We start from the raw sequence: 288,358 nt of genomic DNA on the forward strand, positions 1-288,358 counted from the left end.
AGACAGGATTGTGTCGATGCACAGATCTGGGAAATGGTACCAAAACATTCTGCATTATCAAAAGCCCCCAAGAACACAATGGCCTACGTCATTCTTAAATCAAAGAAGTTTGGAACCACCAAGAATCGGGGAAGAAGGGTCTTGGTCAGGGAGGTGACCAAGAGGAGTACCTCCATGGAGATGGGAGAACCTTCCATAAGGACAACCATCTCTGCAGCACTCCACCAATTAGGCCTTTATGGTAGAGTGGCCAGACGGAAGCCACTCCTCGGTAAAAGGCACATGACCTCTCGCTTGAAGTTGGCCAAAAGGTACCTAAAGACTCTCAGATCATGAGAAACAAGATTATCTGGTCTGATGAAACCAAGATTGAACTCTTTGGCCTGAATGCCAAGTGTCACGTTTGGAGGAAACCTGGCACCATCCCTACGGTGAAGCATGGTGGCAGCAGCATCATGCTGTGGGGATGTTTTCAGCGGCAGGGACTGGGAGGCTAGTCAGGATCGAGGGAAAGAGGAATGGAGCAAATTACAGAAAGATCCTTGATGAAAACCTGCTTCAGAGCGCACAGGACCTCAGACTGGGGCAAAGGTTCACCTTCCAACATGACAATGACCCTAAGCACACACAGCCAAGACAATGCAGGAGTGGCTTTGGGACAAGTCTATAAAAGTCCTTGAGTGGCCCAGCCAGAGCCTGGACTTGAACCCGATCGAGCATCTCTGGAGAGATCTGAAAATAGCTGTGCAGCAATGCTCCCCATCCACCCTGACAAAACTTGAGGAGATCTGCACAGAAGAATGGGAGAAACTCCCCGAATACAGGTGTGACAAGCTGGTAGCGTCATACCCAAGAAGACTCGAGACTGTAATCTGTTTTTGCTTTGTCTTCATGGGGTAGATTGATGAGGGAAAAAAACGATTTACTCAATTTTAGAATAAGGATGTAACTTAACAAAAGGTGGAAAACGTCAAGTGGAGGTATTCAGACCCCCCGCGTTTCTCTCACTCTATCTCCAACCGATGTCTGATTCTTTCTATGCCAAATTCTGCAACCACTAGATTGCACTGATTGGTGTAAGCAAGTTGAACATGTAATATCACACCTCTGCCCTTTTGTATCTAGATGTATTTTCTTGATTTACTCATGTTTTCCCCCTGTCCAGGCATCATGTTCCATCCTGATCATGTTTGTCATTCAGTGAGTCTATGCACGCCAAAGGCCAACCTTCGGCGTGGCCTAGCGTTTGGCCGTAGCAAGGATTCTGGGTCGCCAGGCAAACAATGCCCTGCTTACTTCCCTATCTCAAGACTGTGACAGAGGCATACTGTAGATCACACATGGGCACCGCTTGTACCACAGGTTTTCATATTTTACAGGTCACACAAAGATCTCCTACTGTATATCAGAGGAGTCGATTTTTATTCTGGAGTGGCAAAGAGTGACACATCTTAACTCAAGTTTAGTGTTGAAATGTATGGTTTATAATCATTTTAAATATAGTAATATATTAAATGACAGTATGTTTTGTGAATCTACCTACAGGAGCTGCAGCTGGTTTAAGCTTATTCAGATGGGTTAGGACCACCTTGAGTAGCTTGGGAAGGTATAAAGCTTCACTCCAAATCTTGTAATCTCATGTATTCAGATTTCTAACTGTATGATATTCATTCATGACGTCTTGAAGACCAAGTATGTAGATCATTGCTTTATGCAATCATGTAAGAAATAGAGCAGACTGAAGCAGTGAAATCAACGTCTTTGTAACCAAGTTCAGGAAATGTTCAGGAACTCAGGAAATGCTCGTACAATATCAGCTCTGAGCAGCGAAAACAACCAAGAGCCCTGAAACAACAGTATCTTTCCCTGCACAAGGTCAGGTCAGCTGCTTGCTTGTGATACAGTACTCACTGCAGTAGCCTCTGGAGCTGTTTACCACTGGTTCTGGGTTCAGAGTAGGGAGTTACTGACATGGGTTGCATCTCAAATGACACTCTATTCCCTATATAGAGCACTACTTTTGACCAGGACCCGTAGGGCTATGGTCAAAAGTACTGTACTGTATAGGGAATAGGGTGCCATTTAGGATACATCCATATTGTAGTGCAGTATGTTTGTAGAAGCGTCATAGGCCTGCCATTTATGTTGAGGTGGTCATGAGTAGAAAGAACCAATACATTATAAAGTAGTAATAAAGCATCACACCTGCAAGCTTTAAGTAGACTGTTTGTGTCATGAGTACCTAGCACAATTGCCTACATTACAAACACTCATAATCTATGCTTAGAACAAATAATAAAGCATCATAGCCTACTAGAAGACTTACATTAACGTGTTACTGATGTATTTAACCGGATGAATCAGATGGCTTTCTAACTCTGTTCTATTCTAATGTCCTTTCCTTCAGGGGTGAGCTTCCTCAGGACCAGATTTTCGTGACACTCTCTATGTCAGGAGTCGGCATGGAAACTAGGCAGCTGACGGGAATAAACCTAGACTTTGGCTCTCGGGACCGCTACCACCAGTCTTCTATTATTGAACCAGACAAGATGGCACACCTACAACTCAACTGATTATCAAACCTCTGGTTGGCTGGTCCCATCACAGACCATAGTAGCCTGGTCCAAGATCTGTTGGGTTGTCTTAACAACTTGTGACAATGACCATAGGAGTTGGCAAAACAGCACTTGACAGATCTGGGACGAGGCTAAGGTAATGTCTCATTCTAGGCCTTATAGACAGATTATAAACAGTCAGACTGAAAGATGAAAAAATTCTACTCTACTGTCATCTAGGGAGTTTTTCCTAGCCACCGTGCTTCTACATCTGCATTGCTTGCTGTTTGGGGTTTTAGGCTGGGTTTCTGTGTAGAACTTTGTAAAAAGGGTTTTCTAAATAAATATGATTGATATGGATTTTTACAGGTCTCTGTGACTGAGTGAGGCAATCCATGGAATGTTTACTTCCAATCTGTTTGACCTCATTAGAATGTCTTTCTTCATCTGCTTGTACATAGCCTGTACGTTGGGGATGTCCCCATTGCAAGCAACTGTAACCATTTGGAACTTTGTTCACTAGCAGCAATGTAACATTTGCAGAAATATCAAATCGACATTTCATCTGAGAGGTTTGCACTCCACACTTGTGGGCATGCATGTAAAGTCAACTATAGTATCTTACACTGAAGAAATCACAGCAAAATACCAGATTCAGAGATTCTTGATATTCTGAAGTCTAGTTGAGTGTAACAATAGCCCACATCCCGCGGAACCTCAGCCTACTAGGGCGGAATTGGGTGGAAACCACTATCGCTGATGTGTGTGGGAGGAGCTTGGCGCCTATGATGTGATAACAGGCTTCTGTTTCCAGCACCACTGCACCACTTCACGGTCTGCAAAACGTGTTAAAATTCATCGGATCAACTGATGTTTAGGGTCTCCGAAGGTATTTAAAATTATACATTTTTGAAAAATATAGTTTCTGATGGTGGCTGTGGGCACTTCGCTGCTACTTGTTTGGAATATACGCCTACCCGCCGCCGTTTTCGGGTCGTTATGATTATGGAAACCTGCTATTTGAGTCACGTAGTCCTAACCCGTCTTTCTCTGTTGGTCCTCTTGGTCGTTCTGAGACCCCTCAATGCGTGGATTTACACCTCCAGCAGCAACGATATGGATAGGGCACTGGTAACGGGAGTATACTTCTCTCCCCGGGTTACTAACTCTGAAGAAATAACTGCCATAACTGCCTTACCAAAATACTTGTTTACTACTCCGGCAACTTCTACGGACTTTAGGGAGGTATCATCACCATCATCTGGAACAGAACTCCACCACAGAGTCAGGCATTCCGATGAGAGTGAGACACGGGCGTTGAGTGAAGACAAATTAGGTAAGGTGCAGTATGGTACAGACATATGGAAGAGTGCACCCTTGGGCTTCGAAAACGGGACAAGAGTTCTACACACTGTCCCATCCCGTTATGTGGCAAGGGTCGCGCAGAGTGACAATATTTAAACCTCAGTCATGATTTGACCATTGTATGTAGAAGCTATAACGGATGGTTTATTACATGTTTACATGATTCTTGATCAACATTCCTTGGGTCCACTTGGACTAATTTAAAATGACGGCATTTAGGCTGATAACCCCAGAACAAAATAAGAAAGAACATGGATACATTTAAAATATGGATACAATGATTGCGTAATATGCTGACAGTCAGAAACCAACATTTAACTTACTAAATGACTAGGTTATATAAGGCCATATCTGTGGGCTATCACAATTCTACTTGGAATTCCCCACCTGAACCTGGTGGTTTTTCCACACTGACACAAGCTTCTAACCATGTTTCCCCCTCCTGTTTGATGGTTTTGTTGGGTTATTTTCTTGTAATCTAGTGCAGGCATCCCCTCAAAGAAAATCAACTGGCCTTGTCCCCTGTCACTCATTTATATGCCTATGGACATTTGATGTAGCCTTATCTAAGTCATAATAAGGTCTTCTTATAATAGTATAATTCATCATAGTGATCATTTGAGTCAGTATACTAAAATATCACAGGCAGCTGATAGCCTAAAGTAGATTAGAATTATACACCATGTATAGAACAACTTCCAAGGTTCAAACCAATCAGTGTATTTGTTGTCTCATGTTTCAGGACTTCTTATGAGGTATTGCCAGTGACTACATGTGGAGAAAGTGTTAACTCTTTCGGTGAATAATTGTTCATTAGTTATTATAGCTTCCTTCTAAGCGTACTATGGCCACTGCCAAGACGTCTGAACCTTTATGGCACAGGGGGCAGTGTGCTTGCCTATTACCTGCAGGGTTGCTGGCTCAAGTCCAGTTCTCGTTGTCCCTTCTCAATCACTACATCGGTGGCAACAGCTGGGATAACCACAATGTCTCTCAGGCCTTTACTGGAAGAATGCCTTAGTCTGCATTGGAGTTTGTGAGAGAGGTACATTTTCCGCTTTTCCAGAAGGTGAAGAGTGTCATCTCTCCATATAGAAGTGTAACAGAGTGCATTCTCTTCTGTGGCGAACAGGGCGCAAACCAGCAATCATCTGCACAAAAACATGCACTAAGCCTACAGAACTCAAAGCCAACCGTTTTAGCCAGCAGAGCAAGAGCCACTCCGTGAGTGACAGTTGGCTTTAGATCAGGGAAGGTGTGATGTCACAGATGTACTCCAGCCAACATACTATGGGCAACTATCACATCCACTTTATAAGTCACTGTCAAGAGCTCTGAGTCTGGACCTTTATGGCTTGCCCTGAAACCCTGGTCAAAAGTAGTGCACTATGTAGGGAATGGGACCAGGGAATAGGACCAGAGCCCGGTCAGAAGTTATGATGCATTTCCATACAGGATTTACCCCAGTGTTTTACCCAGAAGGTTCAGAATTTTCTGTTTCCATCTACGGGGGGCCGGCACCTCTGTTTCACTGGTCCATGGCTCCGGCAGACCTGCTTTCACCTGGGGCCAAAGCCAGGCCACTGATACTTTTCAGCCAGCATTTACATTACACTGACTGACTGTGACCTTTAACACCTTCTCACAAAGCATCTGTTTTGATTATGCAGAGGTTGTTGATTCTGCATGCATCAGTTCAGCTGGGCCTCAACAAAACTCGGCTAGCCGAACCGAAAGAGTGTGCTCACATACTCCCTTAAAAGATCTTCACTTGAAACATTTGAAAAAAGTGGCAATAATACTGTTTGTCACTTTTGAGACGTCGTAGCTGGTATACACTTCCTCAAAATAGTCAGAATTAATAACTCAAGATAACTCAAGAAATCTGTCATGAATTTTTGCAGAGAAGATTTTAATCGCGCAATGTTTGGTGCAGTATTACGCAATGAAAAAAATGTGCATGAAAATGAGTCATATCTCATTGAATGACAACAAAGACTTTATTGAAGAATCCATGCTGTTGACCAATTACCTACGAAGGGACGTAGACTTGGGCTCCGAACTTCGGCTTGCCTCCTAGAAAAAAATGTGTCTGCACGAACAGCCGAAAAAACCCTCACTGAAGTCCAAAACGAACAGAAATGTCACAAAATGTCATCATAATATATGCAGAAACTTTTCCAAACCGTTTTCGGCTGGGAAGCATGTGGACGCCTTTACTGTCAGCCCTAGCTATGGAAACACAATTACACTAGAGTTTGTATTAGCATTAAACACTGGCAACTCACTGGTGTGGCGGTAAGTCTCCATGGAAATGCGGTATAAATGCACTATAAAGAGAATAGGGTGCCATTTGGGACAGAAGCCATTTCATCATCATCATGAACTGGGAGCCACAGAAGTAAAAAAAAAAAATAACTAAACACACAAAAGCTAACTTCTTGGTCCTGCCAGCACCAATAGTGCTCCATTCCAGTCTGCTTTTGATTACAGTGTACTGAATGCAGGGCTAAACCAGCCAGTTAGGCCAGTGGACTCCATCCAGAGAGCTTTAGTTTAGAGGAAAATGGCCTAATTCTCTAAGAGTGTGTCACAAATGAAACCATATTCCCTATATATTGCACTACTTTTGACCAGGGCCCATACAGTGCCTTCAGAAAGTATTCACACCCCTTGACCTTTTCCACATTGTGTTGTGTTACAGCCTGAATTTGAAATGGATTCTATTGAGATTTTTGCGTTACTGGCCAAGTGTCACGACTTCCGCCGAAGTTGGTCCCTCTCCTTGTTCGGGCGGCGCTCGGCAGTCGACGTCAACGGTTTTCTCGTCACCACCGATCCATGTTTCATTTTCGATTTGTTTTGTCTTCATTATACACACCTGGTTTCCATTCCATAATCATTGTTCCCTATTTAACCCTCTGGTTTTCCCCCTTGGTTTTGTGCGTGTTTGTTATTGTCAAGTTGTGTCATTTTGTGACCTGGATTATTTTGTGTCCTTTATGGAATATTGTTTTTGAGTAAAGTAACGGTTATTACTAATCTCTGTGTCCTGCGCCTGACTCCGCCTTATCCGCATCACCTAGACATTTGACACCTAGACACAATACCCCATAATGTCAACGTGAAATTATGTTTTTAGAAATGTCTACAAATTAATTAAAAATGAAAAGCTGAAATGTCTTGAGTCAATAAGTACTCAACCCCTTTGCCATAACAATCTTAAATAATTTCAGGAGTAAAAACTTGCTTAACAGGTCACATAATAAGTTGCATGAACACACTGTGTGCAATAATAGTATTTAACATGATTTTTGAATTAATACCTCATCTCTGTACCCCACACCTACAATGATTTGTAAGGTCCCTCAGCCGAGCAGTGAATTTCAAATGGAAATTCAACCACAAAGACCAGGTAGGTTTTCCAGATCCTCGGAAAGAAGGGAACCTATTGGTTGATGGGTAAACATTTAAAAAGCAGACATCTAATATCCCTTTGAGCATGGTGAAGTTATTCATTACACTTTGGATGGTGTATCAGTACACACAGTCACTACAAAAATACAGGCGTCCTTCCTAACTCAGCTGCCAGAGAGGAAGGAAACCGCTCAGGGATTTCACCATGAGGCCAATGATGACTTTAAAACAGTTACAGAGTTTAATGGCTGTGATAGGAGAAATCTGAGGATGGATCAACAACATTGTAGTTACTCCACAAAACTAAACTAATTGACAGAGTGAAAAGAAGGAAGCCTCTACAGAATAAAATATTCCAAAACATGCATCCTGTTTGCGACAAGGCACTAAAGTAATACCGTAACATAAATGTTTCAAAGCAATTCACTTTTTGTCCTGAATATAAAGTGTTATGTTTGGGGAAAGTCCAATACAACACATTACTGAGTAATGTTATGGGTATGCTTGTAATCATTTGGGACTGGGGAGTTTTTCAGGATAAAAAATAAACTTAAAGGCAAAATCGTAGATTTCCACAAGACACTAGGAGATTAATAAACCTTTCAGCGGGACAATAACTAAAACAATAAGACAGTGAATGTTCCTGAGTGGCCGAGTTATAGTTTTGACTTAAATCTGCTTGAAAATCTATGGCAAGACTTGAAAATGTTTTTCTAGCAATGATCAACAACCAATTTTTTAAATTTAATTTTACCTTTATTTAACCAGGCAAGTCAGTTAAGAACATATTCTTATGTTCAATGACGGCCTGGGAACAGTGGGTTAACTGCCTGTTCAGGGGCAGAACGACAGATTTGTACCTTGTCAGCTCGGGGGTTTGAACTCGCAACCTTCCGGTTACTAGTCCAACACTCTAACCACTAGGATACACTGCCGCCCCACATTTGACAGAGCTTGAAGAATTTTGAAAATAATATTCATTTAATGTATTTAACCTTTATTTTATGGGCAAATATTCTACAATCCATGTGTGCAAAGGTCTTAGAGACTTACCCAGAAAGACTCACAGCTGGTATTGCTGCCCAAGGTGATTCTAACATGTTTTGACTCAGGGGTGTGAATTGTTCATTTCTAAAAACGTGTTTTAATTTGGTCATTATGGGGTATTGTGTGTAGATGTGTGATAAAATATATTTCATGACTTTTGAATTCAGGCTATATGTAACACAACAACATGTGGAATAAGTCCAGGGCTATGAATACTTTCTGATGGTACTGCACGTCTCTGGTCAAAAGTAGTGCACTATATAGGGAATACGGTGCCATTTGGGACGCATCCCCGGTCTCTCTGTGGAATGACTGTACCGTTGCTGTACTCTTCTTCCCGCTATCTGCATACTGTCTGACAGCCTGACTGTTTGACTGTGTCATTGCTATGTGTTACATTCAGGATGTTATCTAGCACAGACAGCGCTCTTCCTTGGCAGTGGCAGTAGGTTATTGTTCCAAAGCTCCCCAGCAGCAGTGTTGAGTTAGTGGAGAAGTGCCAGGCTGACAGACAGGCAGACAAACAGGCAGGCTGCCACAGAGTAGAGGGGTGGAGATTGCAGGCCCCAGACCATCTATAAACCCAGCTTTAGGCCTAGGTGGAGTTTGTAGTCCCTAGTAGTAGTGGTGGTGATACGGACAGGAACACACCATACCCGGGGTGTCTGTTTTGTTCTCATACCATGAAATAGCCTACATGTGTCATCTTCACGTGTAGGCCAAGAACTACTGCCCTGTCTTAGTAGTATGAGGCCTAGAACTGCATTATTTTAGTAGTAGGAGGTCTAGAACTACCATATCTTAGTAGTATGAGGCCTAGAACTGCCATATTTTAGTAATAGGAGGCCTAGAACTGCTATATCTTAGTAGTAGGAGGCCTAGAACCTCTATATCTTAGTAGTAGTAGGCCTAGAACTGACATATCTTAGTAGTAGTAGGCCTAGAACTACCATATCTTTGTAGTAGGAGACCTAGTCATGTATCTTTACAAACGGAAACTTAATTGGAAAAAAATAAAGCAATGAACATACCAATTAATTGTTAGATTTAAATGAGATTTGTATACTTTTTAGCCTTTAGTCCCCAAAACCTGTGTACTACGTCACAAATGTGTATATATGTGACCGACCGGCTTGATTCGGTCTTATGTTTTACATTGGATAAAAGTAGAGACAGAGCTAGAAAATGGCATATCATACACTACAGTTGAGGAATAATGGGAAAGTAATTCTGCTTTGAAAGTTGATAAACCTGTAACCTCACTTTTGAGAAAATGGCCCTTGAATATTTTGGTAAACCTACTGGAGAGCTCCTCTTAAGCCTTAGCCCCGCCCATCTCTTTAAGGATTCACATGTGAGGCCATGTAATAATCAACCAAAGATTTCAAGACTAAAGGCTGGTTTATACTACAGGTGTATTAATTAATTAAATCTGGAGTGCCAGAGTGCACCCTGTGTGTTCATAACCTCAGAGCGTTGTCACAGATCATACACGTAACATTAGCTAGCGAGCCATACAGCTGATGTTAGCTAGCTACCTAACAGTATGCTTTAACTTGAAATTAAAATTATTTTCTGACAAATTTTGAAATGTGTAATATCTGAAAATGTAGCTAGCTAGACTGTCTTACCTGTATACATGTATGGACGTTTCTCCCTCTCTGTCGCGGATGCCATGGTTGCCCTTAGTTTGAAGATGTAATCCGGAGACAGGTGTTTTATACAGCTTTCTTTGTTCTCTTTTCGACTCCCACTGCAAATTTGCAATCAAAGACCAGAATTTTCTCCATCTTCTTAGCTATCATACTCTAATTCCACTGGGCCTTCCACTGATTTCAAAACTCGGTCCTCCAGAAAGTGGAGAGCAACACTTTGATATCTTTAAAAAAAGCAGTGTTAGAAAGGATTATCTACAAATACTGACCAGCTCATATTATAGACAGAAGCAGGCTACATGGCAGACCATTCCGAACCCATCTGCCGGCATGTCCAGCCCATCCATTATCTCTGCTAATCATGGCTAGCGGGAAGGTTTCTTCCTTTTTCCATGGCTAAACCAACTAGGCTCATAATTTAACCATTTTATTTGTTTACAGATGGCATACAAGTTTGTTATTAAGGCACATGAAAGTTCACATGTTCCAGAAGGCAATCCTGACAAAAAACACATTTTGATAAATAAATAATAGTTTACGTTCAAATGGCTCTCCTGTCAATTAGTGACTCTCGACATACGCCCAGTTTCCTGAAATGAGTCACATACAGTATGTACACCCTGTCATTGCTCTCTCTCTCGCTCTACTGTGTGTGCGTCTTGCTAGCTGTCACTTAAATGGCGAAGGGCTGAAGCTCGTTGGCTGAAACTCAAATTGCTAGAGGGCTGTCCAAATAGGGGTACATGTAGGCAAGATGGCAGCGCACATCTTCCAAAAAACGGTCACTTTCAAACTAGGGATTTCGTGGCTAATTGAGGTAAAACCGTAATTCTGCTTATAGATTATGCATGTATGAACTACACATTGACACATCCATCACAAAGCGGGAGGTTTAAAAAATACTAGCGGAGCATGTCTTTAACTGACTGTTTTCAAAAAGCCCCAAAAAACTGTGAGCCAGAGAGCAAGCTCTGCTTCAATATGAACCCAAACAACGTCTGCAGTTTGACAGTATTATAACATCTATGGCTTCTGCTATGTCAGCTTAAGGAAGGAAATGGCAAAGTCCCAAAGGCCAGAGTCACCTCCATATTTAGGGCCCAGGCTTTTGTTAGGGTAGACAGGCCTGGCTGCCAATTGTTCTCCACCCAAAATCAGAACAGCTGCAGGCAGCAACTCCTGACATCTTCCCATTTAGAGTTTGAAGCAAGATACAACCTCTCTGGGGCCATCTGGTGGTCCAGACATTTAGGTTTTTGTTTTGGGTGTCTTTCTTCCCAACTTTTTATGTAGGCCTATGTTTCACATAGCTTTCCTTGAATACAGAAAACACATACCTGTCATCCTTTTTGAATTGTATTTATATATTTATTCTTCAGCCACTGAACAAAACATACGTCTCTCCTCGGGCTCAACCAGTTGGACATCAGAAGGAACCCTTGGTTTGTCGACGGAGCAGAGGAGCTCTACCATTGTAGTGTCTACAGAGGCTACCACACAGTGGGAGGACAAGACCAGACTAACAACAGACCACCTACCAGAGGCCTACTCTGGGCTCCCAGCACAGCTCAGGGCTTTGACTGAAACAAAACGCTCAGTAGAACTTAAGTCTGCGTCTGTTACGGAAGCCAGACCACCTCAGGACAGCCCTGATGCTGACAGCAGTCTCAGAGGGGACCAGTCCACAAACCGAGGTACTGTGGATCTCAGAGAAGACCAATCCACAACCCAAGGCACAGTGGGTCTCAGCGAGAACCAGTCCAATATCCGAGGCACCATGGGTCTCAGTGAGGACCAGTCCACAAACCGAGGCACTGAGGGCCTCAGAGAGGACCAGTCCAATATCCGAGGCACCATGGGTCTCAGGGAGGACCAGTCCACAAACCAAGGCACTGAGGGCCTCAGAGGGGACCAGTCCACAAACCAAGCTACTGTGGGGCTCAGAGAGAACCAGTCCAATATCCGAGGCACCATGGGTCTCAGTGAGGTCCAGTCCACAAACCAAGGCACTGAGGGCCTCAGAGAGGACCAGTCTACAAACCGAGGTACTGTGGGTCTCAGAGAGGACCAGTCCACAAACCGAGGCACCGTGGGTCTCAGAGAGGACCAGTCCACAAACCGAGGCACTGAGGGCCTCAGAGAGGACCAGTCCACAAACCGAGGCACCGTGGGTCTTAGAGAGGACCAGTCCACAAACCGAGGCACTGAGGGCCTCAGAGAGGACCAGTCCACAAACCGAGGTACTGTGGGTCTCAGAGAGGACCAGTCCACAAACCGAGGCACCGTGGGTCTCAGCGAGGACCAGCCCACAACCCGAGGCACCATGGGTCTCAGAGAGGACCAGTCCACAAACCGAGATACTGTGGATCTCAGAGAGGACCAATCCACAACCCAAAGCACCATGGGTCTCAGCGAGGACCAGTCCACAAACCAAGGCACTGTGGGCCTCAGAGAGGACCAGGCCACAAACCAAGGCACTGTGGGCCTCAGAGAGGACCAGTCCACAAACCAAGGCACTGTGGGCCTCAGAGAGGACCAGTCCACAAACCGAGGCACCGTGGGTCTCGGCCAAGGACAGTCAACAGATACTCTCAGGCAGGAACAGTGGACCGACCTAGGAACCATGGCTCTCCCCATCCCTGTCCACACCGACCGCACCTACATCTCCTCCACTATGAGTCGAGCGGGAGAGAGGACCTTACTGTCTGTGAGCTCCAACAGCACCTCCATGTACCCTAAGGACTCCACCGTGGGCCTCCCGACCAGCCGCACCGGTGCCGGGGCTGGGGATGTCACCGACAGGATACCCTCCACTGGACCTGACCATGGGCATGACGCTACGTCTGGGTCTGACTCTCACCCCCACTCCAACACCAACTCTTCACAAGGTAAACAACCTTCTGAAATTCCCTCTTTGTGTATATGTATATACAGTATATATATGTCTACCGGGGAGAATGGGATATGCAAAATACTAATTTCCATTTCTCATGTTTTAAATGGACAAAAAGTAATCTTCTTCTCCCTCTTCCTCTTCTTCTACTTATTCTAAACAGAGAGGCCTGGTGGTTTGTCCTCCAAAGGGACCAACCCGCTGACTGAACCCCCCAATGTGACCCAACAGCAGGACCTAACCTCTCTGATTTCGGAGGGAACCCGCTCCTCCACCCCCCCTCTCAGCGTGGCTGATAACCACAGCAGACAGGACACAGACACAACAGACTCCAGTCAGCCTTCCAGAGGCAGGACGTCCCAGACAGAAGATGGGGTCCCTGATTCTTCACAGCCCCCCTTCCTGTTTTCAGAAGGACCCAGTCATCCCAGCACCAACACCTCTCAGGGAGGAGATAGAGATACTCCCTCCATCATGGTCACCGGGTCTGGCACTTCCACAGAGTCCTCCACAGGTGCCCTCAGCACCCAGGGGGGCCAGGGTGAGACAGAAGGAGTCACATCACTCCACACAGAGGACACACCTACCATCGTAGGTCTGGCTCTAACTACTGCTCACCCGACGCTACGAGAAAGTGCCACCGCCCTGGAAGACTCCCTGTCCCGGTTCATCTCAAGCCAGCCTCCCTTTGTCCCCAAGACAGAGCAGCCATCGCCATCGGTGACCACAGAGGTCCTGATGTCCACCACATCCGTTACCATTACGATGACGTCACAGGTCACTGAGGAGGAGACCTACAGATTTACTACGGCAACCAGCACCACACTGACACCCCCTCTGGTTACGACAAGGATGGTTCAGCTTAGCACCACCTCCGTCGAAGCCCAGACTCAACCCACCACCATCCCTACCACCATTACCACTGAGACCACTCTGGGTCTCCAGACCTCGGCTTCAACCCCCCTGCGCCCAGCTACACTTCAGACCCAGACCCAGGAGCCCTCAACAGGGGTGAGCTTCACCGACGTCACCAGCTTCACCGATGTAACCACCTTGCCCCTGGAGACCAGCACGGCCACACCGGGGAACACCACGCCCCACAGCGGCCAGGACATCACCACCACCACTACTACAGCCTCCTCTTCCTACAGCCACAGCACCACCACCAGGAGCACAGTGGAACTGCACACTACAGGGAAACACACTGACAGGAGGACCACTGAGGTAGAAGTGACCGCAGCTCCAATGGACATCAGATCTACATCTCAGACACCAGGTTTGTCAACAATATATCTGTTAAAACTTTTATTCTGCTAAAGTTAGTTTTTCCCTGAATTTAGCTGGAAACGTGGAATTAAGATGTGTGTATTCCCAAAGCGTAATGACAGTTGTTTGGAACAATGAAGAAAATCTATGAACTGCATTGATATGAAATGCAGTACATCAGTCTGAATCCATCTCTCTTCTTTAGGTAGTGCCTGTGAATCCAACCCCTGTCTGAACGGAGGTGAGTGTGGAGAGACCTATGGAGGGAGGGAATTCACCTGTTACTGTCTGTCAGCATGGACAGGACCTAGCTGCAATGAGGGTGAGTTCAACCTATCATTCCCAGCCTTCTAGGCAGAGTTCACCTGTCCAGTGTTTGTGTTATTTTGCCCATCTTAATCTTTTATTTTTATTGGCCAGTCTGAGATATGACTTTTTCTTTGCAACTCTGCCTAGAAGGCCAGCATCCTGGAGTCGCCTCTTCCCTGTTGACGTTGAGACTGGTGTTTTGCGGGTACTATTTCACGAAGCTGCCAGTTGAGGACTTGTGAGGCGTCTGTTTCTCAAAATAGACACTCTAATGTACTTGTCCTCTTGCTCAGTTGTGCACCGGGGCCTCCCACTCCTCTTTCTATGGCAGCAGCACAACATGGTAGCAGCACAAAATATGGTACAAACATTATTGGGCACAGACAACAGCACAAAGGGCAAGAAGGTAGAGACAACAATACATTATACAAAGCAGCCACAACTGTCATTAAGAGTGTCCATGATTGAGTCTAGGTGACCCTAGCAACCTGGCCGAGTAACAGAGGTGTGAACAACCTGTATACAACCCATAGGGAGATGGATGCCTAATGCAGCAGCTATAGAGCCCCAAGTCTCTTGGCCCAGGACCCCAGAGAGTTTTAGTGAGGGTTTAATGATTCAAGTTTTGTGCAGTTTTGTGTAACTGATCTCTGTCATCTGTCCTCTGTCAGCTGTCCTCTGTCCTTGTCCTCTGTCTATGTATCTGTGTTGCTTTGTTTGTCCAGATGTGAAAATGCCTTTATATTTCTGATTGTATTCACTATAGTCATCTTGTCCTCTATGTTCACACTGCCCTCTCTGTCCTCTGTCTCTGCTGTGTCCAGATGTGGATGAGTGTGAGATTGGCCCCGGCCCCTCGGGCCCATGTCCCAGTGACTCTACGTGTGTTAACACCAGGGGCTCCTTCAGCTGCGAGTGTCCCCTGGGCCTTGACATTGAGAACGGACGAGACTGCACGCGAGGTACGGCTTAACAAACAGTACATACAGCCTTTGTTTACGGTCTCATATGACGATAAAAATATAAACAATATTTAGCTCTTTATTTTTGGGGTGATGTTAAAGTAAGCCAGTTGCACTACATACAACTAAACATACATGCTTTATTTACAAGTCTCATATCACATGAGAATATAAACAATACGTTGGGCCTTGTTTAGGTTATATTAGATCAAATCAAATCAAATTTGATTGGTCACATACACAAACTTAGCAGATGCAATTGTGGGTGTAGCGAAATGCGTGTGTTCTTAGCTCCAACAGTGCAGTAGTATATAACAATTCATAACAATACACACGTCTAAAAGAATGGAATTAATATATATATGAATATTAGGTCGAGCAACGTCGGAGTGGCAATGACTAAAATACAGTAGAATAGAATATAGTATATACATACAGTATGAGATGAATAAAGCAGTATGTAAACATTATTTAAACATTATTAAAGTGACTATTGTTCCATTATTAAAGTGGCCAGTGATTCCAAGTCTATGTATATGGGGCAGCAGCCTCTTAAGGTGCAGGGTTGAGTAACCGGGTGGAAGCCAGCTAGTGATGGCTATTGAACAGTCTGATTGCCTTGAGATAGAAGCTGTTTTTCAGTCTGTCGGTCCCAGCTTTGATTCTTCTGGATGATAGCGAGGTGAATAGGCCGTGGCTTGTGTGGTTCATCAGGTTATGTTATAGGTTATGTCAGCCATCATCAACTAGATTGTAGATTTTTTTTCATAACAAGATGATTGGGGGGTGGAACATAATTACAAATAATTTGTAGACTGCAAATTGACTGCTATTAGCCCAAACATATATAATATTTTACTAAAACATTATTTCCAACCTTGCTTACATTTGTATACGATCACGTTTCTCTCTATTATGCGTCAGAATACTTTGGAACAAATAATTAAACCACCCGCGGGGCAAATTCGATGCAGGGGTTGCCAGTTAGGGGACCCTGGGTTATATTATTAGGTAATGATAAGATAAGACACTACTAATCTTAGTGATGTATTCATTCTCAATAAAGGGTTAGCTATATTTCATTAGTTGAAAGAAATGACTGTAAACTTTAGAGACAGTCTTGAACCTTAGTTAACCACAGTGTCTGTTTACCTCTACAGCAAAAACCTTCTTGGGGACGTTCAGTGTCAACAACTCTCACTATGACCCACTGCTCTCCAGGAGCGCCACACTGCATGAGATCCAGAGAGAGATCAACCAGCTGGTAAGGACAGGGACAGGCTGGGAGTTGCAGAAGGAGGGAATATTCCCTGTATACCTTCCTGAATATTCCCTGTATACATCCCTGAATATTCCCTGTATACCTTCCTGAATATTCCCTGTATACATCCCTGAATATTCCCTGTATACCTTCCTGAATATTCCCTGTATACATCCCTGAATATTCCCTGAATACATCCCTGAATATTCCCTGTATACATCCCATAATATTCCCTGAATACATCCCTGAATATTCCCTGTATACCTTCCTGAATATTCCCTGAATACATCCCCGAATATTCCCTGTATACATCCCATAATATTCCCTGTATACATCCCTGAATATTCCCTGTATACATCCCTGAATATTCCCTGAATACATCCCTGAATATTCCCTGTATACATCCCATAATATTCCCTGAATACATCCCTGAATATTCCCTGTATACCTTCCTGAATATTCCCTGAATACATCCCTGAATATTCCCTGAATACATCCCTGAATATTCCCTGTATACCTTCCTGAATATTCCCTGTATACATCCCTGAATATTCCCTGAATACATCCCTGAATATTCCCTGTATACATCCCATAATATTCCCTGAATACATCCCTGAATATTCCCTGCATACCTTCCTGAATATTCCCTGTATACATCCCATAATATTCCCTGTATACCTTCCTGAATATTCCCTGTATACCTTCCTGAATATTCCCTGTATACATCCCTGAATATTCCCTGAATACATCCCTGAATATTCCCTGTATACCTTCCTGAATATTCCCCGTATACATCCCTGAATATTCCCTGTATACCTTCCTGAATATTCCCTGTATACATCCCATAATATTCCCTGAATACATCCCTGAATATTCCCTGTATACCTCCCTGAATATTCCCTGTATACCTTCCTGAATATTCCCTGTATACATCCCATAATATTCTCTGTATACTTCCCTGAATATTCCCTGTATACATCCCAGAATATTCCCTGTATACATCCCAGAATATTCCCTGCATACCTTCCTGAATATTCCCTGTATACATCCCAGAATATTCCCTGTATACATCCCAGAATATTCCCTGCATACCTTCCTGAATATTCCCTGTATACATCCCTGAATATTCCCTGTATACATCACAGAATATTCCCTGTATACATCCCAGAGTATTCCCTGTATACATCACAGAATATTCCCTGTATACATCCCTGAATATTCCCTGTTTACCTCCCTGAATATTCCCTGTATACATCCCTGAATATTCCCTGTATACATCCCAGAATATTCCCTGTTTACATCCCTGAATATTCCCTGTATACATCCCCGAATATTCCCTGTATACCTCCCTGAATATTCCCTGTATACATCCCTGAATATTCCCTGTATACATCACAGAGTATTCCCTGTATACATTCCAGAATATTCCCTGTATACATCCCTGAATATTCCCTGTTTACCTCCCTGAATATTCCCTGTATACATCCCTGAATATTCCCTGTATACATCCCAGAATATTCCCTGTTTACATCCCTGAATATTCCCTGTATACATCCCTGAATATTCCCTGTATACCTCCCTGAATATTCCCTGTATACCTTCCTGAATATTCCCTGTATACATCCCATAATATTCCCTGTATACATCCCTGAATATTCCCTGTATACCTTCCTGAATATTCCCTCTATACATCCCTGAATATTCCCTGTATACCTTCCTGAATATTCCCTGTATACATCCCAGAATATTCCCTGTGTACATCCCAGAATATTCCCTGTATACATCCCAGAATATTCCCTGTATACATCCCAGAATATTCCCTGTATACATCCCTGAATATTCCCTGTATACATCCCAGAATATTCCCTGTATACATCCCAGAATATTCCCTGTATACATCCCTGAATATTCCCTGTATACATCCCAGAATATTCCCTGTATACATCCCTGAATATTCCCTATATGCATCCCTGAATATTCCCTGCATACATCCCTTAATATTTCCTAGATACATCCCTGAATATTCCCTGTATACATCCCTGAATTTTCCCTGTATGCATCCCAGAATATTCCCTGTATGCATCCCTGAATATTCCCTGTAACCAGTAATTTTGGAATCTCTCAAGAATGTTGGTATGTTTGCTAGATTTACCGGGAGTTTTGCAACCCTAGTGTGGAGAGAGGAATGACTGTCACTGACATTGTGTATTGTGTATTTGTTGTAATGATGCAGCAAGCCTGTTCAATCAATTTGATAGATGTATTAGGAATGTAAGGAAGACATAGTTAATGTATTATACATAATTAAATGTGATCATGCCCAACTAATAATATTTAGACCCCCCTCTTTTTTCACTCTTTTTTTATTTATTTTTTACAGCTCAATGCCTCATTATCAATTCTGCATGGTTACCGGCGCTCTACTTTGAGTAAAAAGTGAGTTTCTTCTCCCCCCATAAGATTGTCTTTGCACAACATGCATGACAACATTGCATGTAAAGTGTAATAAAAAATCAAGCAATACCAATACACTCTTGATACATTTAAAAGGACTTTATTGTAATGGATGTTCAATAGAACAACAACTTTACAACTCTGACGCTTTTTGGGATTTAAATGTTTGCTGTCATGTGTGTGTCTTCCAGAGGGGAAGACGGAGTTCATATCTCTGCTGTCAACATGTTCTCCCTCTCTGCTGACGTGACCAGTTCTGAGGTTTACGACAGCATACAGATGTCTCTGAACAACTGTAACAGCACTGCTGGACACTGCAGAGTGGTGGTTACTCACCAGCTCTCCTATCAAGGTACAGCACTCTCTACATCCCTCTGTCATGTGCTCTCATTAATTTTTTTTGTAATTTAGCAGATGCTTTTATCCAGAGCGACCTACAGTTGGGGTTAAGTGCTTTGCTCATGGGCACATCAGTTTATTTTTTATCTAGTCAACTCAGGGATTTGAACCAGTGACCTTTCGGTTAATTACCCAGCACTCTTAACCACTAGGCTACCTGCCGCCCCGCTTGTCTTCCTCCATTCATCATCCTCAGTCCTCCTCCCTCGTCTTCATGACCAATCCTCTCCTCTTTACTCTAACCCAAACTCTTACCCTGAATGACTATAACGGCGACAGCATACAGATGTCTCTGAACAACTGTAACAGCACTGCTGGACACAGCAGAGTGGTGGTCACTCACCAGTGCTCCTATCACGGTAACAGCACTCTCTTACCTCCATCTTCCTCTCTCAACTTCCTCCATCCACCGTCTTCCCTTCTTTCACCCTCAGCTTCATGACCCATCCTCATCTCTTTCCCCTAATCCCAGTCTTAAAGGATTAGTTCATCCTAATTTCAAAATGACATATTTGTTTTGTTACCTTCTAAGCAGCCTGTGGGGACAAAGGCAGAATTCAATCCATGCATTGGATTTGTGTACGCCGTCACTGCCACCATCTGCTAACTTTAGCATTTTCTAGCCTAAAAAACGATGACCGTCAAACATTAGCATGTTTTACATTTCATACCTGACCCTGCTACAGCCATCCTAATCTACCCCTCTCCTATCTCTGCCCCTCAGTTGAGAGTCTGTGTCTGGCCCAGAACACACAGTGTCACCAAGAGCGTTCCTTCTGTGTCGACTCCAATGGGACAGCCTACTGCCAGTGTCAACCAGGGTACTTCAAACTCAACCCTGAGGACCAGTCCTGCCTAGGTGAGGCCTGAAACGAGGATAAGGTGGAGGGTAGTCCTACATCTTGTCTAGGTGAGGCCTGAAATGAGGATCAGGTGGAGGGTAGTCCTACATCTTGTCTAGGTGAGGCCTGAAACAAGGATAAGGTGGAGGGTAGTCCTACATCTTGCCTAGGTGAGGCCTGAAACAAGGATAAGGTGGAGGGTTGTCCTACATCTTGCCTAGGTGAGGCCTGAAACGAGGATAAAGTGGAGGGTAGTCCTACATCTTGCCTAGGTGAGGCCTGAAATGAGGATAAGGTGGAGGGTTGTCCTACATCTTGCCTAGGTGAGGCCTGAAACGAGGATAAAGTGGAGGGTAGTCCTACATCTTGCCTAGGTGAGGCCTGAAACGAGGATAAGGTGGAGGGTAGTCCTACATCTTGCCTAGGTGAGGCCTGAAACGAGGATCAGGTGGAGGGTAGTCTTCCGTCTTGTCTAGCTGAGGCCTGAAACGAGGATAAGGTGGAGGGTAGTCCTACATCTTGCCTAGGTGAGGCCTGAAACGAGGACCAGGTGGAGGGTAGTCTTCCGTCTTGTCTAGCTGAGGCCTGAAACGAGGATAAGGTGGAGGGTAGTCCTACATCTTGCCTAGGTGAGGCCTGAAACGAGGATAAGGTGGAGGTGGAGGGTAGTCTTCCGTCTTGCCTAGGTGAGGCCTGAAATGAGGATAAAGTGGAGGATAGTCTTCCATCTTGCTAAGGTGAGGCCTGAAACAAGGATAAGGTGGAGGGTAGTCTTCCATCTTGTCTAGGTGAGGCCTGAAAGAAGGATAAGGTGGAGGATAGTCTTCCATCTTGTCTAGGTGAAGCCTGAAACGAGGATAAGGTGGAGGGTAGTCCTACATCTTGTCTAGGTGAGGCCTGAAACAAGGATAAGGTGGAGGGTAGTCTTCCATCTTGTCTAGGTGAGGCCTGAAACGAGGATAAGGTGGAGGGTAGTCCTACATCTTGTCTAGGTGAGGCCTGAAACGAGGATAAGGTGGAGGGTAGTCTTCCATCTTGTCTAGGTGAGGCCTGGAAGGGTGGAGCAAGCAGACGTTAAAGCATACCATAGCAAAACGTTTTGCAATGCAAAACAAAACACACGTAGTCCCTGCGGGGTTTCAGTGCGTTCTCTTCGTTTTGGTGCCTCGTGAATATGACCCAGCCTCGGTCAAACATATCTTATGTCAAATGTACTTTATTTATTTTCATTTCATTTTAGCAGGTAGCTTTTTGAAAAGAAAATGTATTATAAAACAAAAATGTTGTTGCTTTGAAATGATTGTAAAATTACATCTTACAGAATGCGGTGATGGTCTGAAATGGGTCAATGGAACCTGTGTCAGGTAAGCAGTGACAACTCTAATCATCTAATCCACTGGACCATTCCATTAATACATGTTATTAATGATTTTTTTGGTCTTATATTTGGTTGTTTATATCTTTCAGGTGCACATTTGGATTTGGAGGATTCAACTGTGGAAATTGTAAGTAGGAGACTTTAATGACTTAAATGATCATTTAAAAAGTGTGAGAAAAAGATATAATGGAGAATCAAGACAACATTTGAATCACTTAACTCCTTAGTTGTTGTCATGGTTATCCTTTCTGCACTCACAGTCACAGCGTAGACCTCCAGTTTAATCATAACATTTTGTCTTCTAGTCTACAAGCTGATAGCTGTGGTGGTATCGCCAGTAGGGGGTGCCCTACTCCTTGTTCTCATCATCGCTCTCATTGTCACCTGCTGCAAGTAAGATTCCATGACACTATTGCTGTAGTTATAACCATTTAATAACACAGTAGTAAGAGGACAACCACTAATTCCTTATTCTCAGTCCATGTTGTGCCATATTAGAAAAATGTAATTGACCACACAATTTGTAATAACTGTTATAAGTGTTTATAAAATAATTGAGTGAACTTATAATATTTTTTTTTACAGGAAAGACAAGAATGACATCAACAAGATCATTTTCAAAAGTGGCGATTTTCAAATGTCGCCGTATGCAGAGTTCCCAAAGAGTAACCGTGTTTCTATGGAGTGGGGGAGAGAGGCCATCGAGATGCAGGAGAACGGTAGCACCAAGAACCTGCTACAAATGACAGACATCTACTACTCTGTATGTATAGACACTACTACACTGTACATATAGAAACTAGTACTCTGTACGTATAGAAACTACTACTCTGTACATATAGAAACTACTACACTGTACATATAGAAACTATACTCTGTACATATAGAAACTGCAACACTGTACATATAGAAACTACTACTCTGTACATATAGAAACTACTACACTGTACATATAGAATCTACTACTCTGTACATATAGAAACTACTACTCTGTACGTATAGAAACTACTACTCTGTATATATAGAATCTACTACACTGTACATATAGAAACTACTACTCTGTACATATAGAATCTACTACACTGTACATATAGAAACTACTACACTGTACATATAGAAACTACTACTCTGTACATATAGAAACTACTACTCTGTATATATACAACCTACTACACTGTACATATAGAAACTACTACACTGTACATATACAACCTACAACTCTGTACATATAGAAACTACTACACTGTACATATAGAATCTACTACACTGTATGTATAGAAACTACTACTCTGTACATATAGAAACTACTACACTGTACATATAGAAACTACTACTCTGTACATATACAACCTACAACTCTATACATATAGAAACTACTACACTGTACATATAGAAACGACTACTCTGTACATATAGAAACTACTACACTGTACATATAGAAACGACTACTCTGTACATATAGAAACTACTACACTGTACATATAGAAACTATACTCTGTACATATAGAAACTACTACACTGTACATATAGAAACTAGTACTCTGTACATATACAACCTACTACTCTGTACATACAGTATACGTCTATGTACATGTATAAACATGTATTCTCTATAAGCACAGACATCTAGCGGTACATAAAGAAACAAAACACAATGTTAACACATAAACATAGCAATTCTCTAGGAGACATTAGACAAACCAATTAGACAGAAGGGCCACTATGTTTGTTATTTTTGGTCCACCATAGCAGGTAAGGTTTAGCCTACACCGCTGTCTTTCTCTCTCACCCCCCCCGTTGATACTGACCACTCCATATCTGTGTTGCAGCCTGCGTTACGTAACTCTGACCTAGAGCGTAACGGCCTCTACCCGTTCTCTGGCCTGCCAGGCTCCCGTCACTCCTGTATCTATCCCGCCCAATGGAACCCTTCGTTCATTAACGACGACTCACGACGTCGGGACTACTTCTGACGCCCAGCTACCCCGCCTCTGGTCCTGCCTAGCCAGCCAACCCCACCTCTGGCCCTGTCTAGCCAGCCAACTCCGCCTCTGGCCCTGCTTAGCCAGCCAACTCCACCTCTGGCCCTGCTTAGCCAGCCAACTCCACCTCTGACCCTGCTTAGCCAGCCAACTCCACCTCTGACCCTGCCAAGCCAGCCAACTCCGCTTCTGGCCCTGCCTACCCAGCCAACTCCACCTTTGGCCCTGCCTCACCAGCCAACTCCGCCTCTTGCCCTGCCTCACCAGCCATCTCCACCTCTTGCCCTGCCTCACCAGCCAACTCCACCACTGCCATAAGCCTAATTTACACACCTTCTACTTCACTTCAACGTCCACATAAGGTCCGCATCTGCGCACCTCCTTGGCAAAGTGTCGGAACGGACAGGAGTGGACATTCGATTTTGCATAATTTTGTTTGAGTGGACCAAGCGGACAGCTCAGAAGTGGAAGGTGTAAATTAGGCTTTAGCCTGGTCCCAGATTGGTTTGTGCTCTTGCATACTCCATTGCTGTCCTTGTCAAGCCAAACATTGCAATGACTGATACGGAGTTAGCATGGTAGCATAAACACACTGGCACGCAGGCTACCACTGCCTGGGCTCCAGTCAACCACATCCATGATTAAGTGCACCAAAAACACTTCACACTGATTTGATCAGTGCAAATTTGATCATATGATTTGATCGTATGTCAAAAGCAATAATAAAAGCAATCCATAAATGATAAAAGTTACGGTGTATACCATGCATTCATAATATGTGGATGCATGTCTGTCTGTTCTGCAAAGTGTGTGTGTCTGTGTGTATGCGTGTGTGTGTGTGTGTGTGTGTGTGTGTGTGTGTGTGTGTGTGTGTGTGTGTGTGTGTGTGTGTGTGTGTGTGTGTGTGTGTACTGAAAAAGCAGGTTGAAAAGAGAATGCTGCAAAAAACTTGTTTTGTGTGTGTCAAGTATTGTTACATTGTGTAAAGATATTTAACGGCATGTCAGATGGAAAATCAATGTACTGTATTTGTCAGATGAAGAATAGATGCACCAAAGTGGTTTCCTAGGACACATTGAATGATGGTCAAGCTGCTGTCTGTCGATCGGAACAGTACAACAGTTTTTGTAATTTATTGAATGTATTTCAACAGTTAAAAATGTATGAAGACATTTTCAACATGTTGCATTGTCAGAGGGACTCATACCCCACCCTGTTCTGTAGGGACAAACATCTGAAGTTTGGAACACAAAAGGCTGTGTGTGTGTGTGTGTGTGTGTGTGTGTGTGTGTGTGTGTGTGTGTGTGTGTGTGTGTGTGTGTGTGTGTGTGTGTGTGTGTGTGTGTGTGTGTGTGTGTGTGTGTGTGTGTGTGTGTGTGTGTGTGTGTGCTTAACTATACTTGTGGGAACCCACATTTGACTAACTGGGGATATTTTGTTGGTCCCAACAAGGTCAAATGCTATTTCAAGGGGGTTTAGGGTTAAGGTTAGAATTAGTGTTAGGGTTAGAATTAGGTTTAGGGTTAGGATTAGGAGCTATGGGTTAGGTTTAAGGTTTGATTTTCAGGTCAGGGTTAAGATTAGGGTACGGGTTAGGGTTAGGGAGAATAGGATTATGAATGGGACTGAATTGTGTGTCCTCACATGGTTCGTTGTACAAGACTGTGTGTATGTGTGTGAATCTCGGATTAATTCAGTTCAATAAACATGCTAAGTGTCAGCTCTCATTTATGGTTTGCATAGAGATGTACTATATTTGTAGATAGAGTACCCTTTTATGTCTTTGTTGTTTTCCTTCTAATATGAATGGTCTATTACCTCTGGCGTTTTAGTCAGACATGCATATTTCATAAATAAAAGAACATTCTGTACAATTGCCTGTCTGTTGACTCTTTACATGTGATCATTGGGGGAAGTTCTGTTTGCATGTTCACATTCAAGCTCAGGGCCCATATTTGTAAAGCATCTGAGAGTAGGAGGGCTGATCTAGGATCAGTTCTGCCTTTTAGATTATAATGAATATATATATATATATATATATATATATATATATATATATATATGGGCTATGTCTTGATTTGATTTGGTATAAGAAATATGGTGTAAAAATTCCCACCAGCCCATGCCTCTGCCAATCCACTACACAGTCAGATGAGGGTCACAGGGAATCCCGCAGGGATTTCTTGACTTCCTTTGTGCTCTGTGGAACTTCATTGATTTCTTGAGCTACCAATTATCCTCCGTAGCCTTGGCTATTATTATAGCCTGTCCATAATTATTGGCACTCTTGATAAAAATGAGCAAAAAAGACTGTATAAAATATGTAATGCAAATACTGAGCTATATTGTTTGCTCAACAAAATTGGGAAATTATAGTATTTTATGCCAATACAATTGTTCAGAGAAAGAGATTTTGTTTATGAAGTAATAAAACAAATCTAAAAAAGGATAAGAGGTCAAAACTCTAGCACCCTCCCCTTGCAAGGATAAGGACACAGCCTTTTCTCTAATGTTGTATGAGATTGGGAGGGATCTTAGACCATTCCTCCATGCAGAATCTTTACAGATCCTTGATATCCTTCATCTGTGTTTATGGACGGCCCTCTTCAATTCACACCACAATGGGGTTCAAGTCAGGAGACTGAGATGACCATTGCAAAATGTTGATTCTGTGGTCAATTAACAATTTCTTTGTGGATTTTGATCAGTGCTAGGTATTATTGTCTTGCTGGAAGACACTCTTTGGACCAAGTATCAGCCTTGTCTTTAACAAGGGCCACAGGACCAGTGCAAGTAAAATAGCCCCATAACATCAAACATCCACGACCATATTTTCCCGTAGGCATGAAGTACTTTTCTGCATACGCTTACGTCTTTCAACACCAAACCGATCACTGGTGTGCATAGCCAAAGAGCTGAATTTTCATGTAATCTGAGCATAGCACTGGGTTCAATCCAAGTGCCAATGCCTGATATGGCAGGTCACATGAAAATAGAGCTATTTCATACAGTACCTACGGAAAGTTGTTTTTCTCAACAATGGCTCTAGAAATAACAATAACTGAAACAACCAGAAATAACAGCACTAACAGCACACCCATAGCCACGGGATGTAGGGGTGTTGAGGGTGCTGTTGAGGGTGCTGTTGAGGGTGCTACAACACCCCCAGATAAATCACAATAAAATAAATATGAATCATTATTATTTATTTGTATTGAAAAAAATACAATTTCCACAACATTATTGAACTAGGCCTTTATTACACTTGTATTGTATGAGCCCCCCAGTGGACATCACCCCCAACCCAAAACGTCTTCCCGTGGCCATGCTTACACCTCAACTAATGGCACTGCTTCTGGCTCAAATGGACTGTATTACAGTGGTTTCTGCGGCATGATGGGGTCGAGCTGGGCCACAGACAAATGAAGAGCATGAAAGAGAGCGGCAGCCCCTTCTCCCCTCTCCGTCTGCACGGTCAGATGTTGGTCACCATCACTTTTCAGCTTCCTTTGTGCGATCTGGCTCTTCACTGTCTTCTTCAGCCAGAAATGTTCACCTGATAAAGACCTTGACAATAATGCCAGTATTATCTACACACTCATCTCTCTCTACTGTAAACCTTGGTATTGGTCTGTTTGTTTTCAGATAGAGGGCAGCTGATATTTGTCTCAAAGCCCCAAGCAGGCTGTAAGGACATTGATGTTGTCTGGATGAAGGACGAAACAATCACAGTTGTATATGACATTAACCCTTGTACATTGTTACAATTAGACGTAATGCCATGCTGTGTTAAAGTGGCAATCATTAGTTGAAATAATAACAAAGTGTACTCCCCATCCCCCCCGCACCTGTTTCGATAAAAAGCAATAGGAGCGGGATAATTTTTAATTCATAGACAGAGCTATGGATGCAAGGACCATCCACGATATCAAAATTATAGTGTTAGCCATGTTTTGAGGCTATATACTGTTGGTTTACATTTGCTTTGTTTACAAATATTGGAGTAAAACAAGCTTATATTTGGGGTTCGGATGGGGTATGACAGTCGAACTAAGCTCATGAGGCATATAAGTTCTATTCTTCAAGACTCAATGTGTAGATTTAATGAATTTACAAGTCCAATACTGGATGTAGCAACTGCAGATTGCCCCTCTACACCCCAAAAACTATATTTGAGTATTTTATCCATTAGTCCACTGTTAATACATCCCAAAAATGTGTTCATGTCAGCAGTCAAGTTTTCAATACAAAGCACTGTCAGTAGAACCAAATGGTTCTATTACGCATCATATGATGCAAAACACACAATTTAAAGTTATTTGTATTTATTATGGATCCCCATTAGCCGCTGCCAAGGCAGCAGCTACTCTTCCTGGGGTCCAGCAGAATGAAAGCAGCTATACAATTTAAAAAACACTACAATAAATTCACAACAAATTTAACAACACATTAAGTGTGTGCCCTCAGGACCCTACTCTACTACCACATATCTACAACACAAAATCCATGTGTACGTGTGTATGTTATCGTGTGTTTGTATGCATGTGTCTGTGCTGCTTCACAGTCCCCATCATGGAAGTTGTGTGGATGTTGTGTGGATAAAACAATAAATCACAGTTGTATATCGACCCTTATACGCTGTTCCATGAAGATGTCATGTCATGCTCTGTTCAGATAAATAGGGAGTTAAAGAGACGTACACATACTGTAAGTCCATCTATCCCAGGACTCAAATCAAATCAAATGTTATTAGTAGTCACGTGTCAAATACACCTTACAGTGAAATTCTTACTTACAAGCCCCTAAACGACAGTTCATTAAAAAAAAATATGGAGAACAATAAGAGAGAAAAGTAACAAGTAATTAAAGAGGAGCAGTAAAAAAAAAGACAATATATACAGGGGGGTGCCGGTCCAGAGTCAATGTGAGAGGGGCACCGGTTAGTTGAGGTAGTATGTACATGTAGGTGGAGTTAATTAAAGGGACTATGCATAGATGACAACAGAGAGTGGCAGTGGTGTGGAGAGGGGAGGGGGGCAATGTGAATAGTCTGGGTAGCCATTTGACGAGATGTTCAGGAGACTTATGGCTTGGGGGTAGAAGCTGTTTAGAAGCCTCTTGGACCTAGACTTGGCGCTCGGGTACCGCTTGCCGTGCGGTAGTAGAGAGAACAGTCATTGACCATTTTTAGGGCCTTCCTCTGACACCGCATGGTATAGAGGTCCTGGATGGCAGGAAGCTTGGCCCCAGTGATGTACTGGGCCGTTCACATTGCCCTCTGTAGTGCCTTGTGGTCGGAGGCTGAGCAGTTGCATTACCAGAAAGTGATGCAACACGTCAGGATGCTCTCGATGGTGCAGGTGTAGAACCTTTAGAGGATCATAGAACCCATGCCAAATCTTTTCAGTCTCCTGAGGGGGAATAGGTTTTGTCGTGCCCTCTTCACGACTGTCTTGGTGTGCTTGTACCATGTTAGTTTGTTAGGGGATGTGGACACCAAGGAACTTGAAGCTCTCAACCTGCTCCACTGCAGCCTCGTCGATGAGAATGGGGGCGTGCTTGGTCCTCTTTTTCCTCTATTCCACCATTATCTCATTTGTCTTGATCACGTTGAGGGAGAGGTTGTTGTCCTGGCACCACACGGCCAGGTCTCTGACCTTCTCCCTATAGGCTGCCTTGAGCTGGCCTCTCGGCCAAACTGAGCAATCGGGGGAGAAGGGCCTTGGTCAGGGAGGTGACCAAGAACCTGATGGTCACTCTGACAGAGCTCCAGAGTTCCTCTGTAGAGATGGGAGAACCTTCCAGAAGGACAACCACCTCTGCAACATTCCACCAATCAAAGCTTTATGGTAGAGTGGCCAGACGTAAAATACTCCTCAGTAAAAGCACAACAGCCCGCTTGGAGTTTGCCAAAAGGCACCTAAAGGACTCATCCCATGAGAAACAAGATTCTCTGGTCTGATGGAACCATGATTTAACTTTTTGGTCTGAATGTCAATCATCACGTCTGGAGGAAACCTGGCACCATCCCTACGGTGAAGCATGGGGGTGGCAGCATCATGCTGTGGGTATGTTTTTCAGGGACTGGGAGACTAGTCAGGATCGAGGTAAATATGAACGGAGCAAAGTACAGAGGGATCCTTGATGAACACCTGCTCCAGAGCACCCGGGACCTCAGACTGGGGCAAAGGTTCACTCTCCAACAGGACAACGACCCTAAGCACACAGCCAAGACAACGCAGAAGTGGTGTTGGAACAAGACTCCGAATGCCCTTGAGAGGCCCAGCCAGAGCCCAGACTTGAACCCAATTCAACATCTCTGGAGAAACCTGAAAATAGCTGTGCAGCAACGCTCTCTGAATACTTATGTAATTGTGAGATTTTTTAAAAAAGTGGGTGGTTGGGGGGGGGGGGGACGATTTAATCATTTTTGGAATAAGGCTGTAATATGGAAAAAGTCAAGGGGTCTGAATACTTTGAGTGCACTGTATCTACCTTGAACATGTTTTCATACCTCAGACCTGTGATATTCCTTTTAGTTTTCTCATCTTTCTCGTTCTTCTGTGGTATCAGTTTAAGGTAAGACCCAGATGCAGACTGTGTCGAAGTAACAATGTTTATTACAGCAGAGGCATAGGTACAGGACGGCAGGCAGGCTCAGGGTTAGGCAGAGTGGTTAGGTGAGCGGGTTCAGGGTCAGGACAGGACAGGACAGGCAAGGCAAGGGTCAAAAACCAGGAGGGCGAGAAAAAGAGAGGCTGGGAAAAGACATGAGCTGACAGGACAAACAAGACGAACTGGCAACAGACAAACAGAAAACACAGGTATAATATGGGGAAGATGGGTGACACCTGGAGGGGGTGGAGACAAGCACAAAGACAGGTGAAACAGATTAGGGTGTGTGACATGTGGACTATGATATGATCATAGATTTTAATTAAACAAATATAATCTGTTTAGCAATTATGAAGATAACCATGCATTTTCTTGCTGTAAATTGACCTATATATTCATATATTATACATGATTGTGTGTTTGATTACAAATGTTAACTTGTTAAGAAATACTTGTATTTGTGTGACTTTTATTGTGGGAATTGTGCTTTTGGTTCATTTGTAACAAATATATAATGTTAAAAAAAACTTGTTTGAAATGTGTGACTTTTATTTTTTGAAATTCTTCTTTTGGTTCATTTGTAACAAATGTATTGAAAAACTTTGTGAAAAGAAGTATGACTTGTGCTCAATAAATAAATAATATAGAAGAGAGCTATGTTGCCAGGGGTGTAATCATTAGTCCGAACAGTTTCAAAACGGAACATTTTGCAACTAAAACGAGAGTAATCTATTGGACGAATTCAGGTAGGTCACTAGGTCCCTCCCCGTTTCATTCCGTTTGCTTCCGTTTAAGAAACGTTTCGCAACAGAATCAGTGTAATGAATACACACCCCTGTATTTTCATTTTGGGCTGATGGAGACTTCAGGCAAACAATTGATTTTCGTGACATGGAGAACTATACACTAGGTCTATTTGCTTCTGTGTTAAACAGCACATAAAGGCATTTCCACTGCCATTTCTCGCAAAATTGATTTAACTACAAAAAAAGATCCCACCATGTCAAACAAACAAATTATCTGTCTGCATTTCCTATTTCGTCATGATTTTTTTCACATGGTATGATTTTAAAACTGTGGATGATTAGAGCAGGGTTTTTTTCTGAATCGGAAAGGGGCCTCGGTGGGGCGACAGGGTAGCCTAGTGGTTAGAGTGTTGGACTAGTAACCTAGTAACCAAAAGGTTGCAAGTTCAAATCCCTGAGCTGACAAGGTACACATCTGTTGTTCTGCCCCTGAACAGGCTGTTAACCCACTGTTCCTAGGCTGTCATTGAAAATAAGAATTTGTTCCTAACTGACTTGCCTAGTTACATAAAGGTAAAATAGGTGGTGGGCTTGACACAGGGCTTGGCAATGGGCTGACTTTTCTCTGCACAATTCTGTCATGGCCCTGGGCAAGAAAATTTGAGGCCCTCTAGAAAATGTTGCTGTTTTAATGCCAATTTCCAGCAATTCTGCACATTTGCAATGGAGCTGAGAGAGAATTTTGGCAGTTTTCACTTTAATTTCCCCCAATTCTACAGAGTTTGACATGGCTAATGAGATGTTCTTATGCTCAAGCATAACACAATCATTGGGGGGCTTGATTGTCTAGCTTTTATTTTGGTGATTTTAATATCTCTTATTTTTATAAGCTATTATTTAAACAATATATAGGACCATTATATTTTCTACACTCAAAAGAATTCACGCCGTGACCCACCTGGACCCCTAAAACGACTCACAAGTTTATCATGACCCACAGTTTGGAAACCACTGGGCTCGGCTATGAAATAATCGAGGATTTGAGGAGAAATTGTGATTATTGATTATAGTTTTCTAGAAAGTAAAAACTGTTTTAAACGTTCTCATATGACTGAATATTATTGGTCCTGAATGGAAATACGTTTGCAACGACTTGCCCCCACGTAGGAATCCACGCCCCCCAACACTCACTCAAAGCTCCTGAACGCGAACAGTCATTGCGTCAAACGCAGAGCAGCAGCAGCCGTCGTTCCATGGCAGTTGGAAATAAATAGGACCACGGAGAAGGGACAGTCAACCCGAAAGATCTTCTGATAAACTGTCTTGCCAGACTTTTGCGGTTAACATGTCAAATGAGGGAAAGGCTTAGCTTTTCACGACTTAAATCAAGGCTTCAAGAATATTATTTTCGTGGACCCTGTCAATTTTCATTCAAGGTGAATAGCAAAAAGATGGTCGATACGTTATTTTCAACTTGACGTTCCGTGCCCGTTTTTGTGTTCCAGGAAGCTTTCAAGCTGATTAAGGTGTTTGATTTATTCGCGCAAACGGTCTTGTTAGTAAGTCGAGTACGTTTGATGTCTCTGACTGCAGTTCGACAATTATACATATCAGCACAGTTCCCACCTCGTCAGTTCATTGACTTGTTTGAGCCATCCATGATGATCGCTAGCTAACGTTAATGGTTTCTTTCTGACTTCATCTTTATCACTATAGCTAACCTAATGTACCTAGCTGCCTAGCTACTGTCTGGATGTTTTCCTACCCAGAATTTTCAGTTTTTAGTATTTCCAGTTTATTTTCAGCTTGGTGGATGAAGTGCTGACAGGGTTTTATTTTTTGGTCAAGGGAAAAGGGAAAGTCTGAGGCAGATCTGGCATCCTCTGGTGTGACAGAGAACAGCAGTGACATCATTGGTTGGAGGGAATGGCCCCAGCCCTGACCAAGCTCTCCAAAGACGTCCACGGAATGCACCTGGCGTCCAGCAACATGGATGCAGATGGGGCAATGCTCAACATCGAGTGTGATCCTCAGTTGAAACTGATGGAGGACAGCTATGCCCAGAGGGTGTGGCTCAACCTCGCCTCTCTGCCCTTTCTGGACACTTGTTGCTCAAGCAAGAGTCCCCTTGACTTTGCCGATTCGCTCCTGTCCCCTCTGCTACAGGCCTCGGCTGGCCAGTACAAAACAGTGCTTCTCTCCAGCCCTGGTTCCCTGCTCAGCTTCCTGTCTCTCAACAATAACCTGAAGCAATCACTGGCTGCCTGTCCAGGTGCACAAGACATGTATTTGGTTCCTGTCCCTGAACACAATAGCCAAGTTGTGGCTCAGCAGCAACAGCAGTGTCAACACAGTGGCCATGGACCAGATGGCTATGATATCCCCCAGTCCCCTTCAAAATACTGCCAGGGTGACCTCATGTCCCAGTATAACCCTGCTGTCCCCACACCCCTCATTGAGAGGCAGGAGGAGGGGGGCTCCAGCAGCACAGACACATCTCCAACACAGCTGTGGGTCAGGGGAGCTAGGGGCCAGGGCCTGGAGCAGCCTGTGACTGCATTGGTAGAGGAGGCATTGAGAGAGCAGACCCACTGGCATCTCTCCCAACAAACGTCTCAGTTAGGACGGGCTGGGCGGCTCCAGAGGAGACTTCAAGCTCTACTAGGGGACCACGCCTCTCGCCACTGCAGCCTCCAGCTGGAGGGTCTGAAGGGGAGTCAGGGCAGGGAGACCCCAGGTCACCCCTCACCCCCTGCAAATACCAAGCCCTTTGATCCAGCCACTGGGCAGAGACCGACAGGTACACTGAGCCGCAGGACCCAGGGCCGTGCCCTACTGCAGACCTCCTTACCGCCATCCCCCTCCACAGACATCCAGGAGTTTACGCGCTATGCCCAGGCCGTGCTGCGCGGGGTTCAGGAGGCTGTAGACTCTGATGCCACAGAGAGCAGCTCAGATGAAGAGTTGGAGCCTGAGCAGAAATGGGGGACCATGTCTCAACCAGTGTGAGTACAGACATTCTGGTAATGTGCTGTAATTATGTTGTAGACCTGTTAATTACTTATGAGAAACAGGAAGTCTGTTCAGTTGAATAAGAATGGTAGAGAAATGTATTTCATGCTTAACTGGGATGCAAACACATTGTAGTCCTAACTGCAACAGGAACACAGCATTTTCAGAGTTAACTGTTTCTGGATGGGTTTTGTTAAAAGATGTGAGCTGAACCTGTAGCTTTGTTTGAGCTTGGGTCTGTTTCTCATATTTCAGGCATATTTTAAAGAGCTGTGGTGTTTTCCTGGATACCACAGTGGGTTATCACAGCTAAATAAACAGGGTTAAGGGCAGAGGTAGGCTATGAGAAACACATGCCATATGTGTGGTAGTGAGTGAATTATACATGGAAAAACACAGACCTTACACTTGAAATTACATTTCACTTGACTGCATTCAATGCACAAAACTGGTTGTTAACATCATATAACCTCTTTAGTTTGTGGCAGAGGCAGCAGATTCCTCCACTATTCACCTGACCCTTTACTACAGTACGAACAGAACAGACCCTCTCCTCTTCTAACCCACATCTAGGCCAGGTACATAAACACAGACTTTGTAAGGCATATATCCACCCCCACACACTGCCTCGGTGGAAGAGCCCTTTGAGTCCTCCTGAAGTCTGTGTGACCCAGATCATGAGATGAGGAAAGTGTTTAGGGCTAAATTAAGAGAATGTAATAATGGTTCTGCTATGGTGTCTCTCTGCCTAGGTAGGAGTAACAGCTCTCTGAGACTCAAACACTGTGATCACACCAGGTTTCTTAGCATTTGAATCATCTAGCATTTAGGAAGGCTTCATGTTTCTCATTATAGTTTGTTGGGAGGTTTGAACTTTTAAGTAAGTGGCAAAGATGAGCCGTTTTGTCTTTAAGTTCCAGGCCGGGAGCACATCGCCAGGTAACCTGCTCTCCCTGTCTGGAATGTAGTGACTGAGGAAGGAGACAGGGTTTGCGTGGGGCAGAATGGACCAAAGGGCAATGTGGAGGGGATGCCTTTGTGATTCCTTGTCTAATAAACGGGGGGGGTGAGAAAGAGTTACAGGTTTATGAGCTCAGGGAACAGGGGAGAAGAGGTGGAAGGGGGGGGTGATTTTGTTTGACAGGGTGGAGGGGTGGTTTGGGTCTGGCATCATCCTGGCAGCAGCAGTCTTGTCTTTGTTGGAGCCCCTGTCTCCTGCTGGGTAGAACAAAGAACGGTTCCTATTCTATTCATTGTATTTCTATGGGGTAGGATGGTCTGTCTCTGTGGCCTTTCATTAGCTCCTTCATGGGAAGAGGTTATGGCATGCACCTCCCCTGGGAATATCTCCTCTTCTGAGACTGGATGGGCCATTTTTGGCCCCTCTTCCTGCAAAATGTGATAACAATGGTTACAAGGATAAAATTGGGAAGTCAAACTCTTGATTTCTGTCCTCTTTCAGTTCCACTCATATATGTTCATAATTTGATGTGGGAGTTACTGTGGCAGACTAGGATAAATATTTGAAAGTGAAATGAGGGATACACCTTGTAACCAGGTATGGGCAACTTTGATGGGATTGGGGGAAACAAAAATCTGAACTCCTCATGCCCGCAGTGGCTTGTGGGTTTATGTACCCACACGCAAACATGCAGTCAGAGCTGGCCCTAGCCTTTTGGGGTCCCTAAGCAACATTTTCTGCAATTCTAAAAAATAAATCTATAGGGTGGCGAGAAATGCTTGCAGTCACTCTCTGAGTGAGAGTGACTAACAAAATCAATGGTGGCCAACCCGGTCAATAATTGGAACATGATTACTGTACGTTTAGGTAGCTGCCCTCTAGAGCAGAAATAATAAAAAAATGTTATTAATGATTAATTCATCTTTTAAAGTGATAAACTTGGATTAGTTAACACAACGTGCCATTGGAACACAGGAGTGATGGTTGCTGATAATGGGCCTCTGTACGCCTATGTGGCTGGTTTTGAATGGAATAGCTGTTTCCAGCTACAATAGTCATTTACAACATGAACAATGTCTACACTGTATTTCTGATCAATTTGATGTTATTTTAATGGACATTTCTAAGTGACCCCAAACTTTTAAATGGAAGTGTATATTATTTCAAATAGTACATTTGGGGGGTTTGATACATGGGCCAGCCCAGCTGTAAGCTTTACTTTATGCCCAGACATACAACTAGAGAAATAAGTGTTTAAGAAAGCAGAGCTTAGTTAATACAGACAGGCTGGCTTTTTCCTCAGTTGGGATCAGGGCTGAAAACAACCTGTGTGTAACTGCAAGAGTAAAGAAATGCACCAGCAGTATAGAACCGCTCCAGTGCCGCTGTCTATTTATCTATGTTGAGCTGGCCTGGCAGAGAGTGGCTGGGGGTGGTGTTCCATTGGGCGGCAGCAGTGTCTCTGGAGAATGGAGATAATGCCCAGATCCTGTGGGCTGTTTGTTTATGTTGCAACCCGAGAGGGAGGGAGGAAGTGCCTCTCCTCTCCTCGGAGACGGCTTGACTGGGAATGGGGGTGGCAGCTTTTTACACTTTTACGGTGTGGATACGTTCCACCACCTAGCCTACAACTCAGGATGTCAAAAGTCATTTTGTCACTTTCCTTACTGTAAAATGAAACCAAACTTGAAGTGTTCTTAGTTTGAGAGGCTACAGTGTTACAGCATTGGGCCTGTGTTTTGTTCGCGTGGGGGTCTATTTATGTCTATGCCGCACCAGTCACCAGCCGACCCAGCCTGTCTGATGAAAAATGTTCCCTTTTTGTTGTCCACTCAAAGTGGCTTGCTCCTGGCATTCCCAGGGTCGCTACATAGAGCCATGGTAACGAACCTAACTGCCTGCCAGAAACCAACCTCTAACCCTGCACTACAGTAATAGTGGAACGCAGTCAGAAGCTCCATGGAAACCTACACAGTTTTCTAATGATTTATTTGTGGCCTAGATATACTTTATACTCAACAGAATAAGAATAAAGCCCCCTCATCTGCCATATCATAAGAAAAAGCTGATATGCAAAAGTAGCATTTTCATCTAGTGCTTTATAATGTAGGTCATAGTGTTTGCTATTTGTTGACGGTACTGTGTAAATATGAACCATATGTCCTCAGCCTCTGTACTCTTGTTGTGCTGGGCTATTTATGTTATAAAGGTCAGTAAACCTACGAACACTCCAACCGTTCAACCTGTTTCAAGGAAAAGGTTGTCTTTTCAATAGATGGGGGAGATAAGAAAAAAAGGATACAAAACCTACAGATATTATGAATCTAGAAAAATATGGAATTGATTGTCTGATCATATGCTCTTTCTACCTCTCTCTTTGTGTATGTCTGTCTCCCTCTCCAGTAGGTGTGAGTGGAGGTGGCAAAGGGAGAGGGCTGAGGTGGGCAGCGGGTGGACCTGGCTACAGCTGCATGTGGCAGAGCTTGAGGGACGCATCCAACAACTGGGGGACCTGCACAAACAGATCACCTCCACCAAGGTAAGGCCCAGTTCCATAGGCCCCTAGTGAACCCTGGCCCACACACACACACACACACGCACACACAGAGAGGACTCGATCCCCTAGGCTCTAGACCAGGCAGGGGGGGTGAGGTTGTCATACGCCTGTCTGTCACTTGACTTTGTTTTCTATCTTCTGTACAAAGCCTTCTGAGGTTTGACTAGTTAATTAAAGGTTGTGTTTTAGATAAGGAGGTGCAGCATTCCTCCTCTAGTCAGCCTCTGCCCTTTTATAATTAGATGCGCCTGTGTGTGTGACATCACAGTGTGGACCTGTTCTTGTAAAGTGCCTGTGGTGTTTTTAATCTCTCATTAGTTTTCCCAGATCTAATTCACTTATTGTCAATCAGCTCTCATCAGCAGTCATGACAGCCCCCTCCTCCTGCTGTCTCCAGACAGCTGTAATCACCACGACCTCCCTCACGACCTGTCCTATGATCATGTGTGAATTAGTGGGGGCCGGTGGCACTTCATCGGCTTATAGTAATGGCTGGAATGCTTTCAAGCACATGGTTTGCATAAGCCATATGAGCCGTCCTCGCCTCACCAGCTTCATTTGGTGTTTGAATCTGCCCTTGTGGCGTTGATAGTAGTGTGTTTGTGGTCTCAGGGGGGTGTGGTCTTGGCGGATTCCCAGCCGTTGACAGACGGGCAGATTCAGCAGACGTTACTAACGGAGACGGCAGGGCTGCCGTTCACATCGAGGGGCAGAGACCCTCCCTCCGACACGGAGAACGAACCCAGCAGCCCCACACGCCTCCTCAGGAACATACAGAGACAGGTACATTTTTACTTTTTATTTAACCTTTACTTCGACAGTAACATTGAGACCTAAACTCAGCAAAAAAAGAAACGTCCTCTCACTGTCAACTGCATTTATTTTCAGCAAACTTAACATGTGTAAGTATTTGTATGAACATAACAAGATTCAACAACTGAGACATAAACTGAACAAGTTCCACAGACATGTGACTAACAGAAATGGAATAATGTGGTCCTAAACAAAGGGGGGTCAAAATCAAAAGTAACAGTATCTGGTGTGGCCACCAGCTGCATTAAGTACCGCAGTGCATCTCCTCATGGACTGCACCAGATTTGCCCATTCTTGCTGTGAGATGTTACCCCACTCTTCCACCAAAGCACCTGCAAGTTCCCGGACATTTCTGGGGGGAATGGCCCTAGCCCTCATCCTCTGATCCAACAGACGTGCTCAATGGGATTGAGATCCAGGCTCTTCGCTGGCCATGGCAGAACACTGACATTCCTGTCTTGCAGGAAATCACGCACAGAACGAGCAGTATAGCTGGTGGCATTGTCATGCTGGAGGGTCATGTCATGATGAGCCTGCATGAACGGTTACCACATGAGGGAGGAGGATGTATTCCCTGTAACGCACAGCGTTGAGATTGCCTGCAATGACAACCAGCTCATTCCGAAGATGCTGTGACACACCACCCCAGACCATGACGGACCCTCCAAATCGATCCCGCTCCAGAGTACAGGCCTCGGTGTAACGCTCATTCCTTCTACGATTAACGCAAATCCGACCATCACCCCTGGTGAGAGAGAACCGCGACTTGTCAGTGAAGAGCACGTTTTGTCAGTCCTGTCTGATCCAGCGACGGTGGGCTTGTGCCCATAGGTGATGTTGTTGCCGGTGATGTCTGGTGAGGACCTGCCTTACAACAGGACGACAAGCCCTCAGTCCAGCCTCTCTCAGCCTATTGCGGACAGTCTGAGCACTGATGGAGGGATTGTGCGTTCCTGGTGTAACTCGGGCAGTTGTTGCCATCCTGTACCTGTCCTGCAGGTGTGAAGTTAAGATGTACCGATCCTGTGCAGGTGTTGTTACACGTGGTCTGCCACTGCGAGGATGATCAGCTGTCCATTCTGTCTTCCTGTAGCGCTGTCTTAGGCGTCTCACAGTACAGACATTGCAATTTATTGCCCTGGCCACATCTACAGTCCTCATGCCTCCTTGCAGCATGCCTAAGGCACGTTCATGCAGATGAGCAGGGACCCTGGGCATCTTTCTTTTTGTGTTTTTCAGAGTCAGTAGAAAGGCCTCTCTAGTGTCCTATGTTTTCATAACTGTGACCTTAGTTTCCTACCGTCTGTAAGCTCTTAGTGTCTTAACGACCGTTCCACAGGTGCTGCATGTTCATTCATTGTTTATGGTTCATTGGACAAGCAATTTATTTTAAACCCTTTACTATGAAGATCTGTGAAGTTATTTGGATTTTTCTGAATTATCTTGAAAGACAAGGTCCTGAAAAAGGGACGTTTCTTTCTTTGCTCCGTTTTAAGTCTCTTTTTCAAATGAGTGCTGTAAGGGTCCAATGATATATGTAATGATTTAGCATTAGTTATGTCACAGAGATTGGAGGGCTTTTTAACCCAGCAAATCATCAAATCAAAAATGTTGATTAGTCAAAAGGACCAAAGCAGCCGTTACTGCTGTTTCCTGGTTTAGTGGTTAATCACGCACTGCAATCTGTGAGAGTCTAGCCCTGCTGCTGTTGATAGGACAGCTCCACTCCAAGTACATCTCTGGTTTTTATGTAGGGGGAAGTCTGATTGTAGTGCTGCTGGCCTTTTGTCTTCTTGACTCTAAGGGGTTGTGACAGGACATTCTCCAACCAGAAAGCCTAACTTCACATTAGATTGCAGGTCTGGGGCGTCGAGACATATCTACCATACTGCTTAGCAGGTGGGGGGCTATTTAGATCTATAGGCCTATATGTTTCAGTTCAGTAGATGCTGTATTTAGAGGATGATCTGTTGTTGTCCTTGTCCCCACAGAGTGCCCAGCTGAGCCAAATCGTGAACAGCCTGATGCCTCCTCTGAACCTCTCTCCTTCCTCCTCTCCCATCTCCTGCAGGTGGAAAGGACAGAACAAGAGAGTCTTCAGCAGGTAGACCCAATGAGCCCTACCAGCCCACATTGTCATTTCCTGCGCAGTTTAGTTTATTAGGATCCCCATTAGTTGTTGCTCATGCAGCAGCTACTCTTCCTGGGTTCCAGCACCTATGGTAGTTGCGTGGCCAGCGCAGCCAGTACAGTACAGCTCGGTTTGGCCCGGTAGTGTGAAAAAGGTAACCTTGACCCAGGATCATGTAAAAAAAAACGATATTCCAACAGTTTTCTGTAATTAGTCCGCTACACTTTGCTAACGACAGTGCAATACTGTGCAGCTGTATTCATCGACCTGACCAAGGTTTTCGACTCTGTCAATCACCACATTCTTATCGGCAGACTCAACAACCTTGGTTTCTCAAATGACTGCCTCGCCTTGTTCACCAACTACTTCTCTGATAGAGTTCAGTGTGTCAAATCGGAGGGCCTGTTGTCCGGACCTCTGGCAGTCTCTATGGTGGTGCCACAGGGTTCAATCCTCGGGCCGACTCTTTTCTCTGTATACATCAATGATGTCGCTCTAGCTGCTGGTGATGCTCTGAACCACCTCTACGCAGACGACACCATTCTGTATACTTCTGGTCCTTCTTTGGATACTGTGTTAACTAACCTCCAGATGAGCTTCAATGCCATACAACACTCCTTCTGTGGCCTCCAACTGCTCTCAAATGCAAGTAAAACTAAATGCATGCTCTTCAACTAATCGCTGCCTGCCCATCCAGCATCACTACTCTGGACGGTTCTGACTTAGAATATGTGGACAACTACAAATACTTAGGTGTCTGGTTAGACTGTAAACTCTCCTTCCAGACTCACATTAAGCATCTCCAATCCAAAATGAAATCTAGAATCGGCATCCTATTTCACAACAAAGCATCCTTCACTCATTCTGCCAAACATACCCTCGTAAAACTGACTATCCTACCGATCCTAGACTTTGGCGACGTAATTGACAAAATAGCCTCCAACACTCTACTCAGACTGCATCCAATTTGCTATCACAGTGCCATCCGTTTCATCACCAAAGCCCCATATACTTCCCACCACTGCGGCCTGTACGCTCTCGTCGGCTGGCCCTCGCTTCATATTCGTCTCCAAACCCACTGGCTCCAGGTCATCTATAAGTCTCTGCTAGGTAAAACCCTGCCTTATCTCAGCTCACTGGTCACCATAGCAGCACCCACCTGTAGCACTAGCTCCAGCAGGTATATTTCACTGGTCATCCCCAAAGTGAATTCCTCCTTTTCACACCTTTCCTTCCAGTTCTCTGCTGCCAATGACTGGAACGAACTGCAAAAATCACTGAAGCTGGAGACTCGTATCTCCCTCACTAACTTAACGCATCAGCTGTCAGAGCAGCTCACAGATCACTGTCCCTGTACATAGCTCATCTGTAAATAGCCCATCCAACTACCTCATCCCCCCTCATACTGTTATTTATTTTTGCTCCTTTGCCACCAGTATCTCTACTTGCACACTCATCTACCTTATATAATGTTACTTACCCTACATTATTCATCTCATATGCATATGTATATACTGTACTCTACATCATCGACTGCATCCTTATGTAATACATGTATCACTAGCCACTTTAACTATGCCACTTTGTTTACTTTGTCTACATACTCATCTCATATGTATATACTGTACTCGATACCATCTACTGTATGCTGCTCTGTACCATCACTCATTCATATATCCTTATGTACATATTCTTTATCCCCTTACACTGTGTATAAGACAGTAGTTTTGGAATTGTTAGTTAGATTACTTGTTGGTTATCACTGCATTGTCGGAACTAGAAGCACAAGCATTTCGCTACACTCGCATTAACATCTGCTAACCATGTGTATGTGACAAATAAAATTTGATTTGATCTTCTGCACATCCATCACTCCTGTGTTTAATTGCTATATTGTAATTATTTCACCACTATGGCCTATTTATTGCCTTACCTCCCTTGTCCTACCTCATTTGCACACTTTGTATATAGTCAATAATACAATAGAAAAAGTTTATGCCATGTGTAACTCTGTTGTTTGTGTCACACTGCTTTGCTTTATCTTGGCCGGGTCGCAGTTGTAAATGAGAACTTGTTCTCAACTACCTTACCTGGTTAAATGAAATAAAAATAAGTCTTTCTCCTGTAATAATTATAACTACTGCTCCCAGTTCCACTGCTGCTTACCACGTCAGAGGGTCAAAGAAAATCAGGCATAAGCTGTCAATCAAAAGCCAGATCAAATGGTTTTCTATAAAGAATAGAAGGACTTTGTGGAATGTCAATCACTGTTCTGTGGATTACTGAGATGCCAGAAACTAGATCCTGTAGGCAGGGCTGTTTTAGTTTAATTGAAATGAGAGTGACATTATGGTTCCTTGACAGCCCTGTTTTTTGCACAACCACTCCCTCTAACAGGCTAGGGTTGTGGAGTTCTTTGGGTGGTACCAACTACCCTCAAGGGTGCTGTACTGTAGGACTTCACAGAGCTGCTGTTTTTATTTCTGTCACAGGCAGCACAGCATAGTATGTTTATCTCGTTTTTATCTAAGAAATGTAAAGCCTGATTCAGAGGACAGGGAGGTGGGGTCTCGGAGGGCCAAGTAGGTTACTGTGATCTGGCAGGATAATGAACAAAATCATTTCACTTCCTGTAACCAAGGGAAGCCTGTCCCACCAGAGCTGGAAATAACAGGCCCCCAGTGAGTGTTGGACTAGCAATGTTCTAAAGTCAGTATCTGCTAGTCTAGGTACCAAAAATGGAACCATATTCCCTACTTTTGACCAGGGCCAATAAGGTAGGAAATAATAATAATATATGCCATTTAGCAGACGCTTTTATCCAAAGCGACTTACAGTCATGTGTGCATACATTCTACGTATGGGTGGTCCCGGGAATCGAACCCACTACCCTGGCGTTACAAGCGCCATGCTCTACCAACTGAGCCACAGAAGGACCACAAATATATAGGGTGCCATTTGTGCTGAAGCCCTACTCTACAGCCCAGAGAGGACCTCAGATCTCCTATCCATCACTAATGATATTAAACATGCTCTAGCTATCCTTAAAATAACCCTTGGAAAAGTTTTATAATGTCCAGCTGTGATTTGGATCAGTCATTAAGCTTAGGTTTCTACTTCCTCTTGCCCCCTTTTTACTCTCAATAAAAAGTCTTCACCTCCCCTGTTCTGATCTGACTCCCACGCTGCCATGGATGTCATGGAACACGGATCATATCTGACTGGGACACTGGGTTGGATTGTTTGTGTTTTGAGTTGTTTAAGGGCATCTGGGCAGCTCTCTATCAATAGAACTGTTGCATTTGTGTGTTGCGTGAATAAAGTGCTGTGTGTTTAGTGACTTCGGTTGAGTTTCAAATGGCACCCTATTCCTTATAGTGCACTACTTTTGACCAGAGCCTCTGGGTGCCATGCCATTTGGCCCATATACTAAGTGTCCCCTCTGTTGTTCCCTGCAGTGGCCTGGTCCTGGGAGGATATGACGCCTTCTCCCAGAAGGCACCCAAGAGGAGGAGAGTGAACCGCAGAAGACAACACCTCCTCCAAGTGGACGCCACCTGTGTCTCAGCCCGCACCCGACCCCTGGTGATCTATCACAAACCACCACTCTTCATCAACACTACCCACACCAGCCACAGACAGCAGGTAGCATCCCTCAACACCATGCGCGCACGCACACACACACACACCACACACCTGCTGCCAATAATGAAATGTCAGATGATTGACATATACTACATTTAAAGAAGGATAAGAGAGTAAATCAAGCTGTCCTTATTTGTTTATGCAGAGGGACTCATCTTGACATTGGAGAATAAGTTATGGAAACTCTTGCATATTAGTGTTTTTGTCATGTATGTAGAAGTAAAAACAGGGATGATAACTCTTTGAGAACAAAGGTTTACTAACCTGTGAACTGCTGACTTATTTAAAGTGGAGTGTTAATTGTAGCTGTAGTCTTTGGAAAGGGACCCTTTGCTGTGTGTCTGAGATGTTATAGTCTCATCATGATGCTGTGAAGAGCTCTCTCCAGCAGTTTAACAAAACACAGATTGGAGCAGTTCATTTTAATGTGACACCCTCCATGACTGCTATTCCAAACCCTTGATTTAGTCTGTTCTGACTTCTAAATATCAACCTGCTCCAGAGTAGAGCTTCAACCTGCAACACACAGCCTATAAGGCTCTGTTCAAATGTAGTGCACTATATAGGGAGTAGGGTGCCAATTTGGAACACAGCCAGTCAGTGTATCCATCTCTCCAGTCCTGCTACTAATCCTCCAGTTTCTCCCCACCAAGCCACAAAGCGTGCCAGTCAGGGACACCTCACTCTAGCTGATGTTATTACAGAGGAAGGAAATGTGCCAAGCCTACTGAGATTTTAATGGAGGAAAGAGAAGAAAGCTGTTCACGACTTTAACTAGTTTCATTAGTGTGATTTAGCCGAGCGGCTGGCTGCTCATCCCGGTCACAGTGACTCACAGCAACCGCATAGTAAGGCTGAATGTTAGCAGAGCTGAGAAACCAGCTGAGGGGGGCCTAAGTCACGTCTGTATGTTTAAACATATACACACATTCCCCCGGGTCATTTCTTTGCTAATGAGTTTGGTGGTCGTTGGTAACTCTCTGATAGCAATAGGCTACTATCTTCAAGAGCCACAGGTGGTTTGAGTTCATAAAAATGTCCTGCATTAAATCAGTGGTATCCACACCTGGGCTTGGGGTGTAAGTTATTCTAGAACTTTTCTCTCTCCTGTAGGACCCAGCCTCCCTCTGTCTCACCTGTGCCTCCTGTGATCCCCTGGCACTGTGTTCTGACCCAGCCTGCTCCTCCAGCAGCTCCCTGACCTCCAGGACCAGTCACACTACACTACACCCTGCTCTCTGTCTCACCCCAGGTAGGCACATCTCTCATTGTGCTGGACAGACATTATGATACTGTATGTGTTATTGTGTTAAGCTAACTTTACTGTACCGCACCCTGTTCTCTCTCCCCTCCGGTAGGCGCATCTCTCCTAAAACAGCATAGCTATGGAAATGTCTGCTTGGGTTAACTGATGCAAGTGATTACTGTTGTGTTATAATTACTGTTGAGCTGTATGCTTCAACTCTTTTGTCTGGAAATGGCTGTACTATTCTGATGGTAGGTAGATGAGGGTGAACGGTACCATACAATACTTTACTTCATTGTTAATTTACATTGACCAAGATAGGTGTGAAAATAGAATACAGAACAGTGTATTCTGAGAAATGATTTAACAGTAATTCTCTTTGGCATCTTACTGGGGTACTTTCACAGCAGCATGCTCTGAGTCAGCCAGTCTAATCATTAATCTACTGTTGCTCCTCGCTGCTTGCTCTGTTGGCTATTCCCTGCAGGGAGGTTAATGATCCTAAACAATCCCAATGATCCTCGCTGGGCAGAAAGGAGGGGTTCTGAGGCAGTGAGCCGTGGCTCGAGCTATGGGCTGGCTAGAGGGGCTGTGGGCACTGGGCTGTGACTGATGAGGAGAGCACTGTCTTAGAGACGTAACTCACACAGCTCCAGTCGATTTCCTGTCAACCTGAATATCACCCCACGGACATTGATTGAGCTGAAAACAAACAACACAAACACCATAAGGAATATTCTACTGACAATAATTATGTGGAAGATCGCCATTTCTCTTTTTGCCACTCTCTGTGGGTTTGGGTCTCTTTAGCAGTAGGTGGGAAGGGGGAGATGTTGTGAGTGAGATAGATGAGCGCTTCAGGTTTTGTCCTGCTAATCTTGCCCTGACAGGCAGGAAGCACAGTGGTGGAAGTTTGAAGTTTGCCTTAGGATTCAGCACCACTTGTCCTGTTCAGCCTTAAAGCTCACACTGTATTACTATAGCATCTATGTAATTATCAGCCCCCCAGCATGTTTGTTCTCCTAACCATGAAACAGGGCCATGACATAGACGTTGATTGTCTGTAGAGCTGGTGAGAGAGCATTGAGAAGGAATACATTTAAACTAATGGGACTGATAGTTAAACATTATGCTGGCTTGTTGTTATAGGCAACTCTCTAACCAAGCCTTTTAATCTTATGGGGGGTTTGACGGATGGCTTCAGACAAGGGGAATCCCTCGCTGTTGAGTTAAAGTGGAACTGACAGTATTTTAACTAGTTTGCAGATATGAACCAGACAATCATAGTATCAGTCAAAAAGATACAATCCCCAATTTATGCTACAAAACCAACTTTATAAGAGGTTTTAAAAATAGGTTGTATTTGACTCAACATTCCATGACGTACACGAAGGCGTTGTTGCAGGATAGATTGGTATAATTGAATGCTATCAGGTTGTAAATCATAACTGTCCTGGTACATTGTTTGCGGCCCCCATCCAGGATGCACTTGTTCAGTTTCAATGACTCAATATTTTGGACAAAAAAAGACGAATGTGTCTAAGCCTGGGAGAATGTCAATACAATCAAACTAGCAAGGGCAATGATTACAAGTCAGTCATAACGTGGCTAATAGACTAGCATATCTATTTATGTAGCAAGCTAAAAAAAAACGGATCCCAACGTTAGCTAAATCGCTAGCTGCTAGGAGGATGTCATGTCATTGGAGGAGTGAGTGAGTGACTGACTGACTTTTTCCCCTCGTTTTCCGGTGGCTATACACAGCTCCAGCTAACTGGTATCATTTGGTTAGCTAGCAAGAACAACTAACTGGATAACAGTTATTCACAGAGTGAATTTGCGAACGAAGAGATATGCTATCTAATCCGGTTTTAGAGCACTCTCGTCTGAGTGCCAGAGCGCAGAATAACTGATGAATTTATAAACGCACAACACCTGCTGAATATGACCTGTCAGTAAACGTTGGCAAAAAAAGTTATAGTTAGTCACGAACGCTCTAGATATCATGTAAACAGCCTAGCTAACCAGCTCTGCTAATAAAATGGTCAGAGTGAGGTGTTCTCTCATTTGTGTCTGGAAGTAGCTAGTCAACTTTAGCCAGTTAGGTTGGGTGCTTGGTTTGAGAGAGAAATTGATTTTGTCTGCGTAGACTCTTGTCTTTGGAAGAGACAGATGTTTTTATTAGGTTTTATTTGCTGCAGTGTCTGTTAATTGTCCAAACGCACACCTGCTTTCCCACTCTATATTGCTATAGAATTTTCACAAATGCCTCAGGATATTTGGGAATTACGTATACTATGAATTTATGAAAACGTGAAAATGACCATATCTGTTTTGTCATAAAATGTTAAAAAAAATAACGATAATACAAAAAAAAGTCATTCTTCCCTCGGTTGTATTTGAATGAGATTTCATGTTGCTAGAATGCTGTCAGTTCCACTTTAACATGGGTGCTGTGTGCTTCCAGGTTGCCACCACAAGCAGCATGGGAGGCACCTGTGGGGAGGGGCCAGGGGTGTCTCAAATATCACGTGGGTGGGCTCTGCTCAGACCCCACACAGGGGAGCCTATCGCGGGGGGAGGAAGAGGAGACATACCCACAGGACCATGGAAGGTATGCATGATCCCTGGAATGGGATTTTTACTCAGTAATCAGGAATGCCTGCTGTTTTGAGATGTATCCAACATTAATTTCGATTAGAAAAAGACCTAACCTCGAGCCAAATCCTGATTTCCTATGTTGTCCTACACATATCCAACTAGTTATTACATACATGTAGCCTGCGAGTGTGGTCATTACATGTATGCTATGTAGCTTGTTACAGAGCGACCCATGGTGTTAACAGTTAGATGTTGTTGGTCTCTAGATGAGGACTTCCTGTCTCAGCTGTCAGACCCTGAGGACAGTCCAGAGGATAGCCTGGAGGATGCCGTTACACCCCAGACACCACACACACGCAAACGGGTACCATACACACGTTATGATCTTCTATCCTCGCGGGGACCTAAAATGGATTTCCATTCAAAATCTTATTTTCCCTATAACCCTTACCATTAACTTTAACCCATAACCATAACTCCCCAACCTTACCCTAATTATATCCCTAATTTTCACCCTATACCTAACCCTTCAATTTAAAATAGTCTTTGTCCTCATGGGGATGTTGGAAATAGAAGGATAGATAAACCAACTAATATCTTGACAATTGCCTTGTAATGAATACTGACATCTAGTGGAGAAGTTTAGAACAAACGGTGTGCATTATAGGCATGTAGCCCGCTTGTTGATTAGTGAGCTATGCTACAGTATTTTTTTAATGCTATTCTGTTCTCAGGGCCCAATCCGCAGACGTCAGGGAGAGAGTGTTTACAACATTGACAACATCATCATCCCTATGTCCCTGGCTGCCACTACCAAGGTGGAGAGACTTCAGTACAGAGATATTATAACGCCCAGGTATGGCTTCTGGTGCTTGTTCTTTGGCTTGAGTTACTTCTCAACAAAAGCTAAAGCCACCAGTTTTTGCTTAACTGTATTTTGAGTTTGATCAAACCTCCCAAGAAATGAGTGTTCTTTGATGTCCTATGATCTGTCTGAGGACACCCCATCAAATTAGTGGATTCAACGATTTCAGCCATACCCGTTGCTGACAGATGTATAAAATTGAGCACACAGCCATGCAATCTCCATAGACAAACATTGGCAGTAGAATGGCCAGTACTGAGGAGTTCAGTGACTTTCAATGTGGCACCGTCATAGGATGCCACCTTTCCACCAAGTTGGTCAAATTTCTGCCCTGCTAGAGCTGCCCCGGTCAACTGTTATTGTGAAATGGAAATGTCTAGGAGCAACAGCAGCTCAGCCGCGAAGTGGTAGGACACACAGAATGAGACCACTGAGTGCTGAAGCGCGTAGTGTGTAAAAATAGTCTGTACTCGGTTGCAACACTCACTACCAAGTTCCAAACTGCCTCTGGAAGCAACATCGGCACAATAAATGTTCAACGGGATCTTCACAAAATGGGTTTCCATGGCCGAACAGCCGCACACAAGTCTAAGATAACCATGAGCAATGCCAAGCGTCGGCTGGAGTGGTGTAAGGCTTGCCGCCATTGGACTCTGGACAGTGGAAACATTGTCTGTGGCTGTTTTTCATGGTTCTGGCTACTCCTCTTAGTCCTAGTGAAGGGAAATCTTAACGCTAAAGCATACAATTACATTCTAGATGATTCTGTGCTTTCAACTTTGTGACACGTTTGGAGAAGGCCCTTTCCTGTTTCAGGTCCATACAGAAATGGTTTGTCGAGATCGGTGTGGAAGAATTAGACTGGCCTGCACAGAGCCCTGACCTCAATTCCTTCGACAATGGTGGAAAAGTACCCAATTGCCTGGCTTGAGTAAAAGTAAAGATACCTTTAATATAAAATGAAAGTCACCCAGTAAAATACTACTTGAGTAAAAGTCTAAAAGTATTTAGTTTTAATTATACTTAAGTGTCAAAAGTATAAATCATTTCAAATGGCTAATATTAAGCAAACCAGATCACACACACTTATTTTTTATTTTATTTAGCGATGGCCAGGGGCACAGTACAACATGCAGACATAATTTACAAACAAAGCATTTCTGTTTAGTGAGTCCACCAGATCAGAGGCAGTAGGGATGACCAGGGATGTTCTCTTGATAAGTGTGTGAGTTGGACCATGTTCCTGTCCTGCTAAGCTTTCACAATGTAACAAATATTTTTGGGTGGCAAGGAAAATGTATGGAGTAAAAGGTACATTATTTTCTTTAGGAATGTAGTAAAGTAAAAGTTCTCAAAAATATAAATAGTAAAGTACAGATACCCCAAAAAACTACTTAAGTAGTACTTTAAAATATTTTTACTTAAGTACTTTACACCACTGCCCATCGAACACCTTTGGGATGAATTGGAACACCGACTGCGAGCCAGGCCTAATCGTCCAACATCAGTGCCCGACCTCACTAATGTTCTTGTGGCTGAATGGAAGCAAGTCCCCGCAACAATGTTCCAACATCTAGAGGAAAGCCTTCCCAGAAGAGTGGAGGCTGTTAAGGCAGCAAAGGGGGACCAACTCCATATTAATGCCCATGATTTTGGAATGAGAAGTCAGACGAGCAGGTGTCCACATATATTTGGCCATGTAGTGTATTCCGTCACCTTACACATTGCTCTGCTCCTCCCTCCTTCCCTGTAGCTGGAGGGTGGTTGATAACCCACCCCTGGAGGAGAGGGAGGAGGAGGAAGGGGAGCTGCTGTGTGACAAGACATTTTCCCAGAGGCACCTGGAGTGTGAGCAGAGAGAGAAACTCCGCTGGACCTCCTGGGACAAAACCAGACACTATAGACGCACCACCAGGTGGGGACTGGGCACACCACACATCACCTTGCTGATTGATCCTGCAGTAAATCTTCTTACCTCACTGGGTCTCAATTCAATACACAGTGTCTGTTTTTTTTCCTTTGAGAATGAAGTCTGGCATTCTCTTGCTCTGTTGCAGTATTTTTTTAAAATAAATAAATGAATCGCCTCTCTCTGTAGGTCTGGCAGTAGAAACGATGGAGCAGGTGTTTCTGTATGGGACTGTGCTGTCAGGGGTGACACCGGAGGTGACGTGAGCACTCACGTGGACTGGAGCCATCTGGACACGGACGGAGCCTTAGAGGAGTGGGTGGTAAGAAAGGACATTCACCGTCTAGTCTCTACCAACTTAAAGTCTGGATCCCGGTTCAGCTCTTTGTTACATTCTGAGTACGAAGTCTTGGTATTACCATCTATTAACCCTGCTGCTAACTGAGGAACATTCTAATCAATAAGCTATTAAGTATAATGCAGAGGAGTTGCTAGCAGAAACAATGCTAGTTTGTTATACACAAGTCTTCTAATGATCAAGCTGAATTAGAGGTTTTACTTTAAAATATGACTCGCTGACTTTCCTGATCAAATCAAACTTTATTTGCCACTTGCGCCGAATACAACAGGTGTAGACTTTACTGTGAAATGCTTACTTACAAGCCCAAGTAGGTAAAAATCAAATGTAAATTGTCTGGTGGTGATTTTAATTAATGGTTCAGCAGTCTAATGGCTTGGGGGTAGAAGCTGTTGAGGAGCCTTTTGGTCTTAGACTTGGCGCTTTGGTACCGCTTGCCGTGCGGTAGCAGAGAGAACCGTCTATAACTTGGGTGAGATATGGAGATTGGGCATTTTATATAAGAGATTGATTTATCCTACAATGTTAGCGTTTACATAGCTGGTCATAAATGGATGTTGCATTTTACTTTTATAGGTTTGTTATGTAGACTTCTTGTAACCCATTGGTTTCTACCACAGTTAATAATCTGATTTAAGCTATTAATTACATACAAAATCAGTGTGACAGATTTCCAGTCATTCCATTTAATTTAATACCCCTTGATCTTCAAGACTAGGACTTGGTAATATACAGTAGATTAGCCTAATTAGTTTACCTGAGCATAACCCAAGTGTAAGGACATATTTAGCCTACTGTTCTTTATGATTTTTGTTGTCATGGACTGATTGGGTCATTGATTCGAGTTGAGAAATAAAAGCTGCACTCATGGAATAGCATGCTTTGAGCACTACTGAAAAAGGCTATTTGCATGTGAAAAATGTATGCCATATGCTGCATTTGCTATAGGCCCATTGTTTGCAGTGCGTTCGGAAAGTATTCAGACCCCTTTCCCATTTTCCACATTTTGTTACGTTACAGCCTTATTCTAAAATTGATTAAGTAAATAAAAAATCCTCATCTACACACAATACCCCATAATGACAAAGTGAAAACAGGTTTTTAGACATTTTTGCTTATAAAAAATTAACTAAATACATTTCTTACATAAGTATTCAGACCCTTTGCTATGAAATTGAGCTCCGATGCATCCTGTTTCCATTGATTATCCGTGAGATGTTTCTACAACTTGATTGGAGTCCACCTGTGGTAAATTCAATTGATTGGACATGATTTGGAAAGGCACACACCTGTCTATATAAGGTCCCACAGTTGACAGTGCGTGTCCGAGCAAAAACCAAGCCATGAGGTTGCAGGAATTGTCCGTAGAGCTCTGAGACAGGATTGTGTCGAGGCACAGATCTGGGAGATCTGGTCCCCAAGAACACAGCGGTCTCCATCATTCTTAAATGGAAGAAGTTGGGAGCCACCAAGACTCTTCCTAGAGCTGGCCGCCCGGCCAAACTGAGCATTCGGGGGAGAAGGACCTTGGTCGGGGAGGTGACCAAGATTCTGATGGTCACTCTGACAAAGCTCCAGAGATGTGAGAACCTTCCAGAAGGACAGCCATCTCTGCAGCACTCCACCAATCAGGCCTTTATGGTAGAGTGGTCAGACGGAAGCCACTCCTCAGTAAAAGGCACATGACAGCCTGCTTGGAGTGCCAAAAGGCACCTAAAGGACTCAGACCATTTTTATTTTATTTTTATTAAACCTTTATTTAACTAGGCAAGTCAGTTAAGAACAAATTCTTATTTACAATGACGGCCTACCTAAAGGGGATGGGGGCTGGGATTAAAAATAAAATACAAATATAGGACAAGACACCACAACACTACATAAAGAGAGACTTAAAACGACAACATAGTATGGCAGGAAAACATCACAACACAGCATGGTAGCAACACAACGTTACGACAACATCATGGTAGCAACACATGGTAGCAGCACAAAACAGGGTGCAAACATTGTTGGGCACAGACAACAGCACAAAGGGCAAGAAAATAGAGACTGCAATGCATCACGCAAGCAGCCACAAGTGTTAGTGTCTTTGAAGAGATTGAGATTAAACTGTCCAGTTTGAGTGTTTGTTGCAGCTCGTTCCAGTAGCTAGCTGCAGCAAACTGAAAAGACGAGTAACCTAGGGATTTGTGTGCTTTGGGACCTTTGGCAGAATGTGACTGGCAGAACAGGTGTTATGTGGAGGATGAGGGCTGCAGTAGAGATCTCAGATAGGGGGGAGTGAGGCCTAAGAGGGTTTTATTTTTTAAATTTAATTTATTTCACCTTTGTTTAACCAGGTAGGCCAGTTGAGAACAAGTTCTCATTTACAACTGTGCCAAGATAAAGCAAAGCATTGTGACAACAACAGAGTTACACATAAACATATAGTCAATAACACAAAAGAAAAGTAAAAATAGAAAGATCTATGTACAGTGTGCGCAAATGCTGGGAGGTAGGCAATAAATAGGCCATGGAGGCGAAAGTAATTACAATTCAGCATTAATACTGGAGTGATAGATGTGCAGATGATTTTTCATTTCATTTTACCTTTATTTAACCAGGCAAGTCAGTTAAGAACATATTCTTATATACTTGATGTGCAAGTAGAGATACTGGGGTGCAAAAGAGCAAGAGGGTAAGTAATAATATGGGGATGAGGTAGTATAAATAAGCATCAACCACTGGGTCTTGCGACGGGTACACAGAGATGACCAGTTTACAGAGGAGTATAGAGTGATGTGTCCTATAAGGAGCATTGGTGGCAAATCTGATGGCCGAATGGTAAAGAACATCTAGCTGCTCGAGAGCACCCTTACCTGCCGATCTATAAATTATGTCTCTGTAATCTAGCGTGGGTAGGATGGTCATCTGAATCAGAGTTAGTTTGTCAGTTGGAGTGAAAGAGGAACGATTACGATACAGGAAACCAAGTCTAGATTTAACTTTAGCCTGCAGCTTTGATAGAAGGACAGTGCACCATCTAGCTGTACTCCCAAGTACTTGTATGAGGTGACTACCTCAAGCTCTAAACCCTCAGAGGTAGTAATCACACCTGTGGGGAGAGGGGCATTCTTACCAAACCACATTACCTTTGTTTTGGAGATGTTCAGAACAAGGTTAAGGGTAGAGAAAGCTTGTTGGACACTAAGAACACTAAGAACATTGTTGTAGAGCATTTAACACAGAATCTGGGGAGATGCCATTTGAGTATGAGACTGTATCATCTGCATATAAATGGATGAGAGAGCTGCCTACTGAAACAAGATTCTCTGGTTAGATGAAACCAAGATTGAACTCTTTGGCCTAAGTACCAATAGTCATGTCTGCAAGAAACCTGGCACCATCCCTCCGGTGAAGCATGGTGGTGGCAGCATCGTTTGTGGGGATGTTTTCAGCGGCAGGGACTGGAAGACTAATCAGGATCGAGGGGAAAAATTAATGGAGCAAAGTACAGAGAAATCCTTGATGAAAACCTGCACCAGAGTGCTCAGGCCTTCAGACTGGGTGGTTCACCGCCCAACAGGACAACAACCCTAAGCACACAGCCAAGACAACGCAGGAATGGCTTCGGGATAAGTCTCAATGTCCTTGAGTGGCCCAGCCAGAGCCCAGACTTGAACCCGATCTAACATTTCTAGATAGACATGAAAATATATGTCGCTTCCCATCCAACCTGACAGAGCTTGAGAGGATCTGCAGAGAAGAATGGGAGAAACTCCCCAAATACAGGTGTGTCAAGCTTGTAGCGTCATACCCAAGAAGACTCTGTTGTAATCGCTGCCAATTGTGCTTCAACAAAGTACTGATTTAAAGGGTCTGAATACTTCTGTAAATGTGATATTTTGTTTTCTTTGTTTTTATACATTTGCAAAAATTTCTAAACAGTTTTTGCTTTGCTATTATGGGTTATTTATTATTGTATGTAGATAATACTTTAAAAAAATCCATGTTAGAATAAGGCTATGATGTAACAAAATGTGGAAAAATGGAAGAGCTCTGAATACTTTCTGAATGCTCTGTATGTTTTAATTGTAGACACTTTATCTCAATCATTTGCAGCTGTTCAAGTCTATCAAAGTCATGTGACCGTTAGGCTGGATATATATTTTTTTTAGCAGCATGAATTAGATTGAGCAATGAAAGCCCCACTCGTGGTCTTCCTAATTTTAACTTGTTTTTGACAGTATGGAGCACAATATCATGGAGGAGTTTGGAAGGGAGGAACGGCCTCAAACTTTCATTCCATAGATTGGGATCTGCACTATGCAGATGCTCCAAGATCACATTTTTCACTGGCTGTCCACTGGTAGCAAAATCAATGATTGATAGGCAGTTTAAACTTCTTCAATTCAACCATTACGGTTAAACCACAACCACAATCTGTAAGGTACAAATAGCTAAATGAGAGAGCAGCAGTGTGATTCACGTCATTGCACTATGTAGACCTCAATAATAGGTGATATCTGTAGAGCCTGTGAACTACACCACTGCTGTCATCCTTACCTACAAGCGTTTATTCAAGTTGGATAATCTTTGGATGCCGACAGCAGTCTCACAATTGGAAGACACAGCTTGGACTGTAACCTATAAAAACCTATTCCTGATCTTTTCCCCGTGACCCATCAAACACATTCGGTGTGTCATCATAGTGGTCTCTGACTTGTGGTCAGACTCGCTCAGGTGGAACAAACTTAAACTTGCGCCTTTTTTTCAATGCTGATTTGAATGTCATTGACAAAACAAAGGTGCCATATTTTTTTTATTGAATTTAAAAGTCATCTTAGAAGTAATCATCTAGTTTTTCAATATCTGTAATCCGATTACACTATTTTTGCTGGTAATGAATGGATTAGTTAATGTTATCCGTTACTCCCCGACCCTGCTAGTAATGATAGATTAGTTGTGGTGTCTGTCAGGAGTTAGGGAGAGTGCCCACTCTCACACATTGAGGGAACGCTGCAGGCTCCCTGATGCGCAGGATGTGGGTGTGAAGGTCACAGGGACCATACTCGCCTTGCATTCATTTTGGTTTTTAAATCTAACCCTTTATCACGGGAGAATGATGTACGGTGTGTGTTTATACTAGCTCAATCTCATTTTTGACATTCAGTTGCCCATGCTGTGTTACCCACAGATGAAAGTGATAAATGTAATGTACTCGTATGTTGCCCTCATTATTCCTTCCTCCCCTCCCCAGCCCTGTTTCCCGTGGGAGACTCGTGTGTTCCCGCTGTGTGAGGATGAGGATGCGGCTCTGAGGTGTGATGAAGAGGAGCAGGAGGAGAGAGCGATGGCAGAGCCCACCAGCAGCACAGACGAGAACAGTGTATCTGTTCAGTCACACCCATTCTCAACCCTGTCTAGTACAACACCACCACCTGCTGTAGATGATGGGAACAACAGTCTTACAGCAGACAGCAGAGTCACCTGAGATGGCTTGGATTTACCACTGCACAGCACAGGTAGCATGTACAGTTACTTATAGAAGTGTGTATTTTATATTGTTGAATGCATGTGTCAGCCAGTCTATTGATGTGGGCTGGGTAGAGCATGATGTGGGCTGGGTAGAGCATAGCACAGTTGGTAGAGCATGGCGCTTGTAACGCCAGGGTAGTGGGTTCGATTCCCGGGACCACCCATACGTAGAATGTATGCACACATGACTGTAAGTCGCTTTGGATAAAAGCGTCTGCTAAATGGCATATATTATTATTATTATATTATAAAGCAGTAGTGTTATGGAGAGCACAGCCACGCCTAACTACCTTTCACTGATCCATTGCTTAATGGTTTATTTATGGTTAAATGGAAAGTGTGTTCCACACGCCTTTTTAAGTGCCTGTTTTCTGTCTTCAACAGGTCTCCACAGAAGATTAGGAGACCTGAGGGACAAAGATACAAGAGGAGGCATGATCTACCTGGAGGAGATGTCATACCTAATGTTTGCTACATTTCCTGAATACAGTGATGTTTTAATTTTTGTAAAAAAATAAAAAAATTAGGAGAGTGTTTATATTTACTTACATTTCTCTTCTCTATTGTAAGATATTGGTGTGGACTGTGTTGGATATTCAACATTTTAAATATGTACTTTTTAAAAAGTAACCCTGACCTGCATTCTTATTTAAGATCTGTGTACTAGTGCACAACCGATCGTAGCCACTGTATGTACGTAGTTGTTGTTTGATATTTATTTATGTTTCAAGACGTGTCTGAAAATGCAAAGTCTATATGTGTGTATGTAGGTATTTTTACATATTCACCAGTTTTACTTGTGGTTAACAGATTGTATTTTTCCATAAGTGATAATTTTTATACAGAGAAAAAACAGGTGAAGTATTTATTGTTTTTTTTTAGTTGGTGTACTTCTCGTCTGACGGTGTAATCTCTGTTGAACACAAGTCATTAAAATCATTCAGGCCACTGTCTGACTGTCACATTATTAAGGACAAACCAGACTATGCCGATAAATGGTTAAAGGTAACGGGATGGTCGTTCTATTGCCTCTGACCACGTAACATCGGCCCAATGATTCCACATGTTGAATCCCTACTGTTCGTCGACACCCAGCAGGGGATCTATTGCACACGACTGTCATTCATGTGTCTTGTTCTTTTATTACAGTATTGAGTGGTCAAACCAGTTACTTCGTAATCACTGCAAAAACACCCATTACCTGGCCAGACTGAATGGCCCACGCTCAACACCGTGTGGCGCTGTTGTCCTTTATTTGCAAATAAGAATTTAGTGAGACACATACTTGTTAGGTAAGAGGACCTAAAAATGTGGTATGAATGCATGCCAAGGCCCGAGAGAGTCCTAAGCATTTAGTTATGCTTCTTAAATAGGCCGAGCCTCTGATAGGGTGATTATTCCACTCTACATATAATTACTATTTTTCTTGCTGTCATTGTCAAACTTATCTTTCACACTCTGAGTTTAGTTTCCTAAACCCACTAGTCCAGTCAGTTCTTTAACTGTTCAACTTTGATCTTCTCCTCAGTGTTGAGCTGCTCTGTCCATCAGCAGCACAGACTCAAAGATACAGGCCCATTTTATCCTTCAGTTGCATCATCAGGGTTTCCATCCCAAATGGCACCCTATTCCCTATATAGTGCGCTGGTCAAAAGTAGTCCACTATTAGGGAATAGGGTGCCATTTGGAAGGCTAAATGCAGGCAAGTAGAGGTCAAGATTATCAGCTCCATCTGAAGCAGGCTTGGAGAACAAGGGGGATGGAGAAGCCACCCCTAGACTCTAGGAGCCATTCCCCTTGTACTTCCCTTCAAGTGTCTTTAAACCTTCAATGAGCAGACATCACAGAAAGAGGCAAGGCCAAGGAATGGTGTGTGTGAAAGGGTCACTGTGAAGTAGCATCTGTTTTGCAGTTTATTATATGTACAATTACATTTAAGTCATTTAGCAGACGCTCTTATCCAGAGCGACTTACAATGGTTTAAAGTGTTGCAACAATAGGCCTACTAAGTATGACCAGCAAAAAAAAACATCAACATGACCTAACTAGGTCTGTGGCACCCTACTCACTTTTTGCACACTGGAGGTTTGTCAAATGTAGTGCACTATATAGGGAAATGGGTGCCATTTGGGACAAAGCCCAGGTTCCTAACTATTGTATGTAGTAGTAGGTGACCCTGACTCTCCTTTCACTGTGTGGATGTGTTGCTGTTTGAGGGTTGACCTGAAACATTGTTGGGGTATTGATTTGTCATAATGTGAAAAGCTGTCCGCTCCAATGTAATCTATTTCAGTGAGTCATAACGAACATCATAGTTGTATTCCAAAGGGCACCCTGTTCCCTATATAGCCCTATGGCCCAATTAGTTTGTTTTATTTACTTGGGCCCTGTTCAAAAGTAGTGCACTGTAAAGGAGCATACCACCCTGCAGCATACCACCCTGCATACCACTGCTGGCGTGCTTCTGAAGCTAAACAGGGTTGGTTCTAGTCAGTCCCTGGATGGGAGACCAGATGCTGCTGGAAGTGGTGTTGAGACACTTTCCTCTGGTCTATAAAAAATACATCCCAATGCCCCAGGGCAGTGATTGGGGACACTGCCCTGTGTAGGGTGCTGTCTTTCCTCTGGTCTATAAAAATACATCCCAATGCCCCAGGGCAGTGACTGGGGACACTGCCCTGTGTAGGGTGCCGTCTTTCAGATGGGACGTTAAATGGGTGTCCTGACTCTGAGGTCATTAAAGATCCCATGGCACTTATTGTAAGAGTAGGTGTGTTAACCCCGGTGTCCTGACTCTCTGAGGTCATTAAAGATCCCATGGCACTTATTGTAAGAGTAGGTGTGTTAACCCCGGTGTCCTGACTCTCTGAGGTCATTAAAGATCCCATGACACTTATTGTAAGAGTAGGTGTGTTAACCCCGGTGTCCTGACTCTCTGAGGTCATTAAAGATCCCATGGCACTTATTGTAAGAGTAGGGGTGTTAACCCCGGTGTCCTGACTCTCTGAGGTCATTAAAGATCCCATGGCACTTATTGTAAGAGTAGGGGTGTTAACCCTGGTGTCCTGACTACATTTCAAATCCGGCCCTCAAATCATCACGGTCACTTGATAATCCACAGTTTACAATTGCCTCATTCATCCCCCTCCTCTCCCCTGTAACTATTTCCCAGGTCGTTGCTGTAAATAATAACGGTAATAAATAAAAAAGGGAATAAGATGCCATTTGGGACAAAACTGATACTCCACTCTGTCCTCATATTATTTTCAAGTGTTGAGTGTTATTCTGAATGTCTAGCACCTATTATTTTGAATGTCTAGCATCTGTCTAGCACCTTAATAACTAAATAATCGCCTAACCAACTGCCATTGTGATTAATTTGCTTTTTATAATCATTTGCTTTTTTAAAGTCAATTAATGAGGGTTAGAATGGTTTATGAAATATTAATGGACTTGTTATCATTGAGTGTGAATTCTGTAGCGCCCCTGTTGAAATACTTACGGTAGTCAGGGAGTAGCGGGAGGGGCTAAATGGGCCCAGGATTCCTCTGCCAGTCTGCGCTCCGGCAGAGCAAGTTCTACTGCGAAGCCAGACACTGCACCGAACAGGTAAAGATGACATATCTATTTATATTGATTGAAAACAGAATGTATACGAAGTGAAAATGGTCGGGTGTTTTTGCCTGTATCTTCTAGTATTTAATTAATTCACATCACCGTGTTGGTTTTATGAAGTTTTCTAATTGTGTGCATCAGTGCATGAGCAGAAATAATGTGAGCTACCCCAATGAATCGATCAAGAGAAAGGATTCATTGTTCATTTCCACGGTTGGAACTGCTAAATATTGCAGGGCAGCTAGACATATTTTGCGGTCACTTCCAACGCCACCTACATCTTAACATTTTGTTTCGTTTAAAAGGTCACACTTGAAGATGGGGACTCGCAAACCTTGCCCATAATGGATCACCTAGAACTGTTTATTGGTAGTTTGTTGGCGGCTGTAGCATATTGAACCAACCAATCGATCATCTTATCTTGGTAGGCTACACGAAATAAAATATTGCTGATAGAATTTGTATGCTGTTATAGCCTATTTATGTGAATTGCTGATCTGCGGTGAACGGTCGGTCGATGTCACAACCAGCCGGTCTGCAGAACGCCGGTGCATTTGACGCGCTGCTTCTATTAGGTCCAGCACGTAAGGTGCTGAAACATCGGCGGTCCGGGTTAACTCATAACCGAATCTGTAAGCTATCAAAAGCCTACAGGAGATGTTTTGAATTGGTTAAGCCTAACTGTTACTTGTTTCTATTGTTAAGACAAAGGGGCCTCTTGTTTGATTTAGACAGATATCATCTTCATTATCTATGGATAGGCTACAATTTTTGGATCGTTTTAGACTAGGAGAGCTACAGTTGAGCTTAGCAGGTAGGCTATAGCCGATCTATGATTCGTGACGGTGGAAGCAATAGAAGGTTCTTGAGGCTAGGCGAGATTGGTATTTCCCCCCCTCTCTTTGTCTGTCTATATTTCTGTCGTCTTGTCCGTCTGCCTGTTTCTCTCTCTCACTCCCCCCTCTCTCTCTCACACACACACGATGCTGAGTCACAAGATTTTATTGGTTCATTATCATGGTAATTCTTCAATAACCTACCTTACTTCATATGTAGGATCTTTATTGTTTTCCTCCATGGAGGTCTTCACTATGGATCAGTCAAATGCATGTTATTATCACGTTATTATCATTATGTTACAGTGGGATTACATATTGGCCAATGTTACCTAGTAACATTACTAGTGTTGATTCAGGTGTTACATTAACTCTGTAAGTGTTCAATTTAACACTCTGTGTTGATTTAACACTGGATCATTGAATGTGTACAATCTTGTAGAAAACAATGTTCAAATGAATCCCCCTTGACAACAGAGGATGAATATTGTGACATATGATGTAATCTATTTCTTACCTTGTCATACAGCCTTTACAATACAGTAGCGTGAGCAGAGGAGAGCTCTTATGAGTTACCCTGCATGCCAGTCTGTTTCTGCTTTCTTGCCAACTCCTCATGGAAATAAGGTATGACAGTGGCAATGAGAGACAAGGAGTTGGCAAGAGAGCAGAAACAGACTGGCATCCAGGCTAGCTATGAATGTGCTTCCACTGCCTCTGCAACACAGCTACAGTACTGGGAGTGTAGTGTCCTTTGCGTTCATCTCGAAAGCCTTTATTGAGAGAAAATTAGAGCACTGCTGACTAATACTGTGGGGCTCTTTAGATGCTGAAGTGGCCATCGTCCATTTTAGAGGCCTGTACTGTATGTGACAACAAGATATCAGGCTGAAGGTAAACCCTTGAGACTTTATTTAAATACTAAACAGATATTGATTGGAATGTAGATACTCTCCAGTTTAATCAGATTGACATGATATTAAAGCTATATTGATTTATTTCCTCCATGGTGGTTATGGTCTTGTCTGTATGTCCAGGTACTAATGGCCTGAATCTTCCAGGATTAGAATGGAGTCTCTCCGGGTCTCTCTTTCTGTTTATCTCTCTGTCTCTTGTCTCTGGGGAGTGGTGGTCAGTCAGACTTTGTTATTGTCAGGTCCTGTCTCTGTCATGAGACCTCTTGAAGACTCTAGATGTTATAGTCTTCCTGCTTGTTTCCTCTGCCTGAGCTCTCTACTGACTGATAGACATCTCTTATCTGGGATTTGAGGCTGTCTGCCTTTGGCCTGTGTGAACATCTCTCTGTTACTGGCCAGCCATGGCAAGACATGGAAGTATTTACTTCTCCCTTTGGTACATGAGGAGAAATGGGACTGAAGTGAAGCATCGCGTTGCACACTTGTGGATTATATATAGCTGCATAGACCTAGTTTGATGTGCATGCTTATGTAAATCATTGTGTGTGTGTGTGTGTGTCTTATGCGTTCTGCCCACAAGGACTGTGTACTTAGTGAACCAGGTCACTAGGGTTAATGGTATCTGCTGTGTGGCTCAGTTGGTAGAGCATGGTGCTTGCAACACCAGGGTTGTGGGTTCAATTCCCACGTAGGTCCAGTATGAAAATTTATGCACACTACAGTAAGTCGCTCTGGATAAGAGAGTCTGCTAAATGGCTAAGTTGTGTAAAATAAAAGTAGTATTACAGTAATGTCTGTTATATGGTTTACATAGTTAAATATGCAAAGGCTATGTTGCAATGAAAAACCCACAGGTGAATTCCAGCTCTTTTAAATGTCTAGCAAGTGCTGCAGAGGAGCTAGCCCCGTTCTGCTCACTGTTCTCTGTTCTGGCTGTCTGTTAAAAGCAGGTCACTTCTGGACCAGTGTGTGTGTTTGCACGTTGTTCAGTACGAGGACAAACTGAAGGTTCCCTATGGGAAGGTCGCAATTGTAAATGAGAACTTGTTCTCAACTTTCCTACCTGGTTAAATAAAGGTAAAATAAAAAAATGGGCTCTGGTCAAAACTAGTGCACTGCAGTGTTGGGGTCAATTATAATGACATTTTAATTGAATTGGAATAATACTTTTTGAATTGGAAATGTAAAAACATTTCTTCTTTAGAATTTAATCGCAATTAAATATTTTTACATTTCCCAGTGTCACAGTCGTGTGTGTGTGTGTGTGTGTGTGTGTGTGTGTGTGTGTGTGTGTGTGTGTGTGTGTGTGTGTGTGTGTGTGTGTGTGTGTGTGTGTGTGTGTGTGTGTGATAGGTGACAGGGAAGTCAGGGACAGGAGAATCAAAAGTTGGTGGAATGGAGTATTTTAATAATTTAACTCCAAAACCATGAGATACAATGCAACAAAGTGGGTACGAGGACCCGTCGCGCAACAAATACAAAACATAAAACAATCTCTGACAGAGACATGAGGGAAAACAGAGGGTTAAATACACAACAGGTAATGAATTGGATTTAAACCAGGTGTGCAGGAAGACCAGACAAAACCAATGGAAAATGAAAAATGGATCAATGATGGCTAGAAGACCGGTGACATCAACCGCCGAGCACCGCCCGAACAAGGAGAGGCTTTGATTTCGGCAGAAGTCGTGACACCCAGTTAATGGGATGAATGCACATAGTATACAAAAATGACTGTAGGATTTGTTTTGAATCATTTCAACCTGTATTTCTATATAGCTAGGGCTAGGCTGTCTGAACTGTGACATGATCAGACTGAGGGAATTGAATTGGAATTGGAAATTGGTGAATTGTTGGGGATAATATTAAATTGGGAATTTAATTATTAGAATGTACCGATCATTGGAATTTAATTGAATTAAATGGAATTTACAGGGAGAGAGAATTTAAATATAATTTAATTTGTGGAATTGACCCCAAGCCTGGTGCACTAAAAAGTTGTTTATACATAGAGATATATATAGTGCCGTCAAAGTATTCACACCCCTTGACTTTTTCCACATTTTATTGTGTTACAGCCTGAATTTAAAATGGATTAAATAGAGATTTTGTGTCACTGTAGAATTGTGTTTTTAGACATTTTTACAAATGAATACAAAATTAAAAGCTGGAATGTCTTGAGTCAATAAGTTTTCAACCCGTTTGTTATGGCAAGTCTAAATAAGTTCAGGAGTAAAAATGTGCTTAATTTAAAGACCGCTTTTCACTCTTCATTTATCTCTTTTGATCGGGCTACTTTAATATTTTCAGTAGATTAATTTATGCAGACTACTACCCTACTATGTTTGTTTGTAGTCAATGTATGCATTTACCATGGTAAATGTTCATGCTTTCAATGGTCCTTCTGTAGCACAGTTGGTAGAGCATGGCGCTTGTAACGCCAGGGTAGTGGGTTTGATTCCCAGGACCACCCATACGTAGAATGTATGCACACATGACTGTAAGTCGCTTTGGATAAAAGCATCTGTTAAATGGCATATATTATATATTATGATAGCATTTTTAGAGCCTGCGTAACAGCAGAACTGATTTTATTGGAGAATAACTTGCATAGAAATGCTCTCATATAATTTGTATGACCATTGACGGTGATAGTTCATTGTAATACATAAAGTAACCTCAGAAAGTATTCACACCCCTTGGCTAATTCCATATTTAGTTGTGTTACAAAGGGGAATTCAAATGGATTTAATTGTACTTTTTTGGTCAAAGATCTACACAAAAAATTCAAAGATTTTGTAAAAAATGTATGAAAAATAAAACACATTGATTATATAAGTATTCAATACATGTTAGAATCACCTTTGGCAGTGTTTGCAGCTGTGAGTCTTACTGGGTAAGTCTCTAAGGGCTCTGCACACCTGGATTGTACAAAACAATTCTTCAAGCTGTCAAGTTGGTTGTTGAGTATTGCTAGACAGCCATAGGTTTTCAAGCCGATTTAAGTGAAAACTGTAACTAGGCCACTCAGGAACCTTCAATGTTGTCTTGGTAAGCAACTCCAGTGTATTTGGCCTTGTGTTTTAGGTTATTGTCCTGCTGAAAGGTGAATTTGCCTCGCAGTGTCTGCTGGAAAGCAGACTGAACCAGATTGTCCTCTATTTTGCCTGTGGTTAGCTCTATTCCATTTATTTTGATCCCCCACAAAAAAAACTCCCTAGTCCTTGCGGATGACAAGCATACCCATAACATGATGCTGCCACCAACATTCTTGTGGTATGAAGAGTGATAGTCGTGTTGGATTTGCCCCGAAGTGATGTGTTGTGTTGGAATTGCCCCAAACATAACACTTTGTATTCTGGGCAGGGAGTTCATTTCTTTGCAATTTTTTGGTATGTTTTACTTTAGTCCCTTATTGCAAACAGAATGCAGGTTTTGGAACATTTTTATTCTCTACAGACTTCCTTCTTTTCACTCTGTTATTTAGGTTAGTATTGTGGAGTAACTACAAAGTGATTGATCCCTCCTCAGTTTTCTCCTATCACAGCCACTAATCTCTGTAAATATTTTAAACTCACCATTGGCCATGGTGAAATCCCTGAGCTGTTTCCTTCCTCTGAGGCAACTGAGTTAGGAAGGATGCATTTATCTTTGTAGTAACTGAGTGTATTGATACACCATCCAAAGTGTAATTAATAACTTCACCATGCTCAAAGGGTTATTCAATGCCCTTCTTTGTGAGGCTAAGTGTACACCTCCCTTGTCTTTGTGGTTGAATCTGTGTCAAATTCACTGCTCGACTGAGGGACGTTGTGTGGGGTACGGAGATGAGGTAGTCAAAAATCACTATTATTGCACACAGAGTGAGTCCATGCAACTTATTATGTGACTTGTTAAGCAAGTTTTTACTACTGAACTTATTTAAGTTTGCCATAACAAAGGGGTTGAATACTTAGTGGCTTAAGACATTTCAGATTTTCATTTTGAAGACATTTGTAAAATGTTCTAAAAACACAATTCCACTTTGACATTATGGGGTATTATGTGTAGGCCAGTGACCTCTACAGTCTAAGCCAAGCTATATGGAATTGTTTTAGGAAAGTCATACCTAGGATCATTTAGCTGTTTAATCAAGACACCTTGATATATTAAAAAAAAAGTAACTATGCATTGTGTTTGGTGCATCTATACCTGAGAGTCAATGTTTAATTACCTTAGTTGTAGCACTGACTGTAAATCAATCTGTATACGAGTGTCAGCTAAATGACCAATGTACCGTATAGGTGAAAATGAACATACCAAAATGAACTGCAAAGCACACTGGGTATTATTATTGGCCTTGTTTCAGGGTCATGTCTAGATGGGATATAGCTTAACCTAATTATCCTAACCGGCTGCTTAAATTCTCCTAAACGTCCTACAAAAAAAACCAATTTTGACAAAAGTTGTATCCCTTCTAGACAAAACCTTGTTTCGGGGCGAAGGTTGTGAGAATAATGCTCTGCATGCTTTGCAATTGTCTATTTTGACATCTATATTTAGTTCCTTTAGCAGACGCTCTTATCACACAGTAGTGTTATTAGACTTCTGATATCAATGCAGGGGGAAAGAGGGCCACAAAATGGGGAACCGCTATAAAAAATTGTATAGAAAGTATTTAGAACATACAAAATACAGCTCTCGAAAGTATCTTGTTTCAAAATACATTTTAGTGTAGTTCAGCTCAGTGTAATACAAATGACAAAATACTCAGAAGTAAATGAAATGCATAAATACTGCCCACACACACACACACACACACACACACACACACACACACACACACACACACACACACACACACACACACACACAAGTAGGCCCCTGAGAGAGTTCCAACGGACCACAGATAGACTTCTGTTTCATTAAAAGTGAAAAGGTCTTGATCACTCTCTTGCCTACTGTGATTGATAATGGTGCCAGAGGGGATGTCTGCCCCTTTATGGGCTCTTAACCAACTGTGCTATTTTGTTAGTTTTTTAGCATTGTTTGTAGCTTACTTTGTACATAATGTTGCTCCCACTGTCTCTTATGACATACAAAATACAGCATACCACCCTGCTGGCTTGCTTCTGAAGCTAAGCAGGGTTGGTCCTGGTCAGTCCCTGGATGGGAGACCAAATGCTGCTGGAAGTGGTGTTGGAGGGCCAGTAGGTGGCACTCTTTCTTCTGGTCTAAAAAAATATCCCAATACCCCAGGGCAGTGAATGGGGATGCTGCCCTGTGTAGAGTGCTGTCTTTTGCATGGGATGTTAAATGGGTGTCCTGACTCTCTGAGGTCATTAAAGATCCCATGGAACTTATCGTAAGAGTAGGGGTGTTAACCCTGGTGTCCTGGCTAAGTTCCCAATCTGACCCTCAAACCATCATGGTCACCTAATAATCCCCAGTTTACAATTGGCTCATTCATCCCCCTCCTCTCCCCTGTAACTATTCCCCAGGTCGTTGCTGCAAATGAGAACGTGTTCTCAGTCAACTTACCTGGTAAAATAACGTATACAAAATGACCAAAAAGAGCTTCTGGACATCAGAACAGTGATTACTCACCTTGAAATGAACAAAGAACTTTACTTTAATGAGTCGGACTAGAGGGATTAACTCCAGACACAGAGATCGGGGTGCCTTGTAAGGATCTGGCGACGAGTGGCTAATCTGCCTTTGCCATCTGTACTATTGTCCAACACACAATCACTGGATAATAAAGTGGATGAACTAAAAGCACGTATATCCTACCAACGGGACATTAAAAACTGTAATATCTCATGTTTCACCGAGTCGTGACTGGACGACGACATGAATAACAAACAGCTGGTGGGTTATACACTGTATCAGCAGGATAGAACAGCAGCCTCTGGTAAGGCAAGGGGTGGTGGTCTATGTATATTTGTAAACAGCTGGTGCACGATATCTAAGGAAGTGTTGAGGTTTTGCTCGCCTGAGGTAGAGTATCTCACGATAAGCTGTAAACCACACTATCTACCTAAAGAGTTTTCATCTATATTCTTCGTAGCTGTCTATTTACCTCCACATACCAAGGCTGGCACTAAGACCGCACTCAATGAGCGATATATGGCCATAAGCAAACAGGAAACTCGTCCAGAGGCGGCGCTCCTAGTAGCCAGGAAATTTAATGCAGGGTACGTAATTTCTACCAGCTTGTTAAATGTGCAACCAGAGGGGAAAAAAACTCTAGACCACCTTTACTCCACACACAGAGACGCGTGCAAAGCTCTCCCTCGCCCTCCATTTTTTCAAATCTGACCATAATTCTATCCTCCTGATTCCTGCTTACAAGCTAAAATGAATGCAGGAAGCACCAGTGATTTGGTCAATAAAAAAAGTGGTCAGATGAAGCAAATGATCAGCTACAGGACTGTTTTGCTAGCACAGACTGGAATATGTTCCGGGATTCTTCCAATGGCATTGAGGAGTATACCACATCAGTCACTGGCCTCATCAATAAGTGCATCAATGGCGTCGTCCTCACAGTGACTGTACGTACATACCCCTACTAGAAGCCATGGATTACAGGCAACATTCGCACTGAGCTAAAGGGTAGAGCTGCCACTGTCAAGGAGTGTGACTCCAACCCGGAAGCTTATATGAAGCCCCGCTATGCCCTCCGACAAACCATCAAACAGGCAAAGCGTCAATACAGCAACTAAGATTGAATCGTACTACACGCTCGTCAGATGTGGCAGGGCTTGCAAACTATTACAGACTACAAAGGGAAGTACAGCCGAGAGCTGCCAAGTGACACGAGCCTACCAGATGAGCTAAATTACTTCTTTGCTCACTTCGAGGCAAGTAACACTGAAACATGCATGAGAGCACCAGCTGTGTGATCACGTTCTCTGCAGCCGATGTAAGTAAGACCTTTAAACAGGTCAACATTCACAAGGGCGCAGGGCCAGACAGATTACCAGGACGTGTACTCCAAGCATGCGATGACAAACTGGCAAGTGTCTTCACTGACATTTTCAACCTCTCCATGTCTGTGTCTGTTTCAAGCAGACCACCATAGTCCCTGTGCCCAAGAACATGAAGGTAACCTGCCTAAATGATTACCGACCCATAGCACTCACGTCTGTAGCCATGAAGTGCTTTGAAAGGCAGGTCATGTCTCACATCAATACCATTATCCCAGAAACCCTAGACCCACTCCAATTTGCATACCACTCCAACAGATCCACAGATGATGCAATCTCTATTGCACTCCACACTGCCCTTTCACACCTAGACAAAAGGAACACCTATGTGAGAATGCTATTCATTGACTACAGCTCAGCGTTCAAAACCATAGTGCCCTCAAAACTCATCACTAAGCTAAGGACCCTGTGGCTAAACACCTCCCTCTGCAACTGGATCCTTGACTTCCTGACGGGCCACCCCCAGGTAGTAAGGGTAGGTAACAACACATCCGCCACGCTGATCCTCAACACGGGGACCCCTCAAGGGTGCGTGCTCAGTCCTGTACTCCCTGTTCATTCATGACTGCACGACCAGGCACGACTCTTAAGTATGCCGATGACACAACAGTGGTAGGCCTGATCAATGACATGACAGCCTATATGGAGGAGGTCAGAGACCTGACAGTGTGGAGCAAGGACAACATCCTCTCCCTCAACGTGATCAAGACAAAGGAGATGATTGTGGATTCCAGGAAAACGAGGACCGAGCACGCCCCTATTCTCATCGACAGGGTTGTAGTGGAGCAGGTTGAGAGCTTCCTTGGCGTCCACATCATCAACAAACTATCATGGTCCTAACATACTAAGACAGTCGTGAAGAAGGCATGACAAAACCTTTTCCCCCTCGGGAGACTGAAAAGATTTGGCATGGGTCCCCAGATTAAGAGGATCCTGACTGGTTGCATCACCACCTGCTATGGCAACTGCTCGGCATCTGTCCGTAAGGCGCTACAGAGGGTAGTGCGAACGGCCCAGTACATCACTGGGGCCAAGCTTCCTGCCATCCAGATCCAATATAATAGGCGGAGTCAGAGGAAAGCCCATAAAATTGTCAGAGACTCCAGTCACCCAAGTTATAGACTGTTTTCTATGCTACCGCACGGCAAGCAGTACCGGAGCACCAAGTCTAGGTCCAAGAGGCTTCTAAACCGCTTCTAACCCCAAGCCATAAAATTCCTGAACATCTATTCAAATGGCTACCCAGACTATTTGCATTGCCCCCCTCTTTTATGCTGCTGCTACTCTCTGTTATTATCTATGCATAGTCACTTCAATAACTCTACCTACATGTACATATTACCTCGACTAACCGGTGCCCCTGCACATTGACTCTGTACCGGTACCCCCTGTATTTATGTTCGCAATTGTTATTTTACTGCTACTCTTTAATGATTTGCTTCTTTTATTATTTAATTTATTTTATTAATATTGCATTGTTGGTTAAGGGCTTGTAAGTAAGCATTTCACTTTAAGGTCCGTAGTATTTGGCGCATGTGACAAATACAATTATATTTTATTTGTATTCCTGAGATAATATGTTTGAATCTGTACTACTTTGCTACTGATTTGCCTGAAGGAGAGAGTTGTTTTTATGAATGAAAAGTTCTGTGTAGTCCATGTTTATTTAGACACTGTCTAGTGTGAAGCTGGGCTGGTGTCAGGTTAGGTAATGCCTAATCTCTAGTGACAGAGAGAGGTCCCTAGCATACATGCTGGCTAACTAGCGCACACAACATTTTGACTGCTTCCCAAATGGCACCCCGTTCCCTATGTAGTGCACTACTTTTGACCAGTGGTTTGTACAAAATGGCACCCTATTTCCCAAATAGTGCAAATAGTGAGATGAGGTAATGCCAGGCTGCAGGTTATGTCAGATAGATAATGGTGCAGCAGCAGTTTTACATTACCTGTCTGTCTGTAACAGTGCTGCTGCAGCCAGCCATAATCTGCTCTCTCTCTCTCTCTCTCTCTGTCTCTCTCTGTCTCTCTCTGTCTCTGTGTCTCTGTGTCTCTGTGTCTCTGTGTGTGTGAATCCCATCAGCATCCTCTCACAGAGCAGCTGCCACAGGCTAGTACTCCCCACTCACTATGGCCAAAGCCTGACGTAATGCCCTGTGTGTGTGTGAGAGATGGCCCATGCGTGTTCCAGGTCTTATTTCGGGAAGCCGAGTCTTAAAGCTCAGATCCAGAATAGAGTGGACTAAGAGGCTCTACTGCAGGGAGGAGAGGAACTACATCACCAGATTAGTAGCACCACCATACAGAACACAGAGCTTTACAGTGGGACCAGCTACCAGCAGACCTCCCTGGCATCTACATCATTGGCCTCTTAGTTTGGTCCTATACTCATACATGTACTTCTCTTTACAGTACACAACTCTCTCTCTCTCTCTCCCCCATCAAGCTGACTAGATGACTGACTAGATGCTGACTGGATGTTTGTTTGTCAAACCATTCTCAGTAAACCCTTGAGTCTAGGGCTCTCCATGCCTGTTCCTCGAGAGCTACCCTCCTGTATGTTTTCACTCCAACTGCAGTTGTAACTAACCTGATTCAGCTGATTAACCAATTGGCTAATGGCCAACAAGCTGCGTTAACCATAAACTAAAAGTACAGCTATCATGCTTGTAAACAAATTATAGAGTAGAAAAAACATATTAATATATTACTTTTAATAAATAATGTTTTGTTACATTTAAATGGTTAAAATGCTGTTATCGAGGTCATGTCCTTTTGTAGGTGACTTTAGAGGTCAGCATGTGGGAGAAGTCGGAGCTCAGGAATGATGGAGGCGTTTCCCACTAGTTGTTAACCACTAGTAATTACACTCACTAATTTACAACAAGTTGGAGGTCTGTTCAAGTGGATTTTTGCAGTCATATGTGGTAAATATCCATTCCCCACTTGGTTACGAGCACAGATTTAGTTACAATCATTACTGCACTTTGAAATGTAGGTGGGGCAAATTTGCTGGCCAGGCTCATTAACATATTTGGGTCATGGTCTAAAATATGATGTATTTGTGCCAACTGTTAGTGGAAGTGTTATACCAGTTTAACTGGTTTCATCATTAGGTAGATGGAAGTTGAGCATGTCTAAAATGGTCAGTGCTGCAATCTGTGTAAGAATGTGTGACGATCAAGAGCTGCACTGTTAAGTTACTGTGCATTTTCCAGTAGCTTAATGGCAGTTGGTTCACAGGAAGTTAATGTTTAATTTTCATTAACTTACTGTCAACTAGTAACAAGTGGGTTATTGTGAAATTCACAGTAATTTATAGATGCTAATCCATTACACCCACTGACCTTATGGTCAGGTAGGAAAGTGAGTATTACAATTAAATATCTTATGGTTCTTTGGTATCACATGCACTTATGTCAGCCTTCAACCCAATTAGTCCCACCGTAAAGCCGGCACGATTTGGACTTTAACCCCTTTTAAACATTGTGTGCTACAGACTTCTTGGTTGTACCATTGGATTTGTCTATTTATTCTGCATCCATACGTAGATAACAACCATTCGTCTGTGTGATTAGGGCTGAGCTTGAACAGTTTTTGTGAGACAAGGGCGGATCCCAAACTCTCACGAACATGTGACAAAGCTCACAAGCTACACAGGAGTCGTTAGAAGGAAAGTTCTTCTACATAGAAGATCATAGGAAATCCCAGGACATTGTGTCCATTATACTGTAATAAGCTCACATATCTGCTGTCACAAACTCCAGACGCCACACAGTTGTCACTGACTAGTTGGATATTCATGTCCCAGCGAGGAAACAATTTCTGTACTTACAGGATTCATATAAATACTTTTTTAATTAGTTTTTATTTTGGCAGATCTTAGATTTTATAGACATTTGTAAATTAAAGTCTTTAATGCAACAATTTATGCGAAATAGTTTATGTTCCACTTGTAGCCCTGGTTGACATTAAAAGGAAATGGCAAAATACTTAATTGTGAGGCTAAATATAAGGGCTGAACATGTAGATAAATGGTCAGATAAACAAAAAGCCAATTTCAACTAGGGTCTCAGAACTGACAGGGTTAACAGGGCTGCATAACTGACAGTGTCCAAGCCTAATATTTATGAACAGACCAGATTAACTGGAATGACTTTCCCTCTTAGGGGAGATCAAAAAGAGCTAGCTGAAAGCCACGCCTCGAATAAGCCACGCCTGCAATCTTCTGATAGGCTGCTGCTGTTACAGTATGCTGCCAATCAGCAAGTGATGTGTATGTTGTCAACAGAAGAGTCAGTGAAGGCACAGTAGGTTCCTGGCAACATTTTGCCAGACAGTTAGTGACTTTTACAAAAATATACAAATTCAAAGCAACTTCTGGCAACAATAACCTTCAGTGTAGCTAATTACTGACACATTCTCTTGCAAAGTTGGGAGAACAAATAGCAATAGCAAGGGTGTCTAGCAAGACTGTAAACTCTCCTTCCAGACTCATATGAAGCTTCTCCAATCCAAAATTAAATCTAGAATTGGCTTCCTATTTTGCAACAAGCCTCCTTCACTCACGCTGCCAAACATAACCTCGTAAAACTGACTATCCTACCGATTCTCGACTTCGGCAATGTCATTTACAAAATAGCCTCCAACACTCTACTCAGCAAACTGGATGCAGTCTATCACAGTGCCATCCGTTTTGTCACCAAAGCCCCAAATACCACCCACCACTGTGACCTGTATGCTCTCGTCAGCTGGCCCTCGCTACATATTTGTCACTAGACCCACTGGCTCCAAGACATCTATATGTCTTTGTTAGGTAAAGCTCTGCCTTATCTCAGCTCACTGGTCACCATAACAACACCCACCCGTAGCACACGCTCCAGCAGGTACAGTTGAAGTTGGAAGTTTACATACACTTAGGTTGGAGTCATTAAAACTTGTTTTTCAACCACTCCACAAATTTCTTGTTAACTTCTTGGAGACAGGGGGCAGTATTTTCACGTCCGGATGAAATCCATGCCCAAATTCAACTGCCTGCTACTCATCCCCAGAAAATAAGACATGCATTATTATTAGTAGATCCGGATAGAAAACACTCTGAAGTTTCTAAAACTGTTTGAATCATGTCTGTGAGTATAACAGAACTTATATAGCAGGCGAAACCCAGAGGAAAAACTATTCAGATTCTTTTTTTGAGGCCACTCTCTTTTCAATGGATTTTCATTGGGAATCCAGATTTCTAAGGAACCTTCATGCAGTTCCCACCGCTTCCACTGGATGTCACCAGTCTTTAGAAATTGGTTGAGGTTTTTGCTTTGTGTAATGAAGAAGTAGCCCTGTTCAAAACGAGGGTCACTTCAAGTGTACTGTTTGTTAGAGGCGCGTGACCAGAAAGGTAGCGTCAGTTTTTTTTCTTCCTGTATTGAACACAGATCATCCCGTGTTCAATTTGATTGATTATTTACATAAAAAACTACCTAAAGTTGTATTACAAAAGTAGTTTGAAATGTTTTGGCAAAGTTTACAGGTAACTTTTGAGATATTTTGTAGTCACGTTGTGCAAGTTGGAACCAGTGTTTTTCTGGATCAAACGCGCAAAATAAATGGACATTTTGGATATAAATCGACGGCATTAATCGAACAAAAGGACCATTTGTGATGTTTATGGGACATATTGGAGTGCCAACAGAAGAAGCTCGTCAAAGGTAAGGCATGATTTATATTTTTATTTCTGCGTTTTGTGTCGCGCCTGCAGGGTTGAAATATGCTTCTCTCTCTCTGTTTACGGAGGTGCTATCCTCAGATAATAGCATCGTTTGCTTTCGCCGAAAAGCCTTTTTGAAATCTGACATGTTGGCTGGATTCACAACACGTGTAGCTCTAATTTGGTATCTTACATGTGTGATTTCACGAAAGTTTGATTTCTCATCGTAATTTATTTGAATTTGGCGACTGCATTTTCTCTGGCTTTTGGCCAGGTGGGATGCTAGCGTCCCACATATCCCAGAGAGGATAACAAACTGTAGTTTTGGCAAGTCAGTTTGGACATCTACTTTGTGCATGACACAAGTAATTTTTCCAAACAATTGTTTAAAGAAAGATCATTTCACTTATAATTCACTGTATCACAATTCCAGTGGGTCAGAAGTTTACATACACTAAGTTGACTGTGCCTTTAAACAGCTTGGAAAACTCCAGAAAATGATGTCATGGCTTTAGAAGCTTCTGATAGGCTAATTGACATAATTTAAGTCAATTGGAAGTGTACATGTGGATTAGAGGTCGACCGATTAATCGGAATGGCCGATTAATTAGGGCCGATTTCAAGTTTTTGGGGGCGCAGATTTGCCGATTTAAAAAAATTATATATATATATATATATTTTTTTTTTGAATTTTTAAAATGTTATTTATTATTATTATGTTTTTTTATACCTTTATTTAACTAGGCAAGTCACTTAAGAACACATTCTTATTTTCAATGACAGCCTAGGAATGGTGCGTTAACTGCCTCGTTCAGGGGCAGAACGACAGATTTTCACCTTGTCAGCTCGGGGGATCCAATCTTGCAACCTTAGTTATCTAGTCCAATGCAATAACGACCTGCCTCTCTCTCGTTGCACTCCACAAGGAGACTGCCTGTTACGCTAATGCAGTAAGCCAAGGTAAGTTGCTAGCTAGCATTAAACTTATCTTAGAAAAACATTTACATTTACATTTTACATTTAAGTCATTTAGCAGACGCTCTTATCCAGAGCGACTTACAAATTGGTGCATTCACCTTATGACAATCAATCATAATCACTAGCTTTTATTTCTTTCATCACATTCCCAGTGGGTCAGAAGTTTACATACACTCAATTCGTTTTTCATAGTACTGCCCTTAAATTGTTTAACTTGGATCAAACATTTTGGGTAGCCTTCCACAATAAGTTGGTTAAATTTTGGCCCATTCCTCCTGACAGAGCTGGTGTTACTGAGTCAGGTTTGTAGGCCTCTTTGTTCATACACCCTTTTTCAGTTCTGCCCACATCTTTTCTATGGGATTGAGGTCAGGGCTATGTGATGACCACTCCAATACCTTGACTTTGTTGTCCTTAAGCCATTTTGCCACAACTTTGGAATTATGCTTGGGGTCATTGTCCATTTGGAAGACCCATTTGTGACCAAGCTTTAAATTCCTGACTTATGTCTTGAGATGTTGCTTCAATATATCCATGTAATTTTCATCCCTCATGTTGCCCTCTATTTTGTGAAGTGCACCAGTCCCTCCTGCAGCAAAGCACCCCCACAACATGATGCTGCCACCCCGTGCGTCACAGTTGCGATGGTGTTCTTTGGCTTGCAAGCCTCCCCCTTTTTCCTACAAACATAACGATGGTCATTATGGCCAAACAGTTCTATTTTTGTTTAATCAGACCAGAGGACATTTCTCCAAGAAGTACAATCTTTGTCCCCATGTGCAGTTGAAAACTGTAGTCTGACTTTTTTATGCTGGTTTTGGAGCAGTGGCTTCTTCCTTGCTGAGCGGCCTTTCAGGTTATGTTGATATAGGACTCGTTTTACTGTGGATAGAGATACCTTTGTACCTGTTTTCCTGCAGCATCTTCACAAGGTCCTTTGCTGTTTTTCTGGGATTGACTTGCACTTTTCGCACCCAGGTATGTTCATCTCTAGGAGACAGAATGCATCTCCTTCCTGAGCGGTATGACGTCTGCGTGGTCCCATGGTGTTTATACTTGTGTACTATTGTTTGTACAGATGAACGTGGTACCTTCAGGCGTTTGGAAATTGCTCCCAAGGATGAACCAGAGAGTCACTGAGTTTGAAGGTAGGCCTTGCAATACATCCACATGTACACCTCCAATTGACTCAAATGACATCAATTAGCCTATCAGAAGCTTCTAAAGCCATGACATAATTTTCTGGAATTTTCCAAGCTGCTTAAAGGCACAGTCAACTTAGTTCTGACCCACTGGAATTGTGATACAGTAAAAGTGAAATATAAGTGAAATAATCTGTCTGTAAACAATTGTTGGAAAAATGACTTGTGTCATGTACAAAGTAGATGTCCTAACTGACTTGCCAAAACTATAGTTTGTTAACAAGACATTTGTGGAGTGGTTGAAAAACAAGTTTCAATGACTCCAACCTAAGTGTATGTAAACTTCCGACTTCAACTGTACAATACATTATACAGTAAATATCATCCTTAAACAAGAACAGTTTGGTTATAACACGATAGATTCAGAGAGGAAAGGTGGAGGGGGGTGGAGGAAGACAATGGAACATGGATCTCTATCGGACAAGCATTTTTCTACGGCTGGCCATGCTCTATCGGACATAACGGAAGCTATTCTCGCATAAATATGAATACATATGCACTTTAGCAATCGCTCGCTCGGATAAAGGAATGTAATCAGTATTTACGATTGAGCTGGTGATGTGAGGCTCTGGTTTGCCCAGTCGAGGTCGCCATTGTCCTTTGTAGATTCTTCTGGGTCGTCGTGGAGTGAGATGTTGTGGTTTTCTGCATCGGTCAATGTTCTTACTAGATTTGTGCATATGTTCAGTTGAAGTCTATAGTCTAGTTTGGTATGCACTTATTCTTTAGGTGATCAATAGCTCAGAGTTCATACCATTTCACATGTGGAGCAAGCTCTCACGTTTCCTGGTCTATGGAGTTTAAATTAGCCCTTTTCAACGTGGAGGAAAAAGTTGACTTTTCGTCACGGAGACTTTTATTCAAGAGTGGAAAAGGTGTTGGTTCATAATTTCCAACCAATGTCTATTCACTTGGGCGTGGCTACTGACTTAGTTCAACTTAGCTACTGACTTAGTTCAACTACAATGAAGGCCAATTCTTTCATTTTGAAGGTTAACATCACATTACATAATTTTACATATAGTTTAATCTTTACTCATTCATTTTATACAATAATTAGATGCAAGCCTCATAACTGAGGAACCTGTATAAACAGAGTTAGGGTAATGTGGCTGTATTGTTTTTAAACAAAACGGACCGTTGCTGGCTACTGACCTTTCACCCATTCTCCATAATAGGAATATTGATCAATTCTCAAATTCTGGGATGTAGTAGAATTTTTGCGGGAGAGTTCCTTTGTTCTACTGTGACCCTCTCTCTCCCATACTGCACGGTAAGGGAGACAAGAGTCTCTGCAGGGAATTTACGATGTGGTTGTAAAGTTGTAAAACTGCCCCCCCCCCCCCTAACAGGAGAGGGGGTTCTGTTCACATCTCTGCTAGCCAATTTACTGAAAGGGCTAGCATCATGATAACCTGCAGGGGACCATGACTGTTTAAATGTAGTAAAGGCCAATTATGCCTTTCAAGGTAAAATATTGTAAATTACATATAAAACGTGCGTTTTCCCATGTGCTCAACTGTTGTCTCATGTGTAGTGTCATGGTATCACATGTTTAAATTTTGCATCCCCATGTTGTTGCATTTATTTCTCTCACACACACACACACACACACACACACACACACACACACACACACACACACACACACACACACACACACACACACACACACACACACACACACACACACACACACACACACACACACACACACACACCTCATCTCTGTTTTGCCTCCCTTCTCCTCAGTGGGATCATCAGTGTCTTTGATTTGTCTGAGGATAGGGGGATGGAGGGATGGTTGGAGGTGACACAACAGTCTTGTGGGTGCTGACTGCCTGTATGTATCATTAAGAGCGTGTCATCACAGAGCAAGAGGGCCCCTGAGATGGTGCCTCACTCTCCTACAGGGAAGGATGGATCCCAGCCACCCACGGTGATACACACATGGGACAGATGCCATGGTGATGATGGGTATCAGTCACCTTATACCCAAAACATCTTATTCACTATATTGTGCACTACTTTGACCCGCACCAACAGGGCTCTGGTCAAACATAATGCACTATAAAGGGAAAAGCGTGCCATTTGGGATTTGAAGGGAGGTAGCAGATCTTGCCTCCCTTAACTCGTCCCTGAGAATCTATTTACATGTACAGTATTATTTATGATGTATGCTATAGTTTTACTATGATGTATTATTTTATTTCAGTTCAAACCCCAGAAAGAGTTAGCTGGTGTCTTCTCAGCAGCAAATGAGGATCCTAATAAATAATAATTATGCATTCAATGTAGTACTAAAAGTTGTTTTGGATAAAAGCATCAGCTAGTGGCAAGCAGAAATTTGCTTCCTGCAACACAAACTCCAAAAAGTTCTGGGACACTGTAAAGTCCATGGAGAATAAGAACACCTCCTCCCAGCTGCCCACTGCACTGAAGATAGGAAACACTGTCACCACCGATAAATCCACTATAATTGAGAATTTCAATAAGCATTTTTCTACGGCTGGCCATGCTTTCCACCTGGCTACCCCTACCCCGGTCAACAGCACTGCACCCCCTACAGAAACTCGCCCAAGCCTTCCCCATTTCTCCTTCTCCCAAATCCAGTCAGCTGATGTTCTGAAAGAGCTGCAATATCTGGACCCCTACAAATCAGCCGGGCTAGACAATCTGGACCCTTTTTTTCTAAAATTATCTGCCAAAATTGTTGCCACCCCTATGTCTGAGATTCCCAAAGATTGGAAAGCAGCTGCGGTCATCCCCCTCTTCAAAGGGGGGGACACTCTTGACCCAAACTGCTACAGACCTATATCTATCCTACCCTGCCTTTCTAAGGTCTTCGAAAGCCAAGTCAACAAACAGATTACCCACCATTTAGAATCCCACCATACCTTCTCAATCTGGTTTCAGAGATGGTCATGGGTGCACCTCAGCCACGCTCAAGGTCCTAAACGAGATCTTAACCGTCATCGATAAGAAACAATACTGTGCAGCCGTATTCATTCACCTGGCCAAGGCTTTTGACACTGTCAATCACCACCTCCTTATCGACAGACTCAACAGCCTTGGTTTCTCAAATGATTGCCTCGCCTGGTTCACCAACTACTTCTCTGATAGAGTTCAGTGTGTCAAATCGGAGGGTCTGTTGTCCGGACCTCTGGCAGTCTCTATGGGGGTGCCACAGGGTTCAATTCTTGGACCGACTCTCTTCTCTGTATACATCAATGAGGTCGCTCTTGCTGCTGGTGAGTCTCTGATCCACCTCTACACAGACGACACCATTCTCTATACTTCTGGCCCTTTTTTGGACACTGTGTTAACAACCCTCCAGGCGAGCTTCAATGCCATACAACTCTCCTTCTGTGGCCTCCAATTGCTCTTAAATACAAGTAAAACTAAATGCATGCTCTTCAACCGATCGCTGCCTGCACCTGCCCGCCTGTCCAACATCACTACTCTGGACGGCTCTGACTTAGAATACGTAGACAACTACAAATACCTAGGTGTCTGGTTAGACTGTAAACTCTCCTTCCAGACTCACATCAAACATCTCCAATCCAAAGTTAAATCTAGAATCGGCTTCCTATTTCGCAACAAAGCATCCTTCACTCATGCTGCCAAACATACCCTTGTAAAACTGACCATCCTACCAATCCTCGACATCGGCGATGTCATTTACAAAATAGCCTCCAATACCCTACTCAATAAATTGGATGCAGTCTATCACAGTGCCATCCGTTTTGTCACCAAAGCCCCATATACTACCCACCATTGCGACCTGTACGCTTTTGTTGGCTGGCCCTCGCTTCATACTCGTCGCCAAACCCACTGGCTCCAGGTCATCTACAAGACGCTGCTAGGTAAAGTCCCCCCTTGTCTCAGCTCGCTGGTCACCATAGCAGCACCCACCTGTAGCACGCGCTCCAGCAGGTATAATTCTCTGGTCTCCTCCAAAACCAATTCTTCCTTTGGCCGCATCTCCATCCAGTTCTCTGCTGCCAATGACTGGAATGAACTACAAAAATCTCTGAAACTGGAAACACTTCTCTCCCTCACTAGCTTCAAGCACCAGCTGTCAGAGCAACAACTACCTCTTTCCCTACTGTATTTCTTTCTTTCTTTAGCTCCTTTGCACCCCATTATTTCTATCTCTACTTTGCACATTCTTCCACTGCAAATCAACCATTCCAGTGTTTTACTTGCTACATTGTATTTACTTCACCACCATGGCCTTTTTTTGCCTTTACCTCCCTTATCTCACCTCACTTGCTGACATTGTATATAGACTTATTTATCTACTGTATTATTGACTGTATGTTTGTTTTACTCCATGTGTTGTTGTATGTCTCAAACTGCTTTGCTTTATCTTGGCCAATTGTAAATGAGAACTTGTTCTCAACTTGCCTACCTGGTTAAATAAAGGTGTTCTCAACTTGCCGACCTAGTTAAATAAAGGTGAAATAAATTTTTGAAATAAGTAAATGTTTTATACTGTATATTATGAACAGCGGTTTCTAAAAACATATTGTAACTATCTCTCTGTGAAACGCTTTAAATGTAAGTGTTTTTGTTGAAGATGTCTAGAGTACATATAGTTTAATTCAAAAGAGTTAAAACCCTCTGGTATTTAATTGGTCACACTAAACTAAGACTGTCAGTGTTCTTTCTGTTTTCACAGTTCTTTCTGTTTTCAGAAAATGCGGTGTTTCTTTGTCAAACGGTTTTGTTATATTTCAGTCTTCTGTGATGTATATAAAGTGTAATATTGGGATACAAACTCAAAATGTAATACATTTGAACTCTATATCTGACATGGAAAAGGGGTCTTTTTTTTCTAAACCCATAACCATCTGTGTGAGGTGTATACTTTTGTTTCAGAGTAGATTTGTTTAAGACTACCAACAAACACTCTGTGCGACCCTGATTTAGCCCACTGCAGTAAAAGGTTAACTCCTGCAATAAAGCAGCCAATAATACATTTACCAAAATGCAATTTGCTGCAAAACACCATTCTAACCAGCGCACCTGATGCGAGCAGTATACGACAGAGATGAAAATCTCAGTTAGAAAACGTATAACGAGGCTGAATCTAAATACGTAACAACTAGGATGGGTTGCTAATATGACTAATATGAAAATCAATCGATCAAATGTATTTATAAAGCCCTTCTTACATCAGCTGATGTCACAAAGTGCTGTACAGAAACTTAGCCTGAAACCCCAAACAGCAAGCAATGCAGGTGTAGAAGCACAGTGGCTAGGAAAAACTCCCTAGAAAGGCCAGAACCTAGGAAGAAACCTAGAGAGGAACCAGGCTATGATGGGTGGCCAGTCCTCTTCTGGCTGTGCCGGGTAGAGATTATAACAGAACATGGCCAAGATGTTCAAATGTTCATAGATGACCAGCAGGGTCAAATAATAATAATCACAGTGATTTCTGAGGGTAAACATTGAGTAAATGTCAGTTGGCTTTTCATAGCCGATCATTCAGATTATCTCTATCGCTCCTGCTGTCTCTAGAGAGTTAAAAACAGCATGTCTGGAACAGTTAGCACGTCTGGTGAACAGGTCAGGGTTCCATAGCCGCAGACAGAACAGTTGAAACTGGAGCAGCAGCACGGCCAGGTGGACTGGGGACAGCAAGGAATCATCAGGCCAGGTAGTCCTGAGGCATGGTCCTAGGACTCAGGTCCTCAGAGAGAGAGAGAGAATAGAGAGCATAATTAAATTCACACAGGACATCGGATAAGACAGGAGAAATACTCCAGATATAACAGACTGACCATAGCCCCCCGACACAAACTACTGCAGCGTAAATACTGGAGGCTGAGACAGGAGGGGTCGGGAGACACGTGGCCACGTCCGACGACACCCCCGGACAGGGCCAAACAAGCAGCATATAACCCCACCCACTTTGCCAAAGCACAGCCCCCACTGCTAGAGGGATATCTTCAACCACCAACTTACCATCCAGAGACAAGGCTGAGTATAGCCCACAAAGATCTCCGCCACGGCACAACCCAAGGGGGGGCGCCAACCCGGACAGGAAAGTCACGTCAGTGACTCAACCCACTCAAGTGACGCACCCCTCCTAGGGACGGCATGGAAGAGCACCAGTAAGCCAGTGACTCAGCCCCTGAAATAGGGTTAGAGGCAGAGAATCCCAGTGGAGAGAGAAGAACCGGCCAGGCAGAGACAGCAAGGGTGGTTCGTTGCTCCAGTGCCTTTCCATTCACCTTCACACTCCTGGGCCAGACTACACTCAAACATTGGACCAACTGAAGAGCTGAGTCTTCAATAAAGACTTAAAGGTTGAGACCGAGTATGTGTCTCTCACATGGTTTGGCAGACCATTCCATAAAAATGGAGCTATATAGGAGAAAGCCCTGCCTCCAGCTGTTTGCTTAGAAATTCTAGGGACAGTAAGGAGGCCATCGCATGTGACCGTAGTGTACGTGTAGGTATGTACGGCATGACCAAATCTGAAAGATAGGTAGGAGCAAGCCCATGTAATGCTTTGTAGGTTAGCAGTAAAACCTTGATATCATACCTTGCCTTAACAGGAAGCTAGTGTAGAGAGGCTAGCACTGGAGTAATATGATACATTTTTTTGGTTCTAGTCAAGATTCTAGCAGCCGTGTTAAGCACCAAATGAAGTTTATTTAGTGCTTTATCTGGGTAGCCGGAAAGTAGAGCAGTGCAGTAGTCCAACCTAGAAGTGACAAAGGCATGGATGAATTTTTATGCATCATTTTTGGACAGAAAGTTTCAGATTTTTGCAATGTTACATAGATGCAAAAAAGCTGTCCTTTGAAACAGTCTTGATAAGTTTGTCAAAAGAGAGATCAGTGTCCAGAGTAACGCCGAGGTCCTTCACAATTTTATTTACAGTGCCTTGCGAAAGTATTCGGCCCCCTTGAACTTTGCGACCTTTTGCCACATTTCAGGCTTCAAACATAAAGATATAAAACTGTATTTTTTTTGTGAAGAATCAACAACAAGTGGGACACAATCATGAAGTGGAACGACATTTATTGGATATTTCAAACTTTTTTAACAAATCAAAAACTGAAAAATTGGGCGTGCAAAATTATTCAGCCCCCTTAATTAAGTTAATACTTTGTAGCGCCACCTTTTGCTGCGATTACAGCTGTAAGTCGCTTGGGGTATGTCTCTATCAGTTTTGCACATCGAGAGACTGAATTTTTTTCCCATTCTTCCTTGCAAAACAGCTCGAGCTCAGTGAGGTTGGATGGAGAGCATTTGTGAACAGCAGTTTTCAGTTCTTTCCACAGATTCTCGATTGGATTCAGGTCTGGACTTTGACTTGGCCATTCTAACACCTGGATATGTTTATTTTTGAACCATTCCATTGTAGATTTTGCTTTATGTTTTGGATCATTGTCTTGTTGGAAGACAAATCTCCGTCCCAGTCTCAGGTCTTTTGCAGACTCCATCAGGTTTTCTTCCAGAATGGTCCTGTATTTGGCTCCATCCATCTTCCCATCAATTTTAACCACTTCCCTGTCCCTGCTGAAGAAAAGCAGGCCCAAACCATGATGCTGCCACCACCATGTTTGACAGTGGGGATTGTGTTTAAGGGTGATGAGCTGTGTTGCTTTTACGCCAAATATAACGTTTTGCATTGTTGCCAAAAAGATAAATTTTGGTTTCATCTGACCAGAGCACCTTCTTCCACATGTTTGGTGTGTCTCCCAGGTGGCTTGTGGCAAACTTTAAACCACACTTTTTATGGATATCTTTAAGAAATGGCTTTCTTCTTGCCACTCTTCCATAAAGGCCAGATTTGTGCAATATACGACTGATTGTTGTCCTATGGACAGAGTCTCCCACCTAAGCTATAGATCTCTGCAGTTCATCCAGAGTGATCATGGGCCTCTTGGCTGCATCTCTGATCAGTCTTCTCCTTGTATGAGCTGAAAGTTTAGAGGGACGGCCAGGTCTTGGTAGATTTGCAGTGGTCTGATACTCCTTCCATTTCAATATTATCGCTTGCACAGTGCTCCTTGGGATGTTTAAAGCTTGGGAAATCTTTTTGTATCCAAATCCGGCTTTAAACTTCTACACAACAGTATCTCGGACCTGCCTGGTGTGTTCCTTGTTCTTCATGATGCTCTCTGCGCTTTTAACGGACCTCTGAGACTATCACAGTGCAGGTGCATTTAAACGGAGACTTGATTACACACAGGTGGATTGTATTTATCATCATTAGTCATTTAGGTCAACATTGGATCATTCAGAGATCCTCACTGAACTTCTGGAGAGAGTTTGCTGCACTGAAAGTAAAGGGGCTGAATAATTTTGCAGTTTTTGATTTGTTAAAAAAGTTTGAAATATCCAATAAATGTCGTTCCACTTCATGATTGTGTCCCACTTGTTGTTGATTCTTCACAAAAAAATACAGTTTTATATCTTTATGTTTGAAGCCTGAAATGTGGCAAAAGGTCGCAAAGTTCAAGGGGGCCGAATACTTTCGCAAGGCACTGTAACTTCTTATGGCTAGCGGCACCCCTCGACAACATTCCTCTGAAAAGGCAGCGCGCGAAATTCAAAAATATTTTTCAGAAAAATTTAACTTTCACACATTAACCTCTTTCAGCTAGGGAGCACTACTTTTATGTTTAGAAAAATAATGTTCCCAAAGTAAATGGCCTATTTCCAGGCCCATATGCTAGAATATGCATATAATTGACAGATTAGGATAGAAAACACTCTAAAGTTTCCAAAACTGTCAAAATATTTTCTGTGAGTATAACAGAACTGATATTGCAGGCAAAAACCTGAGGAAAATCAAACCAGGATGTGGCTTCTATTTTGAAAGCTCCATGTTCCATAGCCTGCCTTCGCTCCATTAAAAGGGATATCAACCAGATTCCTTTTCCTATCGCTTTCTCAAGGTGTCAACAGTCTTTAGACAGAGTTTCCCTTACATAGTGTACTTTTCAGCTGAGGAGCAGAACAGAGCAGTACCAAAGGGAGGGAGGAAAAATCCTTGAGAAAGAAAAGAAAACAAGTGTCTGTAACCTGCCAGCTAGCTGCTTATATATAGTCAATGGCAGTGCTGACAATGCATACTGGGGATAGCCCTGGAAATGCAATGCAACCACAAAGCTGCAAAGCACTGGATCAGAGGGAGGGATCTCTGTGTGTGTGTGCATGTGCGTGTTTTTCTGCTGGCTCACAAGAACCTTCTTTCATGACTCTGTACCATTCACCCTTACCTTTTAATCAAGCCCCCCCCCCACCTCCCCGGTCTCTCTGGGCTCTATAGCCAAACCAATCACAACTGTGGTAGTGTCTCAATGGTTTACCATTGGACGCTTCTTCGCTTCTAGAATGTCACAGAATTCTGATTCAGATACCCAACAAAGGCATTAAGAGGAACTAGTAAGACGTTGGACATCCACACAAAGTGTGAAGCCAGCCTTCCTTCCTGTCTCTACCTCTTCTTGTGTTCCAACCAGAGCTTTTTCAAACAGCTGCTGTGACAAAGCAGGTGTAAAGTTACGCTTGGTGCTGGAGTGTCAGGATGGGATTAGAGCCATGCCCTGGTGATGAGAAGAAAGCAGAGGAAAGCTTGTTTCGATCTGGAGGGCTGGGGTGGGAACCATGATGACCTGGTGAGAAGAGACTCCCTTTAGAGGGGTTTCCTTTCCCAGAGACCGTGTGTACTCGTTTCCTCTTCCTTGAAGAACAATACACGTTTTATTGTTGTGCTGGGCTTTTAAGAGCATCTAAAGAAAGCCAACTCCCAGACCTAAATTCATGATTTACCCATGGGGACTCCTGATCGAAATGAACCCCTTTGGTTCTGTCGTGGTCAAGACATTATGTATTGTTCTGATGGATTGGCTGTCGTGTGTGTGTTTTACTGTGTTGAGCTGTGGTTATTTCATCTTGCTGGTTGAGGGTACTGACATGAGTCTTCCACAGAGTGAGAGAGGAGAGTGCTACTCTGGCCTCCAAATGTCTGCAGAGATTCTTTTATTCCTTGGAGTGCAGTTTCTTTCACTCTTTCTCACTGCCGTTATCTTTCTCTCTGTAAGAGTCTTTGGATGCATCCCAAATGGCCCTACGGGGCCTGGTCAAAAGGGTGCCATTGGGGATGCTGCCCTAGGCTCTCTGTTCTCATCCCTAAAGTCTTTCCTTCTTCCTCTTATTGCTTTTCAGTAGGTTATAGGGTGCAATTTAGACCTCAGCCATGGTGTTTAGGCCTCAGCCATATATGTACTCCTCTGTAAACCATATGATGATGTCACCCAGGAGAATTATAGCTCTGCATGCACCAAAACCAACAGCAGTTCTTCTATCAGCCATTTTTTTACAGCATATTTCCATCTGCTGTATAAAGCCCTTCTACCGCTATAATGCTGGCTGTTATTGGTTGCCATGGAGACTGACTGAGTCTTGGTGTTGTCATGGAAATATAGTTTTTAGCTGTGGCGGGCGGCTTCTCTATTCGCCGCCCACGACCGTCCATAGCAGCCAGGCTTTTTACTGAGGCAGGCAAATAGCAGCAGGCAGTTTAACATGTGAAGGTCCTGGACAGGACCACACACTGTAGAGAGAGATGGTCTAAACCTACATTGGAGTGGACCCATAGACAAGCAGACAGATCGACATGCCAGCAGGCATGTAGACCGACAGGCACAGAAAGACATTTTAGTCTTACATTCCATATTTTCTTCATCTACCCCACAGACCTAGCTCTTTATTAATTCATCAGGAGCAAATCGCTTTGTGCAGTGGTTGTCGTTCTGTGTTTTTACTGCTCCCTTGGTATGTGGATATGGATATGTGATACTGTTAGCTGTGCCACACAAACACAAACACACACACTGACACCCCCCCGAAGGCCGGCTGCCCACTCAACCCTCTGTACTGTGCTGTGGTAAAGTACATTCCCACTCATAGTACAATACCAGTGGGTTTACTCTTTGTATCTAGTGAAAATGACCTACCTTGAGAAGAATGATTTACACACACCACGTGGGATTTACAATGGCCCTCAATAATGAGAGGTTCTGCTCTCAGGGCTGCTATAGCCTGAGATTGATTGTTGATTGACAGTGAATCGGCCAGGTCATAAACATGTGTCCGGCCTATTCACTGAGTGTGTGTGTGTGTGTGTGTGTGTGTGTGTGTGTGTGTGTGTGTGTGTGTGTGTGTGTGTGTGTGTGTGTGTGTGTGTGTGTGTGTGTGTGTGTGTGTGTGTGTGTGTGTGTGTGTGTAGAGGGAGTTGTGAGGTCATTAACTCGGCAGGGTGTAGTAATTGAGCTGTCGTTGGTTGTTTACGCCCGACTCCCACACAGACAGTCTTAGCTAAAAAGCTATGAAATATCCTGCATCGCCGTATAGAGCAGCACACACCCTTATGTTTGACGTCTCCAAGCCCAAAGTTTATTGTCCCAAATGGCACTTTATTCCCTATTTAGTGGAATACTTTTGACCAGGGCCCATAGGTCAAAAGCAGTCCACTATATAGAGAAAAGGCTGTCATTTGGGGTGGAGGCCAGGCGGTGGCTAGAGACCCTTTGATATCCTCCACAGCAAGCTGCTGTGATGTTTTTTGCTAGGTAGGAGGAGGGGGATACATTGGTACTAGAACCTCAGAGATATTTTCTACTAAAGCAAAGTGCCACACAATAAGCTGCTGTGCAACCCTGCAGCGGTCATAAACATGACTGGGAGACCGAGTGGGAGAGAGAGTGAACGTATCCTGAGTGGAGAGGGAGATGAATGGCTTCCCAATTGTCTTTTGAGACAGTCACTACGGATGTGAACTGCCTGCAGCCTCAGCTCTAGAGGAGGGTTGTGAGAGGAGCTACTGCCTCGAAGTGCTTATTTTGTTTTTGTGGTGTTGTTTCTGACTGACGGCTCTTGAGTGAGGGAATGAGAGCGAGAGCGAGAGAGTGAGAGCGAGAGAGCGAGAGAGCGAGAGAGCGAGAGAGCGAGAGAGAGAGAGAATGGGTAGAGGTAGAGCGAGAGAAAGGAGCAAGAGAGAATAGAGAATGAGCAAAGACACTCACAGAGGGAGTGGAAGAGAGAGAGTGGGAGATGGAAAGAGAAGGCACAGAGTGAAAGAAACTGAGGGAGTGAGAGAGATGGAACCGAGAGTGAGAGGAAGAGAATAGAGAGAGCGAGCTACACCCACACAACTCTATTGAAGAGTCAGCCCAGCTCTGGGGCCTATTCAAGTTCTGACTCACTCCATGCAGCCAATAGTACTCATATGATGTTGAGCTTCTTACCTTCAGACTGCAATACATACACATGTGAACCATATATCTTAGCTGAGAAGATCTATAAGTTATGTCATTTTTTATGACAATATTATGACCTTTGTTGTCATGTAGAGTTCAAATAGTTTTACCAGTCCATTTGTATGCCCATGTACAGTAGGGATGAACACTTACACATGGTTCAGTCAGAGCCAAAATGTCATATTCAGATAGATGGGTATGGCTCTGGGTATAGTAGCCCAGTCATTCAGAGAAACAACAAAACAGAGTGTTTAGTCTTGTTTTTCTGAAATCTCATTTCCCCTTGACTGCTCCAGTCTTCCCTGTACAATGATATGGGATGTCAGAATGATGGTGTGGGATGATGCGTCATAACTGGCATGGTACGCAGATTAACACCAGAATGTTCCGCTAAACTAGAAGCGGCAGAGGTGAAATACAGTAATTCCGGGGCAGAGGAGAAATGGAAGCAGAAGGGTACAGAGAGAATGAGAGAGGAAGAGATTGGAGGGAGGGAGACCAAATTACCATACAACAGACCAGGTATTCTCCCTCCACACCCTAACTGACAAACAAACAAACCAAAATAAAGGCAAAGTCTTCTCATGCTTTGTTGATTTAAAAAAAAGTTTTTGACTCAATTTGGCATGAGGGTCTGCTATACAAATTGATGGTTGTTAGGGGAAAAACATACAACATTATGAAATACATGTACACAAACTACTACTGTGCGGTTAAAATTGGCTAAATACACACACATTTCTTTCCACAAGGCCATGGGGTGAGACAGGGATGCAGCTTGAGCCCTATCCTTTTCAACATATACAGTGCATTGAAAAAAATATTCAGACCCCTTGACTTTTTCACATTTTTGTTACATTACTGCATTATTCTAAAATGGATGAAATATTTTTTTCTAATCAATCTCCACACACTACCCCATAATGACAAAGCAAAAACAGGTTTTTAGACATTTTTGCAAATGTATAAAAAAATAAACTGATATGCCTTATTTACCCAAGTATTCAGATCCTTTGCTATGAGACTCGAAATTGAGCTCAGGTGAATCCTGTTTCCATTGATCACCATTGAGATGTTTCTAGAACTTGATTGGAGTCCACCTGTGGTAAATTCAATTGTTCTGTTGATTTGGAAAGGCACTGACCTGTCTATGTAAGGTCCCACAGTTGACAGGGCATGTCAATGCAAAAAACAAGCCGTGAGGTGGAAGGAATTGTCCATAGAGTGCCGAGACAGGATTGTGTCGAGACATAGATCTGGGGAAGGGTAACAAAACATTTGTGCAGCCTTGAAGGTCCCCAAGAACACAGTGGCCTCCATCATTCTTAAATGGAAAAAGTTTGGAAACACCAAGACTCTTCCTAGAGCTGGCTGCCCAGCCAAACTGAGCAATGGGGGCAAGTGTCTTGTCTGGAGGAAACCCGGCACCACCTCTACGATGAAGTATGATGGTGGCAGCAACATGCTGTCGGGATGTTTTTCATGCAGCAGGGACTGGAAGACTAGTCAGGATTGAGGGAAAGATGAACGGAGCAATGTACAGAGATGTCCTTGATGAAAACCTGCTCTAGAAAGCTCAGGGTCTCAGACTGGGGAGGACAACAGGACAATGACCGTAAGCACATAGCCAAGACAATGCAGGAGTTGCTTCAGGACAAGTCTCTGAATGTCCTTGAGTGGCCCAGCCAGAGCCCAGACTTGAACCTGATCGAACATATCTAGAGAAACCTGAAAAGAGCTGTGCAGCAGCGCTCCCCATCCAACCTGACAGAGCTTGAGAGGATCTGCAGACAAGAATGGGAGAAACTCCCCAAATACAAGTTGCCAAGCTTGTATCGTCATACCCACAAAGACTCAAATCTGTAATCTCTGCCAAATGTGCTTCAACAAAGTACTGAGTAAAGGGTCTGAATACTTATGTAAATGTGATATTTAACTTTTTATCTTTTAATAAATTTGAAAACATTTCTAAAAACCAGTTTTTGCTTTGTCATTATGGGGTATTGTGTGTAGATTGATGAGGAGAAAAAACATTTTAATTTTTTTTTTTTTTTAGAATAAGGCTGTGGAAAAAGTCAAGGGGTCTGAATACTTTCCAAATGCACTGTATATCAACAATTTGGTGAGTGCACTAGAACAGTCTGCAGCACTTCTGTCCCCAACCAAGGAGGCCCTACAGCAGCTCCTAGATCTTCTGCACAGATTCTGTCAGACCTGGGCCCTGACAGGAAATCTCAGTGAGACAAAAATAATGGTGTTCCAAAAAAGGTCCAGTTCCCAGGACCACAAATACAAATTCCATCTAGACACCGTTGCCCTGGATCACAGAAAAAAAAACAGATCTACCTCAGCCTAAACATCAGCACTACAGGTTACTTCCACAAACCTGTGAACGTTCTGAGAGACAAGGCAAGAAGGGACTTCTATACCATTAAATGGAACATAAAATCCGACATCCCAATTAGGATCTGTCTCAAATAGCCGACCAATCAGACTGTTACCAAGCCTTAGTAAACTTAAGGAAAAAAAGGTGTTTGACCAAAAACTAGGGATGCACGATATATCTGTGAGCATATCGTAAATTGGCCAATATTAGCTAAAAATGCCAACATCTGAATCGGCCCGATGTCTAGTTTGACGGCGATGTACAAAACCGATGTCAAAGTTGACATGCATACCTATATATTGTAGGTAGATGACGTAATGACGCCACGAAAAATACAGCACTATACAGAACAAAAGCAGAAAAATACTATGCACACTTCCAACAACTAAACAAGTTCAAGTCGAGCAGTTATTTGAAAGATTAAGAACATTTCAGCGAGACAACTCAAAGGCAAAATCCATTAACGCCAAGATAATGGAATTCATTGCCCTTGACAATCAACCGTTCTCTGTCGTGGATGATGTTGGCTTTCGCCGACTGGTTGAGCACCGGTACACACTATCAAGTAGGCGCTATTCTTTCAGATGTTGCCCTACCGGAGTTACACAGTATTGTTGAAACACATCCATGAGCTATTTGCTATGGGCGTCACTGCTATTAGCTCCAAGACTGAAATTTGTCTGACATCAAAGTGGGTCGATGAGGATTTCATACTAAGGAAAGCCGTATTGCTCAATAATGTGCTGGTTCTCATACCACTGCTGCCATTTCAGTGGCATTTGAGAACATGTTTGAAACTTGGAAACATGAACACACTCCTAGCGCCATTCGAACAACTGACGTGAGAAATAAGCTCATCAACTGCGTCTGCAGCAGACGTGATACCCTCTGTCATGGCACTGAAACACCTGCTCAACAAAACTGCCGACAGACCGTGGGGTTAAAACTTACAAAAGTACTTGAGGCTGTGAACAAGCGATTTGGTAGCATTCTCTCTACGCCTCTTTACTGTGTTGCCACCATGCTAGATGCTAGGTACAAGGACCGCTACTTCTTTAACAGGCATTCTCTCTACGCCTCTTTACTGTGTTGCCACCATGCTAGATGCTAGGTACAAGGACCGCTACTTCTTTAACAGGCATTCTCTCTGAGCCTCTTTACTGTGTTGCCACCATGCTAGATGCTAGGTACAAGGACCGCTACTTCTTTAACAGGCATTCTCTCTACGCCTCTTTACTGTGTTGCCACCATGCTAGATGCTAGGTACAAGGACCGCTACTTCTTTAACAGGCATTCTCTCTACGCCTCTTTACTGTGTTGCCACCATGCTAGATGCTAGGTACAAGGACCGCTACTTCTTTAACAGGCATTCTCTCTACGCCTCTTTACTGTGTTGCCACCATGCTAGATGCTAGGTACAAGGACCGCTACTTCTTTAACAGGCATTCTCTCTGAGCCTCTTTACTGTGTTGCCACCATGCTAGATGCTAGGTACAAGGACCGCTACTTCTTTAACAGGCATTCTCTCTACGCCTCTTTACTGTGTTGCCACCATGCTAGATGCTAGGTACAAGGACCGCTACTTCTTTAACAGGCATTCTCTCTACGCCTCTTTACTGTGTTGCCACCATGCTAGATGCTAGGTACAAGGACCGCTACTTCTTTAACAGGCATTCTCTCTACGCCTCTTTACTGTGTTGCCACCATGCTAGATGCTAGGTACAAGGACCGCTACTTCTTTAACAGGCATTCTCTCTACGCCTCTTTACTGTGTTGCCACCATGCTAGATGCTAGGTACAAGGACCGCTACTTCTTTAACAGGCATTCTCTCTACGCCTCTTTACTGTGTTGCCACCATGCTAGATGCTAGGTACAAGGACCGCTACTTCTTTAACAGGCATTCTCTCTGAGCCTCTTTACTGTGTTGCCACCATGCTAGATGCTAGGTACAAGGACCGCTACTTTGATGCAGACAAGAAACAGGGTTTACGTGAAATGTTACATACACAGCTGTGAGCACCGAGGAAGAGACGCCACGGACAGACAGAGCTTAACCTTCCCTGCTTGACATGTCTGATGAAATCCTGGTTGAGAATGAAACGACTGAACAAATGAACAACAAAACAGCACAGCAAGTAAGTGAAAGAAATAGGTTTTGATTATATTTCACTGATAATGGGGACATACACTACCATTCAAAAGTTTGGGGTCACTTAGCAATGTCCATTAAAATAAAATAAAATAGATCAGAAATACAATGTAGACATTGTTAATGTTGTAAATGACTATTGTAGCTGGAAATGGCAGATTCTTTATGGAATAGCTACACAGGCGTACAGAGGCCCATTATCAGCAACCATCATGCCTGTGTTCCAATGGCATATTGTGTTTGCTAATTCAAGTTTATCATTTTAAAAGGCTAATAGATCATTAGAGAACACATTGTAATTATGTTAGCACAGCTAAAAACTGTTGTCCTGATTAAAAAAGCAATACAGCTGTCCTTCTTTAGATTAGTTGAGTATCTGGAGCATCAGCATTTGTGGGTTTGATTATGGTGTGAGTGTAATGTTAACTGTTGACTGATTATTTCATGTTTATCTATTTCACTTGCTTTGGTAATGTAAACATATGTTTCCCATGCCGATAAAGCCCTTTGAATTGAATTGAGAGGGAAGGAAGGAGAGAGGGGAGGATAGGGAGGGAAAGGGAGAGAGAAGGAAGGAGTGAGGGAGAGAAGTAGAGAGAGAAGTTTAATGGTGGTAGGGGAAGCAGCCTCTTAAGCTGTAAACTGTGTTTGAGGGGAAAATACAACCTCCTTCTGAAAGACCCCTTGTCTTCTGAGTCTGCTACTGACTAGATGTGAAATACTGTATACACTAACGTACAGTACCAGTCAAAAGTTTGGACACACCTACTCATTAAAGGGTTTTTCTTTATTTGTACTGTTTTTTCTACATTGTAGAATAATAGTGAAGACATCAAAACTATGAAATAACACATATGGAACCAAAAAAATGTAGTAACCAAAAAAGTGTTTAACAAATCAAAATATAGGTCATATTTTCTAATCAAAGTAGTCACCCTTTGCCTTGATGACAGCTTTACACACTCTTAGCATTCTCTCAAACAGCTTCATTAGGAATGCTTTTCGAACCGTCTTGAAGGATTTGCCACATATGCTGAGCACTTGTTAGCTGCTTTTCTTTCACTTTGCGGTCCAAATCATCCCAAACCATCTCAATTAGGTTGAGGTCAGGTTATTGTGGAGGCCAGGTCATCTGATGGATCACTCCATCACTCTCCTTGGTTAAACAACCCTTACACAGCCTGGATGTGTTTTGGGTCATTGTCCTGTTGAAAAACAAATGATAGTCCCACTAATCGCAAACCAGATGGGATGGTGTATTGCTACAGAATGCTGTGGTAGCCATGCTGTTTAAGTGTGCCTTGAATTCTAAATAAATCACTGACAGTGTCAACAGCAAAGCCATCACACACACCATCACACCTCCTCCTCCATGCTTCATGGTGGGAACCACACATGCAGAGATCATCCATTCACCTACACTACGTCTCACAAAGACATGGCGGTTGGAACAAAAAATGTAAAATTTCCACCAGTCTATTGTCCATTGCTCGTGTTTCTTGGCCCAAGCAAGTCTCTTCTTCTTATTGATGTCCTTTAGTAGTGGTTTCTTTGCAGCAATTCGACCATGACGGCCTGATTCTTGCAGTCTCCTCTGAGCAGTTGTTGTTGAGATGTGTCTGCTACTTGAACTCTGAAGCATTTATTTGGGCTACAATCTGAGGTGCAGTTAACTCTAATGAACTTATCCTCTGCAGCAGAGGTAACTCTGGGTCTTCCTTTTCTGTGGAGGTCCTCATGAGAGCCAGTTTCGTCATAGTGCTTGGTGGTTTTTGCGACTGCACTTGAAGAAACTTTCAAAGTTCTTTCCGTATTGACTGACCTTCATGTCTAAAAGTAATGATGGACTGTTGGTTCACTTTGCTTATTTGAGCTGTTCTTTCCATAATGTAGACTTGGTCTTTTGTAAAATACCACCTCTACCTTGTCACAACACAACTGATTGGCTCAAATGCATTAAGAAGGATTTAAATTCCAGAAAATTCACTTTTTTTAAAAGGCACACCTGTTAATTGAAATTAATTCCAGGTGACTACCTAATGAATCTGGTTGAGAGAATGCCAAGAGTGTGCAAAGCTGTCATCAAGGCAAAGGGTGAATCTCATAAGGATGAGAGACAGGCGCAGGAATACGTAATAGGGTTTTTTAATTCTCGACCCAAAACAAGTTGTTAACTAATATAATTCACGGGACGAGACCCATGATGACAAGTGCCCAAAAATACACGTAGCACCAAAATCCGAGCACAGGTACTTACAAGAGCAATGGACATAGGACAATGATCTACATGGACAATGGGGAACAGAGGGCACATACAGTTGAAGACAGAAGTTTACATACAGTTAGGTTGGAGTCATTAAAACTCGATTTTCAACCACTCCACAAATGTCTTGTTAATTAACAAACTATAGTTTTGACAAGTTGGTTAGGACATCTACTTTGTGCATGACACAAGTAATGTTTCCAGAAACTGTTTACAGACAGATTATTTCATTTATAATTCACTGTATCACAATTCCAGTGGGTCAGAAGTTGACATACACTAAATTGACTGTGCCTTTAAACAGCTTGGAAAATTCCAAAAAATGATGGCATGGCTTTAGAAGCTTCTGATAGAGTCAATTGAGTCAATTGGATGTGTACCTGTGGATGTATTTCAAGGCCTACCTTCAAACTCAGTGCTTGACATCATGGGAAAATCAAAAGAAATCAGCCAAGACCTCAGAAAAACAATTGTAGACCTCCACAAGTCTAGTTCATCCTTGGGAGCAATTACCAAATGCCTGAAGGTACAACATTGATCTGTACAAACAATAGTACACAAGTATAAACACCATGGGACCATGCAGACGTCATACCGCTCAGGAAGGACACGCATTCTGTCTCCTAGAGATTAACGTAATTTGGTGCAAAAAGTGCAAATCAATCCCAGAACAACAGCAAAGGACCTTGTGAAGATGCTGGAGGAAACAGGTACAAAAGTATCTATATCCACAGTAAAACAAGTCCTATATCAACATAACCTGAAAGGCCGCTCAGCAGGGAAGAAGCCACTGCTCCAAAACCGCCATAAAAAGCCAGACTACGGTTTGCAACTGCACATGGGGACAACGATCGTACTTTTTGGCATAAATAGAACTGTTTGGCCATAATGTATCCAGTACCTGGGGAATCCGTGACACTAGTTTTGGGTTTCTACATGATTCCGTATGTGTTATGTCATAGTTTTGATGTCTTCTCTATTATTCTACCATGTAGAAAATAGTAAAAATAAATAAAAACCCTTCAATGAGTAGGATTGTCCAACCTTTTGACTGGGACTACACACACACACACACACACACACACACACACACACACACACACACACACACACACACACACACACACACACACACACACACACACACACACACACACACAGATGAAGAGAAGCCCACGCAGGTCTGGTTACTCTTCCTCCTCCATAACCATAGCTGCTTCTCAGACAGGCACTCCTTCCACACAGGGACCAAAATAATCTCAATTTTCAAAATGAAGAGAAGGCAACAGTAGTCTAGTCTGTCACCTTTGATGCAGCAGTGACTATTCTCCTTCTCCTATTTCCAGGTTGGTTTTCATTTTGTAAGAATAAGTGTGACTAGCTCACAATTAAAAACAAAGACTTTATTGATCTAATTCTTGTTAAAATCATTATAGAATGCATGTTTTTTCAACATACAGCAATGCTTATTTGTCTAGCCCCCTTCTTTGTCTGGGATGAGGGGATGGAAGGCAGTTGGGGGATGAGGGGATGAGGGGGGGATGGAAGGTAGATTGTGTGCTAGGTGTGAAACCACACAGGAAGAGTTTTGAGGAGATTGGCCATCACACTTCACGGAGAATAAATTATCAGTAACAGAGACATACTATCTCTGTATTTCTCTTTTTTTCATTCTGTTCAGCTTTGTCTGTTTTCAGTCAACACACACACACACACACACACACACACACACACACACACACACACACACACACACACACACACACACACACACACACACACACACACACACACACACACACACACACACACACACACACACACACCAGAGATACTGTAAAACACAATGTAAGCAGCTAATGGGGATTCTCCAATATTGGGAACCAAGGACTGATCAGCCCAATCCACAAAAGTGGAGACAAATTTGACCCCAATAACTACCGTGGAATATGCGTCAACAGTAACCTTGGGAAAATCCTCTGCATTATCATTAACAGCAGACTCGTACATTTCCTCAATGAAAACAATGTACTGAGCAAATGTCAAATTGGCTTTTTACCAAATTACTGTACAACAGACCATGTATTCACCCTGCACACCCTAATTGACAACCAAACAAACCAAAACAAAGGCAAAGTCTTCTCATGCTTTGTTGATTTCAAAAAAGCCTTCGACTCAATTTGGCATGAGGGTCTGCTATACAAACTGATGGAAAGTGGTGTTGGGGGTAAAACATACAACATTATAAAATCCAGGAACACAAACAACAAGTGTGCGGTTAAAATTGGCAAAAAACACACACATTTCTTCACAGGGCCGTGGGGTGAGACAGGGATGCAGCTTAAGCCCCACCCTCTTCAACATATATATCAACGAATTGGCGCGGGCACTAGAAAAGTCTGCAGCACCCGGCCTCACCCTACTAGAATCCGAAGTCAAATGTCTGCTGTTTGCTGATGATCTGGTGCTTCTGTCACCAACCAAGGAGGGCCTACAGCAGCACCTAGATCTTATACACAGATTCTGTCAGACCTGGGCCCTAACAGTAGATCTCGGTAAGACCAAAATAATGGTGCTCCAAAAAAGGTCCAGTCACCAGGAGCACAAACAAATTCCATCTAGACACTGTTGCCCTAGAGCACACAAAAAACTATACATACCTTGGCCCAAACAACAGCACCACAGGTAACTTCCACAAAGCTGTGAACGATCTGAGAGAAGGCAAGAAGGGCATTCTATGCCATCAAAAGGAACATAAATTTCAACATACCAATTAGGATTTGGCTAAAAATACTTGAATCAGTCATAGAGCCCATTGCCCTTTATGGTTGTGAGGTCTGGGGTCCGCTCACCAACCAAGACTTCACAAAATGGGACAAACACCAAATTGAGACTCTGCATGCAGAATTCTGCAAAAATATCCCCCGTGTACAATGTAGAACACCAAATAATGCATGCAGAGCAGAAGTAGGCTGATACCCACTAATTATCAAAATCCAGAAAAGAGCCGTTAAATTCTATAACCACTTAAAAGGAAGCGATTCCCAAACCTTCCACAACAAAGCCATCACCTACAGAGAGATGAACCTGGAGAAGAGTCCCCTAAGCAAGCTGGTCCTGGGGCTCTGTTCACAAACACAACCTACAGAGCCCCAGGACAGCAGCACAATTAGACCCAACCAAATCATGAGAAAACAAAAAGATAATTACTTGACACATTGGAAATAATAAAGAGAATAAAGAGAAGACAGGCTATGTGCTCACTGCCCACAAAATGAGGTGGAAACTGAGCTGCACTTCCTAACCTCCTGCCCAATGTATGACCATATTAGAGAGACATATTTCCCTCAGATTACACAGATCCACAAAGAATTAGAAAACAAATCCAATCCAATCCAAACTCCCATATCTACTGGGTGAAATTCCACAGTGTGCCATCACAGCAGCAAGATTTGTGACCTGTTGCCACGAGAAAAGGGCAACCAGTGAAGAACACACACCATTGTAAATACAACCCATATTTATGCTTATTTATTTTATCTTGTGTCCTTTACCATTTGTACATTGTTAAAACACTGTATATATATATAATATGACATTTGTAATGTCTTTATTGTTTTGAAACTTCTGTATGTGTAATGTTTACTGTTAATTTTTATTGTTTATTTAACTTTATATATTCACTTCATATATTATCTACCTCACTTGCTTTGGCAATGTTAACACATGTTTCCCATGCCAATAAAGCCCTTGAATTGAATTGAATTGTAATAAACTAGCTAAGTAAAGCTAAATGTTCTTTCAGTCCGGTCCGAGGCAGCAGGGCTGTGTGTGTGTGTGTGTGTGTGTGTGTGTGTGTGTGTGTGTGTCAGTCAGACCCCACCCTGGAGAGGAGTGTATGATGTGGGCTGTGTGAAGCAGTGAGAAGAGTTTACAGAGTCAGGGAAGCCACAGAGAGGCGTGGTAGTGGTGCTGGTTCACTTTTTCCATTACTGTAATCTCAGACATGTATTGAGCTAGAGTAGCAACCACGAGGCAAGGACATGACCTTCAATTTGGGGGGTCACTATCTTTGTGACTAAGACTCCAACTGAACATACAATCATGTGCTTGTCTCTGTTTCTCACATAGAACAATACAAATATTTCTTGCTCTTTCCACTCTCTCCTTCTCTCCCACCCCTCCCCTTCTCCTCCTCTCTTTCCTCTCTTATCCTCCCTGCCTCACTCCTCCTGTTCTCCCTCTTCTTCCCTCTCAAGGGTGCTGCTCTTCTTTTCTGCACTTCCTCTCTTTATTTAGGTCTCAGTTCTAAATAAGCCCCTGGGAAACATATTTGACATAAAATACATTTATGTATTTATATGAGAGAGAGAGAGAGAGAGAGAGAGAGAGAGAGAGAGAGAGAGAGAGAGAGAGAGAGAGAGAGAGAGAGAGAGAGAGAGAGAGAGAGAGAGAGAGAGAGAGAGAGAGAGAGAGAGAGAGAGAGAGAGAGAGAGAGAGAGAGAGAGAGAGAGAGAGAGAGAGAGAGAGAGAGAGAGAGAGAGAGAGAGAGAGAGAGAAACAGAGAGAAACAGAGAGAGAGAGAGAGAGAGAGAGCATCAGAGCTCAGGCATTTAGTGTGCGATGGGGATGAAGGACATAGCAACTGAGGTGAAATGTGCCTGAATGTCAACAGCCACCAAGAACAGTGGAGATTACAGGAAGCAGGGATTTCTTTTTGACACCCCAGCCAAAGGCTTCATCCTCTGTGTGAGTGTTTGCAAAATGTTTGTGTGTATATGACATCGGTACCATAAGTAAGCCTGTTTTATCCATTATAGTTACATTCCAGTCATTATGTTTACTAGCTACTGTGGTAGTAAGGCCTGGGGAAGACAGACACAGATAAGTAGTATTTGCTCTGTGTTCATGTCTGCTAGTCTGTCTAACTCTCTTCCTTGACTCTGTAAACTCTGTCCCTAACTCTGTATCACAGTGTGTGTGTGTGTGTGTGTGTGTGTGTAAGTTCTGGTGGCACTGCGGTCTATCACACTGTAATGTGATTTGGTCAAAGTGATGTTTGTCTCCCGTAGAGGAAATCACACTCAGGCTGCATTCCAAATGGTACCCTAAACCCCATGGGCCTCTTCAAAAAGTAATGCACTATATGGGGAATAGGGTGACATTTGGGAAGTGGTCCCAGAAAGTGTTGGTATGAGACTACTGGAGCTCAATAGGTCATACTACTTTCGCCCATCTACCCTATTTTCACTTCTCTCTCTCTCTCTCTCTCTCTCTCTCGCCCTCTCGCCCTCTCTCCCTCTCTCCCTCTCTCCCTCTCCCTGCCAGCCTGGGTTTATGGTGCAGTGCCATAAGAGGCTTGGCACTCTAACCTTAGTGAATAGCTTATTCTGGGATCACTCTAACCACAGTGGATGTGTGTTAGTCCACTAAGTGATAGACTTTCTCCTCTCCCCTGTAACTAGTCCCCATGTCGTTCCTGTAAATAAGAATGTGTTCTAAGTAAACTTACCTGGTAAAATAAGGGTAATGGCTCTTGGTCAAAAGTACTGCATTATATAGGGAATAGGGAGTCACTTGAGACAAACATTCCCATTCATGTTCTGTAATGGTGGGATCGGTGGCCATATTGGGTCTCCCCGTAGGAGGGAAAGCAAGAAGTATAGCAGGAACTTCAGGATATCAATATGCTTAATTATCAGTCTATGGATTCTATTTCTGTACGAGTATGTAGTTTAAAGTGGAGCCGTTCAGCATCTTAGCAACATGGAAACATTTTCTGACAAGCAAGCATTTAGATATGGTCATTTTCACATTTTCTTAAATTCATATAATATTTGGGAATGATGTATTATAAGGTATTTGTGAAAATTCTATAGCAATATAGAATGGGAAAGCAGCTGTGTGTTTGGACAATTAATAGACACTGCAGTAAATAAAACCTAATAAAAACATATCGTGTCCAGGACCGGAGTCTAAGCAGACCGATGCACCATAGCTAATCAGAGCTATGGTAGGCCTTTTTTCAAACAAGCCATTTACCACACAGGCTTGCCATCATTCACTTTGATCTGGACTGTGTGTTTACAGGCAGTTGCAACAGCGTGACTTTAGATCAGTAGAACGCATTCACCAAAAGCCACAAACTACACCTGAATGGATTTCTGCAAACATGTCAACACCATGGGAGTTCTCTTACATTTGGGAACTTTACAGTCCTGTTGATCAAACAACCATGTAGTCTTTCTCTCTCAGTAATGCACATCAACAACAATCATCAACATCAAATGCCAGCCAGTGCCAGATTAACTCAAATCTGACCAAGGAACATTAGATAAGACTTCAAACTTTTTCAGCTAGTTCACTGTCAAATTTGCACTGATAAATAATGGGGACTTGTAGCCCACTCGTCCTTCTGCAGCTTGCCTACAACCAAGCACCCAAGCTAACTGGCTAAAATTGGCTAACTTGCTAACTAGCTACTTCTCACCTCACTCTGGCCATTTTACTCACCATAGCAGAGCTGGTTAGCTAGGCTGTTTACATGATATCTAGAGCGTTCGTGACTATATATATTTTTTTGCCTACGTTTACTGACACCGGTTATATTCAGCAGGTGTTGCGCATTTGTAAATTCATCAGTTATTCTGCACTCTGAGTAGATAGCCAGAGTGAATTTGCAAACACAAGAGATATGCTAACTGGATAACAGTCATTCAAGTTCTTGCTAACTAACCAAATGACTCCTGCATGTCTAGCTGTGTACAGCCACCGAAAAACAAGATGAGGGGAAAAAGTCAGTCACTCACCCACTCCTCCAATGACATGACATCCTCCTAGCAGCTAGCAAGTAGCTAACGTTAGGCTCTGTGTTTTTAGCTAGCGATGGAAATAGATGTGCTAGCCTATTAGCCACTTTATGACTGACTTGTGATCATTGCCCTTGCTAGTTTGATTGTATTGACAGCTTTAGTTACATTTGTCCTTTTTTGTCCAAAATATTGAGTCATTGAAACGGAAACGGCATCTCGAATGGAGGCAGAAAACAATGTACCAGGCCAATTATGATTTACAACCTGATAGCAATATGTTTTGGACTACTTAAACATGTGTTGGTGAATTATATTAATCCTACTGCAAGGAACTGCATCCAACAATGCCGTTGTCTGTCTGTTTCATATCTGCAAAGTAGTTAAAATGCTGTCAGTTCCACTTTAAGGACTGTATGATGCTCTCTGAATAATCCCCATATGAATTGCCCCCTGGTGTTGATGCTTTGCATTGATAATGATCATTTGTTTTCTAATATGTTACCACTGTTATGTTTTACTGGGGAGGAGATAATTCTGCCACAGCTGATAATGAGCAGGTGCTTGTGGTGTGTCAGGTGAACCTCCCCAGTCTCAGAAGTGGTGTGTGTATCTGTGTACACACTATAAACCTCACACATCCTGCCACAGAGAGGATGTGGCTCCGGTTATTATCAAAAGGGGTGTGACTCTAGTCTATTTTGTAGTTTCAACAAATCCCGACTACATCTCACAGTTCAGGCTTGATCTAATGTATCTCTACAGAAACTGTACATCGAGCTCACAGGAAAAAAAGCGAACAAAATGTAATTCAAATCATTTATCCAATGTCGAAAAATAACCACAATTTCGGTTAATCGCTCAGCACTAATTCCAGTATATTAGCCCAGTCATTCTATGTGTGTGTCTGTGTCTGTGTCTTAGTCTGTGTCTTTGTCTGTGTGTGTGTCTGTGTTCCTTCATTAGCACAATCCCTCCCAGAGTCCTGGTGTATAATCAATCTGCTCTCATGTTTAAACCCATTTCATCAAAAGGATCTGACTCACTGGATTCTCTCCACTCGATGACTGATCAAATCTCATCACATCTCATCCTGCTCAAACAAAAAGGCTTTTCTATGCTGCAAATGAGGCTTCAGGCTGAGTCAATCACATATCATCACACCAGTTCAAAGTCAGTGTAGTTACGAGTGTCCTTGACTGGAGAGACAGTCAAACGGCACCCTGTTCCCTACATAGTGTAGTGGGGGGGCTTTGACTGTCTGGACTGACTGACTGGACCAGGTCACAGCCAATCAGCTTACTGGTCATTAGTTACTGGTCACCCTGATTTCATGAACAACTCTGGTCTTAATCTGCTAATAGTGTTGGACAGAGAGACAGATAGATGGACTGGGCACCTCACTGATTTACTTACATATACTCTCCGTCATCCTTTGTCCTTTGATGCCCTTTTGACCCTTTGAGCCATCTTGGGGAAGCTCAGTATGACACTTTTACACTGTATACTTAACATTCAAAATATATGATTTCCTATACGTGATTATAGCCTCTGGTAGCCCCTCTCATTCACATCATGCACCCTCACATGGACACACATGGAGCAGAGCATCCCCTGCTTAGAGGGAGCATACCCATCTAAAGAGGCTAAGGTTGCTGACTGGGATGAGGTGACAGACTCCATGGCTGTTCCCAGAGTGGGAGGTTGCTGACTGGAATTAGGTGACAGACTCCATGGCTGTTCCTAGAGTGGGAGGTTGCTGACTGGGATGAGGTGACAGACTCCATGGCTGTTCCCAGAGTGGGAGGTTGCTGACTGGAATTAGGTGACAGACTCCATGGCTGTTCCTAGAGTGGGAGGTTGCTGACTGGGATTAGGTGACAGACTCCATGGCTGTTCCCAGAGTGGGAGGCTGCTGACTGGGATTAGGTGACAGACTCCATGGCTGTTCCCAGCGTGGGAGGTTGCTGACTGGGATTAGGTGACAGACTCCATGGCTGTTCCCAGAGTGGGAGTTAGCTGACTGGGATTAGGTGACAGACTCCATGGCTGTTCGCAGAGTGGGAGGCTGCTGACTGGGATTAGGTGACAGACTCCATGGCTGTTCCCAGCGTGGGAGGTTGCTGACTGGGATTAGGTGACAGACTCCATGGCTGTTCCCAGAGTGGGAGTTAGCTGACTGGGATTAGGTGACAGACTCCATGGCTGTTCCCAGAGTGGGAGGTTGCTGACTGGAATTAGGTGACAGACTCCATGGCTGTTCCTAGAGTGGGAGGTTGCTGACTGGGATGAGGTGACAGACTCCATGGCTGTTCCCAGAGTGGGAGGTTGCTGACTGGAATTAGGTGACAGACTCCATGGCTGTTCCTAGAGTGGGAGGCTGCTGACTGGGATTAGGTGACAGACTCCATGGCTGTTCCCAGAGTGGGAGTTAGCTGACTGGGATTAGGTGACAGACTCCATGGCTGTTCCCAGAGTGGGAGGTTGCTGACTGGAATTAGGTGACAGACTCCATGGCTGTTCCTAGAGTGGGAGGTTGCTGACTGGGATTAGGTGACAGACTCCATGGCTGTTCCCAGAGTGGGAGGTTGCTGACTGAGGTTAGGTGACAGACTCCATGGCTGTTCCCAGAGTGGGAGGTTGCTGACTGGGATTAGGTGACAGACTCCATGGCTGTTCCCAGAGTGGGAGGTTGCTGACTGGAATTAGGTGACAGACTCCATGGCTGTTCCTAGAGTGGGAGGTTGCTGACTGGGATTAGGTGACAGACTCCATGGCTGTTCCCAGAGTGGGAGGCTGCTGACTGGGATTAGGTGACAGACTCCATGGCTGTTCCCAGAGTGGGAGTTAGCTGACTGGGATTAGGTGACAGACTCCATGGCTGTTCCCAGAGTGGGAGGTTGCTGACTGGGGTTAGGTGACAGACTCCATGGCTGTTCCCAGAGTGGGAGGTTGCTGACTGGGATTAGGTGACAGACTCCATGGCTGTTCCCAGAGTGGGAGGTTGCTGACTGGGGTTAGGTGACAGACTCCATGGCTGTTCCCAGAGTGGGAGGCTGCTGACTGGGATTAGGTGACAGACTCCATGGCTGTTCCCAGAGTGGGAGGTTGCTGACTGGAATTAGTTGACAGACTCCATGGCTGTTCCCAGAGTGGGAGGTTGCTGACTGAGATTAGGTGACAGACTCCATGGCTGTTCCCAGAGTGGGAGGTTGCTGACTGAGATTAGGTGACAGACTCCATGGCTGTTCCCAGAGTGGGAGGTTGCTGACTGGGATTAGGTGACAGACTCCATGGCTGTTCCCAGAGTGGGAGGTTGCTGACTGGGGTTAGGTGACAGACTCCATGGCTGTTCCCAGAGTGGGAGGTTGCTGACTGGAATTAGGTGACAGACTCCATGGCTGTTCCCAGAGTGGGAGGTTGCTGACTGGGATTAGGTGACAGACTCCATGGCTGTTCCCAGAGTGGGAGGTTGCTGACTGGGGTTAGGTGACAGACTCCATGGCTGTTCCCAGAGTGGGAGGTTGCTGACTGAGATTAGGTGACAGACTCCATGGCAGGTTCCCAGAGTGGGAGGTTGCTGACTGGGATTAGGTGACAGACTCCTGTAGTGCAAAGCAGGAAGTGTCAGGAGCCAGTAGGAAGTCGGGTCTTTGTCTGTGTGTCTGTGGTCAGCCATACCTAATGATTTAAATCAAATCAAATTGTAATTGTCACATGCGCCGAATACAACAGGTGAACAGAGCCCCAGGACCAGCTTGCTTAGGGGGCTCTTCTCCAGGTTAAATTTTCTGTAGGTGGTTTTGTTATGGAAGGTTTGGGAATCGCTTTCTTTTAGATGGTCATGGCTCTTCTCAATATTGATAATTAACTGGAATCGGCCTTATTCTGCTCTGCATACATTCATTTCTGTTTTACGTTGCACACAGATGTTTTTGCAGAATTCTGCATGCAGAGTCTCAATTTGGTGTTTGTCCCATTTTTCAAATTTTTGGTTGGTGAGCGGACTCCAGACCTCACAACCATATAGGGCAATGGGTTCTATAACTGATTCAAGTATTTTTAGCTGGTAATTGGTACGTTTTATTTTATGTTCCTTTTTATGGCATTGAAGGCCTTTGTAATCGTGGTCCTGAAAACTGGACCTTTTTTGGAACACCATTATTTTTGTTTAACTGAGATTTACTGTCAGGGATCAGGTCTGACACCATCTGTGCAGAAGATCTAGGTGCTGCTGTAGGCCCTCCTTGGTTGGGGACAGAAGCACCAAATCATCAGCAAACAGTAGACATTTGACTTCAGATTCTAGTTGGGTGAGGCTGGGTGCTGTAGACTGTTCTAGTGCCCTCGCCAATTCATTGATATATGCAGTTGAAGTCGGAAGTTTACATACACCTTAGCCAAATACATTTATTCTCAGTTTTTCAGTATTCCTGACATTTAATCCTCGTAAAAATTATCTTTTTAAAAGGTGAAATGTAAGAATAATAGTAGAGAGAATGATTTATTCCCAGTGGGTCAGAAGTTCACATACACTCAATTAGTATGTGGTAGCATTGGTTTTAAATTGTTTAACTTGGGTCAAACGTTTCAGGTAGCTTCCACAAGCAGTTTGGTGAATTCTGTCCCATTCCTCCTGACAGAGCTGGTGTAATTATAGGATTGAGGTCAGGGCTTTGTGATGGCCACTCCAATACCTTTACCTTGTTGTCATGAAGCCATTTTGCCACAATTTGGAAGTATGCTTGAGGTCATTGTCCATTTGCTGCCACCCCCGTGCTTCACGTTTGGGATGATGATCTTCGGCTTGCAAGCCTCCCCCTTTTTCCTTCAAACATTAACGATGGTCATTATGGCCAAACAGTTCTATTTTTGTTTCATCAGACCAGAGGAAAGTTCTCCAAAAAGTACAATATTTGTCCCCATGTGCAGTTGCAAACCGTAGTCTGGCTTTTTTACTGCCGGTTTTGGAGCAGTTGCTTCACAAGGTCCTTTGCTGTTGTTCTGGGATTGATTTGCACTTTTGCGTTCATAACCTAGGAGTCAGAACGTGTCTCCTTCCTGAGCGATGTGATGGCTGCGTGGTCCCATGGTGTTTATACCTGTGTACTATTATTTGTACAGATGAACATGGTACCTTCAGGCGTTTGGAAATTGCTCCCAAGGATGAACCAGACTTGTGGAGGTCTACAATTGTTTTTCTAAGGTCTTGGCTGATTTCTTTTGATTTTCTCATGATGTCAAGCAAAGAGGCACTGAGTTTGACGGTAGGCCTTGAAATACATCCACAGGTACACATCCAATTGACTCAAATTAGGTCAATTAGCCTATCAGAAGCTTCTAAAGCCATGACATAATTTTCGGGAATTTTCCATTCTGTTTAAAGGCACTGTCAACTTAGTGTACGTAAACTTCTGACCCACTGGAATTGTGATACAGCGAAATAATCTGTCTGTAAACAATTGTTGGAAAGATTACTTGTATAAAGCACAAAGTAGATGTCCTAACCGACTTGCTAAAACTATAGTTTGTTAACAAGACATTTGTGGAGTGGTTGAAAAACAAGTTTTCATGACTCCAACCTAAGTGTATATAAACTTCCGATTTCAACTGTATGTTGAAGAGAGTGGGGCTTAAGCTGCATCCTTGTCTCACCCTCCAGCCCTGTGGAAAGAAAAGTGTGTGTTCTTTGCCAGTTTTAATACTTGTTGTTTGTGTACATGGATTTTATAATGTTGTATGTTTTTCCCCCAATACCACTTTCCATCCATTTGTATAACAGGCCCTCATGCCAATTTGAGTCAAGCTTTTTTGAAATCAACAAAGCGTGAGAAGACTTTGCCATTGTTTTGGCTTATTAGTTTGTCAGTTAGGGTGAATACGTGGTCTGTCGAACAGTAATTTCATAAAAAGCCAATTTGACATTTGCTCAGTTCATTGTTTTCGCAGATGAAATATATGAGTCTAATGTTAATGATAATGCAAAGGATTTTCCCAAGGTTGCTGTTGACTCATATCCCACAGTAGTTATTGGGGTCATACTTGTCTCCACTTTTATGGATTGGAGTGATCAGTCCTTGGCTCCAAATATTGAGGAATATGCCAGTGCTGATGATGTAAAAGAGTTTAAGTATTGCCAATTGGAATTTGTGGTCTGTATATTTTATATTTTCATTTAGAATACAATCAACCCCACAGGCCTTTTTGGGTTGGAGGGTTTGTATTTTGTCCTGTAGTTCATTCAATGTGATTGGAGAATCCAGTGGGTTCTGTTAGTCTTTACTAGTTGATTCTAAGATTTGTATTTGATCATCTATCTGTTTTTGCTGTTTGTTCTTTGTTATAGAGCCAAAAAGATTGGAGAAGTGGTTTATCCATACATCTCTGTTTTGGATAGATAATTCTTCGTGTTGTTGTTTGTTTAGAGTTTTCCAATTTTCCCAGAAGTGGTTAGATTCTTTGGATTCTTCAATTACATTGAGCTGATTTCTGACGTGCTGTTCCTTGTATTTCTGTATTGTTTTAGTGATTCACCATGGTGACGGCGTACACTCTGGGTCTCTTTTTCTGTGTCTCCTATGTTTTTGGTTGGATAGGTTTCTCAATTTCTTTCTTAGGTTTTTGCATTATTCATCAAACCATTTGTTGTTGCTGTTAATTTTCTTAGGTTGTCTGCTTGAAATGTTTTGATTTTATAGGGAAGCTGAGAGGTCAAATGTACTGTTTAAAGTTACACCTTTCTTGTTCAGGAAATTTTCTAAAAGGGATTGAATTTGTTGTTGCCTAATAGTTTTTTGGTAGATTTACACACTACTTTCATTCCGTCTAGAGCATTTCTTAATATTATTCAGTTCCTTTGGCTTTGATGCTTCATGATTGAGCAAAGCTATGTGTAAAGGGCGGCAGCGTAGCCTAGTGGTTAGAACGTTGGACTAGTAACCGTAAGGTTGCGAGTTCAAACCCCCGAGCTGACAAGGTACTAATCTGTCGTTCTGCCCCTGAACAGGCAGTTAACCCACTGTTCCCAGGCCGTCATTGAAAATAATAATATGTTCTTAACTGACTTGCCTGGTTAAATAAAGGTAAAAAAAAAAGTAGAGTGTGATTTTGCTGTGATCTGATAGAGGTGTCAGTGGACTGACTGTGAAAGCACTAAGAGACTCTGGGTTGAGGTCAGTGATAAAGTAGTCTACATATGATCTATAGGTGTACCGACCATAGGAGTCCCCTCGAAGCCTACAATTGTCTACGTAATACCCAGCATCCTACAGAGCTGCAGGAGTTGTGACCTGTTTTTGTTGGTTATGTTGTCGTAGTTGTGTCTAGGGTGGCATATGGGGAGGGAATGCTGTTCCCTCCAGGTAGGTCTTTGTCCCCCTGTGTGCTGAGGGTGTCAGTTCTGGCATTTAGGTCGCCACAGACTAGTACATGTCCCTGAGCTTGGAAATTGTTGATCTCCCACTCTAGGATGGAGAAGATTTCAGCATTAAAGTATGGGGATTCTACTGAGGGGGTATAGGTAGCACACATTAGAACATTTTTCTCTTGTTGAGATAATTTCCTTATTAATTTCTAGCCAGATGTAAAATGTTCCTGTTTTTACTAATTTAATAGAGTGGGTTAGGTCTGCTCTATATCAAATTAGCACACCCTCTGAACAGTGTCTATTTTACCATGTAAATCTTGGTGGGGCAACTCCCCCCCTTATTTTTTTAGATGCATGCCAGCAAAGCCACTACACAACAAAACACTAAACAATACATTAATTGCATTATAACAGCAACAAGCGGTGCCCACCACCCAAACGGTGCCTTACCACCGCTACACCTGGCTATCAGCGGAACCTTATCTGGCAACGAAACAGTTCATTCAGCCTCGTTTACTGCCTTTAAAAAAACATAGCTGATATGGCTGACCATATCTCCCTGGCATATTACATTATTTATGCAGCAGCATATAAGATATTTTTGGACACACCTTGTTGTGCACGGTGGTCCTTCGTTGGCACATTTTGTCATCAAAGGAAAAGTTGAGTTGGAATACTGTTCAAAACGTATTTTCCCACTGCAATGCTTGCGGTTAGCCACCGAAATGTGCAATTTCCAACTTGTGTAATTATTATGTACAATGGCCGATGAGCACCGATACGTTTTATCTATATTTTCTCTTCATTATTTCTCTTCATATGACAAGGATTAAAAATGATTTGCCAGTACACTTGATTCACGATGACGACTGCTAGCTAAAATTGTAAAAGTAAAATGGTGACATGATCAGTCCAATCAAAGCATGATCTGACATAATTTCTGTGGCCAATGACCTTGAACCTTCTTTGAAGGACACTTTAAATATAACTCTATGGTAGGACCCAAAGGGCCAACATTTTGGATGTCTACCATTACGAAAGTACTGAAGCTAGGCGATTGTGCAATGTCCCTATGAGTGAAAGAATACTTAGCCAATCCCGGCGCAATTATGTTATTTTCTGCTGGCTCACCTCACCACCACAGAAAGTACTGAGCAAGACTGAAACACCTGCATTTTGGACCTGACAAAAAAGAGACCATGGTTGTATGCGGATTTATTAACTCAATTATATATATATATATATATATATATATATTTTTTTTTTTTTTACATTGTTTGCAAGTGGCACGTATTAATGGTAAAATAACATGCAAGCCCCCCCATTTTTTTAAACAAATATATATATATCTATATTTTTTAAATTACAAAAAATGTGGGCCTCAAAACAGGTTGAATGACAGGTCGCCACTGCCCCTGAGTCTCTTCTCTGCTTCACATCTGGTAGTTTGCTGGATGGGACTACCAGCTCTCTGTAACCTAGAGGGCAACCATTGGGTCCGTCTCCTTTATACCGTGTTTCTTGTAGAATGACAATGTCTGTGTTTTCAATTTATTTGATGAAGTCTGGGTTCTTGCTCTTTAGGCCAACAGCAGATGACCTCAGGCCTGGTATATTCCAGGAAGAGATAGTAAAAGCTTTGTGTTCCATAGTGTTTAGCATTGTTTTTGTGTGGTTTAGGCCCGGACCATCACAGCAGGTGTGAGCAGAGCATGTTGAGCGTCTCTTTCTGTCTCTCTCTCTATTTCTCCCTGTCTCTCGCTCCTTCTCTGATATCTGTCTCTCTCTCTGATATCTCTCTCTTCAGGTCTCTGAACGTCTCTGAAATATTTTTTTTCTCCTCCGCGTGCTGAAAGGAAAACGGTTATCCTCTCCTCTCCTCTCTCATCAGGTATGTCTATCTCTTTCTCTCCCTCATGCTCTCTATCTTTCTCTCTATATACAGTTGACAGAACAAGTATTTGATACACTGCCGATTTTGCAGGTTTTCCTACTTACAAAGCATGTAGAGGTCTGTAATTTTTATCATAGGTACACTTCAACTGTGAGAGACGGAATCTAAAAATCCAGAAAATCACATTGTATGATTTTTAAGTAATTAATTAGCATTTTATTGCATGACATAAGTATTTGATACATCAGAAAAGCAGAACTTGATATTTGGTACAGAAACCTTTGTTTTCACTTACAGAGATCATACGTTTCCTGTAGTTCTTGACCAGGTTTGCACACACTGCAGCAGGGATTTTGGCCCACTCCTCCATACAGACTTTCTCCAGATCCTTCAGGTTTCGGGGCTGTCGCTGGGCAATATGGACTTTCAGCTGCCTCCAAATATTTTCTGTGTTCAGGTCTGGAGACTGGCTAGGCCACTACAGGACCTTGACATGCTTCTTATGGTGCCACTCCTTAGTTGCCCTGGCTGTGTGTTTCAGGTCGTTGTCATGCTGGAAGACCCAGACATGACCCATCTTCAATGCTCTTACTGAGGGAAGGAGGTTGTTGGCCAAGATCTCGTGATACATGGCCCCATCCATCCTCCCCTCAATACGGTGCAGTCATCCTGTCCCCTTTGCAGAAAAGCATCCCCAAAGAATGATATTTCCACCTCCATGCTTCACGGTTGGGATGGTGTTCTTGGGGTTGTACTCATCCTTCTTCTTCCTCCAAACACGGCGAGTGGAGTTTAGACCAAAAAGCTCTATTTTTGTCTCATCAGACCACATGACCTTCTCCCATTCCTCCTCTGGATCATCCAGATGGTCATTGGCAAACTTCAGACGGGCCTGGACATGCGCTGGCTTGAGCAGGGGGACCTTGCTCAAGCCAGCTGCAGGATTTTAATCCATGATGGCGTAGTGTGTTACTAATGGTTTTCTTTGAGACTGTGGTCCCAGCTCTCTTCAGGTCATTGACCAGGTCCTGCCGTGTAGTTCTGGGCTGATCCCTCACCTTCTTCATGATCATTGATGCCCCACGAGGTGAGATCTTGCATGGAGCCCCAGACCGAGGGTAATTGACCGTCATCTTGAACTTAATAATTGCGCCAACAGTTGTTGCCTTCTCACCAAGCTATTTGCCTATTGTCCTGTAGCCCATCCCAGCCTTGTGCAGGTCTACAATTTTATCCCTGATGTCCTTACACAGCTCTCTGGTCTTGGCCATTGTGGAGAGGTTGGAGTCTGTTTGATTGCAATAAAATGCAAATGAATTACTTAAAAATCATACAATGTGATTTTCTGGAATTGTTTTAGATTCCGTCTCTCACAGTTGAAGTGTACCTATGATAACAATTACAGACCTGATTTGTAAGTGGGAAAACTTGCAAAATCGGCAGTGTATCAAATACTTGTTCTCCCCACTGTATTTTATGTATGCGGTTGCAAAAATGCTGTGTCACTGTTACTGTTTCTCAGGCATATGAAGAGTCTCTCTCTCTGTAGGGGAGCTACATGAGCTAGCTGCTAGACTGCCACAGCTACAGGGAGCACTGGCATATTGCTGCTCTCCTTTCTCCTCCATCTCTCTCTATCTGCTCATGTTCTTTCTCACAACCTCTCTTCAATTTCTTTCTCACACCCGCTCCTTTACTGCTGTTCAGTGTTTGGGTTTGCGGCAATTATTGAGGATCATTTAGTTGTGGCCAAAGAAATTATGGTAGTGTACTGTTTGACATTGAGAAGGCCTTTTAAGTGTGTGTGTGTGTGTGTGTGCGTGCGTGTTAGAGACAGACACTGTGTGCCAAAATGACAGTGAGGGGGACTGACAGCCCAAGTGCAGCCAGGACTTTGTCTAATTGGTGTATGGAGGACGACCGAATACACACAACTCCCTCAAGGTTTAGATCAAACAGCAGGTGAATAGTGTCTTTGTCTGCTGATGGGCTGCTGATATGTTGTAACAACTCGTCCCTTCATGTTGAACTGTTCTTGGTGGCTGAACAGATTGGAGAACCCATCACACCAGAGAGAGAGAGTAGCACATTTTCCCAGATCAGAACAACATAATATTTTATTAGAGGACGAGAGGAGAGGGCCAGCCTGCCTGTGTGCCTCCATGCATGTGAGTGTGCATGCTTAGGTGCATGTGTGTTGAGTGTGTGTGAGAGAGACTATGTGTGTGTGTCTGTGCATGCATCATGCCAGATACACTCCTTATTGACACAACAGCAATTAGACCCTCTGAAGCTGCCTGTCTGGCAAACCCAAGGGGTGTGTGTGTACACAGAGGTAGCCAACCGGTTACTCTGTAGAAACGGAGAGATGGGATTGTCAGCAATTGCAGCAGGGAGAGCAATGATGTAATGTCCTAGAATGGGCCACTTTTGGTATCCCCCTTTTTCTCCTCCTCTCTCCCTCTCTTTCAGACTCCCTCTCCCCTTTTCCCTCCTTCTTTATCTCCCCACCCCATCTTTCTCCATCTCTCTCCCTTTCTAACTCTCTCTCCCTCCCCCTCTTTCATTTTCTCTCTCTCTGCCTCACTCCCTCTCCCTCCCCCTCTTTAATTTTCTCTCTCTCTGCCTCACTCCCTCCCCCTCTTTAATTTTCTCTCTCTCTGCCCCACCCCCCTCCCCTCACCACACACAGTTAAGCAGGAACATGGGTTGCAGCTCTATGCTTCTAGCTAGCTGGTCTGGTACTTCATGGGACGGATGTACTAGGCCTAATACACATCTAAACCCATTCTCCACCTGCTCACCGTCTGTAGGCCTACCCTGTGTGGTCTTTGCTGGAGGCCTGGTGATGGGGTGATATAATTCCATGGGCCTTGTGGTTTGATAATGATTTTATCCCATGGGCCTTGTGGTTTGATAATGATTTTATCCCATGGGCCTTGTGGGTTGATGATGATATTATCCCATGGGACTTGTGGGTTGATAATGATATCATCCCATGGGCCTGGTGGGTTGATGATGATATTATCCCATGGGACTTGTGGGTTGATAATGATATCATCCCATGGGCCTGGTGGGTTGATAATGACATTACCCCATGGACACCGTGGGTTAATAATAATATCAAGCCTCTGGTGGTGAAGATTACTTCGTAGAGGGAGAGGAAGTCACACTGGGTCATCAAATACAGTACATCATTCCACAGCGTGATCCTAGTGTATGATCCCATGCTGGCTCTGGGTGAGCCACAGAGCTAGGCTACTCCAGGGAAGGCATGCCTGCTGAGGGTGATTAATGATTTGAGGTAATCAAACATAATAATTTATTCTCCTTATAATAGCTTAACTATTATAGATCTGCCATGTTTTTTTTTCTTCCATTAAAAAAATAATTAATACATTTGAATTGGTAGTAAATTGCACTGCACTTAAGTTTTGTGCCCATAGAAATAGAAATGTATAGTAATTCTACTGTAATGGTTGTGCCTTTATCTGGAGTTGTTAACATATTACAAAGGGAAACCCAGCCGTGAGATGCCTAGTGATGCAGAACTACCAAACGAGCTACACCGAACAAAAATATAAACGCAACATGTAGTGTTTCATGAGCTGAAATAAAAGACCCCAGAAATTTTCCATGTGCACAAAAAAAGCTTATTTATCTAAAATGCTGTGCACAAATTAGTTTACATCCCTGTTAGTGAGCATTTATCCTTTAATCAGCATGATCATCACACAGGTGCACCTTGTGCTGGGGACAATAAAAGGCCACTCTAAAATGTGGAGTTTTGTCACACAACACAATGCCACAAATGTCTTGGGTGAAGTGTACAATTGACGTGCTGACTGCAGGAATGTCCACCAGAGCTGTTGCCAGAGAATTGAATGTTAAGCCGCCTCCAACATAGTTTTAGGGAATTTAGCAGTACACCCAACTGGCCTCGCAACTGTAGACCACTTGTATGGTGAGCGGATTGCTGACAGAGTGCCCCAAGGTGGCAGTGGAGTTTTGGTATGGGCAGGCATAAGCTACGGACAATGAACACAATTGCATTTTATTGATGCCAATTTGAATGCACAGAAATAACTTGACAAGATCCTCAGGCCCATTGTGAGGCCCATTTGTTTTAAATCTGTATGCAACAGATGCGTATCGGTATTCCCAGTCATGTGAAATCCATCAATTAGCGCCTAATGAATATAATTTAATTAACTGATTTCCTCATATCAACTGTAACTCAGAAATTGAAGCATGTTGTGTTTATATTTTTGTTCAGTATAAATACATTTTATGCTCACTTTGAGTACAACACAGTCTTGTGTGAAAGCACCTGTTGTTCAGGAGGACTGTGATCTCACCCTCCATGGCCATTGTGATGCCATTCAGAGTGTCTTGAAGTCAATAAAAGCGGCTATAATAGCTGATGTTCATAGCTAGCTAGCTAATATTGACATGTAACAGTCATGTGTTTAACAGTACATTTCTTCAATTTCTTGTGGATGAATGATTCATTGGTGGAAGCAATTAAAACCACTGTTCTGAACTAATATTTACACCAAACGTTTTAGGGTCCATACACAGATCGGCTACATAGATAGCTACACATCCATAGGCATACATGTATTTGTAATCCTCCACTACACAATAAGCAAGAAAAGAGCTAGCTACCTTACTTGAGCTTCTTGCATGGTGAATATCAGGCAAGCTTACACAATTGTACATTACATTTTGCAGTAAATACTTTTGCTAGCTATATTTTTTACATCCACTGTTTCACAAGACGACAATCCACATATCTTTAAGATACTTTATAATTTCTCTCCTTCATGAGGAGGGAGGATAAAGGAAGTTCATAGAAGAAACAAGGGTAGCAGACTATCAGTAACATTTCAACTAACTATCTACTAACACCCCAACTCGAGGTCTAACCCTAACCCGTATCCTAACTCAAACTTAACCATAACCCTTTTTCCAAACCTAACGCTAACCGTAACCGTAGCAAGCAGTTGCTTATCAACAGTTTGTTGATAGTATGGCCATCTGTAGCATCTACAGATGAAAAGTCTATACTATCCAAATAAAGTATGACCGTAAGAAGTAATGGTAGACCTACCAATTAGTTATATTGGTTTTACTGATATCAATTTTGTTTTTGAATTATTAAGTGATTCAAATTGGTAACTTACATTCATGTGCATTGTTAGCTATTTAACATTAGCCTTCTACAACAATGTATGAATTAATGGTTGGATTAGAATCTCCATTATAATCATTGGTCAGTATGGAGAATTAAGTAAAACCACAAGTCCAAATCCCTATCTCCATCTATGGTTCATTTAGGAAACAGCCAAACAGAATCTTAACTGGTTGCATCACCAATTGGTATGACAAATGCACCACCCTCGACTGCAAATCGCTACAAAGGGTGGTGTGGACAGCTGCATCACTGGGGCCAAGCTCCCTGCCATCCAGGACCTCTATATCAATCGGTATCAGAGGAAGGGCTGGAAAAATTGCTTAAAACTCCAGCCACCCAAGTCATAGCTTGGTACTGGAGCCATAAATTGTACCGTAGCATCGACTCTCAGACCAACAGGCACCGAGACAGCTTCTACCCCCAAGCCATAAGACTGCTACAGTAAATAGTTAATTAATGGTTAGCCGGACTTCTGCACTGACCCTATTTTTCACTGACTCTATGCACACTCACAAGAGTACAATACAGTGCCTTCAAAAAGTATTCATGCCCCTTGACTTTTTCCACATATTGTTGTGTTACATCCTGAATTTAATATCGATTAAATTGAGATTTTTTTGTCACTGGCCTACAAACAATACCATATAATGTCAAAATAGAATTATGTTTTAGGATTTTTTTTTTTACAAATTCATCTTAAATGTCTTGGGTCAATAAGTATTCAACTAATTTCTTATGGCAAGCCTAAATAGGTTTAGGAGTAGAAATGTGCTTTTAACAAGCACATAATAAGTTCCATGAACTCACTTTGTGTGCAATAGTAGTGTTTAACTAGATTTTTTAATGATTACCTCTGTACCCCTCACACACAGTTATCTGTATGGTCCCTCAGTCGAGCAGTGAATTTCTAACGCAGATTCAACCACAAAGACCAGGTAGGGTTTCCAATGCCTATGCTAAGGGCACCTATTGGTATTCTGTATTTTATTAGGAGCAGCAGCTATTCTTCCTGGGGTCAACACAAAACATTACATTTACATTTAAGTCATTTAGCAGACGCTCTTATCCAGAGCGACTTACAAATTGGTGCATTCACCTTATGACATCCAGTGGAACAGCCACTTTACAATAGTGCATCTAAATCTTTTAAGGGGGTGAGTAGGATTACTTTATCCTATCCTAGGTATTCCTTAAAGAGGTGGGGTTTCAGGTGTCTCCGGAAGGTGGTGATTGACTCCGCTGTCCTGGCGTCGTGAGGGAGTTTGTTCCACCATTGGGGAGCCAGAGCAGCGAACAGTTTTGACTGGGCTGAGCGGGAACTGTACTTCCTCAGTGGTAGGGAGGCGAGCAGGCCAGAGGTGGATGAACGCAGTGCCCTTGTTTGGGTGTAGGGCCTGATCAGAGCCTGGAGGTACTGAGGTGCCGTTCCCCTCACAGCTCCGTAGGCAAGCACCATGGTCTTGTAGCGGATGCGAGCTTCAACTGGAAGCCAGTGGAGAGAGCGGAGGAGCGGGGTGACGTGAGAGAACTTGGGAAGGTTGAACACCAGACGGGCTGCGGCGTTCTGGATGAGTTGTAGGGGTTTAATGGCACAGGCAGGAGCCCAGCCAACAGCGAGTTGCAGTAATCCAGACGGGAGATGACAAGTGCCTGGATTAGGACCTGCGCCGCTTCCTGTGTGAGGCAGGGTCGTACTCTGCGGATGTTGTAGAGCATGAACCTACAGGAACGGGCCACCGCCTTGATGTTAGTTGAGAACGACAGGGTGTTGTCCAGGATCACGCCAAGGTTCTTAGCGCTCTGGGAGGAGGACACAATGGAGTTGTCAACCGTGATGGCGAGATCATGGAACGGGCAGTCCTTCCCCGGGAGGAAGAGCAGCTCCGTCTTGCCGAGGTTCAGCTTGAGGTGGTGATCCGTCATCCACACTGATATGTCTGCCAGACATGCAGAGATGCGATTCACCACCTGGTCATCAGAAGGGGGAAAGGAGAAGAAAAACATGAAAAAAAAAAAAAAAAACATGAAACATGACATAATACAGAACCTTAATAAACAACAGCTCAAGCACCGAACTACATATTTATTTTATATACACTACCGTTCAAAAGTTTTGGGTCACTTAGAAATGTCCTTGTTTTTTGAAAGAAAAGCAATTTTTTTGTCTATTAAAATATCATCAAATTGATCAGATATACAGTGTAGACATTGTTCATGTTGTAAATGACTATTGTAGCTGGAAACGGCAGGTTTGTTTATGGAATATCTACACAGGCGAACAGAGACCCATTATCAGCCACCATCACTCCTGTGTTCCAATGGCACGTTGTGTTAGCTAATCCAAGTTTATAATTTTAAAAGGCTAATTGATCATTAGAAAACCCTTTTGCAATTATGTTAGCACAGCTGAAAATTGTTGATCTGATTAAAAAAGCAATAAAACTGTCCTTTTTTAGAATAGTTGAGTATCTGGAGCGTCAGTATTTGTGGGTCCGATTACAGGCTTGAGTTTCTTCTGGATTTGGGGACTGTGAAAAGTCCCCTGGTGGCATGTCTGGTGGGATAAGTGTGTGTGTCAGAGCTGTGTGTAAGAGCTGTGTTGACTTTGCAAACAATTTGGGATTTCAACACATTAATGATTCTTATAAAAAGTCAGTGATGGGTGGCGCAGTGGGTGGCGCAGTGATCTAGGGCACTGCATCGCAGTGCTAGCTGTGCCACCAGAGACTCTGGGTTCGCGCCCAGGCTCTGACGCAGCCGGCCGCGACCGGGAGTTCCATGGGGCGACTCACAATTGGCCGAGTGTTGTCTGGTTTAGGGAGGGTTTGGCCGGTAGGGATATCCTCCTGTGGCGAGCTGGGCGCAGGAAACAGTGTTTCCTTCGACACATTGGTGCGGCTGGCTTCCGGGTTGGATGTGCGCTGTGTTAAGAAGCAGTGCGGCTTGGTTGGGTTGTGTATTGGAGGACTTTGACCTTTGACCTTCATCTCTCCCGAGACTGTACAGGACTTGCTTTTTGGAGTGTGGTAGATGGGTAAACATTCAAAAAGCACTTTGAACATGGTGTATCAGTATACCCAGTCACTACAAAAATACAGGTGTCCTTCCTAACTCAGTTTCTGGAGAAGAAGGAAACCACTCAGGGATTTCACCATGAGGCCAATGATGACTTTAAAACAGTTACAGAGTTTAATGGCTCTGGATCAACAACATTCTAGTTACTCCACAATACTAATCTAATTGACAGAGTGAAAAGAAGGAATTCTGTACAGAATACAAATATTCCCAAACATGCATCCTGTTTGCAACAAGGCACTCAAATAATACTGCAAAAAATGTGGTAAAGCAGTTAACGTTTTGCCCTCAATAAAAAGTGTTATGTTTGGGGAAAATCCAATACAACACATTACTGAGTACGACTCTCCATACAGTATTTTCAAGTATAGTGGTGGTTGCATCATGTTATGGGTATGCTTGTAATTGTTAAGGACTGGTGATTTTTTCAGTATAAAAATAAATGGAATGGAGCTACACAGGCAAAATCCTAGAGGAAAACCTGGTTCAATCTGTTTTCCAGCAGACACTGGGAGATGAATTCACCTTTCAGCTGGACAATAACCTAAAACATAAGGCCAAATCTACAGTGAATGTTCCTAAGTGGCCGATTTACAGTTTTGACTTAAATGCGATTGGAAATCTATGGCAAGACAAGAACATCTTTGTCTAGCAATGATCAACCAACAATTTGACAGAGCTTGAAGAATTTTGAAAATAAAAATTGGAATATATTGTACAATCCAGATGTGCAAAGCTCTTAGAGAATTACCCAGAAAGACTTACAGCTGTAATCACTGCCAAAGGTGATTCTAACATATTGACTCAGGGAAGTGAAAACGTATGTAAATTACATTTTTCTGTATGACATTTTTAATACAACCAAAAACATGTTTTCTCTTTGTCATTATGGGGTATTTTGTGTAGATGGATGACAAGATAATCTATTTAATCAATTTTGAATTAAGGTTGTAACACAATAAAATGTGGAATAAGTCAAGGGGTATGAATACTTTCTAAAGGCACTGTATACACACTATATACAAACTCACACACGGTACGCCGACACTCACACAAAACCAACACACGTTCACATGTACACACACAACACACATGCATACCAACACTACACGAACACACATACACGCACACACTTTTACACTCATCATATGCAGCTACTACTCTGTTCTTTATTTTATTCTTATTCTTCTCTATCCTGATGCCGAGTCACTTTACCTAGTCATACCCATGCACATTGATTTGGTACTCCCTGTACATAGCTCCATTCTTGTGTATTTGATTCCTCTTGTGTTACTATTGTTCTTTTTACTATATATATTTTTTTAAACTCTGCATCGTTGGGAAGCATTCCATGGTAAAGCCTACACCCGTTGTATTCGGCACAAGTGACTAGGGCTGTTGCGGTGACCGTATTGCCGCCACACCGGCGGTCACGAGTAATGAAAGGCAGTAAGATTCCACTTGACCATATAGCCACGATAATTAGGCTTCTCCAAGATCTGATGCTGCTCATGGTCATTAGTAGCCTAACAAACTTGCTAACTGCCTGGTAGTCAGCACTCTATTGTCCCTCTAATCACTCTGACATCAATGCAAATGTAATCAAAAATCACATCAAACACTTCATGAGAGCCCATGAGTTAATGTTACGCAACATTTCTATAGGCTATGCAATTGTGTGAGAAAACAGTTAGGATCCTCCTCTTTTTAATAGAGGCCATATCAGCCTTCTATAAGCTAGGCCTGGCCTGCTATATTTATTTCTCAACTTTCCTAATATTAAGCACATTGCTTATATTTACAACAGGAGCATAGCCTACATGGATTGCATGAAAATGAACCACCGGAAAAGCGTCCTTCATTCGCTTTTTGCCTATTATGTGCATAGATTTTTCCCTGCTGCCCCTGTATCGATACAGGCGCATGAATATGGGCCATTCTAAATCAAAACAAATTTCACACATATATATTATTTAGATTAAATCAAGAATAGTCTGGTGGGTGACAATTTTAGCCACTTGTGAATGATATATTATCACTTGTGAATGATATATTATCACTTGTGAATGATGCCCAGCAACTTTTTCTAGTCATTGTCACACACCTCATGTAGCCTAGCCCATAGGCCTATATGTTTTGATAAGGTTTGTATCATAACTAAAGTGGCCAAATAATTTCTTAAAATGAAGCACATTAATCCGCTTTACAAGAGGTGTAGAGCCTAACTGGCGTACATAAGCAGTGTGTGAGTTTCAACTTTGAGGAAGATCATTTTCAAAGCCTCCTTTATAATAAAATAATTACATGCATAATTGTATTTGTGGTACATTTTGATAATGGTGTTTTCCGCTAATGGAACGTTCGCGCTTATAATCTACTGCCATGTGCACACTGCTGTGCTTATAATGTGAAGAAATAGCATAATAGTTCATCAAAATTTTAAACTAATCTCTTGCGTCAGCCACATTGTGTAACAAATGTTTTTTGATGCTAGAGGTTGTATTAATTTGGGATCTATCGCATCCCTTAACTATCCCAGACTATGTTTGGAATATTTATTTCTCGCACAAAATAGAATAGGTCGACTTTAGTTTATTTTAGTTCTAAAGAAGCATGATTTGAAGAAAATGTAGTCTATTTCAGAAGAACAGAATAGCATACTCTGAGTTGTCCTGATCCGTCTATGCCATATGGCTGTGGGCTACACTAGCTCATTTAGCAAGCAAGATTTGCTTAGAATTCCGTGGCATTATTTTAAATGATTTAGAGTATGAAGAATACAATTGAACAAAGCTGAATAAATATAACTAATATTTTCTCAAGTATTTGAGGGAGTGCGCACATGCAGCTATTCTGTGTTGAGCAGTTAAGAAATAGGTATTCCTATATGCTTAATTTAGTGTTATTAATGTAGCCCAATGTTTGTAGAAATACTAAAGTTACATTAATAATTCTAAATTAAGCATATAGGAATACCTAAACAGAGTAAATCCTACTCATTTAAAATGAAATATCTTATGTAAACAAACACACCAGCCAAACTTTTAATCAGGTTTTGGAGTCGTCTAAGGCAACGTGCTTCAGATTCATCCTAAGGAGTCTAACAGTGCAAACAAGTAGCTTTCTGCAGTTCAAAGGCAAAGAAAAATTGATCTGTCTTTTCTTCTTCAGAGAGAGAGATCCCTATCCTCCTCCGCCACATTGTAAATTCATGAGCCCTGAGATTTCCTGAAAAAAAAAAAATGCAGGTTCACTTTAACCTCGGCCCCCCTGCGGGCTTCTTTTTACATGGTCTGACAGGTGGCTGCTGGGAGTAGCGGTCCTGACAGGTGGCTGCTGGGAGAAGGGGTCCTGGGGGGATAAGCAGTGTGTGTCTATTTTTGTTAGTGCATGTGTGGGTGTTCATTATGTGAATTATGGATGAGGTTAAGGCAGTGGTAGATAGAAACTTCAAGTTAGGGAAGGAGGAGGATGTCTACTTCCACTGTCCCCTCATGGAGTCTTGTTAGAAACTGTAATAGTGAGCAAAAGTTGTTCCTTTTCTCAGAAACTGTAGCAACCGCACTTACAAACCACCATCACCACCATTTCAAATGTTTTTAGTTTTTATTGAACCTTTATTTAACTTGATAAGTCCATTAAGAACAAATTATTATTCACAATGACAGCCTACCAGAAGGCGAAAGGCCTCCTTCGGGGACGGGGGCTGGGATAAAAAATCACAGCACTAAACATGGTACGAATATTATTAGGCACAGACAACAGCACAAAGGGCAAGACGGTAGAGACAACAATACATCACGCAAAGTAGCCACAACTGTCAGTAAGAGTGTTCATGGTTGAGTCTTTGAATGAAGAGATTGAGATAAAACTGTCCAGTTTGAGTGTTTGTTGCAGCTCGTTCCAGTCGCTAGCTGCAGCGAACTGAAAAGACGAGTAACCCAGGGATGTGTGTGCTTTAGGGACCTTTAACAGAATGAGGATGAGGGCTGCAGTAGAGATCTCAGATAGGGGGGATTGAGGCCAGTACCATCACCAACACTACTCCCCCTGGGATGCGGCACTACTGGCAATAGCATGTAGCTAACGTTAAAGGACTCAGTGGAGATGTGGCCAGTACAACAAGGGCAAGCCCTGTAAAAGCCCTTATGATCTTTTAACCTTCTTTATATTCATAAAGTGCAGTAGAGCACTAACACAACAGTATCTACATTACCGTTACCTTTTATATCACATAAAAACAGTCAAGCATGAGATGTTACGCTAGTTGTCCCCATTGTATTAACTATAGCATCTTCTACTATTCTGTAGGACGTGTTGGCAGCTGTTCACATGAAAGCCTGAATGACACATTTTCATTACATTTAAATAGGTCCTGGGGCCCCACCTGGGTGCACATTTCGCCCTAGTACTACACAGCTGATTCAAATAACCAACTCATCATCGAGCTTTGATTATTGGAATCTGCTGTGTAGTGCTAGTGCATAAAACCAAAACGTGCACCCGGGGGGGTTTAAACCCTGACATTGGGAAACCCTGGGTTAAGCCGTATGATCTCTCAGGATGAAAGCGAGGACAAGTGTGTGAGGGAAACACATGTCGCCTGGCATGTATAGACCTGGCAAACAGAGTGTGAGTGTGTCCCTCAGAGTAGCGTATGTAAGATCACTGCAATAGAGAGGAGGGTGAGACAGCAGTTCACAGGGTGATGCTGGGTGTATGCTAACAACCATCTGCCTTATTCCTACGGCAAGATACACTGCTAAAGGGATGAGTCAACACACACACACACACGTTTGTTTTACTATCCTAACAATACATTCCCATTCAAAATCCTATTTTCCCAAACCTAACCTCAACTTTTAACCCCAATTCTAACCCTATCTCTTAACTTAACCCTACTTCTAACCCTATCTCTAAACCTAACCCATAAGCCTAAAATAGCAATTTCCCTTGTGAGGTCCGGTGAAATGTCCCCACTTATCCAACTTTTACTTGTTTGGCTATCCTTGTGAGGACTTCTAGTCCCCACAAGGATAGTAAAACCAAGAACACACAGAAAACAACCGAGCCACACCCCGAGTGGTCAGAGTAGAGAGACTCATTTAGATGCTGCACACTCTGAAACTCACATAATGACATCCTGAACAGAGCCGTGGCAGAACCAGAGAGAGAGAGAGAAATAGAGAAAGCTCTGTGAGCGCAGGCTATTGCTGGCGTCTTTAGCAGACAAAAGGAGTTGGCAAGACAGCAGAAATAGGGACCAGGCTGAGTTGAGTCTAGTACATTACCAAGAACCCACAGCGCCTGGAGTGGGTTATTGTGTAATGTACTGTGTGTAGCTAGCTGTGTACTTATTCTGTATGTTTGATCAGTGAACATATTGTCTGTCTGAGAGTCTGTTCATGACTGTATGACTCAGTGCTTATGTCTGTTGCTGGTGTTCTGCTTTTACTTTATTCCCACTTTGTCCTGCTGTAAGCTCCGGGACTTTACGGCTCGGCTCTCTCTCATCCAGAACCATTTTGATGGTCTTTGTGACGGGATCGGACCCCGGTCCATCCTCTCTCTGTTTGTTTGTGTGTATGTGTGTCCATGTGAAGTGGGAGTGGATGGGACTGAGGATGGGCCAGTCTCCCGTGCTGACTATGATCCTGGCGTAGGATAGGATGGCTGTCTCTCAGAGGGGATGGGATTGGTATTGATGAACTCAAATCAAATCAGATTTTATTTGTCACCTACACATGGTTAGCAGATGTTAATGCGAGTGTCGCGAAATGCTTGTGCTTCTAGTTCCGACAATGCAGTAATAACCAACGAGTAATCTGACCTAACAATTCCACAACTACGACCTTATACACACAAGTGTAAAGGGATAAAGAATATTACATAAAGATATATGAATGAGTGATGGTACAGAACGGCATCGGCAAGATGCAGTAGATGATATAGAGTACAGTATATACATATGAGATGAGTAATGTAGGGTATGTAAACATTATATTAAGTGGCATTGTTTAAAGTGGCTAGTGATACATTTTTTCCATCAATTTCCATTATTAAAGTGGCTGAAGTTGAGTCAGTATGTTGCAGCAGCCACTCAATGTTAGTGGTGGCTATATAACAGTCTGATGGCCTTGCGATAGAAGCTGTTTTTCAGTCTCTCGGTCCCTGCTTTGATGCACCTGTAATGACCTCGTCTTCTGGATGATAGCGGGGCGAACAGGCAGTGGCTCCGGTGGTTGTTGTCCTTGATGATCTTTATGGCCTTCCTGTAACATCGGGTGGTGTAGGTGTCCTGGAGGGCAGGTAGTTTGCCCCCGGTGATGCGTTGTGCAGATATCACTACCCTCTGGAGAGCCTTACGTTTGTGGGCGGAGCGCTGCTGTGCCTTCTTCACAACGCTGTCTGTGTGGATGGACCAATTCAGTTTGTCCGTGATGTGTATCCGTGATGTGTATCAACTTAAAACTTACTACCCTCTCCACTACTATCCCATCAATTTGGATAGGGGGGTGCTCCCTCTGCTGTTTCCTGAAGTCCACAATCATCTCCTTTGTTTTGTTGACGTTGAGTGTGAGGTTATTTTCCTGACACCACACTCCGAGGGCCCTCACCTCCTCCCTGTCGGCTGTCTCGTCATTGTTGGTAATCAAGCCTACCACTGTAGTGTCGTCCGCAAACTTGATGATTGAGTTGGAGGGGTGCATGGCCACGCAGTCGTGGGTGAACAGGGAGTACAGGAGAGGGCTCAGAATGCACCCTTGTGGGGCCCCAGTGTTGAGGATCAGCGGGGTGGAGATGTTGTTACCTACCTACACCACCTGGGGGCGGCCCATCAGGAAGTCCAGTACCCAGTTGCACAGGGCGGGGTCGAGACCTACGGCCTCGAGCTTGATGACGAGTTTGGAGGGTAATATGTATATTATATGTATGTATATTAATGTATATTAAAATGGTGTTAAATGCTGAGCTGTTGTCGATGAACAGCATTCTCACAAAGGTATTCCTCTTGTCCAGGTGGGCAGTGTGGTTGCGATTGCATCGTCTGTGGACCTATTGGGGGGGTAAGCAAATTGGAGTGGGTCTAGGGTGTCAGGTAGGGTGGAGGTGATATGGTCCTTGACTAGTCTCTCAAAGCACTTCATGAAGACATTAGCTGGTTGGTTTTAACAAGACACTACAGTACCAGATGATAACCCACAATACACAACATGCCATCCAGGGAGCTAGGGTGACTGACAAAACAGTCACTGTAGTTATCACATTTTAGGTAAGACCCCGATGCAGTCAGTGTCTAAGAAACAAAAGTTTAATTCCAAAACAGGGGCAGGCAAACGACAGGTCAAGGCAGGCAGTGGTCATTAATCCAGAGAGGGTGTAACAAAACGAACTGGCAGCAGACAAACAGAGAACACAGGTATAAATACACAGGGGATAATGGGGAAGATGGGCAACACCTGGAGGTGGGTGGAGGCAAGCACAAAGACAGGTGAAACAGATCAGGGTGTGCCAGTAATCAACTGGGCTGGTGGAAGAAATAGTCACTGTAATTCATGCTCATGATCAACTGGGCCGGCTGAAGAAACACTGTGATTCATGCTCATTGATCAACTGGGCCGGCTGAAGAAACAGTCACTGTAATTCATGGTCATGATCTAATCTACTGTTTGTTTATTTCTAACTTCTGGGAGGGAAATAAATATTTAGCCAATATATGAAATAAACAAACAAGGTTTCTGGACTGCACTCAATAATAGGAGGAATCTTTTGGATTAGAACCTTGTTCGTTCTCTTTCTCTCTCTTTTTTTCTCTCCCTCTCATTCCCCCTATCTCCTCCTCTCTTTCTCTCTGTTTGTAAATGTACACACTTCACTGTCGATACAGTGCTTGAGTGTGTGTGTGTGTCTGTGTACCATAGTATATTAGTCCTAGTCTTAAGTAAACTTATTCACCCTTTCTCCTTTCCAGGTGTGAATAGGTTGTTCCTTGGTATCGTATTTCCTTGGTCATCTCTGTCCTGTCCCGTACCGTACTTCTGAAGATAAGAGGCCTCTGTCTGCACCGACCTCAAATCACCACCTCGAGTCTCACACTGCCTTACCAGGTAGACCATTCTGTACTCTGCTGCTCAATGGTTTCCACAGTCTTTAATTGAGATGATCAGAGAGGAGAAAGAGGAAAAGACACACACCAACAGAGAGAGAGAGAGAGAGAGAGAGAGAGAGAGAGAGAGAGAGAGAGAGAGAGAGAGAGAGAGAGAGAGAGAGAGAGAGAGAGAGAGAGAGAGAGAGAGAGAGAGAGAGAGAGAGAGAGAGAGAGAGAGAGAGAGAGAGAGAGAGAGACAGACATAGAGAGAGAGAGGGACAGACATAGAGAGGGAGAGGGACAGACATAGAGAGGGAGAGGGACAGACATGGAGAGGGACAGACATGGAGAGGGACAGACAGAGAGAGGGACAGACAGAGAGAGGGACAGACAGAGAGAGGGACAGACAGAGAGAGGGACAGACAGAGAGAGGGACAGACAGAGAGAGGGACAGACAGAGAGAGGGACAGACAGAGAGAGGGACAGACAGAGAGAGGGACAGACAGAGAGAGGGACAGACAGAGAGAGGGACAGACAGAGAGAGGGACAGACAGAGAGAGGGACAGACAGGGAGAGGGACAGACATGGAGAGGGACAGACATGGAGAGGGACAGACAGAGAGAGGGACAGACAGAGAGAGGGACAGACAGAGAGAGGGACAGACAGAGAGAGGGACAGACAGAGAGAGGGACAGACAGAGAGAGGGACAGACAGAGAGAGGGACAGACAGAGAGAGGGACAGACAGAGAGAGGGACAGACAGAGAGGGACAGACAGAGAGAGGGACAGAGAGAGGGACAGACAGAGAGAGGGACAGACATGGAGAGGGACAGACAGAGAGAGGGACAGACATGGAGAGGGACAGACAGAGAGAGGGACAGACAGAGAGAGGGACAGACAGAGAGAGGGACAGACAGAGAGAGGGACAGACAGAGAGAGGGACAGACAGAGAGAGGGACAGACAGAGAGAGGGACAGACAGAGAGAGGGACAGACAGAGAGAGGGACAGACAGAGAGAGGGACAGACAGAGAGAGGGACAGACAGAGAGAGGGACAGACAGAGAGAGGGACAGACAGAGAGAGGGACAGACAGAGAGAGGGACAGACAGAGAGAGGGACAGACAGAGAGAGGGACAGACATGGAGAGGGACAGACATGGAGAGGGACAGACATGGAGAGGGACAGACATAGAGAGGGACAGACATAGAGAGGGACAGAGAGAGAGGGACAGAGAGAGAGGGACAGAGAGAGAGAGGGACAGACAGAGAGAGGGACAGACATGGAGAGGGACAGACATGGCGAGGGACAGACATGGCGAGGGACAGACAGGGAGAGGGACAGACATGGAGAGGGACAGACATGGAGAGGGACAGACATGGAGAGGGACAGACATGGAGAGGGACAGACATAGAGAGGGACAGAGAGAGAGGGACAGAGAGAGAGGGACAGAGAGAGAGGGACAGAGAGAGAGAGGGACAGACAGAGAGAGGGACAGACAGAGAGAGGGACAGACAGAGAGAGGGACAGACATGGAGAGGGACAGACATGGAGAGGGACAGACATGGAGAGGGACAGACATAGAGAGGGACAGAGAGAGAGGGACAGAGAGAGAGGGACAGAGAGAGAGGGACAGAGAGAGAGAGGGACAGACAGAGAGAGGGACAGACATGGAGAGGGACAGACATGGCGAGGGACAGACATGGCGAGGGACAGACAGGGAGAGGGACAGACATGGAGAGGGACAGACATGGAGAGGGACAGACATGGAGAGGGACAGACATGGAGAGGGACAGACAGAGAGAGGGACAGACAGAGAGAGGGACAGACAGAGAGAGGGACAGACAGAGAGAGGGACAGACAGAGAGAGGGACAGACAGAGAGAGGGACAGACATGGAGAGGGACAGACATGGAGAGGGACAGACAGAGAGAGGGACAGACAGAGAGAGGGACAGACAGAGAGAGGGACAGACAGAGAGAGGGACAGACAGAGAGAGGGACAGACAGAGAGAGGGACAGAGAGAGAGGGACAGAGAGAGAGGGACAGAGAGAGAGGGACAGACATGGCGAGGGACAGACATGGCGAGGGACAGACAGGGAGAGGGACAGACAGGGAGAGGGACAGACAGAGAGAGGGACAGACAGAGAGAGGGACAGACAGAGAGAGGGACAGACAGAGAGAGCGACAGACAGAGCGACAGACAGAGAGAGCGACAGACAGAGAGAGAGAGACAAATAGCTGTGTGTCTTTGGCTGCGTGTCTCTGGCTGTGTGTGGGTGGGTGTATGTGGGTGGGCGGATGTATGTGTGAGTGTCGGTTGTTTCTGTTGCCTTCCCAATGCTAGGAGCCACGTGTTTGCCGAGTGTAGGAGGGAAGAGAAGAAAAGAGCTGCTCTACCAGAGAAAATGAATGTGACGCACGACCATGAAACCTAAACAAAACAAAAAAACATTATGTACACTCTCTCCCTCTTTCTCTCTCTCTTTGTTATTCACAGGCTGGCATTTTCTGCTTAGCTCTGTGCTTGCTTGTGTTTGTTAGTCTTTGTGTGTGCTTCTGTGCGTGTGAGTGTGTGTTTGTGTGTGCGTCTGTGTATATGTACAGTATGTGTGTGTGTGCACGCACACTCTTACTTGTCGGTGTGTGTGTGCATGCATGGGCTGTACTCTGATGGCCAGCACAACCGTCTCTGATGGGTAGACATCCAGCTGTGATAATGTGTGCAGAAAGACTTTAGAGCAGTTCCACTCAGTTCCCACGCACACAGAGCAGACTTTAGCAGGGTGACAGAGGGCAGACATTCTCCATCTCTACCCCCTTCAGTCATCACTTTGAAGGCCCTGCCTCTGTCTCGCTGAAAGACCAAACCAGCTACATACTACCCGAAGCTCTCCAAGAGTGTGTGTGTGTTTGTGTTGGTGAGTGTGTGTGTGTGTGAGAGGGAGAGAGAATGTGTGTCTCAACTTATTTGTATGTATTTGGCTATGCGATGCACTTGTAGTGCGTTACACAAAACCAAGCCAGTAATATTTGTTAGAACTATGCAAATGACCAACAGTTTAACACATGAAGTGATTTAGGTGTTTTAATGACACTAAGACAGAGCTCTCTCTCTCTCTCTCTCTCTCAAACAATAAAAATGTACAGTAAACATTACACACTTAGGTTTTTGCATTCTTCATTAAACCTTTTGTCATTGTTGTTCATTTGAGAGATCAAATATACTGTTTAGGTTTTCTACTGCCAAGTTTACACCTTCACTATTACAGTGAAACATTTTGCTCAGGAAATTGTCTAGAAAGGAATAGTTTTTTGGTAGATTTTCCTTCCATCTATAGCATTTCATAATATTATTCAGTTCCTTTGGCTTTGATGCCTCATGATTGAGCAAAGCTATGTTAAAGTAGAGTGTGATTCTGCTGTGATCTGATAGAGGTGTCAGTGGACTGACTGAACTCTAAGAGACTCTGGGTTTCGGTCAGTGATAAAGTAGTCTAAAGTACTATTGACAAGAGATGAGCAACAGGTTTACCTGCCCTAGGAGTCCCCTCGAAGCCTACCATTGACTATGTACATACCCAGGATGTAACAGAGCTACAGGTTTACCTGCCCTAGGAGTCCCCTCGAAGCCTACCATTGACTATGTACATACCCAGGGTGTAACAGAGCTACAGGTTTACCTGCCCCAGGAGTCCCCTCGCAGCCTACCATTGACTATGTACATACCCAGGATGTAACAGAGCTACAGGTTTACCTGCCCTAGGAGTCCCCTCAAAGCCTACCATTGACTATGTACATACCTAGGATGTAACAGAGCTACAGGTTTACCTGCCCTAGGAGTCCCCTCAAAGCCTACCATTGACTATGTACATACCCAGGATGTAACAGAGCTACAGGTTTACCTACCCTAGGAGTCCCCTCGAAGCCTACCATTGAATATGTACATACCCAGAATGTAACAGAGCTACAGGTTTACCTACCCTAGGAGTCCCCTCGAAGCCTACCATTGAATATGTACATACCCAGAATGTAACAGAGCTATAGGTGTACCTAGCATTGACTATGTACATACCCGGCGTCCGACAGAGCTGCAGGAGTTGTGACCTTTTTTTACTGGTTATGTTTTCGTAGTTGTGTCAAGGGGGGCATATGGGGTTGGGAATGATATCACCTCCAGGTACGTGTTTGTCCCCCTGTGTGCTGAGGGTGTCAGATTCTTGTCCAGTTCTGGCATTTAGGTCGCCACAAACGAGTACATGTCCCTGAGCCTGGAAATTGTTGATCTCCACCTCTAGGATGGAGCTGTCATCGTTAAAGTATGGGGATTCTAGTGGAGGGAAATAGGGAGCACACAGGATGTAACGGTTTTCTAGGTGTGGTGAAGGAGAGTCGGACCAAAACGCAGCGTGTAGATTGCGATCCATGTTTAATGAACAAAAAACGTAACACAAATCTAAAATACAAACACTACAAAACAAAGAACGTAACGAAAACCGAAACAGCCTATACTAGTGAAAACTAACATAGACAGGAACAAGGACACTAAGGACAATCACCCACGACAAACTCAAAGAATATGGCTGCCTAAATATAGTTCCCAATCAGAGACAACGATAAACACCTGCCTCTGATTGAGAACCTCTCCAGACAGCCATAGACTTTGCTAGATACCCCACTAAGCTACAATCACAATACCACCACCAAAACCCCAAGACAAACACACCACAATACAAAAACCCCATGCCACACACTGGCCTGACCCAATACATGAAGATAAATACAAAATACTTCGACCAGGGCGTGACACAGGAGGACATTTTTCTCTGTTGAGATCATTTCCTTATTCATTTCTAGACAGATTTCAGGTCAGTGTTAAAGTAGTCTACAGTACTACTGCCAAAGGATGAGCTGTAGGTGTACCTACCATAGGAGTCTACTTGAAGCCTACCATTGACTATGTGCAGATCCAGCGAGTGACAGAGCTGCAGGAGTTGGGACCCGTTTTTGTTGGTTGTTTTGTCATAGTTGTGTCTACAATGTAAAAACTATTTAAACTGAGCCATGTTGGTTTCAAAAGCTGTCTCTTCCAAATTAAAATGTATAATTTATTTAATTTAATGAGCCATTCTCAGTTTCACTGTAACAGCCGACTGTACTTAGACTTGCCTGGCGTAATCTTTGAGACAAGCATATGCACTGGCAGGTTCAACCAGCCTAATCTTCATGACTCATGTTCAAACTTAGACGTCAAACAGTATCAAGGTTCTGGTCTAATGCTTCTAAACATGTTAGGCATAACTGTGTTCATGGAGCTCTCAAACAGCCTTACACCTCACAGATTAGGGTGTTTTTTCTGTTGGTGTAACCTCAAATGTTGTTTCCCTGTTCTGTCTCCTTGTGTGCTGAGGGTGTCATGTTCTTGTCCTGTTCTGACATTTAGGTCACCACAGACTAGTACATGTTCCTGAGCCTGGAAATGGTTGATCTCCCCCTCTAGGATGGAGAAGCTGTCATCATTAAAGTATGAGGATTATATTGGGGCTATATAGGTTGCACACTTACAGTACATATTACCTCAATTACCTCGACACCAGTGCCCCCGCACATTGACTCTATACTGGTACCCCCTGCTGCTCTTTCCTTTGGCATTTTCTTAAAACTGCATCGTTGGTTAATGGCTTGTAAGTGAGAATTTCACTGTAAGGTCTACACCCTGTATTCGGTCCATGTGACAAATACAATTTGATTTAACACACACACATACGCACACACGAACACACACACACACAGGGACACAGGCACTCTCTCTCTCTCTCTCTCACACACACACACACACACACACACACACACACACACACACGAACACACACAGGGACACAAGCACTCTCTCTCTCTCACACACACACACACACGAATGTCAATGTCTACTGTTCTCTCGGCTAGTTCTTATTGTTTTATTTCACTGTAGAGCCCTCAGTCCCGCTCAACATGCCTTGGATAGCTCTTTTGTCCCACCCCACACACATGCGGAGACCTCACCTGGCTTAACTGGTGCCTCCAGAGACGAAACCGCTCTCATTGTCACTCAACACCTAGGTTTACCTCCACTGTACTCACATCCTACCATACCTTTGTCTGTACATTATGCCCTGACTCTATTCTACCATGCCCAGAAATCCTTTTATTCGCTGTTCCCAACGCACTAGACAACCAGTTATTATAGCCTTTAGACGTACCCTTATCCTACTCCTCTGTTCCTCTAGTAATGTAGGTCCTGTAGCCCCCAGTTCCACTCCTATAACCGTAAAAGCCTTGGTTTCATGCATGTTAACATCAGAAGCCTCCTCCCGAAGTTTGTTTTATTCACTGCTTTAGCACACTCTGCCAACCCAGATGTCCTAGCTGTATCTCAATCCTGGCTTTGGAAGGACATCAACAATTCAGAAATTTCCATCCCCAACTACAACATTTTCAGCCAAGATAGAACTGCCAGAGGTGGCGGAGTTGCAATCTATTGCAGAGAGAGCCTGCAAAGTTCTGTCATACTATCCAGGTCTGTGCCCAAACAGTTCGAGCTTCTACTTTTAAAAATCAAAATGTCCAGAAACAGGTCTCTCACTGTTGCCGCTTGCTATAGACACCTCAGCCCCTACCTGTGCCCTGGACACCATATGTGATTAGATTGCCCCCCATTTATCTTCAGAGTTCGTAATGTTAGGTGACCTAAATTGGCATATGCTTAACACCCCGGCCATCCTACATTCTAAGCTAGCTTCTCTAGCTCCGGCCCGCTAACTGCTACCTTGTCTAGCCCGGGCCTACGAACTATTAGCTTGTTAGCACAGGCCTGCTAACCGTCTGAATCACCGCGTCCCAAACACTCTCTGGACCCATTTACTTTCTATCTCTTTTTGATTTTTAATTTGTTTATACCTCCAGGCCCTGCATGCCCCAGGCCCTGCATGCCCCCAGGCACCCTCATTTGTTGACTTCTGTGATCGAAAAAGCTTTGGTTTCATGCATGTCAACATCAGAAGCCTCCTCCCTAAGTTTGTTTTACTAACTGCTTTAGCACACTCTGCTAACCCTGATGTCCTTGCCGTGTCTGAATCCTGGCTCAGAAAGGCCACCAAAAATTCAGAGATTTCCATACCCAACTATAACATCTTCCGTCAAGATAGAACTGCCAAAGGGGGAGGAGTTGCAGTCTACTGCTGAGATAGCCTGCAAAGTAATGTCATACTTTCCAGGTCCATACCCAAACAGTTCGAACTACTAATTTTGAAAATTACTCTCTCCAGAAATAAGTCTCTCACTGTTGCCGCCTGCTACCGACCACCCTCAGCTCCCAGCTGTGCCCTGGACACCATTTGTGAATTTATCGCCTCCCATCTAGCTTCAGAGTTTGTTCTGTTAGGTGACTTAAACTGGGATATGCTTAACACCCCGGCAGTCCTACAATCTAAGCTAGATGCCCTCAATCTCACTCAAATCATCAAGGAACCCACCAGGTACAACCCTAACTCTGTAAACAAGGGCACCCTCATAGACGTCATCCTGACCAACTGGCCCTCCAAATACACCTCCGCTGTCTTCAACCAGGATCTCAGCGATCACTGCCTCATTGCCTGTATCCGCCACGGAGCCGCAGTCAAACGACCACCCCTCATCACTGTCAAACACTCCCTAAAACACTTCTGTGAGCAGGCCTTTCTAATCGACCTGGCCCGAGTATCCTGGAAGGACATTGACCTCATCCCGTCAGTTGAGGATGCCTGGTCATTCTTTAAAAGTAACTTCCTCACCATTTTAGATAAGCATGCTCCGTTCAAAAAATGCAGAACCAAGAACAGATACAGCCCTTGGTTCACTCCAGACCTGACTGCCCTCGACCAGCACAAAAACATCCTGTGGCGGACTGCAACAGCATCGAATAGTCCCCGTGATATGCAACTGTTCAGGGAAGTCAGGAACCAGTCAGGAAAGCGAAGGCCAGCTTCTTCAGGCAAAAGTTTGCATCCTGTAGCTCCAACTCCAAAAAGTTCTGGGACACTGTGAAGTCCATGGAGAACAAGAGCACCTCCTCCCAGCTGCCCACTGCACTGAGGCTAGGTAACACGGTCTCCACCGATAAATCCATGATTATCGAAAACTTCAATAAGCATTTCTCAACGGCTGGCCATGCCTTCCGCCTGGCTACTCCAACCTCGGCCAACAGCTCCGCCACCCCCGCAGCTCCTCGCCCAAGCCTCTCCAGGTCTCCTCTCCTTTACCCAAATCCAGATAGCAGATGTTCTGAAAGAGCTGCAAAACCTGGACCCGTACAAATCAGCTGGGCTTGACAATCTGGACCCTCTATTTCTGAAACTATCCGCCGCCATTGTCGCAACCCCTATTACCAGCCTGTTCAACCTCTCTTTCATATCGTCTGAGATCCCCAAGGATTGGAAAGCAGCCGCAGTCATCCCCCTCTTCAAAGGGGGAGACACCCTGGACCCAAACTGTTATAGACCTATATCCATCCTGCCCTGCCTATCTAAGGTCTTCGAAAGCCAAGTCAACAAACAGGTCACTGACCATCTCGAATCCCACCGTACCTTCTCCGCTGTGCAATCTGGTTTTTGCCGAGCCGGTCACGGGTGCACCTCAGCCACACTCAAGGTACTAAACGATATCATAACCGCCATCGATAAAAGACAGTACTGTGCAGCCGTCTTCATCGACCTTGCCAAGGCTTTCGACTCTGTCAATCACCATATTCTTATCGGCAGACTCAGTAGCCTCGGTTTTTCGGATGACTGCCTTGCCTGGTTCACCAATTACTTTGCAGACAGAGTTCAGTGTGTCAAATCGGAGGGCATGCTGTCCGGTCCTCTGGCAGTCTCTATGGGGGTACCCATTTTTTCATTTTTGACATGTGTAAATATTTGTATGAACATAACAAGATTTAACAACTGAGACATAAACTGAACAAGTTTCACAGACGTGGCTAACAGAAATTGAATAATGTGTCCCTGAAAAGGGGGGGTCAAAATCAAAAGTAACACTCAGTGTCTGGTGTGGCCACCAGCTGCATTAAGTACTGCAGTGCATGTCCTCATGGACTGCACCAGACTTGCCAGTTCTTGCTGTGAGATTATTACCCAACTCTTCCACCAAGGCACCTGCAAGTTCCTGGACATTTCTGGGGGGGGATGGCCCTAGCCCTCACCCTCTGGTCCAACAGGTCCCAGACGTGCTCAATGGGATTGAGATCCAGGCTCTTCGCTGGCCATGGCAGAACACTGACATTTCTGTCTTGTAGGTAATCAAGCACAGAACGAGCAGTATGACTGGTGGCAGTGTCATGCTGGAGGGTCATGTTATGATGTTATCACATGAGGGAGAAAGATGTCTTCCCTGTAACGCACAGCGCTGAGATTGCCTGCATTGACAACCAGCTCAGTCCGATGATGCTGTGACACACCGCCCCACACCATGACGGACCCTCCACCTCCAAATCGATCCCGCTCCAGAGTACAGGCCTCGGTGTAACGCTCATTCCTTCAATGATAAATGCGAATTCAACCATCACCCCAGGTAAGACAAAACCGCGACTCGTCAGTGAAGAGCACTTTTTGCCAGTCCTGTCTGGTCCAGCGACGGTGGGTTTGTGCCCATATGCGATGTTGTTGCCGGTGATGTCTGGTGAGGAACTGCCTTACAACAGGCCTACAAGCCCTCAGTCCAGCCTCTCCCAGCCTATTGCGGACAGTCTGAGCACTGATGGAGAGTAAGTAAGTAAGAGTAAGTAGAAAGACATCTTTAGTGTCATAAGTTTTTATAACTGTGACCTTAATTGCCTACCGTCTGTAAGCTGTTAGAGTCTTAACGACCGTTCCACCAGTGCATGTTCATTAATTGTTTATGGTCATTGAACAAGCATGGGAATCAGTGTTTAAACCCTTTACAATGAAGATCTGTGAAGTCATTTGGATTTTTACAAATGATCTTTGAACGACAGGTGTTTACAAATACCTCGGTGTCTGGTTAGTCTGTAACTGGTTAGTCTGTAACTCTCCTTCCAGACTCACATTAAGCATCTCCAATCCAAAATTAAATCTAGAATCCGCTTCTTATTTTGCAACAAACCCTCCTTCACTTATGCTGCTCACCATACCCTCGTAAAACTGACTATCCTACCGATCCTTGACTTTGGCCATGTAATTTACAAAATAGCCTCCAACACTCTACTCAGCAAATTGGATGTAGTTTATCACAGTGCCATCTGTTTTGTCACCAAAGCCCTATATACTACCCACCACTGCGACCTATATGCTCTCGTTGGCTGACCCTCGCTTAATTTTCGCCGCCAAACCCACTGGCTCCAGGTCATCTATAAGTCTTTCCTAGGTAAAGCCCCGCCTTATCTCAACTCACTGGTCACCATAGCAACACCCACCAATAGCACACGCTCCAGCAGGTATATTTCACTGGTCATCCCCAAAGCCAACTCCTGCTTTGGCCTCCTTTCTGTCCAGTTCTCTGCTGCCAATGACTGGAACAAATTGCAAAAATCACTGAAGCATCAGCATCAGCTGTCAGAGCAGCTTACCGATCATTGCACATGTACACAGCCCATCTATAAATAGCCCACCTAACTACCTCATCCCCATATTGTTATTTATTTTTGCTCTTTTGCACCGCAGTATCTCTACTTGCACATTATCATCTGCACATATATCACTCCAGTGTTAATGCTATATTGTAATTATTTCAACAATATGGCCTATTAATTGCCTGACCTCACCTCCTTAATCTTACTACATTTACACACACTGTATATTGATTTTTTCTATTGTGTTATTGACTGTGCGTTTGTTTATCCCATGTGCAACTCTGTTGTTTTTGTCACACTGCTTTTCTTTATCTTGGCCAGGTCGCAGTTGTAAATGAGTGCTTGTTGTCAACTGAACTGGCCTACCTGGTTAAATAAAGATGAAATAATAAAAAATAAAACATAATGACCAGCCTTTCAAAGCACTTCATGGCTACAGATGTGAGTGCCACAGGTCGGTAGTCATTTAGGCAGGTTACCTTAGTGTTCTTTGGCACAGGGACTATGGTGGTCTGCTTGAAACATGTTGGTATTACAGACTCGGTCAGGGAGAGGTTGAAGATGTCAGTGAAGAAACCTCCAAGTTGGTCAGCGCATGCTCTGAGTTCACGTCCTGGTAATCCGTTTGGCCCTGTGGTCTTGTGAATGTTGACCTGTGTCAACCCAATGTTATTTATCCCAATGTTATTTATCCCTGGCAAAGCTATGATCCCTCCAGACCATTTCCCAATTTGTGAAGCACAACTTTTTCCCCAATTTATCTTTGCAGAGGGCATTCCCCTAAACCGATGAACTATGAGACTCAAACTATCCACCTCTGCTTGATTTTTCACCAAAATAACTACATCATTAGCATATCATTAGAGACTAATAGGAGGAATATAATCTGAAAGGTACACACCTTCAATGTGACTTCTAATGCAATTTAGTAGTGGCTCTAGAGCGATGGCATACAACATTCCAGACAACGAACACCCCTGTCTAGTTCCTCTACACACTTTAAAAGGAGCACTCAAGCCACCGTTAACTTTCAATGTCACCATATATCACCCTGATCATGACAATAAAACCAGAGCTGAAACCAAAAGTCTCAAAAGTGCACCACAGGTATTGATGTTCAACTCGGATAAACGCCTGTTCCTGATCAATTGAAATTAGACCAGCATCCAACCCAATAGCCCTAGAGACGCCCCAAAAAAATCCAGAATCAGGGAAATGTTGTCCCCTATCTGCCTGCCGTGAACACAGTAGGACTGGTCCATGTGTATGGTTTGCCCCATCACCTCCCTCAGCCTGTTGGAAAAAGCCTTGGACAGGATCTTATAATCAGTGCACATTAAGGCCTCCAATTCTTCACATCCATAGGGTCACCTTTTTTGGCAGTAGGGTGCGGACAGCCCTTCTACTGCGTAGCGGTAGGAACCCTCCGGTGAAACTATCGTTAACTACTTTTAGACAATCCTCTCCCAACATAGCCCAAAAATACGTTAAAAAGTCAACAAGAAGCCAATCAATGCTTGGTGCACATCCATTTCCCATGCCTTTTAATGCAATGCATAGCTCCTGCAAAGACAATGGTTGCTCTAGCTCTACCTTCTGCAGCCACCTGTGGGAGTCCATCAAGGAACTGCTGTGTCACTGTTTTATCCTCTTTGTACCCACACTTGTAGAGCTCAGCATAGAACGCTACTGCCCTCTTTCTAATTTCACTTAGGCTAGTGAGCTCTTGTCCAACAGCTGATTTGAGGCAATGAATAATTCTTCTTTGTCCATTCTAAACCAAAGAAAAATTTGGACGAGGCATCCATTTCAGAGATTCCCTGAAATGTACTTCTCACCAATGTCCCCTGTGCTCTGATACCCAGCAGGTCTGCTTTTTTCCTCTTGAGCGCCTGAATATGGCCTCGATCTCCTGTGTTCTCAACTAACGTCAGGAGTTCCACTATTTCAGTCTCTAGGGCGTTCATTGAGCTGGTGATGTCTCTGGTGACATTCATCGTGTATTGATTACAGAATTGTTGAATCTGGATTTGACCTATATCCCACCACTGTTGAAGAGATACAAAACTGCCCTTTTCAGACCTCCACCTCTCCCAGAAATAAACTGAAACATTTCCTGAGGTGAGCATCAATCAATAAAGTTACGTTAAAATGCCAGTATGCACTTTTAGGTTTTACAGCGTTAATGTCCACGACCTCTGTTACTAAACAATGATCAGAACATCCCACTGGGGTTTTACACTCGATTTACAGACCTGAGATTGATGCTCAAAACCTATCTAACCTGGCCAGAGAGATGGTGTCCTCTCTCACATTAGCCCACGTGTACTGTCTCGTTCCTCCATTTTTACTCCGCCAAATATCACATAGTTCATGTGTTACAATAAGGCATTTTGTAAAAGTTCTTGAGGCTATATGAGGTTCTACTGGGGCATATGCATTTATTAACCTCCCCTCAACTAGCTCCTCAACCTCATATGACAAAGGCAAAAAACCTTTTGAGAACAGGATGGCCACACACACACTTTTTGAGTTTATATGACTACACATCACTGCCCCCCCCACACACACACACACTCCTGTTGTCACATAACTTCATTTGCCATTTTACTATGTGTTTCTTGTAGAAAACTTGTCACTTCCCTTTATTAACTCATAAACCACCGCTCTTCCCCCCCCCATCTCTCGCCCCATTTACGTTTAAAGAAGAAATCTTAACTGCTCTGAAAATAAATACAGAGGAAGAGACAGACAACACATCTCTTCACAGATTTAAGGCTGCGGCTGAACTCTTTCATTTCCTTTAGAATTTACCTCGCTTGTCACTCTTGTGACCACTTTCTTTGGTCTAGCAATTTCTGGGCTTGTCAAACATCCACCTGTTATTTTTTGCCATTAGAAACTTTGCTGATTCAATAAACAATTCACGTCCAGGAAAAAAATCTGTGACATTATAATCCTGCATATATTTCTTCCCTTTTGTCAAATTCAGATATTGACTAACTTTTTCCATCCCATACCTCCCTTTCACCCCATTTCTCTCGTTATTTTGTTGTGACGCATCAGATGCCTCTCTCATCCCCAGAAGAAAACTCCATCTATACAACCTGTTTATCCTCAACTGATCTATCAATCTCTACCTTCCTCTCAGAATCTGAACCTTCACCACCCCTTATTACTCCCTCTTACTCCTCAGAACTTTGAAAACAGCTGCTTAATTTTCCGTTGTTTCCTTCTCCTCTTGAACTCCCATTTCATTCTCCAGCACCCCCTCAGCGACCTCAATCGCAGTCGCACCTACTGCCAGCCCCTCTCTTCCCTGCACTGCCACAACTTCCACCGTAGCCACATTGCTCTCCTTTCCTATTTCTCCCACCACATCTTCCCACCTTCTCCCTTCTCCTGAACCCTTAGCCTGTTCATTCCTTCACGGTGGTGCTTTAGCTGCACCAGCGCTAGAGCTGCTACCAGGCTCTGTGCGCTCGTTCTCTGGACAATCACACATCAAGTACCCCTCTCTTCCACACCCAAAGTATTTCACTGATTCAGTAGAAGTGTAGAACACATACACAAACCCATCAATCTTGAAAGTGAACGCTAAATTCAGTTCGTCAGTATCCTTCTTTAAAATCGTGTGCACTTGTCTCTTATGAGATATGACATGTTTCAGCAATGGTGATCTGCATCCAAAAATAACTTTTTTTATTGTAGAAACAAGTTGTCCATGGCGTCTGTGTCTCCCGCAACACAACACCACTCTCAACTATCGTATTCACCTTTTCAATGGAATCAAAGAATATTACTACAGCGCTATTCATCCATGAGGCTGATTTTATGCTATCACACCCAATGATAGCGCCCACTGCTAAACTACATTCTTCCTCCGAACAATCTGTTGCAGGTGGACTCTTCACCCCATGCCGTGGACTAAGTTTTTCAAACTCTACACCTCCACCAGAGGCCATTACAACCAACCACTCCTGCTGGATGTGCCCTTGAGAGAAACAACCTCAATGATCCCACCACCCCTATACGTGCTTAGTGATAGTGAGACAATATAACCTTAAAACAACTTAACTAATCAATCAATATATATATATAAACTCAGCAAAAAAAAAGAAACGTCCTCTCACTGTCAACTGCGTTTATTTTCAGAAAACTTAACATGTGTAAATATTTGTATGAACATAAAAAGATTCAACAACTGAGACATAAACTGAACAAGTTCAACAGACATGTGACTAACAGAAATGGAATACTGTGGCCCTGAACAAAGGGGGGGTCAAAATCAAAAGTAACAGTCAGTATCTGGTGTGGCCACCAGCTGCATTAAGTACTGCAGTGCATCTCCTCCTCATGGATTGCACCAGATTTGCCAGTTCTTGCTGTGAGATTGTTACCCCACTCCCAGCCCATAGGCAACATTGTTGCCGGTGATGTCTGGTGAGGACCTGCCTTACAACAGGCCTACCAGCCCTCCGTTCAGCCTCTCTCAGCCTATTGCAGACAGTCTGACCACTGATGGAGGGATTGTGCATTCCTGGTGTAACTTGGGCAGTTGTTGTTGCCATCCTGTACCTCTTCAGTGTCCTAAGTTTTCATAACTGTGACCTTAATTGCCTACCCGTCTGTAAGCTGTTAGTGTCTTAATGACCGTTCCACAGGTGCTTGTTCATGAATTGTTTATGGTTCATTGAACACCCATGGAAAACAGTGTTTAACCCCTTTACAATGAAGATCTGTGAAGTTATTTGGATTTTTACTAATTTTCTTTGAACGACAGGGTCCTGAAAAAAGGACGTTTCTTTTTTGGCTGAGTTTATATATTTATACACACATAAACCCAATAGGGTGAAAAGAATTCCAGTCACTCCCACAATCACTCCTGCTTCCCGACTCACTCCCAGCATGAGAGAGAGAGAGACTAATGTCCCTCTGTCTCAGTGTCATTATAACACTTCATGTGTTAAACTGTTGGTCATTTGCATAGTTCAAACAACTATTACTGGCTTGGTTTTATGTAACGTAGAGAGAGAGAGAGTGGGGTCTCTCAGATGACAGACACTCTGGCCCTCCAGGTCTCTGACAGGGGAAATGTGATGCTGCTACAGGTACAGGGAGGGGTCTGTAGTCTCTACTACTGTGGATCACCTCTGCTGCAGGAGTATACAGGCATACCAAAGACTGCTAGGGTAATATGATGCTAGCTGCTACAGGCAGGCGGCAGGCAGGCAGGCAGGCAGGCAGGCTAGTCTGTGATGCTGCTTCTAACTGCTACTAGAAAACAAATGAAAACAACTCATAAAGGTTAGGGTTAACCTTAACTCTATCCCAGACAAAGTAACTTCTAAGAGAGGGGACATTAGAGGTAGGCAGGGCCCTCCAGATCTGGAAGAGGGGATATTAGAGGTAGGCAGGGCCCTCCAGATCTGGAAGAGGGGATGTTAGAGGTAGGCAGGGCCCTCCAGATCTGGAAGAGGGGATGTTAGAGGTAGGCAGGGCCCTCCAGATCTGGAAGAGGGGACGTTAGAGGTAGGCAGGGCCCTCCAGATCTGGAAGAGGGGACGTTAGAGGTAGACAGGGCCCTCCAGATCTTTGACAGGGGAAATGTGATGGTGCTTCAGATACAGGGAGGGGCTCTGTAGTCTACTACTGTGGATCACTACTGCTACAGAACAAAACGGCAGCGTCTCACAAACAGAAGCACCCTTTTAGATCTGTACAGCCGAGCAGCCCCATTTGAGTTTCTTACTACAGTCCAGTAGATCTCATTACTGACCAGCTGACACCATCACCCACTTTAGCTGAATTATTCAACATAGAATCAGGTCAAAAAGCAGGAAAAGCCATTCATTTTATAGAGATCTGTTCACTTAATTTCCAATGGGGATCTTGCATCAATTGGCATAAACAATTTGTTTACTTGTATGTGTGTGGAAATGGTGAAAGAAACAAATCAATGAATCAGTTGCCTCACTGACAGCCTTACTTCACTATCCCCCTCACTGCACACCATCCTAGTGTCCACATAGAGGATATGAGCTCCCCATGCCCCCCTATGCTCCCTCTCGCCTCCTCTCTGTGTTCCCTCTCCTCTCTGTGTTCCCTCTCTCCTCTGTTTTCCCTCTCTGTGCTCCCTCTCTCCTCTCTGTGTTCCCTCTCTCCTCTGTTTTCCCTCTCTGTGCTCCCTCTCTCCACTCTGTGCTCCCTCTCTCATCCCTCTCTCCCTCTGTGTTCCCTCCCTCTCTCTTTCTGTGCTCCTTCCCTCTCCCTTTCTGTGCTCCCTCCCTCTCTCTTTCTGTGCTCCTTCCCTCTCTCTTTCTGTGCTCCCTCCCTCTCTCTTTCTGTGCTCCCTCTCTCTCTCTGCGCTCCCTGTCTCACTCTCTCTCTCTGCGCTCCCTGTCTCCCTTTCTGTGCTCCTTGTCTCCCTCTCTGCGCTCATTGTCTCCCTCTCTGTGCTCCCTGTCTGTCTCTCTCTGTGCTCCCTCTCTCTCTCTGTGCTCCCTCTCTCTCTCTTTCTGTGCTTCGCCTCTCCCTCTCTGTGCTCCCTGTCTCCTGCAGTGAGCCAACTGTGAGTGGAGAGCCCTGCAATGCAGCAGCCAAGTGACTCACACACGGCACAGAAGGACACATACACAGACACATACACAGACACACACTGGGACACACAGGGAGGTAGGGAGGCAGGCAGGCAGGCAGGCAGGCAGGCAGGCAGGCAGGCAGGAAGGAAGGCAGGAAGGCAGGAAGGCAGGCAGGCAAGCAGGCAGACAGGCAGGCAGGCAGGCAGGCATGGAGGGAGGCAGGCAGGCAGGCATGGAGGGAAGGAGGCAGGCAGGCATGGAAGGAGAGAGACAGGCAGGCATGGAGGGAAGGAGGCAGGCAGGCAGGCAGGCAGGCAGGCAGGCAGGCAGGCAGGCAGGCAGGCAGGCAGGCAGGCAGGCAGGCAGGCAGGCAGGCAGGCAGGCATGGAGGGAGGGAGGGAGGGAGGCAGGCAGGCAGGCAGGCATGGAGGGAAGGAGGCAGGCAGGCATGGAAGGAGAGAGACAGGCAGGCATGGAGGGAAGGAGGCAGGCAGGCATGGAAGGAGAGAGACAGGCAGGCATGGAGGGAAGGAGGCAGGCAGGCATGGAAGGAGAGAGACAGGCAGGCATGGAGGCAGGGAGGCAGGCAGGCATGGAAGGAGAGAGACAGGCAGGCATGGAGGGAAGGAGGCAGGCAGGCATGGAAGGAGAGAGACAGGCAGGCATGGAGGGAAGGAGGCAGGCAGGCATGGAAGGAGAGAGACAGGCAGGCATGGAAGGAGAGAGACAGGCAGGTATGGAAGGAGAGAGACAGGCAGGCATGGAAGGAGAGAGACAGGCAGGCATGGAGGGAAGGAGGCAGGCAGGCATGGAAGGAGAGAGACAGGCAGGCATGGAGGGAAGGAGGCAGGCAGGCATGGAAGGAGAGAGACAGGCAGGCATGGAGGGAAGGAGGCAGGCAGGCATGGAAGGAGAGAGACAGGCAGGCATGGAGGGAAGGAGGCAGGCAGGCATGGAAGGAGAGAGACAGGCAGGCATGGAGGGAAGGAGGCAGGCAGGCATGGAAGGAGAGAGACAGGCAGGCATGGAAGGAGAGAGACAGGCAGGTATGGAGGCAGGGAGGGATGCCGACAGGCAGGCATGGAGGGAGGGAGGCAGGCAGGCAGACATGGAGGGCGGCAGGCAGGCAGACATGGAGGGATGCAGGCAGGCAGGTAGGTAGGCAACAGGTGGAGTGGGGTTTCAAACTGGATGAGGAGGAGGAGGAGTAGGAGGAGGAATAAGTGGATGAAGAGGAGGAGAGAGAGGAGAGGAGAAAGAAAGGACTGAGTAGGAAGATATAGAGGAAGGGGAGGAAAATAAGAAAAGTGGGCTACCCTACTTATTAGCTTGTCAGTAGCTTGCCTTGACAGTTGCTGTTCCCAAACTTTTCCGTTCCGGGGACCTCCAAATCACATTCAAAAGCTCTCACTGAGTTGTATAATTAAAAAATATATATCTTGGCTGACAAATTTAGAGTCAGTTTTATCAGTGAATAACCAGGTTTCCATCCAACCATTTAATGAATTATATGACGCATGGAAAAGTCACGACCAATCTGATGAAAATGTGAAATGTCGGTAAAATTTTATAAATGCCGACAGACACTTGCTCGTGTAACGTGGTGGGATATTTTTGTGTCGCTAAAACGTATTATGGGAGAAATGGCTGTGGAAATGCCTTAATATGCAAATACTGATATAAATACTGATATCCAAGTGAACTTGGAGTCACTTGGAGTCACATATGGTGTGTGGTCCTCCCACTACAACATGGGAAACCATGCAGTTTATTAAGCTACAGATTAAATAAGTTATGATGAACTTCACAGGGTGGTGAATGTGCAAGATGATGAGCTCGATGCTCCTTTCCAATAAAAAATTGAGGTGACATGATGATCAATGCATGGCTGCCATTGAAAACATTGAAGACCACCTGCCACAGGTTGAAAACCACTGTTATACAAGAGATATCACTACTAGGCCCGTTGAGACATATTCTCAGAATACCATGCACTATTCAAATTGTTCTCTGTTGCTGAGCAAAATTCTCCCTCAGTAATGGGTTTTAATGGGATTTTCAAATACTGGTACTGTATGCTGTTGTACATGTACTTTGATTCATGAGAACATCTATATGTAACTGAGCTTAGCTCTAAAACAACAACCAGCCTATGTTAATTTCCACCCTGTCCTGGTCCGTCGGTGCAGTTCTTGCCAGCAGGGGAGAGGTGAAGTGTGTCCCTAATGGTGCCCTGTTCCCTACAGAGTACTACTTTAGGGAGGAAGATGGAACAACCCAGTTTCTATTATCCAGACAGAGAGAGGTTGGTAAAAGACGAGGGATGAGGACAGGTGAGGATGGGTAGCTGTGTCCCATGTGAAATTGACATTTTGTTTCAGTTTCCCCATGCAGCTGTCCTTCCTGCCACCCAGGCTCTGAACATCCTATCTCTGTGGGACCAAATGGGGGGTGTTGGCCTAGCTCCCCACCCTGCTCTATCAGCCTACACCCTGGCATCCACCCGGTCCCCGGTGCCCGCGCCCCCCTATACCCTAACCCACTGTCTGTGTCCCCATGCCCCCCCTCCACCATTCCCTGTATCCACCCACACCCTGCTCCACTGTCTGTGTCCCCCTGCCTCCCTTTTCCCCTACACCCAGTCTGTGTCCCCCAGCCACCCTTTTCCCCTACACCCAGTCTGTGTCCCCCAGCCTCCCTTTTCCCCTACACCCAGTCTGTGTCCCCCTGCCTCCCTTTTCCCCTACACCCAGTCTGTGTCCCCCAGCCTCCCTTTTCCTCTACACCCAGTCTGTGTCCCCCAGCCTCCCTTTTCCCGTACACCCAGTCTGTGTCCCCCAGCCACCCTTTTCCCCTACACCCAGTCTGTGTCCCCCAGCCACCCTTTTCCCCTACACCCAGTCTGTGTCCCCCTGCCTCCCTTTTCCCCTACACCCAGTCTGTGTCCCCCTGCCTCCCTTTTCCCCTACACCCAGTCTGTGTCCCCCTGCCTCCCTTTTCCCCTACACCCAGTCTGTGTCCCCCAGCCTCCCTTTTCCCCTACACCCAGTCTGTGTCCCCCTGCCTCCCTTTTCCCCTACACCCAGTCTGTGTTCCCCTGCCACCCTTTTCCCCTACACCCAGTCTGTGTCCCCCAGCCTCCCTTTTCGACTACATCCAGTCTGTGTCCCCTTGCCCTGTGCCCCCCACACCCTGCCCCTCTGTCAGTGTCCCCCTGCCTCCCTTTTCCTCTACACCCAGTCTGTGTCCTCCTGCCCTGTGCCCCCCCCTACACCCTGACCCCACTGTCAGTGTCCCCCTGCCTCCCTTTTCCCCTGCCTTTTTATGCACAGTCAGAGAGAGAGTTTATCCCTTCTAGTTATGGAGAGAAAGAGAGCGAGAGCGGAAGGATCGGGTGGAGGAGGGGTCGGAGGAAGCCAGGGAGGGATAGATGGAATAGAAAGAGAGAGAGAGATGAGGGACGTCAGAGAGAGAGAGAGAGTGTAATGTTTACTGTACCGGAAGAAATGGCAGCAGTTTTACAGGCGCCCAACCAATTGTGCTATTATGTATTATTTTCGCGTAACTTATTTTGTACATAATGTTTCTGCAACCGTATCTTACGACAGAAAATAGCTTCTGGATATCAGGACAGCGATCATTCACCTTGGATTAGACTAAGATTTTTTCTTCAACAAACAAGAGCACAAGACATTCTCCAAACACCCGGCAGGGCCGACATCCCCGTTATTTGCAAGAGGAAGCGATGCAGGTACAGAGGACAAAGAGCCGGATGCCGGGTCAGGACCCGGAAAAGGCGAGTGGGAAAGCTGCCGTTACCGTCAATACTACTCGCTAACGTGCAAATATCCTACCAACTGGACATCAAAAACTGTAATATCCTATGTTTCACTGAATCGTGGCTGAATGACAACATGGATATTCAGCTAGCGGGATACACGCTGCACCGGCAAGATAGAACAGCACACTCCGGCAAGACAAGGGGGGTCTGTTCATATTTGTAAACAACAGCTGGTGCACGAAATCTAAGGAAGTCTCTAGATTTTGCTCGCCTGAAGTAGAGTATATTGTGATAAATTGCAGGCCACACTGTCACTGTCACGGCTAGCTGAAGGACTGGACCAAGGTGCAGCATGGTAAGCGTACATTTGAACTTTATTTAAAAATGACGCCGACAAAACGAAGAACAAAAAACCAACCGTGAAGCTTTGGGCTCTGTGCCCTGAACAACTACAATGTTAACTTACCTAAGTATGGTTCTCAATCAGAGACAACGATAGACAGCTGTCCCTGATTGAGAACCATACCAGGCCAAGACATAGAAATACAAAACATTAAAAAAAGGTCATAGAATGGCCACCCTAGTCACACCCTGGCCTAACCAAAATAGAGAATAAAAAGCCTCTCTATGGCCACTCTATGGCCAGAGCGTGACACACACTACTTGCCTAGAGAGTTTTCAGCTATACTTTTCGTGGCTGTTTATTTACCACCACAGACAGATGCTGGCACTAAGACTGCACTCAGTCAGCTGTATAAGGAAAAAAGCAAACAGGCAACCACTCACCCAGAGGTGGTGCTCCTAGTGGCCGGAGACTTTAATGCAGGGAAACTTAGATCAGTTCCACCAAATTTCCATCAGCATGTTAAATGTGCAACCAGAGGGAAAACAATTCTAGATCACTTGTACTCCACACACAGAGATGTGTACGAAGCTCCCCCTCAGCCTCCATTTGGTAAATCCGACCACAACTCTATCCTCCTGATTCCTGCTTACAAGCAAAAATTAAAGCAGGAAGCACCAGTGACTCAGTCTATATAAAAGTGGTCAGATGAAGCAGATGCTAAACTACAGGACTGTTTTGCTATCACAGACTGGAACATGTTCCGAAATCTTCAGATGGCATTGAGGAGTACACCACATCAGTCACTGATGTGCTTTATCAATAAGTGCTTTATCAATAAGTGCATCGAGGATGTTGTCTCCACAGTGACTGTACGTACATACCCCAACCAGAAGCCATGGATTACAGGCAACATTTGCACTTAGCTAAAGGGTAGAGCTGCCGCTTTCAAGGTGCGGGACGCTAACCCGGAAGCTTACAATAAATCCTGCTATGCCCTGCGACGAACCATCAAACAGGCAAAGCGTCAATACAGGGCTAAGATTGAATCATACAACACCGGCTCCGACGCTCGTCTTATGTGGCAGGGCTTGCAAACTATTACAGACTACATAGGGAAGCACAGCCACGAGCTGCCCAGTGACACAAGCCTACCAGACAAGCTAAATCACTTCTATACTCGCTTTGAGGCAAGCAACACTGAGGCATGCAGGAGAGCATCAGCTGTTCCAGGTGACTGTGTGATCACGCTCTCTGTAGCCGATGTGAGTAAGACCTTTAATCAGGTCAACATACACAAGGCTGCGTGGCCAGACGGATTACCAGGACGTGTGCTCCGGGCACGTGCTGACCAACTGGCAGGTGTCTTCACTGACATTTTCAACAGGTCCCTGATTGAGTCTGTAATACCAAAATGTTTCAAGCAGACCACCATAGTCCCTGTACCCAAGAACACAAAGGCAACCTGCCTAAATGACTACAGACCTGAAGCACTCACGTCTGTAGCTATGAAGTGCTTTGAAAGGTTGGTAATGGCTCACATCAACATCATTATCCCAGAAACCTTAGACCCACTCCAATTTGCATACCGCCCAAACAGATCCACAGATGATGCAATCTCAATTGCACTCCACACTGCTCTTTCCCACCTGGATAAAAGGAACACTTATGTGAGAATGCTATTCATTGACTACAGATCAGTGTTCAACACCATAGTACCCTCAAAGCTCATCACTAAGCTAAGGATCCTGGTACTAAACACCTCCCTCCGCAACTGGATCCTGGACTTCCTGACGGGCCAGAATAACAACCTATCCCTCAACGTGACCAAGACGAAGGAGATGATTGTGGACTACAGGAAAAGGAGGACCGAGCACGCCCCCATTATCATCGACGGGGTTGTAGTGGAGCAGGTTGAGAGCTTCAAGTTCCTTGGTGTCCATATCAACAACAAACTAGAATGGTCCAAACAGACCAAGACAGTCGTGAAGAGTGCATGACAAAGCCTATTCCCCCTCAGGAAACTAAAAAGATTTGGCATGGGTCCTGAGATCCTCAAAAGGTTCTACAGCTACAATGTCGAGAGCATCGTGACTGGCAACTGCTCGGCCTCTGACCGCAACGCACTATAGAGGGTAGTGCGTACGTTCCAGTACATAACTGGGGCTAAGCTGCCTGCCATCCAGGACCTCTACATCAGGCGGTGTCAGAGGAAGTCCCTAAAAATGGTCAAAGACCCCAGCCACCCCAAGTCATAGACTATTCTCCCTACTACCGCATGGCAAACGGTACCGGAGTGCCATGTCTAGGACAAAAGGCTTCTCAACATTTTTTACCCCCAAGCCATAAGACTCCTGAACAGGTAACCAAATGGCTACCCGGACTATTTGAATTGTGTGCCCCGCCTAACCCCTCTTTTTATGCTGCTGCTACTCTCTGTTTATCATATATGCATAGTCACTTTAACTATAAATTAATGTACATACTACCTCAATTGGGCTTGACCAACCAGTGCTCCCGCACATTGGCTAACAGGGCTATTTGCATTGTGTCCCACCCACCACCCGCCAACCCCTCTTTTACGCTACTTCAACCCTCTGTTCATCATGTATGCATAGTCACTTTAACCATATCTACATGTACATACTACCTCAATCCGCCTGACAAACCGGTGTCTGTATGTAGCCTCGCTACATTTATAGCCTCACTACTGTATATAGCCTCGCTACTGTATATAGCCTTGCTACTGTATATAGCCTCCTCTACTGTATATAGCCTCCTCTACTGTATATAGCCTCCTCTACTGTATATAGCCTCCTCTACTGTATATAGCCTCCTCTACTGTATATAGCCTCCTCTACTGTATATAGCCTCCTCTATTGTATATAGCCTCCTCTATTGTATGTAGCCTGTCTTTTTACTTTTGTTTTATTTCTTTACCTACCTTTTGCACGTGAATAAAATTTGATTTGATATGATCTTTTATGTTGTATTTCATTTTTGTTTGTTATCTATTTCACTCGCTTTGGCAATGTAAACCTATGTTTCCCATGGAACTAAATCCCCTAAAATTGAATTGTAATTGAAATTGAATTGAGAGAGAGAGTGAGGGGGGGGGGGGCTCTCATATGGTAGACACTCTGAAGTGGTGACAAAAGGGACAGGAAGTCATTGTGGCCATGTTACCCTGCCCTGTGCCCTCTTGTGCCACAACAACACATCCTGGACAGCAAAATCAAACGTCAGTCTGGCCTGATGACACAGGCTCTGCTGCCTTCAAATGACTGACTGACCGCTCACTCTGCTCCCCACTCCTATTCCTTACCAGTCCTGTAGCCTCTACTCCCTAGCTACTCCTGTATTCATTGCATTCGGAAAGTATTCAGACCCCTTGACCTTTTCCACATTTTATGTTCCAGCCTTATTCTAAAATGAATTAAATATATGTTTTTCTTCATCAATCTACATACAATACCCCATAATGACAAACAAAAAAAGGTTTTTAGATGTTATTGCTAATTTATTAAATATATATAACTGAAATATCACATTTACATAAGTATTCAGGCCCTTTACTCAGTACTTTGTTGAAGCACCTTTGGCAGTGATTACAGCCTCAAGTCTTCTTGGGTATGATGCTACAGTATAAGCTTGGCTCACCTTTATTTGGAGTTTCTCCTTTTCTTCTCTGCAAATCCTCTCAAGCTCTATCAGATTGAATAGGGATTGTCGCTGCACAGCTATTTTCAGGTCTCTCCAGAGATGTTAGATCGGGTTCAAGTCCGGGCTCTGGCTGGGCCACTCAGGGACATTCAGAGACTTGTCCCGAAGCCCCTCCTGTGTTGTCTTGGCTGTGTGCTTAGGATTGTTGTCCTGTTGGAAGGTGAACCGTCGCTCCAGTCTGAGGTCCTGAGCACTCTGGAGCAGGTTTTCTTCAAGGATCTCTCTGTACTTTTCTCCGTTAATCTTTCCCTTGATCCTGACCAATCTCGCAGTCCCTGCAGCTGAAAAACATCCCCACAGCATGATGCTGCAACCACCATGCTTCACCGTAGAGATAGTGCTAAGTTTCCTCCAGACGTGACGTTTGGCATTCAGGCCAAAGATTTTAATCTTGGTTTCATCAGAGCAGGTGCCTTTTGGCAAACTCCAAGCGGGCAGTCATGTGCCTTTTACTGAGGAGTGGCTTCTCTCTGGCCACAACCATAAAGCTCTGATTGGTGGAGTGCTGCAGAGATGGTTATCGTTCTAGAAGGTTCTTCCATCTCCACAGAGGAACTTTGGAGCTCTGTCAGAATGACAGTCGGGATCTACCCTGATTGCTGAGTTTGGCCGGATGGTCAGCTCTAGGAAGAGTCATGGGTGTTCCAAACTTCTTCTATTTAAGAATGATGGAAGTCACTTTGTTCTTGGGGATATTCAATACTGCATAAATATTTTGGTACCCTTCCCCAGATCCGTTCCTTGACACAATTCTGTCTCGGAGCTCTACGGACAATTTCTTCGACTTCATGGCTTGGTCAATGGAAACAGGATGAGCCTGAGCTCAATTTCAGTCTCATAGCAACGGGTCTGAATACTTATGTAAAGAAGGTATTTCTGTTTTTTATTTTGAATACATTTGCCAAATAAAAAACCTGTTTTCGCTTTGTCATTATGGGGTATTTTGTGCAGATTGATGAGGAATGTTTTACTTTTAATCAATTTTAGAATAAGTCTGTAACGTAACAAAATGTGGAAAAAGTCAAGGGGTCTGAATACTTTCCAAATGCACTGTGAGAGGATTGGATAGGTGGATGCAGACATTTCCACCTAGCCAATCAGATGGCATAATGAAGCTATTACTATAGTGCCTATACTGTATCCAATCGTCTGAGATCTGGGGACCATTTGGAATTCAGTATTATTACCTATTTGTTCACTCTCCCCCTGTGTTGTAAAGCAGGATCAGTCTACTAGAGGGACCCAGCAGAACGCCCCTCCCCTCAGATGGTCACACATGCTCTTTCCTTAGACCTGTGGGGTTTCAGGAATCTGAACTCCAAGCACTCTGTCCTCAGACATATCCCTGTCACAGAGAATCCAATGCTGGCTACAGTCTGGGGCAGTCTGGGTATGCCTGAAAGCCACCAGCACAGCTCAAAAGTGAACTTCACAGCAGAGATAGAGAGAGACTGTACTGTGATCTGAAGTCCATAAGCCTGTTCTAACAGTCTGTCAATGTGGGAGGTGATTTGTGATCTGAGGCAGAAGAGTGTGTTGAATGTGAATGATGTCCTTTGTCATTGGGTCTCTTCCACCCCATCAATATGTTCTGTATTCTGTATACCTGCCAAACTGTTAATAACCATTATGAGCCACCATTTATTATATTAATCTATGACCATCCTCTTCTCCTCTTCTCAGAGCCCCCCCCGGCCACCACTGACCCCCACTAATCAATCAGTCAGTCAATCAATCAATCAATCACCATATTCTCCTCTTCTCCCAGCCATAAGCAGAGCCCCCCCCGGCCACCACTGACCCCCTCTAATCAATCAGTCAGTCAATCAATCAATCAATCACCATATTCTCCTCTTCTCCCAGCCATAAGCAGAGCCCCCCCCGGCCACCACTGACCCCCACTAATCAATCAGTCAATCAATCAATGACCATATTCTCCTCTTCTCCCAGCCATAAGCAGAGCCCCCCCGGCCACCACTGACCCCCTCTAATCAATCAGTCAATCAATCAATCACCATATTCTCCTCTTCTCCCAGCCATAAGCAGAGCCCTCCCCCGGCCACCACTGACCCCCACTAATCAATCAGTCAATCAATCAATCACCATATTCTCCTCTTCTCCCAGCCATAAGCAGAGCCCTCCCCCGGCCACCACTGACCCCCACTAATCAATCAGTCAATCAATCAATCACCATATTCTCCTCTTCTCCCAGCCATAAGCAGAGCCCTCCCCCGGCCACCACTGACCCCCTCTAATCAATCAGTCAATCAATCAATCACCATATTCTCCTCTTCTCCCAGCCATAAGCAGAGCCCCCCCCGGCCACCACTGACCCCCACTAATCAATCAATCAGTCAATCAATCAATGACCATATTCTCCTCTTCTCCCAGCCATAAGCAGAGTCCCCCCGGCCACCACTGACCCCCACTAATCAATCAATCAGTCAATCAATCAATGACCATATTCTCCGCTTCTCCCAGCCATAAGGAGAGACTCCCCTGGTCGCCACTGACCCCCAGCATGGCAGACGGTCGTCAACGTGAAGACACCCCCCCCCAGTGGGATCCGTCGGGGGCACAGGACCCCTCTCCTCCCCCAGCCCATGGGGCTAATGGCTACCCCCCCTCCTACAGGGCGTGCCAGCCAGGGACGGCCCATGGAGCAGCACCACCCTCCTACACCGCCAGAGAGAATGGCTTCAACGGCGACCATGCAGTTACGGCTGGTAAGGACCCCTGATATCTGAGACTCAGGGACAGAGCTTCTATAACTGCTGTCTTGTACCCACATACCGAATCAGTATTGACAAAACTTCTTGTGACTACAATTTTTTAGAGTTGTAGAATTGCGCACAGATGTACAGTACCAGTCAAAAGTTTGCACACACCTACTCATTCAAGGGTTTTTCTTTATTTTTACTATTTTCTACATTGTAGAATAAAGAAATCACAATGTATTTAATATTCTTCAAAGTAGCCATCCTTGGCTTTGATGACAGCTTTGTACACTCTTGGCATTCTCTCAACCAGCTTCATGAGGCCTGCTTTTCCAACAGTCTTGAAGGAGTAACCCACATAATGCTGAGCTGCTTTTCCTTCACTCTGCAGTCCAACTCATCTCAACTAGGCTGAGGTCAGCTGATTGTGGAGGCCAGGTCAATGTATTTTATTTAACTAGGCAAGTCAGTTAAGAACACATTCTTGTTTACAATGACAGCCTTGGAACAGTGGGTTAACTGCCTTGTTCAGGGGCAGAACTACAGAGTTTTACCTTGTCAGCGCGGGGATTCGATCTAGCAACCTTCACTCTCCTTCTTGGTCAAATATCCCTAACACAGCCTGGAGGTGTATTTTGGGTCATTGTCCTGTTGAAAAACAAATGACAGTCCCAATAATCGCAAACCAGATGGGATGGCGTATTGCTGCAGAATGATGTTGTAGCCATGCTGGTTAAGTGTGCCTTGCATTTTAAATAAATCACAGACAGTGTCATCAGCAAAGCCCCCCCCCCACCATCATATCTCCTCCTCCATGCTTCATGGTGGGAACCACTCATGCAGAGATCATCCATTCACCAACTCTGCATCTCATGGAGACATGGCGGTGACTCATCAGACCAAAAGACAGATTTCCACCGGTCTATTGTCCATTGCTCATGTTTTTTGGCCCAAGCAAGCCTCTTCTTCTTATTGGTGTCCTTTAGTAGTGGTTTCTTTGCAGAAAATCGACCACAAAGGCCTGATTCACGCAGTTAACTCTGAACAGTTGATGTTGAGATGTGTCTGTTACTTGAACTCTGTGAAGCATTTATTTGGTCTGCAATCTGAGGTGCAGTTAACTCTAATGAACTTATCCACTGCAGCAGAGGTAACTCTGGGTCTTCCTTTACTGTGGAGGTCCTCATGAGAGTAATTTCCGTCATGGTTTTTGCAACTGCACATGAACAAACTTTGAATGTTCATGTCTTAAAGTAGTGATGGACTGTCGTTTCTCTTTGCTTATTGAGCTGTTCTTTCCATAATATGGACTTGGTCTTTTACCAAATAGGGCTATTTTCTTTAAACCACCCCTACCTTGTCACAACACAACTGATTGTCTCAAACACATTAAGAAGGAAAGAAATTCCACAAGATAACTTTTAACAAGGCACACCTGTTAATTGAAATGCATTCCAGGTGACTACCTCATGAAGCTGGTTGAGAGAATGCCAAGAGTGTGCAAAGCTGTCATCAAGGCAATGGGTGGCTAATTTAAAGAATGTAAAAAAATATATATTTAGATTTGTATAACACTTTTTTTGGTTACTACATGATTCCATATGTGTTATTTCATAGTTTCGATGTCTTCACTATTATTCTAAAATGTAGAAAAGAGTAAAAACAATGAAAAACCCTTGAATGAGTAGGTGTGTCCAAAATGTTGACTGGTACTGTATATATAAACTATTTTCAGAAAACTTAACATGTGTAAGTATTTGTATGAACATAACAAGATTCAACAACTGAGACATAAACTGAACAAGTTCCACAGGCATGTGACTAACAGAAATTGAATAATGTGGCCCTGAACAAAGGGGGGGTCAAAATCAAAAGTAACAGTCAGTATCTGGTGTGGCCACCAGCTGTATTAAGTACTGCAGTGCATCTTCCACTCATGGACTGCACCAGATTTGCTGGTGAGATGTTAACCCACTCTAGCCTCTGATCACCCTCTGATCCAACAGGTCCCAGATGTGCTCAATGGGATTGAGATCCAGGCTCTTAGTTGGCCATGGCAGAACACTGACATTCCTGTCTTGCAGGAAGTCACACACAGAACGAGCAGTATGGCTGGTGGCATTGTCATGCTGGAGGGTCATGCCAGGATGAGCCTGCATGAATGGTACCACATGAGGGAGGAGGATGTCTTCCCTGTAGCACACTGCATTGAGATTGCCTGCAATGATAACAAGCTCAGTCCGGTGATGCTGTTACACACCGCCCCAGACCATGACGGACCCTCCACCTCCAAATCGATCCCGCTCCAGAGTACATACCTTGGTGTAACATTCCTTCTACGATTAACGCGAATCCAAACATCACCCCTGGTGAGAAAAAAAAATGTGACTCGTCAGTGAAGAGCACTTTTTGCCAGTCCTCTGGTCCAGCGACGGTGGGTTTGTGCCCATAGGCGACATTGTTGCTGGTGATGTCTCAGTCCAGCCTCTCACAGCCTATTGCGGACAGTCTGAGCACTGATGGAGTGATTGTGCGTTCCTGGTGTAACTTGAGCAGTTGTTGTTGCCATCCTGTACCTGGTCCGCAGGTGTGATGTTCAGATGTACCGATCCTGTGCAGGTGTTGTTACACATGGTCTGCTACTGCGAGGATGATCATCTGTCCATCCTGTCTCCCTATAGCTCTGTCTTATTCATCTCACAGTACAGACATTGCAACATCTGCCACACCTGGCCACATCTGCAGTCCTCATGCCTCCTAAGGCACGTTCACACAGATGAGCAGGGACCCTGTGCATCTTTCTTTTGGTGTTTTTCAGAGTCAGTGGAAAGGCCTCTTTAGTGTCCTAAGTTTTCATAACTGTGACCTTAATTGCCTACCGTCTGTATGCTGTTAGTGTCTTAACGGCCGTTCCACAGGTGCATGTTCATTAATTGTTTATGGCTCATTGAACAAGCATGAGAAACAGTGTTTAAACCCTTTACAATGAAAATCTGTGAAGTTAACAAATTTTAACGAATTTTAACGAATTATCTTTGAAAGAAGGAGTAAACTGTGTGTGTGTGTGTGTGTGTGTGTGTGTGTGTGTGTGTGTGTGTGTGTGTGTGTGTGTGTGTGTGTGTGTGTGTGTGTGTGTGTGTGTGTGTGTGTGTGTGTGTGTGTGTGTGTGTGTGTGTGTGTGTGTGTGTGTGTGTGTGTGTGTGTGTGTGTGTGTGTGTATAAACTCGACCCTTTTCAGGACGATTCATTTTTTTGCTGAGTTTATACACACACACACACACACACACAGTTTACTCCCTCTTTAGATTCATACTCCATTATTACTGTGGCAAATAAGGATGAAAATCCCCCTTTACTCAGAGCAAACGAGGCACACGCACACATACACCTTTCCTTCTATCCCTCTCCACACACACTGTACCCTGCTCCATTTCCTCCTCCTCCTGTTGCCATGGCAGCAACCCCTACAATTTAGTTTCCCAGAGCTCTATTGTCCCTGCAATCTTTCTGCCTTTACATGTCTATTTTTGCTGACAAACAGAACCGAACACGACCCACTACTGCCGCTTTCCACCATTTACAGAACAGAACAGAAACCCATTTACCATCTCTGACAGGAGTCGTATTAACCTCCTGTACCTCGATCTTAACTGCAGTATGCTGCTATTGTCTGTCATTCATTTACACTGCATCAGATAGCTAGCCTGTTAGATTGAATACTATGCACTGTTTAAGACCATACCCCAAACTATTGGTCAAGAAGAAGCAGTAAAGAACACAGAGTATCTTATCTGTTATCACCACACATAGAGTACACTGTACCCTGTGCAATGAGCGCCATTAGTATCTAGCCTGGACAGTATGGTGAAGGCTCAAATAGTCTGTTCCAAGCATTGACTAGAGCGTCTGTAAATCAAAGTCAATTTACAACAATTTACATTTACTCCCCACACTGTGTAGCGATGGAACACAATCGGGTAATTACAACTGTCTTTGACATGGACTTTTAGCAAGGTTACTGAAGATGTTGGACTATTACGTGTTGCCTGAATGCTAAGTGCTTTCTATAATCTTCAGGTAAGTGTTTGGCAGGTACAGAATATTATGCATGTTAAGGACATGGCACTTCCCTTTTCAATGCAACCACCCTAATTCTAGTCAGCACCAACTCTGCGTTCCTCTCTCTATCTCTCTCTCTCTCTCTCTCTCTCTCTCTCTCTCTCTCTCTCTCTCTCTCTCTCTCTCTCTCTCTCTCTCTCTCTCTCTCTCTCTCTCTCTCTCTCTCTCCCTCTCTCTCTCTCCCCTGCTCTCTCCTGCTCTCTGTTTCTCTTGGTTGTGTTTTTTAAAACTTGTTACAGTGGAATGTCAAGAAGCCAATTTGCTGCTTCAATGGCTCTTCAGCATCTGGAGGGCTTTGAAGAGGAAAAGCGGTGGCAGGGTTAAAGTGAACCAGCTTGGTCCAGCTCTAGCCTCCATGCCTTCCCATCCTGTCCACCCTTCATGGTCTGGCCTCATAAAACACCCCAATAGACAGACACACAGGTGGGGAGGATCTCTCAGTATAATACGGCCAGAGGTCCAGGGCCCGTATGAGACAGAGTAAAGGATCAGCTTTGCAATTTAGAATAAATATGATTATATTGGCAGGGGGGACCTGATCTTAGATCAGCAGTCGTACTCTGAGATGCTTTGTGCCTACAGGTTCAGGTCCTAACAGTATCAAACACAGAGGGCCAGCACTGCTCTATGGTCAATATTTATTTTCAGTAGCAGTAGGTTTTACCATTTTTCAGATTTTGAGATTATGTTCCAGTGTCTTTGATGTGTCGTGTTGATAATGAGGGAAATGGAAAACTGCTGCTGTTAGATATAGTCATTATGAAAAAGCAGAGAGGAGCAGGTTGTTTTGTCTTCTAAAATACTGACAGACAAGGAACCACAATTTTTGCCCGCTGCCTTCTGTAGCAAGCACCATGAGAGAAGCTGTCCAATGCTAAAACAACATCTGAAGTGAGAGGATGATTAGCCAATGTCTTTCCTCTCATCGGCACTCAGTGTTATGCACTTTCATATTCATATATAATATAATGCATACCTAGACATAATGTCATAGTGTCATGCAGTTTTTCGTTCTAGTTGGATGGATCTGTATTATGTTTACATAAGTTAAAGGAAATAAATGTACATTAAGCTACAAAGACTTCTCCATGGCTTCAAGGAACTAAAGAATAGACCTGAAAATGTAAAGAGTTATTACCCTCTTATACTGTAAAAAGTGGGACGGCACTGTCGTTCTTCTGAATTGGTATGATCCAAAATTATCCTTTGGTTCGTTCAACCTATTCTATTCAGTTTTTCTGAAATCAAATAACGAATTTGACAGGTCAATGTGATTTTTTTTTATTGAATGAAAGCTTCTAAATTGCTTTCAACACCTCATTCACAATCACATCGAATCGCAGTGCGCGCAATGTAGCAGCAGCTGCCTACCAGAAGGTTTGTTTGTTTGTGTTACACGTTTTTATTACTTAGCAAAACCGTTATAGGCTGCGAGAGTTGTCATTAAACAACAGGCAAAATCAAAAATCCTTCAGAATTAAAGCATTAAATTGACATCTGCTGGTTTCTACACGAGGAGATACAACTGGTGTGGTGCCCTCCCTGAAAGCCGAGAGAGGATACATCTGTGCTGTGACTGATGGTCTAGACATGTTGGGCCGACTAGCCTTGGATATTCCTCGACGGTCAGTGTTTCGCCATTCTACCGGAGTCTTCTGAATCCTTTCCTGCCCCGCTGTGTGGTGGAAGCCGGAGGTTGGTATCTGCTCTGTGATATAACGTCTAGATGCGCTGGGCTTCCTAGCCCAGGATACCCCTGCTGGGTGGACTATCCTCCAGTGATTGGCCGGTCTACTGGGCCCGCTCTGCCTCATTGTGCGGTAGCCTACTGCAAGGCAACTGGGCGCATTGACCAGACCTACACACTGGGTGAAATCCCGGTCAGTACATTCCTGCAGTGGCTGTTGAACACGCTGACCTTTCTAGCTAACACGGAACCCCAACCGGCTGCGCATGTGCGCCATCGCGCATAAATGTATTTTGTTCCCCCACACCAAACGCAATCACGACACGCAGGTTAAAAAATCAAAACAAACTCTGAACCAATTACATTAATTTGGGGACAGGTCGAAAAGCATTAAACATTTATGGCAATTTAGCTAGCTAGCTTCCACTTGCTAGCTAATTTGTCCTATAGAGCTAGCTTGCTGACGCTAGCTAATTGTTCCTTTGATAAAAAATTGAGTTGTTATTTTACCTGAAATGCACAAGGTCCTCTACTCCGACAATTAATCCACACATAAAACGGTCAACCAAATCGTTTCTAGTCATCTCTCATCCTTCTAGGCTTTTTCTTCTCTTGACTTTATATTGCGATTGGCAACTATCATAAATTAGATGCATTGCCGTCACCAACCTAGTTTGTCTTTCAGTCACCCACGTGGGTATAACCAACAAGGAGATGGCACGTGGGTACCTGCTTCTATAAACCAGTGAGGAGATGGGCGAGGCAGGACTTGCAGCGCGATCTGCGTCAGAAATAGAACTGACTTCTATTTTAGCCCTTGGCAACGCAGACGCTCGTTGGCGCAATAATTGAATAATATAGATTTCAAAATGTATTTTGCAATGCTCACGCACACGCAAACTAATTAAAAAAACTAGATCAGGGTTGGGTCTGATGCATATTAATATGAAGAGTTTGATGCCAAAATTGGACATGATAAATGTCTAGGACTAGGTTCACACTAATGACCCAGATGTCATAGTATCGTCCGAGACCTGGCTTAGAAATCTGTTCTAAATCAGTCTATAGGCTTGGATGGTTATAATGTTTATTGATGTGACCGACAAAGTAAGGGGGAGTTATAGCCATCTATATTAAAGACAAATATGTGGTTACTGAACTAAGGTCTTGTCATAGAGTGGCCATAGAGCCATAGAGAGGCTTTTTATTCTCTATTTTGGTTAGGCCAGGGTGTGACTAGGGTGGCCATTCTATGTCCTTTTTTCTATGTTTTGTATTTCTATGTCTTGGCCTGGTATGCTTCTCAATCAGGGACAGCTGTCTATCATTGTCTCTGATTGAGAACCATCCTTTGGTACCCTTTTCCCCCACCTGTTTTGTGGGAAGTTAACTGTAGTTGTTCAGGGCACATAGCCCAAAGCTTCACGGTTGTTTTTTTATTCTTCGTTTTGTCGGCGTAATTTTTGAATAAAGTTCAAATGTACGCTTACCATGCTGCACCTTGGTCCAGTCCTTCAGCCAGCCGTGACAGAACTTCCCACCACCAATGGACCGAGCAGCATGGTAAGGTGGACTCCTGGACATGGGAGGACGTTCTGGCCGGCAAGGGAGTCTATACATGGGAGGAGATCCTGGCGGGAAGGGATCGCCTTCCATGGGAACAGGTGGAGGTAGCTAGGAGAGCAGAGGCAGCCGGAGAGAGGAACCAGCAGTATGTGGGAACACAGCTGGCAAGGAAGCCCGAGAGGCAGCCCCAAAACATTTTTTGGGGGGGGCACACAGGGAGTGTGGCCGAGTCAGGAAGCAGACCTGACCCAACTCCCCGTGCTTACCGTGGCGAGCATGGGACTGGTCAGGCCCCGTGCTATGGGGTGATGCGCACGGTACTGAGGCGGAGTATTCACAGGCTGGTATGCTCAGTGCCAGCATCCCACATTTGCCGGGTTGGAAGCTGGCATCCAGACAGAACGGGTGGGACCAGCTCTGCGCTCGAGAACGCCAGTGCGCCTCCATGGCCCTGTGTATCCGGTGCCTCCACTACGCCCCAGGCTTCCGGTGGCAGCCCCACGCACCAGGCTGTCTCTCCGTCTCCTCCCTCCAGGTGCTCCCGCCTGTCCGGAGCTGCCAGAGCTGCCATAGTCTCCCGCCTGTCCGGAGCTGCCAGAGTCTCCCGCCTGTCCGGAGCTGCCAGAGTCTCCCGCCTGTCTGGAGCTGCCAGAGTCTCCCGCCTGTCCAGAGGCGCCCCTCAGTCCAGAGGCTACCTCTACGTGGGCCTTCAGTCCGGGGCCCGCTGCGAGGGCGCCACCTAAGTGGGCCAAACCTGAGGTGGAGCGGGGGCCACGTCCCGCACCTGAGCCGCCGCCGTAAGAAGGCCCACCCTCCCGCACCTTTGGGGGGTACACTGTCACGCCCTGGCCATAGAGAGGCTTTTTATTCTCTATTTTGGTTAGGCCAGGGTGTGACTAGGGTGGGCATTCTATGTCCTTTTTTCTATATTTTGTATTTCTATGTCTTGGCCTGGTATGGTTCTCAATCAGGGACAGCTGTCTATCGTTGTCTCTGATTGAGAACCATACTTAGGTAAGTTAACTTTGTAGTTGTTGAGGGCACAGAGCCCAAAGCTTCACGGTTGGTTTTTTGTTCTTCGTTTTGTCGGCGTCATTTTTAAATAAAGTTAAAATGTACGCTTACCATGCTGCACCTTGGTCCAGTCCTTCAGCCAGCCGTGACAGGTCTTTATCTAAACCAAAACAGTTTGAGTTTTTAGAAGCTGAAAGCTGCAGTTATCGAAAGCGGTGAACTTAGATTTGATAGGATGTTATTGACCTCCATCTGCAACAGTAGAATCCCTGGATTCTCTGGCTGAACTGATGCGTGGTTGGGGGGGAAATGAAATGATCCTTATGGGTGATTTAAACTGGGATTGGTTATCTCCAAACTCTGAGGCCATTACATTTTACTCAAATGATTCATGTGGTTACAAGACTCAATCCAAAAGACATCTTTAAATGATGTTATTCTAGCAAACATTCCGCATAAATTCTCGGGCGTTGGGATTTTCGATAATGATTTATGTGATCATTGTGCAGTTGATTGCATTAGAGACACCAAATCCCCAAAGTGCCCCCTTCGGTTCAAAGTCAAACTAAATTTTAGTCAGTTCTATAAGCAGGCATTCCTGCATGAACTTTATGCAACTGTGAAAGGAGTGCGCTTATTCCAGATATCGAAGAGGCATTCTCCTATTTTCATTCCATGTTTTCTACTATCGACGATAAACATGCCCCTCTCAGAGAGGAGGATTTCCCTACCGGCCAAACCCTCTCTAACCCAGACAACACTAGGCCAATTGTGCGTTGCCCCACAGACCTCCCGGTCACAGCCAGCTGCTACAGAGCCTGGGCTCGAACCCAGAGTGCCTTAGACCACTGTGCCACCCGGGAGGCCCCTGCTTGAGATATTTGTGTGTATTTGTGTGTATTCTGTATTTTACTGCAATGTTTTATGGACACTGCTGTTTCCCTGTTTTGCCTTCTTGGTAGGTCACCCTCGCAAAATAGGTTTTTAACCTCAATGGGTTTTACCTGGTTAAATAAATGTTATATTTTTTTTTAAATGACTCTTGGTGGAATGCATTGCTTGACTACCGTGAGGGTGAGAAGCACAATATCGTTTGCAAACTGCAGCCCCCCAAACAATTATTTATTGAGTTTGAGTTTTTTGAGCAGAAGGAGTGGCGGACTTACCATTAGGGACCTTGTGAGCTGAGCACTCGAGGCCCCCAACCCCCCTTCAAAGTTGCAAAGGAAATAGGGAGGGAGGGAGGGAGGGGGGTTTTGCCTGGTGACTGTTCACAGGTTAATGAGGCCACATTACTGACAAATAAGGCATACAAAAAAAGTTCATGAATCCATACAGCGAACAATAATTCATAAGAGATCACTCATTTATTTCCTTTCAAATATACATATATTTCATAGCAATATTAAAGGGATACATTGGGATTTTCCCCAGAGTCAGATGAACTCATGGATACAATTTTTATGTCTCTTCATCCAGTATGAAGGAAGTTATGAGGTAGTTTTGAGAGCCAATGTTAACTAGAGTTAGTGCAATTACTGGAAAAGTAATTGCTAGCTCTAATGAACGTATCCTCTGCAGCAGAGGTAACTCTGAGTCTTCCTTTCCTTCCTTTCCTGAGACGCGGTTATTGCTAGCATTCGCTAGTTAGCAAACGGATACAGTTGTCCTGGTTTTCTGTTGAGGTCGTTGTGAAGGACTCAGTTTCCGATGTGTTAACATAACATAGAAGGCCTTTCTTTCTTTCTGGTCCTGATGAGAAAACAATAACTGTTGGGGGAGGTTCTCTTTTTCACTGTTGAATCAATCCAGTAAATGTGGAGGAGGAGTTAACATGGAGTGTCGCCTTGTTAATGTTAAAAAGCGGAAGGCTTTCTTTCTATTTCCCCTGAAAACTGGATGCATCCGGTTGTTATCAACTCCGCAGAGTGGTGCTGTTGAGGTGGTTGTGGAGCTGACAGTTGTCATGGTTTTCTGTTGTGGTGGTTTTGGAGGAGACAGTTGTCATGGTTTTCATGAGCTTCCCCATGTACACGGGGTGCAGTTATTTAGTCAGTCAGTACCTTTGGCGACATTATGTTGGTCATGGGGTGTGCTCATGCTGGGTGTGGCAGGTGAGCTCTGACAGACATTGCGAGAGAGAGGGGAGATGAGGGGAGGAGATCATGATGGGAGGTGATGAGGGGAGAGGAGGGAGATAGGGATGGGTATGGGAGGAGAGGGGAGGGGAATAAAGCAACCAAAGCTCAGAATTAGACAGGGCCTAGACCACCTAAGTCGTGTGTTGCTGTGGCAACAGCTCGGTTCCCTTCACACACGGAGGAGTTTTGGGGCTGGTATCTCTCCCCCCCGCTCCACCCTGCCTAGCAGTGTGATGCAAGCCTGCGTTTGCCAGTGTGTCTGACTCTGTGGCTGCCTCAGGTCTCAGCTCCAGGGGAATCAGTTTGTCGCTTTGCTCTACTGGTCTGACCAGTACAGGTAAAGAAAAGCTTCTCTGTCCTGGTAGTGTATCTCAGTGCAGTGTTGTTTGCATGTCTGTGAGGATTTTAGTTTTGTATTATAATATAACTGTCCTTCTCTTTTATATACTGCTGTGCTATTTCATTGAGATACATTTTGATATGTTTTTATTTATTCATGTTTTTATTGATTATTCATGTGTTAAGGCCAATGAGACAAACTTGCTAAGAGCACTAACAGTTGTCACTGTAAACTGTTAATTTGACTCATTCTGCCAGGAAGGGCTGAAATGAGACTGAAGAAGACAGTTATCATTAATATTAGATGTCTTTGTGTGTGTGTTTGCGGTGTAGCTGTCAGATAGTAAAAACTGTTGTCTCACTGGAATGAACCCAACAACTTTGTGATGCTGTGTGTGCATGTGTGTGTGTGTATGTGTGTGTGTGTGTGTATGTGTGTGTGTGTATGTGTGTGAGGTAGGTGTGTTTAAGCCTGTGTCGTTGTGTGCTTTTGAGACAGAAGTTGATCTGGGAAAGGGAGAGCAAAGGAGAGATGGTATCTGTCTAGGTGAAGGAGTGAGCAGTGCATGTCTGTCTGGAGAAAGGTAGAGAGAGGAAGGGAAGAGCAAGGGATAGAAGGGAAGAGCGAGGGAGAGAAGGTATCTGTCTAGGTGATGGAGAGAGCGGCGCATGTCTGTCTGGAGGGAGGGAGAGAGGAAGGGAAGAGCAAGGGATAAAAGGGAAGAGCGAGGGAGAGAAGGTATCTTTCTGACGGTGAAGGTGTGAGAGGTGCATGTCTGTCTGTCTGGAGAGAGGGAGAGAGAGAGGAAGGGAAGAGTGAGGGAGGGATAGAAGGGAAGAGCGAGGGAATCTGTCTAGGTGAGGTTGGGAGTGGTGCCATGTCTGTCTGGAGGGAGGGAGAGAGGAAGGGAAGAGCGAGGGAGAGGGGATAGAAGGGAAGAGCGAGGGAGAGAAGGTATCAGTCTAGGAGAGGGAGTGAGCAGTGCATGTCTGTCTGTCTGGAAGGAGGGAGGGAGTTCATCATAGCCAAGCTGTAGTCTCCAGAATAGAATGACGTTATGGTCATGTCAAAAGAAGCAGGATACAGACCAAAGTAATAGAACCTGGAGATGGCAAATGTATTTTCTCCTATGCATACAACATAGGCAATAGGGTACCATTTGACACACAGCCTTTTACTGTGTGTGTTGGAATGTCACACTGTGTGGTTGATCTGCTAGGTCAGTCGGACTGAGGTCAAAGAGGTGAAGGCTGGAAGTTCCTCTCTAGATTTCTTCCTAGGTTCCTGCCTTTCTAGGGAGTTTATCCTAGCCACTGTGCTTCTACATCTGCATTGATTGCTGTTTGGGGTTTTAGGCTGGGTTTCTGTATAAGTAATATCTGCTAATGTAAAAAAGGCTTTAAAAATACATTTGATTTCATTTGGAGGAATCTGTCAATAATCTGTCAATACTTTCTCAGTGGGTCTGTGGTGAACTTATCTCTTCTTTTTCTTCAGCATATTAGATTTTTACTGAACAAAAATGTAAATGTGACATCTAAAGTGTTGGTCCCATCTTTCATGAGCTGAAATAAAAGATCCCATGAATGTACCATACGCCTCAAAAATCTTGTTTCTCTCAAATGTTGTGCACAAATTTGTTTATATCCGTGTTTGTGAGCCTTTCTCCTTAATCCATTCACCTGACAGGTGTGGCATATCAAGAAGATGATTCAACAGCATGATCATTACACAGGTGCACCTTGTGCTGGCAACAATAAAAGGTCACTCTAAAATGTGCAGTTTTGTCACACAACACAATGCCACAGATGTCTCAAGTTTTGAGGGAGCGTGCAATTGGCATGCTGACTGCAGGAATGTCCACCAGAGCTGTTGCCAGAGAATTTAATGTTTATTTCTGAACCATAAGCCACCTCCAACGTCGTTTTAGAGAATTTGGCAAGTACTTCCTACCAGCCTTATAACCGCAGAACCACACCAGCCCAGGACCTCCACATCTGGCTTCTTCACCTGAGGGATCATCTGAGACCAGCCACCGGACAGCTGAGGAAGCTGTGGGTTAGCACAACCAAATAATTTCTGCACCAACTGTCAGAAACCGTCTCAGGAAAGCTCATCTGCGTGCTCGTCGTCCCCAACAGGGTCACCCATTGAGCATGTTTGGGATGCTCTGGGTCAACGTGTATGACACAAGTTCCAGTTCCTGCCAATATCCAGCAACTTTGCACAGCTAGTGAATAGGAATGACACAACATTCCACAGGCCACAATCAACAGTCTGATCAACTCTATGTGAAGGAGACGTGTCGCGCTGCATGAGGCAAATGGTGATCACTGAGTTTTTTCTGATAAAAAAAATAAGCCAGTGACTCAGCCCCTGTAATAGGGTTTGAGGCAGAGAATCCCAGTGGAGAGAGGGTAACCGGCCAGGCAGAGACAGCAAGGGCGGTTCGTTGCTCCAGAGCCTTTCCGTTCACCTTCACACTCCTGGGCCAGACTACACTCAATCATATGACCCACTGAAGAGATGAGTCTTCAGTAAAGACTTAAAGGTTGAGACCGAGTCTGCGTCTCTCACATGGGTAGGCAGACGATTCCATAAAAATGTAGCTCTATAGGAGAAAGCCCTGTCTCCAGCTGTTTGTTTAGACATTCTAGGGACAATTAGGAGGCCTGCGTCTTGTGACCGTAGCGTACGTGTAGGTATGTACGGCAGGACCAAAATCGGAAAGATTTTGGTCCTTCTGTAGCTCAGTTGGTAGAGCATGGCGCTTGTAACGCCAGGGTAGTGGGTTCAATCCCCGGGACCACCCATACGTAGAATGTATGCACACATGACTGTAAGTCGCTTTGGATAAAAGCGTCTGCTAAATGGCATATATTATTATTATTATATTTAGGTAGGAGCAAGCCCATGTAATGCTTTGTAGGTTAGCAGTAAAACTTTGAAATCAGCCCTTGCCTTAACAGGAAGCCAGTGTAGGGAGGCTAGCACGGGAGTAATATGATCTTTTTTTTGGTTTCTAGTCAGGATTCTAGCAGCCGTATTTAGCACTAACATAAGTTTATTTTGTGCTTTATCCGGGTAGCCGGAAAGTAGAGCATTGCAGTAGTCTAATCTAGAAGTAACAAAAGCATGGATTAATTTTTCTGCATCATTTTTGGACAGAAAGTTTCTGATTTTTGCAATGTTACATAGATGGAAAAAAGCTGTCCTTGAAACAGTCTTGATATGTTCGTCAAAAGAGAGATCAGGGTCCAGAGTAACGCTGAGGTCCTTCACAGTTTTATTTGAGTCGACTGTACAACCATCAAGATTGATTGTCAGATTCAACAGAATATCTCTTTGTTTCTTGGGACCTAGAACAAGCATCTCTATTTTGTCCGAGTTTAAAAGTAGAACGTTTGCAGCCATCCACTTTCTTATGTCTGAAACACAGGCTTCTAGCGAGGGCAATTGTTTAATTGAAATGTACAGCTGTGTGTCATCCGCATAGCAGTGAAAGTTAACATTATGTTTTCGAATGACATCCCCATTTTTGAGAGGAATTTTTGAGAGGAATGGAAGATTCGATATCGGCCGATAGTTTTTAATATTTTCTGGGTCAAGGTTTGGCTTTTTCAAGAGAGGCTTTATTACTGCCACTTTTAGTGAGTTTGGTACACATCTGGTGGATAGAGAGCCGTTTATTATATTCAGCATAGGAGGGCGAAGCACAGGAAGCAGCTCTTTCAGTAGTTTAGTTGGAATAGGGTCCAGTATGCAGCTTCAAGGTTTAGAGGCCATGATTATTTTCATCATTGTGTCAAGAGATATAGTACTAAAACATTTGAGTGTCTCTCTTGATCCTAGGTCCTGGCAGAGTTGTGCAGACTCAGGACAACTGAGCTTTGGAGGAATATGCAGTTTTAAAGAGGAGTCCGTAATTTGTTTTCTAATGATCATGATATTTTCCTCAAAGAAGTTCATGAATTTATTACTGCTGAAGTGAAAGCCATCCTCACTTGGGGAGTGCTGCTTTTTAGTTAGCTTTGCGACAGTATCAAAAAGATATTTCGGATTGTTCGTATTTTCCTCAATTAAGTTGGAAAAATAGGATGATCGAGCAGCAGTGCTCTTCAATACTGCTCGGTACTGTCTTTCCAAGCTAGTCGGAAGACTTCCAGTTTGGTGTGGCGCCATTTCGTTCCAATTTTCTGGAAGCTTGCTTCAGAGCTCAGTTATTTTTTGTATACCAGGGAGCTAGTTTCTTATGACAAATATTTTTAGTTTTTAGGGGTGCAACTGCATCTTGGGTATTGCGCAAGGTTAAATTTAGTTCCTCAGTTGGGGGTTAACTGATTTTTGTCCTTGTGTTGTCTGAGCATTTATAGCACAACTTTTTCAGGCTTAAGCCGTGTTTCAGTCAGGCCAATCACATCAATATTATGATCAATGATTAGTTCATTGACTATAACTTCCTTTGATGTGAGGGATCTAACATTAAGTAGCCCTATTTTGAGATGTGGGGTATCACGATCTTATTCAATAATGGCAGGAATGGAGGAGGTCTTTATCCTAGTGAGATTGCTAAGGCGAACACTGCCATGTTTAGTTTTGCCTAACCTAGGTCGAGGCACAGACACGGTCTCAATGGGGATAGCTGAGCTGACTACACTGACTGTGCTAGTGGCAGACTCCACTAAGCTGGCAGGGTTGCTAAAAGCCTGCTGCCTGGCCTGCACCCTATTTCATTGCGGAGATAGAGGAGTTAGAGCCCTGTCTATGTTGGTAGATATGATGAAAGCACCCCTCCAGCTAGGATGGAGTCCGTCACTCCTCAGCAGGCCAGGCTTGGTCCTGTTTGTGGGTGAGTCCCAGAAAGAGGGCCAATTATCTACAAATTAAATTTTTTGGGAGGGGCAGAAAACAGTTTTCAACCAGCGATTGAGTTGTGAGACTGCTGTAGAGCTCATCACTCCCCCTAACTGGTAGGGGGCCAGAGACAATTAGTCGATTCCAACACATCTTTCTAGCTGATTTACACGCTGAAGCTATGTTGCGCATGGTGACCTCTGACTGTTTCACCCTAACATCGTTGGTGCCGACGTGGATAACAATATCTCTATGCTCTCTACTCTCGCCAGTTTTAGCCTTAGCCAGCACCATCTTCAGATTAGCCTTAACATCGTAGCCCTGCCCCCTGGTAAACAGTGTATGATCGCTGGATGATTCGTTTTAAGTCTAATACTGCAGGTAATGGAGTCGCCAATGACTAGGGTTTTCAATTTGTCAGAGCTAATGGTGGGAGGCTTCGGCGTCTCAGACCCAGTAAGGAGTAGGAGGAGTAGAGGGAGGAGTAGAGACCAGAGAAGGCTCGGCCTCAGACTCCGACTCGCTGCTTTATGGGGAAAACCGGTTGAAAGTTTATGTTGGCTGATTGAGTGACACCGGTTGAGCATTCCTACAGCATTTCCCTCCAGAAGCCATGAGAAGGTTGTCCAGCTGCGGAGACCGTGCGAGGGGATTTATACTAACGTTACTATCTGTACCTACTGGTGGCACAGACGCTGTTTCATCCTTTCCTACACTGAAATTACCCTTGCCTAACGATTGCGTCTGAAGTTGGGCTTGCAGCACAGCTATCCTCGCCGTAAGGCGATCATTCTCCTGTATATTATGAGTACAGCGACTGCAATTAGAAGGCATCAAGTTAATGTTACTACTTAGCTTCGGCTGTTGGAGGTCCTGACGAACCATGTCCAGATAAAGCGCCCCGAGTGAAAAAGTTGAATTATTATTTTATTTTTTAATCGAGTGATGGGAAAACAAAAAATATAAACGGTAATTAAAAAGTAAAAACTGTGAAGTTGTCAAGTAGCAAAGTAAGGTTGGCAACAAAACGCACAGCAATACGTAAACAAGTCTGAAAGTTGTGACCGGAAATGACCACTCTATTGCTGCTAGCTGCACACCCCTACCTTTTTAAAGGTATCTGTGACAAACAGATGCATATCCGTATTCCCAATCATGTGAAATCCATAGATTAGGGCCTAATGAATGTATTTCCATTGACTGATTTCCTTATTTGAACTAAACTCAGCAAAAAAAAGTAACGCCCACTCACTGTCAAATGCGTTTATTTTCAGCAAACTTAACATGTGTAAATATTTGTATGAACGTAACAAGACTCAACATAAGAGACATAAACTGAAAAAGTTCCACAGACATGTGACTAACAGAAATGGAATAATGTGTCCCTGAACAAAGGAGGGGTCAAAATCAAAATTAACAGTCAGTATCTTGTGTGGCCACCAGCTGCATTAAGTACTGTAGTGCATCTCCTCATGGACTGTACCAGATTTGCCAGTTATTGCTTTGAGATTGTTACCCCAATCTTCCACCAAGGCACCTGCAAGTTCCCGGATATTTCTGGTCCCAGATGTGCTCAATGGGATTGAGATCTGGGCTCTTCGCTGGCCACGGCAGAACACTAACATTCCTGTCTTGCCGGAAATCACACACAGAATGAGCAGTATGACCGGTGGCATTGTCATGCTGGAGGGTCATGTCAGGATGAGCCTGCAGGAACAGTACCACATGAGGAAGGAGGATGTCTTCCCTGTAGCACACAGCGTTGAGATTGCCTGCAATGATAACAAGCTTAGTCCGGTGATGCTGTTACACACCGCCCCAGACCATGACGGACCCTCCACCTCCAAATCGATCCCACTCCAGAGTACAGGCCTCGGTGTAACGCTCATTCCGTCTATGATTAACGCGAATCCAACCATCACCCCTGGTGAGACAAAACCGCGACTTGTCAGTGAAGGGCACTTTTTGCCAGTCGAGTCCCGTCAGAAGAGGATGCCTGGTTGTTCTTTAAAAGGGCTTTCCTCACCATCTTAAATAAGCATGCCCATTTAAAAAATGTAGAACTAAGAACAGATATAGTCTTTGGTTCACTCCAGACTTGACTGCCCTTGACCAGCACAAAAACACCCTGTGGCATACTGCACAAGTATCGAATAGTCCCCGCGATATGCAACTTTTCAGGGAAGTCAGGAACCAATACACACAATCAGTTAGGAAGGCTTGCTTTTTCAAACAGAAATTAGCATCCTGCAGCACTAATTCCAAAAGGTTTTGTGACACTGTAAAGTCCATGGAGATTAAGAGTACTTCCTCCCAGCTTCCCACTGCACTGAGACTAGAAAACACTGTTACCACTGATAAATCCACGATAATCGAGAATTTCAATAATCACTTCTATGGCTGGCCAAGCTTTCCACCTGGCTACCCCAACCCCGGCCAACATCTCTGCACCCCGCACAGCAACTGGCCCAAGCCCCCCTCTGCTTCTCCTTCAATTAAATCCACACAGCTGATGTTCTGAAAGATCTGCAAAATCTGGATCCCTACAAATCAGCTAGGCTAGATAATCTGGACCCTCTCTTCCTTAAATTATCCACCACCATTGTTGCAACCCCTATTACTAGTCTGTTCAACCTCTCTTTCGTATCATCTGATATTCCTAAAGATTGGAAAGCGGCCATGGTCATCCCCCTCTTCAAAGGGGGAAACACAAGACCCAAACTGTTACAGACCTTTATCCATCCTTCCCTGCCTTTCTAAAGTCTTTGAAAGCCAAATGAACAAACAGATCACCGACTATTTCGAATCCCACCGTACCTTCTCCACTATGCAATCTGGTTTCTGAGCTGGTCACGGTTGCACCTCAGCCAAGCTCAAGGTCCTAAATGATATCATAACCGCCATCGATAAAGGACAGTACTGTGCAGCAGTCTTCAACCTGGCCAAGGCTTTCAACTCTGTCAATCACCGTATTCTTATTGGCAGACTTAACAACCTTTGTTTCTCTAATGGCTGCCTCGCCTGGTTCACTAACTACTTCTCAGATAGAGTTCAGTGTGTCAAATCGGAGTGCTTGTTGTACGGACCTCTGGCAGTCTCTATGGGGATGCCACAGGATTCAATTCTCGGGCCGGCTCTTTTCTCTGTATATATCAATGATGTCGCTCTTTCTGTGGGTGATTCTTTAATCCACCTCTATGCAGACGACACCATTCTGTATACATCTGGCCCTTCTACATCTGGACATTGAGCTAACAAACCTCCAAATGAGCTTCAATGCCATACAACACTCCTTCTGTGGCCTCCAACTGCTCTTAAATGCTAGTAAAACTAAATGCATGCTCTTCAAACGATCGCTGCCTGCACCCTCCTGACTAGCATCACTACACTGGACGGTTCTGACTTAGAATATGTTGACAATTACAAATACCTAGATGTCTGGCTTAACGCTCATTCCAGACTCACATTAAGCATCTCCAATCCAAAGTTAAATCTAGAATCGGCTTCCTATTTCACAACAAAGCCTCCTTCACTCATGCTGCCAAACATACCCTCATAAAATGGAAATCCTACCAATCCTTGACTTCGGCGATGTCATTTACAAAATAGCCTCCAACACTCTACTCAGCAAATTGGATGCAGTCTATCACAGTGCCATCCGTTTTGTCACCAAAGCCCCATATATTACCCACCACCTCGACCTGTATGCTCTCGTTGGCTGGTCCTCGCTATGTATTTATCGCCAAACTCACTGGCTCCAGATCATCTATAAGTCTTTGCTCGGTAAAGCGCCGCCTTATCTCAGCTCACAGGTCACCATAGCAACACCCACCGTAGCACGCGCTTCAGCAGGTTTATTTCACTGGTCATCCCCATAGCTAACACCTCTTTGGCCGCCTTTCCTTCCAGTTCTCTGCTGCCAATGACTGTAACGAATTGCAAATATCACTGAAGTTGGAGACTTATACTGTATCTCCCTCACTAACTTTAAGCATCAGCTGACAGAGCAGCTTACCGATCGCTGCAGCTGTACACAGCCCATCTTTAAATAGCCCATCCAACCAACTATCTACCTCATCCCCATATTTGTTTTTGTTTTCTGCTCTTTTGCACACCAGTATTTCTACTTGCACATCCTCATCTGCACATGTATCACTCCAGTGTAAAATTCTAAATTGTAATTACTTTACTTTGTTTATCCCATGTGTAACTGTGTTGTTGTGTTGTTGTTGTCACACTGCTTTGCTTTGTCTTGGCCAGGTCACAGTTGTAAATGCGAACTTGTTCTACCTGTGAACTTGGTCTACCTGGTTAAATATAGGTGAAATAAAACATTGAAAGTGTTGCTTCTTGCATTTATATTTTTGTTCAGTACATCAGGCAAAACATCACAGGGTTGAAGAGAGATTGACATTGAAGACATGCAATCCAGTTTTATGATCTTGATCTCAGGGTGATCTGAGGGTGTTAATTGATGGTCCTAGATTTACAGTATCTGTTCTATTTTCCAGCTAGTTTGAGACGACTTGGCATGTATAACTTCTACTGAAGTTGTTAAAACACTCTTTCAGGTTTTCACATTTTTTTTTAATAGTTTTGGGTTGATTGGATTAAATTGACTGCAATGACACTTGGGTTTGGCAGTGGTACATATTTGGCCATGCATGTATGACACTCTCCTTTTCACTCTGAAATGGAGCCACAGAAAGCAGGATAATTTGAGTGGGTGAGTGTGCTGTGTGAGTGTTCCCAGAAGACGTGTTTGTGTGTGTGCTTTCGTGTGTGTGTGTGTGCGCGCGTGTGTGTCTGGTGGGTGGAAAATGGTCCTGAAACAGCTCCACATCATGACCACCAAAGCTCTCCACCGCCAACTAACTATTCCCACTGAAATACACTGTTGCCATGTCAATTACTCTGTTTAGAAGACTGACATTCTCAAAAACACTAAATGATGACAGTGAAAGTCATGAATGTAAAATAAATGACATGATATGGATGTAGAGTATATATTGGAGTCCATATGCACAGGAATCATGGATGTATGGCTGTCCAATTACATCATACGGTATATCCACAAACCCTACCCACACACATGCACATACTAAGGCTGGGAAGTGCCAGGGACCTCACGATACTTAGGTGCCATCTACGATATGTATTGCGATTTGATACTGCAATGTTATTGCGATTAATTGTTCCAAATATATTGCTCACTATATGTCTGCTGCAGAGAGATGAGAGAGCCATGAGAACATGATCACTTATGGAAATAAAGGAGCTGGAAACATGTTTGACTCACCATTTAGAAAGAAGATTGAGACCAAGCTATAGAATAGTGGTTGATCTTTTTTTGGTTACTGTACCACCAACATAATTTTGCTCTGCCCGGTATAGCCCTGAATGTACCCCCTCATGTGACCAGTAGGCCAAGGATCTCATGAGTCTTCTCAAGTACCCCCTGTGGATAGGTCCTAGTACTCCTGGTTGGGAACCACTGCTATAGAAGGAAAAATACAGCCGACCAGCGCTAGCTAACATTAAAACTGAAATCCTTAATGGTGAAAGAACCACGTCGGTTTGCATTAATTACAACAACAAAGACATTCCCGCAAACAATGAATACTGTTGATTTCCCTTGGACATCATTGCACGTGCGTTAGAACAGCATTATTTGACGTTCCACCAGAGCTCCCCACTTTTGCTTCGTCAACAAAAACATTTTATGTTAGGACAAATAATGACAGTTTTTAAACCTCGAATACACTACTGCTGTGTAGGAAAATTCTCAGCAACAAAATAGTGATCAAATGAAGATCCTACATCTTTAGGTCTAATGGGTAAAGATATCATCTAGATAAAATTGTTTCTGACCAGTGGAGGGTATCTGGGTCGTATTCATTAGTGCACACCGTAGCAAAACATTTTGCAACGAAAAAAGAAACATGCTTCCTTTGCTTTCGTTTGGTTCATAGTTAGTACGACGCTGGGAAGACCACACAATTGTTGGCTCAAAGTTATCTGCCAATCACAGGCCCAGGCCCAAGACCATTTCTGATTGGCCAGTAGTTGTGGCTGCTGTCTTCCTGCCTGAAGCTGTGTTTCCATGGTGATTTCTGCAGTTGGAACGCTGCCAATGCTCCAAGTATAGATTGAAGTATAGATTTGTATTTTTTTGGTTCTCTGCATATTAAACAAGTGTCTTTCTGTCTATCTAAGGCTATCATTAAATGCATTATCAATCAATAAGGACAGACCTTAAGTTCATATTTAATTTACACACTATGATTGACAAGATATGGTTGGTTTAGACATGTCACTGACATCTCTGTGTGTGTGTGTGTGTGTGTGTGTGTGTGTGTGTGTGTGTGTGTGTGTGTGTGTGTGTGTGTGTGTGTGTGTGTGTCACAGAGCAAGTGTCTGCGCGGATCGTGCAGGAGGTGACAGCCGAGGCAGTGGCAGTACTGAAGGGAGAACAGGAGACAAGACTGACCTCAGGTACGCACACACACACACACACACACACACACACACACACACACACACACACACACACACACACACACACACACACACACACACACACACACACACACACACACACACACACACACACACACACACACAGGTCCCAGTTGGGATTATGGTTCATTGTTTAGCTAGCTACTGTATATGTCTAAACAAACAACTCTGCTATGCAAGTAACCATTTCACTGTACCATGTACACCTTCTGTAGCCTGTGCATGTGACAAATAAACGTAGATTGTATTTGATATAGTGTGTGTTTACCAGAGACAGTAATGTGAAAAACAACATGACCTGCACCAAAGTCAGATTTGGATATAGGCCAAGGACTAGATAACATTTCATTTTTACTATACATTTTTGCTACTACTTTCACCACTTTTTGTCTTGAACTCTTTACACACACACACACACACACACACACACACACACACACACACACACACACACACACACACACACACACACACACACACACACACACACACACACACACACACACACACACACACGCACACACACACACACACACGCACACACACACGCACACACACACACACACGCACGCACACACGCACGCACACACGCACGCACGCACGCACGCACGCACACACACACACTTTCTTGACATGTCCCGGCCTTCCCCACCCCTCCAGAGGAAGCATAGCGATTCTGAGTGTGAAACAAGAGGTCCTTTTGGCAGATGTCAGTGGACAGAAATGGTGCTGTTGGTGGTATGCGTGTAGGGGTTAGAGAGCTGTGTCAGGTCCGGACAGCTGTCAGAGTAGATCTACCATGGTGGTAGTGCTGGGTGAGTAAGCCCAGAGCAGAGCATATCCCAGATCAGCCCTCTGGAGGCCACATAACAACACTGACCCTCAACATGCCTCTCTCTATCCCCGGATGCGACGTCTGTCTGTCAGCACATCTATGCCATCATACATCTATGGAGGGTTAGTGTGTGAGCCAGCCTTGACATCACTGAAGGGAAGGTTGTAAGGACTATGCTGTTTTTTAATTATTCTGAATTGCTTTAAATGGGCTGGCTGTTATAAGGATGCCTGTAATGTACTTGTATTACTACTGTTAGCTCATTTACTATTACAGTTCAACATTTCCATCAGATAATGCTCATTGGAGGAATTACGCAGCAAAAAACAGCCATTATAGTATTTATTGACATCTTTACTATTTACAGTGACTTTCAGAGGAGCTTTAAAGGATTAACCAGAGAGAGAGCCATATATAGGGGGAGGGAGAGGGAGAGGTAGGGAGAGAGAGAGAGAGGTAGGGAGAGAGAGAATGCGGTAGAGAGAGAGAGGTGTAGAGAAACAGAGAGAGACACCAGGCTTCATCAGCTACTACCTCGACGCAGACATGCACAGATACACACACACACTATCTGTGCTTTTACACCTGCATTGTTTGCTGTTTGGGGTTTTAGGCTGGGTTTCTGTACAGCACTTTGAGATATCAGCTGATGTACGAAGGGCTATATAAATACATTTGATTTGATTTTGATTTGATTTTATCTGTTTCCAAACGTCAATCCCTATACATTGTCTCCCTCTGTCTGGTTTTCTGTAGTTGAAGACACGGTGAACCTGCCTCCCTCCCCTCCTCCCTCACCTGCTGCTGAACACTGCTTTGGACCCCTGGATCAAGGTAAGGTCCTGAGAGAGAGATGAGGGAGAGAGAGATAGAGGGAGATAGAGAGATAGAGAGAGAGAGAGAGAGAGAGAGATGTGCTATCATCATGAGTGAATGTGAAGTGGAGTTGTATTTGACCGTGCTGAGACGAGTTGGAACCCCATTCCACTGCCCCATTGGAGGATATTGTATATGTCACCTTCAGAAGAACCAATCACAGAGGCTCCCTACCTGGGTCATATGGTTACACAGAAAAAGGAAACCAAACACAGGAAGTGTTTCTTAGACATTCATTCTCTTTGAACAGAAGTCCTCTCCCTTCTCCTCATTTTCCTTTTTACCCTGGATTTAGAAATGCTTTCACCTTAATCACTTCTTAACCTCAATCCCTCCATCCACCAGCCCATACTCCTTCATCCGCCCCTTTCCCTGACCATTCGTCTTGGAATGCCTAGTGCATGACCTTCGCATGACCTCACCCATCTTCACTCTTCCTCACCCCCCACCGGCATCCTTCCTCTCCCCTGACTTTCATCATCCACCCCTCCTGTCCTTGCAGATATAACTCTGGTAGCCTGTTTGCCTTCCTAACCTCTCTTGTTTCCACTTATGTGTATTTGTCTTTATTCTTCTGTCCTGTGTTTAAGCATGTCTTCTTGTTAGTTTTTCCTTGTTCTCTGCCCATGCTTGTTTGTCTTCCTGGTTTGTTTCTGATCGTGCCTGACCTGATCTGTGTTTGTTTAGTCTGACTGCAGTGGACATGTGACCTATGACAGAGATTGTGGGAGGGGCCTGCCATCCTCAGACAGACTGGTGGTTGAATTTACATGGTAGCTACATAGCTTCCTGATGTTCAGAAAATGGAAACTCCCTCTGTTCCTATCTTATTACGTAGAAATCTCCCTTATATTTAAATATCTTTATCAATTCCTATAGAAATTGAAGTAAGTTTATAAAAGAACACCTTGGCACCACTGTTTTACTCGGGGCAGTTAGTAAATACCTCAGCCAGCAAGCAAAGTTGTCTGCCCACTGGCAGCACTACAGCACTGCTCAACAGCACTGCAGCAGTTGGCCCAATAACACGAGCTTTCAATGGATGTCATTGTTACATTGCTTTACATCACGGTCACTGTTAAATTGTTCTGAATATGTGGTCCCATCTTCTCTCTGGTTATGGCAGACCCCAAACTCAGTCACTTTCAGTTGCTGGTCACTGTCCTTGTGTCTTTGTCTTGTTGCTTCTCTCTCTCTCTCTCTCTCTCTCTCTCTCTCTCTCTCTCTCTCTCTCTCTCTCTCTTCCATCCTTTGTCTTAGTTTTCCCTTGTTCTCTCAATCTTTTTTTTCTCTTTATCTCTACTACTTTCTCTTCCTCGCTTGCAGTCTCTCTCTTTCTCCCCAACACCAAGTCCCTCTATACCCCCTTTTCCATCCCTCCCTACCTCCCTGTGTGTTTCTCTGTGTGTGTCCAGATTTCCCCTGCAGTATGTTCTTCTCCTGTGTGTCTGTTGTTTGTCCCTCTACCTCCCTCCCCTTTCCCTTCCTCAATTTCTTTCCCTCCCTGTCTGTTTCTCTGTGAGTCTTTCCCTCTCCCTCTCCCTGTCTGTCTCTCTCTCTGTGTGTGTCCAGATTTCCCCTGCAGTACGTTCTTCTCCTGTGTGTCTGTTGTTTGTAGATGTAGGGGATGAGGAGGAGGAGGCCTGCCCTCTCCACCACTTCCAAAATTCTCGGGAGAGGTGCAAGTTCCTCGCCCCCTCCATCTCTGTGTCTATGCCCGAGGATGACCCCTACCACTCTGACGAGGAATACTATGATCACCCCTTGTTCAGCCCTGAGTGGGATCGCTCGGTCTCCTCTCGGCCCTCAGTGCCGGCCGCTGCCTTTAGACAGATCCAAGGTGAACCACGCATGGTTCCTCTACGTACGCCATTCTTTCTTCCCTTCTTCCTCCTACCTTCCTCTTTCTCCCTCTCTTTTACCCCCGATCCCCCTTTTCTGTGGTTCGACCAATAACTTCCGTCTTTCCGTCCGTCCGTCCGTCCGTCCGTGTGTTTGTTTGTGTCCCTGTGGTGTCAATTAGTTCAAAGAATCTGAGCACTTTCATGTTTTGTGATGTTTAGATGATCTAGTTTGTTGTGATTTATCTCAACCAAAGCCATTTGTTCACTGTTGTCGACTTTGCCTCCGGAAGCATCCCATCACTTATCAAAGTGATCCGACGAATATAAACATAACTGATTTAATTTTTAATTTGAACACAAATTTGCCTGAGAAAATTAAATTCTTAAACCTACATGTGCATACTTGCAAGGATGTATATCATAAAATGTTTATGCATACAGGTAAAAAATAATGCCATATGCAAATCACTTAAACAGAGTGGCATGCAGGTGCAGGACTTGATGTGGTCCAAATGGCTTGCAGCAATATACAGAGGTGCATGAACTAAGACTTGTTCCATGCACATGTTTTCCTCTCTGCCAGTCTGTGACATCTTCATGCCATGTGTTATGTCTCTGTCTGTCATCACTCCATCAAAGACAAACTCATCCCTGAGCCCTCCCTTCTCATGTGTTCCATCACCCGCTCACACACACACGCACACACACACACACACACACACACACACACACACACACACACACACAGGAGGATATCAAAGGGAGGATATCAAAGGGTCTCTAGCCACCGCCTGGCCTCCACCCCAAATGACAGCCTTTTCTCTATATAGTGGACTGCTTTTGACCTATGGGCCCTGGTCAAAATTATTCCACTAAATAGGGAATAAAGTGCCATTTGGGACAATAAACTTTGGGCTTGGAGACGTCAAACATAGGGGTGTGTGCTGCTCTATACGGTGATGCAGGATATTTCATAGCTTTTTAGCTAAGACTGTCTGTGTGGGAGTCGGGCGTAAACAACCAACGACAGCTCAATTACTACACCCTGCCGAGTTAATGACCTCACAACTCCCTCTCCACACACACACACACACACACACACACACACACACACACACACACACACACACACACACACACACACACACACACACACACACACACACACACACACACACACACACACACACACACACACACACACACACACACACACGTTGTAGATCACCGGATCCACAGGATCACACACATGCTCTCAGAGGACACACAGCACACACACTCTCAATACGCTCTCTCACGACTTCAAAGGCTTATAGTATTAGTCGACAAAGACAAGTCCTTAGCACCTCATCAAGGCTGAAGTTAATGTTTTCTGTAGTAGGCTGGATGAAGGGGCTCCATGTACCACAAATATCGGAGGGATTCGGAAGGCGGCTTGGTCCCCTGCAATTTTACACTTTTCAAACATCTGAAACAGCTTTTTGAAATATAGGGCCATAATTAATATGCTTAATTCTATGTAAAAAATATGTGTATTTTTCTGCATATCCAAGCATATCTCTTGAGCTATCTGTATCCTCCTGACTGCAGTTAAATATGCTTCTCTGCATCTGCTAAAATCTGGGTAAAAGATTAAAAGGAATGTAAGACTTATTCATTACATTTAGCTATTGCTTGCTTTTCTAAAGTTTGCCAACAGGCATCCTAGCTAAGATAGTTAGACAAGTTAGAAAAACTAACTTGGGGCTCCCGAGTGGCGCAGCGGTCTAAGGCACAACATCTTTGTGCTGGAGGCGTCACTACAGACCCTGGTTCAGTTGTATCACAACTGGCTGTGATCGGGAGTCCCATAGGGCGGCGCACAATTGGCCCAGCTTCGTCCGGGTTAGGGGAGGCTTCGGCCGGGGTAGGCCATCATTGTAAAATAAGAATTTGTTCTTAACTGGCTTGCCTAGTAAAATAAAAACTTGATTGATAGCATGAAATGGCTTCTTGGTAGCTAGTTGGGAGATTGGGAACCTATGTGGGCTAGCTAAAACCAACTTCATAAAATTGCTATGTTTCTAGTATTATTACAGAGCAACAACGCCTCTATGTCTCCAGCTTGCAGACTGTATAAAGGCGTCCGCATGTTTCAGTTCGGCTGGTGCCTAGCCGAGCTCAGCTAGCTGAACTGAACGAGTCTCGTACTCTCTTAAAAGACCTTTGCTTGAAAAACGAATAAAAGGCAGCAAAAGTTCTGTTTGTCTGTTTTGAGACACCATAGCCAGTATACACTTCTTAAAAATACAATTAATCTAAGATAATTAATGACAGATTTCTTAGAGGTTTGACGTTTTTGCCATGGAGAGCTTAGTCACGCAATTTTGCATCTGTCTGGGATGTTTGGTGCAGTATTTTCCAAGTAAAAAAATGTACGAGGCCGAGTCACCTCTCGTTGATTGACAATATGCACTTCATTGAAAAAACCCTACTATTGGCCAAATCGCCAACAAGGGGGCGTAGTCTTCGGCTACCGACAGGCTTGCCTCAAGAAAAACATGTGTGTGCCCGAACAGCCATAAACACTCTTGCCAAAGTCCAAAACGAAGAAAAACGTCACAAAATGTCATCATAATATACTGTATGCACTAACTGTTCCAAACTGTTTTGGCCGAGAAGCGTGCGGACGCCATCAGGCATCGGTCCTCCTCTCTATATCCTCTCCCTGTGCAGAGAGTGCCCCTGCTGTGATGTGACCTAGCAGGCTGTACACTGCTGCCACATCCAGTCACTGCCCTGCTCTATAGACACACACAGACACACAGCAGCCCAGCCGCCTGGCGTAATATAAAACCCTGAGCACTGTGCCGCATGGCGAGGGCAGGCGTAACGCTGCTGCATAAAGCCTGTTGGGTTGAGCAGCATCTTTCTGCCTCTAAGCAGGATTTCAGAATCTCAATTTGCAACTCATAGTCAACATGACAGCTTAGGAGTTAGGAGCAGAGGCACCCACGGCCCAGAGTTAAAGAAATCAATCGCACATCACTGTGCAGAGCATCCTCCGCATGCAGAACAGTACTGCAGCGCTGTATACTGTAGCCCCTTAATCCACAGGGAATGGATTAGGAAGACGAAATAGAATTATCAAACTGCAGGTGTGTGTGCAGATCACATGATGTGAGGATATGCTTGTTGGGGATCTGTTTCGTAACTTCAAATGGTTTGGGTTTGGAGGATGATTACTGATCCAGGGCTGATCCTAGAACAGTGATAAAGGACATGTTCTCCTTGGAGCCACTGTCTGTCTCTGCCTCTGCATACACTATACTATCTAGAACCTAAAAGTTTTTTTTAGCTGTGGCCATAGGAGAATCCTTTGAAGAACCTGTTTTGGTTCCAGGTAGAACCTTTTTTGATTCCTTGTAGAACCCTTTCCACAGAGGGTTCTACATGGAAACAAAAAAGTTTCTACATGAAACCAAAACGGGTTTTAACTGGAAATAAAATGGTGTTCTTATGGGGACAGCCGAAGAACCCTTTTGGAACATAGTGCCCACACCCCACTATCCATCACATGGATCAACTCAGGTTATGGTTTCAGAACTTGGATGCGGTGAGAGTAAGATTTCTGATATATTTATGTGGCTCTTCTTTCAACTGACAATGGGAAGGCCAAGTCCACTTAATGTAGAATGTACTGTATGTATAGCTACAGTGCACAACTTTGCTTGCAAAAGACTGTTATGGTGTATCACGCATGCATTTTGTTACAGATAAAGGTATGTTTGAATGGAAATAGCCTGATGTGGTGTGTCGGCATGGTGCGTGTGTGACAGAGAGAGACAAACTATGGCCATTGTGTGCATTTTGATAACATCGATCCACAGCAGATTTTACAGACAGGTGAGGTGAGGGTTCTTTTATAGCCTGACGAAAACCTTTGGGTTCACGCTGTCACATTTGCACTCAATAAAACTACAAGAATATTCAACAGTGTGCTGGACCAGTATCTAATCTTTCTTTCAGGATGATTTTATATCTTTAATATAAAGAAAAGCCTCTGCATGCTTAAACTCTATGATCCAAAACATCCCATACAGTCCAAACCCAAACAAACCACATGACCGGGGGAGAAACGTCACTCACTCATACGCTACAACATCTGTGACCAGTGCATCTATCTCTGTCTACAATAGATTCTATACAGTATACCGTGAGCCACCTTTACAGAGCTGAAAGTGTCCCACCGATTTGACCTATGTAACCCAAGTCTGTGTTGCCCACCCGTAGTCTTGATGTCTACTTCTTTTATACAAAGTAGAGACCGTCGAGGCTCTTACAGACACATTCGAGGAGGAGGAGGAGGAGGAAGAGGTGTTGGAGGAGGAGATGGAAGGGGCAGCAGCAGAAATCGCAGCAGCTCTTGAGGAGCTGTGGAGTGGGGATGAGCCTGAGCTGGACAGCCCCCCAGCCGAGCCCTTAGAGCAGGCAGAGGCCATAGGCGAGGCCCATACTGTGCCACCCATACAGGCCGAGGCAGCTAGTGCCGCCCCAGAAGGCCCTAACGGGAGGGTGGAGGAGGAGGAGGTGGCAGAGGCTGAGGGGGAGGAGGAGAGTCCTGAGGAAGGTGTGTCTGTCTGTCCTCTCTCTCCTCTCCCAGGCTGCATGTTATTGTATTGTGTGTAGACAATAATATAATTTAGGCTTTAAGGGAATCCCCCGCTACGCTCTGCTGAAGGCTGGAGCCATGTTTTAAATCGTTCTTCCTGATTCCTCCTTTTTGCTTTCTCTTTGCTTTTGTTTTCAGTTTTTAGCTGCAATTTTTGAGGCCGGGCTTTTCGTGACTGTGTTAATGAAATGTCACCGATCCTCCCAACCAAGCTTTCCCTTCTCTGATGCTACTTACCGATGTATTGATGTCTCATTGGTGTTAACTCATTGCTCAGTGTCTTTCTGCCAGTGATGTTTGCCATTAAAATGCCTCATTTATATAGCATGTAAATCACTCATTCTCTATTGAATTCAGCTGTGTTTCGTAATAATATCAATATCAAGTGTTTTTATTGCCATTTCACTGGTTTTCATATTTTAGATATTGTGTCAATAGTGTTATTCTGTCATTTTTCCTATTGTTGAAATATATTTATGTCTTAGTTGATCTTAATAACATTATACTTGAAATAAAATGAGAACTTATACAACTTATTCTAGGAAAATTTGATGATAGATGATTGTCCATTGTCCTCAAATGTAATAGTTGAATATGTAATCAAAAATCAGCAATCAGGGTGTAAAGCAGACATTTAGCTAAATGCAAATCATTAGGATTTCTCCATAAAGCCTGGAAATAATGACAGAAAGGCTATTATTTTACCCTTTATTAGATATGTAAAGTTGTCAATTCCATTTCTCATTGCTCGGTTCTTCTCATCCATCAACGCCATGGCTGCCTGCACATTCCGGTTCCGTCATTCCGGTTCCATAACGTTCCGTCACGTTCCATGCCATTGTTTCGTCCATCAGTGAGTGGGTTCCGCCTCATGGGTTCCGCCTCATGGGTTCCGCCTCATGCTCCTGTCCTGCCTCAGTGATGCGCGATGCTCTTTGTATTGTGCTACAGTAAGTCATAACAGGCTTTGAGCCTGGAGCAGTGCTTTGCCTGTGTCTGTGATAGTATGGCTGGCCCTGGTTAAAATGGCTGACCTAAAACAAAGTAGCCTACCTTTAATAGCTGAATGTTGAAGCAAAACCAAACAAACTATTAAAGATTTAACTTACAGCCTTGAAGATGGACACGGACAAACCAGACAGCGAGAGGAGTGGATCCCTCAGCCCAGACTTCACTGAACAAGAGAGTCCAGCTTTCCTCAGCAGGGACCACACAGCAGCACCCCTGATCCCCAAAACGGACATGGCTTCCCCTTCCCCTTCTCTGTCCCCTTTACCTTCAAACAGCCAGAGCCAAGCCAAAGAGCTTAGCAAAATGTCTATACTGGATGAACCTAAAACAGTCTCAGAGAAGCAGCCGTCAGTGGAGGTTCTTGAGTCCAGTAACCTCACGTCGGATTCAGGGTCTGGGTTCACTACAGCTGGAGACCAAGGTCAAGGACAAGATGTGCCATCTGACTCTAACAAAGACAAATCGGGCATGTCAGCTTATTTCGAGACTTCGGCCCTGAAGCCAGATGAGGGATCCAAGGGGGTTCAAGCAGAAGGTTATTATGAACTGAGCACCGCAGGAGAAGAGAAGGTCTTAGGGAGCAGTTCCCCAACAGTTCCGTCACCCCTTGAGATCAACTACAGCATGCTGGCACAAACACAGTCAGTGGAAGAGAAATCAGACACGATGGGAGATCAAAAGGAGACCTTACCGGCCCTGGACAGGAGTAACGAATGTAGGCTGTCTCCTGGGAAGCTGGCCCTGGATCAAAGAAGCTACTCTCTCAACATAACGATTGGATCAATGGATCCCAGTGGTCATGGACGACCTAGAAACTTCTCCCCACTGGCCACGGATATCATGTCTTTTACCAGCGGCAGTCTGGAGGAGTCTGCCAACTATCTCCCAGTCACCATCCCATCTGTGGAGAAGGAGCCACCACCCTTCCGTCCCCTGATCCTGGAGACGGCAGCCTCAGTCACGTCCGACTCTTCATCTCCTCCCCACAACACAGCAACAGAGACCCCCGGTGAAAAGACCAGCCCCCAGGGGTCAGAGTCCCCAGAATCTCCCTTCCCACCCAAATACTACTACAAAAACGGGACAGTCATGGCTCCTGACCTACCTGAAATGCTGGACCTTGCGGGCAGCAGGTCGAGACTGGCTTCTGAGAACACTGACCCTGAGATCATGAGGAGGAAGTCTGTCCCTGTGGACGCCCAAGTCCTTGGCAGCGACTCCCTGGCTAACCTGGTTCTGGGGGACCAGAGTCAGAACCAGAGTCTTGCCAAGAGTGAGAGCCAGCTGGAGGAGTTGGGTTACTGTGTGTTCAGTGAGTACTCAGGGCCCATGCCTTCCCCTGCTGACCTCCATAGTCCCATTGACTCCCCGCCCCAGCGCTTTACCCCTATGGCTCTGGAGGAAAAGATGGCGGAGGAGAAACTGAAAATCGATGCCAGAGACAAACTAGCCGAAGACGACAAGACCAGTCAGTTAGCTGAGAGCGCCGGTTCCAAAGAAAAAGAAGAAACCAAACAAATGGGACAGGAGGATTCAGCTTCAGAGGAAAAAGACAACAAAAAGATCAGCCATGAAAATGCTTCCATGGAAAACCAAAAAGACAAACCAGCTTCAGCTGTGAAGTCAGCCGAGTCCTTTGTAACTCCTACAGTGACGGTTACCCTGGAAGAGGAGGAGAAGCTAGGAGACAACGGACCCGAGACAGATGCTGAGATGGCTGCCTATGAGAGGCAGATCCGCCGGCTGGAGATGGAGGACAGGCCCCTGAGCATGGAGGAGGAGCGGGAGCTGCAGGAGCTCAGGGAGAAGGTGAAGGACAAGTTCCTGGTGCACCAGGAGGCATACGAGGAGGTGGATGCTGAAGACGTCTACCAACTGACTGGAGTTGCCAAGGACAGGATCGGCAGGCCCGTTAGGCCCTCCCCAGCCTCCTCTGTGGAGAGTACCACAGAAGAAGACAATGTTTCAGTTACGGAGACAGAGAAACCTAAACAGACGGAAGGTCAGACAACACCAAAGAAGGTTGACATCATGGGATTGTCTCCATCTGTGTCAGTTGGTGGTTCGAGCACCACAGAAGAGGACAAGGTTTTAGTTACGGAGACAGAGAAACCTAAGCAGACAGGAGGTCAGACAACACCAACAAAGCTTGACGTCATGGCAACGTCTCCATCTGTGTCAGGTGATGGTGTGAGCACCACAGAAGAAGATACAGTTCCTGTTATGGAGACAGAGAAACCTAAACAGAATGGAGGTCAGACAACGCCAACGAAGGTTGACATCATGGTAACTTCTCCATCTGTGTCAGGTGATGGTGTGAGCACCACAGAAGAAGAAAATATTCCAGTTATGGAAATAGAGAAACCTAAACAGACGGGAGGTCAGACAACGCCAACCAAGGTTGACATCATGGTAACTTCTCCATCTGTGTCAGGTGATGGTGTGAGCACCACAGAAGAAGAAAATATTCCAGTTATGGAAATAGAGAAACCTAAACAGACGGGAGGTCAGACAACGCCAACCAAGGTTGACATCATGGTTACTTCTCCATCTGTGTCAGGTGATTGTGTGAGCACCACAGAAGAAGAAAAGGTTCCAGTTATGGAAATAGAGAAACCTAAACAGACGGGAGGTCAGACCACACCAACCAAGGTTGACATCATGGTGACTTCTCCATCTGTGTCAGGTGATTGTGTGAGCACCACAGAAGAAGACAAGGTTCCAGTTACGGAAATAGAGAAACCTAAACAGACAGGAGGTCAGACCACACCAACCAAGGTTGACATCATGGTGACTTCTCCATCTGTGTCAGGTGATTGTGTGAGCACCACAGAAGAAGACAAGGTTCCAGTTACGGAAATAGAGAAACCTAAACAAACAGGAGGTCAGACCACACCAACCAAGGTTGACATCATGGTGACTTCTCCATCTGTGTCAGGTGATGGTGTGAGCACCACAGAAGAAGACAAGATTTCAGTTATGGAGACAGAGAAACCTAAACAGACGGGAGGTCAGACAACACCAACAAAGCTTGACGTCATGGTGACGTCTCCCTCTGTGTCAGGTGGTGGTGTGAGCACCACAGAAGAAGAAAAGGTTTCAGTTACGGAAATAGAGAAACCTAAACAGAATGGAGGTCAGACCACACCAACCAAGGTTGACATCATGGTGACTTCTCCATCTGTGTCATGTGATGGTGTGAGCACCACAGAAGAAGAAAAGGTTTCAGTTACGGAAATAGAGAAACCTAAACAGAATGGAGGTCAGACAACGCCAACAAAGATTGACGTCATGACGACGTCTCCATCTGTGTCAGGTGGTGGTGTGAGCACCACAGAAGAAGACAATGAGAAAGTTAGCAAAGAGGAGCTGAAGGAGCAGGTTGTAGAGGTCAAAGAGAGGACCATGGAAGAAAATAAAAAGGTAGAGGGGGAGGAGGAGGATACAGAGCAGGCAGTGGAACCAGATGAAATCATGATAAAGATAAAACCATCAATGCCTGTAGAGAAAGAAGAGAAGGTTGAGAAGGATAGAATGACAAACAAGGAGGAAGAGGAGGAGGAAGATTGTGAAGTTCTGGCAGGGGCAGGAGCAGCGTTGATTGATGTTCCAGAACCCAGAGCTGCCATAGAGTCAGTGGTGACTGTAGAAGATGACTTCATCACTGTAGTCCAGACCATCGACGAGGGTGAGGAGCCAGGACACAGTGTGCGTTTTTCCGCTCCGCCCGAGCCTGAGACACCAGAGGAGGAGGAGGAGGAGTCCCAGGAGGTGGAGATCATGGAGGCAGCTAGTCTAGAGGAGGTGGGGGATGTCTCAGAGGAGGTCCTTGAGAAGGAGGTGCAGGCCTCCCCAGAGAAGGAGGTGCAGTTGGAGACCGAGGGACAGACAGAGAGCTACGACAGAGACGAGACCACCATGGACGACTCCATCCTAGACAGCTCTTGGGTCGATACTCAAGGTGAGATTTCTCTCTGTTATAATCCAATAATACATGTTTCAATGACAGATAAATTACATGTTTAATGACCACAAATAATAATATAATCAGTGGTTAGAGAAATGCAATAGTATAGTCAATATGTGACCGTCTCGATTCGGTCCAATGTAGCAACATTTGTAATGGTGTTTTTTTTACATTGGATAAAACTAGAGACTCAGAGCTATTCTGCTTTGAAAGTTGATACATTTGTTACCTCACTTTAAAAAAAATGGCCCGTTAATGTTTTGGTACACCTACTGGAGAGCTCTTCTTTGTCTACACCCATTTAGCATCGTTCACACATCTTAAGCCGTAGCCCCTCCCATGTCCTTTAAGGATGCACATTTTAGGAAACAACCAAAGATTTCAAGACTAAAAGTGGTGAATGTAGTAGCAAAAAGTAGTCTTAAAAATACACTTTATCTAGTCCTTGGCCTATATCCTAATCTGATATCTTAGTCATGTTGTTCTTCACATTACCATCTGTAGTAAACACAAACTATATAAAAAATACATGATTTTAGGCCTCCCGAGGAGGTGCAGCGGTCCAAGGCACTGCATCTACAGACCTGGGTTCGATCCCAGGCTGTATCACGACCGGCCATGATTGGCCCAGTGTCGTCTGAGTTACGGGAGGGTTTGGCCGGGGGGAGGCTTTACTTGGCTCATCGCACCCAAGAAATGCCTCTTCTTTGAAGTAGGGAGATGGGATAAACGCTTAGTTTCTTGAAATATATGGATCTGATACCTGTTCATGTTTATTACAATATTTTCACAGTGGAGACTTACACATCAACACTGTTTTATCCAATTTATGAGTGTTATGGCCATATTTTGTGTTGTTTCCATAGTACTACTGCATGATGATGACCTTACCATGTCTGTTTTGTACCTAGATCTCTCCACTGTAGATGTGGATGATGACATGAGCATGGCTGCCGAGCAGATCGAGCCCCTGAGAGCCGACCGGGTCCCAGTCCCACCAGTCAAGAAGTACAAGACTCTCCAGCAGCAGAAGCAGGAAAAGCAGCCAGTGAAGCCCAAGGCTAAAAGTGGGCGTGTGAGGGGGCGCGAGGGGTGCGTCTCCACCCCTGAACGGAAACCCGTCCGCAAGGAGACTGTCTGTATCCCCAGGGAAGACATCAAGAAGAAAAAAGGTTCAGAACTACAGTATCTCTCCAAATCATTTTGTTACTCTATTTATTTTATTTTTGTAAATGATTTGTAGTTATACATTATTAATTGACAGATTATTAAATTCTCTTTGATTTGAAGTGGTGTAGATCTCCATTCAGTTTGTTACTCTAGAGAGCCAGATTCCCAGATACTTCAGTGGAGAATCTCGATTTAAATAGCTTTATAGTCCAGGACAAGGCTGGATATGTGTCTGGGAAACCAATAATTAAAAACATTTCTATATAGTTCTTTGTAGTTATATATTATTAATTGACAGATTTTGTTATTCTCTTTCATTGTAATTGTCAAATATTATCATCTTTAAAAGCCTTTAAGATCTCAGAAGAATGTTAACTGGCATTCAGAGAGCCTTCCTTGGTGGGTGTCTGTACTACCAAACCTTTGTGCCACACTATGTCCTTTTCTCTCTTTCACTATCTCTCACTCTTCTTTCTGATGCTACTTGTACATTCGTCATTTTTTTCTCTTTGACTATGTGTCTACCTCATCCTTCTCCTAGCCGTGAACAAGAAGACTGATCTGACTAAGAAAGCAGAGACGCGCTCCTCTCCATCCCGGAAGAGTGTGTTAAAGCCTACTGCGGTCCGACACCCAAGTCCCGCCCAGCCCCAACCCCACCCCTGTGCTAGGAGGAAACCTACAGGTGACCAACCACTCCTGGGTTTCGTCCCAAATGGCACCCTATTCTCTATAGGGCCTGTAGGGCACGGTCAAAAGTAGCTCACTAATTAGGAAATAGTGTGCCATTTGGAATGTCCCGCTGGCTGGGCCAGGGAGGCTTCTGCAATGTGGCTGCAAATATCAACATTCTCATCTCATCAATAAATCAAATGTATTAATGAAGCCATTTTTCCATCAGCAGTTTCACAAAGTACTTGACATTAGCCTCATCCTTACAGTTGTTTGAAGCTTCTATTTTTGTTACATTTTGCTAAATGATTTTGTTTATCTAAACATTTTTATTCTGTCTCATTTGTTAGTTAATTTGTCATGTTCAGTGTTTGCATTTTATTAGAATAAACTCATTTGTTATACATTTTTCATTTGACTTCATTTTTCAAATGTGCTTGTTGTGAACAGTCAGTCGCTCAACTTTTTGGATTTCATTTATTATTTGCTATTTACTTTGAATTGCATCTTTCTTCTCCTCAGCTCCCATGTTCATTCTGGGTTTCTCTTTTCTGGGAGATGGTTTGTTTGGTAATGTAATGTTACTGCTTCAGAGCTACAGTTGAAGTTGGAAGTTTACATACACTTAGGTTGGAGTCATTAAAACTCCTTTTTCAACTAATCCTCAAATTTCTTGTTAACAAACTATAGTTTTTGCAACTCGGTTAGGACATCTACTTTGTGTATGACACAAGTCATTTTTCCAACAATTGTTTACAGACAGATTATTTCACTTATAATTCACTGTATCACAATTCCAGTGGGTCAGAAGTTTACATACACTATGTTGACTGTGCCTTTAAACAGCTTCGGGAAAATGATGTCATGGCTTTAGAAGCTTCTGATAGGCTAATTGACATCATTTGAGTCAATTTTAGGTGTACCTGTGGATGTATTTCAAGGCCTACCTTCAAACTCAGTGTCTGCTTGATATCACGGGAACATCAAAAGAAATCAGCCAAGACCTCAGAAAAAAAATTGTAGACCTCCACAAGTCTGGTTCATCCTTGGGAGCTATTTCCAAACGCCTAAAGGTACGAACAACAACAACTGTACAAACAACAGTACGCAAGTATAAACACCATGGGACCACACAGCCGTCATACCGTTCAGGAAGGAGACACGTTCTGTCTCCTGGAGATGAATGTACCTTTGTGTGAAAAGTGCAAATCAATCCCAGAACAACAGCAAAGGACCTTGTGAAGATGCTGGAGGAAACAGGTACAAAAGTATCTATATCCACAGTTAAACGAGTCCTATGTCGACATAACCTGAAAGGCCGCTCAGCAAGGAAGAAGCCACTGCTCCAAAACTGCCATAAAAAAGCCAGACTACGGTTTGCAACTGCACATGGGGACAAAGATTGTACTTTTTGGAGAAATTTCCTCTGGTCTGATGAATCAAAAATAGAACTGTTTGGCCATAATGACCATTGTTATGTTTGGAGGAAAAAGGGGGAGGTTTGCAAGCCGAAGAACACCATCCCAACCTTGAAGCATGGGGGTGGCAGCATCATGTTGTGGGGGTGCTTTGCTGCAGGAGGGACTGGTGCACTTCACAAAATAGATGGCATTATGAGGAGGAAAATTATGTGGATATATTAAAGCAACATCTCAAGACATCAATCAGGAAGTAAAAGCTTGGTCGCAAATGAGTCTTCCAAATGGACAATGACCCCAAGCATACTTCCAAAGTTGTGGCAAAATGGCATAAGGACAACAAGTCAAGGTACTGTAGTGGCCATCATAAAGCCCTGACCTCAATCCTATAGAGAACTTGTGGGCAGAACTGAAAAAGTGTGTGCGAACAAGGAGGCCTACAAACCTGACTGTTACACCAGCTCTGTCAGGAGGAATGGGCCAGAATTCACCCAACTTATTGTGGGTAGCTTGTGGAAGGCTAACCGAAACGTTTGGCCCAAGTTAAACAATTTAAAGGCAATGCTACCAAATACTAATTGAGTATATAAACGTCTGACCCACTGGGAATGTGATGAAAGAAATAAAAGCTGAAATAAATCATTCTCTCTACTATTATTCTGACATTTCACATTCTTAAAATAAATTGGGGATCCTAACTGACCTAAGACAATACATTTATACTAGGATTGAATGTCAGGAATTGGGAAAAATGTAGTTTAAATGTATTTGGTGTATGTACACTTCTGACTTCAACTGTTTGTGTACATTTTTCTCTCTTTCTCTCTGTATTTAACAGATTCTCCATCTCTTACCCTCTCGCCTAACTTTATCGGTCTCTTTTTAACCTTTGTAATGATTGCAACTTGTTTGCTGTGAAAGAACTACAGTGAAATAAGTGTGTTCTCCCAGCATTTCCCCAGAGCAGGACAGTATTAGTCCCAAATGGCACCATATTCCCTATATAGTGCACTACTTTTGACCAGAGCCCCTAGTGAACAGGGTGCCATATAGGATGTAACCACAGCCTCTTAAACTTACACCTGAAAACTGTAGTGGTTGCCAATCAACTGGTAGTTCGGCAGCTCTCAGATATTGGTGTACCGCATCTGACAGAGATCTTCCACAACATAGATATTCACTGAGTGTACAAAACATTAGGAACAGTTGAGTTGCTCCCCGTTTGCCCTCAGAACAGCCTTACTTCGTCGGGGCTTGGACTCTACCAGGTGCCGGAAAAGCTTTACACAGGGATGCTGGCCCTGACTCCAGTGCTTCTCACAGTTGTGACAAGTTTTCTGGATGTCCTTTGGGTGGTGGACCATTCTTAATACACACAAGGATACTGTTGTGTTTGAAAAACCCAGCCACGTTGCAGTTCTTGACACACTCAAACCGGTGCACCTGGCACTTACTACCATAAGGGTGGCTACTTTGAAGAATCTAAAATCTAAAATATATTTGTTTGACATTTTTTTTTGCTTACTACATGATTCCATATGTGTTATTTCATAGTGCTGATGTCTCCACTATTATTCTACAATGTAGAAAATAGTAAAAATAAAGAAAAACCCTTGAATGAGTAGGTGTGTCCAAACTTTTGTAACTCTAAGTCGCTCTCTACTATTCCATAATCTTTCTAAATTGCTGCATTGCCATAATTAAATCGTTCAGGGGGTGAGATAGAGGGTGGGATGGGAGGTGCACTTATGTAGTGCAAAATATTATATTCTCTATGATTTTCTTCCAAAGCATTGGAGAAAGGCCTTTTCTCTAGCAGCTTGAATAGGGTCTCAGCCAATTCCCTCATTGTATACAGTAATACAGTGTAATTATACAGTACTGTACCCGATTTAGGGCTAAATTACCTCTCACAAAGTTTTCCTTAGTTGTTGACAGAAGACAGGAACTGGAACATGTTTTGATACACACACTGTTCAGTGTAAAATTATTTATTTTTAAATAAACTGTCCAATAGTTTGTCAGTTAGATTGTGTTTGTACAGGCTGTGGAGTGGGTGGCGTGCTTCAGCCACAGCTATTGTGTGCGTGTGGGAGAGTTTTGTTGTGTTGCTGTCATTCTGTTGTAATGTTTAAAGGAGTAGTTTTCTTTTTTTACAACCAGATATCTATTTGTATGTTATAGAAATGTCCAGACATCTTTTATGTGATTTCACATGATTTTGAGAGACGTACCCTTAAACAGGAAATCACTTCCTCAAAAACACCTGAACAAAATCTGTCATTTTAGAAACGGCAAAGCTCTCAGTATAGTGATGCCGGTCTTTAGACGTTTTACACATGAAATTGTGTCATTTCGAACTTTATCCACCATGTTTTATTTGTATTTTTAAACGGGTAGATCAGCTTTAATATGAATATTCTTTGCTATATATATTATTTTTAATATATTAGTTTCCCTTAAACATAATTGGACAACAATAGACTTCAACTTCCAGCTTAAACATACTAAATTCATTTTATGGACACAGTATATTTTACCTTAGTTATCTTTTTAAAAAAATATATTTTTTGTTATTTTTAGGCCCACCTTTCAGCTCCCCTCAACCCCTCCCATCTATTTCTGAATAACATCCCGTTTCTATTAGCCATATATTTTTCAACTGTGTTGTGATGTTTCACAAAAGTCCTGAACCTTTCTATTCTCATAGTTTCTACAGATTGTAAATTAAAGATGAAATGTTTTGCTAAGAGTATTATTATATTATTGATAGTTTGACTATGACTTTTCAAATCACCCAGCAGTGCTAATTGCAGATTTAGCTCCAGGTAAAGGTTGTAATTCTTCAGCCATTCCTGAACCTCCGACCAAAAACAAGCTACATAACAAGTGTTCTAATGATTCTGTCTCTTAGGATGGTTGTATCCCCCGTGTATACAGTGGCAAGAAAAAGTATGTGAACCCTTTGGAATTACCTGGATTTCTGCATAAATTGGTCATACAATTTGATCTGATCTTCATCTAAGTCACAACAATAGGCAAACACATTGTCCTTAAACTAATAACACACAAATTATTGTATTTTTCTTGTCTTTATTTTATAAATAATTTAAACATTCACAGTGTACGTTGGAAAAAGTATGTGAACCCCTAAGCTAATGACTTTTCCAAAAGCTAATTGGAGTCAGGAGTCAGCTAACCTGGAGTCCAATCAATGAGGAGATTGAAGATGTTGGTTAGAGCTTCCCCACCCTATAAAAAACACTCACAAAATGTGAGTTTGTTATTCACAAGACGCATTGCCTGCTGTGGACTATGCCTCAAACAAAAGAGATCTCAGAAAACCTAAGATTAAGAATTATTTGACTAGCATAAACCTGGAAAGGGTTACAAAAGTATCTTTAAAAGCCTTGATGTTCATCAGTCCACGGTAAGACAAATTGTCTATAAATGGAGAAAGTTCAGCACTGTTGCTACTCTCCCTAGGAGTGGCCGTACTGCAAAGATTTACATTTACATTTACATGTAAGTCATTTAGCAGACGCTCTTATCCAGAGCGACTTACAAATTGGTGCATTCACCTTATGACATCCAGTAGAACAGCCACTTTACAATAGTGCATCTAAATCTTTTAAGGGGGGTGAGAAGGATTACTTTATCCTATCCTAGGTATTCCTTAAAGAGGTGGGGTTTCAGGTGTCTCCGGAAGGTGGTGATTGACTCCGCTGTCCTGGCGTCGTGAGGGAGTTTGTTCCACCATTGGGGGGCCAGCGCAGCGAACAGTTTTGACTGGGCTGAGCGGGAACTGTACTTCCTCAGTGGTAGGGAGGCGAGCAGGCCAGAGGTGGATGAACGCAGTGCCCTTGTTTGGGTGTAGGGCCTGATCAGAGCCTGGAGGTACTGAGGTGCCGTTCCCCTCACAGCTCCGTAGGCAAGCACCATGGTCTTGTAGTGGATGCGAGCTTCAACTGGAAGCCAGTGGAGAGAGCGGAGGAGCGGGGTGACGTGAGAGAACTTGGGAAGGTTGAACACCAGACGGGCTGCGGCATTCTGGATGTGTTGTAGGGGTTTAATGGCACAGGCAGGGAGCCCAGCCAACAGCGAGTTGCAGTAATCCAGACGGGAGATGACAAGTGCCTGGATTAGGACCTGCGCCGCTTCCTGTGTGAGGCAGGGTCGTACTCTGCGGATGTTGTAGAGCATGAACCTACAGGAACGGGCCACCGCCTTGATGTTAGTTGAGAACGACAGGGTGTTGTCCAGGATCACGCCAAGGTTCTTAGCGCTCTGGGAGGAGGACACAATGGAGTTGTCAACCGTGATGGCGAGATCATGGAACGGGCAGTCCTTCCCCGGGAGGAAGAGGAGCTCCGTCTTGCCGAGGTTCAGCTTGAGGTGGTGATCCGTCATCCACACTGATATGTCTGCCAGACATGCAGAGATGCGATTCGCCACCTGGTCATCAGAAGGGGGAAAGGAGAAGATTAATTGTGTGTCGTCTGCATAGCAATGATAGGAGAGACCATGTGAGGTTATGACAGAGCCAAGTGACTTGGTGTATAGCGAGAATAGGAGAGGGCCTAGAACAGAGCCCTGGGGGACACCAGTGGTGAGAGCGCGTGGTGAGGAGACAGATTCTCGCCACGCCACCTGGTAGGAGCGACCTGTCAGGTAGGACGCAATCCAAGCGTGGGCCGCGCCGGAGATGCCCAACTCGGAGAGGGTGGAGAGGAGGATCTGATGGTTCACAGTATCGAAGGCAGCCGATAGGTCTAGAAGGATGAGAGCAGAGGAGAGAGAGTTAGCTTTAGCAGTGAGGAGCGCCTCCGTGATACAGAGAAGAGCAGTCTCAGTTGAATGACTAGTCTTGAAACCTGACTGATTTGGATCAAGAAGGTCATTCTGAGAGAGATAGCGGGAGAGCTGGCCAAGGACGGCAAGAGCAAGAGCACAGAGCATAATGCTCAATGAGGTTAAGAAGAATCCTAGAGTGTCAGCTAAAGACTTACAGAAATCTCTGGAACATGCTAACATATCTGCTGATGAGTCTACGATACGTAAAACACTGAACAAGATTGGTGGTCATGGGAGGACACCCCGGAAGAAGTCACTGCTGTCCAAAAAAACAATGCTGCACGTCTGAAGTTTGCAAAAGAGCACCTGGATATTCCACAGCGCTACTGGCTAAATATTCTGTGGACAGATTAAATTAAAGTTGAGTTGTTTGGAAGGAACATACAGCACTATGTGTGGAGAAAAAAAGGCACAGCACACCAACATCAAAACCTCATCCCAAATGTAAAGTATGGTGAAGGGAGCATCATGGTTTGGGGCTGCTTTGCTGCCTCAGGGCCTGGACAGCTTGCTATCATCGATGGAAAAATGAATTTCCTAGTTTATCAAGACATTTTGCAGAAGAATGTAAGGTTATCTGTCTGCGAAGTTGGGTGATGCAACAGCACAACGACCCAGAACAGGGAAGTAAATCAACAACAAAATGGCTTCAACAGAATAAAATTCTTCTGGAGTTGCCCAATCAGAGTCCTGACCTCAACCCGATTGAGATGCTATGGCATGATCTCAAGAGAGCTGTTCACACCAGACATCCCAAGAACATTGCTGAACTGAAACAGATTTGTAAACATTTACATTACATTTACATTTAAGTCATTTAGCAGACGCTCTTATCCAGAGCGACTTACAAATTGGGAATGGTCCAAAATTCCTCTTGACCTGCAGAAAACTTTTGGTTGAGGTTATTGCTGCCAAAGGAGGGTCAAACAGTTATTAAATCCAAGGGTTCACATAATTTTTGCACTGTGAATGTTTACACGGTGTGTTCAATAAAGACATGAAAACATATAATTGTTTGTGTGTTATAAGTTTAAGCAGACTGTGTTTGTCTACTGTTAACTTAGATGAAGATAGGATTACATTTTATGACCAATTTATGCAGAAATCCACAAACTTTTCTTGCCACTGTATAACATTCTATTGTTTGCAAGAATTCTATATAAATCATTTAAATTGTAAAACTGAATTTTGACTCCAGCGTCGTTCAGTGTATCTGTTCATAAACCATGTGCCATGGAATGGGTACATCGAAAATCTCTTCCCAACTATTTAGCTGTATGGCACAGCTGTCAATGTTTGGTCCTTAAATGAAACTGGTATATTTTTTATTTAGCACAATTTTCTTTAACCAAATTTGGTCTTTAATGCAGGGCCGTCAGACAAGTCCCTTAACTTCTCCCCTTCCACTTGCCTCTTCCATTTTTGGAGTAATGCTGCAATTAATAGGTTATAATTTTGAATAGAGCAGACATTTCCATATATTTTTGTTAGCTGCATGTGTGACGTAACTCTACCAGTCCTATTTATAATAGGACTGGTAGAGTTTATATAATATAAATTATATAATAATTTATTTAAAACCAATTTAAAAAAACTTTCCCAAAATATATATATATTTTTTAACCAATTAGTATATTTGAGTTTAACCATATTTGCTCTAATATTTGTTCTGTCTTTTCTGGTGGCTAACACTTATCTGTAATGTTTTATTTTGTTTTGAGTAACTCCAGACGTTCCCCATATCCAGCTGTTCCATTCTCTGTGTTGCCTGCTGCTACAGGTAACTGCCAAAATAAAGGAAACACTAACACAAAGTGTCTTGATATTGCGTTGGGCCACCACGAGTCGCCAGAACAGCTTCAATGCATTTTGGTATAGATTCTACATGTGTCTGTAACTTCCTGTGTGGAAGCACCCCATGCTTTCAATATACTTTGTATCCCTTATTTACTCCAGTGTTTCCTTTATTTTGGCATTTACCTGTAGAATGAACGCTGGAGTCGCAACAACATTGAATATAACATTGCAGATAAAGTTCGGAATGACAAAATTCCATGTGTACAACATATAAAGACCTGGATCACTATACTGAGAGCTTTGAGGTTTAAAAAAAACATATTTAGGTGTTTTTGGAGCCCTTGTTCAAGTTTTTTCAGGGCTGCAATACTACACAACGAGGATGAGGAAGTGATTTGTTGTTTGGGGAAAGTTTCTATAACATGTCATTTACATAAAAAAAATGAAATTTGGTTGTTACAATGAAAAGCTAACTTTTCAGTCACATGTCTGACTGTAGACCGTCTCTGTATTTCTCTCTCACTCTCCTCTGTCCTTCCCTCTTCTCTCTCTTTCCTTTTCTCTCTCTCTCTCTCTCTCTCTCTCTCTCTCTCTCTCTGTCTCTCTCTCTCTCCCTCCCCTCCTACTTCTCACTGTCTCCCTCTCTCCTCTTCTCTCTCGTATCCTCTCTCTCCTCTTCTCTCTCTCTCTCCCTCTCTCCTCTTCTCTCTCTCTCTCCCTCTCTCCTCTTCTCTCTCGTATCCTCTCTCTCCTCTTCTCTCTCTCTCTCTCTCTCCTTCTCTCTCCTCTTCTCTCACCTCCTCTCTTCAGTGGGTGTACCAGAAGGTCGTCGGCCCCTCAGTGTAGCTAGACAGTCTCGGGACAGAGCCTCAGTAAGTACAGCACACTCATCATAATAACGTCATGTTCAATCGAGTACATGTAGTAGGCTCCCTGTTTGACTCAAACTTCAAAATGACACAAACCATTATTTGCCATTAATATCTATTGGGCATAACATAATCCGAAATACAACCAAAACAAACTACAAATGCATCCAACAAGTTTGTAGAGTCACAAGCTTGATGTAGTCATTGTGTGCTAGGAAAATGGGACCAATACTAAACTTTTGACTAAATGTTATACACTATCAGTGAATTTGTCCAAATACTTATGAAACCTTCAAATGGGGGGACTAAATACATAAAGTGCATTCACTTCTAAACGGTAAAATGCCTTCAAATTTAAGGTGACATTCTGTACTGTCGCTTCATTGAAAACATTTGATGTGACATCCAACATGCTGGAGTATAGAGCCAAATTTAAAGGTTTAGCTTCACTGTCCAAATAAATATGTAGGGGAGTGTATGTGTAAATCTGGTTGGTTTTCAACAACATGTCATCTTTTGGTTCCACTTTCATTGTTTTTTGTCCTCTGATGACTTCTGTGGTTTGCAGCCTATGTTTCTCACCCATCTCTCACACACATATCCCCCCTCTCTCACCCATCTCTCACACACATATCCCCCCTCTCTCACCCATCTCTTCCCATCTGTCTGTCTGTAACTCAGTCACCACCATTAACAAAGATCCCCACCTGTAAAACGCGAGCCCTCCAGCCCCCCCGCCCTAACTCGTCCTGCTCCTCCCACACTAAAAAGAACTTGCTGGGGGAGGTGGAGCTTGATAGGCCCCGCCCCTCCTCAGGTGGGCCTCGTGACTCTACCACACTACCCAGACTGATATACCTGGTAAGGTTAGCATATGGCCCTGAACTGATCAACTGATCTTACATATGTAAATGAATACAATAATATATAACAATAAACAATATACAGTCCCTTCAAATACTATTCATACCCCTTGATTTATTCAAATTCTGTTTTCTTAAAGCCTGAATTCAAAATGGTTTAAATAAATTATTTTGTCTCAACCATCTACACACAATACCCCATAATGACAAAGTGAAAACATGTTTTTAGAAATTGTAGTAAATGTATTGAAATTGAAAGATACAGATATCTAATTTACGTAAGGATTCAGACCCCTTTGCTATGACACTTGCTATGACACATCCTTGAGATGTCGCTACAACTTGATTGGAGTCGACCTGGGTCTAATTTAAATGTTTTGACATACTTTTTTTGGACAAAGAAACACACCTGTCTATGTAAGGTCCAAAAGTTGACAGTGGATGTCAGAGCAGAAACTATAGCATGAAGTCCAAGGAACTGTCCGTAGATCTCAAAGATAGAATTGGGATGAGGCATACATATATCTGGGGAAGGGTATCCTTTTTTAATAGAGCAGTGGTCACCAACCGGTCGATCGAGATAGACTGGTCCATCTCCAAGGCATTCCTAGTCGAAACAGACATTAATGTGGAAAACCTAACCTTGTGTTCCTATTTATGATTTTTTCTTCACGTTGTTGGCAGTAGGTGCACTTGATTCAGCAGCCCTGGTGCCAGGAAGGCAAAGTGCTCCCATTTTGAACCATTTTAAATGTCTGATGGTAGAACTTCACCTACCTGACAGGCCCGCAGAGCAAATCAAGTGCACCTGTAGGCCTACAGCTGGCCAATCAGATAGCTCAGATCACTGTGTCTGCACAGTTTCCTCGAGCCATAGACTGTAAAAATAAGCTTTGAACGCACAGCAAAGTTGATACTGTGAGATTTCACAACATTTGAAACCACGACTAGAGAGACTCAATGAATACAGCAAAGAGCTGCTGGTTTTATAAGTAAGTTCATGTTTAAATTGTTACTAAGCCATAAAATGTGTGTTCTCCCTAATTCCACTCGCACTACAACCAGCTGCAATGAATGAGCATAGCAAAGTGTTCCGATAAGCTTGCTTCATTATTATTATTAGCGGCTTGTGTCTTTCTTAATATTGAGGAATATCTCACTTTCTCTGGTCATAGGAGGAACAAAATGAATTGTTGCATGAGGCAGAAATAATGCAGTGCGACTTGAGTTTTGCCATCAGCTGGATGACTGTATAACCTTTTCTCAGTAGAGGGATGGTGAGTCAGCCTTACTGCTGCTCCCTCCCACCCCTCAGACTTAACATCAGATGCAGGCAATCAATCCAGTAAAAAAAATTAAATTTATTAATCTCACTCATTTTAAAATCTGAGCGGTAGATCTTGACTTGCATTGTTGCTTAGAAAGTGATCTTGACTCAAGAGAAGGTTGGTGACCACTTTTAAAGAGAGTTCAACATTTCCAAGAGCACAGTGCTCTCCATCATTGGGAAATTGAAAACATACGTAACTACCCAGACTCGAACTGGCTGTCTGACCAAACTGAGCAACTGAGCAAGAAGGACCTTGAACAGGGAGGTGACCACTCTGACAGAACTACAGAGTTCTTTGGCTGAGATGGTAGAACCTGCCAGAAGCACAACAGTCTCTACAGCACTTCACCAATCTGGGCTTTACGGGAGAGTGGCTAGACAGAAGTCACTCCTGAGAAAAAGGCATGCCTGGAGTTTGCAAAAAGGCACGCAAAAGATTCTGTGGTCTGATGAAACCGAAATTGAACTCTTTGGCCTGAATGCAAAGTGCTATGTCTGAGGAAAACCAGGCATAGCTCATCACCCGTCTAAAACCATCCCTAGGAGCGAAGATTTATGTTCCAACAGGATAGTGACCCCAAATATACAGTCAAAGCAACGCTGGAATGGCTTCAGAAGAAGAATGTGAGTCTTTGAGTGGCCCTGCCAAAGCCCAGACTTGAACATCTTTGTAAAGACTTGAAGATTGCTGTTCACCGCCGCTCCCCATCTAACTTAGCAGAGCTTGAGAAAATCTGCAAGGAAGAATGGGAAAAGAAATCCCCAAATCCAGATGTATTAAGCTGATACAGACCAAAGGTGCTTCTACAAAGTATTGACTCAGGGGTGTGAATACTTCTGTAAGTTAGATATATCTGTACATTTGCAAAAGTATCTAAAAACATGTTTTCACTTGTCATTATTGGGTATTGTTTGTAAATAAAAAATTGGTTTAATCGATTTTTCAATTCAGGCTGTAACACAACAATGAATACTTTCTCAAGGCAGGGTATGAAGAAGAATATATAAAGCTAGGCACTCTGCTAACTTCTGTAACTACTGTACTAAGCTAAATGTGTGTGTGTGCATTGCATGCGTGCCTGCCTGCATGTGTGTGTGGGTGTGTGTGCCTGCCTGCTTGTGTGTGTCTGACAGGATGGCGGTTCGCAGAGCCCAAAAAGGTCGTCCCTGCCCCGGCCTGCCTCTGTCCCGCGGCCTGCCTCTATCCTCAGCCGGCGTACCCACCACCAACCACATGAACAGGAGGAGAGCTCCACCTCTATCACCAGCTCCGGCTCTACCGCACCCCGTAGACCCACGTGTAAGTCACTTCTCCTGAGCCCTTCTCCACAATCTCCTCACCCTGACACACTGGTATGTATCTTTCTGTCTCTCTCTTTCTCTTTCTCTTTCTACTTCTCTCTTTCTCTTTCTCTTTCTACTTCGCTCTTTCTCTTTCTACTTCTCTTTCTCTTTCTCTTTCTACTTCTCTCTTTCTCTTTCTACTTCTCTCTTTCTCTTTCTTACTTCTCTCTTTCTCTTTCTCTTTCTACTTCTCTCTTTCTCTTTTGATCTGGCTCTCACCTTTTTTTCCCTCTTGATTTTGCTCTTTACCTTTCTCTCGTCCTCACCCTATTTCACATTCTCTTGCCCCATCTCCCTCTCTCTCCCTCCCTCTCGCCCTCTCGCCCTATCTCTCTCTCTCTCCCTCCCTCTCGCCCTCTCTCTCCCTCCCTCTCGCCCTATCTCTCTCTCTCTCCCTCCCTCTCGCCCTCTCTCGCCCTCTCTCTCCCTCCCTCTCGCCCCCTCCCTCTCGCCCTCTCACCCTCTCTCTCGCCCCATCTCTCGCCCTCTCTCTCGCCCTCTCTCTCGCCCCTCTCTCTCTCTCTCTCTCTCTCTCTCTCTCTCTCTCTCTCTCTCTCTCTCTCTCTCTCTCTCTCTCTCTCTCTCTCTCTCTCTCTCTCTCTCTCTCTCTCAATTCAATTCAAGGGCTTTATTGGCATGGGAAACGTGTTAACATTGCCAAAGCAAGTGAGGTAGACAACATACAAAGTGAATATATAAAGTGAAAAACAACAAAAATTAACAGTAAACATTACACATACAGAAGTTTCAAAACAGTAAAGACATTACAAATGTCATATTATATATATATACAGTGTTTTAACAATGTACAAATGGTTAAAGGACACAAGATAAAATAAATAAGCATAAATAGGGGTTGTATTTACAATGGTGTTTGTTCTTCACTGGTTGCCCTTTTCTCGTGGCAACAGGTCACAAATCTTGCTGCTGTGCTGCAACACTGTGGAATTTCACCCAGTAGATATGGGAGTTTTTCAAAATTGGATTTGTTTTCGAATTCTTTGTGGATCTGTGTAATCTGAGGGAAATATGTCTCTCTAATATGGTCATACATTGGGCAGGAGGTTAGGAAGTGCAGCTCAGTTTCCACCTCATTTTGTGGGCAGTGAGCACATAGCCTGTCTTCTCTTGAGAGCCATGTCTGTACATAGTCAAAGCTTTCCTTAATTTTGGGTCAGTCACAGTGGTCAGGTATTCTGCCGCTGTGTACTCTCTGTGTAGGGCCAAATAGCATTCTAATTTGCTCTGTTTTTTTTGTTAATTCTTTCCAATGTGTTAAGTAAATATCTTTTTGTTTTCTCATGATTTGGTTGGGTCTAACTGTGCTGTTGTCCTGGGGCTCTGTAGGGTGTCTCTCTCTCTCGCCCTCTCTCTCGCTCTCTCTCTCTCTCGCCCTCTCTCTCTCGCCCTTTCTCTCTCTCTCTCTCTCTCTCTCTCTCTCTCTCTCTTGCCTCTCTCTCTCTCTCTCTCTTGCCCTCTCTCTCGTCTTCTCTCTCTCTCGCTCTCTCTCTCACTCCCCATCTCTCTCTCTCTTTCGCTCTCTCTCTCCCTCGCCCTATTTCTCTCTCTGTCTCTCGCCCTGTCTCTCTGTCTCTATCTTTCCCTCTGTTTAATCCTCTACCGCTCATCCTCTCCTCTAGCATTCAGTACAGAGGTCAGGGCGGAGTATAGGACAGGACGCGCCCCTAGTTGGACAGGTATAGAGTAACTCAATCTCATCCAGTTCCATCCAGTCTCATCCAAGTCTAACTCGGTCCCTCTTCATCCCCAACTGGTTTCACCTAGTCCTGCAGTCTCACCTAGTCCTGCAGTGTCCCAGCTATTCTCATCTTGTCTCACATGGTCTCACCCAGTCTCATCCAGTTCAACTCTGTGTGTTCAATATCACATCCTTAGTAAGAGATGACTAGTTGGAATGTCTCATCCTTGGTAGTTAATCACTGGGCACACACTGATTGAATCAATATTGTTTCCACGTCATTTAAATGAAATTTAAATGGAATGGAATAAGTGGAATAGACATTGAATTGACATCTGTGCCCAGTGGTAGTAAGCCTATAGTTTGGGCTTCATTAACCTCTTTCATTCTATTAAGTACATTGTTTTATCACATTTGTGTTTGTTTTGATCCACTCTTCATCTGACCAACTTCGATAGTTTGGTGCAGTAATGTAAGCCTGGTCCCAGATCTGTTTGTGCTGTCTTTCCAACTCATATGGATCTTAGACAACACAAAACCGCACAAATAAATCTGGGACCAGGATAGAGTAGTGCTGAGAGATGCCCAACCTGATTGACCTTTGAGTAACCTCTCTATATGACCTCTGTAACCTTTATGGAACCTCCCCACACCCAGGCACACAGTCGATGCGTTCCCGTTCGCTGTGCACCACAACCCGCACCCCAGGGTCCACAGCCATCTCCCCTGGGACTCCTCCCAGCTACAGCTACTCCTGCCGCACACCTGGGACCCCTCTCACCCCTGGCACACCCCGTTCTCGAAGCCTGCTGCAGGAGAAGAAGGTATGGTCTACCTCTGAAATGACACCCTCGGTAACCGGTTCAATAGAGCTGGGAAGGAAGCAAGGGTGTTGTATGGATTTGTATTTGTATTTTATTTGAATTATTTAGCATTTATTTATTCAGGAGATCATACTGAGACATCTATTTTCCTAATAGTTTATCATGGAAGCAATTTATAATTTGGCAATTCAGGTCCCAATTCATGAATTCATTAATTCAAGGTGGCTCTGCTCCGCACCCCTCCCAAGTCACCTGCTACCACTCCCAAACAGCTCCGCATCCTTAACCAGCCCCTTCCCGACCTCAAGAACATCAAGTCCAAGATCGGCTCCACAGACAACATCAAGTACCAGCCCAAGGGGGGACAGGTTAGTGCCCCTCCTTTGGTTACCTGATGTATCCACCCTCCCTCCCTCCCTCTCTCTTTTCTTCCTTCTCCTTATTTAACCTCCCTTCATTTCCCCTCCTTATGCTCTGTTTCTAGCTCCCTTTCTACCTCATTCTTGTATTGTATTTGACTGATGCTGTATCTGCTAGTTCCTTTTCCAGGGCTTCTTCCCAGCCTTTCAGACCCTGTTCCTCCCTCATCTGTCCCTCTCTCTGTCTTTCATGTTCCTCTTCATGTTCATAGCCTGTCGCTCCCTTGTTACTGTAGCTCCGTCCTCCCTCAGTCTGTCTATCTGGTCTCTGTTTGCTGGGTCATGGTTTTAAAAGGAGGGGAATGAGATAAATGTCCCATTTAGATGTAGCAGCTGAGCTTTTCAAATGGCCGAGACAGAAGAAGGATGAGTGTTTGGGGGTGTTTTCTCTGTCAGGTACCTCTGTAGCTCACCATCGATGCTAGAGAATAGTCTGGAACACCTCTACCTGTCTAGCCTCCCAGATGGGATGAGTTGCCTAGGCAACCAAAGGCTAATTTGCTACAGCCCCATGCTGAAACAAGGTAGTGTATCTAGACAGATGGCTTGCTTCCAGCAATGTATCAATGCTCCAGCTAAAACGTACAAGTTCTGGCATCAGTTGGGATAGAGAGGACGAGTTAAAAATGGGAAGCACGACACCGGTGATGTCACTGCCATAGCTATTATTGCATTAGCTAAATATGAGCACAATTCTTGCCCACGTTTTAATCCCTGTCTACCCAAACTAGTGATTTGTTAGGAGAGTTGACTGTCTGAAGAGGACTCTCCCATAATTTATTTTTTATTTAACCTTTATTTAATTAGGCAAGTCAGTTAAGAACAAATTATTATTTACAATGACGGCCTACACCGGGCCAATTGTGTGCCGCTCTATGGGACTGCCAATCATGGCTGGTTGTGATACCTGGATGTCTGTAGTGATGCCTCTAGCACTGAGATGCAGTGCCTTAGACCACTGCGCCACTCGAGAGCCCTAAGTCATTTTTCCCTTTCGAAATGTCTGAGAGAATCCGAAATCATTCATGTGCAGTTGCCTATCGGCTTACGTCGCTTAAAAACAAGGAGCGTCCATGTTACCGCAAGAAACGGACTCAACCTCACGTGTCATCATTTTGAATGCACAGCCGTCCTGTCGTCTTTGCCTCCTCTCTCCTTATATCGGCTCTCAGATGTAAACCAAACATACTTTTACTTTGCTGCTTTTGGGTAAAGTTACATTTATTTATTTTTTACAGTTATGGCGGTTATTTTATTTTCCTGACTGTCTCCATCCATAACTGTCAGTTACATGATTATATAATTACCGTGGCAAACTAGACTAAACCCCCGGGCCACTGGCTGGCTGAAATGGTCTCTGACATGGGTTCCAACAGAAAGTGACAACATAACCCTGTACTCAGTGACAGGAAGTGACAACATAAACCCATAACCAGGGGTGACTGTCTGGGCATGGGGTTGCCACAGCTGCCAGGCTGTAAGTCTCCCAGCCACTCAATATTTGCATCTCAAATGATACTCTATTGCCTATATAGTGCACTACTTTTGACTAGAGCCTATGGGCCCATTTGGAATGCAGACCGTGCCTAAGTCTAACAGACTGATTCTAACAGACTTTGTTAAATATGAATCAGCCCTTTGAGGCAATGGTGTTTGTTTTCTGGCTCTTTTGACTCGATGGCTCCGGAGCAGTCGGAAGGTATGATGAATCCTTTAGCAGTCTCAGTAGCACAACCCTAGACAGCAACTTAGAAATGGCTCTATGTGTCCGTAAGTGGTTCAATTGTCGGAGAAGCTGATTAATCATTTTGAAGAAGACCAGACAGACCAGGGAGATTTTCTATCTTTCTATCTGGTTAAACGTAGTGTACTATAGAGGGTATAGGGTGCCATTTTGGATTTACTCCTACAGGCTGCTCTAGGGCCTTCAGTAGGCCCTGATACATATACACAGCCCTGTAGCATCGCAGAACCTATGCAGTACTTCCAACCAGCCAGTAGCAGTAACAGACCTACAGTAGTATCCCAGTCCTGTAGCATAGCAGAGCCTATACAGTACTTCCAACCAGCCCAGTAGCAGACCACGTGTGCATCCCAAGTAGTATGCATTACTTTTGACCAGAGCTTATATAGGAAATAGGTTGCTATTTGGGACACAGAACCAGTCAGACCTACAGTATCCCAGACCTGAAGCATAGCAGAACCCATGACAGTACTTCCAACCAGCCCAGTAGCAGTAGCAAAACCTAAACAGTATCCCATCTACAGCACAGTGACTAGTTAGATCAATAATGTGTTTGCTTTTCTATCAGCAACACAGAGGCAGGGGCCAAACGGCCACCACAACAGAGCCCAAACGCAGCCCGTCGTGGATCTGGAGATTGCTCCTTCGCCTGGTCTCTCTCTCCTTATATCTGTCTGCTGCACACAGTGTGACGTGGGCCCCCATGCCAGCCAAAGACCAACTGGTATACAGTACCTTCATCTACCAAGATCCCTCTTATACACACACACACACACACACACACACACACACACACACACACACACACACACACACACACACACACACACACACACACACACACACACACACACACACACACACACACACACACACACACACACACACACACACACACACACACACACACACACACACACACAGTCAAACACATACACACAGTCAAACACACACACACATAGTCAAACACAAGAGACAAACACAAACACAAGAGACAAACACAAACTCCCCACTGGGCACACGATGGTTGAATCAATGTTGTTACTACGTCATTTCAATTAAATTACGTTAAACCAACGTGGAATAGACGTTGAATTGACTTATGTGCCCAGTGGGACATGTCAAATCTTGCCAGGAAATTAAGTCCCCCTTTGACCCTAAGTTTTTTTCACAGTACTCTGGTTTCTGATTTATCAAAGGTCACTCACTGTCTGATGCTCTGTTCTACCAGCCCTATATGTAATGGTAGAAAGGGTCATGAACTCCACCTACCTGCTGTGTTCTGTATCTACTGACATACTGTATCATCACTATTAAGACATGTAGCCTTCATCTGAATCTCCATCCAGCTCTCCTCTGATCATCATCAACAGTTGTCCTGCCTTCATACATAGCTATCTGTCTGTCCTCTTAATGCTGTGCCTATACGTCCCTTCCATAACACATAAGCCTGGCATCCATCCTCATCCTCATTTAAATAGCCACATTATATCTCTGTATTTCCTCTAGATTCAGATTTTAAACAAGAAGCTGGACTTCAGTCACGTACAATCAAAATGCGGATCCAAGGATAACATGAAGCATTCTCCTCGTGGAGGCCATGTATGTACCTCTACCTACCGTTCTGTTCCCTCTCTCCCTTCTCCTCTCTCTGGCCTAGTAGGCTACACACTCATGTTGAACAACTGATGTACTTATGGAGACACCACTAGGCAGGGTTTCAACATTCTGATAACCTTCCCAAAATGCCCTGTTTTTCACTGGAATTTGGGGCTAAGTTACCAGAATTTTCCACCCCTAGCACCAACTGTTGTGCAAACATTGTTGTGCGGACAAACTCATCAAAAATGTGTCAGTTGTACGGCCTGAGTGTGTACTAGACCTCTCCCTCTATTGGGAGATGAGTGGACTGTAACCCCATCAAGCACATGTCCGTACAGGGGCCACCCTTACCCTCAGCCAGGGTTCCAATTACAGAGGGGGACTGGGCACCCCCATAGTAAATCAGCCCCCCATAAGAATTGAAATATCAAGAACATCTAAATATCAAGTCATTGTATTATTCAAACCCTGCTTCCACCCCTGCCCCTATCCTTCTCTCCAACCCCAGTCCCCAGTCCTACTTCAGCCTGTCTGCCAACATGCACAATCTGCTCCCCCTCTTTCCATTACAATGCAGCTAGCTCTGAGATGTGCCAACTCCCACCTTGGTATGATGACAGAACTCTCCAATTAGCCTATAAGTGAAGATATATCCTTGTCTCTCCCTTGAAGAGCGAACTGTAGGCTCAGTTCCATTCATCTTGGAACCCAGAACCACATCTAGCTAGCTACTGTAATGGGAGTACAGTTCCATTGATATGTGCACAAAACCAAAAACACTTAAATCACAGACTCCCTTTCCTGAGCACTTTGCCTCCTGTATGGTTCAGTATCTTATCTGAACAGCCTGATGATCAAAGCTGAAGTCTCCTCTTCTTATTCGTCATTCAGTTGTAATATATACCCACTCTAATGATGGAAGTATATATATTCACATGCAACAAAACAATGATGGTGTTGATGCAGTTTATCAACAACACATGTGCATCTACTGTATGTATCTTCCATTCAGAGTTCACATACTCAAACAATCATTTGTACCTCTCTGTACCTGTTATGACATGGAACACAACATGGACGTTTCAAACATGTTCTATAGAGATGCATTAAAGCAACTATTCTCCACAGTAGTGGCCTTAAAATGGCGGAGGCTTATAGAGAATATGCATATGTATAAGTATGTGTGTTATAAGCATACTGTACATGGTGTATAAAGAAGTACAACATGAGGGGATTTATCAAAATGTTTGTGTTGTTGTGAGAGTAATGCAGTGGGAAGAAGAATGTTTTCTACTTGTTGTTTTTCTGTGAAGCTCCAGCAGTGACCTCCAACCAGATGACCTCTGCCTTATCTCTCTCTTCTTGCTCTGTTTTTTCTCTCATTCTTTTGTTCTTTCTCACCACTTAAACCACTCCAATCCACTGCTCACAGGTTATCTTTCTCTCTGTGCTATCTGCTGGCCTGTGACTTTCCTTTAGATTTTCTTCCCCACTTCCTGCATGTCTAGCGATATAAATGTATTAAGATGTTTTATACTTTGCAGCGCGACCAATCCTGCTATTTTATGTTTGTGTCTCAATCTAACTTACTTTGTCTCCTTACAGCTACAGCAGGCCCTGGCCCAATCACTGTGACTGTTTTAGAAAGAAATCCTGTCCCTTAGCCATTCTAGTTTACATCCCATATTCACAGTCTATGGATGCATCCCGAATGGCACCCTATTCCCCTAAATAGTACACTACTTTTGACCAGGACCCATAGGGCTCTGACGTGCTCAATGGGATTGAGTTCTGGGCTCTTCGCTGGTCATGGCAGAACACTGACATTCCTGTCTTGCAGGAAATCACACACAGAATGAGCAGTATGGCTGGTGGCATTGTCATGCTGTAGGGTCATGTCAGGATGAGCCTGCAGGAAGGGTACCACATAGGGAAGGAGGATGTCTTTCCTTTAACACACAGCGTTGAGATTGCCTGCAATGACAACGAGCTCAGTCTGATGAGGCTGTGACACACCGCCCCAGGCAATGACTGACCCTCCACCTCCAAATTGATCCTGCTCCACAGTACAGTCCTCGGTGTAATGCTCATTCCAAATGGACAATTATCGCTAATCCGACCATCCCCCCTGGTCAGACAAAACCGCAACTCATCAGTGAAGACGTGGCAGGTAGCCTAGTGGTTAGAGCATTGGACTAGTAAGTGAAAGGTTGCAAGATCGAATCACTCAGCTGATAAGGTAAAAATGTGTCGGTTGGCTCCCGAGGCACTTAACCCACTGTTCCTACGCCGTCATTGAAAATAGGAATTTGTTCTTAACTCACTTGCCTAGTTAAATAAAGGTAAAAAATAGCCCTTTTGCCATGCCTGTCTGGTCCAGTGACGGTGGGTTTGTGCCCATAGGCGACATTGTTGCCGGTGATGTCTGGTGAGGACCTGCCTTACAACAGACCTACAAGCCCTCAGTCAAGCCTCTCTCAGCCTATTGCGGACAGTCTGAGCACTGATGGAGGGATTGTGTGTTCCTGGTGTAACTCGGGCAGTTGTTGTTGCCATCCTATACCTGTCCGGCAGGTGTGATGCTCGGATGTACCGATCCTGTGCAGGTGTTGTTACACATGGTCTGCCACTACGAGTACGATCAGCTGTCTGTCCTGTCTCCCTATAGCGCTGTCTTAGGCGTCTCACAGTACAGACATTGCAATTTATTGCCTTGACCACATCTGCAGTCCTTATGCCTCATTACAGCATGCCTAAGGCACGTTCACGCAGATGAGCAGGGACCCTGGGCATCTTTCTTTTGGTGTTTTTCAGGGTCAGTAGAAAGGCCTCTTTAGTGTCCTAAGTTTTAATAACTGTGACCTTAATTGCCTACCGTCTATAAGCTGTTAGTGTCTTAACGACCGTTCCACAGGTGCATGTTCATTAATTGTTTATGGTTCATTGAACAAGCATGGGAAACAGTGTTTAAACCCTTTGCAATGAAGATCTGTGAAGTTATTTGGATTTTTACGAATTATCTTTGAACGACACGGTTCTGAAAAGGGAAGTTTCTTTTTTTGCTGAGTTTTTATCTATGTTTATCCTAACTCTTGAGGATCACAACTAGCTTCCTCCGCTGTAGACACAAGGCAAGAAGGTCACCGTGTCATCTCAATTGCATACACAACACGTCCTTTCTCCTCTTGTCCTTCTCAAAACCCATTGGAGGAGAAATTAAACTGACATTTTCTTTGACGATTGACTGAATTGAAATTGAATTCAAAACCCAGCTCTGGTACTAATGTTATGCCCTGATGTGTTGAGAGGTCAGAGGTTAGAGGTCAGGGAAGCTGTTCGTCGAGTCATCTGGATGAAGCTCTGTGTCACAAACCCAATCCCTCTCCGGCCCTCACCTTCACTTCTATAAATATAAACATGATATAAACGTTATCCCCGACTCCTACAGGTGCTTATTCCCAGTGTTAAACTGGACTTTAGCCATGTTCAGTCTAGGTGTGGCTCCCTGGACAAAAGACAGTATGCTGCGGGAGGGGGAAATGTGAGTCTTTTATCCCTAATACACTTGACGTCTCTCCTCCATACCTTTCTCTCTCACACACACTCCTCTCTTTCTTTTTGGTATGGTACCCCTTTCTCTCACACACATTCTTCCTCCTCCTCTTCTTCTTCACCCTTCTTTTCTGTCTTTTTCTGTCTCTCTCTCTCTCACATACACAGGCCTCCTCTTTCTTTCTTTCTTTCTTTCTTTCTTTCTTTCTTTCTTTCTTTCTTTCTTTCTTTCTTTCTCTCTCTCTCTCTCTCTCTCTCTCTCTCTCTCTCTCTCTCTCTCTCTCTCTCTCACTCTCTCTCTCACTCACTCACTCACTCACTCACTCACTCACTCACTCACTCACTCACTCACTCACTCACTCACTCACTCACTCACTCACTCACTCACTCACTCACTCACTCACCAGTCAGAGTTCCAGGGAGATGCAGAACTGGGGACCACATGGTTCCTATCCCAGTCCAAGGCTATGTATTGTACAACGTCTCAAATTACACCCTATTCCCTATTTGGTGCACTACTTTTTACCAAGGCCCATAGGAAATAGGGTGCCATTTGAGATGCGACCTGTGTTCACCTTCTCACTTGGTTCCACTTGGCATTGACACCACCTCTGCTATAGCCTGGGTGCCCTTCTCTCTGCCAATTCCTTATGGAATTGTCATACCAGACTGTTTGGCTTGACAGTAAAAGCAATGGAGTTGGAAAGAGCACAAACAGATCTGGGACCAGGCTATCTCCTTTATGGGTGTGCTTCTGTTTCTTGGAGGGGAAGGGGTTGAACTTGAACATTGGCTATCTCTCTCATCCCCCTCTCTCTCAAACCCCACTTGTGAAGAGTAAATGATAGATGGATAGATTAGTCACTGACACAAACCACAGCTCTGTCTTTCTCAACATGTTCACTAGCATTCTGCATGGTTGGGGAGGCTATAGTTTCTATCAGATACTGTTGCAACAAGCATATACAGGGCATTCAGAAAGTATTCACTCCCCTTGACCTTTTCAATTTAGTTGTGTTACAGCCTGACTTTAAAATTGATTCAATTGAAATGCTGTGTCTCTGGCGTACAATATCCCATAATGTCAAAGTGGAATTATGTTTTAAATTTTTTTTTTCTCAAATTAAAAATAAGTATTGAACCCCTTTGTTATGGCTATTTTAAATATGTCCAGGAGTAAACATGTGCTTAACACGTCACATAATAAGTTGTATGGACTCACTCTGTGTGCAATAATAGTGTTTAACATCATTTTTGAATGACTACCTCATCTCTGTACCCTGCATTATACAATTATCTGTAAGGTCCCTCAGTTGAGCAGTGAATTTCAAACACAGATTCAATCACAAAGACCAGGGAGGTTTTCCAATGCCTCACAAAGAAAACAGTTACAGAGTTTAATGCCTGTGAAAGGAGAACTGAGGATGGATCAACAAGAGTACCACTCTTCATATTTTTCATATTTATGGGTATGTTTGTCATCAGCAAGGTCTATTGAGTTTTTTAGGATAAACACGGAATGGAGCTAAGCACAGGCAAAGTCCTAGAGGAAAACCTGGTTCAGTCTGCTTTCCACCAGACACTGGGAGATTAATTCACCTTTCAGCAGGACAATAACCTAAAACACAAGGCCAAATGTACGCTGGAGTTGCTTACCAAGAAGACAGTGAATGTGACCTAGTGTCCGAGTTACAGTTTTGACTTAAATCTACGGCAAAACTTGAAAATGGCTGTCTAACAATGATCAACAACCAACTTGACAGAGCTTGAAGAATTTATTTTAAAGAATAATGTGCAAATATTGTGCAATCCAGGTGTGCAAAGCTCTTGGAGACCTAGAAAGACAGATGCCAAAGGTGATTCTAACATGTATTGACAGGGGGTTGAATACTTATACAATCAAGATATAGTTGGTTTATTTTTCATAATAAATCACTCACTAATTCACTCACTCACTATACTTTATTCCACCCGTCTTTCTCTCTTTCTCGCAAATTCTGAATGTGTATTTTTATTGGCTAATATTCCCTGGCTAATATTCTGAATGTGTGTTTTTATTGGCTAATAATCTCTGGCTATTCTGAATGTGTATTTTTATTGGCAAAAATTCTATGGCTAACATTCTGAATGTGTGATTTTTATTGGCTAATATTTTATGGCTAACATTCTGAATGTGTGATTTTATTGTCTTTTCAGACTTTCATAACTGAACCACAGGGTTCTCGTTAGGCATAATAATAGCAGATGTTGTACTTGATATTAGAAGTAGATATTGCTAGGATTGTGGAGAGCAGCACACCATGATTCTGAGGTAATGACTCTCAAAACCCTGTTTTTCTTCTTTTTAAATGGAGGACAAGCCAAACGTGTCATCTCTATCCATAGTATACTCCTCTAAATCACTGTTACTTTACTAGTGCTGAATAGGTCCAGGCCAGCCATAGCCAAATGGCTTTTGGTTCAGTCCTTTACGTCAGAGACAGGAGATGGTGGTTCTCAGCCTCTTGATCCTCCTTGGTTGGACAATGGGTTAATGGGTAGAAATGACCAAACTAACACAGATCATACCCACAGGTGCAGATTCAGACCAAGAAGATTGACCTGAGTCACGTGACCTCCAAGTGTGGATCGCTGGACAACATCCGACACCGGCCAGGTAACCTACCTGCTCTACCTGTAGACTGTGTGTACGGAGGTGCCTTGGCAAACTGATTCCAGCTGCAGCTATGTCTCTTTACACTACAAAAATATGTGTCGTCGAGGGCAAGACGTCTCTTCTTCAACGGTTTCAAACTAGTTGTCTGTAAAAAGGCTCAAAATTGATCTCAATCATAATCTACCTGGGTTACCCCACTCTGACAGTTGAGAGATATGTGAGCTTACAGTGTATCCACAACACACTAGAACCATTAACATGGTGGGCTTGTATAGGAAGTAGACCTTTACCTTACTGTAGATAAAGGAAAGAGTGAGAGAGCATCATAATGTGTGTTCCAAATGCCACCCTATTCCCTTGTATAATGCACTACTTTTTACCAGATACCTCTGGGTATGGGCTCTAGTCAAAATGTGTGCACCATAGGGAAGGTGTTATTTGGGAATCTTCCACACAGTAAGAGGATCTAATGTGTGATGCAGAAAAATCCCCCCTGCTCTGAGATAGTGGTGACTGACTACTGTGACAGAGTCCTACATCGCCATCTCGTGGTCATACCGATTATCCGCTTCTGTCCAATAATTATTCACACTGCGACACTCACCCTGCATCCTAGAGGTAACAATCCATTTTCGAAGCAACTTTTAGATTACATATTAAACTACAGATATATCTGCAAGGTATGGACCCCAGGAAGACTAACTGTTGTCATGGCAACAGCTAATTGGGCTCCTGATAAGGAATAAGGGTCTGCCTAGTCTGTCATATATTCAGTTTGACTAATTATTGATAATAAGTTATAATGATGTATTGGAACAAATTAATGGGAGGATAATACATTCCTGTCTTGAAGTCTCTTCTACTTCCTCTCCTCTCTCTCTACCCTCTCCCTCTCTCTCTACCCTCTCCCTCTCTCTCTACCCTCTCCCTCACTCCCTACCCTCTCCCTCACTCCCTACCCTCTCCCTCACTCCCTACCCTCTCCCTCACTCCCTACCCTCTCCCTCACTCCCTACCCTCTCCCTCACTCCCGACCCTCTCCCTCACTCCCGACCCTCTCCCTCACTCCCTACCCTCTCCCTCACTCCCTACCCTCTCCCTCACTCCCTACCCTCTCCCTCGCTCCCTACCCTCTCCCTCGCTCCCTACCCTCTCCCTCGCTCCCTACCCTCTCCCTCGCTCCCTACCCTCTCCCTCGCTCCCTACCCTCTCCCTCGCTCCCTACCCTCTCCCTCACTCCCTACCCTCTCCCTCACTCCCGACCCTCTCCCTCGCTCCCTACCCTCTCCCTCGCTCCCTACCCTCTCCCTCGCTCCCTACCCTCTCCCTCACTCCCTACCCTCTCCCTCACTCCCTACCCTCTCCCTCACTCCCGACCCTCTCCCTCGCTCCCTACCCTCTCCCTCACTCCCTACCCTCTCCCTCACTCCCTACCCTCTCCCTCGCTCCCTACCCTCTCCCTCACTCCCTACCCTCTCCCTCACTCCCTACCCTCTCCCTCACTCCCGACCCTCTCCCTCGCTCCCTACCCTCTCCCTCGCTCCCTACCCTCTCCCTCGCTCCCTACCCTCTCCCTCACTCCCTACCCTCTCCCTCACTCCCGACTCTCTCCCTCGCTCCCTACCCTCTCCCTCGCTCCCTACCCTCTCCCTCACTCCCTACCCTCTCCCTCACTCCCTACCCTCTCCCTCACTCCCGACCCTCTCCCTCGCTCCCTACCCTCTCCCTCGCTCCCTACCCTCTCCCTCACTCCCTACCCTCTCCCTCACTCCCGACTCTCTCCCTCGCTCCCTACCCTCTCCCTCGCTCCCTACCCTCTCCCTCTCTCTCTACCCTCTCCCTCCACTCCACTAGGGGGAGGTAACGTGCGCATAGAGAGTGTGAAGCTGGACTTTAAAGACAAGGCCCAGCCCAAGGTGGGTTCCCTGGATAATGCACACCACACCCCTGGTGGAGGCCACATTATGGTAAGTCCCATCATACTGTAAACTCATCACAACGAAGATTGCTTGCATCCCAAATGACCCCCTATCCCCTTTAAATGGCCCCATGTGCCCTGGTCAAAAGTAGTGGTCGATAAAGGGAATAAGATGCCATTTGGGACGCAGCCCTGATCAGTTGGACATCAGTCTCAGACAGTCTCCTCCAAGGTTAGCACCCCTCCAACCATCCATCTGATGTTTGTGTGTGTATGTATCACCCACCTGTGTGTATCTTCCACCTGTGTGTGTATGTATCTTCCACCTGTGTGTGTATGTATCCTCCACCTGTGTGTGTATGTATCCTCCACCTGTGTGTGTATGTATCTTCCACCTGTGTGTGTATGTATCCTCCACCTGTGTGTGTATGTATCTTCCACCTGTGTGTGTATGTATCCTCCACCTGTGTGTGTATGTATCCTCCACCTGTGTGTGTATGTATCCTCCACCTGTGTGTGTATGTATCCTCCACCTGTGTGTGTATGTATCTTCCACCTGTGTGTGTGTACCTTCCACCTGTGTGTGTATGTATCCTCCTCCTGTGTGTATCTTCCACCTGTGTGTGTGTGTATGTATCACCCACCTGTGTGTATCTTCCACCTGTGTGTGTGTGTATCTTCCACCTGTGTGTGTGTGTATCTTCCACCTGTGTGTGTATGTATCCTCCACCTGTGTGTGTATGTATCCTCCACCTGTGTGTATGTATCACCCACCTGTGTGTATCTTCCACCTGTGTGTGTGTGTGTATCTTCCACCTGTGTGTGTATGTATCCTCCACCTGTGTGTATGTATCACCCACCTGTGTGTATCTTCCACCTGTGTGTGTATGTATCTTCCACCTGTGTGTGTATGTATCTTCCACCTGTGTGTGTATGTATCTTCCACCTGTGTGTGTATGTATCCTCCACCTGTGTGTATGTATCACCCATCTGTGTGTATCTTCCACCTGTGTGTGTGTGTATCTTCCACCTGTGTGTGTGTGTATCTTCCACCTGTGTGTGTGTGTATCTTCCACCTGTGTGTGTATGTATCTTCCACCTGTGTGTGTATGTATCTTCCACCTGTGTGTGTATGTATCCTCCACCTGTGTGTGTGTGTATCTTCCACCTGTGTGTGTATGTATCTTCCACCTGTGTGTGTGTGTACCTTCCACCTGTGTGTGTATGTATCCTCCACCTGTGTGTATGTATCACCCACCTGTGTGTATCTTCCACCTGTGTGTGTATGTATCTTCCACCTGTGTGTGTATGTATCTTCCACCTGTGTGTGTATGTATCCTCCACCTGTGTGTATGTATCACCCACCTGTGTGTATCTTCCACCTGTGTGTGTGTGTATCTTCCACCTGTGTGTGTGTGTATCTTCCACCTGTGTGTGTGTATCTTCCACCTGTGTGTGTATGTATCTTCCACCTGTGTGTGTATGTATCCTCCACCTGTGTGTATGTATCACCCACCTGTGTGTATCTTCCACCTGTGTGTGTGTGTATCTTCCACCTGTGTGTGTGTATCTTCCACCTGTGTGTGTGTATCTTCCACCTGTGTGTGTATGTATCTTCCACCTGTGTGTGTATGTATCTTCCACCTGTGTGTGTATGTATCCTCCACCTGTGTGTGTGTATCTTCCACCTGTGTGTGTATGTATCTTCCACCTGTGTGTGTGTGTACCTTCCACCTGTGTGTGTATGTATCCTCCACCTGTGTGTGTATGTATCCTCCACCTGTGTGTGTATGTATCCTCCACCTGTGTGTGTATGTATCTTCCACCTGTGTGTGTATGTATCCTCCATCTGTGTGTGTGTGTATCCTCCACCTGTGTGTGTATGTATCCTCCACCTGTGTGTGTGTGTATCTTCCACCTGTGTGTGTATGTATCCTCCACCTGTGTGTGTATGTATCCTCCACCTGTGTGTGTATATATCCTCCACCTGTGTGTGTATGTATCCTCCACCTGTGTGTGTATGTATCCTCCACCTGTGTGTGTATGTATCCTCCACCTGTGTGTGTATGTATCCTCCACCTGTGTGTGTATGTATCCTCCATCTGTGTGTGTGTGCATCCTCCACCTGTGTGTGTATGTATCCTCCACCTGTGTGTGTATCTTCCACCTGTGTGTGTATGTATCTTCCACCTGTGTGTGTATGTATCTTCCACCTGTGTGTGTGTGTATCTTCCACCTGTGTGTGTGTGTATCCTCCATCTGTGTGTTTGTATCCTCCACCTGTGTGTGTATGTATCCTCCACCTGTGTGTGTGTGTGTGTATCTTCCACCTGTGTGTGTATGTATCCTCCACCTGTGTGTGTGTGTATCCTCCACCTGTGTGTGTATGTATCCTCCACCTGTGTGTGTATGTATCTTCCACCTGTGTGTGTATGTATCCTCCACCTGTGTGTGTATGTATCCTCCACCTGTGTGTGTGTGTATCTTCCACCTGTGTGTGTATGTATCCTCCACCTGTGTGTGTGTGTATCCTCCACCTGTGTGTGTGTGTATCCTCCACCTGTGTGTGTATGTATCCTCCACCTGTGTGTGTATGTATCTTCCACCTGTGTGTGTATGTATCTTCCACCTGTGTGTGTATGTATCCTCCACCTGTGTGTATGTATCACCCACCTGTGTGTATCTTCCACCTGTGTGTGTGTGTATCTTCCACCTGTGTGTGTGTGTATCTTCCACCTGTGTGTGTGTATCTTCCACCTGTGTGTGTATGTATCTTCCACCTGTGTGTGTATGTATCCTCCACCTGTGTGTATGTATCACCCACCTGTGTGTATCTTCCACCTGTGTGTGTGTGTATCTTCCACCTGTGTGTGTGTATCTTCCACCTGTGTGTGTGTATCTTCCACCTGTGTGTGTATGTATCTTCCACCTGTGTGTGTATGTATCTTCCACCTGTGTGTGTATGTATCCTCCACCTGTGTGTGTGTATCTTCCACCTGTGTGTGTATGTATCTTCCACCTGTGTGTGTGTGTACCTTCCACCTGTGTGTGTATGTATCCTCCACCTGTGTGTGTATGTATCCTCCACCTGTGTGTGTATGTATCCTCCACCTGTGTGTGTATGTATCTTCCACCTGTGTGTGTATGTATCCTCCATCTGTGTGTGTGTGTATCCTCCACCTGTGTGTGTATGTATCCTCCACCTGTGTGTGTGTGTATCTTCCACCTGTGTGTGTATGTATCCTCCACCTGTGTGTGTATGTATCCTCCACCTGTGTGTGTATATATCCTCCACCTGTGTGTGTATGTATCCTCCACCTGTGTGTGTATGTATCCTCCACCTGTGTGTGTATGTATCCTCCACCTGTGTGTGTATGTATCCTCCACCTGTGTGTGTATGTATCCTCCATCTGTGTGTGTGTGCATCCTCCACCTGTGTGTGTATGTATCCTCCACCTGTGTGTGTATCTTCCACCTGTGTGTGTATGTATCTTCCACCTGTGTGTGTATGTATCTTCCACCTGTGTGTGTGTGTATCTTCCACCTGTGTGTGTGTGTATCCTCCATCTGTGTGTTTGTATCCTCCACCTGTGTGTGTATGTATCCTCCACCTGTGTGTGTGTGTGTGTATCTTCCACCTGTGTGTGTATGTATCCTCCACCTGTGTGTGTGTGTATCCTCCACCTGTGTGTGTATGTATCCTCCACCTGTGTGTGTATGTATCTTCCACCTGTGTGTGTATGTATCCTCCACCTGTGTGTGTATGTATCCTCCACCTGTGTGTGTGTGTATCTTCCACCTGTGTGTGTATGTATCCTCCACCTGTGTGTGTGTGTATCCTCCACCTGTGTGTGTGTGTATCCTCCACCTGTGTGTGTATGTATCCTCCACCTGTGTGTGTATGTATCTTCCACCTGTGTGTGTATGTATCTTCCACCTGTGTGTGTGTGTATCCTCCACCTGTGTGTGTATGTATCCTCCACCTGTGTGTGTATGTATCCTCCACCTGTGTGTGTATGTATCCTCCACCTGTGTGTGTATGTATCTTCCACCTGTGTGTGTATGTATCCTCCACCTGTGTGTATGTATCCTCCACCTGTGTGTATGTATCCTCCACCTGTGTGTGTGTGTGTATGTATCCTCCACCTGTGTGTGTATGTATCTTCCACCTGTGTGTGTATGTATCTTCCACCTGTGTGTGTATGTATCTTCCACCTGTGTGTGTGTGTATCCTCCACCTGTGTGTGTATGTATCCTCCACCTGTGTGTGTATGTATCCTCCACCTGTGTGTGTATGTATCTTCCACCTGTGTGTGTATGTATCCTCCACCTGTGTGTATGTATCCTCCACCTGTGTGTATGTATCCTCCACCTGTGTGTGTATATATCCTCCACCTGTGTGTGTATGTATCCTCCACCTGTGTGTGTGTGTATCCTCCACCTGTGTGTATGTATCCTCCACCTGTGTGTGTATATATCCTCCACCTGTGTGTGTATGTATCCTCCACCTGTGTGTGTGTATCCTCCACCTGTGTGTGTATGTATCCTCCACCTGTGTGTGTATGTATCCTCCACCTGTGTGTGTATGTATCCTCCACCTGTGTGTGTATGTATCCTCCACCTGTGTGTATGTATCCTCCACCTGTGTGTGTATATATCCTCCACCTGTGTGTATATATCCTCCACCTGTGTGTATGTATCTTCCACCTGTGTGTGTATGTATCCTCCACCTGTGTGTATGTATCCTCCACCTGTGTGTGTATATATCCTCCACCTGTGTGTGTATGTATCTTCCACCTGTGTGTGTATGTATCTTCCACCTGTGTGTGTATGTATCCTCCACCTGTGTGTATATATCCTCCACCTGTGTGTATGTATCTTCCACCTGTGTGTGTATGTATCCTCCACCTGTGTGTATGTATCCTCCACCTGTGTGTGTATGTATCTTCCACCTGTGTGTGTATGTATCTTCCACCTGTGTGTATGTATCCTCCACCCGTGTGTGTATGTATCCTCCACCTGTGTGTGTATGTATCTTCCACCTGTGTGTGTATGTATCTTCCACCTGTGTGTGTATGTATCCTCCACCTGTGTGTGTATGTATCCTCCACCTGTGTGTGTATGTATCTTCCACCTGTGTGTATGTATCTTCCACCTGTGTGTGTATGTATCCTCCACCTGTGTGTGTATGTATCCTCCACCTGTGTGTGTATGTATCTTCCACCTGTGTGTATGTATCCTCCACCCGTGTGTGTATGTATCTTCCACCTGTGTGTGTGTCCTCCACCTGTGTGTGTATGTATCCTCCACCTGTGTGTGTATCCTCCACCTGTGTGTGTATGTATCCTCCACCTGTGTGTGTGTGTACCTTCCACCTGTGTGTGTGTGTATCCTCCACCTGTGTGTGTATCCTCCACCTGTGTGTGTATGTATCTTCCACCTGTGTGTGTGTATCCTCCACCTGTGTGTGTATGTATCCTCCACCTGTGTGTGTGTGTACCTTCCACCTGTGTGTGTGTGTATCTTCCACCTGTGTGTGTATGTATATTCCACCTGTGTGTGTATGTATCCTCCTCCTGTGTGTGTATGTATATTCCACCTGTGTGTGTGTATCTTCCACCTGTGTGTGTATGTATCCTCCACCTGTGTGTATGTATCCTCCTCCTGTGTGTGTATGTATATTCCACCTGTGTATCTTCCACCTGTGTGTGTATGTATCCTCCACCTGTGTGTGTGTGTATCCTCCACCTGTGTGTGTATGTATCCTCCACCTGTGTGTGTGTGTATCTTCCACCTGTGTGTGTATGTATCTTCCACCTGTGTGTGTATGTATCTTCCACCTGTGTGTGTGTATCCTCCACCTGTGTGTGTATGTATCCTCCACCTGTGTGTGTGTGTATCCTCCACCTGTGTGTGTGTGTGTATCTTCCACCTGTGTGTGTATGTATCCTCCACCTGTGTGTGTGTGTATCTTCCACCTGTGTGTGTATGTATCCTCCACCTGTGTGTGTATGTATCCTCCACCTGTGTGTGTGTGTATCTTCCACCTGTGTGTGTATGTATCCTCCACCTGTGTGTGTATGTATCCTCCACCTGTGTGTATGTATCCTCCTCCTGTGTGTGTATGTATATTCCACCTGTGTGTGTGTGTGTATCTTCCACCTGTGTGTGTATGTATCCTCCACCTGTGTGTGTGTGTATCTTCCACCTGTGTGTGTGTGTGTGTGTGTATCTTCCACCTGTGTGTGTATGTATCTTCCACCTGTGTGTGTATGTATCTTCCACCTGTGTGTGTATGTATCCTCCACCTGTGTGTGTGTGTATCTTCCACCTGTGTGTGTATGTATCCTCCACCTGTGTGTGTGTGTGTGTGTATCTTCCACCTGTGTGTGTATGTATCTTCCACCTGTGTGTGTATGTATCCTCCACCTGTGTGTGTGTGTATCTTCCACCTGTGTGTGTATGTATTCTCCACCTGTGTGTGTGTGTATCTTCCACCTGTGTGTGTGTGTGTGTGTGTGTGTGTGTGTGTGTGTGTGTGTGTGTGTGTGTGTGTGTGTGTGTGTGTGTGTGTGTGTGTGTGTGTGTGTGTGTGTATCTTCCACCTGTGTGTGTGTGTATCTTCCACCTGTGTGTGTGTGTATCTTCCACCTGTGTGTGTGTGTGTGTGTGTGTGTGTGTGTGTGTGTGTGTGTGTGTGTGTGTGTATCTTCCACCTGTGTGTGTATGTATCTTCCACCTGTGTGTGTATGTATCTTCCACCTGTGTGTGTATGTATCTTCCACCTGTGTGTGTATGTATCCTCCACCTGTGTGTGTGTGTATCTTCCACCTGTGTGTGTATGTATCCTCCACCTGTGTGTGTATGTATCCTCCACCTGTGTGTGTATGCATCCTCCACCTGTGTGTGTATGCATCCTCCACCTGTGTGTGTGTGTATCCTCCTCCTGTGTGTGTATGTATATTCCACCTGTGTGTGTATGTATCCTCCACCTGTGTGTGTATGTATCCTCCACCTGTGTGTGTGTGTGTATGTATCCTCCACCTGTGTGTGTGTGTGTATGTATCCTCCACCTGTGTGTGTGTGTGTGTATGTATCCTCCACCTGTGTGTGTGTGTGTGTATGTATCCTCCACCTGTGTGTGTGTATCCTCCACCTGTGTGTGTATGTATCCTCCACCTGTGTGTGTATGTATCCTCCACCTGTGTGTGTATGTATCCTCCACCTGTGTGTGTATGTATCCTCCACCTGTGTGTGTATGTATCTTCCACCTGTGTGTGTGTGTATCTTCCACCTGTGTGTGTATGTATTACCCACCTGTGTGTGTGTGTATCTTCCACCTGTGTGTGTATGTATCCTCCACCTGTGTGTGTGTGTATCTTCCACCTGTGTGTGTATGTATCATCCACCTGTGTGTGTGTGTGTATCTTCCACCTGTGTGTGTATGTATCCTCCACCTGTGTGTGTATGTATCCTCCACCTGTGTGTGTGTGTATCTTCCACCTGTGTGTGTATGTATCCTCCACCTGTGTGTGTATCCTCCAAATGTGTGTGTATGTATTACCCACCTATGTGTGTGTGTGTACCCCTCGCCTATCTCACCCACCCTAACTCCCTATAGATCGAAAGCCACAAGCTGTTGTTCCGTGATATGGCCAAGGCCCGGGTGGACCACGGGGCGGAGATCATTGTGACCCAGTCTCCGGAAATGGGCATGTCAGGGACTGTGTCCCCCCACCGCGACAGCCACCTGTCCTCCTCTGGCAGCATCAACTTGCTGGAGTCTCCACAGCTAGCCACTCTAGCTGAAGACGTCACCGCCGCCCTGGCCAAGCAGGGCTTGTGAGCGCCTTGACCCCCCCAGCCCAGGCACCAGATCTCTTGACCTTCCCCCTGCCTCCAGTCCACCCCAGCTCCGGACACCTTCCCCCTGCCTCCAGTCCACCCCAGCTCCGGACACCTTCCCCTGCCTCCAGTCCACCCCAGCTCCGGACACCTTCCCCCTGCCTCCAGTCCACCCCAGCTCCGGACACCTTCCCCCTGCCTCCAGTCCACCCCAGCTCCGGACACCTTCCCCCGGCCTCCAGTCCACCCCAGCTCCGGACACCTTCCCCTGCCTCCAGTCCACCCCAGCTCCGGACACCTTCCCCCTGCCTCCAGTCCACCCCAGCTCCGGACACCTTCCCCCTGCCTCCAGTCCACCCCAGCTCCGGACACCTTCCCCCTGCCTCCAGTCCACCCCAGCTCCGGACACCTTCCCCCTGCCTCCAGTCCACCCCAGCTCCGGACACCTTCCCCCGGCCTCCAGTCCTGAACCCCTCAACTTGCCTCAAGTTCAACCTGACCCCAAGCCTTGGACTCCCTCACTTGCTTCTAGTCCAGCCCAAGTTCCCTCATCATGACTCCACCCAGCCTCCAATCTCCCTCCAGTCCACCCCCAGCCTCGGGTATCAAACAGCCCACACAAATCTCTGCCTCAACCCTGCCTCAACTCCACCCTGCCTCAACCTCACTCTGCCTCAACCCCACTCTGCCCCCCGGAAACCTTCTCTGTGCCTCCATCCAGCCTCTATCCTTCCCTGCTACCTGCCATGCGGTCCATCTCAAACACCCTCACCCCACCATGCCTCCCATCCATCCCAGGCCATGGACACCCTCACCCCACCATGCCCCCCATGCATCCCAGGCCATGGACACCCTGACTCCATCCTGCCTTCTGTCTATTCCAGGCCCTGAACACCCTGAACCCACCCTGCCTTCCGTCCATTCCAGGCCCTGAACACCCTGAACCCACCCTGCCGTCCGTCCATTCCAGGCCCTGGACACCCTGAACCAACCCTGCCTCCAGTCCATTACAGGCCCTGAACACCCTGAACCCACCCTGCCTCCAGTCCATTACAGGCCCTGAACACCCTGAACCCATCCTGCCTCCAGTCCATTACAGGCCCTGAACATCGTGAACCCAACCTGTCTCCCGTCCATCCCAGGCCCTGGACACCCTCTTCCCATCTTGCCTTCAGTTCAACCACCCAGGCTCCCTCACCCTGTCCCAGGCCTCCTGTCAACCCCAGCCCAGATGCCCAGACACCTCCCCATCCTGCAGCAGCTTCATACTCACCGCCTGATGGAGCTGCCTACCCCACCCTATGTCAACAAGACAAATTAAGAAAAAACAACAACCCTTATGGAACTAGAGACTATTTAGAAAGTACTTTTGGTCAATTGTTTGTTGATATTTCCATTCCAAGTACTTGTACTTTTTTTCTCCATCTTTTATCTGGTGTATTTTTTTTAATGCTGCGTAAAGATAGATTGATAGTGTCCAAGCACTGACTCAAGATCAGCTGTAGCTCTTTGCACAACATAATCTGGGTATGGGCCAGGTATAGGGTGGGCTGGTCTCTGTTCAGTTCTTAGGAGCAGCCTTTTCTTACACTAAGTAGGAAGCCACGTGGCCATGCCCATACAGTACTCTACCCATGCCAATGCCGCCAGCACGTCTTGTTTTGCTCAGTAAAGTGCATGGACGCCAGACTCAACATTTACCATACATCAAGCATCCTTGCAGCTAGTCCCAGATCCAATATATAATAAATATATAAACAGTATATTGAAAATATGTATAAATATACCAGCTCTTTGTCTTCAACAACATCTCTTCGAAAAACAATTTAAAAAAGTGATTAGTCCTATAAGTATCTTATACCTGAAAAATGGCATTATTTCAATAACTAGATAATGAATGGTATGATGAGCATGTATTGATTCTAGTTACAAAAAGAGGCTATTTTCTAGTTCAAATAAAAGGATTTTAGTAAGTTATTTCCTTAAACGTTGGATAGAAAAATTAACACTTCATGTTTTTGTAGATATTAGTTGACTAGTATGTTATGCTTGTTGAAGTTGACTTCAGACAACTGTGCTGGTATTGCTAAGGAGTACATCTTCCAGGCCTGCAACAGAGTACTAACGGCCCTGCAAATGACTAGCGCCCTGTCCTGGTGGCGTACAGTAGTTGTACATCAAGCTGCCTCCCATTACAGAAACAGGAGATAAGCTCCTGCCCCTATGGGCCGTTCTGGCTCGGACCAGGCTTACTTTAATTGCAGAGAACTAACCAATGCTACTCTCTCTGGGAGCTGTTCTACTAAAAGGCTGCTTAACCAGTCCTAGTTTAGTTTAAGAGGATGCTGCTTTGATTCTCATCTCAAATATCTCAGTTCAAAAGAAACGATGATATAGCTAGGAGCTCACAGAAGCTGTGATCACAATCCATTCACCATGCTAGCAATAGGCATTGGATGGCTGTAAGATATTTTAGTCCATAGTGTTCGATGAACTCCCCAAGGCTCTCAGAGCAGTCTGAGATTGAACTCACGAGGGCTTGCAGTTGTCTGAACCATATTGTAGATGAAGCTATTATTTAAAGATGACATTTACAAAGCAGCTGTGGAACTCTGGACCCTGTGTCCCTACGGTTCACTTCTGGATGCTAGGTTTGTTTTGTGTAAAACATTTAGGGGGGGAAAAGAAAGGGGGAAAATAAATAAAAACTACATTTCATAAAAACAATCTTTAAAAAAAGGAAACTCAACAAGTCATGTTGCATCTGTTTGATAAAGTGTTCCTCTATATTTTTTCTGTCGCTATTTTGTGGTATTTATTCCTCCTTCTTTTAGTATTAATGTTTGCTTCTGTGTTGTTTCTGCACCCCCCTATCCCCTACCCCCTAATCCCTGATCCCCTAACCTCTACCCCAACCTATAGTAACTGTAATTGTAATTAAAAGTAGATGTACGCAGTTTTTCTCCTGTTGATATGATACTGATAACAAAATGCTCTTAACAATTAAAGACAATAAAAACACTGAAAAACACGTCTTGAGTATATCCAAACTTTTTGGAGATTATGGTTACCACCTATAATGTTGTGTGGGGGATCTATACTTAAGGAAAGAGATTCAAGCATGTTTTTAAAATATTTTAATCATTCTTTCAGAGGCAACAAGAATATTAACATTTAGACTGCTGGGCCACCACCAGTGTTTGTCTGTTTTAACTTCTCCCCTATAGCTACACTAAGGATGAGTCCCAAATGGCACCCTATTGGGCTCTAGTCAAAACTAGTGCACTATATAGGGATTAGAGTGCCATTTGGGACACAGTCTCACTCTTGGCACTCTCCCGCAGAGCAAAGAATAAGAGCCGCGACACCGGGAGGTTTTTGAAAAGTTTATTTTGTGAAATAGCGGAGGAGAAAAATTAATTAAGACATAGGGGAGAGTGAGTTTTGATGGCCAGTCTAGAGCAAAGCCAGTCACCTCTACTGGCCCAATCCAGGCAGCAAGTAGGGGATGGAATGGGTAGCCCCTCCCTACCCCCTTTCCTTCACCGACCCACGGTGGAGAGGGATACCCCGCCAAGATGGCGGGGGACAAGACAACAAGAGCATCTGCTGTTTGGTGGTTGAAAAGAAAGGACAGCTTCTAATGGAGGAGAATAGAGAGTAGAGAGTCGAAGGTCGGAGTCAGACCAAGAAAAATAATGAAAAAAAAAGTAACGGTTTAGAAATGACATCTCATAGTCCTTTATCCCCCTGTCTGTTCCTCAGGTGGTTGTTGACTAACAGTGGGGACTGGATGTCCTGACACCATTGGGTCTGCAGATAACACGTTAGCTTCCTCGTTAGCCACTGCAGCCGGAGGATCCTTAAATAGACATGATGTGCTTGACAAAGGCTGTAGGGGTGAGGGGGAGGGAGGAGTGAGGGGAGGTGGAGGGGTGTGGAAGGAGAGTGAGGGAGGTGTGAGGGGAGGTAGAGGGAGGATGAGGTAGGGGAGAGGAAGGGAGGGAGGGAGAGGAGAGGAAGGGAGGGAGGGGTGAGGAGGAGGTAGGAAGAGGGTCACAGGGGAATTAAAAAGGAGAGAAAGAGGAGTGAGCTAGTGAAGCATTTGATCTAAATTAAAAACAAAAACATCATACAAATCTAGACCTACCGTATAATCTGAAATGTGGCTCTTATGTATGTGCAATATATCATAAGACCTGTATGATGTAAGACAATCTTTGCTTCTCAAATTGGACCCTCGTCCCTATGGGCCCGATTGAGACGTAGGACATATACGCCTTTCCTACCCACTTCTCAGTAGTTGGTATTCACTCTACAGGTGTGTCTACCTTGAGCATACTGAATAACTGATGTATTTGTGGAATTTACATTCAATAGGGCTTACAGTACATGTATCTTAAGCCATCCCTTTAATTACGGTGTCCCTTTAATTCCAATTTTGTCGACAGATTGAAGGGAATAAATAAATTGAGAGAACTGGTTCAGAATATAGGGATCAATGAAATAAATCCATCTAAATATATGCATATATGTCTCTGTTTCAGCACCAACTGGTAGATTTATTTTTAAAAAAAACTCCAATCTTGTCAATTATTTAGGCACATTTTAGAGTTAGGAAAGTATGTGTGAATCATACATGCACAAAAGTGGCACAGTGGTCTAAGGCACTGCATCTCAGTGCTAGAGGGCGTCACTACAGACCCTAGTTCAATTCAAGGCTGTATCACAACCGGCCATGACTGGGAGTCCCATAGGGCAGCGCACAATTGGCCCAGCGTCATCCGGGTTAGGGTTTGGTCGGGGTAGGCCATCATTGTAATTATTAAATTGTTCTTAACTGAGTTAGATAAAGTAGTTAAATAAAGGTTAAAAAAAAGAAAAAAAAGACAGTGATTTGATTCATCCAGAAAGTTCAATCCATGAAATATTGGAAGGAGAGAAAAGTATACAATAGCAGTTGAACAGTAGTCCTATAAATCTCCCCTAATAATCCTCAGTGATCATGTGATGAACTGTGTGCCAGGCTCCAGGTTTCAACTGCTACCTACGGTCTGCGTTCCATAATGATTCAAATATGATACATGTCCCAAGTTATTGCAGGACTTGTAATAAGTTAGCCTGATATGATCCACTATAAGTGGCAACCCGTCATTCAGGGCAGGTGGGGCTCTGTTGTAATTCTTTTTTTTCCATCATATTTGAAATAACTTGTAGGAAATACAGTTCATGACACTGTCATGAAGCATTATGACCATCTAAATCATATAAGGCAGATAGGCCTGTCATGTTCATGCCCTTATATTAATCACCAGTCAACAATACGGTGTCAGCAACAGAGCACTGGGGTAGGTGCATGACTGACATCAATGTGTGCGTCGCAATTACAAAGAAAATGTAATATGGTCAACAAAGAAAGTAAAAAATACAACATAGCCTACATGTGAACAGTATGTTTATGGTGTAATGGAATGTTTTTCCTTGTATGGTAGGTCATGTGGGATTTCATACTCTTATGTAGGTGCCATAACCAGTCCTAAAATAATGCAATATATGTGTGTACATATATGTGTCATGACAGTGTTATGACCATATTATAACAGGTTATGACACGTTATGTCAGCCGTTCTGACATCTTATGACATGGTTATGACCATATTATAACAGGTTATGACACGTTATGTCAGCCGTTCTGACATCTTATGACATGGTTATGACCATATTATAACAGGTTATGTCACGTTATGTCAGCCGTTATGACATCTTATGACATGGTTATGACCATATTATAACAGGTTATGACACGTTATGTCAGCCGTTATGACATCTTATGACATGGTTATGACCATGTCATTCATAACGTGTTATGACGCTGGGTGTCAAGTAAATTGTTACCAAGCATTTTACATTCTATGCTGTTCCATTTATTTGAACCGTTTCTCGACCTTATTCATCGCGTGTGAAGGTGGTGGAATTATGAGGGAATTAAGTCAAGGTCAGAATATGACTGTATTCGCCACACTGTCATTTCTTTCATCTCCACCCCAAATGAACAGCGGGCGAATAGCATGCTATTCTCATACTGAAATTCAAGGTCAGAATATGCATAGAGAGATAAGTGCATAAAAATGTGATTTAATTTTTTTACTTTTTATCAACAATCTGCTTGATAAAAAGTTAAAACTTAATTAGAGTTTAGTCAACTGAGCAATACATAAATAGTCACCTACTTTTAAAATGCACATTGTTGAAGACAAGTTTCAAATCAAATCACGCTGACAGATTATAATGAGGTTAATGGCAATATTTGCACTTTGCATATTGCCTTAGCACTACGAAAATGGGTACCATTTGGGACGTGACCTAAGACTTAGAAGAGTTGAAGGCTTACCTTCAAAGTTGATACTGCCGTTCTCGTCCTCCTGTCCCTGCATGAGGGCATCAATCTCAGCCTCGGTCATCTTCTCACCTAGAGGGAGGGAGAGGTGAGAGAGGCCAGGTCATCAGTTGGTCTGGTGTCAAACACACACACACACACGCGCGCGCGCACGCACGCACGCACGCACGCACGCACGCACGCACGCACGCACGCACGCACACACACACACACACACACACACACACACACACACACACACACACACACACACACACACACACACACACACACACACACACGTCATGTTACAACTAAGCCTGGGCGGCCACTTACCCAGTGTTCCAAGGACAATACGCAGCTCAGCCCCCATCACGGTGCCATTGCCCTCCTTGTCAAAGACGCGCAGACCTTCAACGTAGTCATCGAAGGTTCCCTTGTTTGGGTCATTGACGATGTGCTGGAGCATGGGGAGGAAGGCCTCGAACTCTAATCTCTTGCCGGCCATGTCTGTGGGCAGCCAGAGTGAGAGGAAATGCATTAGAAGTATACAGTATGCTCCGAGGTGAAATTTCCCCTAGGCACAGATCTATGATCAGCTTTTCCCTCTCCTAATCCTAACCTTAACCATTAGTCGGGAATATGCTAAATTGACTCCAGATCAGTGTGTATGGGGCAACTTCACCCTGGCCCTTACCATACAGTACACTACTCCTAATAATAAATAATAATACTAGCTCCTGTACACACAGATTTACCATTGAAAATGCCCGTGTGTGTGTGTGTCAAAATATAACTACATACAATGCATTTGTAGACACATACATAGTGAAATAACAGAAAAACACAATGTCAGGCTTTGTAACCCAAAATACTTCAAAGGCCTCTTGCAGCAACTCAGCTACACCACCAATGGAGGGATATGTCCATCATGACAGGTGCTGAATTGTTACAATGTAGTATAAAAGGGAGCAGACAAATGCCAAGGTGTGGTCACTTATGTGTAAATGTCCTCCCCCCTAGTGTGTTATATTAGGACAAATTCAACTATGAAGGACTGAGGGTCTAAAGTGGAGAGAATAGTGTACACAGAGTCAGTATTAAGGAACGTGTGTGTGTGTGTGTGTGTGTACTGTTTCCATGTGTTTGTGTGTGTGCCTGTGCTTGTGTGTCCTTGTATCACTTTGCGCATGTGTGTGTGCGTGTGTGTGTGCCTTACCCTCATCGGAAGGGTTGCCCAGGACTTTGCGCACCTCCTTGTTGGTGGGGTTCTGTCCCAGGGCGCGCATGATATCAGCGACCTGGTTGTAAGCCACCTTTGCGTCACCCACCCTGTCGAAGAGACCGAAAGCCTCCTTGTAGTCTGTGGTGAGGTGAGGTGAGAGGAGAGAGAGAGAGAGAGAGAGAGAGAGAGAGAGAGAGAGAGAGAGAGAGAGAGAGAGAGAGAGAGAGAGAGAGAGAGAGAGAGAGAGGAAGAGAGAGGGATGAGAGAGAGGAAGTGTTTTATTACCCTCAGAATGCCTGGGCTAGTGGCCAACAGAAGCTATGATAACATACCAAGAGATCTATGAAATGAACATGCACACCACTTTGGTGGTTTTTTGTTGCTGCAGGGATTATTGTGAATATCTCAATTGAATGATGAGAGCTTCGCCCTATCCATTATAATTTTGTAACTTGAAGTAGAATTACCATCTGTTTATATATATATATATATATACATATTTTACCTTTAATTGTCCGCACTGCAAATTCTCCAGTGTTAAAAATACACAAAATAATTAACACAGAGTGTTTAATCAACATTGAAAGTGTTGAGTCTGTGGACCCATATAAAGGAAAGGAAAGATACCTAGTCAGTTGTACAACTGAATGCATTCAACTGAAATGTGTCTTCCACACTTAACCCAGCATATAGACACTGGAACAGTGTTAAACTTAAAGGGACATTTCTACATTGTTCAACTTCATATTCATCATTTTCCGTACCACCCCAACGTGTGAAAATGGTGTGTTTTCTATGTTATGTAGTAATAAAAATAGAGGAAGATAAGTGTTTCCAATGACATCATCAACTAATTAGTAGGCTGGTTAAAATCACATGATGCACACCAATGATGTCACTGGAAACACTTACACTATCTTCCTCTTATCTTTTGTATTACAAAACATAGAAATGTGCAATTTTCACATATGTTGATGTTGAGGAGGTGCTGGAGATGATGAATATGAAGTTTCTTAAAACAGTACCATATCTATTTCATGAGGGTTGCACGTATTTCATGGGTTGAATTTACAAAAGTGCTTGTTCTTCACTGGTTAATCTTTTTGGGGGGGGGCAACAGGTCACAAATCTTGCTGCTGTGATGCACACTGTGGTACTCTACCCAAAAGATATGGGAGTTCATCAACATCAAAAATTGAATTTGTTTTCGAATTCTTTGTGGATCTGTGTAATCTGAGGGAAATATGTGTCTCTAATATGGTCATACATTTGGCAGGAGCTTAAGAAGTGCAGCTCAGTTTTCACCTCATTCTGCGGGCAGTGTGCATGTAGCCTGTCTTCTCTTGGATGCCAGGTCTGCCTATGGCGGCACCTCTCAATAGCAAGGCTATGCTCACTGAGTCTGGACCAAGTCAAAGCTTTCCTTAACTTTGGGTCAGTCACTATGGTCAGGTATTCTGCCACTGTGTACTCTCTGGCACAGAAGACCCTTTTTGCCTTGTCTATCTGATCGTTAACAGCTTTGCAGAAGTTACCTGTGGCCCCGATGTTAAGGCCAAGGTATGTATAGTTTTTGGGATTCAAGTATTTTTAGCCAGATCCTAATTGCTATGTCGAATGTTATGTTCCTTTTGATGGTGTAGAAGACCCTTCTTGCCTTGTCTATCAGATCGTTCACAGCTTTGTGGAAGTTACCTGTGGCGCCGATGTTAAGGCAAATGTATGTATAGTTTTTTGTGTGCTTTAGGGAAACGGTATCTAGATGGAATTTGTATTTGTGGTCTTGGCAACTGGGCCTTTTTTGGAACACCATTATTTTTGTTTTACTGAGATTTACTGTCAGGGACCAGGTCTGACACCATCTGTGCAGAAGATATAGGTGCTGCTGTAGGCCCTCCTTGGTTGGGGACAGAAGCACCAGATCAACAGAAAACAGTAGACATTTGACTTCAGATTCTAGTAGGGTGAGGCCGGGTGCTGCAGACTGTTCTAGTGCCCTCGCCAATTCTCTCTCTCTCTCTCTCTCTCTCTCCCTCTCTCGCCGACCAGGAGCCGACTTGGAATCGATACTGAAGAGAGAATATGAGCTCCGCTCCTTTAGAAGGCAATGCTGTGAGTGGACTGACATGAATAAACCAAGAGAATGTTGACCGCGGCTTAAACAACTCCCGGCTGGCACGATGACTGTGCGGCCTACTGCTTGCTCGTAATGAGCTAGACTTTATCAAAGGGTGACAATATAAGATATGGAATGCGTTTAATTGTTTGACATTTAGAATGTCTACAAGAATAGAGTTAAAAATGGGATTCCTATGTGTGTTATTAGGCCTACGGATAAAGATGTTTTAGATGTTCCATATTCCCCAACAACTTTAAAGACCTTTGCCACTTATCTGTCCACATGATGTTGTCAATCAGTGAATGTGTTCAAGGAATACTATGTAATACTAGCATATCATCCCCTACTATCGGTTCACTTTGACAGCAGCGAATTAGACTTCATGTTATAACATTATGACTCATTGTGATAGATTGGAACATTTTATAACAGGTCAAGTGGTGTCCTAATCTGTGGTCCAGACATATTTTCGATTTAATTGAATAGTTTTCTTGTTTGTTCATATAAACTTGCTAATGTATAATTATTTTTGATCAGTGTTCATTTAGCCATTATGCTTTTGCATTAAGGTTCATAAGGAGGGGTCAACCATGTCCAAAGAACCTTAGAGGCTGACCACTGTAATTTTGGAAAATGTATTGAAAATGGCTTCAGGTGCATGTAATTTGAGAATGTTCACCTCTATAGGAAATATTACATTGTAAATGCACTCCAGAGGTTGTTTAATGTCACAAGTTATTTGGTTTAGTCAGATCAGAAGTAAGACTAGCTGAAATAGTGCTATTGCATTTTTTCACCCATCTTTGAATTTGTTATCTTTGTAAACACTACTTAGTCCGGGTTTAGTAATAGTAGGCTAACATTGAGATATAAATCGGAGTGGCAGCTAATCCATGTTTTAAAAGGACCTAGAGTGGATTTATTTTAGTGTTGTTTTATTAGGAGTCAGAGGTGCAGTACTACTATAAATTGTTCAAATACTTTAAATGTTTGCTCTAGCCTGCCTGGGGTGCCAGGTGAGCAAGGTTTTCAGATTTCAGTTCTGCAATTATTCTATTGGTCCATTAAACCAGGCAAGCTCAATCCAGCTCAGATAAAGTATTTGAAATGATTTAAAATAGTATTTGAACACAGGTCTGCGAAGGTGCAGTGATAATGATCTGTTTTACAGTGTTGTTACTGATTACGTTTTGATAGTGAGATCTGATATCTATTATTATTATAATTTTTTACAGGACACAGATTTAGCCTAGTCTTGGCCTAAGCAACACTTTCAACTGAGAATCTCCATTGATCATGGTTTTTAGACTGGGACTAGGCTTAATCTGTGTCCGAGAAACTGGCCTTTAGTAATTTGGTTTGGTGAACTTACCCTCCTGCTGGTCGGGAGTGAACTCCACCTATAGAGGGCAGCAAAGAACAACAGTCAGAACATTGAAAGAAAGTGGGGCCCACTTTCAAACATTTACAGCCAATGAAGTAATTCCATTTAGGCACAATTTTACCGTAGCCCCTGTCTGCTATCAGATCTGAGACCTTCTATGGATATAAACCCTGCTGTTACACTGTCTAGGGGAATTGTTGAGTAGCCTCGACTACAGCCTTTCTATTTCACCCCAGAACAGTTTCTCTCCTAAGCCTGATTCTGGAATGAGAGTCTTGGTACCACAAGACTACCGTGTAGTAGGCTACCTCCACCTAGACCACTTCCATGCCCAGATAATGACTTGCAGGGTGTTTGGGACGACTCCTTACTATTTTACAGTCCATCTCAAACACTAATGAATCGGAGTGCCATAAGAAGGGGATGAGGTTTTGGGAGCAATAGTCTTGCAGTTTTACTGTAGGTCTCATACTACCTAAACTGTAAGGACGTGGACTGTTGGGGTAGGCCTGGGCCATACACAAGAGGCTCACTACCTAAACTGTAAGGACGTGGACTGTTGGGGTAGGCCTGGGCCATACACAAGAGGCTCACTACCTTAAGAGCAAACAGGTACAACTTTTAAGTGATTATGTAGCTGTGGATTTTCTCCAGACTCCTCACAGTGTAGAGCAAATTAGACAGTCAGTTTGCAAATGAGAACGTGAAGAAGGTAGATATAGCCTAATAAGCATATATCTCTTTTTATTATGTATAATGGACCAATACTGGTTGTATTGTAGCCTACTTTATCATTTGGATCTTTATTTTGACAGTTGGATTCAAAATGGGGCATATACAACAAAACCACCACATCAGATAAGCAAGAAAAAAAGAAAAAAGGTAAAACGTTTTTCTCCCATCACCTCATCAATCACGGAAGAAACACGACCCCCTATCAATCCTCGAGACAAAATTAGCTCCACAGCTATACTCTTACGATGGCACTCGATCTTGGAGGTCCATCTTTAGATACTTTAACATGTCCACATTTGGTGACAAGTTCCATTGCAGTTTCACCTTGTCACAAACTCCTTCAGCCTATCAAGGAAGCCGATGGACATATGGGGCGTGGTTTAGTTGAGCGAGCAGCGTCTCTCCGGAGCTATCCGAGGTGCTGATGTTTTGACACTTTCAATTCTGCTTCAGAACTAGGTACGTGGGTCCAAGCGTGCTCTTGCCATTTCGCTATCGCTTGTCAATAGGCTACAGTATGGAAAATACATGACAAAATAATCCCAACCTAATTTTTTATCCAAATACAACACCACTTTCAGTAAAGCTATTCCAGATCTGTGGTAACCCCATAAATTGAAATAGGTACCCTAGGGCTACTCATCAAACATAATAAGTAGCCTAACAGTTGCCTATGATATCCAAACCGCACACAAATAGATAGGCAGTCTTTCACATTTAAACTGAATAGTTTCACATTCTCGTATACATGTGCAGCCTAGGCCTATATGATTGTGGCATCAGCATGTATCGAGAATGACCCTTCACTGACAACCATTCCCTAACTTGTACCTAACTTCAGCAAAACACACTGCAATAAACCAACCAGGCCAAATACCACGGAACATATACAACGGAAAAACTAAAGGACCATAGCAAATAATAAAGCTTTGTAGCCTAACTATTTACATTATGTTGTGACTCAGGAAATAATCATTCAAACTTTTATTTTGCAGACAGACAAAGAAGCCAGGCTAGAGGGATAGAGGGAGTGTGCAGGGCAAAGGCTAGAGGAGGTAGGGAAATACAGAACATAGTTACCTTGACTGTGGACAAGTCGAGTGCAGGGGGGGCGGCCACCACCTCAGGCTCGGGTGCGGGTGCAGCTGCCTTTGCCGGTTCGGCTTTCTTGGCGGGTGCCGCCTTAGCGTCCTTCTTGGGTGCCATTTTAGCAGATAGTAAATGAGTTAGCTACTTTACCGGTAATACAGGCAGACAGTTCCCGCGTAAGCTTGGAGGAGACTCAGAGCATCAAGGGTGGGTCTGGGCGTATATATATGATCATATTTTACACAGCACCCTCGTCAATGTAGCTCAAGGGACCGGATTGGACAGCGCCAGGAGACGGGTGGGGGGTTGTTCTATACATGGAATATAGGGACTCCCCATCTAAGTCGCGGTCGGGCTGATCGTCAGAAGATGTTCATTTAATACAGCGCAAGCTGTGTAACAAAATAAATGGGAAACGGTGATTGAGGTCGTCCGGGGTCACCCGGTAGCCTAACGGGCAGCCGCCCGGTAACAGTAGCCTGATTTATATCACTGTTTTTTTTTCGGCTGAGCCAAGGAATGCGTCAGTCTTCTGTGATTGTGATGACACAACATCGCGCATAATCTTTCCCATTTCTCTCGGTATGAAGAAGTTTATTTATGGGGCTATCAGTAAGATAGTTCAGTTTTCAATATTCAGAAATTGTAGCCAAAGCGTTCTATTCTTCTAGTGAAATGGGGGGTTGCAGTGATATATAAAAGGATAAAATATAACAAGTAGAGAATAGCAGATCTTGGAAATACGATGGCTTCAAATTTGGTCTATTTATGATGTCGATGCCCTCGATCTGTTATGACTCCTAGTGTAGCCTAGGCCAGGCTACTTTCATCACTTTGGACAAAATGTAAAACCGGAATATGTATGCCTACTTGCTCTCTCTCTAGATGGGATACAGCTTGTTTTTTTCATTTTTTCCTTCATTTTAGCCAACCCTAACCCTTTCATAACCTTTACCTAATTATTCTAACCTGCTATGTTAATTATTCCAACCTGCTATGTTAATTATCCTAACCTGCTGCATAAATTCAACTAAACCTGCTTCAAAAAGTCAATTTGGACAAAAGCCCTCTCGCCCTCACAGAAACACCGTCTTATACTGTATCTCTCTATGATGGACAGTGAAATCATATTTTCACTGTCGTTATCAATGGGTTATTTAAATGATCATGTGAAGGCGTTCACTCTACTTGGTAGAAATCACTTGAAGATCCTTTTCTGTAGCTCAGTTGGTAGAGCATGGCGCTTGTAACGCCAGGGTAGTGGGTTCGATCCCTGGGACCACCCATACGTAGAATGTATGCACACATGACTGTAAGTCGCTTTGGATAAAAAGCGTCTGCTAAATGGCATATATTATTATATTATATTATTTAAAGGAACTGTTTCTATTTGTAGTAGGCCTAATGACAGTGGCATGACACTTCCTGCTGCTGACCCGAGGGGATGAGGGGGTAATGGGGGAGTGGGTTACACAAGTAAGCTACCAGTATGTGCAAATTTAGATTTCAGACAGTTATGGTAGTATGTTTGTATGGACTTCATAAAAGGTATCCTTTATCCTTATCATAGACTATTTGTTCATCTTTGAACACCACACACACACACACACACACACACAGTACCGGTTCCAGACATAAGCGACATAAGCAGTTTTTTGGGGGGGACTCAGTCGGGTCTCAAATTACTATTGAGAGTAAGAATAGTAGAATACACCAGGTGCAATTTTGAAATGTGATTGTGCATCAGCAGTTTTCCTCTTGTTATGTCAGTCAATGACAGACACTCAATTAGCCATGTCAGCAAAATGTTTTAGATTGGTAGTTAGTCTGGTCAGCTATCCAGGCACTCAGATAGGGCTCTACCTGCCCTTTTGCCCTTCCAGTCTCCAAAGTGCCCTTTTAGGTAGTGGTATAATTTCTCCCAAAATGTATATTTTTTGTGTACATTTTTTGTCATTGTTGTTCGGAACCCACCGCTCGCAAGTCGTTGTCAAGTTCGCCACCCCTCACCCTGTCCGTTGGTTGTGCCTGTTGATCTGCCCTGTAAGCTCACATGGGGGGGGTCCATTCTTACGGCCCCCAAAAGGATAACGCCAGCCCTGCACACAGTAGATTCAAAACAAATAGTCATAGTTTCTGATTCATGAAAACATCCCTCTAATTCATCCCAATATCATCTCTGTACTGTATCTCTTCTCATTCAGATTGAATAATACATTTTTCTGACACTGTCTTATTGCACTGAAAGAGGTTTCATCAACACATTTTAACTGGCTGTGAATGGAGTGATGATCCGCCTCACTGGTCTGTGCTCTGGTGTTAAAAGTTAGGAGAAAGGACAGGGGTAGTAATCTTGAAACTCAGAACCAAGACTAGGGATGCATCCCAAATGGCACTTCTATATAGTGCACTGCTTTGGACCAGGGCCATAGTCACCCAAGACTAGAGCACAGGATGAGTGGCCAGCTCCCTTTGAATGACCCCACATGGGGTGGCGAGGCCAAGGTGGGGGGTCAGAGTGAGTGACCAACATAGAGAATGATAGAGGCCTCTAGTGGCCAAAATGACATTTTAGAATGGGCAGCGCCATTGAGGGTGTCTACCATTTTGCTGTAGTCGACTGGGTGGGACTTCCAACTTCATTGGCTGATCCCTCATGTCCAACCGGGTTCTCAGGAGGCAGTAGCTAATTGTGGAGAAGAAAATTGACTACTTTAAAATGGAGATAGCCTCAATGAAGCTGCCCTTACCGTCACAGACTGACACAAACATGCGTCCTCTATCTATCTCTATGGTCACCACTGAGCCTTGGGTGTCCTCCATGTCTGGGGGATGTGTGAGGTATTGGTAGGAGATGAGAGATCAAGGGGCTCCTGAGCTTCAGCTGCCGATGCCAGTAACCAGGCAGGGCCAACAGAGCAAATTCTAGCTCCTTCCTCTTGTCTATATCGGTCTCAAGAGGCCGGCCGTGGCACTAACCCCCCCCCCACTCCCACTGCTGACAAGGGCCTCATAATGACGTGACAAGGGAAATACCTCCACCCTCTGCTCCCCGCTCACTGCTTAACCTCTTCAGGTTTACAGCAACCAGGGTTTAGGTCAGTCAATTCCATTTCTATTCAGTCAATTCAGGAAACAGACATCTGAAATTCAAATTTTCTTCAATGCTTCTCTATGAGAAAACATTGGAATTGGAATTTACTTCCTGAACTGACTGAATTGAAATGGAACTTACCCCAAACCCTGACAGTATTACATCAGGTAGCGTAGCTAACACCTGGTATCCCAAGATGGTTTCTGCCTGTTATGAGAGTACACAAGGGGAACGGCAGGTTGAATGGCTTGGTAGCCCTGCTTGTCTGTCCTTCAGCTGTGGAATTGTCCACTAAAGTGGAATGGGTTTAAAAATAAATGGTTGTAATTAAACACCAAAACCATAGCGAGGAACACCTGCTATTTTATTATTATGGGTGGAGGAGAAACAACAAATCAGCGCATACCTAAAATGGGGGCTTGTGGACTAGAGCCTCACAGACTTTTAATGATTGTTTCTTTTATTCCGTGGACTGAGGTGGTTTTGTATGATTGTTGCTCAGGCGGAATTGACTTATGTCTTGTGACTTGCTTTGACACCTTTTTAAAGACCTGAAAATAATGCAAAATGAGCTTACCATCTGTTAGCAAGTTCATTACTAATATGCAATACCTTCTAAGAATCAAGTGGCTGGAAATAAATATCACATCGGCAGGCGCTAATCATCAATAAACATCTTATAAGTAGTAAACATGGATTATTTTAGATACATATTCATAAGCAGTGCTGACACCTCCTTCCTCCTCCTTCCTGGCAGCCATACTGAAGACGTGAGATCAGTTGTCCAAAGGGGTGTGGTGATTTACTCTGCACCTATGTACCGTAAAGGGCAAGCAGGCTCCGTTCCTCTCCATTGCTGTACGCTGGGGTGACGCACGACTTGGGATCAAATTAAACCCTGAGGCCTTGGAGCCAAGAACTCTGAGAAGACTGAGGAGAGAGTGGAGCCTTCCCACAGTGGGAGAGAGGAAGCAGGGTCGTATTCATTAGGTACCAAATGGAATAAAAACATTGACATTTTTTCCATTGCATGCAATAATGAATATGATCCTGGCCTGGAGCCTCCTCAGAGTGCGAGAGAGGAAGCAGGAAACAGCAGGAGCACCTTTGAGGGTTACGAAGTCAACACGTAGCTTCTGTATTCAAATCCCAGGCAACGTTACGATACTCTACTCTTCTCCCAAAGTGTGTACTTGTACACTCTCACTCAATGTGTTTAAAAGGAATGGACTGGTACAAGGAAAGTGGTGGAAACCTTTTCCAGCCATGCTTGAAGCAATCTATGATGTTAAATGCATGATGAGAAGTGAACGTGTGCACACTGGATAAAGCGTAGAGAATCCGAACCCAGACCCAAAATGCTTTGCTAAAGCAGTGGGGGCGGATGTTTTTCCTATGAACGATAAGTCAAAATTACTTGAGTAAGATGAAGAAAGACAACATGTGAGAATAACCCTATCACTGCCTGGATCTGAGGAATTATCCCCCCACCCCCCTCCACGAGTCAACAACGCAGGTTTAATCTGAAGCTATAAAGACAGATCATTGAAGGACTGACTGCCGCTTAGCAAAGCCCACGTCCGCTCTTTAAACGTTGCAACTTAACACCGACAGAATAAGTCACGTATCCATGTCATCCTAACCCAAAGAAAGAGTTAGTTTGTCATTCTCTGCAATCCCATAGATAAACAATCATTTCATTGACAGCAACTTGGCTGCTCTTTTGAGCACACTGTCTGTCAATTCACTGAGCTGTTTCTTGATGACACGCTGCTATTGACATCTTTATTCCTGAATAGAGACATACAGTAAGTGATCTGGTACAAGGCACACAGAATACCTACCTTGACATCTGTCAGAAAACAACACTTTTAATACTGAGTCACCATTACAACCAACAGTTGCAGCACGGATAATGCAGCTATCCTCAATAACGCTCTTATGTAGCACACTTTGCAAGGACAAAATAAATCATGAATGAATTCAGTTAGCTACATTCACAACAGCATAATGTCTGTTGGTTACTTCAGGCAGGTAGTTTTGCCCTTAAAGGATAAATCTGGGATTAAAAATACAACAAAGCGGTTGTTTTGCACCTTGTTTTGGTAAACAGCTGAGGGACAATAGAAGGTGGACAGGGTTTCAGACCACGAGTAGTGGGGTGAATACTTAAAAGGAAGTCTGAGAGGGAAGTTCAGGTTCAGCTCTCTAGTTGTTTAGGGTTGTTGGTTGGGGGCTAGAATGCCTGTAGTTTCTTTCATCTGACTCAGAGTGCTGTGGAGATACAGCTCTCTGAGAAGAGACTAGAATGCCCAGGTCTCTGTTTCTCTCTCACTTAATCACCCCCCCCACCTCCTCTAGCATGCAGCATGGGGGGCTTCTCCTTGAAATGGAAGGGTGTGACTTTCATAATACTGTACCTCCCGACCCAGGTCCGGGTCAATTTAGGGTGTGGTCCGTCCTTGATTTCACTCTTTCCCAACTGTAGTCTCACAGAGTGAACATGACTATCATTGTATAGTCAACATGTTGTTTGCTGAATCACAATACAATAATACATGATGGTGAGTGGTGGTGGTGGGGTGGGTGGTGGGTAGTGAGCGGTGAGTGCTGGGTGCTGAGCGTAGTGCTGTATTGCTTTTGAACTGTGGTTCTGTTCTCCCCCTCTACCCCCATCCACCACCACCTCCTTCCAGGCCCCCCATCAACCCCCAACCCCCAACCCCCATCCCCAAGCCATGCAAGCGCTCCAAAAGGAATGTGGGTGTAAATGAGCCTAGGGGACAGATGGGACCTATTTATAGGGCCTTGCAGAGGTGTAAAGTTTCTTAGGATTTCTAAGAGAGGGGGCATGACTCCTTAAGGGGGATGAATGTCTCTCTGGTCCGCTGTAGGGTTGGTGGGCTGGTGGCTCACTTTGACAGTCACTCATGCTGGCCAGACAGGGATTAGACAGGGCCAAGCTAAACAAAGCACTGCTCTGTCCTTTGCCTGTGTCTGAGAGAGCAAGAGAGAGAGAGAGAGAGAGAGAGGGATGGGGACAGGGAAAGAAATAAAGAGATAAAGAGAAAGAGAAAGGTGGAGATAACAAGAGCGACAGCAAGAGAGAGAGAGAGAGAGATGTTTACTGTTAATTTTTTCTTGTTTATTTCACTTTTGTTTATTATTTATTTCACTTGCTTTGACAATGTAAACATATGTTTCCCATGCCAATAAAGCTCCTTTAATTGAATTGAGAGAGAGACTGTTAAACAGGGGGGACAGTGGTAACCTGACACTAAGCTGAGGGATGGAGGGAGATCCTCCACCACAAGGGACTTTATTATCTTTCACTCCAACAATGAACTGGGTTCCTTTGGGTATAAAGTATGTCCTCGAGATGCTTCTCACTACGTTATCCTCCAGTCACCACACAGGGCTGGGTCCTAACTTGGCGTTGGCTCATGTACAAGTCTGACTTCATGTCAAACCCAGACTTAATCTGAAATCCTGTGTTGTTTTTAGTGGGATTTACACACAAAAGTCACATGTTAGAAGAAAAGAGAGGCTCTCCATCCAATCAAATAATAGCCTCTACATTTTTTGTTTTCTATAGCCTTAACACTCATGAAAAACAAACAATGAAACAAAATCAAGAGTAGTATGTATCAGTAGCTAGAGACATTGATAAACTATTGCAACAAGTATGTAAGTCACACTGGATCTTTACAGGATGCTCAAAGAGGTGTAATGGGTTCACAATCAAAAATATGTAGCATAAAGCTTCATTATTCAATGTTTTTATTGATTTATTACTGCGTCAGGGATATTTACAGAACGCTGGCTGCTTTTGCACTGGTCTCACCTGTTGTGGTGCAGTCAAACCAACCATCACAGACAACATGCCTAATCTCTGTGCTGCCATCTAGTGCTGTGTATCAGTCCTGTATCACATGGTTTCAGTACATCAGAGAAGTAAAAGCTATGCACTGGCCTGCACCAGATCTTAACATTGTGTAAATGTGGAAAGTTCATAGAAAAGTACATGTTCTATGAAACTTATTGTGTGTTACACTGTAATACCTGTTGACTATATCACTTCTCTGCATCCCAAATGGCATACTTTAACCAGGGTTTTGACCAAATGTAGTGCACTACATAGGGAATATGGTGCTATTTGGGATGTACCCATTCTCTAGCAGCAGATGCAAGGCTAGCCATAATGCCGCTCATAAGATGGAAAATTGCTTGGTGATTGAATGGAGAACATGAGAAGGCTGAGAACTGAAATGCATAGGGCCTTTATTTACTGTAGGATTGCATCCCAAATTCTATCCTATTCCCTGCAGAGTGCACTACTTTTGACCAGGGCCCATATATAGTGCTCTGGTCAAAAGTAGTGCACTAGGTAGGGAATAAGATGCCATTTGGGGCGCAGGCTTGCTGTGATTAGCAACTCTTAGCAACGGACTGATCCCCCTGTGTTGATAAGTTGCCCTCCCTAATGAGGGTCCAGTGTCTTACTGGAGGCCCCTTCACAATGTCTGCAAGCCGAAGTTACAGATTTCAGACATCTGTCATGCTTTAGTGACTGTAAATAAACCAGGTTAGGCTTGATCCTCGTTGCCAGATTTACAAGCCAAATCAGCACAGTCTTGTCTGGTGTTGGAGAAATGATAGATGAGAAACTAGATTTATGAGTGTTTTGCGAAGGTTTAGTATTGTTTCAAGATAGTAAAACATAGTGTTTATTCAAGATGCAACTAGCTAGCTGCAATCCGAGTGGCTACTCCTGGCTAACGTCTCTGTCCCAAACCAGCACCAGTTAGCCTTGAGCTAAGCCCATCTCCCGACTAGCCGAAGAGGCCCAACAATACCTCTTTTGCCAATTGGCCTGGACCCTTTACTGCCGACACGGAGCCCCGCCGATCCATCACGACTGGTCCGCCGACATAATCGTCCGAGGTGGTTTCAACAGGCTTTTTCGTTGCGACATCGCCAAAGATCCATCTGCTGGCCAAGGCCCGCGCGCTTTCTGAAACGCTGTGTCTCCAGCTCACCTAGCGTACTAGAGCACCTGTAGCATACTCCTGGGCTACAACTACCCGGGCCCACGACCGGTCTGTCGATGTCACCGCATGAAGAGGAATAAACAGACTCACCCCATCGCGACGTCCCCCAAAGGTTAGCTCTCTAGCCCTCGCTATCTCCCTGCTTGCTAATTCGGCCTGCTAACGGCTAGCTTGTCTAGCCCGGGCCTACGAACTGTTAGCTTGTTAGCACAGGCCTGCTAACCATCTGAATCACCGCATCCCAAACACTCTGAACCCATTTACTTTCTATCTCTCTTTGATTTTTATTTTGTTTATACCTTCCGGAAACCTGCCTCACCCACTGTGATACGGAATCGCTATTACTTTTAATTTTTATTTTATTTTTATGACACACTCAAGAACCTCCAGACGCTAACCAGCTAACTAGCTACAAGCTATTTAGTCATTGTTAGTTTTTTTTTTAAACCTGGATAACACTCGCCAGCCCAGCTTCCCTGCCCATCCACCGCTGCCCCCTGGACACTGATCTCTTGGCTACATAGCTGACGCACGCTGGACTGTCCATTAATCACGGTACCCCATTCTGCTTGTTTGTTTATCTGTCGGCCCAGTTGCCTAGTCAACGCCATTCTACCTGCTGTTTGTTGTGCTAGCTGATTAGCCTCGCCTACTGTTTTTAGCTAGCTTTCCCAATTCAACACCTGTGATTACTGTATGCCTCGCTGTATGTCTCTCTCAAATGTCAATATGCCTTGTATACTGTTGTTCAGGTTAGTTATCATTGTTTTAGTTCACAATGGAGCCCCTAGATCCACTCTGCATACCCCTGTTACCTCCTTTGTCCCACCCCCCACACATGCGGTGACCTCACCCATTACAACCAGCATGTCCAGAGATACAACCTCTCTCATCATCACCCAGTGCCTGGGCTTACCTCCGCTGTACCCGCACCCCACCATACCCCTGTCTGCGCATTATGCACTGAATATATTCTACCATGCCCAGAAACCTGCTCCTCTTATCCTCTGCCCCCAACGCTCTAGGCGACCAGTTTTGATAGCCTTTAGCCGCACCCTCATACTACTCCTTCTCTGTTCCGCGGGTGATGTGGAGGTAAACCCAGGCCCTGCATGTCCCCAGGTACCCTCATTTGTTGACTTCTGTGATCGAAAAGTCTTGGTTTTATGCATGTCAACATCAGAAGCCTCCTCCCTAAGTTTGTTTTACTCACTGCTTTAGCACACTCTGCTAACCCTGATGTCCTTGCCGTGTCTGAATCCTGGCTCAGGAAGGCCACCAAAAATTCAGAGATTTCCATACCCAACTATAACATCTTCCGTCAAGATAGAACTGCCAAAGGGGGCGGAGTCGCAGTCTACTGCAGAGATAGCCTGCAAAGTAATGTCATACTTTCCAGGTCCATACCCAAACAGTTTGAACTACTAATTTTGAAAATTACTATCTCCAGAAACAAGTCTCTCACTGTTGCCGCCTGCTACCGACCCCCGTCAGCTCCCAGCTGTGCCCTGGACACCATTTGTGAATTGATCGCCCCCATCTAGCTTCAGAGTTTGTTCTGTTAGGTGACCTAAACTGGGATATGCTTAACACCCCGGCAGTCCTACAATCTAAGCTAGATGCCCTCAATCTCACTCAAATCATCAAGGAACCCACCAGGTACAACCCTAACTCTGTAAACAAGGGCACCATCATAGACGTCATCCTGACCAACTGGCCCTCCAAATATACCTCCGCTGTCTTCAACCAGGATCTCAGCGATCACTGCCTCATCGTCTGTATCCGCCACGGAGCCGCAGTCAAACGACCACCGTTCATCACTGTCAAACGCTCCCTAAAACACTTCTGTGAGCAGGCCTTTCTAATCGACCTGGCCCGGGTATCCTGGAAGAACATTGACCTCATCCCGTCAGTTGAGGATGCATGGTCATTCTTTAAAAGTAACTTCCTCACCATTTTAGATAAGCATGCTCCGTTCAAAAAATGCAGAACCAAGAACAGATACAGCCCTTGGTTCACTCCAGACCTGACTGCCCTCGACCAGCACAAAAACATCCTGTGGCGGACTGCAATAGCATCGAATAGCCCCGTGATATGCAACTGTTCAGGGAAGTCAGGAACCAATACACGCAGTCAGTCAGGAAAGCTAAGGCCAGCTTCTTCAGGCAGAAGTTTGCATCCTGTAGCTCCAACTCCAAAAAGTTCTGGGACACTGTGAAGTCCATGGAGAACAAGAGCACCTCCTCCCAGCTGCCCACTGCACTGAGGCTAGGAAACACGGTCTCCACCGATAAATCCATGATTATCGAAAACTTCAATAAGCACTTCTCAACGGCTGGCCATATAAATCAGCTGGGCTTGACAATCTGGACCCTCTATTTCTGAAACTATCTGCCGCCATTGTCGCAACCCCTATTACCAGCCTGTTCAACCTCTCTTTCATATCGTCTGAGATCCCCAAGGATTGAAAGCTGCCGCAGTCATCCCCCTCTTCAAAGGGGGAGACACCCTGGACCCAAACTGCTATAGACCTATATCCATCCTGCCCTGCCTATCTAAGGTCTTCGAAAGCCAAGTCAACAAACAGGTCACTGACCATCTCGAATCCCACCGTACCTTCTCCGCTGTGCAATCTGGTTTCCGAGCCGGTCACGGGTGCACCTCAGCCACACTCAAGGTACTAAACGATATCATAACCGCCATCGATAAAAGACAGTACTGTGCAGCCGTCTTCATCGACCTCGCCAAGGCTTTCGACTCTGTCAATCACCATATTCTTATCGGCAGACTCAACAGCCTCGGTTTTTCGGATGACTGCCTTGCCTGGTTCACCAATTACTTTGTAGACAGAGTTCAGTGTGGCAAATCGGAGGGCATGCTGTCCGGTCCTCTGGCAGTCTCTATGGGGGTGCCACAGGGTTCAATTCTCGGGCCGACTCTTTTCTCTGTATATATCAATGATGTTGCTCTTGCTGCGGGCGATTCCCTGATCCACCTCTACGCAGACGACACCATTCTATATACTTTCGGCCCGTCATTGGACACTGTGCTATCAAATCTCCAAACGAGCTTCAATGCCATACAGCACTCCTTCCGTGGCCTCCAACTGCTCTTAAACGCGAGTAAAACCAAATGCATGCTTTTCAACCGATCGCTGCCTGCACCCGCATGCCCGACTAGCATCACCACCCTGGATGGTTCCGACCTTGAATATGTGGACATCTATAAGTACCTAGGTGTCTGGCTAGACTGCAAACTCTCCTTCCAGACTCACATCAAACATCTCCAATCAAAAATCAAATCAAGAGTCGGCTTTCTATTCCGCAACAAAGCCTCCTTCACTCACGCTGCCAAGCTTACCCTAGTAAAGCTGACTATCCTACCGATCCTCGACTTCGGCGATGTCATCTACAAAATGGCTTCCAACACTCTACTCAGCAAACTGGATGCAGTCTATCACAGTGCCATCCGTTTTGTCACTAAAGCACCTTATACCACCCACCACTGCGACTTGTATGCTCTAGTCGGCTGGCCCTCACTACATATCCGTCGCCAGACCCACTGGCTCTAGGTCATCTACAAGTCCATGCTAGGTAAAGCTCCGCCTTATCTCAGTTCACTGGTCACGATGGCAACACCCATCCATAGCACGCGCTCCAGCAGGTGTATCTCACTGATCATCCCTAAAGCCAACACCTCATTTGGCCGCCTTTCGTTCCAGTACTCTGCTGCCTGTGACTGGAACGAATTGCAAAAATCGCTGAAGTTGGAGACTTTTATCTCCCTCACCAACTTCAAACATCAGCTATCCGAGCAGCTAACCGATCGCTGCAGCTGTACATAGTCTATAGGTAAATAGCTCACCCATTTTCACCTACCTCATTCCCATACTGTTTTTATACTGTTTTTATTTATTTACTTTCCTGCTCTTTTGCACACCAATATCTCTACCTGTACATGACCATCTGATCATTTATCACTCCAGTGTTAATCTGCAAAATTGTATTATTCGCCTACCTCCTCATGCCTTTTGCACACATTGTATATAGACTGCCCATTTTTTTCTACTGTGTTATTGACTTGCTAATTGTTTACTCCATGTGTAACTCTGTGTTGTCTGTTCACACTGCTATGCTTTATCTTGGCCAGGTCGCAGTTGCAAATGAGAACTTGTTCTCAACTAGCCTACCTGGTTAAATAAAGGTGAAATAAAAAATAAAAAAAATAATCTCAACCCCATAGAAAATCTTTGGAGGGAGTTGAAAGTCTGTGTTGCCCAGCAACAGCCCCAAAACATCACTGCTCTAGAGGAGATCTGCATGGAGGAATGGGCCAAAATACCAGAAACAGTGTGTGAAAACCTTGTGAAGACTTACAGAAAACGTTTGACCTCTGTCATTGCCAACAAAGAGTATATAACAAAGTATTTAGAAACTTTTGTTATTGACCAAATACATATTTTCCACCATAATTTGCAAATAAATTCATAAAAATTCCTATGGGTTCCTGTGATTTTCTGGATTTTTTTAGTTGAATTGTACCTATGATGAAAATTACAGGCCTCTCTCATCTTTTTAAGTGGGAGAACTTGCACAATTGGTGGCTGACTAAATACTTTTTTGCCCCACTGTATATCATAATTTAGTGCTGTATTCAATCTGCATGGTGGATGCTTTACAGCGTGATGGACATTTAAAGGCTATGTTCCTGCTTTAAAGGAGACTGCATTCACTGTAAACACTGCATATGTTGGCTCAATCGGAAATGAACTTAAAATCTCTGATGTGGAATCTGTAACGCTTAGTTAGCTGTGGTGCGTGCTAAATAGCGTTTCAAACGGTGACGTCACTTGCTCTGAGACCTTGAAGTACTGGTTCCCCTTGCTCTGCAAGGGCCGCGGCTTTTGTGGAGCGATGGGTAACGATGTTTCGTGGGTGTCAGTTGTTGATGTGTGCAGAGGGTCCCTGGTTTGCGCCCGGGTATGGGCGAGGGGACGGTCTAAAGTTAGTACTGTTACATTGGTGCCGTGACCCGGATCACTGGTTGCTGCGGAAAAAGGAGGAGGTCAAAAGGGGGGTGAGTGTAACGGATGTGAAATGGTTAGCTGTGGTCCGCGCTAAATAGCGTTTCAATCGGTGACGTCACTTGCTCTGAGAACTTGAAGTAGTGGTTCCCCTTGCTCTGCAAGGGCCGGCTTTTGTGGTGTGATGGGTAACGATGCTTCGTGGGTGTCAGTTGTTGATGTGTGTAGAGGGTCCCTGGTTCACGCCCGGGTATGGGCGAGGGGACGGTCTAACGTTAGTACTGTTACACCCGTAGTCAGTCCTCTTACACAAAACCTACAGTCATACTGTATGTATGATATGTGAGACTATGAATGGAAGGTGCAAGTGCAGAGCTGACGTAGTGACAAGATGGCATCTAAATCAATGGCCTCTTAGTTTGGACCTTCTCTGTACAGTACATTGTGCTCCTCCCCTTTCTCTATCTCAGACTGATCATTAGTTATTTTGTCTTCTCTGTACAGTATATTGTGCTCCTCCCCCCTCTCTCTCTCAGACTGATCATTAGTTATTTTGTCTTCTCTGTACAGTACATTGTGCTCCTCCCCTCTCTCTCTCTCAGACTGATCATTAGTTATTTTGTCTTCTCTGTACAGTACATTGTGCTCCTCCCCCCTCTCTCTCTCTGACTGATCATTAGTTATTTTGTCTTCTCTGTACAGTATATTGTGCTCCTCCCCTCTCTCTCTCTCTCTCAGACTGATCATTAGTTATTTTGTCTTCTCTGTACAGTACATTGTGCTCCTCCCCTCTCTCTCTCTCTGACTGATCATTAGTTATTTTGTCTTCTCTGTACAGTACATTGTGCTCCTCCCCTCTCTCTCTCTCAGACTGATCATTAGTTATTTTGTCTTCTCTGTACAGAACATTGTGCTCCTCCCCTCTCTCTCTCTCAGACTGATCATTAGTTATTTTGTCTTCTCTGTACAGTACATTGTGCTCCTCCCCTCTCTCTCTCTGACTGATCATTAGTTATTTTGTCTTCTCTGTACAGTATATTGTGCTCCTCCCCTCTCTCTCTCTCAGACTGATCATTAGTTATTTTGTCTTCTCTGTACAGTACATTGTGCTCCTCCCCTCTCTCTCTCTGACTGATCATTAGTTATTTTGTCTTCTCTGTACAGTATATTGTGCTCCTCCCCTCTCTCTCTCCCAGACTGATCATTAGTTATTTTGTCTTCTCTGTACAGAACATTGTGCTCCTCCCCTCTCTCTCTCTCAGACTGATCATTAGTTATTTTGTCTTCTCTGAAAATGCCCACTGGAGGACACTAATGCCTCGGAGTAACTCTCCTGCTTCCCAAATGGCACCCTATTCCCTTTATTGTGCACTACTTGGCCCTAGTGAAAAGTAGTGGACTTTGTAAGAAATAGGGTGCCATGTGGGACTGAATGCATGTGAACTTAGATACAAGGGGGAAACTGACCTGTGTGTAGTGGAAACCTACTAGAGCAGGGGTTCTTCAACTTTTTCAGCCTGTGACCTAAATGAGAAATTCTGTGTTTTCCTGGGACCTAAATGAGAAATTCAGTGTTTTCCTGGCACCTAAATGAGAAATTCTGTGTTTTCCTGGCACCTAAATGAGAAATTCTGTGTTTTCCTGGGACCTAAATGAGAAATTCTGTGTTTTCCTGGGACCTAAATGAGACATTCTGTGTTTTCCTGGGACCTAAATGAGAAATTCTATGTTTTCCTGGGACCTAAATGAGAAATTCTGTGTTTTCCTGGGACCTAAATGAGAAATTCTATGTTTTCCTGGGACCTAAATGAGAAATTCTGTGTTTTCCTGGGACCTAAATGAGAAATTCTATGTTTTCCTGGGACCTAAATGAGAAATTCTATGTTTTCCTGGGACCTAAATGAGAAATTATGTGTTTTCCTGGGACCTAAATGAGAAATTCTATGTTTTCCTGAGACCTAAATGAGAAATTCTGTGTTTTCCTGGGACCTAAATGAGAAATTCTATGTTTTCCTGGGACCCAAGCTTATGAAAACATGCAACTAGACATAAATATTGGTACTTTTCATTGCCCTTATGCCTAAAGCAAATGTAATATAAACAAATAGCAAATAACAATGAAATATAATAATATAAATAGCTATTCATGTTTATTTTCCCCCATTAAAAACAATCTTACAGTGCATTTGGAAAGTATTTAGACTCCTTTATATTTTCCACATTTTTTACGTTACAGCCTTATTCTAAATGGATTACATTGTTTTTCCCCCTCATCAATCTACACACAATACCCCATAATGACAAAGCAAAAATAGTTTTTAGAAATGTTAGAAAATGTAAAAAAACAACAAGATTTCCATAAGCATTCAGACCCTTTACTCAGTACTTTGTTGAAGCACCTTTGGCAGAGATTACAGCCTCGAGTCTTCTTGGGTATGATGCTACAAGCTTGGCACACACACCTGTATTTGGGGAGTTTCTCCCATTCTTCTCTGCAGATCCTCCCAAGCTCTGTCAGGGTGGATGGGGAGCGTCGCTGCACAGCTATTTTCAAGTTTCTCTAGAGATGTTCGATCCGGTTCAAGTCCAGGCTCTGGCTGGGCCATTCAAGGACATTCAGAGACTTATCCCGAAGCCACTCCTGCTTTGTCTTGGCTATGTGCTTAGGGTTGTTGTCTTGTTGGAAGGTGAATCTTCGTCTCAGTCTGAGGGCCTGAGCAATCTTGAGCAGGTTTTCATCAAGGATCTCTCTGTACTTTATCCATGTCCCAATTTCTCAGTTTGGCCGGGTGGCTAGCTCTAGGATAAGTCTTTGTGGTTCCAAACTTCTTCCATTTAAGAATGATGGAGGCCAATATGTTCTTGGGGTCCTTAAATGCTGCAGACATGTTTTGGTTCCCTTCCTCAGATCTGTGCTGCGACACAATCCTGTCTCAGAGCTCTACTGTTACGTTTGTTGATGGATGAATTAGACCAAGGTGCAGCGTGGTAGGCAAACATCTTACTTTTATTTAAAATGAACACCAAAAAAAAAAATAAAATACAAAACGAACGTAAAGTTATGCAGGCTATAAAGCAACTAACAAAATCAAGATCCCACAAACTAGGAAAAAGGGTGCCTAAATATGATCCCCAATCAGAGACAACGATAGACAGCTGCCTCTGATTGGGAACCATACCCGGGCAACAAAGAAATAGAAAAACTAGAATGCCCACCCAAATCACACCCCGCCCTAACCAAATAGAGAAATAAAAAGTCTATCTAAGGTCAGGGCGTGACAGTAACCCCCCCACCAAAGGTGCGGACTCCGGCCGCAAAACCTGACTCCATGGGGAGGGTCCGGGTGGGCATCTAGCCTCGGTGGTGGCTCCGGTTCTGGACGTAGACCCCGCTCCGCTTGCTGATCCCGCCGCTTCCGTGGAACCGGATCGTTGGTAGTTGCTGGAGGCTCCGGACCGTGGAACGTTTCCGGGGGAACCGGACGGTAGATAGTCGCCGGGGACTCCAGACCGTAGATCATCACCGGAACAACCAGACCGTTGGAGGCTTCATGCCATGGATCATCATTGCAGGCTCCGGGCCATGGATCATTATTGGAGGCTTCGTGCCATGGATCATCACTGGAGGCTTAGTGTGTGGAGCAGGCACAGGACGTACCAGGCTGGAGACACGCACTGGAGGCCGGGTGCATGGAGCTGGCACAGGATATACTGGACCGTGGAGGCGCACTGGAGGTCTGGAGCGTAGAGCTGGCACAACGCGTCCTGGCTGGATGCTCACTTTAGCCCGGCAAGTTCAGGGCACTAGCACAGGACGCACTGGCCTGTGAAGGCGCACTGGCGACACAGTGCGTAGAGCCGGCGCAGGATATCCTGGACCAAGGAGGCGTACTGGAGACCAGGAGCGCTGAGCTGACACAACCCTTCCTGCTCACTTTCGCACGGCAAGTGCGAGGAGCTGGCACAGAACGCTCCGTGCTGTGAATGCGCACAGGAGACACATTGCGTATCTCCACAAAACATGGTGCCTGACTGGTCCCACGCTCCTCACGGCGACTGTCTTGCTCCAGACACCAAACCAACCACTCTACCTCATCACTCCCCTCAACTATCTCACAATACTCCTCACTGAGTCTATCCCAATACTCCTCTTCACTCTCAAACTCGCCCCTCTGCTTCGCCGACCAACCCGTGTGCCCTCCCCAATTTTTTTTGTAGATGTCCTAACCGACTTTCCAAAACTATAGTTTGTTTACAAGAAATTTGTGGAGTGGTTGAAAATTGAGTTCTAATGACTCCAACCTAAGTGTATGTAAACTTCCGACTTCAAATGTATACTGTATTTTAAAATAAACCAAATGATTGAACAAGTTAGATAACAAAAAGTTACCACGGAATTTTGGAAAATAAAACAGCAAAAGTATTTCGTAAGGCATTATTAGTGTTTTACACAATGCTTTGTCGCACAGGCAGGTATGACAATGTGTGTCTTCCTTATTTTAGAATGAGATAACATATGAGATGTGTTAGTAATAATGTTTTAAGCTTATATACACACACACAAATAACTGATTTTATCTTAATTCTGTAGGGATCAGGTGGCACATGCAATGTAAGATCTGCAGTTTTGCTGCATTCAAACAAACAGAACTTTTGAAGCACTATAGACAGAGGCATGGACATAATCGAACAATGCCCTGCCTCCACCCAGACTGTTCCCTCAAAACATGGGGTTCCCTCTTAGGGCTGAAATCCCGTTAACGGAATGATTTGACAACAGCCAGTGAAAGTGCAGGGCGCAAATTCAAAACAACAGAATTCTCATAATTAAAATTCCTCAAACATACATGTATTTTATACAATTTTAAAGGTAATCTTGTTGTTAATCCCACCACAGTGTCTGATTTCAAATATGCTTTACAGCAAAAGCACCACAAACGATTATGTTAGGTCACCATCAAGCCACAAAAAACAGTAATTTTTCCGGCCAAAGATTTTCCAGCCAGAGTCACAAAAAGCACAAATAGAGATACAATTAATCACTAACCTTTGATTATCTTCATCAGATGACACTCATAGGACTTCATGTTACACAATACAGGTAAGTTTTGTTTGATAAAGTTCATATTTATATCAAAATCTGAGTTTACATTGGAGCACTACATTCACTAGTTCCAAAACATCCAGTGATTTTGCATAGCCACATCGATTCAACATAAATACTCATCATAAATGTAGATGATAATACAAGTTATATACATGGAATTATAGATATACCTCTCCTTAATGCAACCGCTGTGTCAGATTTCAAAACAACTTTACAGAAAAAGCAAACCATGCAATAATCTGAGACGGCGCTCAGAAAAATAATAAAATTAGCTGCCATGTTGGAGTAAACAGAAACCAGAAATGACATGATAAATATTCCCTTACCTTTGATGATCTTCATCAGAATGCACTCCCAGGAATCTCAGGTCCACAATAAATGTTTGTTTTGTTCGATAATGTCCGTTATTGTCACGACTTCCGCCGAAGTTGGCTCCCCTGCCTGTTCGTGTGGTGCTCGGCGGTCGTCGTCACTGCCCTACTAGCCGCCACCGATCCCTTTTCCCTTTTCTGTTTGTTTTGTCTTATTAGTTGCACCTGTGTCCTATTATGTTTTCCTGATGGGTGTCCTTATTTAAGGCTAGCAAACCCGCCCTTGTTTTGTGCGTGATTATTCTAGTGTTACGTGTTGAGTTGTTGGGTGTGTTCTTGCTCCGGACTGGGTACCCTGTGTTTTGGGTTGGTCGGTATTTTCACGTATTTTGGTGCCACATTAAAGTGCACTTCTCCCTCTGAACTCTCTGCTCTCTGCGCCTGATTCCTACATCACACACCTAGTACCGCGTGACAGTTATTTATGTCCAAATACCTCCTTTTGTTAGCGCGTTTGATAGACATATCCAAACGCTCATTCTGGTCGAGCGTTACTTCAGACAAAAACTTCAAAAAGTTATATTACAGGTCGAAGAAACATTTCAATCTAAGTACAGAATCAATCGTTAGGATGTTTTTATCATAAATCTTCAATAAAGTTCCAACCTGGAGAATTCCTTTGTGTCTTGAGGAGCAATGGAACGCAGGTCGGAATCATGTGGAATGCGCATTACCAAGAAATGGCTGACTGCCAGACACATGGCTCATTCTGCTCTTATTCAGTCCCACAACACAGTAGAAGCCTCATTCAAATTTCTATAGACGGTTGACATCTAATGGAAGCGCAGGAAGTGCATCTTCATTCATATCTCAATGGGATTTCAATTGGAACTGTGTTGAAAATCTACCAACTTCAGATTTCTCACTTCCTGTTTGGATTTCTTCTCAGGTTTCTGCCTGGCATATGAGTTCTGTTATTACTCACAGACATCATCCAAACAGTTTTAGAAACTTCAGGTTGTTTTCTATCCAATACTAATAATAATATGTATATATTAGCAACTGAGACTGAGGAGCAGGCCGTTTACTCTGGGCACCTTATTCATCCAAGCTACTCAATACTGCCCCCAAGCCATAAGAAGCACATTTGTCGAGGCATCATGCAACTGACAGTCAGTAAGGCCAGGAGAGGTCTTTTCTTTTAAATGTGAAATTTGCAGAGCTTGCCGTTTCTCAACAGAAAAATATTTATTTGAACACCTTGGAAGCCACCTAAAGAAACATGAAACTGTCCTCTGCGTATTTGACAAGTGCAGATTTAGAACACATGTATATGGTACCTTTCCATCTCAAAGGAGTCGAAAAACACAATCCGCATTCTCTGGGCAACTTTAGAACAAAGTACAAAAACATATTGACCATTCAAATACACAAGTCCATGAAGAGGAGGAAACTTTAGAAGAAACAAAATTACAAAATGAAATCGAGCAAAAAATTGGTCACCTTTTACTCAAATTGGAAAGTATTTACAATGTGTCAAACAAGTGGATCAATGAGGTAGAAGAGGAACTGCAGTTCATATCGTACTCTGTGTCAGGTCCAGTCATAAAATACATGATTAATTCCTGTTTAAGGAAACATTACATAATCTCAGATTTGGTTCAAGATGTCTGTGAGACAAATCCCATGAGCACAGTTTTAGGGTCAGATGGAGCCCTCGCCACACCGTACAAGAAGAAGCAGTTTTTTCAGAAAAACTTTTCTGTGGTGGAGCTGGTAGAATATATACTTTTCTGTGGTGCAGTCACTGTTACAAGTACTGAGCAACAAGGACATTCAGGAGAAATCTTTAGAAATTAGGTCTACGAGTTTTTCTCGATACAAGTATTTTTATGATGGCACACATTTCAAAGAAAATGACTGTTTATCAGGAGATGAATTAACCTTAATCTTTACTTCTCTATGTTGATGACTTTGAAGTGTGCAATCCCCTTGGAACATCCTACACAAAATCACAGGAGTCTATTGGGTGTTGGCAAATGTCCCATTACAGTTTAGGTCTACACTGTCTATTTACTTCGCTGTTCTCCGCAAGGCTGCTGACGTTAAAACATATGGATATGGGAAGGTGCTAGAGCCACTTTTAAAAGATCTTGCACAATTGGAGGAGGAAGGACTTTTCATTCCTGTGCTGGGAAAGATACTGAAGGGCACTGTTGTTTGTTTGGCGGCAGATAATCTTGGAGCCCACTATTGGTGGATTTGTAGAGAGTTTTAGTGACACGCATGTCTGTAGGTTCTGTTTGGTTGAGCTATCTAAAAGAAGTGAGATCTGGGGAATTCCAAATCAGAACAAAGCTGCAACATTCTGAACAAATACAGACAGTTTTAGAAAATCCCACCTTAATACATTGCTATGCTGTGATAAAGCAGTGTGCTTTGACTGAAAAACTGAAAAATGTTGACGTGCTGTCTGGCTATCCACCAGATGTGCTGCATTATTTTTTGAGGGAATCCTGCCTCTCAAACTGGCATTGTGCTTAAAGGTTTTAATCAATAATAAATATTTTACTCTGTTGGAACTCAACAATCTTATCGCCCAGTTCCCCTATAAGTGGAGTGATAAAACTGACTGCTCACAATCAATTCCTCTTGACTTGATGAATCCAAGGAAAATAAGTATTGGAGGAAATGCTCATGAAAACTGGTGCCTACTGCGTCTGCTTCCATTCATTATAGGAACTAAAATACCTGTCGATGAACCATCAATGGAAATTCTTATGGACTTCAAAGATATTGTTGAACTTGTGGTTTCGCCAATTCACACAGAAGAATCAATTTGGTACTTTGACAGCAAGATATCCGAGCACAGGCATAGATTCTTAGAGGTTTTTCCTCAGGATAGTCTTATCCCGAAACATCATTTCATTGAACACAACCCACAGCTGATAAAGGCATTTGGAACCCTAGTAGCGTTTTGGACTATGTGCTTTGAAGCTAAACACAGATTTTTTAAAGCGGATTGTTCGACAGACCAACAGGTTTCAAAACATTTTTGCTGTCTCTTGCAGTGAAGCATCAACTAATTGCTTGCGTACCAAGTGCATGGCACAAATCTTGTCAAGCCTGCCCTATCTGCCACAAAGTTTTTGTTCGGATGTCAAACACACTTTCCTGCAATGGTACCAGCTACTCGGTTGAAATGATCCTAACCTACGGATCCACTGGAGGTCTACCAGACTTTGTTGAAATACTTCTAATGATCATTGTTCATGGTGAACTTGCTTTTATTGCCAAGTGTCAGAATGCTTGGTATAATGAGCACCTTAGGGGGTTTGAGCTGGAATCCACACAGAAGGTTAAGGTCTTTGAGCAAAAGGATTTGGCAGACATCTCCCCACTAACAGCATATGCTGTTGGCCAAAAGCGCATGGTAACTCTGAAGCACCATATTTGCCTGCAATATTAGGTAACAATCTTTTACAAAGGAATAGTTTTAAATGTTTGAGCCCACTCAGGTACAAAATACAACTAAATGAAAATAGTCAATGTAGGTAAAAAATGTATATTGATTTAAATATTTTGTGTTGTCTTGACCTAATAATCTAATCTATAATTAAATATGCATTAAAGATTAGTCTGAACATGGCTTAAATCTAAGGTACAAAGAACTGAAATATACCTTTGAGGTGGTCCAAAAAGTATTTTTGGAACTTGATGATCTCAGGACCTCCCCACGGGTCCAAGATATCTATGAGAACTCTCAAAGGGCCACTCACAAACTGTGGTCTAAACCCTACTCAGTAAGCTGAAAAGCTAGTTGCTAGGTGGTATAGGAGCTACAGTTTACATTATGCTCTTTGTTAGGTGATGTCCTAAGAGACATGGTCAATTCCTGTTTTAAAAAACAGCTTTGTTTTAAAACTTACTCCACATGCACTAGTGGATATCTGAGATGAATTGTCAGGTGCAAGCTATCTGGATGCAACTTTACCTAAGGAAGCAAGGTGGAGTTATACCCAGAATGCTTATACCTGCAAAATAATATGTCCATATGGGCTTCACTAGTGCATATGGAGTCAGGTTTAAGGGAGAATTTGGCAAATTCTAATTATAATAATTATATTATTACAATTATATTTTGTAACAATATGTGCAATTTATGTTTTGAAAACCCTTGTTTTGATTAATCTTAAACAGTTTGAATGAGGTTGTATTTTAGTTAAAGTTCATATTGTGCTTTGTGTAAAGACAAATGGTTCATTAACATTTCTGTTAAAATATTGCTTTGTTGTTAAGGGGCACACAGACCGCCAGAAAATTATTGCCAAACTGTACAAGATGTGAGGTCAAAGTGCTAATCCCAAACTATTACCTAAACTTTATGAAGTTGTGAAGATCTAAAATGATTTTGTAGTCAGGTGCAAGCTATCTCGATGTAACTTTACCTAAGGAGGCAAGGTGTAGTTATACCCAGAATGCTTACAGACTACAAAATACGATTGCCTAAGGAGTAGGCCTTAAGGGGAAATTTGAGATTGAAGTTTGAAGAAATGATAAAATTATATAAAAAAATAAATCTAATTAAAGGTGTGGAAGTTTGAAGTTTAGCACTGTTGTTTATTTTTGCATATTCCCTTGTATAGAAATCATATTATTTTGTAAATTATCCCATGTATATGGAGGTAACTATTTACATCAGCTTTTTAAGTATAGTTGTGAGTATATATATTTGACTAGTAGGAACCCAATTGAAATACATTTGTTCATAAAACATAGAATATAATTTATGATACTGAGTAAATTCAGCAAATTAAACATACAATATTTGTTCTGTAACGGATTACATTAAGTATATCAAACGTATAACATTAGTTCTGGGGCTTGAAGGATTCAATCAGGTTAACAAAAAACAACAACTTCTGAACCTGATAAAATTAAGTTGAATGAAAGGAACTTTTGAGGTCCAGTTAGTTGATTGCACTTCATATATTAGAGTTTGTAATATCCTCCTTGTTGGATTTACTTAAAAAGCTGATGCAAATAGTTACCTACATTTTTTTAAAGTAAAAGGGACGCAATATTTTTTTTACAGTGTAGGAGGAATAAAACTGGATGAGGAACAGCCAAACTCAGCTAACACATTGAGGTTTCTGAAGACAGTTTACTGTCAAAAGTCATACACCACGGGAAGACTGAGCACAGAAACAAGACACAAGGTAGTTATACTTCATCAGCAAGGTCCCTCCCAGGCAGACATGTCAAGGCAGACAGGAGTTTCCAGATGTCCAAGCTCTTTTGAAGAAGCACAAAGAAACGGGCAACGTTGAGGACCGTAGACGAACTGGTCGGCCAAGGAAACTTACTGCAGCAGATGAAAGTTACATCAAGCTTACTTCCCTTTGCAATCGGAAGATGTCCAGCAGTGCCAGAATTGGCAGAAAATATTGGGCTCCTTGTACACCCATCGACTGTCCGGAGAAGTCTGGTCAGAAGAGGCCAAGAAAACATACCTCCAATGTGGAAACAAGGTCAAGCGGCTCAACTATGCACGAAAACTGGGGTGCAGAAAAATGGCAGCAGGTGATCTGGACTGATGAGTCAAAATTTGAAATATTTGACTCTAGCAGAAGGCAGTTTGTTCGCCGAAGGCCTGGAGTGCGATACACAATAGAGTGTCTGCAGGCAACAGTGAAGCATGGTGAAGGTTCCTTGCAAGTTTGGGGCTGCTTTTCTCTAAATGGAGTTGGGGATTTGGTCGGAATTAATGGTCTCTTCAATGTACAGGAAGATACTTATCCATCATGCAATACCATCAGGGAGGCATTTGATTAGCCCCACATTTATTATGCAGCATGACAACAACCCCAAACATACAGCGAAAGTCATTAAGAACTATCTTCAGCGTAAAGAAGAACAAGTTGTCCTGGAAGTGATGGTATGGCCCCCATAGAGCCCTGATCTCAACATCATCAAGTCTATCTGGGATTACAAGGAGAGAAGCACCTAAGGCTGCCTAAAGCCACAGAAGAGCTGTGGTTAGTTCTCCAAGATGTTTGGGCCAACCTACCTGCCGAGTTCCTTCAAAAGCTGTGTGCAAGTGAACCTAGAAGAATTGATGCTGTTATGAAGGCAAAGGGTGGTCACACGAAATATTGATTTGATGTAGATTTTTTTTCTGTCCACTCACTTTGCATTTTGTAATTTGATAAATATAATCTATTAACATGTCTATTTTTGAAAGCATTCTTACTTTGAAATGGTGAAAATTATGATAATGCACTTTTTGTGTAAGAGCTGTTGGAAAATAATGCCTAGAATTTCAGCCTGTTCAGGTGGGATGAAACGTTTGGCCCACATAATGATGTCACAGCGTGATCCGATTACAATAGACCAAATTTACAATGTGTAGGAATACTGGATTGATGGAGGTAGATATACAGTATATAGGACTAAGGTGGCTAGGCAACAGGATATACTGTAAGATAAAGTAGCAGCAGCGCTTGTACTGTATGTGAGAGTGTGTGTAGATTCAGTAGAAATGTATAATGCATTTGTAAGGCCCTTTGCAAAGTTAAAGGTCAATAAAAAAATGTAAAGGTCAATAAATATACAGGGTCAACTCAGATAGTCCGTGTAGCAATTTTATTAGCTATTTATCAGTCTTATTGCTTGGGGATTGAAGCTGTTCAAGAGCCTGTTGGTGTCAGACTTGATGCACCGTTACTGCTTGCCGTGTGAAAACAGAGACAATAGTCTGTGGCTTGGGTGGTTAGAGTTTTTTTATCATTTTACCGGCCTTCATTCCAGTATGATATACTGTAGATGTCCTGGATGGCAGCGAGCTCAGCCCCAGCGATGTACTGGGCTGTCCCCACTACCCTCTGTAGTGCGATCGAGGGTGGTGCTGTTGCGATACAGTGCAGCAGCCAGTCAAGATACTCTCAATGGTACAGCTGTAGAACCTTTTGAGGATCTGAGGGCCCATACCAAACTTTTCCAACCTCCTGAGGGGGTTCACGACTGTGTGCGTGTGTTTGGAACATTTTAAGTCTAATGATTTGGACACTGAGGACCTTCTAGGCCACCCCTGGGGCAAAAGTGTGACACCAATCAGGCCCCCGAGGACTGGAGTTGCCCAGGCCTGGTCTAGTGTGTCTGGGATGGTGGAGTTAATGTGTGGAATAACCAGCCTATCAAAGCACTTCATGATTACAGCAGTGAGTGCTCTATGGCAACAGGAACTTGGGACAGGAATGATGGTAGTCGTCTATTAAAACATACAGAGATTACAGACTGGGACAAAGAGAGGTAAACATTTCTGTGAATAGTTTTTTATTTATTTTTAACTAGGCAAGTCAGTTAAGAACAAATTCTTATTTACAATGACGGCCTAGGAACAGGGGCAGAACGACAGATTTTTGCCTTGTCAGCTCAGGGATTCGATTTAGCAACCTGTTGGTTACTGGCCCAACACTGTAACCACTAGGCTACCTGCCTCCCATTATGCCTGCCAGCTGTTCTGTGCATGCTCTGAGAATGCGCCCTGGAATAACGTCTGGCCCTACAGCCTTGCGAGTGTTGACCTGATCAAAGACCTTTCTCACATCGTCCTTGGAAAGCGAGATCACCCAGTCCTTTATGTCGGTGATGGCCCTCACACCAAGCACAATGTTGTTGTTGTCAAAGCGTGCATAAAATGCATTGAGTTCGTCTGGTAGAGAGACATCGTTGGACAGATCACGGTTGGGTTTGCCATGATTCTACGGAGGCCATAGTGGGACTTCTTGTACTTATTGCTGTCCTCGGCCATAGCCTCAGGGTTGTCTACGATAGCTCTGTGTCTGGTAGCCCTGTCCTTTTGTTTAGCTCCAACCTCTGTGTTAATCCAGGGCTTTTGATTAGGGAAACGAACCCTCACTGTGGGGACAACATTGCCAATGGATTTTTTTGGAGGTCATTTTTACCAATTTTTCTCCAAAATTTCATGATATCCAATTGGTAGTTACAGTCTTGTCCCATCACCGCAACTCCCGTACGGAATCAGGAGAGGTGAAGGTCAAGGGTCATGTGTCCTCCGAAACACGACCCGGCCATGCCGCACCGCTTCTTGACACACTGCTAGTTTAACCCAGAAGCCAGCCGCACCAATGTGTCAGAGGAAACACCGTTCAGCTGGCGACCGAAGTCAGAGTGCATGGGCCCAGCTGCCACAAGGAGTCGCTAGAGCCATGATGGGACAAGGACATCCCAGCCTGCCAAACCCTTGCATAATCCGGACGACGCTGGGCCAATTGTGCACTGCATCATGGGTCTCCTGGTTGCGGCCGGCTGCGACACATCCGGGATCAAATCAGGATCTGTAGTGACGCCTCTAGCACTGCAATGCAATGCCTTAGACCACTGCCCCACTCAGGAGGCCTCGCCGATGCATTTTCTAATGAAGCTAGTGACTGAGATGGTTAGCTCGTCAATGTTATTGACAGAATCTCAAAACCTATTCCAATCAGCACTAGCAAAGCAGTCCTGTAGCATAATCTCTGATTCTGGTAACCATTTCTCAACGGAGCGAGTCATGGGTACTTCCTTTGTCTATGTTCCCACTATGTTCCCACAGTTGAATTGTGGACGAATAAATTGTTCTGCTCCTGAAACTAAATGCACCTGGTAGTTTTTTCTTGTCACACAATGAATGTCCCACACCTTAATATGATGTTTATTATTGATAACTTTTAGGAAATAAGTCAGTTAATTCATAGAAATTCGCAAAAGAAAGCCACTACAAGGCCACGCTTTTCAATGCATGGCACCTATACAGATATAGAAATTGCGATATTAACATGCGCAATATCCATATCGCAAGAGGCTGAGATATTTTGAAATGTCTTTTTTTTTAATTCTAATTTATTGCTCAAGTTGACAGTTCTCTCTCCGTCTCACCTTTTCCACTTTCCACTTATGAATCCATGTTTTCTATATTATACTATTCATTTGTTTAACTTGCTCTCTACAAAACGCTAGCTAGTTAGTCTTAGCAAGCGGCAAATGTGCCACATTTTGTTTTGCTAGCCCCTAATGCTAATTGCTAGCTAGCTGGCTAACTAAATCCACTGAGATAGGGCAAAACTTGCTAGAAAACTTTTGCTCTAATACAGGCGGTACCAGTGGTGGAGTGTATCAGTATTGTTTGTGGAACAGCTTGTTCGTAATCAGAGAGGAAAAGGCAAATCATATTCTAAATTCTATTTAGGGTCCCATGGGAAACACTGACCAACACTTTGGTTCCTACTCTGTCACGACCATTTCCTCCCATACTTTTACATATGTTGTCATGCCAAAGAAAGCTGCATTCCAAGTGCCCGCTGTATTCCAACCACAAAATTAGAAGGAACATTCTCTCTTCCGGCGCCGACAGAGATGGCCGCCTCGCTTCGCGTTCCTAGGAAACTATGCAGTTTTTAGTTTTTTTTTTACGTGTTATTGCTTACATTGGTACCCCAGGTCATCTTAGGTTTCATTACATACAGTCGAGAAGAACTGCTGAATATAAGAGCAGCGTCAACTCACCATCAGTACGACCAAGAATATGACTTTCCCGAAGTGGATCCTGTGTTCTGCCTTCCACCCAGGACAACGGAATGGATCCCAGCCTGCGACCCAAAACAACGACGTCGTAAAAGAGGCAAACGAAGAGGTCTTCTGGTCAGGCTCCGGAGACGGGCACATCGTGCGCCACTCCCTAGCATACTACTCGCCAATGTCCAGTCTCTTGACAACAAGGTTGATGAAATCCGAGCAAGGGTAGCATTCCAGAGCGACATCAGGGACTGTAACGTTCTTTGCTTCACAGAAACATGGCTCACTGGAGAGACGCTATCGGAAGTCGGTGCAGCCAGCTGGTTTCTCCACGCATCGCGCCGACAGAAACAAACATCTTTCTGGTAAGAAGAGGGGCGGGGGCGTATGCTTTATGGTTAACGAGACATGGTGTGGTCACAACAACATACAGGAACTCAAGTCCTTATGTTCACCTGATTTAGAATTCCTCACAATCAAATGTCGACCACATTATCTACCGAGGGAATTCTCTTCGATTATAATCACAGCCGTATATATTCCCCCCCAAGCAGACACATCGATGGCTCTGAACTAACTTGATTTGACTTTTTGCAAACTGGAATCCACACATCCTGAGGCTGCATTCATTGTAGCTGGGGATTTTAACAAGGCTAATCTGAAAACAAGACTCCCTAAATTGTATCAGCATATCGATTGCGCAGCCAGGGCTGGTAAAACCTTGGATCATTGCTATTCTAACTTCTGCTATGCATATAAGGCCCTCCCCCGCCCTCCATTCGAACGTGCGTTGAAGATGTCATTCCCATAGCAACGATTAAAAACATTCCCAAACCAGAAACAGTGGATTGATGGCAGCATTCGGGTGAAACTGAAAGCGGGAACCACTGCTTTTAATCAGGGCAAGGTGACCGGAAACATGACCGAATACAAACAGTGTAGCTATTCCCTCTGCAAGGCAATCAAACAACCTAAGCGTCAGTATAGAGACAAGTAGAATCGCAATTCAACGGCTCAGACACAAGAGGTATGTGGCAGGGTCTACAGTCAATCACGGATTACAAAAAGAACCAGCCCAGTCACTGACCAGGATGCCTTGCTCCCAGGCAGATGAAATCACTTTTTTGCCCGCTTTGAGGACAATACAGTGCCACTGACACTGCCCACAACCAAAACATGTTGACTCTCCTTCACTGCAGCTGAGGTGAGTAAAATATTTAAATGTGTTAACCCTCGCAAGGCTGCAGGCCCAGACGGCATCCCCAGCCGCGCCCTCAGAGCATGCGCAGACCAGCTGGCGGGTGTGTTTTCACGGACATATTCAATCATATTCCGTCTGCTGTTCCCACATGCTTCAAGAGGGCCACCATTGTTCCTGTTCCCAAGAAAACTAAGGTAACTGAGCTAAACGACTACCGCCCCGTAGCACTCACTTCCATCATCATGAAGTGCTTTGAGAGACTAGTCAAGGACCATATCACCTCCACCCTACCTGACACCCTAGACCCACTCCAATTTGCTTACCGCCCAAATAGGTCCACAGACGATGCAATCTCAACCACACTGCACACTGCCCTAACCCATTTGGACAAGAGGAATACCTATGTGAGAATGCTGTTCATCGACTACAGCTCAGCATTTAACACAATAGTACCCTCCAAACTCGTCATCAAGCTCGAGACCCTGGGTCTGGACCCCGCCCTGTGCAACTGGGTACTGGACTTCCTGACGGGCCGCCCCTAGGTGGTGAGGGTAGGTAACAAAATCTCCACCCCGCTGATCCTCAACACTGGGGCCCAACAAGGGTGCGTTCTGAGCCCTCTCCTGTACTCCCTGTTCACCCACGACTGCCTGGCCACGCACGCCTCCAACTCAATCATCAAGTTTGCAGACGACACAACAGGGGTAGGCTTGATTACCAACAACGACGAGACGGCCTACAGGGAGGAGGTGAGGGCCCTCGGAGTGTGGTGTCAGGAAAATAACCTCACACTCAACAGGAAAATAACCTCACACTCAACGTCAACAAAACTAAGGAGATGATTGTAGGCTTGATTACCAACAACGACGAGACGGCCTACAGAAGGGAGGTGAGGGCCCTCGGAGTGTGGTGTCAGGAAAATAACCTCACACTCAACGTCAACAAAACTAAGGAGATGATTGTGGACTTCAGGAAACAGCAGAGGGAACACCCCCCTATCCACATCGATGGAACAGTAGTGGAGAGGGTAGTAAGTTTTAAGTTTCTCAGCGTACACATCACAGACAAACTGAATTGGTCCACCCACACAGACAGCATAGTGAAGAAGGCGCAGCAGCGCCTCTTCAACCTCAGGAGGCTGAAGAAATTCGGCTTGTCACCAAAAGCACTCACAAACTTCTACAGATTGTGACGGCCCTGAATTTTTCTGAACAGTCTCAGTGCAGCTCCTTCCAATCGGGCGCTTTCCCTTTAATTCCCTATTAAATAGCCAGCATCAGCTGCGCAAAAGTGGGGTTGTGATGGAGACGTGAATGAGGATGTGTTCAACCCTCAGTTCCGAAGCTTCTCTATTCCGTTTGTTTTGTTGCCGTTAAACGTGTGTTTTGTAGCCTAAGAGAGTTTACCCAGGATCGGATCCACTCTTTGCGTCCTGGCCTTTCGTGACAAAAGTCACTTGAGTTCACTGAACTCCTTTACCGGGCTGGACTCTTTTTAGGCCCGAGGTACAGTAAATTTCTGGAGGAACCAGAACTCATTGTGTGATATTATTATATGTGTGTGTAATAATTGATGTTGTTAATACAACCCACGCAAAAGAATATAGTTGTTTTTGAAGTTCTTTCCAATGTTTTAAGGGTTTATGAAAAGTTTATTTCCATCCTGACTTTTACATAAGTCCTTTGTATTGGTGTAGACTTGACGGACCAGATGGGACTCATTCCCACCCAAACTAAAAGGAGAAACCAATGTTTTCTCTGGTAGGCACAACCTACCTGGCACCCCTATAAATAATAACCTCAAGTCAAAACCGTTACAAGATGCACAATCGAGAGCATCCTGTCGGGCTGTATCATCGCCTGGTACGGCAACTGCTCCGCCCACAACCGTAAGGCTCTCCAGAAGGTGTTGAGGTCTGCACAACGTATCACCGGGGGCAAACTACCTGTCCTCCAGGACACCTACACCACCCGATGTCACAGGAAGGCCATAAAGATCATCAAGGACAACAACCACCCGAGCCTGTTCACCCCGCTATCAACCAAAAGGCGAGGTCAGTACAGGTGCATCAAAGCTGGGACCGAGAGACTGAAAAACAGCTTCTATCTCAAGGCCATCAGACTGTTAAACAGCCACCACTAACATTGAGTGGCTGCTGCCAACACACTGACTCAACTCCAGCCACTTTTTTGATTGGAATTGATGTAAAATATATCACTAGCCACTTTAAACAATGCTACTTAATATAATGTTTACATACCCTACATTATTTATCTCATATGTATACGTATATACTGTACTCTATATCATCTACTGCATCTTTATGTAATACATGTATCACTAGCCACTTTAAACTTTGTCACTTTGTTTACATACTCATCTCATATTTATATACTGTACTCGATACCATCTACTGCATCTTGCCTATGCCGCTCTGTACCATCACTCATTCATATATCTTTATGTACATATTCTTTATCCCTTTACACTTGTGTGTATAAGGTAGTAGTTTTGGAATTGTTAGCTAGATTACTCGTTGGTTATTACTGCATTGTCGGAACTAGAAGCACAAGCATTTCGCTACACTCGCATTAACATCTGATAACCATGTGTATGTGACAAATAAAATTTGATTTGATTTATTTCTATGGCTCCAACAGTTTACCCAAGTATTTTGAGCTACACTGAGTGTACAAAACAGTAATAACACTTGCTCTTTCCATGACAGACTGACCAGGTGAACCCAGGTGAAAGCTTTGATCTCTTATTGATGTCACTTGTGAAATCCACCAGTCAGTATAGATTAAGGGTAGGAGACTGGTTAAAGAAGGATTTGTAAGAATTTTTTAAGCCTGTCATATATTAATTATGTCATTGGTCATTTCTCAGATCAATGTTAGATATAGTCTAATGAAATAAACATTTATATTGATGTAGACTATATTGGGTGGTGCTAGCCTATCTTTACCTACTGAATCACAAACCCAGGACACAATCACCTCATTACGCAATAACCACACTCTCAGCCTCATAGACTGTACTCCCACGACCCCAGGTGTGAGATGAACGGAGGGAGTGAGTGAGGAATCCTTCATTAAACACAGGATTAAATTATTGATGGTGGTAGGATGTATTACGAAGTAATGGGACAAATCGTATCAAGCTATGAGATGTCAATAGTACTCAAGTTTAGCCTGGCCGCACACTGTTAAGAGAGGAGAGACCCTTTGAGGATGTGTGTGTGGTGTGTATTTGCGTGGTGTGTGTGCGTGCGTGTCTGTGTGGTGTGTGTGTGGGTGCGTGGTGTTTCAGCGTTTTGTTCTCTCTGTGCCTAATATCATTGTGAGTTAGGTCTTCTACTAGAGAGACAGGCCGTCTCTGTGTATCACACATGGCTGATAGACACCAGTTAGTGCTTTATGTGTCCTGCTGCCTTGTGCTACATCCCACACATAGGCAGGAAGCAGACAAGAGGGCCAGAGTGAGTGTGTGTGGTGTGTGTGTGATTCAGCATTTGTGCGTGCTTGCGTGCGTGTGCGCACATGTGCGTGTGTGTGTGTGTGTGTGTGTTGGAGCAGGGCCCGTCATGGCTCATTGGGCCCTGCTTTATATTCAGAAGGCACAGCAGCATACACACTGCTCACAATTACACTGCATCATTGCCTTGAGAACAACTCTGTTCAAGAATGCCTGATTACTCCATCACACAACTCAACTGAATAGGTTTTCTTATGTTCTGAATAGGCAGGTTTGTTTTAATCTTCATGGCTTTTATGCAACTTACTTTGTCAGTTGTGAAACTTGAAAGTGTCATCATCAAGACCATCAAGATCTTAACAGCAGGCGGTAGCTACTTGTTCATTTTAAAGCACAGGGATTAGAACAAACAAGATTGAATTGTGTTACTATCATTAGAAGGTTTACAATGATTTTGTTCTGAGCGTGTGTGAGTTGAGACGAGTCAAGCCATATTGTATATCTTATCTTATATCTTAAGTTATGAGTGTGACCAGTGATACTAGGGCCCAATCCCAAATGACCCCTTGACCCTACACACTATGCACTTGTTCAGATCTAAGAGGATTTGTCAGGTGCAATAAATCCGGTACTAGCTCCACCTTGGCCTCTGATAGGCTAGGTGGAAGTTTCACCATATTGGTCATACCAATCAAATCCTCTCAGATCTGCGTAGGGTCTGGGGGTTCATTTGGGATTGGGCTTAGACCTAATGACTAACCCTCTCTCTGCTATCTCGCTCTAGGCTTTCCATAGTGGTGTGACTGTAGACCAGATCCACCACCTGACTTCCACAGAGTGGTTCCTACTGGAGCAGCACCTATGAGCCAGTTCAAAAGGTAGGAAATCACACACACGCAGGCACGGTGGCACACACATACACACACACACGTGCATGCACAGTGGCATACAGTGGCTCCACCTTGTTACTGTTTTGAAAATAAACTTGATGCGGTGAACACTTCCACCACTAGGTGGTGGTATGAGAACATAGTTGAACTGAAACTGTCAGTCCAATGTGAGTCTTCCTTTTTCTTTTTGCGTAAACATTTTATTTCATTTTTTTTCATCTTTAGCACAAAACAACCAATGCATTAAACAAAACCAACGCATCAAACACAAATACATAGGGAGTTTTTTCCCCTGATAAATGAAATGTTATTCTTTGGCCATGATATGATTTTACGTGCCCGTAAGGAAACACAGGAATCGTTCCCATGTCTTTTTGAAGTCTGTATTATTTTTTATCCAGCCTCTTTGCTAACATAAATTCAAGCCATGTTGTTTTGACAAACATATTCATCAACTGCGTGAACACTGGGTCATTAGAGGTTTCTAATGTTTCAGGATCAGCCTTAAGAAAGACACCATACCTAAACATAATATTTAAAATTCTGCCTGGTTAATCCCTCTTATTTTAGACTTGTCACTCAACAGACACAGTCTTGGTGACCTAGGTACTTGCATTCCAAGGCCGTCTCCCATGCACTGTAAGGCTTTGTCCTGTAGGGGGTAAACAACGGCATTCCCATAGTACATGTAGGAGTGTTCGTTTGGCCCTTCACATGGCCAACACACATTATCCTGTAGGGGGTAAACAACGGCATTCCCATAGTACATGTAGGAGTGTTCCTTTGGCCCTTCACATGGCCAACACACATTATCCTGTAGGGGGTAAACAACTGCATTCCCATAGTACATGTAGGAGTGTTCGTTTGGCCCTTCACATGGCCAACACACATTATCCTGTAGGGGGTAAACAACGGCATTCCCATAGTACATGTAGGAGTGTTCCTTTGGCCCTTCACATGGCCAACACACATTATCCTGTAGGGGGTAAACAACTGCATTCCCATAGTACATGTAGGAGTGTTCGTTTGGCCCTTCACATGGCCAACACACATTATCCTGTAGGGGGTAAACAACGGCATTCCCATAGTACATGTAGGAGTGTTCGTTTGGCCCTTCACATGGCCAACACACATTATCCTGTAGGGGGTAAACAACGGCATTCCCATAGTACATGTAGGAGTGTTCCTTTGGCCCTTCACATGGCCAACACACATTATCCTGTAGGGGGTAAACAACTGCATTCCCATAGTACATGTAGGAGTGTTCGTTTGGCCCTTCACATGGCCAACACACATTATCCTGTAGGGGGTAAACAACGGCATTCCCATAGTACATGTAGGAGTGTTCCTTTTGGCCCTTCACATGGCCAACACACATTATCTTGTGAGAAACCCATCCTATATAACCTTAGGGTGGTCCTGTAGCTCAGTTGGTAGAGCATGGCGCTTGTAACGCCAGGGTAGTGGGTTCGATCCCCGGGACCACCCATACGTAGAATGTATGCACACATGACTGTAAGTCGCTTTGGATAAAAGCATCTGCTAAATGGCATATATTATTATTATATATTAAAAAAAAATGAAAAATGTTGTAAAAAAACATACAGTGAAAAAAAAAACTTACATTGAATATAAATATTTTACAACATTGTTGCCTTTTGATATAATGGCACCACCTTGTGTTGACACACAGCTTTAAATGTCCATGTACAGTGCCTTGGGAAAGTATTCGGCCCCCTTGAACTTTGCGAACTTATGCCACATTTCAGGCTTCAAACATAAAGATATAAAACTGTATTTTTTTGTGAAGAATCAACAAGTGGGACACAATCATGAAGTGGAACGACATTTATTGGATATTTCAAACTTTTTTAACAAATCAAAAACTGAAAAATTGGGCGTGCAAAATTATTCAGCCCCTTTACTTTCAGTGCAGCAAACTCTCTCCAGAAGTTCAGTGAGGATCTCTGAATGATCCAATGTTGACCTAAATGACTAATGATGATAAATACAATCCACCTGTGTGTAATGAAGTCTCCGTATAAATGCACCTGCACTGTGATAGTCTCAGAGGTCCGTTAAAAGCGCAGAGAGCATCATGAAGAACAAGGAACACACCAGGCAGGTCCGAGATACTGTTGTGAAGAATTTTAAAGCCGGATTTGGATACAAAAAGATTTCCCAAGCTTTAAACATCCCAAGGAGCACTGTGCAAGCGATAATATTGAAATAGAAGGAGTGTCAGACCACTGCAAATCTACCAAGACCTGGCCGTCCCTCTAAACTTTCAGCTCATACAAGGAGAAGCCTGATCAGAGATGCAGCCAAGAGGCCCATGATCACTCTGGATGAACTGCAGAGATCTACAGCTGAGGTGGGAGACTCTGTCCATAGGACAACAATCAGTCGTATATTGCACAAATCTGGCCTTTATGGAAGAGTGGCAAGAAGAAAGCCATTTCTTAAAGATATCCATAAAAAGTTGTGTTTAAAGTTTGCCACAAGCCACCTGGGAGACACACCAAACATGTGGAAGAAGGTGCTCTGGTCAGATGAAACCAAAATTGAACTTTTTGGCAACAATGCAAAATGTTATGTTTGGCGTAAAAGCAACACAGCTCATCACCCTGAACACACCATCTCCACTGTGAAACATGGTGGTGGCAGCATCATGGTTTGGGCCTGCTTTTCTTCAGCAGGGACAGGGAAGGTGGTTAAAATTGATGAGACGATGGATGGAGCCAAATACAGGACCATTCTGGAAGAAAACCTGATGGAGTCTGCAAAAGACCTGAGACTGGGACGGAGATTTGTCTTCCAACAAGACAATGATCCAAAACATAAAGCAAAATCTACAATGGAATGGTTCAAAAATAAACATATCCAGGTGTTAGAATGGCCAAGTCAAAGTCCAGACCTGAATCCAATCTGTGGAAAGAACTGAAAACTGCTGTTCACAAATGCTCTCCATCCAACCTCACTGAGCTCGAGCTGTTTTGCAAGGAGGAATGGGAAAAAATGTCAGTCTCTCGATGTGCAAAACTGATGGAGACATACCCCAAACGACTTACAGCTGTAATCGCAGCAAAAAGTGGTGCTACAAAGTATTAACTTAAGGGGGCTGAATAATTTTGCATGCCCAATTTTTCAGTTTTTGATTTGTTAAAAAAGTTTGAAATATCCAATAAATGTTGTTCCACTTCATGATTGTGTCCCACTTGTTGTTGATTCTTCACAAAAAAATACAGTTTTATATCTTTATGTTTGAAGCCTGAAATGTGGCAAAAGGTTGCAAAGTTCAAGGGGGCCAAATACTTTCGCAAGGCACTGTATAGGATCTCCATACATCATTATAGCAAACTTTATACTTATTCTCCATTTGTTTTTCCTAATTCTTGTGCAGGTCTCCCAGAATATCACACCCTTTTCTTACCCATTTCCCCCAAATTATTGACTGCTTTCCCACACAAATATCAGGATTCTATCATACAGAAGCATATCTTTGTCTATGTGTAGACTCTTTGATCCTTCTATGCATTTACACCCACACTGCCCTCGAAAGGCATAGAATTGGATTGATGCCCTGAATATCTCAATCACTGGCTCTTTTCCAGATAGAATATACTATATATATATACAAAAGTACCTTTCAAAAGTTTGGGGTCACTTACAAATGTCCTTGTTGTTTAAAGAAAATCATATTTGTTGTCCATTAAAATAACATCAAATTGATTAGAAATACAGTGTAGACATTGTTAATGTTGTTTTTACTATTGTAGCTGGAAACGGCAGATTTTGAATGGAATATCTACAGAGGCCCATTATCAGCAATCATCACTCCTGTGTTCCAATGGTACACTCTGTTAGCTCATCCAAGTTTATAATTTTAAAAGGCTAATTGATCATTAGAAAACCCTTTGCAATTATGTTAGCACAGCTGAAAACTGTTGTTCTGATTAAAGAAGCAATACAACCTTCTTTAGACTAGTTAAGTATCTGAGGCATCAGCATTTGTGGGTTCGATTACAGACTCAAAATGTCTACAAACAAAGACTTTCTTCTGAAACTCATCAGTGTATTCTTGTTCTGAGAAATGAAGGCTATTCCATGCAAGAAATTGCCAAGAAACTGAAGATCTCGTACAACGCTGTGTACTACTCCCTTCATAGAGCAGCACAAACTGGCTCTAACCAGAATAGAAAGAGGAGTGGGAGGCCCCGGTACACAACTGAGAAAGAGGACATGTACGTTAGCGTGTCTAGTTTAAGAAACAGACACATCACAAGTCCTCAACTGGCAGCTTCATCAAATAGTACCCACAAAACACCAGTCTCAACATCAACAGTGAAGAGGCGACTCCAGGAGCTGGCCTTCTAGGCAGAGTTGCAAAGAAAAAGCCATATCTCAGACTGGTCAATAAAAATAAAAGATTAAGATTGGTGAAACAACACAGACACTGGACAGAGGAACTCTGCCTAGAAGGCCAGCATCCCAGAGTCGCATCTTCACTGTTGACGTTGAGACTGGTGTTTTGCGGGTACTATTAAATGAAGCTGCCACATAATTCAGTTCGTAAAATTTATGCCCTGCTAGAGCTGGCCTGGTCGGCTGTATGTGCTGTTATTGTGAAGTGGAAACATGTAGGAGTAACAACGGCTCAATGCGAAGTGGTAGGCCACGCAAGCGTAAAAATCGTCTATCCTCTGTTGCAATCCTCACTACAGAGTTCCAAATTGCCTCTGGAAGCAGAGTCAGCACAAGAACTGTTCATTGGGTGCTTTATGAAATGGGTTTCAATGGCCAAGCAGCTACACACATGCCTAAGATCACCATGCGCATTGCGTACTCCTCCACCTCATCTCTCCTCAACCTCACATCTCCCCAAACTCATCTCTTCTCAACCTCATCTCTCCTCCACCTCATCTCTCCTCCACCTCATCTCTCCTCCACCTCATCTCTCCTCCGTCTCATCTCTCCTCCACCTCATCTCTCCTCCGTCTCATCTCTCCTCCACCTCATCTCTCCTCCGTCTCATCTCTCCTCCGCCTCATCTCAATTCAATTCAATTCAATTCAAGGGCTTTATTGGCATGGGAAACATGTGTTAACATTGCCAAAGCAAGTGAGGTAGACAACATACAAAGTGAATATATAAAGTGAAAAACAACAAAAATTAACAGTAAACATTACACATACAACAGTTTCAAAACAGTAAAGACGTTACAAATGTCATATTATATATATATATATATATATATATATACACAATGTACAAATAATTAAAGGACACAAGATAAAATAAATAAGCATAAATATGGGTTGTATTTACAATCTCTCCTCCGTCTCATCTCTCCTCCACCTCATCTCTCCTCCACATCTCTCCTCCGTCTCATCTCTCCTCCACCTCATCTCTCCTCCACATCTCTCCTCCACCTCATCTCTCCTCCGTCTCATCTCTCCTCCACCTCATCTCTCCTCCGCCTCATCTCTCCTCCACCTCATCTCTCCTCCACATCTCTCCTCCGTCTCATCTCTCCTCCACCTCATCTCTCCTCCACATCTCTCCTCCACATCTCTCCTCCGTCTCATCTCTCCTCCACCTCATCTCTCCTCCACATCTCTCCTCCACCTCATCTCTCCTCCACATCTCTCCTCCACATCTCTCCTCCGTCTCATCTCTCCTCCACCTCATCTCTCCACCTCATCTCTCCTCCACCTCATCTCTCCTCCGTCTCATCTCTCCTCCACCTCATCTCTCCTCCGTCTCATCTCTCCTCCACCTCATCTCTCCTCTGTCTCATCTCTCCTCCACCTCATCTCTCCTCCACATCTCTCCTCCGCCTCATCTCTCCTCAACCTCCTCTGTCCTCAACCTCCTCTTACCTCAACCTCATTTCTCCTCCACCTCATTGCTCCTCCACCTCATCTCTCCTCAACCTCAACCTCATCTCTCCTAAACCTAATTTGTCCTACATGTCATCTCTCCTCCACCTCATCTCTCCTCCACCTTATTTCTCCTCCACCTCATTTCTCCTTAACCTTATCTCTCCTCAACCCCATCTTTCCTCAACCTCATCTCTCCTCAAACTCATCCCTCCTCCACCTCATCTCTCCTCCACCTCATCTCTCCTCAACCTCATCTCTGCTCCACCTCATGTCTCCTCCACCTCATGTCTCCTCCACCTCATCTCTCCCCCACCTCTCCTCAACCTCATCTCTCCTCCACCACATCTCTCCTCTACCTCATCTCTCCTCAACCTCCTCTCTCCTCAACCTCATCTCTCCCCCACCTCTCCTCAACCTCATCTCTCCTCAACCACATCTCTCCTCCACCTCATCTCTCCCACACCTCTCCTCAACCTCATCTCTCCTCCACCACATCTCTCCTCTACCTCAACCTCCTCAACCTCCTTTCTCCTCAACCTCATCTCTCCTCCACCACATCTCTCCTCAACCTCCTCTCCTCCACCACACCTCTCCTCCACCTCATCTCTCCCCCACCTCTCCTCAACCTCATCTCTCCTCCACCACATCTCTCCTCCACCACATCTCTCCTCTACCTCATCTCTCCTCAACCTCCTCTCTCCTCAACCTCATCTCTCCTCCACCTCATTTCTCCTCCACCTCATCTCTCCTCAACCTCAACATCTCTCCTCCACCTCATCTCTCCTCAACGTCCTCTGTCCTCAACCTCCTCTCACCTCAACCCCATCTCTACTCAACCTCACCTCTCCTTAACCTCATCTCTCCTCCACCACATCTCTCCTCTACCTCATCTCTCCTCCACCTCATTTCTCCTCAATGTCCTCTGTCCTCAACCTCATCTCTCCTCCACCTAATCTCTCCTCCACCTAATCTCTGCTCCACCTAATCTCTGTTCCACCTCATCTCTCCTCCACCTCATCTCTCACCCACCTCTCCTCCATCTCATCTCTCCTCCACGTCATCTCTCCTCCACCTCATCTCTCCCCCACCTCTCCTCCATCTCATCTCTCCTCCACCTCATTTTTCCTCCACCTCATTTCTCCTCCACCTCATCTATCCTCCACCTCATCTCACCTCAACCTCATCTCTCCTCAACCTCATCTCACCTCCACCTTATCTCTCCTCCAGTGCTTAGCCATTCTGGATAGCTCCAAAGCCACATTGTACAGTTCCACTCAGAGTCCTAACCCAGCTCTTTCTATAGGGGCATTACTTTTCTGCATACTGATGTGTGGTCTTTTTCCCTCCCATATAAAGTATTTAATAATACCACTTTCCTGCTTAAAAATTTATGATGGAAGGCATATCGGTAGCATCATTGAAATATAATTAAACTTAGGAACAGCCATCATTTTAATAATTTTTTTCCCCATAAACTAAGATTTAACAACTTCCACTGGTCCATGTTTAGTCAAATAAATTTGAGGACTGGAAGCATATTAATATCCACTTACTTATCTAACACTGACGTCAATAGAATTCCCAGATACTGTAGGGATGTCATCATGATGCCCTCTAGTTGATGCCCACTACTCTGTCCCTCCTGCTATAGTAATACACTCTACCTCCCTCCATCCCTCTCAGCCAGTCCTCATCTCCTCATCCAGTGTCTTAGCACAACTCTCTCCACCTCGCTGTCACGGCCGTTGCTGGAAGAAGACCAAGGGGCAGCGTGGTGAGCGTTCATTTTCCTTTTTATTTCAAAATGTCGCCAACAAAACAACAAACAAAAAAACAACCGTGAAGCTTACAGGGCATTAGTGCCACAAACAAAGTTAACTACCCACATCGAAAGGAGGGAAAAAGGGCTACCTAAGTATGGTTCCCAATCAGAGACAACGATAGACAGCTGTCCCTGATTGAAAACCATACCCGGCCAAAACATAGAAACACAAAATCATAGAAAACAAAACGTGACACTCTCTCTCTCTCTCTCTCTCTCTCTCTCTCTCTCCCTCCTCCAGTCTTTCTCACACTATTCATCCATACACCTCTCCTCTCTTCTCATTTTTCAATATGACCCTCTTGCCATAGCACTGCCCAGGTTGTTACTATAGGGGGATGGAGATATGCAGCAGCTGATGCAGAGCAGACACAGGTGTGCTTCAGGCATGTCAATTACATGAGTCACACAACCCATGGCTTGGCTGTGTCGTGTGTGTGTGTGTGTGTGTGTGTGTGTGTGTGTGTGTGTGTGTGTGTGTGTGTGTGTGTGTGTGTGTGTGTGTGTGTGTGTGTGTGTGTGTGTGTGTGTGTGTGTGTGTGTGGTTGTCTGTATTCTACCAGCAGAGAGCACCCTACCTACACACACCCAAAGAAACACACACACACACACACACACACACACACACACACACACACACACACACACACACACACACACACACACACACACACACACACACACACACACACACACACACACACACACACACACACACACACACACACACACACACACACACACACACCACTATACCACCAGGGATATTCACATAGTCTACTCTTAAACATGTCTTGTGATTCACTCTTACTTCTTTTTTTGGTGCTTTTTAGACCTTTTTTCTCAAGTAAGATAAACTGCAGAGGAATTTAAAACACTCTTGACATTTTCAACATGGTTATGCTGTGAGCTCTTTAATAATTCAGCCGCGAAGGAATAGAAAAGCACAAGCAAGGTTTTCTTTCCTGTTTCTTGCTTTCTCAGTCTTGGTGGACCCTCACACCTTTCTCACATAAAACCTGTATTGATTAGAATGTGTTTTTAAACGGTTCCACTCACTGACCTTGTGCAGAGGGAGGGGCTCTGGGATGGTTTATTGATGTGTTATTGATTAGCTCTCTGGCTTACCTCTCTGGGTGAGTATCTTCTTACCAAATTGCACCCTATTCCTTTTATGATCTCTATATAGGGAATACGATGCGTAGACATAGGTCAAAAATAGTCTACTATGTGTGGAATAGGGTGCCAATTGGGATGCCTCTGTTGACTCTGTAGTCAACACCAACAAACAGGTGTTAATGCCCAGGAGAAGATTTTTACTTAGTGAGTTTAGTTTTTGAGACAGTCAGCATGGACTTTGACGGATTCTGGAATGAATCTTGGACATCACACAACAAGTGGTGAGAGGTAAAACGCACACGTGCAAACGCACACTCCACATACAGTCCCAGTCAAAAGTTTGGAAACACACCTACTTATTCAAGGGTTTTTCTTTATTTTTTAAAATTTTCTACATTGTAGAATATTGGTGAAGACATCAAAACTATGAACTAACGCATATGGAATCATGTAGTAACCAAAAAAGTGTTAAACAAATAAAAAAATATGTTATATTTGAGATTCTTCAAAGTAGCCACCCTTTGCCTTGATGACAGCTTTGTACACTCTTGGCATTTTCTCAACCAGCTTCATCTGGTATGCTTTTCAAACGGTCTTGAAGGAGTTCCCAAATACGCAGAGCATTTGTTGGCTGCTTTTCCTTCACTCTGTGGTCCAACTCATCTGAAACCATCTCAATTGGGTTGAGGTCGGGTGATTGTGAAGGCCGGGTCATCTGATGCAACACTCCGTCACTTTCATTCTTGGTCAAATAGCCCTTACACAGCCTGGAGCTCTGTTAGGTCATATGTCCTGTTGAAAAACAAACGCTAGAGCCACTAAGCACAAACCAGATGGGATGGTGCATCGCTGCTGAAAGCTGTGGTAGCCATGCTGGTTAAGTGGGCCTTGAATTCTAACTTCTAACTTCACATGCAGAGATCATCCGTTCACCTACTCTGCGTCTCACAAAGACAGTGGTTGGAACTAAACATCTCAAACACTGGTCTAATGTCCATGGCTCGTGTGTCTTGGCCCAAGCAAGTCTCTTCTTATTATTGGTTTCTTTGCAGCAATTCGACCACGAAGGCCTGATTCACGAAGGCCTGATTCACGAAGGTCTGATTCACGAAGGCCTGATTCACGAAGGCCTGATTCACGCAGTCTGCTCAGAAAAGTTGATGTTGAAATGTGTCTGTTACTGAAACTCTGTGAGGTGCAATCTGAGGTGCAGTTAATTGCTGATTTCTGAGACTGGTAACTCTAATGAACTTATCCTCTGCAGCAGAAGTAACTCTGGGTCTTCCTTTCCTGGGGCGGTCCTCATGAGAGCAAATTTCATCATAGCGCTTGATGGTTTTTGCGACTGCACTTGAAAAAACTTTCAAAGTTCTTGAGATTTTTCAGATTGACTGACCTTCATGTCTTAAAGTAGTGATGGACTGTCATTTCTCTTTACTTATTTGAGCTGTTCTTGCCATAATATGGACTTGGTCTTTTACCAAACAGAGCTATCTTCTGTATACCAAACCTCCATCCCATCATCCATAAAACATGACAACACTCAGACCATGTTTCTGTCATGGACAGAGACAATAACGATTACATTATGACACACCCTATGGGCCCTTAATAAGGAATGGTGTGCTATTTGGGATGCGATCTCTAACCCTATCGTCACACTCTATGGGCCCTTAATAAGGAATGGTGTGCTATTTGGGATGCGATCTCTAACCCTATCGTCACACTCTATGGGCCCTTAATAAGGAATGGTGTGCTATTTGGGATGCGATCTCTAACCCTATCGTCACACTCTATGGGCCCTTAATAAGGAATGGTGTGCTATTTGGGATGCGATCTCTAACCCTATCGTCACACTCTATGGGCCCTTAATAAGGAATGGTGTGCTATTTGGGATGCGATCTCTAACCCTATCGTCACACTCTATGGGCCCTTAATAAGGAATGGTGTGCTATTTGGGATGCAATAGCACATTGTTTGGTTTCTAACATACCTGTTGGATCTGTTTTGATGAGAATATGCTTCCTGAAAAATAACCTACTGAAAATGAACCTGCGGCAGAGGAATGAAATGTGAGAGAGAAACAGAGAGAGGGAGAGAGGGGCGGAAAGAGAAAGAAAGTGAGAGGGAGAGAGAGAGAGAAATGGTTGCAGCTTATTACCAAGTTAGTTTTCATGGAGATAACGTAGACCCTGAACTATTCATCCCCAAACCCAGGGAAATGTAATTAATTCACCACTCATAGTGATCCACGCACACATTGATTGCATAAATTCACTGCTCACCGATTCCACTCTTCCATGGATGAAACATCTTCCCAGTCCCGCTGTTGACTACCATTTATACAAAACACTGAAAACTGCATGCGTTCCTGCTTTCCACACTCAATTAATGCTGTGAAAAGTATCCAAGACCCTCTCTCTTCTCTCTCTCTCTCTCTCTCTCTCTCTCTCTCTCTCTCTCTCTCTCTCTCTCTCTCTTTCTCTTTCTCTCTCTCTCTCTCTCTCTCTCTCTCTCTCTCTCTCTCTCTCTCTCTCTCTCTCTCTCTCTCTCTCTCTCTTTCTCCCTCCTCTCCTCTCCTCTCCTCTCCTCTCCTCTCCTCTCCTCTCCTCTCCTCTCCTCTCCTCTCCTCTCCTCTCCTCTTCTCTCTCTCTCTCTCTCTCTCTCTCTCTCTCTCTCCAAGCAGTGAGATGAAAAAAGGAAATGTCAAGTCCTCTTAATGATCACGGTGTTATGTTGACGCAGTAGAAAGTTATTCCTTACACACACACAGACACACAGCAGATGAGAGGGTGTTGGACTGGTGGTGCTGTCACTGATCCTCTGGTTATGTGTGTGTGTGTGTGTTTCTTTGGGTGTGTGTAGGTAGGGGGCTCTCTGCTGGTAGAATACAGACACCACACACACACACACACACACACACACACACACACACACACACACACACACACACACACACACACACACACACACACACACACACACACACACACACACACACACACACACACTGACTCCCGACTCAAATATGTATTTCTCTCTATTTCCTAATGTCTCATTATATTAAATACATTTTTAGATATATTTTTAAGTGCTATCAAAAAACCCCATTGGAACCCAATGTTTGTTTTGATAGCACTTTGGTGCCTAATTGCACCCTATTCCCTATATAATGCACTACTTGTCACCAGAGCCCATAGGAAATGGGGTGCCATTTGTGACGCTCTGTGTCTGTAGCGGTGGCGTTGGCGCTGCATGTTTAGTTCGTAGCCGAACTGTATTGGAGCCCAGAGGAGAACGTGCTCAGAGCGTTAAACCAAAGCCTTGTAGCCTTGTTTTAGTGAGCGGATGTAATACCCGTTGTATGAGTCTTGAATGCCACCCTATTCACTATATAGTGCACTACTTAATACTACAGTAAATAAGGAATAGGTTGCCATTTGGGATGCACACATTGATTTTTCCATCCAGAGGAATGTAATCCAGTTAAAGTGGAGATGGGATCATCCTGGTGATTAACTGGTTGTTGATTCAGAGAGATAACAACCATCTCTCCTCTCCTCTCCTCTCCTCTCCTCTCCTCTCCTCTCCTCTCCTCTCCTCTCCTCTCCTCTCCTCTCCTCTCCTCTCCTCTCCTCTCCTCTCCTCTCCTCTCCTCTCCGGGCGTGCATCTGTTTCAATTGTTGAAATTCACGAAGAAACCTTTCTGAAACTTTCAGGTCGATATTGTAAAAGAGAATGTGTTCTCAATAACATACCTGGTTTAATGAAATATATGAAACCTTTTAACAGCTCAACACCCACGCAGTAGCCTATTCACAACCAATAGTCATTTTATTTCACCTCATTTTAAAGTAAAACATATTTTTACTTGTGATTCAAGAGACATTCTGGATATAAATAATGTTGTAAACTGACTGCACTCCTACTTCTCTACTGTGAGTCTCCAGGGCTGTACAGGCAGCACTGTATCTGTAGGTAGTCAACGCCCCAATAACCTGGCCATGCCTCTGCACCTGAACGGGGCCAAGATCCTAGGAACCAAACCCCCTGCAGATTGACTGGGTCGAGCAGTGATCAGTGTTCTCAACCACCCCGGATTAACTGGGGGATGCCCAGCCCCTAAGGAAAGCCCTCAATCAAACTGGCCACTTAGTATCAGAAGTGCAGTGTGGACAGAGACTGTAGTGCTGAAACGTGTCTCACTATCTGCTCCATTAGTGTTGCACTGTTGCTGGCTCTCAGCTGGGCCTACAGGGAGAGAAGTGGAGAGGGTCTGCCTTTGCTTAGACAGGGCTACTGTAGAAGAGAGAGGGAGAGAGGGGAAAAGAGAAAGAGAGAGAGAGACAGAGAGAGGGAGGGGAGACAGACAAAGAGAGGACAAGTCTTCCCCCTAGAGACTTCCTACACATTCCATCTTTCTCTCTCTACCTCCATTTCTCTCACTCTCCTTCCATCTCTCTCCTCAAATCTCTTTCCATCTCTCTCTCTCTCTCTCTCTCTCTCTCTCTCTCTCTCTCTCTCTCTAAATGTATCTCTCTCTACTTCTCTCTTGTATTAATGGGCCTCGTTTTAGACTTCGGAATAATCCAGGACAGCCGACGGAGTCCAGACTCCCTAGGAGCCAATCTGTG

At 44.1% G+C, this 288,358-nt stretch overlaps 5 protein-coding genes and 1 long non-coding RNA gene across 48 annotated transcripts; 3 read left to right on the forward strand and 3 right to left on the reverse strand.

Moving 5' to 3' along the window:
• The first annotated feature begins 3,330 nt into the window (after positions 1 to 3,330).
• Positions 3,331 to 25,661, forward strand: LOC118386324 (protein HEG-like). 7 transcript variants are annotated; one of them, XM_035773992.2, is made up of 14 exons: positions 3,331 to 3,444; positions 11,419 to 12,927; positions 13,096 to 14,208; positions 14,404 to 14,520; positions 15,332 to 15,469; positions 16,630 to 16,733; positions 19,111 to 19,166; positions 19,376 to 19,536; positions 20,308 to 20,442; positions 21,747 to 21,789; positions 21,893 to 21,930; positions 22,109 to 22,196; positions 22,389 to 22,566; positions 23,633 to 25,661. In XM_035773992.2, the coding sequence occupies exons 1-14, from the start codon at positions 3,426 to 3,428 to the stop codon at positions 23,774 to 23,776; spliced, it is 3,843 nt and encodes a 1,280-aa protein (XP_035629885.1). In that variant the 5' UTR covers positions 3,331 to 3,425; the 3' UTR covers positions 23,777 to 25,661. The 7 variants fall into 7 exon arrangements, 2 of the variants coding, with proteins under 2 accessions (XP_035629885.1, XP_035629883.1); XM_035773990.2 differs by having other exon boundaries at positions 3,349 to 3,891; XR_008139880.1 differs by lacking the exons at positions 22,109 to 22,196; positions 22,389 to 22,566; positions 23,633 to 25,661 and having other exon boundaries at positions 3,348 to 3,891; positions 20,308 to 20,493.
• Positions 25,662 to 32,337: 6,676 nt separating this feature from the next.
• On the forward strand, positions 32,338 to 57,714 carry kansl1l (KAT8 regulatory NSL complex subunit 1-like). Of its 3 annotated transcripts, XM_035773994.2 has the most exons (14): positions 32,339 to 32,582; positions 32,995 to 34,151; positions 37,523 to 37,658; positions 38,289 to 38,459; positions 40,481 to 40,593; positions 44,079 to 44,265; positions 45,379 to 45,517; positions 47,979 to 48,125; positions 48,379 to 48,476; positions 48,847 to 48,968; positions 50,731 to 50,892; positions 51,076 to 51,208; positions 56,484 to 56,748; positions 57,146 to 57,714. In XM_035773994.2, the coding sequence occupies exons 2-13, from the start codon at positions 33,073 to 33,075 to the stop codon at positions 56,715 to 56,717; spliced, it is 2,721 nt and encodes a 906-aa protein (XP_035629887.2). In that variant the 5' UTR covers positions 32,339 to 32,582; positions 32,995 to 33,072; the 3' UTR covers positions 56,718 to 56,748; positions 57,146 to 57,714. The 3 variants fall into 3 exon arrangements, with proteins under 3 accessions (XP_035629888.2, XP_035629887.2, XP_035629886.2); XM_035773995.2 differs by having other exon boundaries at positions 32,338 to 34,151; positions 37,526 to 37,658; XM_035773993.2 differs by having other exon boundaries at positions 32,339 to 34,151.
• Positions 57,715 to 60,317: 2,603 nt separating this feature from the next.
• On the forward strand, positions 60,318 to 231,271 carry LOC118385851 (microtubule-associated protein 2-like). Of its 23 annotated transcripts, none has more exons than XM_052522665.1 (22): positions 60,318 to 60,370; positions 76,858 to 76,927; positions 112,053 to 112,136; positions 128,384 to 128,519; positions 156,005 to 156,249; positions 178,370 to 178,456; positions 180,072 to 180,149; positions 181,810 to 182,031; positions 186,339 to 186,644; positions 187,798 to 191,658; positions 192,576 to 192,836; positions 193,376 to 193,519; positions 202,386 to 202,447; positions 203,126 to 203,305; positions 205,772 to 205,937; positions 207,622 to 207,678; positions 208,338 to 208,504; positions 208,726 to 208,872; positions 212,177 to 212,269; positions 218,396 to 218,477; positions 220,332 to 220,444; positions 228,017 to 228,370. In XM_052522665.1, the coding sequence occupies exons 5-22, from the start codon at positions 156,045 to 156,047 to the stop codon at positions 228,239 to 228,241; spliced, it is 6,456 nt and encodes a 2,151-aa protein (XP_052378625.1). In that variant the 5' UTR covers positions 60,318 to 60,370; positions 76,858 to 76,927; positions 112,053 to 112,136; positions 128,384 to 128,519; positions 156,005 to 156,044; the 3' UTR covers positions 228,242 to 228,370. The 23 variants fall into 23 exon arrangements, with proteins under 23 accessions (XP_052378625.1, XP_052378626.1, XP_052378635.1 ...); XM_052522675.1 differs by lacking the exon at positions 76,858 to 76,927 and having other exon boundaries at positions 60,321 to 60,370; positions 187,798 to 189,971; positions 190,098 to 191,658; XM_052522672.1 differs by lacking the exon at positions 76,858 to 76,927 and adding an exon at positions 220,548 to 220,627 and having other exon boundaries at positions 60,321 to 60,370; positions 228,017 to 228,160.
• LOC127931132 (filaggrin-2-like) lies at positions 220,645 to 228,009 on the reverse strand. Of its 12 annotated transcripts, XM_052522694.1 has the most exons (4): positions 227,135 to 227,781; positions 226,750 to 226,778; positions 224,565 to 224,767; positions 220,645 to 222,978 (listed from the first exon to the last, which is right to left on the reverse strand). In XM_052522694.1, the coding sequence occupies exon 4, from the start codon at positions 222,652 to 222,654 to the stop codon at positions 221,248 to 221,250; it is 1,407 nt and encodes a 468-aa protein (XP_052378654.1). In that variant the 5' UTR covers positions 222,655 to 222,978; positions 224,565 to 224,767; positions 226,750 to 226,778; positions 227,135 to 227,781; the 3' UTR covers positions 220,645 to 221,247. The 12 variants fall into 12 exon arrangements, 10 of the variants coding, with proteins under 10 accessions (XP_052378654.1, XP_052378655.1, XP_052378647.1 ...); XM_052522695.1 differs by lacking the exon at positions 226,750 to 226,778 and having other exon boundaries at positions 227,411 to 227,956; XM_052522687.1 differs by having other exon boundaries at positions 220,645 to 224,790; positions 225,239 to 226,778; positions 227,158 to 227,956.
• LOC127931133 (uncharacterized) lies at positions 228,018 to 228,963 on the reverse strand. 2 transcript variants are annotated; one of them, XR_008139888.1, is made up of 3 exons: positions 228,539 to 228,963; positions 228,392 to 228,465; positions 228,018 to 228,355 (listed from the first exon to the last, which is right to left on the reverse strand). It is a non-coding gene; the product is annotated as an uncharacterized LOC127931133 (long non-coding RNA). The 2 variants fall into 2 exon arrangements; XR_008139887.1 differs by having other exon boundaries at positions 228,392 to 228,502.
• A 342-nt stretch (positions 231,272 to 231,613) lies between the features above and the next one.
• On the reverse strand, positions 231,614 to 241,370 carry LOC118386326 (myosin light chain 1, skeletal muscle isoform-like). The gene is made up of 6 exons (XM_035773997.2): positions 241,160 to 241,370; positions 239,333 to 239,360; positions 235,836 to 235,979; positions 234,953 to 235,126; positions 234,632 to 234,709; positions 231,614 to 232,132 (listed from the first exon to the last, which is right to left on the reverse strand). Exons 1-6 carry the CDS (start codon positions 241,283 to 241,285, stop codon positions 232,104 to 232,106), a joined length of 579 nt encoding a protein of 192 aa, XP_035629890.1. The 5' UTR covers positions 241,286 to 241,370; the 3' UTR covers positions 231,614 to 232,103.
• Positions 241,371 to 288,358: the final 46,988 nt, after the last annotated feature.

This window comes from Oncorhynchus keta, chromosome 7 (genome assembly GCF_023373465.1).
Source record: "Oncorhynchus keta strain PuntledgeMale-10-30-2019 chromosome 7, Oket_V2, whole genome shotgun sequence".
NCBI classification, from domain to species: domain Eukaryota; kingdom Metazoa; phylum Chordata; class Actinopteri; order Salmoniformes; family Salmonidae; genus Oncorhynchus; species Oncorhynchus keta.

Bases quoted from the DNA above. Each gene is read 5' to 3' on its own strand.
- kansl1l (XM_035773993.2), top strand. From the start codon at position 33,073: ATGGCCCCAGCCCTGACCAAGCTCTCCAAAGACGTCCACGGAATGCAC. The intron at 48,126-48,378 runs GTATGCATGATC...GTTGGTCTCTAG, and splicing joins TACCCACAGGACCATGGAAG to ATGAGGACTTCCTGTCTCAG. The intron at 48,477-48,846 runs GTACCATACACA...TTCTGTTCTCAG, and splicing joins CACCACACACACGCAAACGG to GGCCCAATCCGCAGACGTCA.
- LOC118386324 (XM_035773990.2), top strand. From the start codon at position 3,555: ATGATTATGGAAACCTGCTATTTGAGTCACGTAGTCCTAACCCGTCTT. The intron at 19,167-19,375 runs GTGAGTTTCTTC...TGTGTCTTCCAG, and splicing joins CGCTCTACTTTGAGTAAAAA to AGGGGAAGACGGAGTTCATA. The intron at 19,537-20,307 runs GTACAGCACTCT...TCTGCCCCTCAG, and splicing joins TCACCAGCTCTCCTATCAAG to TTGAGAGTCTGTGTCTGGCC.
- LOC118386326 (XM_035773997.2), bottom strand. From the start codon at position 241,285: ATGGCACCCAAGAAGGACGCTAAGGCGGCACCCGCCAAGAAAGCCGAA. The intron at 235,980-239,332 runs GTAAGTTCACCA...ACCTCACCACAG, and splicing joins CACTCCCGACCAGCAGGAGG to ACTACAAGGAGGCTTTCGGT. The intron at 232,133-234,631 runs GTAAGCCTTCAA...TCACCCCTACAG, and splicing joins CGGCAGTATCAACTTTGAAG to CCTTTGTCAAGCACATCATG.
- LOC118385851 (XM_052522665.1), top strand. From the start codon at position 156,045: ATGGCAGACGGTCGTCAACGTGAAGACACCCCCCCCCAGTGGGATCCG. The intron at 191,659-192,575 runs GTGAGATTTCTC...TTTTGTACCTAG, and splicing joins CTCTTGGGTCGATACTCAAG to ATCTCTCCACTGTAGATGTG. The intron at 208,505-208,725 runs GTATGGTCTACC...CATTAATTCAAG, and splicing joins GCCTGCTGCAGGAGAAGAAG to GTGGCTCTGCTCCGCACCCC.
- LOC127931132 (XM_052522687.1), bottom strand. From the start codon at position 227,288: ATGCATACACACACAGGTGGAGGATACATACACACACAGGTGGAGGAT. The intron at 226,779-227,157 runs GTGGAAGATACA...ATACACACACAG, and splicing joins GAAGATACATACACACACAG to GTGGAAGATACACACACACA. The intron at 224,791-225,238 runs GTGGAGGATACA...ATACACACACAG, and splicing joins TGGAGGATATATACACACAG to GTGGAGGATATATACACACA.